At 40.7% G+C, this 242094-nt stretch overlaps 8 protein-coding genes, 3 long non-coding RNA genes and 1 pseudogene across 39 annotated transcripts; 4 read left to right on the top strand and 8 right to left on the bottom strand.

Annotated features, from left to right (window-relative positions):
* Window positions 1–7706: 7706 nt before the first annotated feature.
* On the top strand, window positions 7707–20074 carry AKIP1 (A-kinase interacting protein 1). Of its 4 annotated transcripts, XM_081842310.1 has the most exons (8): window positions 7711–7905; window positions 9709–9860; window positions 12961–13002; window positions 14356–14439; window positions 15910–16023; window positions 16554–16649; window positions 18147–18300; window positions 19939–20074. In XM_081842310.1, exons 2-7 carry the CDS (start codon window positions 9723–9725, stop codon window positions 18273–18275), a joined length of 603 nt encoding a protein of 200 aa, XP_081698436.1. In that variant the 5' UTR covers window positions 7711–7905; window positions 9709–9722; the 3' UTR covers window positions 18276–18300; window positions 19939–20074. The 4 variants fall into 4 exon arrangements, with proteins under 4 accessions (XP_081698437.1, XP_081698436.1, XP_081698434.1 ...); XM_081842308.1 differs by lacking the exon at window positions 19939–20074 and having other exon boundaries at window positions 7712–7905; window positions 18147–18530; XM_081842309.1 differs by lacking the exons at window positions 7711–7905; window positions 19939–20074 and adding an exon at window positions 7950–8347 and having other exon boundaries at window positions 18147–18530.
* On the bottom strand, window positions 18660–28435 carry LOC309330135 (uncharacterized protein C11orf16 homolog). Of its 3 annotated transcripts, none has more exons than XM_081841531.1 (6): window positions 28201–28435; window positions 23691–23875; window positions 23214–23334; window positions 21065–21290; window positions 19866–20531; window positions 18660–19369 (listed from the first exon to the last, which is right to left on the bottom strand). In XM_081841531.1, the coding sequence occupies exons 2-6, from the start codon at window positions 23855–23857 to the stop codon at window positions 19158–19160; spliced, it is 1392 nt and encodes a 463-aa protein (XP_081697657.1). In that variant the 5' UTR covers window positions 23858–23875; window positions 28201–28435; the 3' UTR covers window positions 18660–19157. The 3 variants fall into 3 exon arrangements, with proteins under 3 accessions (XP_081697657.1, XP_081697655.1, XP_081697656.1); XM_081841529.1 differs by having other exon boundaries at window positions 23214–23376; window positions 28201–28434; XM_081841530.1 differs by lacking the exon at window positions 28201–28435 and having other exon boundaries at window positions 23214–23376; window positions 23691–24073.
* Window positions 28436–29953: 1518 nt separating this feature from the next.
* Window positions 29954–31271, bottom strand: ASCL3 (achaete-scute family bHLH transcription factor 3). The gene has a single exon (XM_081842331.1). The coding sequence runs from the start codon at window positions 31126–31128 to the stop codon at window positions 30535–30537; it is 594 nt and encodes a 197-aa protein (XP_081698457.1). The 5' UTR covers window positions 31129–31271; the 3' UTR covers window positions 29954–30534.
* Window positions 31272–37219: 5948 nt separating this feature from the next.
* Window positions 37220–46657, bottom strand: TMEM9B (TMEM9 domain family member B). Its single transcript, XM_081842334.1, has 5 exons — window positions 46517–46657; window positions 43674–43765; window positions 41220–41328; window positions 39734–39868; window positions 37220–38065 (listed from the first exon to the last, which is right to left on the bottom strand). Exons 1-5 carry the CDS (start codon window positions 46598–46600, stop codon window positions 37910–37912), a joined length of 576 nt encoding a protein of 191 aa, XP_081698460.1. The 5' UTR covers window positions 46601–46657; the 3' UTR covers window positions 37220–37909.
* On the top strand, window positions 41336–42483 carry LOC309331015. Its single transcript, XR_014151685.1, has 2 exons — window positions 41336–41798; window positions 41883–42483. It is a non-coding gene; the product is annotated as an uncharacterized lncRNA (long non-coding RNA).
* Window positions 44906–100190, top strand: LOC309330744. 14 transcript variants are annotated; one of them, XR_014151556.1, is made up of 7 exons: window positions 45922–46249; window positions 48179–48259; window positions 50732–50842; window positions 53820–53963; window positions 93052–93179; window positions 94180–94295; window positions 99938–100190. It is a non-coding gene; the product is annotated as an uncharacterized lncRNA (long non-coding RNA). The 14 variants fall into 14 exon arrangements; XR_014151564.1 differs by lacking the exon at window positions 45922–46249 and adding an exon at window positions 46883–47376 and having other exon boundaries at window positions 53862–53963; XR_014151566.1 differs by lacking the exon at window positions 45922–46249 and adding an exon at window positions 46883–47376.
* NRIP3 (nuclear receptor interacting protein 3) lies at window positions 59515–87142 on the bottom strand. Of its 3 annotated transcripts, XM_081841900.1 has the most exons (8): window positions 86924–87142; window positions 72479–72658; window positions 71814–71896; window positions 66728–66867; window positions 64229–64281; window positions 64028–64122; window positions 63119–63202; window positions 59515–62831 (listed from the first exon to the last, which is right to left on the bottom strand). In XM_081841900.1, the coding sequence occupies exons 1-8, from the start codon at window positions 87089–87091 to the stop codon at window positions 62816–62818; spliced, it is 819 nt and encodes a 272-aa protein (XP_081698026.1). In that variant the 5' UTR covers window positions 87092–87142; the 3' UTR covers window positions 59515–62815. The 3 variants fall into 3 exon arrangements, with proteins under 3 accessions (XP_081698026.1, XP_081698027.1, XP_081698025.1); XM_081841901.1 differs by lacking the exon at window positions 63119–63202; XM_081841899.1 differs by lacking the exon at window positions 59515–62831 and having other exon boundaries at window positions 62851–63202.
* LOC309330497 (cilia- and flagella-associated protein 77 pseudogene) lies at window positions 81951–83053 on the bottom strand (annotated as a pseudogene). Its single transcript has one exon. The product of its transcript is annotated as a cilia- and flagella-associated protein 77 pseudogene (transcript).
* Window positions 96918–142879, bottom strand: SCUBE2 (signal peptide, CUB domain and EGF like domain containing 2). Of its 3 annotated transcripts, XM_081840430.1 has the most exons (23): window positions 142637–142805; window positions 136793–136915; window positions 134619–134744; window positions 131735–131869; window positions 126399–126524; window positions 124940–125056; window positions 123672–123761; window positions 122075–122191; window positions 120792–120914; window positions 118570–118686; window positions 117137–117259; window positions 116350–116460; window positions 115903–115989; window positions 114395–114499; window positions 112845–113003; window positions 112286–112489; window positions 109020–109190; window positions 105144–105311; window positions 103692–103853; window positions 102741–102938; window positions 99534–99686; window positions 97754–97833; window positions 96918–97087 (listed from the first exon to the last, which is right to left on the bottom strand). In XM_081840430.1, exons 1-23 carry the CDS (start codon window positions 142764–142766, stop codon window positions 96935–96937), a joined length of 3078 nt encoding a protein of 1025 aa, XP_081696556.1. In that variant the 5' UTR covers window positions 142767–142805; the 3' UTR covers window positions 96918–96934. The 3 variants fall into 3 exon arrangements, with proteins under 3 accessions (XP_081696556.1, XP_081696557.1, XP_081696558.1); XM_081840431.1 differs by lacking the exon at window positions 122075–122191 and having other exon boundaries at window positions 142637–142879; XM_081840432.1 differs by lacking the exons at window positions 112845–113003; window positions 114395–114499; window positions 115903–115989; window positions 116350–116460 and having other exon boundaries at window positions 142637–142879.
* Window positions 142880–149238: 6359 nt separating this feature from the next.
* Window positions 149239–215644, bottom strand: DENND5A (DENN domain containing 5A). 6 transcript variants are annotated; one of them, XM_081840158.1, is made up of 25 exons: window positions 215263–215644; window positions 199162–199233; window positions 198497–198606; window positions 196435–197095; window positions 191788–191975; window positions 189893–190210; window positions 188440–188658; window positions 187323–187557; window positions 186786–186936; window positions 186208–186301; window positions 184694–184798; window positions 184070–184201; window positions 180586–180738; window positions 178748–178852; window positions 173341–173425; window positions 172055–172139; window positions 169640–169768; window positions 168003–168124; window positions 160900–161045; window positions 160305–160423; window positions 157657–157838; window positions 156022–156104; window positions 153974–154097; window positions 153611–153779; window positions 149239–151547 (listed from the first exon to the last, which is right to left on the bottom strand). In XM_081840158.1, the coding sequence occupies exons 1-25, from the start codon at window positions 215390–215392 to the stop codon at window positions 151364–151366; spliced, it is 4101 nt and encodes a 1366-aa protein (XP_081696284.1). In that variant the 5' UTR covers window positions 215393–215644; the 3' UTR covers window positions 149239–151363. The 6 variants fall into 6 exon arrangements, with proteins under 6 accessions (XP_081696284.1, XP_081696285.1, XP_081696287.1 ...); XM_081840159.1 differs by lacking the exon at window positions 199162–199233; XM_081840161.1 differs by lacking the exon at window positions 178748–178852 and having other exon boundaries at window positions 215263–215643.
* Window positions 215645–216604: 960 nt separating this feature from the next.
* Window positions 216605–224256, top strand: LOC309330970. The gene is made up of 3 exons (XR_014151673.1): window positions 216605–217670; window positions 219402–219600; window positions 222815–224256. It is a non-coding gene; the product is annotated as an uncharacterized lncRNA (long non-coding RNA).
* Window positions 224257–224719: 463 nt separating this feature from the next.
* On the bottom strand, window positions 224720–241886 carry TMEM41B (transmembrane protein 41B). The gene is made up of 7 exons (XM_081841630.1): window positions 241412–241886; window positions 235377–235494; window positions 233469–233597; window positions 230759–230852; window positions 228642–228746; window positions 227176–227314; window positions 224720–226050 (listed from the first exon to the last, which is right to left on the bottom strand). The coding sequence occupies exons 1-7, from the start codon at window positions 241869–241871 to the stop codon at window positions 225881–225883; spliced, it is 1215 nt and encodes a 404-aa protein (XP_081697756.1). The 5' UTR covers window positions 241872–241886; the 3' UTR covers window positions 224720–225880.
* Between the last annotated feature and the right edge of the window lie 208 nt (window positions 241887–242094).

The following is a 242094-nucleotide window of genomic DNA, read 5'->3' as shown; positions in this document are numbered from 1 at the left end:
AAGTGTGTCTTTGGCCATTTTCACATGTCCTAGAGAACTGCACAAAGGTACTTCAGGGGCATGTGGGCCAGCAGTCATCCTGCTTATTTTCTACCCTTCTTACTCCAAACTTTCCTCCTCCCCATCTTATGCCAAGTTTGTCCCATTGTACCTACTCACTACAGATACCTTACCAAACACTTTAGACCTGACTTTCACCAAATCAGAACCTAGTGACTTCATAAATCCTACATACCCTCCAACATTTTACAGATGAAAACAGACACACATTTGAGTGCTTACACCACTGTTTTCACACCAAGGACTGCTTGCTTGAGCACATGTATGTGAGCTCACTTACAAACACATCACTAGGTGCCTTCTATACAGCAATCTTCAGAAATCATCTGTCCTGCCCTGTTTTCTGAATCAAGTGTGTGAGTAAACTGATCGTATCCGTTTCCTTTTTTAAAAGGCTGTTTAATAGAATAATTATAATCTCACAATGGACCTGGTTGCACTTCTTATGGAAAACTACAGCATTAAAAAGTTGAACAACATTTACTACTTGGATAAGCAGTTACTGGTGGCTGGAAGATTAAACTACTTCACACGAACGTGCACACTAACAGATTTTTGTTTTAGAAAAAGATCATCATCTCTAACGTTTCCACAGAAGACAAAACAAGGACTACTACAGGCCAGTCACTAGTATAGGCTGGTCTGCCCCTAGGCAGAGTGAGGTGGTCTCCTCAGGTAGGTGATTGTTAAAAGGCAGCAAACTGATAGTTGGTTACACTCTCTCTCTCTCTCTCTCTATATATATATATATATACTGTGAGGAGGAGAGGCACTTGTAGGATTTTATACCTCAGGCACTGTTTTGCCAAAGGCAAAAAGGGCTCTTTATTAAGGATCTCTGAAACAAAGGCAAAACACAAGGAATGAAGAAAGTCTTAAATGTATTGAGTAGCAGGCTTATCATACACAAGAATAATATAGACTAACATACCAGGCAAACAGCAATCCTACTTTTTCTGCTGGGAGTCCCAGGGATGTAGCAGCAGAGTAGACCTCAGGCTGCCAGGCTATACAGCACCAATATCCCATTTAGGCCTGCACCCCACTCTGACTCAAACCCTGTGTTTTTTTAATACCATAGTCTGCCCCAAGTCATGAGGCTTAATTGCTAAGCTACCTTCACAAGGCTTGGGGGGGGGTCGCAGGATATAGGAAAGCAAGTAATTGATGTAACACTCTGTTATCTGTGCACAAGGAGCCCTCCTGTGAGCACTCAAGTCAGCAGGAGTCAGCATTACAATCACTACTGCTGAGCTTAGGAGAGTGGTGAAACCCTGCTTCCATATGGTGATATGAAGGGTTAAGTGTGCAAGGCCACCTCCATCATCTGCATTTCCACTGCATTCAGTGTTATGAACGTACCAGGGAGATATGGGTAAATAGATGCCCTCTAAGCATAAGAGACAAATCAGATCCTAAATGATGTGCAACCAGAATACTGTTCTGGCTGTCTACTTTGTGTCAGATGCCTAGCTTAAGCTGTCATGATGGTTGATATACATACACTTCTTGGTCAGTCCTGTACTCTTGTGTTTCAACTTCTATAGACCAATGAATAGATTGTGGGGTTGGCCTCAACAATTTTGGGAATATTGCTGAGCCTGGAAACAACAGTTTTAAGAACTGAGCCCAGATCCACATGGTCCCAGTCCACTGCACTGCTTGTTCACCAGTATTAAATGTTACCAGCTGTAACAGCACCAATCATCTGTTGCAGTTGATGGAGGAAAGAGGAAGTGTAGAGGTGCTCAGCCCTGACTCCTGTTCCTCCAAACAAATGACTATTGCTGTCAGAGCAGATGATAACCATCTATTAGGGACCATGTACACAAATCTGATGCCAGAAAGGCATCATACAAGAGTCCCAGATAGGAATCCTAGGTATGAGATGCATGATCTAAAGCCTTTGCTGTATATAAGAAACACATCCAACAAGGCAATGTGAACACATGAATCTGTTTCCATGTGCAGATTTTTCTTTTTGCTCAGGGCTTGCACATCTATACCTATTTAATGCTTAAGATGCTTTAAAAGACTTCCTTTCAAACTTCCTTCATTGTAAAGACCTATTCACACTTATTTTGCCATAAGGCCCATTAGAAACAGAGGGACTTACTCAAGTAAACATACTGTACATAAAACTGAATTTTAGTAAAGTCTTTGTTAATACTAATACTTGTACACTAATACTTGTGAGAACACTTGCCAAATGTAGAGAGGTGTCTGAGTTGAACCTGGCAACACACATAAGCACAATCCTATGCATGTTTACTCAGAAATAAGCCCCAGTGTGTTCAAAAGGCTTACTCTGGTAAATTGGAATAGGATTGCAGCCTAATAGGAACTAAGAATTGTCCAAAATCCATTGCCTAAAACTGCTGCCAAAGCCCTTTCAAAACAAAATTCCAGTAGGGTGCCTTCCTTCCCCACGTTTTTGCATTATTACACAAAGCAAACAGAATTAAGATCATGATAAATATTTTAGCAGTCGTCTTGTTGCTTAACATCAGGTTTTCTGTTCTGAATCCTTTTTCAGCAATTACTCAGGCATGGTCTTGTGCTTTGCAGAATTAGGATCTTAGCTGGTCATGTCTCCCCACCCTCAAGCAATACAGGAAATGGTTGTTTATTATAGAATAAATCTCTGGCAAACAGCTGGCTGCTGCTCTAATGAAGCAACTTGGGTATGATGATTATAAAATGTAAACAGAAAGTGGGTCATATTCCCCAGTTGCTGGAAAGATGACAGATGATACTGCCCAAGACCTTCTGGCTGCCAGATTGTCTGTTGTAGCTTCACTTCATTGGGGGGGGGGGAATAATGTATAATGATGGCATTCATTATTATGTTAATAATGAATAGTAACAGTAACAATAATGTTACTGCAAATAATAATGATATTGCTATCATTATTATTTCCCCTATTTTTTCCCCTCAGGAGTAATTTAACATTGCTCCCAAGAGAAGAGAGAAGTTTCTATCTAATTCACCCACAAAGGTTTCATCTTGGCATAGAAAAGGATTAGAGAATAATAATAGAGGAATTGCACATGTGTTAGAGGGTTAAACCTGGCATCTTCAGAGATCAAGCTGGAGGAATAAAAAATCAGAAGATATGGAAACCTCAGAATGTATAGCAGAACTGCGGAGGGAAACCTGAGAAGGGGCAAGCAGGCAGGAGTAAATGCAAGGAATGGGACCCAAATTTGGGGGTTTGTAGTTAATGAAGTTGAATAGGTGCAAAATTGAGTCAGAGGGAATGGGAACATTTGCCTGTAATTTGGGCAATGATCTGACCAGGAGAGAGGTCTTGATTGTGGAGTGACCCATAAAATTTCTCTGGATATTATAGGAACAATTGTTGCTGTGGAGGTTTGTCACTATGCAATTGACATCCAACTATTTTTTTATTTCCATTTAATCCAGGTGATACAGCAGATGCACCAAAGAGGTGCTTACAGTCAAATAATGGGACAGTTGATTTGAGGGCTAGTGAACTGAAGCCGAATTAAAATAAGATGGAGATAATATAGGTAGGTGGAACCAGTGCTTTTCCCCCAAAAAAATGTTTAGGGATACTCTCACTTTGACTCAATAAAATTGGGGAAAATAAATACAGTAAATGGATAAAAGTACAAAGATTCACAAAATATTTAGGGGTATGCGTATCCCCAGAAAAAAGTACTGGGTAGAATGACTGTGGAGGTTCTATTCAGCTTGTTGTGGATGCGGTTCGAACATCCATGGTTTCACTCACAGTCAGGATTGCTCCTCAATTCACCATTGCTGTTGAATGCCCAAGTGGCCCCTTTTCCCAACTTTGGTGTGCTGGCTGCATCCCCTCCCAAAAACTGAATGATGCAGCCACAGTTATCCATGCTCTAGCAGCATCCAAGCTTCATTGCTGTAATGGGTAATTCCATGAAAATGTCAACCTACGGACCCATTTTTTCATTTTCATACACAGTTAGCATGTTCTGTGTTATTTTAACAATAATTTCCCAAAGTTTCTTGATCTGGCTACTGTTTTTCAAAGCGGCATTTTTCACATAAGTAAAAAGTTAAAATTAAAAGCCCCAGAAGCATGGCATGTGAGATGTCTCAGAATTTTTTTATCTTCCCCTCAAACCTTCAGTTAATGACCTCTACAAGGAAATAGGTTAATGACCCTTTAATGTACTAATGGTTCTGCTTTCTCATTTCATAAACTAAGAATAAATTTTATGTTAGGATCAAAATCCGATGAGCTTAGGACAATACGGTACAACTTATATTGGCTTAGTGTGTTATGTAGGTCACAACAACACATACATAGCCTATAGAGATGCAAAAAAATTACCTCAGAAGATGAAGGTCTCTTGCCTTATTGTAACCATCTCCACTCCTTAACAATGGAGAATTAGGTAGCCAGCTCAAAGAGAAGTCAGGGCTCCTGCACCTTTAAAAATGGTATGAAAACTACACTTACTGAAATTTCATCTTTCTTGCAACTATTAAATCCCACCTGTTCAGAATACATACTCTAAGCCGTCAGGGGTTTGAATAGATGAATTCCTTTTCTTACTTAGCCTTCCATTCCCCCTTTTTTCTTTTCTGGTTTTGTGTTCAGCTGAACATGAACATTTTGTATCTTAAAAGTACTCTCAGTCACAGTCTTATTAGCAGACTTGCAGTCTGCCTGGCTTTTCTTTAGGTCCCAACCCCAGGTCAACAGCTATCAACATTCTGTAAACTCAGAAGCTCTTAACAGCCAATTTAGATATATTTAAAGCACATTCTTCCCCAGATAATCCTGAGAACTGTAGCTTGTTAAGCATGTTGGGGACTGTACCTCTGTAACGGGGAACTGCAGTTCCCATAATTATTCAGGGGAAGCCATGTGATTTCAGTGTACATTGAATTAACTTTAAACTACATTATGTTTGGGTGTCCTCATTTCACTGCCAAATTGATTGCCAGTTAACCACCTAAGTTTGCTGTTAGAGGGAGTGATTGCTCTGAATAGTAATACTCTGCTGACAATCCTTCATAATCCAAAAAGCAGCCTTGTATGCAGAAGGTCACAGCCTTCTGTAGCACATAATAAGAGTTCATCTGCTCCTCATAAAAGGCAATTCCAGGCAAAGATGTTCCTCAGTGCATTGCATTACATAGTCAGCAGTTTCCAAATGGCCCAACAACAAAATTGCTGACAGCATGGATAGCTGTGCATGGATGCAAATCCTTGCACAATGGGGCAGAAATGTTCTTAAAAGTCAAAAGAAACTGTTGTCTGGCTGAAGAAAATTGTACTTGGAAGAACAAAGCTTTTTAGCTTAGAACTCTGATGTCATACAAAGATTTTGCAGGTACTGTTCTGGTAAATATAGTCATATTGGAAAACATCTGCAGAACTCCAACACCCAATATATTTGTAAGCTGTACTGAGGGCTCAGTTTAGGTAAACTGGAAATGTAAAAACAAAAATTGAGTATGTATGTATGTATGTATGTATGTATGTATGTATGTATTTGAATTTCTAAACTACCCTTCATCAGGTAGAGATCCCAGGGTGGATTATAAAATGGTGAACCAACAAACAAATAACAGTTAACATTAATAAAACCCCGAACAAGACAACTACAGTGTCTTAAAATTGTTGCAGACAGCAAACACAGTAGCTCCATAAAGACTTTGGACCATTTAATCAGATTCTGCCCAAAGGCCTGCACCCCAATAATGTAATAGTTACCCACGCCTCTCTTAAATTTCTGGCACACAGTTTCACCAGTAAAAGCCACAGCAGAAGCTTTTGCCAATATAAATAAAATTAAAACCAAATATTCCACAAGTGTGGGTGTGCAGAGAGCTGGATTCAACCCTGTCCCTCCAGCCACTCTTTTTTTCTGTGGAGCTAGTTCTGGATTCACACAGCCCACCATGGAGCTTCTTGGTCAGGGGTGGTGCCAATGTTTAGGCTGGCCGGAACCTGAAAGCCCCAGGCAGGCAGCAGAATAACGACCAGCAACTGGAACTAGTCTGCACAAAATACTTTATATACAGACCTTTAGAATATACCAGGAATCCCAGGAAAATGGCTCAGAATTAGGGTTGCCAACTGGCCAGAATAATAAAGTACAGTAAAAAAGATAGTTCTGGCATTCTCCATTCTCCTTAACAGATTTCATAGGTAGCAACTTGAAAAAGTTTTTAAATGGTATAGATCAAAACACTAGGAAAAAGTTAAAGGTAAGGACCCCAGGATGGTTAAGTCCAGTCAAAGACCTCTATGGGGTGCAGCGCTCATCTTGCTTCAGGCAGAGGGAGCCGGCGTTTGTCCACAGACAGCTTTCTGGGTCTTGTGGCCAACATGACTAAACCACTTCTGGAGCAATGGAACACTGTGACAGAAGTCAGAGTGCATGGAAACACTGTTTACCTTCCCATCGCAGCAGTACCTATTTATCTACTTGCACTGGTGTGCTTTTGAACTGCTAGGTTGGCAGAAGCTGGGACAGAATAATGGGAGCTTACAAAAGGTGGCAACCATACTATGTAGTGAGCCTGTTTGAAAGAAGGCTATTCTGTGTTCAGCATTTATCTTGAGGATTTTTAGTGCAGAGATTAACACCCCAATCTTAACCCAGATGTACAGTAAAGGGAAAGGGAAAGGGACCCCTGACCATTAGGTCCATTCGTGACCGACTCTGGGGTTGCGGCGCTCATCTCACTTTATTGGCCGAGGGAGCCGGCGTACAGCTTCCAGGTCATGTGGCCAGCATGACTAAGCCACTTCTGGCGAACCAGAGCAGCGCACGGAAACACCGTTTACCTTCCCGCCGGAGTGGTACCTATTTATCTACTTGCACTTTGACGTGCTTTCGAACTGCTAGGTTGGCAGGATCAGGGACCGAGCAATGGGAGCTCACCCCATCGCAGGAATTCGAACCGCCAACCTTCTGATGGGCAAGTCCTAGGCTCTGTGGTTTAACCCACAGCGCCACCCGCATCCCAGATGTACAGTAGTCAGAAGTAAATTCCACTTGGACACTCCAGAGTAGAATGGCATTGAAACCAGCTCCATTCGACAAGGGTGGAATTTTGGAGTAAACATGCCTAGGATTGTGATGCAAGGTGACACTCACACCCAACACCTAAAGCACATTTATATCCCATAAAAAGTCATGGCTTCTTGCAAATAACACTGGGAACTGTAGACTTGTAACAGAGCTACAAATCCAAGCATCCTACAGTTCTCAAGCTTCCTTGGGGAAAAGCTGTGGTGTGGATGTGACCTAAAGAGAAACCAGCTGCTCTACAGCACACTCAGGGAGCACTGCCACATACAGAATGTAACAAGTGGATCCTTTTTCGGTGCCCATTGGGCTCAAGACTGACATCCGCAAAACAGCAGAGCTCTATGCACGTTTACTCAGAAGCAAGTCCAGTGAAAGCCAACGGGGCTTGCTCCCCGGTACGCGTGCAAAGGCTCTTTTCCAGCCTTTCCGCTGACTCGGGACACGTTTCTGAATGGCGCGTGCACACGATCGCCGCCCCACGCGTGTTTACTCAGAAGCGAGTCCCGCCGAGTTCCACCGAGCCAGCGGCAGCAGAACCGCCGCTTTACGGAGGTCACCCTCCGGGAGGAAGAAGGCGGGTCGTCACGCACGCCCTTTGTGACGCAGCGCCGCCCGCTAAACAGGGACACCCGCTCGCCGCCGTTAGAAGCTCGTAGAAAAGGAGAGCGGCTGCTCGGTGACGTCACCGGCGGCTCCTTCGGCCGCTGACGCTTTAAAAGGGAAACGGGGGCTTCGCGCGGGAGGATCGGCTCAGTTGCTGATTTCCCCCAGGAAGTACGGCTGACGGTGAGTTCCCCCAGCCTGCCGGTAGAGGGAGCATGTGCGCCTTCTCAGCTGAGCGCGCGCGCGGGAGAGGAAGGCTAACCTCGGGAGGGTCTGGTGAACCGCGCCTTCCCCCAACCTGGTGCCCTCCGCGTGTGCTGGACAACCAACTCCCGCCAACCCAGCTGGGGGTGATGAGAGCCGTAGCTGGCGGAGGGTGTTAATCGCTTAAGCCGCTTCGAGGTCTTTTGGGTCACGGAGCGGTCTATAAGTGGAAAGAGCGCACAAGCAAATCAAGTCGCTCCTCTTCCCGCGGCACAAGAGGGAAGCACGAGCATTGCTTTCTTTGTGCTCGCGCTTTGCAGGGTGCGCCACTATATGTAATGTTGCCCGCTTTGGATTATTTATCATGCCTTCGCTTAATAAGCTGAGATAAGAACGAGACTATTCCTTTTTCTTTTGTAGGGTGAGTAATCAAATCCAAAAGCCACACGTGCCCTCTTTTTTTGGTCTAAATAGGGAAACTAGGTGCTTCCAGAGGTGTGCTTTGGGTGGGAGTGGTGCTGTTTGTGCACGGAAGCGCTTTTTTTCTTTTTCTTGCAGCATCCAGGTGGTGATGTCATCAAAAGGCCGGTTTGTATTCTTACCCCTCCCCAATTGAACCTAAATGTACCATTTCTGGTAAAAATCTGATAAGTTTTTCTAAAAAAGAAAAACGAACCTGTTGCCAATATCTCTTTTACAGTATTTAGCCCCCTTCTGGAAGCACCCTGTAAGTCCTAGCGTTGAAACAATCCAGGATATTAAATCAACTTATTTAATGCCCAGGCTTGTTTTGAAATTGAACGGTATAGTTTCCCAGTCTGAATGCTCATCCTATGAAGGGGGCAAGTGCGGGGAGGCAAGAGGTTTACTTATATATTGACTTATTAAGCTGAGATATAGTCACCTCTACTTGCCCTGTATAGCATGATATCATTTGTGTGACGTGTGTTACCTTCTCTTCTCCTCCTTCCCCTCATTGGCTTGCAGGGCCACACATAGTGTGGTGACATAATGCCACTGATTGCATTGCACAAGGCATAACACCATGGCTTAATGTTATGTGAACAAGCCTTGGACGTTAAAGCTCTCCCTGATCTTCCTTGGGCATGGTTGTGAGGGCAAGATCGTAATGTTCTGTCTGAACCCAGACAAGGTGTTGTTTAATTATGTTGGCTTGTGAAGTCTTCTTTTCCTAAAGTATAGTTAAAGCTAGCTACAGTTTAGGCACTGGATGTAACAGTAAACAATGGTGAATTAAAACCAGAAGTCATCCCACAGCTGCACCAGGGGAGGGCAGAGGAAGGGAGACCATGCTTGCCCAAGACTCCTTCATATAATGCTAAACCAGCACTTAGCATTGCATCTGAACCAGGTCATTGCCACTAGCTCCCCTCCTCCTCCTCATCACTGCTGCCTGCTTGCTTAACAGGCAAAGGAGAGGTGAGTGGGAATGGTAAGCAGCATGAGCAGCTGCTTTCAGATGGGTATTTGGTGTGGGAGTGGGGCTCCTCATGCATGGAAGCATTTTGAAGCCTCCAGATGATCTTCTTGGCATTAAAATGCCAGCCTGTATCCCCCCCTCCCAACACAAAAGGGCTGCAGGGTTGTGAGCTTCAGTAAATGGGCAGGGCAGCTTTTGGGTAATGAAAAAAGAACCTGAATCTTTGGGGAGATAGCTAGGACATGTAGTTTTGTTACTGATCTCCTCCCTCTGTCTTTTTGCTTAGCGTGTTTGTTTGTGACTGCCTGAACAAATTCATTGGGCTAAATATTTTTTTTAAGTCAGGACACAAGAAATGGAGTCCCAAGAAATAAGCTTGAACCGCTATCGCATGCAGCGCACAGCAACACTGGCCCAGGAAGTTCTGGAGCGGGCAAGAACACGGAAATTGAACTGGCCATTGCCTGCTACATTTGAAAGGAGGGCTTTCCAGGTAAGTGCTGTAACCAAAGGCAGTTGCTTCCATACCTGAACCTTTTAATGCTACCGAGAAGCTGCTGTTCCATTGTGAGTAAGTTGTAATAATACCTAAACAGAGCTGAATGTCCTCGGCGTACTTGTGGCCCACTATGGTTAAGAGCTTGGTTTCACTCCAGATGCACCAACAATAATAATAATAATAATAATAATAATAATAATAATAATAATAATAATAATTTATTATTTGTACCCCGCCCATCTGGCTGGGTTTCCCCAGCCACTCTGGGCGGCTTCCAACAGAGATAAAAAATACACTAAAATGTCACATATTAAAAACTTCCCTGAACAGGGCTGCCTTCAGATGTCTTCTGAATGTCAGGTAGTTGTCCATCGCCTTGACATCCGATGGGAGGGCATTCCACAGGGCGGGCGCCACCACCGAGAAGGCCCTCTGCCTGGTTCCCTGTAACTTGGCCTCTCGCAGTGAGGGAACCGCCAGAAGGCCCTCGGAGCTGGACCTCAGTGTCCGGGCAGAACGATGGGGGAGGAGACGCTCCTTCAGATATACTGGACCGAGGCCATTTAGGGCTTTAAAGGTCAGCACCAACACTTTGAATTGTGCTCGGAAACGTACTGGGAGCCAATGTAGGTCTTTCAAGACCGGTGTTATGTGGTCTCGGCGGCCGCTCCCAGTCACCAGTCTAGCTGCCGCATTCTGTATTAGTTGTAGTTTCCGGGTCACCTTCAAAGGTAGCCCCACGTAGAGCGCATTGCAGTAGTCCAAGCGGGAGATAACCAGAGCATGTACCACTCTGGCGAGACAGTCCGCAGGCAGATAGGGTCTCAGCCTACGTACCAGATGGAGCTGGTAAACAAAGAGATTAGAGGAAGTTACCCAGGGGTGGTGCATCCAATTTTGCCACCTTGCCACTGACGATGCCATAACTGCTACTGCGCACCCTGTTCCACCTGCTGGCAAAGAAGCGCCACAGCCATTATAGCCCATTTCAGGCAAGATCGTGCTGATTTTGAGTGAGCTTTTGCATGCTCTGCAAGATTTTGGGTGAGGTCTCGCCCACAGTGGATGTGATCTTGCCTGAAATCGGCGCTGATGGGCTTGCTTGGGGGGCTTTGCCACCTGAGGCAGCGACCTCACCCTGCCTAATAGCTGGTCCGACTCTGGTGTCATCTAATGATTCTTTGGGGTTCCCATTGTTCCCATTATTCCCAACCATTGGCCTTGCTGCCTGGGGCTGATGGAGTTGGAGTCCAGCAACAGCTGGCTATTCTGGTTCCAGATGATAAGGCCTTGTCTGCTTCTGTTGTGTATCTTACAAGATTGCTTGTATAACTAACTGAACAGGGGGTGCTACTTGGCTCATTACAAAGATTGCTAAATATAATTGTCACTGTAGATACTGCCTTTTCTCAAAGGTTTGCCCTGCATGTAGGTATGTAAAATATTATTTCATGTGCCATCTGTGTTTTCCTTTACCTGTTACCTTTTTGCCCACATTTTCTTTCTTGAATCATCAAGCAAGTTATTTTTGCCTGCCATTTGTTAAACGTGGGACTCTGAATAAGACAGAAAATGTCAGGTAAAACCAAATGGGAGGCAAACAGTTGTTGTTTCATTTGTTAAAATGACACATACTCAGTCCACAGCAAACTGTACAAGACTGAATTTTTTTCTGAAGCAGCAATAATCCAAAAGAAACCACTCAAATGTTCTCTTTACTTCAGAAACTAAGAGGATTTTTTTCAATACCAGAAATGGAACTGAAATGAAAATCTCTCTGTAAAACTAAAATGTAAAAATGTCATGCTACCCCTTTAGAGGATTTGTAGTGTCTCATCATAACCCTTGATGTGCATGAAGTCAAGGCAGGGTGGGTGAGCAAAAGAACAGAATTCTTCCATAACTCTTAGGGTAAGGGAATAGAATTCTGCCACAACTCTCAATATCCTGTTTCTTTGATTGGATAGCTGCAGAAAGTACTTGATAATAGCTTATAATAATCCTCAGATATTGGATAAAAAGCTGCAAGGAGTAGTTCAGAATCTTTTGCTACTGTCCATGAGCAACTGTGGTTCATCATCTTATCAGAACCCTGGCAACCGGTGGTTAAGCTTAACTGGTTTGTTTGAAACTTCAAACCACGGTTTGTTTTCGTAGAGATATATCCTGCCTCTCTTCAGCCATGGAACCCAAAGCAGTGTTCATGTGTTTTCCAAGTAGTCACCCATCCAGGCACTGAGCAGACACAAGCCTTATGTGGCTTCGGACCCTATGAAGCCGGTTTGTTTCAAGAAAATATACTGTAGTTAAAATAACCACAGTTTAAGGTTTAGCTCAGATCGGCTGAAACTCAGCATATGCCTTGGAACCCTGTGTCTATTTTGGTTTTGCTCTGAGCAATGAGCATGTTGCCATTGCAAAGTAACAGAGACGGAAGCATTGGTTTAAACAGGATATCTTTCTATAGTAGCAGCTGTGCATAGGAAGGAACAGTCATTTTGATGATGACATAGTTGCAAGCCTAACTAGTTTCTTGCTGTATCTAATGTAAGCATATGCTCCTTTTTGGCCCTGAGGGTTCTTCCATCATCTCCCACCAGTAATTGGATTAAGTCTAAATATACATTTCCTGGGAAAGTGCCACTGTCTTCCCTCCATGTGAGTTCTGATTAGCCAGAGACCTCTCATGACCTTCATTTAGGGAAACATATTGATATGTTTAATAGTAATTCTGTTAACTAGTATCTAAGGTTCCTTCCATGGGGTCACGAAGAATCGGACACGACTAAACAACAACAACAAAATGTTCCTTCTGTCCAGAACTGTTATTAAAGCGGTTGCCCATTATGTTAGAGCTAATGCCAGAAAATCTGTTTCCTATAACTGGACATCTTACAGATCCAAAATATGTCCACAAACCCTGTGTTTCATTTACAGATAGGTAGCCGTGTTTCATGCCTGCTGTAATTTGTTTTGCCTGTGTTTCATGCCTGCTGTAATACTTGGATGCCTTCAGGGGCCATAGTTTGACCTTTCCCTTGCCTTTTCTCCCTGTTTACCTGCCTCTCATCTGTGTTTATTTTCTTTGGATTAGTCAGGAGCATCGTGGAAAGCAACAGCCAATGCTACATATCATGTAAGAAATGCCTTTTTCTGTTTTTGAAACATTATTAACTAGAATCTAAGGAAGCTAGGGTTGGAATCAGCACTCCCTAGGAAGGCTTGCCTGCCTTCAGTCACCCCATCACATCCTGAGCCAACAGTGTCCTTTCAGAGGATAGAGGAAAACATGCAAGTTTTCACCTTCTGCTTATAAAGGGCTCACCACCCAAATGAACTGATTACACTACAAAGAACCTTGGGTTCAGTTACAGCCATGCCACCACAAGTCATGGTGAAACTTTAGAAACCACTTCTGTTCACTCTCCCTTCCTCATGAGAAGTGATTATTAGTGTCTTCTCTTTCCAATCCCTAGTTTTCTCATTTCCTTAATCTTGCCGTCTGCTAATACTTGCATTAACCAACACCCAGTCTTTTGCATTTCAGCTTTTCCCTTTGAGGGTTCAGGATTCCACTGCAACTCATCTGGTTTTTTAGTACCTGATCCATGCAAGGCAAATTCTTCTCCTCCCATCTTCACCTAGCTCAGTAATACCAATAAAGTGGTACCTCGGGTTAAGTACTTAATTCGTTCCGGAGCTCCATTCTTAACCTGAAACTGTTTTTAACCTGAAGCACCACTTTAGCTAATGGGGCCTCCTGCTGCCACCGCGCTGCTGGAGCACGATTTCTGTTCTCATCCTGAAGCAAAGTTCTTAACCTGAAGCACTATTTCTGGGTTAGCGGAGTCTGTAACCTGAAGCGTGTGTAACCTGAGGTACCACTGTATAAATTTATAGATCAGGCAGCTTTTGGTAGCCTGTAACTTTTTTTTTAACAACTAGCCATCTTGCTATTCTACATTTCTCTATTGTATTGATACTTCCAAGCTGCAAAATCATTTAACTCACTGCCAACCATTTCGTGAAAAGAAAACACTTCATATTCATTTTGACAATATTTGTTGGTTCTCGATCATTTTTCCAAGTAAGCAAGGCAGTATTTCTAAATTGTCACCATTGTGGTGGGCAATTTTCTCTAGATTAAAGATCTCCAATGCTGTGCCTCTGTGAATATATGTGTAAGATACAGGCTCATGTGTATGTGTGAATAGACTCGCAAGTAGATCCAACAGCATATATAGAACACTAAACTGTAGTTAATGAAAACCAAAGCGAAAGTTTTCCTTCTACAGTGGTGGAGGATAATGGAGGGGGGAACTCAAGCCTGAGGCTTGCTATGACTTGTTCCTATCACAGTAAACTATAATTTATTATGGAGATTTCAGTATAAAAAATGACATGCAAACACAACCACTGTGTTGCCTTTTTGGGCTGTATATTTCCCATTGTTTTCATAGTGACAGGACATTTTATTTCATGGAAACAGGAAGGTGAGGATGAAGATGCATGTTTTGCTGCTGCTTTTGCTTCTGTTGCTGAACACATGGGCCACATCTCAGCAGAATGCGAGGTAAATGGTTCTTGAGATGGAAGCAATGACTGCTGTGCTGGGAGTCAAGTACAGAAGCTTGAGTGACAACTATTAGGGACGTAGGAAGCTGCCTTACATACCATTGGTCGATGTAGCTCAGTACTGTCTTCACCCACTGGCAGTGGCTTTCCAGGGATTTAGGCAGGGGTCTCTCCAGGCCCGGATATTGAATCTGACACCTTGTGCGTGCAAAGCATGAGTTCTACCAGCAAGCCATATTAAGGCTATATTGCAACTGCATTTTAGGAAATACCAGTTTATACTGTGTTGAATTATCAAAACTCAATGGGCTGAAGGAAAACAAAATCGCCATCAAGCAAGTCTGGATTCTGTTCCATGAGTATCTTTGTCAGCTTCCTCAGAGATCCCTTTGGCAGGGTGGAAATGTTCAGGATTTCCCCCCTCCCATAAATCATTTATCATGTCTAACACGAAAGAGGAGGGGTAAGGAGCCATGCTTAGTATTGAACCCTACCTAGCCAGCCCTCCATCTTCCCTGAGACTTCAGAGATTTCACCAGGTGTTGACCACACACTTTCAAGCCAACATTCAGGCATATTATATTTCAGCCTTGTATTTAACAAGGCTCTTGCAGCTAGAAAGTCCATGCAAGATCAGCCTGTTCCTCCTTTGATAGCCTGTATAGCTACTGTGATAGCTGTAGAAAGAGGAAATACACTTTCTCCCTAGTCGGCATGGGACCACAGTAGGCTAGCGGAAGAGGAATGGAGCAATCTGCCCCCACACTGGCCAGCTTGACAGAAGAGGCAAGCTTTTTCTTACTATCCTGCTGAGAGCTGAAGCCTGCATTTCTGGGATTTCCTGCCTCCATGGAGAAACAGGCTGTTAAGTTTCTTTGCAGGCTAGTAACTTTTGTGGGGTTATTGGCAGGGCTTTCATTTTGACATTTCTTGGGGATGCGGGCTTCTTCTGACTTCGCAGTACCAATTTCTACACTGATTTAATTACCCCAACACTTCCAAATGCTTGGTCTGAGGGCAGGGATTAGTGTGGGCCAAATATGAATCCAGAGACATCCCAATTTTCCATTGTCAGGAAAGGGATCCAATCACATGGAGCAGAATGCGGGAGGAGGAGTTGGTCATCTTATTTATAGCAGAGATGGGAACGCTGTGACCCTTTGGATGTTTTTGGACTCCAACTCCCATCAGTCCTGGCCAGCATGGCCAATAGTCAAGGATGGTGGCAGTTGTAGTCCAGCAACATCTGGAAGGCCACAGGTTCCTAACCCCTGATTTACAGTACCAAACACAGGCATTTCTCTCTGACAAAGTCCTTTCACATTTGTCCTTCTGGTGGCAGCAGAGACAAGGGAATTGTTACTCACCTCTTCATGGGGCAGGCCCACATTAAGACATTTCATTATTTTAGCACCACACATACTTCTTGGTTTAGTAATTAATATTTTCTTCTTCAACTCTATTCCAGAACTATTACTGTTGCGTACCACCATTTCAATTCAAAGAGTACGAAGTTGCACATATATTCAGATACCACAGTAGGGAGTCATCTGCAAACTTGCTAAAGGCATTTGAAAATGAGGTGAGTGTACTGAACATAATTCTCCTTTTAAGCTAGGAATGGCTAAACTGCACCCCCAACCCCCAAATTACACCTTGAGGGCCACAGGTTAGCCATCCCTATTTTAAGCAAAGATATGTTGTCCATGGGTCAGCTTACTCAAAGGAGTTTCTTGATACCACTTCAACCAAGCCTCTGCTAAATTTGTAAATTTGTAATTTATTTGGAAGAATTTTCCAATATTGCCTTAAGGGGCATTTTGTTATCAGTATGGACATCTCCTCCTGTGGACATCTTCCTACTGTATTATCCTATCCTTCCAGAATTATCCTTCCCAGGAGAGGCTCGGGCACTCTGCAGGCCCCACAGTAAGTGCCGTCCCCAGTCTGCCCCCCTGCACCCCCAAATATGCCTCTAAAGCTGCTACAGGTGCCTTTTTGATACTTGCTTTGTCCTGATTTGGATTAGGTCTGTTTGCTTGAGGCTGGTGGATAGGCTGAACTTGGTCACATCCAGCTTGAGATTCCATAAACTATATCTGCTCTCTCTAGGAAAGTAAAAATGTCCCAATAGTGGAAGAACCTGGTTGTCCTGATACAGATACAGCTGCTTTAATTCCGGCAGAGAATGCTGAACATAAAATAAAAGCAAGTATAAGTTCACTTAATATTTTAAGGTTTTTGTGGGTTTTGTTTTTATCTGTGCAGGGTGCACAGGCATTCAGTTGCTCGATGAATTAGAATGCATAGTGCTTCTGGAATGAAAGAAATAGTATTGGTTTTTACATGGAGGAACCCACAAACACAATACATGGTGACTTCCCCTCCCAGCTCCATCAGCTCCTGAAAATAATCAGAATTCTTTGTTAGCTACAGTAATTTCATTTTAAAATTTTATTTATTTAAAACTTCTTTATATTGTCTTACATTTAAAAAAAGGTGGTGGTTGTTTAGTCGTTTAGAGCAATAGCCACAAGAGTCTTACGGGACAAACACAGCAATCTGGTATTAATGAGCTGCAAAGGTCTGGGAGAACATATGTATTTTTTGCAGGTTCTGGAAACCCAAGTACAGTAGGGAGGATCCTGTTCCAAAGGGTGGGCACCATAACAGAAAAGGCCCTCCCCCTTTTTGCTGCAGGATGGACCTCAGCAGACTGTGGCACAACCAGGAAGTCTTTATTAGATCATAGTAACCATGCAGGTCTTTATGGGAGAAGGTTTTCTCTCTGGACTCAAATTGTTTAGGGCATGGTAGCCCTACATTTTTCACATCCTGGATTCACCTCTACACACACACACACACACACACACACACACACACACACACACCTGGCTATCTCAAAGGAAGCAATGATAGACAAAGGTCAAGGGGGCACTTGACCAGCTGAACTTTACTTTAGCCCACATTCTCAAGCTCAAGCTGATCCACAAAAGCTGACTAGATGGTGTGTCAGGCACATCGCTCAGACATGTTACTGTGGTGTCCTAGGTCTTGAAGGCAGGCAATTTTGTCCGCAAAGTGCCTTGGAAATTTCCAAACACAACCAATCAATAAGTCACCCTCTGGTTATGCAGTATGTAGAAATATAAATCTCACACCACCAGCAGCACATCTTACAAGAGGAGGATGTCCTTACAGTTATCCAGACGCCAAATACCCCACCCAACCATACAATTCACCTGACTTACGCTTGGGAGCCTCTCCCTCCAACCACCAGTCATGCTCTCACCTGGACAGCTGCTCTCCAGATATCCCTGGCTCTCACCCAGAGGTGTCTTTTCACATTCAGCCTCACCCATAGCTCTCACCTAAAGTGACAACACTTCACCAGTCAGCCAAGGGGATGGCATCCCTTTGTGTTACCACAAGGGCAAGGGTGCCAAATGTTGTCTAAGAAAGCATCTCAGAGCTGCCACTCTCTTCCTCTCTCACCACCAGCATTCTTGGTCTTGTCAGTTGTCTTCTGGGACAAGTTGAGTTTTGCATCTTTGCATTCATATGCTGTGGTTAAGAAATTTGATGAGAATTTTTTTTTTTGTCCAAATAGTTAAAACATTTATTTTAGTAGTTGGAGCTATTTAGCATAAGAACATGAATGGGGTTTTGATTTGAAAAATATTGACATGTATATTTTATATTCAGGATATCTACATTGAAGTTTCTCCTGGCACCTACACAGTCTCTGCCTCTTCGTATGACAACACAGTCAAACAAACACATCTGGTAGACGTTCGGTCAGGAGAAAGCGTAAATTTGACCTTTGATTTATGACTGATAGTCTTTCTGTTTCATCAAGGTAACAAATGAAATAGATTTTGGTGTCTTTCAAGTGTCACTTTTTAAATAAATTTTTCTCAGGCTATTTACCCTATAAAATTAAATATGATCTCAGGTTTTATGCTGTCTGTATATTATAGTGTGAAACTTTGTTCACATTTGCCCTAACTTGAATCATGTGTATTTTCACTTTTATACTATGCAATGCCTTGTAAACAATAAATTAAAAAGTGCAAATGTTTTTGAAAAGACTTTAAATTCTTTGTCATTTGCCTTTCCGAAGGAACTGCTAATGTAATGGCAGAGGCTATTGAAATGAAATCAACAGAATAGAAAGGGGAGTCTTATTTAGTTACGTACGTAGTTCCAGGTAACCGCAGAGTGCACCATTTAGTCAGTCACAGATATTGGTGGTCGAATCCTAGACTAAAATGCTTTGCTGCTAAAAGAGCAGATTTATTCATCTGGAAAACATGAGTTTGACCAAACTGTAGGAGGCAGTGGAAGACAGGAGTGCCTGGTGTGCCCTGGTCCATGGGGTCACAAAGAGTTGGACACGACTAAACAACAACAACAACTTCCCTTTTTGTTAACCTGGCTGGTCCCGAAAGTCCAAAAACAGTTACTTCAAAATATATTTGAATTTTCTGTTGTACTGTGGTTAGATGCACTGATCTCCCCTAGGGCCCATCCAGTGTTGAAACAAGAGAACACTTGTTAATTTGCTGGGGAAATTACCATATATATAATTTATTAGATGCTAATGATCCAACATCATTATCCTAAATATCTTAATATATTCTTGTGGACCCACAAAAAAGTAGAATAAAAAACAAGCATATACTTTCAGTGGAGGGTGGTCTTTTCTTTTCTTTTTTACTGTGTTCCTTGCTCTCCTCCTGAGGATGGTTTGACATCTTTGTGACCCAAGACTTCCTTCACAGTAAGTTGCCTTCGAGGAGACTTTTCAATAGTTTCAAACATGGCACTGTGGTTGATCAGTGCAGTTGGGGACGGATCCATATAAGGAACTGCTTTGGTTTCAGATCTTTCCTTTCTGCAGGTGCTGTCCAAAGTATATTTGGTTCCTATACATGATAGTATAACACTTAATTTGTGAGTAGTTAGACGAAGACAAAATAATCAAACAAGGTATGAAATAGGGAACAGAGTGTTTTGGGGGTTTCCCCCCCTCATGATTTATTATTTCAACATCCCTCTCTTCTGTTAAGGCAATTGGAGACAACTGTGGGGGAGTTTTGGCTCACGATTTGACTCGATATATATTACTACTTGATGCAAATTATTTCATAAAATTTATACGCCACTTGATTGTAAAAATAAAAAAAACCCTCAAGTGCTTGTCATCTCCACACACACACACACACACACACACACACACACACACACAAACACACAGTTAACAAACCAGAAATCCCCAAGTATGTTAGTATCTGTGATACCATTAGCAGAAAAATCAGTCTCAGTATAGCTGTTCACCTCAACCAGTATGAGGATGCCAGGTAGTTTTTGGCACTCTTCTACCTTCCACTTTAAAGCTCATTCAAAGTAAATATTGTGTACCGTGGCTGTTATGACAAGAGTTGGGATGGCTTCTCTTCCAGTATTTCCAACAAGGTGGTCTGATTTCTTGCAGCTTGGGCTTTTCAAAAAGACTAGAATCCGTGTTCACTGCATGATCTACCATTGTGGTCTTGGTCAAACCTGTTTCTGTACCACTTCTGGAACCGGAGGAGCATGAAGAAGAAGAAGAGCTGGACACAACAGTGGCTGCTTCTTCCTTTGGAGGCCCTTCCACTGCCAGTAATGGTTTACTGATGAACTCTTCTTCAACATTTCTCTGGGATGGTTCGGTTAAAGAGGGTGGCCACCAGCAGCCACTGTATTTAGGGCAGCAGCAGGAAGCGTACTGTGGATGTCCAAGGAATGAGCATGTGTGTTGAAAGCACCTGGAGCAAGGGGAGATGAAAGAGCAACATGGCCTCTGGAGCCGGCAGAGGCCACCTACAGCGCATCCATGCATGGAGCCTGTTATAGCCCTACATGAGCCACTGTAGTGACCGGGTCTTTGGAGTTGCCCTTCAGATGCTTTCCTGCTGGTAAGGGGCATCCGGATCATCTCCACAATCCTCTCCCACTGCACTGGGGAAATCCACAGGGCTACACCCAATGGGACTTTGGCTTTCTTGCCATTCCAGAAGCTAACTATAATTTCTTCATCTTCTTTCCCTGTTTTGAAGAGAAAAATATAAACTGGGGAAAGCCATCACTCTCCTCAATTTATTAAATTTCTATCCTAATTTTAAGGAAGGGACTGGGACTGTGGTGTTTTTATTGTATGTTTCTGTATGTGATCTTTTACATGTATATAAATGCTTAATTGTCTAAATAAAATATATTTAAAAAAATCGATTCTGCCCTTCTTCCCAAAGGAGCACAGCTAATGCTAATAATAGTTTGTCAGTTTAAATCAATCTGATTATGTAGCCACAAAAGGGTGGTCTTTATATTCCAGTCTAGAAAGTATGCATAATAATTAAATACCTGTTTTGAGGGTTTTAAAAAAATATTCACCAGAGCTTTGACATAAGCAGTGTTTTTCCACCATATGCATAATTTAATAGTAAATGAAATATGAAGAGTAAATGAAAACCACAGGAGCATACTGCACTTCCTATGTTCAGGGCTATATTATACATATACACACAAAAAGCTAGTTCAGCTACTGGCTCATGTTAAAAAATAAACAAACTGGGTTTTACCTCTCAAGGGATCCCTGGTTTCCATGCCTTGGATGGTAGTGCCAGGGCCATATCTTTTTTGCTGTGGCTCCCAGGGTGCAAGCACTTTATCGCCTGGCAGTATGGAATGCCTCATTCCATTCACACACTCAAACATGTCACTGCTGGCTGTTTCTTGCACGCATGTTGTGTCCTCACTCAGTCCAAATGACTTGGCAAACTTTACAAGAAAGGTTCTTTTCTCACCCTGGTGCCAGGAACAAGATGGGGAATTAAAATGAAAAACTAACAAGCTTTAGTCATGAAATAATCAGCAGTCACATCTATGATAGCTTAAGAAATGAAGGGCGGGAAATGCAGGATGCTGGCCATGTTAGTACCAAGTTTTTGATGTTGGAGGAAAATGTTAAGCTTGTGTCTTTTCATGCATGGTTTTAAAAAAGTTGATTGATCAGGATGGCAAGATAACAAGAAAAACAATTTAACTAAAGCTGTAGAAAATAATACTATACCAAAAAAAAACCCTTTTGCTGTTAACTTGAGGTAGAAAACATGCCGCTGTTCAGCTGGCATGCCTGGAAAAACTGTATTCTCAAAGGGCAAGTTCATAATAAAATGCTAAACAGATGTAGCTCAGTGGAAGAGGATGCACTTTGCAGGCAGAAATCCAGTTTAAAAGAATTACGGTAGCTAATAGATGGTATGGAAGACCTCCGAATGAGACCTTAGGCAGCTACTGCCAGCCAAGAGTAAAGAGCATTGGGCTAAATGAACAATAGTCTAATCTGGTATAAGCTTCCTGTGTTCCAACCATTGGTAACAACTTTAGGAATTGCAAAATGCATGTGGGGTTCACCTGCCTACAATGGCTCCCCTATTAATTTCCAGAGATGGGGGGGGATTGGGAGCACCCCTAGAATAGCATGAGGAGGGAGGAGAGGGGGATTATTCTGTCTGGCAAGCCTGTCCTGATAGTATTATCAGCACAGTACAATGTTGAATTCTTCCCAGTATTTCCTCATCTGCACCTATATGTATGAATAAGCATATGTAATTTTTATTCTAATCACATTTTGTCCTTTCAATAAAAAAATCCTCTTTTTTTTAGCAATGCATAAGTGGCCACCATGTTGTGTAATGAAAGGAATCAAACACTACAAAACAAACATATATTACTGCCAGTCACTCCCACTACATGCTGAATACCAGGCATTTCAATTTTGTCAGTCTTCCAGAAACTTTGATAAACAGCCTTGCCTTTTTCTTACACTTCAAAAACAGCACATTTTTTTTTTAAGTTTCAAGTGCTAACAGCTAATGAATTGAAGGTTGTTTTTCCTGCGTAAAGAGGACAAAAAGTGTCAAGTTTATATATATATTAACACGCTAATACATTTCCAGCAAGTATAATGTCCATCTGTTTACTCATAACAACGGATGGGATATTGTCCCCAAACAGCATAAATCTCCAGATACACTTGGCAGGAAGGTTAAAACACACACACACATAAGAAAACCTGTACCAACAAGTTGGACAGAGACTTGGGTCACAGCCCCACCACACATTTCAAGCACATAGTTTTCCCTAAACTAAGAATTTTGGCACTGGTAGTTTGTTAAGGATGCTGGGAATTGTAGGTCCATGAGGGGTAAACTACATTTCCCAGGATTCTTTGAGGGGAACAGCATGTGCTGTAAACGTATGGTGTAGTTGTGACCTTGGCAGCAGTTCTAATTTCTGAAGGTCTCACGCAAGATGGACCTCAGATAAGTCAAATGAAATCTAGAAATTTCTGAAAATATGGGTAAGTGGTTGTCAAATGGGGCTGAAAGCTTGGTGGTAATGTGACACAATTTTCAAATACAGATTGTAGCAACTCTGTGCAATAAATGGCTAGAGAGTGATCCTCATGATCCATCAGAATTTCCAATTATTCAGCAGGTAAAAGGAGGGAAGGATGCCACTTAATGAGCAGGATGTATAATATTAAAGAGTTTTTTTCTCCATCAAAATGAGGCAGACACCAACTTCCATTGAATGCAGCAGTTGTGATTGACATACACCCCTTGCCCAGAATCTGACGCCTTTAGCAGAATCCATAAAGATTCTGGGGTGAATTATTAATGTCTCATCTACACATGCCAGAAAAAAAAACATATAGCAACTTGCCTCTATAATAGCTTTTATTATTGTGCCAGGATAATAATAACCATCAGTTTCTCTTCTTGCCAAAACGGGAATGCCAACAGTGTCCAAGGATCTCTCCAAGTTTTTTACTGCCTCACATGCTCTAAGAGAAGGAAAATGGAGGCAGCGGCCGAAATGTAAACACCTTCAAATAACAGAGAAAGTGTTAATGTTCGTTTTATCTACACATGACAAGAAAAGCTGCTTCATCTACAACAGCTAGAACCTTGATGCAGATGCAAAAGTTTTACCTCAGGAGTATTATTCTTCTGTACCCCTGTTTTGGCATCAACAATACCCCTCAACCCACTTGAAAAATCCAGAGATGTATCTACAATGCAACATCTATAACTGATCACTGGAATGGAATTTGCATATGAGAGCTGGCATTTCAAAATGCAGCTCTTGTTTGAACTCTTCAGCTTTAGTCTGCCCACCCCCATACACACTTTTTATTACCTTGTTGTGATGAGCGGTCTAACAACACAGGCAGGATGTGCTGAAATGGCACCAGTGCAGGTGGAACTGGGATTAGCTGTGAAGCTGCTATGCACAGGTTTAGCTGGTGCTAGCATTGCACAGCAATGACTGTGGTACGGCAAAGAGAACCAGGTGCAGCCATCCATTCCTTTTGAAGTATTTCCCTACCAAAAAAGAAAAGGAAAAAAAGCAATCACCCCATAAGGCACGTTAAGTATTCTGAAGGAGGAAAACATGTCACCATGACATAACAGTACAGTAATTGCTGCCACTGCTCAAGCTCATAGCTTTGGAGAGCTCTCCTGAATGTCATCTGCAACAGTTATGAATCAGGCCCTAACGTCTGACATTGAATGGGAATAGATTTGGGACTTCCGGGTTGGCGCCATCGCCGAATGGCGGACTCCCTCCGAGCTCCGGAGGGAGCCTGCTCGGTAGGGGCTGGGTCCTGCCGCGCCGGCGACGCGGGGACCCTTAAAAACCATGGGCGCTAAAACCCATGGACATGGTGACTCGGCTGGCACCTTTTGAGCCCCCCCGACCCGCGAAGGAGCCTTTTTAAAGGCTGCGGAACGGGTGACGGGGGGGGTGGTGCTTTGAGTCCTCCGCTTCCCCTGCCGAGCGAAGCCGCATGCCATTCGACGGAGAGCGCTGACTTCTTCCATTGGAAATTTGGACTTAAAAGCATAACCCGTGAGTAATCGGAACTTGGATTAAAAAAGGCGAGAAATTTTTTAAAGAATTCGGAACGAGCGGGGGAGGTATAAAAAGGAAGTCAGCCCCCCCCCCCTGTTGTAGAGGAGCTAAAGTAAAGGACTTAACATCTAAGATTGAGCGCAACCTTATTTTGATAAAGTTATGAAATTTCGCGATGGAAAATTATAAGATTGAGCTGGAGGAGAAAAGTGGAATTTAGTCAAAAAGCAACCCCCCCCCCCCCGGAACCTGGGAGCGTCTTAGTGAGAGTGCCGGGAGAAGACAAGGAGAGGTTTTGACAGCTGTCAAAGAGCTGTCAAAGCAGAAGAACAATAATGAGAACTTTGTTACGAGGACTTTGCTGGTTATATTTGCTACAAATTGGATACAAAATGTTTAAAACAAGGAATAATAAAGTTACTTTGACTGGTGGACGTGATCTGGAAGGGAACTGAGTTATTATAATCCACCTAGAGGAGCCGAGGGATATTACAAGTTGTTGGCATCGAATTTGACAGAACTTTTTATCTCCTGGGAAACTGCAGAAATGGAACATTATTTTGACTACAGAGGTTTACACACTAAAGTAGACAATAGACTTATCTATTGAAAATGGAAGGGACTTGGCATCATGTTTCGTTCCTGAATAACAGAGCCTCTGCAGCGGAATTTAGAAGCTTTTGGAATTAGAACATTTGTGCAGGAAAACAGGAAAAGAAAGAGGAGAGAGACCAACAAGAACAACAAGAATAATAAGAATTGGACAAAGTTGGAAGTGGGAACATTTGGGAAATCCAGTTTTGAAAGGTTTAAGAAATAAAATTGGAGTTTTACTCCCAAGTATATAAAAATCTGGATGGAAAAAATGGGCCTTTTTGAGATAGACTCCTTCCAAGATTGGACATTTAAAATTAAAGAAGACTGGTAAAGGACTATGGCTTAAATAAATGTGGGAACTCCAGGAAGACATCAGATGTTGATCAATACGGGAAACGCAACCAGGAAAAGGGGGAGGGATTTGGAATCCAAAGGCTGTAAAATCAAAATCATATTTTATTTTATTATATTTTAATCTATTATGTATATTAAAGGGGGGAACGCGCGGAAGGGAATAGGTCGATCTTAGGAGATGGGAAAATATTTTTAAATTGGGCTAATGATAATAAGGTTAAAATTTGGGATAATAAATTGCTGAATTTATTTGTAAGAATTGGAATACAAGAGGGGGAGGGGAGGGGAAGTCCTGGAAAGATGTTATGGAAAATAAGATCTTAAATTTGGATGTTTTGTTTTTTTATATTGTTATAATTGGAAATTCTTAATAAATATTATTTTAAAAAAAATGAATGGGAATAGATTTGAAAGTACTAACTACTGGTAAGGAATTAAATTCTTTAACTGGACCAACGTTTTACAAAAGCACAATTGTGAGGAATGGCTGAGTTCTGCTTGGGATTTGAAGGTGGTGAGCAAAACTGACACTGCTATAGAAGTAGCAGCACTGTCCAAAATAACAGCAGCAGCATCAACAACAATAACTTGATAATCCCCATTTGGTGTCTACATTTGTATGGTCTTACATTTTAAAGAGCCCCAGCTCCATTTCCTAGCCACCATCCCACAGAACAATACCACTGTTTGTCAGTTGCAATCCTGTGCTCTTTTTTAAGGTTTTAGGATTCCCCGCTAAATACAGCATTTAAGATTATGTTTGAATGTGCAATTCCTGGAATCGCAAGGGAGAAGAAGGGAAGAAGGTAGATGAAAGTCTACTGGTAGACTTTTTGGTTTTTATTCTGTGAACCGCCCTGAGACCTCTGGGTATAGGGCAGTATATTAATTCAATAATAATAATAAAAAAAATAATTAATAAATCTCTATGTGATTATTAATTCAGTTCAAGTGCAAGAAAATGTGTGGAAAATACCCACTACTTCAGTATAAATAAAGCTGCAATTGTAGACACGCTCACATGGCATTATATCCCAGGGGTGCTTGCTTCTGAATAGACATGCATAGGTTTGTATTGTGAATTTTTTATGAAATACAGCAACTTTTTATGTAATACAGAAAAAACACCAATGTAGCATGGAAGTAGTAAGCAGTAAGTACAGTAAGTAGTAAGTACAGTTGGTCCACACAGTTTGGACCAAACAACAACAACAATGGTTGTGCGTTTTTGCATAGGTCTCTGTTTGTAAATAAATTCTCTGAGCTTGGTGGAGAAGTTTAAATCTTTTTGTCCAGAACAGCACTATGTATCCTTTTTGCTGCTGTTGCCAAAATCAGTGGAGTTGGGCAGAGGGAGGAAGATTTGCTTGGGAGCCAGATCTGGTCTCCAGAATGGGGGTTAGCCACCTAACACAGGGGTTCTACTCAAGATGATCCCCAACCATCTACATTGCTGGTGGGACAACTCGGTTATTGGTGTAGGTAGGATTTTGCAACCTGCATGGTCAGTTTGCCGTTGTCAGTTGCAATGTGCCTGTTTTTCCAGAAACACTTCCCACATCTCTGCATATCACATTAGAGGTTGGTATGGGAATTAGACAAATCAAATCTATTAATAAGGCAATCAAATACAGGTTATAGCCAAGAGAAACATTCGCCCTGCTTCCCTTTGTGCACTCCATAACCTAACCAGAAACATAGGAATAGGTTATATAGGTTGTGCTCCCAAAGTACCTCATGATTCAGAAAGCACCTCAGGGAATGCTTCCATAGTTGAAATAGGTTTAGAAAAAGTCGTTCCATTTAAGTCATGCAAAATTATGGTGGGGAAATATTTTGATCTGCTCTGTGTTCTCTTGTGCTTCATAATCACTGCCTTCTTGCAACAAGGGAATGATCATACAGAGAAATGGCATGTGAAGAGAGAACTTACTCTGCAGCTGTCAAGGTAAGATTTGCAACGTGACAGTAAATGCTAGGCATTTATCAGGCACGCTGGCAAAAATATTTTGTAGCACTTCAGAGATTGATACAATCTGACTTGATTATGGGTGTCAGCATTAAAAAGGAGATGGGTGTTTTTCAGAGTGCTCATCATGTGCTTATTATTTTGTTGGTTAACTGTTTTAGCATTTCCCAGGAGGAAAAACAAAAACAAAAGAGGTTTGAGGGCTGGGAGACAGGGCTCACCTCTAACAGAAGGACTCCCTTGAGAAAATATGTAGCAACTGTGCAATCATTAAGACATCAAATCATCTGGAAACTGTATACTGCTGACATGCTAATTCAAGCATAATCAAGACCTATATTATCTGTGCCTATTTTATTCTAACTAGGCCTGTCAACCAAATAAATAAAATTTACACCTGCTTTCTTGCTATTAATTGATTACAGTATATTACATGTAAATCAATTAGCATATTCCAAAAGGTATAGCATATAATCTTTGTACATACTGAAGGAAGTGTGAGGTAGTTTTTTTCTTATTTCTTTATTACCTGCCATTCATCCTAAGGTCACAAGGTGCAAAGCAGCGGTAAAACACATTAAGAACTATTTAAAACAACTTACAACAATAAACAATTTGTTTATTCAAGTGTAAGGCTGCTATCTTATGCACACATACCTGTTCTATTGAATTCAGTAGAACTTACTAAGTTACCATCCATTGGAAATAAAGATTATTTTTAATGCTTCTCTATTACAGTAAAACAAATAGCACCAAATATATACCCAAATCTACCAAGTAAATTGAAGCCATCTACCAACTAAGCCAGCAAGGGGGAGGCAAACCTAAAACTCTTCAGTCCATTGATTTGCTAAAATAGTAATTAGAACTCACCAGATGCTTGCAGTACTAAATGCTGGGATCTTTCAGTTGGCTTGACTTCAACAATACGGCGCCTCTCTGCTGAGAAGGAGTGTTATTGGTGGCTGTTTTCTGTTTCTAAGCAGGTTGCTATAGAGTCACTGCAAACAGGAACTTGTGTCTGATAGTACAGAATGTGTGAAACACACACACACACATTCATACTGTGTGAATATCAGCTGTGAATGTTTTCTCAGGTACATTTTATTTCTAAACTCAGTAACACTAAATACTGAAGAAAGAAAAATGACACGGGTAAAATGAAGATTGTCCAGAGAATGCTCAAGTCTAATGAAAAGAAATACAGTGGTACCTCGGGTTAAGAACTTAATTTGTTCTGGGGAAAATTGTTGAATATCTGAAAAGAATATGTGATGTGCAAACAACGCTGGCGGGTTTTCAAGAAGCACTGTGAAAGTTGAGATATATTGTTAAAAAGAAACAGGAGTGGGAGGGAAGTTTAATGGTAATATAAACAGAGAAATGCATAACTGAGAGGTAAATATGGATGACTGCCAGAGAAGCTGAAGGAAGTCCAAAAAGAACTAAATTTGTGGAAATTTCGATAAAATTGTATATTTGTGTTGGAAAATTAATAAAAATTATTTATAATAAAAAAAGAACTTAATTCGTTCTGGAGGTCGATTCTTAACCTGAAACTGCTCTTAACCTGAAGCACCACTTTAGCTAGTGGGGCCTCCTGCTGCTGCTGTGCTGCTGCTGCATGATTTCTGTTCCCATCCTGAAGCCAAGTTCTTAACCCGAGGTACTATTTCTGGGTTAGCAGAGTCTGTAGCCTGACGCATATGTAACCTGAAGCATATGTAACCCTAGGTACCACTGTAAAGAAAAAACAAATGCTCAAATTCACAGTGCACTCTGCACTATAGAGCCTTTCCTCAATAAAAATATTTCTTTATTAGTTCACAAGATTTCGATACCATTTGATTGTAATAAAACATAAGAGCGGTTTACATTAAACACACACACACAAATTAAAATATATAATTAAAATAATTATCTATTAAATGTAGCTTATTGATAAAGATAAAAACTATTCAGCTAGCTGCAACCACAGTTCACTTTGAGCAGCATCTCATTTCTACTCTGCAGAAATTTATTTAAATGTGACAAATAAATAACTTTATTAACATGTATTTGGTTGAAAGAACTATTTTAATAGTTGTTTTAACTGTTGTGTTTTAATGGGTTTGTTTTAGTGCACAATTTAATTGTAGCTGTTTGTTTTAATATTTTTGACAGAATTTTTTATTGTACATTTATATTTTTTGTAATTGGTTTTGCACCTATGAATTTGCCACTTTGGCAATTAAGCATGATATATATAAATAAATATTACTACTAGTAAAGCCATGTGGAAAGAGGACTTTATAAGAAGATTCAAGCTTTTTCTATATTATTGGGGGGAGGGGTGTTCCTCCAATTAGCATTTCAAAGACCACTGAAGAAGCATCCTTCTTGGAATGTCTATATCAGTAATATTTATGATGCTCAAATCCTCAAGTAAACAATGGAACAGTACAATAAAATTGGGAGAACCTAAGGTAAGTTTGTTAGTTTCTTTATATTCTTGAAATAGAGGGAGTAACAGGAGGTGTAGACACTCCTTCAGCTTCATTTCTTCCACTCACTATCGATGTTGTGACACTTAATTGTCTTTCTCTCACTGTGTGTCTGTATAATACAACAAACTTCTTCTAAGATATAGTTTGATCATGGAACAAGGATTTATTTAGATTTCAAAAAACAAAATATCCAGATAAAATTAACCCAATATTGGCATTTCCCAAGTTAGTGTGTTTTTACAATACTGTCTTTTTTGTTGTTGCTGTTACAACAGTCAAGTGGTTTCCAGTTTATACATTCTGTGCAAACAGAAACTTTATACATTTTATCAATTTATAGAGAAACTTAAATTATATATATTTTTTAGAAATAAGTGTTAGCAAAGACAGATAGGTTACTGTTCTCAGAAAGGAGCAGAATCTTTTTATTAAAATATAACCTAAAGCATTCAGCTTGAGTTGACACATTGGTGTCCTCCCCCACCCCCTTGTAACCAAAATTAACCATGTATTACTGATCTCTCATCTCAATCTGTTAAAACGATTCCAGCCATTTCAATCATTTGAAACTTCCACACATTTTAGCAAGATTCATGTCATCACAGTCACAAGCCCTGAAATCACCACATTTTGTATAGCAAGTTCAGTCTTACAAGCATCTTTGAACAGGCAGGGTTGTCTCTGGAGCTTCCAGAGAAGACTTTATTTGCTCTCGAGCAGACTATGAAGTCCTTGGAGCATGATCGCTTTGAGAGCTATCTTTGGGTGTGTGGTGAGCTTCCCTGCTATTCTCCTCTGAATCACTGTAAAGCACAGATTGGAGATACCTGATGTATTTAATTGCAGCTCGGAGTGTTTCTACTTTGCTGAGTCGTTTCTCTAGGTATTCGGCAGGTAGGTGATGTCTGAGTTTGGCGTAGCCTTCGTTGACACACTTTACTCTCTGCCTTTCCCTTTCGTTCCTTTTTCTGATGAATGCTGGGCCGCAAGAGTACTCGCATCTGCCAAAATTCCCACAGGGACCTTGAAACGGGAATGCACAAGGATCGCTGTAGAAATTCTCAGCCGTCAGCTGCTCTGGTGTGAAAGGAAGCAGAGGCAAATCTTCAGGGCCAGCGAGTTGGTTTGGGATCTCTGGGTAGAAATGGAGTGCAGCATAAAGGTCCCTGCAGCCAGGTCTAGACATCTGTCCAGCGTGGGAGTCGCTTAAGATTGGCAATCTGTCCATGGCATCCCAAAAGCTTCCCAAGCTGTGGTGTCTCAGGTATAGAGCTAGAAATGGAGAACTGTGTATCAGCTTTAGTGATTCATACATTGCAATAGGCTAGGTGTGATTGTCAGTATTTTTAGTGCACTTCTGATATTATGCAAATATGTGGGAGACGGTGTTGTACTGACCTATTTAAATACAGTGTTCCATATGCAAAGGACATATTTTAAAATCAATATAAGCATAGATACTTGCAACTAGATAAATCTCTTTAGCTTTACAGTTGAGGATGTGAAATCATATGGCAGATTTTCCTAGGCAAAAACACATGCCATTGTCAAAATGACTGGTACATGAACTTCTCCATTATTCTCTGTACCCACTCATTTTCTCTGCAGTGTGTGCCTCGCTATTCCTATCACTTATGCTGATTATTAGCCCAGGGAAAGAGGGGTGTTGTTTGTGGGAAAGCTTGAAATGTGCTTAACTCTCTCACTGAAATTATTGAGGCCTACATGTATTCACCTTGATCAAATTGTGCCCCATATCTTTTAACAGAAACTCTCCTTTTCAGGCTGTGCCTAACATCAGAATTCAAAATTTGCCAACTCCTCCAGCCGAAATAATGTTGTATCTTTTATTCTGTAATATAGCAACTCAACAACTTCATATAGCAAATAATGTGAAAGGTAATGGTAAATTAATGTTTCTCATCCTCCCTTCCAATACATTATTTTTATTATAAGCAATAGTCAATAGTGTAAGAAGTTGTTTTCTTCCATTTATCAGGGATTACTGGATCAGCTTGCTAGCAAATATCAAAGTATTACTCTGACTGCGGGCATGTTATTTAATTGCATATAATCTATGTGGTTAGGATTTAATGGGAAGTTGCTTAGAGAGCAATCAATCTCCCGTAATGATTCAGGACCCACCAACTGACTTTCAGAACATGTAAGGGATGAAATTGGCTCTCCCCGTGCCTCACAATCACACTTGTCAGTTCCCACCAGCCTACTCCAGCATAGAGAATTCCATAACACACACATGTACAGAAGAACGCGCCCCCCACAAACAAATTGGGTCTGCAGCCTGTAATGTAGAGCAAGGAAGATTTAACCGAATTATAGAATCATAGAATTGTAGAGTTGGAGGGTCATCTAGTCCAACTTCCTCCAGTGCAGGAATCTCAACGTGTCTGGTCCCCCATCCAATTTGAAACCATACCAGACACTGCTTAGCTTTGCAAATGTGCTAGGAGTTTTATATTGCTAAACAGCAATCAATGAAACATATTTATTGATCATGCATTATAAAAGCTGAATCAGTAAACTGTCTATAATAAAAATTGCCTATAATAAAAATGTCAATTAATGTTTGCATTTTAACATTTGGAAAGATTACTGAATTCACCAAACCTTTAACTTGAATTAGAAACCTCAGTTAACTGAATTATTTACTATGAAGTAAAGTCTCATTAATTCAAATAATTTCCTTTATTCTTTCTGAAATTTGCCTCAGTGCCTAAGACAAAACACAAGATCATAAAACAAAGCTAAGTTCTTCATTCCTAGACTTGCTTATGGTGAAATGGAAAAGAATCCCCAGAACCACAAGGAAAAATCTAAAATATTAGACAGGGACTGAACTTCAAAATTCCACACTAAAATTATGTATGTTAATAAGCTGATTCTTATAGCACTTTTCTCTATAGATCTATTCTATAAACTAGAGCTCACAAAGTATATATTTATCATATGCATCATTTAAATTTAACAATCTGGATTAATATTAACAAAAACCATGTAACATTTTGCTATTAGCCTCTATCTACCTTACATTCCTTACCTGAGTTCCACAGTTCTTGTGCCTGTTGGACTGAGTCAAAAGACAGATCTAAATTTATAGTCAATTGACAATATGCAAAGTAGCTTACAGTTAGATCTGCTCTTTTCTGGTTTAGCTTCTTCCACCCACACTGCAGCTATAAAGGCAACAAATATTAGAATTATGGGATAGAAAGTGTAACGTATTAGATGGTTTTTATGGTTTCAGACAGAAGCATATTTATACACTGCCAATGCGTAAGTTGTTGTAATAATTTACTAATTTTTATCAAATAAATGTTCATATTTACACTGTAGAAGAATTTGCTAGATCTTGAGTACTTTCCCCACATATTTCTTCAGGTGTGTTAAACACACAAATCAAATCTCAACAAATTTATTTCAGACTATCTTTATAGTTACAATAAATGTCTGTGAGTGTGGATATTTACAAATCAATTTTAGAAGGCCACTGGGAAATCATAAAATGCTGACATTTCTTAGTAAAAGTTAAAGCCAGTTCACTGTCCAATCATCACCAATTTCATAGAATCATGGTTGGAAGGGACCCCAAGGACCCACCAACCCCCTGAAATGCAGGAATCTCAACTAAAGCATCCCTGACAGATGGCCATCCAATCTCTGCTTAAAAACTTCCAGTGTCCATCACCTTCCAAGGGAGTCTGCTGCATTGTCAAACAGCTCTTACTATCAGAAACTTCTTCCCGATGTTTAACTGGAATCTCATTTCTTGTAACTTGAAGCCATTGGTTTGGATCCTACCCTCTGGAGCATGAGAAAACAAGCTTGCTCCATCCTCCTTGTGAAAGCCCTTTAGATATTTGAAGATAGCTATCATATCTCCTCTCGGTCTCCTCTTTTCCAGGCTAAACATACCCAACTCACTCAATCATTCTTCATAAAGCTTGGTTTCCAGACCCTTGCTCATCTTGGTTGCCCTCCTCTGCACATGTTCCAGCTTGTAAACATCCTTCTTAAATTGTGGTGCCCAGAACTGGACACAGTACTCAAGGTGGGGTCTGACCAAGGCAGAATAGAGCAGTACTATTACTTCCCTTGATCAAGACACTGTTGATGCAGCTCAAGATACCATTAGCTTTTTTTGCTGCTGTATCACACTGTGAACTCATGTTAAAGCTTGTGGTCTACTAAAGCCCCTAGAGACTTTTCACATGTACTACTGACAACCCAGGTGTCCCCCATCCTATATTTGTGCATCTGGTTCTTCCTGCCTAAGTGCAGGACCATACATTTGTCCCTATTGAAATTCATTTTGTTAGTTTGGGCCCAGTTCTCCACTCTGTTATGGTCATCTTGAATCCCGACTCCGTCTTCTACAGATTTGGTTATGCCAAGCACTCATTTTAAATGTAATTTGTTTAGCAACTTAACTAAGCAGAAAAGTTTAGTTAGAAATTATAAGAAAAGAGCATGTAGAAATACAAGTTCAAATCAGTATTTAATGGTATAATTATTTAAGGCTGTACATGTACCTAAGATTGTGTATGGATGTAAATTAATAGTAATAATAATAATAAATAAGCAGAAGAGAGCATACTGTGAAATGGTAACCACCCAACTCTGCCCCTTCTCTGCTCTCAAGTTGCCTCTTCCACTGGCAGATGATGACTAGAGCAGTAGCTGGGGAGAATTTATGATAAATCTGACCAAATACAGGTAGAGTTCATATTAAAATCTACACTGTTGGCTTATTTTCCCAACATAATTATATCAGTACCATGTAAATCAATGTTCCACATTATGAGGTTATTTGGTTTTTGTTTACAACTCTTGGTGGTCCATCCTTGTAAGTTTATTCATGCTTTCATCACAGATGAAGCTCCCCATAATTCCACTTTACTTGGAATCCAGGTTAACATACACACAGACACCTGCTTCACATTCTCACCTAGGGGCAAGCCCACCCACAACCAGTCACCACCAATGGGGGAGTGTCCTCACCCTCATCACCCTCTGAAAGGAAGAACCCACCCAAATAAACAACTCACCTTTGGTGTCACCCTAGGTCCAGCCCGCCAGTTTCAGCTCACCACCAATGGCAAGACTCCACATAGGCAGGCTTCCCCTCTGGAAACCAGAGATAGAGAAACCGGCCATAGCTATGTCAAAATTCTTACTCTTCATGAGCAGGGCTGGCTGGCCAAACATTTGGACTCCTCCAAAGGGCTGCTGTTCTGCAGGTACAGCAGAAAGGGGTTGGGGAGGCTAAGATGGGGTCCACCTCCCAGCCAGCAGTAACCCAACAACGGCTATCTGCAGACCACCTGCTCACTTGACCTATATCCATCTTGACTGGCAAGTTTGACCACACGGGTAGAGAAAGTTATGATTCTTTCCTGGGTATGTGATTCCATTTCCTCAGAGAGCGACAGCAAGCTCACAGGGACCTTTTGGAGTGCAACCAACTGCATCCCTGTGGCAACCATAATGGAACTTATGAGCAAGTGGGCAGGCAGTAGTGGTGATAGCAGCCAATACTGCAGTAATAGCTGCAGCAGGCAGACTGGCTACCTATAGTGGTGTAGGTGGCAGCTGCAAGGCCAACTGGCTTGTAAACAGTATGGTGGGTCAACCACCCTTTGTGATCTGCTGTCCAGGCAAGTATCTCACCATGCCTCATTATATGGCTGGCCCTGTATGCCTTGGGCACATCAAGGCTGGACTACGATAACATAATCTGCATACAACTCTGAAAAGGTTTTGGAAACTACAAATGGAGCATGATGCTCCAGCCAGACTTCTTTCACAGGCCTATTACTGTATATGAAGCCTTTTCCTCCCAGTTCTTTTGGAGTTCAAAATACTGGTCCACACCTTTAAATATATTGGGCCTAAACTATATACGGCTTTTAAGACCTGCCATTTCCCATGCAAAGTGTCCACCTATTGTGTTACTGGCACTGTGGCCAGTATTTTATTTAGCTGGGCCTTTGGCACTGAGGAATTCATGTTGCCCTGACTATTTTGTCTTACTGCGGTACTACAGTCACTATTATACTCTGCTGCATTATGTTTTCAGTAATTGTAATGGGGCGATTTATTTTGCTTTCATTGTTGTAAGCTGCTTTAAGGGCTTTCAGGCAGAAAAGCAATCTAAAAATAATGCTGCTTTTTAGGGAGCACCAGAGGCTACAAAATGAATGGAGGTGGTTAAAAGTACCATTGCACAAATGCAAATTTGATCACAGCTTAGGTTTTTAGGAGAAAACTTGTTTTTGCCAAGTATGTTTAGGCCAAAGAGAATTAGGGTTGCAATTCTATGGCCGCTTATCTGAGAGAAGGCCTCATTGAACTCAGCAAGACTTAATTCTGAGCAGACGTCTATAGAATTGCAACTGAATCTAGGTTATATTCCACATAGACTCCTTGAAATCAATTGAATTAAGTCCAATGACATCAATTGGTTTACTTACATTAATGACGAACATTGGCTATCCCCCTTAGTTGGCTATGTACTTAAATTACCACCACCAAGCTAAACCTTCAAGTCCTCACACTGACAAAACAAACCAGGTTTAAACACACTACCTTAGGATGAAGGAATAACAACAGGCTTTGGTCAAATCAAGTCTTAGGTATGCACCCCAAAAGTGTTGTAATTACAGCATGGCTTCAAATGCATTTTAAAAGTATTGCTATCACAAATAAATCTTTCCTTGTCCTCTTCAAATTAATGACCAATCAAGATGAATGCTCATAGCCAAAAAGAAAGAAAGCACAATGGTTTTGAAATGGTTGAGCACAGCTGTACATAGCACTGCAATGGATTCATTTTTGTTCTTGCTGAAGGACAAGATGAGCATTCCCATGTTGCTGTGGGACATTAAAAGGATTTTCAGCATCTAAAGCGAAAATACAGAAACACCCAATAAAGAAATTCAGCAACCTGTGTAAGTTTGGGGCACAGGGGAAGTATATCAGTTATGGAAACTGTGGATATTATTTGCAGAGGTACAAAGCAGCCACAACTGCAATAAGCACACTAGCTTGGTGCAGGGGAGATTGCCTTTTCAAGCATCTATATATTGCTTCTGGAAAACTGAAATATTCTCACAACAGAAATGCTGCTTGGACAGTAATTGTTCCAGAGGGCCCAGATGGCTAACAGCTGTCTGTTTTTTTTTAAAAAAAGTTGCCTGTAAATCCCCCAAAAAACTTAAAACTAGCCAATTCCAGTCTTAAAACTATGAATGCCTTCAAATGCATTGACCTGATGACTGAAATACCCAAATGGATTCCACATGGTATTTCATTTTAAAATGCTTCACTTGACAAATTTTATGGAATCAAAATAATTTTTCCAAGTATAACTAACTCCCAGGACAGGAGAAGATTCTGAATAATTTATTCGCATTCCGTTATCCAGCTAATTTTTAAAGATTCTTATCACCCACCAACTATTAAGATTTAGATGAATAAATTTAGATATCACATTGTAGACACTTAGCAAGCAACCGAGGAGGTCCAACACTTCCTATTCTGTTCTACATTGTTTCATTTACACAGCACTTCAAGTCTCTAGAGTTCCCTGTCTTAAAGTTGCAGAGGTGCAAGCAATAAAATGCATATAACCAGCCAGTTTTAGATGCAACAGCTATACTGAAAGACCCAGGTTTTTGATACACAGCATCAGACAGTTAGAAAAGAACAAATATACATATATAAAAGTTCAAGATGTAAAGTCACTTGTAGCAGAAATGTGGCACACCGTCTCATTTCTTCAAATAGATATTAGGGAAACTTGCATTTAAGAAACATAGTGAATCATCTCTCAATGTCAAAATTAGCACACAAATAATAAGCTTATGCTTTATTAGTAAAAGCAACTTAGTGGTGTACTAAGATTTTGGCTTGTTAAATATTTGAAGATATTCCTTCCCCTCATGTTTGTGCTTCCTTTGCTGCTAACGAGCAAAAATGGTCTTCCGATGAAGTGGAACACCAGGAAAACAATCTGGCACTTTACTTTCGTCCATTAATTTTCCTCCAACACGATTTGGTGATAATTACTCTACTTATTAACTGAGCACAACATGACGGTCAAACACAGATTTGCGCTGTTCTTGGACTTGGCGCTTCCAACGTTGCTGGGCATACTCCACTTTGTTCAGCATGTTGGCTCGGCTTCGGGAACGAGCCAGCACATCGTGAGCATTTGCAAAAGGCTGGTGATCCTGAAATTAAGGGAGATAAGTTCTCATTATTAAATTGTTATCGTTCAGCATGCAGAAGTTGCAGCTGCAGAAGTTGGCAACCCCTTTTCTGCTGTGCATGAGATGAAGTGCATTCACTTTGCAAACACAATTCTCTGGCCCCAAGCAATTAAAAATAGCAAAGTTAGGGCTTGAGAATTTTCACTTACACGATAGAACTTCCTCTATTTCTTCTCTCTCCCCCCCACCCCCATGCCTCTTCTCCTAATCTGCTCTGGAGAGTTGAAGGGAAACTCCAGAAGAGGTTTAAGGTGCACATGGGAAGATGGAAGGAAGGGGAAGCTTTGTTGCACAGCCAAAAGTCCTTGCACTAAGTCAAACAGAACTACTTCATTGGATACTGCCTTGAAAATCAACTAATACTTCCCTGAGACCACTAATAACCAGTAGATTGTATCCATGTTTTACTCACTGAAATTAATGTAATGAAATTAGGTGTATCTAGCCAATGTTAGTACAGCTAATGTTGGTTAAACCCAATATAAATTGTTTTCCAGTGCAAGATTATCAGGAGTAGTAAAAGGATCCTGTGTATTCTTCAGTTTGTAAGATAGCATTGAAATTCAAACTACCAGCACACTTGCGACTCTGTCTAAGCAACTACGCTACTAATCAGCAACACCTATTGTTGTGAAGCTGTTTAGAGTACTCACTCCAAGATGTCAAATAATACTGAACACACCTGTTTATATTCAATATCTTAAAAGAAAAGCAAAAATACAGCTGTTTAGGTGACAAAGTTGAACTACTATATTTATGTTAAGCACTCATGCCATCCTATTACACATACCACTGGATGAATGCCATTCATAAACATCAACATTCAATGCTAAACCTACTGTTTAGATTTTGGGCACTAAGCTGTGTTTTAAAGATTAGCTTTAGAGAAGGGCATGTATGTGATATATACTAAGGATTAAATATCCACAATGTGAACTGTTTACAATGTTAACATGTCAAAACTGACTTTTAGCAGCAATACTTCAAGGCATTTAGGATTTTTTTAAAAACAGCATACACCAAATTGGAAATCAGACATCGGGTTTTAAGTGGAAAAGTTGCACAAGCTGCTTCAAACAACACCTGCACAAGCCCCAGGAATACATTTGAGATGGTTAAAATATCCTATACCTGATGGAGCATGGGAAGAAGTGTTTCAGAATCTTATACATACCCATCACCATGTGCATAACATGTGACATGGTCATATGTACGCCTTACCACGCCTATTCACTATCAGGGAAATAGGATGTAGACAACTGAACAATAATTCCTCTGTGCTATGGAAGATCAGTGAAGAACTGCCACTTAAAGCAGGACTTTTAAGTTTGGGGCCAAGCCTCTGAAACCATCTTCCATCTGGTAATCTTTGTACATCTTTCACTATCAACAAAGATACTCTTGTTTTCCATGGCATTTGCTGTCTGCTGATTAGTACCATTTCCAATGTAAGGGTTGTTGCCTATTTGCTATTTTAGTATTATATTTAAAAATATATATATTTATGTGGTATTTTTACATCAGAATTTTGAACGATCAAAATTCAACCTGAAATTTTGCAACTAGGGCCTTGAACATATGGATTTTGGAACATATGGATTTTGAATATTATTCAGACAAATAACTTACCCCAACGTCGTCATCGCTTTGTATTAGCTGTGAATGTCCAAAGAGCCGTCTCTTCAGAATAGGTTCTATCAAGGTAAGATACACCATATACAGCAGGAGGAGACCCAAGATGGAGAGGTATATGATGATTGTAACCTACATGGCATAAGACAATAGTTCAGTTATGCCATCTGAAAACACACTAATAGGGAGAATGTTGGCTGGCCAAGTGAAACAAACGGTCTATTACAGCATTGTAAACATTTAGGCATTCCATTCTCAGCAATGTATCCAAATGAACTTTTAAACCACTTAAGCATTTAGCATGAGTAAGTGAAACAAAGAGAAAACACACCAAAGCTATCAAAGGGGTTAAAGAGTAGGAAAATCAAAACTCAGTTTCTTCAGATAATATGGGTTCATTTTCTCAGGGAAACTTGTCATGGCTAAAAAGGTGCCCATTCCAACTGTCTTTAAAAAACAGGAAACAGCAGCAAAAATGGGTTGGAACAGAACCTCTGGATGCAGCACAAAGTGAATTTGTGAAAGCAGAGATCAACAAGCGGGTGAGGGGCCTGGACTGCTCCAATTAAAAGCTTGTCACAAACTTACTTTGAATGCCATCCATGAAAGCAGACTGTACATCAATAAACAAGGCCACTGTCAGCACAGCAGAGAAAGGTTAAGCTGGATGCACATATTAAGCAATTCTGATGCTGTTACCACAGCCTTGCAAAAATATTAACAAAATATTAAGCAATTCAAGAACTGGACACAAAAATGAACGGGGTGGGCAGATTTACTGTATGTGAGCATTTAAATATGATTACCTCTTAGCACTGAATGTTATTTCCAATAATAACTTAAATCATTTATGGTACTGACACCAATAGACCAAATGCTATGCCTGTTAAGCATGCCTTGACTGGCAAAACATGTGCTATGGGGAATAGCCATTGTTGCTTGATAGAAAAACATCACAAATTGTTGACCAATAAACGGTCTAGGAAGCATGAGACTGGCTGCATTCACAAGTGATGCTAAACAATAGTTTAGCATTATGAAGACAAGCCGTAACACTCTTTGACCTCACATGCAAGTTTCCGCTTCTATTTTAACTGCAGTTTATTGTGACAACTGAATCTGGACAAACTAGAAAGCCCTTAACTGTGGTTAGTAGAAAGAAACCAAATAGGAGAGTTGGCTTATTTACACTAAGCAAAGTACAGAATTAATATTATATAGGGCAAAAATGTTCTTCAAAATCTAGCTACCAACACTCTATTACTGTAGCTGCTGCATCACACACATAATACTCAAGAGTCATTATTTTATTATATTTTTTCTCTGGATGGATTTTTATGCAATTTATGTAGGTTATGCTATACAAACTTTTATTTTATAGGTTTGTCTAATCTAAAATGTGGGTTTTGGCAAAAGTCTTAACTGAACAAATGAGCTTTAACTGGCTTGAGTTCTTAAAAAAGTTAATCAAGAGGTATTTTACTTTAATAGTTTCAGAGCTTCTTTCCTCATATTTGCATTCACAACGTAAGCAATATGCCTCTACATCTGGTCCCGGAACTGGCATAGGCTCCACAACATGAAGACAATCACTGGGTAGAAAGGAAAAAGTGCTCAGAGTAAGTTTAGGTAAAATTATACATTGCAAAAAACATCTTCTTCAGTGAGAACACATGCTGAATGTACCAAGAACTCACAATCTATTATTCATATTTTTGGAAGTTAGAAATAATTGACATTTAACCCAAATAATGATCTGCTTAAATATTTAATTTGGTGCAACAGAACTTAAGTCACTTAGGAAGAGGAAAACACATTAGAGTGCAAATGTCAGCATGGGAGTATCTAAGAGAAGGCCCTGAATCTCTAAATCTCTGTCCGACTTGCTAGGCTCTACTCCAGGATCTTCATCACCATCATGAGCCCTCAGTGGATATCAGCTGTAGTAACACCAGCTGGAGTGATTGTTAAATGTTCAGAGAAGAGATCCTTGCCCTGGCAACAATCCATCTGGCTCCCAAAATCACACATACTGTATCTCTTTACTCTAGCATACTGAAAGGTATTCTGACGTTCAAAAAGAGCATGAAATTGCCTAGGAAGCAATTTGTAGATCTTAGAAAAAACTTATTTCCTTCTTTTGCAGGCAGAAACAACTGTCAAATTGAAGGCGGTGCAGAAGCGGAGTATTTTCAATAGGCAAGCGGTCACAGAAAGTTAGGCGCGATTGCTACAATTGTCATCTGCTTTCCCTCCTACTTCACATTGTCAAGAGTTCTCCCACCATGTGAAATACCATACACTCTTTTTATGAAACTACCATGCGTTCTTCCTGTACGATCTACTAAAAGCCTAATCCTATACAGACAAGACAGTATTGGTGTGGAAAACTTTCTTCTCTGGTTTCAAGCACAGAATGAGGCTTACACTGTGAGGAACTGCACTGTAGCATCCCTTTATCTTCATTAGAAGAGGGTTTAACTGTATATGCCAGAATGCAGTTACTTTTCTCAGTGAAAGTGAACATGTCCATGAAAAACCAAATTTACAAGTCCTTTGTATATGGCTGCTTTCATATACCTTCTGGGCAACACTTACTTATCACAGCTAATTTATTAATTGTTCCACTCTGTTTGTATTGACTCCTGCATCGTTCAAATGACAAGGGAAATGATCAAGTTCATGATGGCCAACCTAAGGAGATTCAGTACATGGCAAGGGCATTAAATAAGTATGCTACTAGCCTCATAAAACCTTCCAAGCTAATGCCTATGACATCTAATCATTCTGGGTTGAGCCAGAAAGAAGATGAAACCATACTTCCTAAAGTTTGTAAATGAAACCAAACTTCATCCAGTTGGATTACTTTGGTATCATCTAAGGAACATATAATAGCTATTGCCAAAGGGCATGTTATACATTGGTGTAGCTGGTCATGAAGAAAAGCTTCCAGTCACTACACTAATAGACAGGACTGGTGCCAGCAGTAACCAGCCTGACCTGGCCAGGTCACCATTCACTAATCTCCTTGTAGGATGTTTTTCAGCACTATGGAGAAGCCTTGCTTTTGAAAGAGAGCAAAGCTTAGTTCCCATTTGCGGTGGCCGCCCACCATTTTTCAAGTTACCCAAAACGTAATCTCTGGATGTTACAATGAAATGTATTGATTTCATAGATCCACAGTCCAGACTGAATGGGAGCAGAGCTCATCTTCTGTTCAAAAGTGTTCTTGCCTCTCAACCATGCCTGGGACCATGGTGGAAGGCAGTGAGTGGTTTTGGTGTTGTTGCCATCCTCAGAGTGGTAGCAGTGGTTGTTGCTGTGGCCACCACAAGTAAGCCTGCGCCATGATTGGGTGGGGGTTATTCTGGATCTATTGTCTGCTCTATGCTAAGGGCCCCTATGCTGGCTCTGCTAACAGAAAAGCACCACAGTGTAGGTATTAGCATTCAGTGAGAGGAAATACTGTTTTTCCCTCCAAGACTTGCCCTATATATTGAAAGGCACTATGAAAGCCACTGTTTCAAGTTCATATATACAAATTAGGCTAATCCACATGCCTTTGCTTGACTACTTTTGACAGCCAACTCAAGGTATGCCAAAATATTAGAACTGGAGTTTTGTCTGATTGCCTCAAATGCAAGTGCTTAAAAATAAATAATTTTTTGAACTAAAGGCTTTTCTTTCATAAATGCTATTGTATTTCAGTTCCATCATAAAAAAGAAACTATAGTTTATTACTTATGTTTACTAAATAGCCTGAAATTCAACAGCTCCTTATTTTTTGCTTTTACTGCACCTTTAGGCTCAGCATAAGGATTCATTTCCACATTACAAAATTCTGTATCAACAACAGTACCTTTGAAATGGCAATTAAATAAAGGGCAAACATTTTAGTTAAGAGTACAAGAAGAAGACAAAAGTGCCATATACTTACCAGTCTTTCTGTGAAACATTCTTACTGAAAATTTGGCCAGCATGGTCTTTGTAAGGAGGACAGATGCATTTACATCGGACATCTTCAGAATTCTGAAAAATAAACACAAGCTTAGAACTAAGGGATGTGCCATCAAGAACAAAACATAAAAACAATCAACAGGAGAAACATGTTTAAAAAATAATACTTAAGAGTATACCGTATTTTTCGTCCCATAGGACGCTCCGTCCCATAGGACGCACCTAGTTTTTTGGGGGGGAAATAAAGGGAAAAAAATTTCCCTTTATTTCCCCCCCAAAACCAGGTCTGGGAAACCGAACCAGGTCGAGGAACAGCAGGATGGCAGCGCTGCACCTCCCTGCTGTCCCCCGAGCTTGTGGGGCTGGCCGATGTCTGAACGTCGCGCGGGGTGCTCTGCTTCAGCGCGCCCTGCCCACCGGGCGGCAGGCTGCTATCCGCAGTGTGGGGAGTCCTGCGGGGAACTCCTGCAGGGCTCCCCACGCTGCAGATGTTTGCCCGTCGCGAGGGATGCTTTGCTTCAGGGCGCCTGTCGCGCCAGGCGGCAGGCTGCTATCCGCAGTGAGGGGAGCCCTGCAGGAGTTCCCCGCAGGGCTCCCCACGCTTCGTATGTCTGTCCAGCGCGAGGGGCGCTCTGCTTCAGGGCGCCCTTCGTGCCGGGTGGCAGGCTGCTATCCGCAGCGTGGGGAGCCCTGCGGGGAACTCCTGTAGGGCTCCCCACACTGCGGATGTCTGCCCGGCGCGAGGGACGCTCTGCTTCAGGGCGCTTCTCGTGCCGGGCGGCAGGCTGCTATCCGCAGCGTGGGGAGCCCTGCGGGGAACTCCTGCAGGGCTCCACACGCTGCGGATGTCTGCCCGGCGCGAGGGGCTGCCTAGGCTGTGGATACGTTCCCGAAGTGCCGGGCGCTCTGCTTTCAGCGCGCCCGACGCTCCGGGAAGCAGGCTGCTATCAGCAGCCTAGGCTGCGGATGTCTTCCTGGAGCCTGGAGAGCGAGAGGTGTCGGTGCGCACAGACCCCTCTCGCTCTCCAAGCTTCAGCGAAAGCCTGCATTCACCCCATAGGACGCACCCAGATTTCCCCTTCATTTTTGGAGGGGGAAAAGTGCATCCTATAGGGCGAAAAATACGGTAAATGACGTATAATGACAATAGTGCCTCTCTTTTTACAGAGTATTTATGATTTTTACCCTGCTGGAATTTATACATGTCTTCAAAGGCTTCAACCTACCTTCTAAAAAATGAATAACAGAAAGAAAACTTAACAAAAATTACACTTCTGATTATTTGTTTGGCTCTATAAATTGAACCATGCTTGATCAAGTTAATTTGACTAGAACTGTAAAAATGGGAACTAGATAGATTACCTCCTTTGGTAGTGTATTAATGTGAAGTCAACACACCTCAAGCTATGTACCTTGAAGCCTTTCAGCAGCTTTGAGAAACAAGGTAAATCTTGCTACACACTTTTTCCACTTTTAAACTCCAGCAATAAACCCAGGGATTCTGAAATCCCCCACTCCAACACAAAATATCTTCCATTTCCCACTGTTGCCCAAAGCCATGTAAGCAGGCAATCTTTTATACCAGTTTATACACCACAACTCATCATGAAAACCCAAACACAACCAGTTGTGCTTGATCTTTAAAAACAACTCCTACATTGGTCATGTGGTTCAGATGCCTATCATCTTCCAAAGCAACTACTTTATTCCCAACTTAAGAATGGAAAGCAAAATACTGGTTTAAAGACGCTCTTGAGGCAAATCTTTAAAATGCAGTCTGCAAGCGTACAATTGGAGAATAGCCTTTACCAAAGGTGTCATGGACTTTGAACATGAACTCAGGAGGAAAGGGAGAAACGAGCTAAGAGGAAGGCACGTCAAATCCTCACCGTGATCCTCACCCAGAAACCTATGGCCTCCACAGTCACTTACGGACACATTGCTAAGACTGTGTTCATGGAAGACAATTTTACTAGGCTATGAGTGATTGCCAAAGAAGAAGAAGAAAAGAAGACATCTACAGATGTCTAAATACACAAGATGACAACATGAACAAAGGATAGGAATGCAAGACAGCAGTCAGAATTAGAAGCATCATAAAAATCCATAGTAACTGCTGTTGGCCACAAACATGATGCTAAGGCTAAAGGTGGCCACTGAAACTCTCAACAAGCCCAAGTCAACATCAAATACTATTCAGTGAAGTGGAATGTATTTCGAAGTTGAACATGTTTGTAATTATAAGCTTAAGCAAAATGCCTCCCTTTGCTCTTCACGACATCTGAAATGAGAAAACGACAAACATTTCGGCGTGGGGTAAATCGGATAAACACATATGACATAGCAAAAACCTCCCTGTCCGAAAACCGATTCTTTCTGCTGTGCTTTGCAATCCTCCTACCTCGCCCTACCACTTTTTCTTTTCTTTTCTTTCCTTTTTGAAGGAGAGCTCCTATATGCGTTCTGCTTAAGGGATATTTTAAGAGTGCTGCAGAAATATGTATTTTCAGAAATTAAAAGTCGTCGATAACGAGAAAGCAAGCGTCAGCGACGGAGGTGAGATTGACAGCCCCGGCGTTGCGGGCGGTGGTGGTGGGGGGAGCGGGGACGCCTTATTCCCTAAATGTATGGATATGACAAGCCCTGGCCTTTTGAACATTAGCTTTTTTAAAAAAACATAACCCTCCGGAAAGTGGGGCTTCCTCTCCCTCCTAGATGCAGAGATATTCCGGGGACTGGAGAGGAAGCGGGCAGACTCAGTGGAGGGAGGGAGCGCGAGCGCCACGGGAACGGGCGGGGAGGGGTCGCGCGCGCGTCGCATACCTTTTCGCCGGCTACGTGCCCGGCGAGCGCGGCCAGAGCCAGGAGCGCGCACAGCGCCGCCCGCGCTCCTCCCGGGGCCGCCATGCCCGACTCCCGCGCCGAGCCAACCCAGAGACCCTCCCCTTATCGCCGCCGAGGCGGGGCGCGAACTCCCAGCTCCGGAACCATCCCGACTTCCGCCTTCGACAGAGGCTCGGGCCCGTCCGCGCCTCGTCACGTGACGCCGCGGGGCCTTCCTTTTCGGGAAAGGGCCCGCCTCCCACCGCCCACTGCTCGAAGGGCGGTCTCGCGGCCTTACGGCGAAATCCCGCGAGGGGAGAGAACCGGCGGTGTGGCCCTCTTCGTCTCTCGCTCGATCTCCGCCGCCTGTTTTTTGCTAGTAGAAACGGAGGCGGCTCCCCTCAGCCCCCGCGACAAGGCCTCCGTGGGGTTTCCTGAAGGAGCAGCGCTTCTCCTCTAGGAAACTGGACGTTAAAATTGAGACTCCAGTCCTTAAATATGCTTACTTGAAAGTTAGCTCGATCGAAACCAAGAGGATTTGCCTTGGCGGGGGGAAGTGTTTTAAGATGAGAGCGTTCATGTGAAATGCTTTTTATTATTTCTCTTTCCGAAATCTTACTTTTGGGGCGTAGTTTCCTCCCGTCGCGCTCCCCCAAATCCATTTTGCCACTTCTGTACCTCCCTCCATTCATTTTCCTGATGCTGCTGCTGCCACGAGTCAGAATCGAGGCCCCAGAGGTGGAGACCTGAATTAATATTGCTGCATTGTCGTTTTCTGGTCTGGATTTTGTTTCTTCAACAGCTGTTGCTGGGTGCACGTTGGAGAGCTAAAGCGTTTCTAAACATGAAATGCGTTCATGGTAAAAGCTTATACAGAGGCATGTCACATAATACTCCAACGTGATTGTGGCTGCGATTTTGTGAACGCTTACAGTAGGGGACTTTCCAAAGCAGCTCAAGCTATACTAGATTGTTGCAGCCCTTTTTAAGTTACTCATTTTGAGGGAAATCCTCATTGCATATGGCTGAACAACCTTTATTTGGTTGTTCCAATGCTACAAAGTTCCTGCCATTTAGTAGCTCTGTAGAAGAAGGAATTTCAGCAGGTATGCCACATAACAATGTTTCATTTTCTATACAACTATTAAAGGTAGAGTTACAGATAGGTAGCCGTGTTGGTCTGCCATAGTCAAAACAAAACAAATTCCTTCCAGTAGCACCTTAAAAACCAACTAAGTCAGTTCTTGGTATGAGCTTTCGTGTGCATGCACACTTCTTCAGATACTAAAGGTAGAGTTTTCTTCTGCATCTATCTGTCCACCCTAGTACACCCTCAGGGGCAGGCTTTGGTCATTCAAATGGTACCCTGTGTGAGCCCAAAATTTGGCACCCGGACCTCATGCCTTCCTTTCTGCTCAATTCGCTACACCATAGTTGTGATACATTGCCTAGTGCAGAGGAACTGGTTGTGCTGCCTCTGAGACCCTAATGCATAGATATGGCACAAAACCCTGCCCCCACTATCTTACAGTGTGTTCATATTACTGCCTTAAAGTGCAGCAAAGTTAATTTTTTTCTGTGTGTTTTCCCCACCCCAACCAGCTATTCACATCAGCAGAGCTTCATAGTGTCAGATTAATTTCTGTTTGTGTTCTTGCTCAGGGGAGTGTATTTACCTCATGTGTTCTTGATGCATACTTGTAGCATTGGCTTCCAGCACAATCCTAAACATGTCTACTTGGAGTAAGTGTCATTGAGCATAAGGCTGTATACCACAACTTGGTACAGCAACATCTTTATCTCTCTTTGAATTTCTAGCATAATAATGTAATCTGTGTCATTTAATAGCTAGTTTTCAGTACTGGAACAATGAAGATATTTGCCTTGCTTTATCTGGATGTCTCAGACCACTCTTGAGCTTAAAGTGCCTTTAAATCTTTGTGCTTGTCAAATAATCACTAAGCAGTATGTGATAAGTATATTATAGCCTGTAGATTTCTCTGAGTATGATTCATTACCTGCTAATAAATATGTGCCCAGATTAAAGGAGACAGAGGGAAGGTTGCACACCCCCTGATTTTTAATCAGTCTCATTATAGCCATTTCCTGCAACTGCAAATTAGTACTTTGATGCCAGTTTCACCAACCCACTCTCCCGATCTGTTCAACCACCTGCCCGCTTTTGGTCTTTACTGGGAAGAACATTGCCTTTGTCTAAATATTCATGCCAAGGAACTGAAAAAGAACAAGTATTTTTTTTTTTCTTATGTATTTGCCATCTCAAAAGCAAGTGACATCTCTGCAGAAAATATAATTAAAAACAACCCTGCTTTCATGTGGATATTCTTAGTTGTGGTTAAATCCAGTGGAAACAGTGTTTTATTTTAGTAGGGAGGCAAGCTTTATTTATAACTTGTGTGAAAACAAATTAACCACACATGAAAAACTGCTACAGAAAATACATCTTTTTTGCATGTAGTTTCACATCATTTGACTGAATTAATTTGCCGACCCTCAGTTCAGTTAGAGAGCAGCTAGGCAGTTTGCTACAATTCTTGCCACAAACTTTTTACCTCAGAGTCATGAATGGTTGTGATGGTCTGATAATGGCTCACCTCACTGGAGACCATGATTCACCAAGAAGAGTGGGAAACCACAAAGTTTGTGAGGCATTTCCATGCTGATTCCATTTTGGTCAGGTGTTGTGTCCCTCATTGTGATGGGGGATTGTCTTAGTAAGACAGGTGCCAGAACCCACTCCATTTCCACTCCCTTTCCGAACAAATGTATTGCAGCTGTGTTGTCCATATGGATTGCCTGAACAAATGGGACAACTCTTTATATCTTGTAAATATGTATCTTCCTTAAGACCGACCCCCACCCTAGCATAGGGGTCATTATATAGGCTTATACTAGCTCTGTCCAGTATTGTGCAGAGATACCATACATTTTTTAAGTGCTATAACCTATTTTACTTCCACATGTTTGTGAGTGGTTTGGACATTAATTAAACTTGGGAAATTGAGGTCTGTCACCTTTGTAGGGCAGGCTCACTGTATCAAAAGTCTAAGATTCCCATTTAGAATAGTAGTCTCAATCTGAGTATATGAGTTGTATAGAAATTAGTTTACAATAAGGAAAATTTCAGTTGCTGTGTAGCTAATTTCTTGACTTGTTAGTAAGTGAAGGTCTAATTTTTAATGGTGTCCAGAAGTTAGCATTGCAGTGTATAGTTTCAAATTATTTTGTTGCTGTTATCAACTTGTGTACATGATTCATGCACATAGTCTAATATTAGAGTTCCCTTGCCTTTGGCAAAACAAACAAACCATGCTGAATTTCCAAGTGGAAGTGAAGCTATGTTTTCAGCAGACTAGAACAGCAATTTCATTCTTCACTGCACAATATACTGTTTCTATCCACTGCTGCTGGCTGCTTCTTCATAAGTTATGTCACATTGACCCTAAAGGTCGGAAGCCAAAGCTTTTCTCCTTGATATTTTGGAATCCTTTGCAAAAGTGCATTCTTAAGTGATCCAAATGTTAGCTGCCCTTTGAGCACAGAAGCCTCCTGCTCAACCATTTATTCATCAATGTACGACCCTGGTTATAGTTAATCACAGCCTTGGTTTGCTGCCCTTAAATTGGGATATGATAACCTACCTGCCAGTCTGCAGTACTAAACCAATCTGGAAGTGAGTCCAACTGAAGTCAGTGGGACTTACTTCAGAGTTAACATGCTTAGAATTGGGAATGGTTAAGGACGCGGGTGGCGCTGTGGTCTAAACCACAGAGCCTAGGGCTTGCCGATCAGAAGGTCGGCGGTTTGAATCCCCGCAACGGGGTGAGCTCCCATTGCTTGCTCCCTGCTCCTGCCAACCTAGCAGTTTGAAAACACGTCAAAGTGTAAATAGATAAATAGGTACAGCTCCGGCGGGAAGGTAAACAGCATTTCCGTGCACTGCTCTGGTTCGCCAGAAGCGGCTTTGTCATGCTGGCCACATGACGCGGAAGCTGTCTGCGGACAAACACCGGCTCCCTCGGCCAGTAAAGCAAGATGAGCGCCACAACCCTAGAGTCATCCACGACTGGACTTAACGGTCAGGGGTCCCTTTACCTTTTAAGGACAGAAAACAGTTTGCACTCTTGAGCAGCTATAGACATTAATAATGGAATCTTATTTATGCTTCTCTTCTTTTTAACTGCTTTTTCTCAGGCTGAAGAGGAAAATGAGTACCACTTGTCATATTGTCAAATTTGGTTCTGCTATAGTTTGCTTTTGGGAAGTTGACCTGAAGAGGTCGCTAGATATACATCCAAGAAACAGGTAAAGAAACCAAAATCAAAGTATTTTTAGCATGTGTTAATTGTCTTATTAATGCTGGGGTGTTCAAGTAATCAAGAACTGTCTTCAGCATGTAATTATTCCTGACTGTACTTTTCTGCATTTTGTTTTCCTTTGACCTCACATTATACCATTTCTGTCTCCCCCCCAAAAAAACACACACACTCATATGAACATGCAACTAGGATAACAACATCAGTATAACATTTCATGTGTTTGAGTAAATGGGTTTTAGTTTACAACAACTTGAGCCATAATAGACATGTTAGTCTTTAAGGTTGCTATTTTTGCTGGAAAAGGTATTCCTTTGGAAATTGTCAAAGTCAAACTGATTGTACACTTTTGCACCCAGTATTGCATTAGGTCTTCGGGAGATTATTTTTTAAAAAAACAACAACAATGCAACATCAACAACTGTAATAGACTGTAATCAACTGGATGCTTTTTGAAGTATAACCAGCATCAGAGGCATATGAGCACCAAGGCCCTATTTAACCTCCATGTTCCTGATGGAGCACCAAAAACTGACTGTCCCCAAACAGCTTTCACTGTATTGATTTTATGTCATCAGGCTCACAAGGTTTTCCAGAGTATGATGACAGCATAGCAGATGCCCTACTTGCTCTGTGTTTCCATGACAACTGTTAGAAAAACAGCTCCCGTCCCCACTACCAGTGTCTTTATTACATCTCACAGCTGTACTCCGAGTGAGACTTTCATCTCCTGAAGGTGTTTCTTCTTCCAATTAATCACCAATGTTTTGTTGAAATGAAACACAATTGAAATGTCTATGGCTTTAAGTAACACAGTTACAAAAAGCAGCACGGTGTATATATCTAGAAGGCACACAGTATGACTAGGTCAGGACTAGGAGTACAAACACATTTAAGGGGAATGTAGATTGCTTCCTAAATCTGTGTTTTGAATGTTTCATTTATATGACAAAGAGGAGTCTGGAAGCAGATAATAAAGTACTAGCATTACATTGGCATGACCAAACTGAATAGAGGGGAAGCTGCCTGGGAACATCCGGATTCTGATTTTGTACAAGTTGAAGCCACTGCATGGCAGGAGGAGGGGGCAGTGTGTTCGACTATGCTCCCTGGCTCCTCACGATGTTGCACGTGTGACGTCACCCCCCAAAAAATATCATTTTCAGAAGATGGTGCCTCTGTGTCACCCCATTAACTAGTTTGCTGCCCTCAAGTGTACTGGGGAACACTGTCCCATTGCCAGGGTTGAAATAAGATTTAACCGCCAGTTTAGGCAGCTTCTATACATGGAATGTGTATGTTGTGTGTGTGTGTGCTATAATAGTGTCCTTTGCCTCAGGCAAGAAAAAGTCTTAAGCCAACCCTATGAATGACTGCTTAAAAGTTCTTGAATTGGCAGTGGCCAATTCATTAACTACAAATCCTGAAGTTTTGGATCCCCCCAAAACCGGTGCCAAAGTTTTGAAGTAGTTTTGTACACCCCCCCAAACTGAGTAATTGATACATCAGAGTGGGCCAGTTCGTAGTTAACACTCAGAAATCCAACGTTGTCTGATTCACTTCAAACTGATGCCCAAGTTTTGTAGTTGTTTTGTAGGGTTTTGTAATGAGAACTGTGCATTACACCTCCCAAACTGAGTAATTGATAGTCAAACTGTGGCTCATAGGTATCACCCAGAAATCCAACATGGTGGGATGTACAAAACATCCAAAGTTTTGAAGTCCTTTTGTAGGGTTTTGTTAATGAAGCTATAGCCAAACACTGCAGCCTCATCTTTTGTTAGGGAAATTTACAGGCAAATGGCCCAAGATGGTTAGGAAATAGGTAGGTCTTCCTTGAGTGTTTTGAATAGGAAAATCCATTAGAGTTTAGGAGTAGTGGCACATCTCATCCCCCACCTACAGTGGATTATATAAACAAGATCTGGTGAGTTTTAACAGAACAACAGAAAAGGGTTTTGGGATAGTGAGACAGAAATTGCAGCTTGAGAATGAAAGTGAGTTTTGAGCTCTGGAAGTTTAAAAGCATCTCAGAATGCTAGACTGCCTCTGGAGATCTGATGCAGGGCAGTGTAACTGCTGTTTTCAGGAGTTCTATGCTGTGTATCTCATCCAGTGCTCAGCTTGTAAGTAAAATCAAATATTACAAAACACCATAGGTCTCCAGTGGTATTTACTTTCTTTTTCTTTGGTGATCACTCATAGCCAAGTAAGATTGTCTTCCATGAATATGGCCTTAACGGTGTGTCCGTAAGTGATATTTACCTACTTTAAAAGGAGATGAAGCCTGGAATTCTGCCCCTGGAACGTCATACTGCTTAGGGAAACTATTTCATAAGAATTCAGAAATGTGTGAGCAGCACATGCTTATAGCTGGCCTCAATTATTGTTGCCTTGATGACCAAGTCATTCTACTCATTTCCCCCCCTCATTTGTATTATTTATTTATTTTTGCAGTTTTATTTCTTTTCTTTTCTGTTGACACATGGGTCTCTAATTATAGCTGTCAGTTTAGACCTCATCCTTTTTTTCCATGTGGCTCAACAAAACAAGATCCTCTCTCATGGCTGACTTAGATTGTAACCCACTGCACACAGATCTGAGCATATGCACCACTGAGGACAGTGGGCTTGCTTCCAAGTAAAGATACCGTACATAGGATTGTGCTGCGTGAATATTGACCTGTACTGTATCAGCTCATACCATGGGCTGCAAGATCTTCATGAAGCCTCATTTTAAAATGCCACAGGGCTCCTCAAGTTTGTAATTAACTCTAATTGGAACTCACAGAATGGGACAATTGCAAACAACTTATGACCTTATCTTGCAGAGAGAAGCCGGCAGGCTACAACAGTTCCCAAGCTTCCTTTGCAACAGTTCTTTAGCTCAGTGTGCGCAAAACTGCTATGAAAAAATAATGAAGTTGATATTGCAAATGCCAGATTAATTAGCTGATATGTCTATAGGTCATTTTATGTTGAAAAATGGATAATTATCTCTATTCCAAGGAGTAAACTAAAACTTCTGTGAGCAAGAAAGGAGCCCCAGCTGATGAAGCATCTAAGCCCCAGTGACAGAGCATTAAATTAACAAGCAAGTCATTCAAGAAGGTAAGTGTGTTCATTCATTCATTCTATTTATGTATTTATTTATTTCATCTGCTAAAATAGGCTACAGCAGAGGCATTGTGAGCTAGGAACTAAATTCCAGTGCAGGGCAGACTTGAGAGGCTGCAGTAAACAGCAACCAGAAATTTATATAATAATGGGCAAAACATAAGGGTAGGTCTCAATCCAAGTCAGACATTTAAGCATTAATTAAAAATTAGTTCAACTTAATAAACAGCATTCAGTTCACTTTGAAAAACAGTTCAAAACTAGAGTATGAATTACGACTTAAAACTAGAGGGTAAACTTACACTTGCAAAAAACTTCATTTCAAGCTCGTGTAAGCTTTGGTTAAACTTATCAACCAAAGAGTAAGGATAGGTCTCAGCCCAAGTTAAAAACTCTGATTTTGGTTCTGTTTCAAAATCAGTTAAAATCTAGAATATTTTTTAAACTCCCAATTTACATTTCATCTACTCACAGCCTCCCTTTAATCCCTGTTTAATCCAGCCATTGTCCATTCCCCGGACAAACATTCCCATTGCTAGGGAGCTAAACTGACCTACGTTTTCCATTCAGAGTTCTGCTCAGTGGAACTGAGTACAAACTCAGCCCAATAGCTGAGCCACACTTCCTTGTGTTTTTCAAAGGACCACCACCTGATCTAATTGAAGTAGCAGCTGAGGAAAGCTAGACAGGGCTATAAATTAAGGTAACTTACCAAGGGAGTCAAGGGACATGGGTGGCACTGTGGGTTAAACCACTGAGCCTCTTGAGCTTGCTGATCAGAAGGTTGGTGGTTCGAATCCCCACAACAGGGTGAGCTCCCGTTGCTCGCTCCCTGCTTCTGCCAACTTAGCAGTTCGAAAGCACAAAGTGCAAGTAGATAAATAGGTACTGCTCCGGCGAGAAGGTAAATGGCATTTCCGTGCACTGCTCTGGTTCATCAGAAGCAACTTAGTCATGCTGGCCACATGACCTGGAAGCTGTACACCGGCTCCCTCGGCCAGTAAAGCGAGATGAGCGTCGCAACCCCAGAGTTGTCCGTGACAGGACCTAACGTCAGGGGTCCCTTTACCCTTACCAAGGGAGCCTATTGTATAAGTAAAAGGTAAGCCCATACTCACTAGTTCTCAAAGATTGTAGAGCACCACACTGGTGTGACAGGAGAGGATGGCAAGTGTGGCCAGAAGATTCAAGGGCAATCAATATTATAATTTGGGAATGATTAATGTTCTTATCTATCTACATTGTTTTCTAATTTCTGGATGTCTCATGATCATATTATTAAAAAAAAACCAGTGGTGTTAGTTTATTGTATAGGAAAGGATACAGTCTTGTATTGTATGCTAGAGAAAAGATTCGTTCCTTCCCTCATTTATAATAAAAGTTCTTTTGACAAATGTGCTTGTGTAGGCTTCCAAACTTCCTTCCCAGAAAGCAAACTTGGAGCATGACCTTCCAACTGTCACAGAACCAGCTAGAGGGGCAGCAAAGCTGGACTTAATCTTAAGTGATGTCCAGGATTAGGAACAAGATGAATTTATTGTTGAACCAACTGGGGACGGTGACTACATTGCTATTAAATGCAACAGTTCTTGTTGCTGCTCCTTAAAAAGCAGCTGGAAAAGGTTCAGAAAGGGGAAATCCAAATTTTAATGGGGATGCTGGAGTAGATGGGCACTGTGTCTGATCCAGCAGGGCTCTTATGTAACCCTGCCTTCCTTTTGTCCACATAAAAATTGCATTTCTACTGACAATGTTGGTTGGAGTTGAGCAGAGAGGCTTCTGAAGGAGCTATTATCATGTGCTCCTGTAGTGGAGGGACAGGGTCTCTCACAAAGATTTTCTAATAGAGCAGTTATCTGACAGTGTTTCCTGTAATTGGGTTTCTAAATAGAGGCACCACTTTCCCAGCATGCCAGCCTGAAATAACCTGCAAAGCCCTGTGAAAAGAATACTTCCTCTTATGACAAAGAAGCCTGGTTCTTTTTTCAAATGGACACATGGACTTGGTAGAAACATTGGTTGCTAGGTGACACAGACACTGCTCATGGACCCCAGTAATTTTGACATGTTGTGTTAAACCAGAAATCTCGGGGGGGGGGACCCTCTTTCCCCAAAAGATCTCCATTTTGAGTCTTGTTAATAGAGTGGCTTCTGTCTTATCCAGATGATTTATTAGTGTTATGGACTTTCACGCCACCCACAATGAGAGGCAGGAGCATAATCTTAAGTTAAATATAGAAAACTTACCCTTTACTCCAAGTCAAGAACAGTTGCACTGAAGTTAGTGAAAGGTGCTCATTATTCCCAAGGCTGGTCCTGTAAACTCAATAAAGTCACTGCCTGAGGCAGTACCTAGGACTGGAAGCTCTTCAGTAAAGCTGCCTCAAATTGTCAAGCCTTTATGCAGATAAGTAGCCAGGGGTGATATATTGTGAGATCAGGAATTTTGAAACTGTTATCATGATCTGGACGTAAAACCATTTTTGCACAATGTACCAGTACGTCACCCAGGCCTACTGCTGGAGACCTTTGGATGATTCAGAACTCTGATCTTTCAAGGTTCTAAATTGTGCAGGGAACAAGATGGTGATGGGACAGAGCTCTCTACATTTACGTGTTGGCTTTATGAGTAGAATGACTGAAGGGAGCTTTTGCTGATTTTATGGTTGCTGGATCTCATGTTTGGATGGTACTGACAGGGGACTTGTTAGAACATGCACTAAGGTTGGGGGGAGGGCAGAGAAGTATATGTGTGTGAGAGAAATCATGTAAGATTAGACATGACTTGTTTTAGTTTTAACATGTACACAAGCAGCAGTTCTTGCTAATATATCGTGGGTGGAGGACCCAATCTACATACAGTATACTGGGTGTAAAAATCCTGCTGCTCCTTCAGGGTTCAGAGTGAGTCCTATGAATGAGAGCAAGGGCTGCCTTCCCTCCTCTAAAAGTCAATCTAAATGTTTGTATGAATTAATGTACTGTAAGCCCACAACTTAAGCACATTTAACTTGTGCGCATACAACTATATATGCTTGGCAGATTTAAAACAATAATAATTAAGGGCTAGAAAAGGGGTGGGTTTCTGGGGGAAATGACTTTGGCAATCCCACCTGCCATTGAACCCATTGGGTTTTGACTATATGCAGTGTTGGCTTCAGGCGTGATCCCCAGAACATAACCCTTGCATAAGTTGCAGGCTTACTGTATGCAGATTTGTACCCTGTGCCCTGAGTCCTTTAAATGCCTAGCAATAACCTTAGACAGATCTGTATTCCCTCCCCCCCCCCCCCGAGTTAAATAAACTTAAACGTGGTTGGCTAACTTGAGATATAAGAACCAGGTGTATGTGATATGGCTACAGCTGTCTCATTCTTGGAACTTGAGTTGTCAGAATATCTAAAAGGTGGTGTTTGTTGACTGGAAAAGTATTGACCAACTTCTTTCTGAAGTAAATGTCAGACTACTATGGTATCTACTTGGTTGTGAGGCATTGTGCCATGACTTTGTCATATTTAGTATCGACTGGCCTGGAATTAAGCCACTAAAATTCAGTTTTGCTTGAATTGTTCTCTCAGTAAAGCAAGTCCAGCAGAGACTTTCATTTGTAGCAGTTAAGCCTAGATCCTGTAAAGGCACAAATATATCTGACTGTATCATGTGAGAGAATCAATGTGAAAGCATTGTCAATATGCTGAATACCCATTAAAAAAGCCCGACCCTAAATGTAGAATATCTCCTCAGTATGGAAAAAGTGGATTCTGAAATGGCAGTAGACTTTCATGCTGATGAAAGGCCAATGCACCACTCATTACGCTGAAGAAGAAAGACAGAGGAACACAGGCAATGTACATTCTGCTTTCATCATGACGCCTTTTAAAATAAGGCAGCCAATTAGATGTTGACAAAAACATGAAATAAGGTGCCCTTGCTATGTTCAAATATCTGAGATCCATTAGTATACCAATGCCATAAATAAAAGCCAGGACAACATGCTCCCCTGAGAGCGTAATTAGGGAGGAAAGAAGTCTGCAAAAGTTCCCCTCATTTGTCTCCCGGAACTCAGCATCAAAATGTTTCATATAGAAAGATAACTATGTTCTGATATATAATGACCAGGAGATAAATTGCTAGTTATTAACAGCAGCAGCAGCAGCATATGTGGTTGTAGCCTATCATTACTGGGATGAAGTGGCTTTTAAGTATATAAAAGAAATAAATAACATTAGAATACTAACATTCAATACAAATGCCCAGTAATAGCATTTGCTTTCCCCTTGCATCATGCGCCTTGGATAACCTGATTGAGTCTCTGGGTATTTTGCTCTGCTCTATGTTTGTGGTCTGGTTTTCATGTTTGAGAGTTGGTGGTCCCACAGCATGAGGCCAGAAACTTGTTTATAAGAAATATGTATTATTTATTGCCTGCATAGGCCTGATGGAATAGAAAAGTATTCAGTGGCCATTTGAAAGTTGAAATAGAAGTTGCTTTCTGAATCTCGGTGGGAAGAGTATTTCACAATCCTGGACTGATGACCCTAAAAGCTTGGTTCCTTGTTAAATGAGCCTTGCCAACTCAGGAAACGGCCAATAATGCTCCAGCAGATTATTTCAGTGATTGAGCTGGAATATAAGGTTTCAGGCAGCCCTTGCAGTACCCTAGACTGAAGTTTTCTGGACCTTTGAAAATTAATACAAGGACCAGGAACCTGACTTGGTAGTAGATGAGCAGCCAGTTCAAATGCTTTAACAATGGGGTCACATGTTGTCGGCCAGATGTAACCAGAGGGGATCCAAATACCTTTATTAGTGCTGTTGGGGCACTAATAATTTCTGTTACTTGCTTTTTCCCCTCCAGTGACTTTTTGGACCCCCCTCCACATACATACATTTCCCATTCACTTTTATCTACTATACATTCTGCTATACGGGGTGCAATCTCTTCTAGAAGAATGAGAAGCCCCTGCACTTGCACTTGCAGAACTTGATCTCAGTCAAAGCCACCCTTTACACAGCAGCTCCATATTTTAGGGTGGCTTTACCAAAAAGAAAAAAGAGAGAACAAAAGATGATGCAGATTAATATAAATTTTACATATGCTAATTTATTTGTATATATTTAAATTTGAAGATAATTACTAAAATTTAAATAGAAATGCAATACATTTCACCATAGTGGGGAAGATGTGAGCAGGTTAGCTGTTCAGTCTGCTTCCCAGGTGCTAAAAGTTAAAGAGCAACTTAAAGGCTACAGCTTTCCCTTTTTATGGTTCTTTATCTTTTAACTGGGCTCAGACCAGACTGCCATTCAGATATACTATGGTATGAATTTTTGTCTTTTTATATTGTAAACTGCCCTGTGTTTCTTGGATGAAGGATGGTATTGAAATACTACTACTGCTACTAATCTAGGATTGCCCTTAGTAATGTAGGACACAAGGCCTACCATATTTGCACCAGAAAGCACTGAGGGTTCTGGATCAGGGTGTGTATTTGGCAAAACATACCATGAGAGAAGATAAAGCAGAAATTAAAACACCTTAATAGAAGTTTTACATTTTATTTATTTTCATAATGATCACAGTAATAAACACTAAAGTAGCCAAATGCCACATAAGCAGCATAGACAAATATATTTTATTTTTCAACTACATGTTGGCAGGTATACACACAGTGCAGTTCACCTCGCAAACACATAAAAGTTTTGTTTTGTAAATATAGATATATAAATATTGAGGGCAATGATGCACAGAAAGATAAAAATATATCCAAACACTTATACTTCAAATCTGTGAGCAACACCAGCGCTGTACATGGATGTTATCAAACCCATTGCAAAAAGCTAAACCACAAATTATTAAAATATATATACTAGTTTGGGAGTGCTAAAGATGTTGTAGCCATTGCATATTCTTTGTGGTCACTGCCAGAATGACCAAACCAGATCAAATATTGAAAACTAACGCTAGCCTAAAAGCGTTGGTTCTCTACCCCTTTTTATTCAATGCCAGTACTTATTTCCATTGAATTTAATTAGGGTTCTTCAAAATGTAAGTGCATATTCAGTACAAAGTCTACTAGATAAGTTTTAAAAGGGATCTGTTGTGTCTAAAGTGTGTATTGCATCCTGTTGGTTTGACAACACCCACCCACACCCAAGTCTACCAAAGCTTCTTTCCTGCAAAGCATTTAATTAACTGGTGTAATTAGAAGCACATCTGTGATGCTAATCATATAGTCGTATAGCTAACCATACAGCTCCATATATGGGAGCTTGGTATGGTGGCTTGAGGTGTACTATAGACAGAAGCTTAGAGAAAATAGCTTGAACAAGGAGCAAGGGAGAGGGGTGTCTATATACAAAACAGCTCCCCATGTTCTCAGGAAGGAAGAGCGTGCATGTGTGTAAGATCATTTTCCTGTATATATTGCTTGCTATTTTTGTTTATATGGATTGGTGCACAAGTATGACCACCCTAGCCTGTTGTGAATATGGGTTAAGCAGATATATGCAGACTTGAGCACATACTATATAAGTTTTACGATTGCTTGAGCACACTTCAGTTTGTAGCTCAACACATTTGTAACGTAGCTGCTAGTGCAAGTTGAACTGCATGTTGAAACAATCAGACAATTATGTGCTACACATGTTGTTAATCCACACTGCAGCCACAACACACTTATTTTTGAGTAAATTTGCACAACTAAACATATCACCCAGAACCAATTGAAGAATACCTATTGCTGGTAGCAAAAAGCTCAAGACCATTATAGAAAGCAATGCCAAGAAGTTATAGGACAGGAATTGTCTGTGGTATTATCAGCCTAATGGAGGAAACCAGATAGTTTGCTGAAGAGTGTGTCATAGAATACAGCATTATTGACTTATGAGACTCTAAGGCCGAGTAGTCCAACTTTTCATTCCAAGTGGGCTGCAAGAGTGATTCAACATGGAGCCCATGGGCTGCACACTGCCTTGTCACACATGTGCAGGGAGGGGGAGCCTGGCCAAAATCTGAGGCTCCCCCAGCCCTCACACTGCTTTCCCAAAGCTGGCTAAGTGAGGTGGACTTTGGGGAGGCACCATGAGGCTCTGAAAGGTACCTAGAGCCCTCCTAGCTCCTAGGCTTTGGGAAGGAGGCTGGGAGAGTCTTCATGCCTCTCTCCCCAAGCTCAGTGCCTTGCTTCGCCAGCTCTGCAAGGGCAGCGCAAGGGCTGAGGCGGGTCATCAAATATTGCTGAGAGCTGCCAAAAAAGGCTTCAAGGGTCACATACGGCCCCTGGGCCATGTGTTGGACTGCCCTGCTCTAAGGGAATAAAAGAAACAAGGTGCTGTCCCAGGAGCAGGGAGGAAGTGGTTCTGTCTTTCCCTGTGGCTCATCATATGATGTTTAGAACAGTGGAGAGCCTGCTTGAATATATATCATTACTGTAATATTGTCTCTGGTGGTAAGTGTTAAAATTCCCTGTTCGGTGGATAATATTGAGTGATAATTGCTCTTCTTGGGAATCAAGCAATCATGCCATTAGTGAGAATGACCCCAAAGGGAGTATGACAGGACACGGATATTCATTTTTTTTAGAGAAAATGGAAGGGGCTGCCATAGCAACATTGTTTCCCACAGTGTATTTTTATATACAGTACACTCATGCTCTCATTTCTCAATCTGGTTTTATACTATAAAACAATAACCATGCTGAAGAATCAGTCCAGAACTCAATGTTTTTAGATTATTTGGTGAGTTTGCTGCTTACAAGATAAAGGTAAATACACCTGAAATTCTAGTAATATATATATTGTAGAATGCCTTGGAGATACAAAGGCAACAAGTATCTGGGCATTAAGATGATGAATACATATTTAAACCAAGAATGAAATGTTTTTTTCCCCAAAATTATCTCATTACCAGCCTTAAGGAGTGATGAAAATGATTATGCCAAAATGTTGGTAACTATTTAGAGGTCTGTCCATATCTACTGATGAGTTATGGGCTAATAAAAGGCTCACAGATACAATTTAAAACAATCACAACTGAGAAAATTATGCAACAAAATTTGAAGAAAATAAACTAAAATATTAATGCGGAACAAGTAGACATTAAAATTCTTATGTATGCTACACTGTGGTTCTAGATACCGGTAATTTGTTTAAAATCTGGAAATCCAGTTACTTATGCTATTATGAAAAGCTGAGTATTATATAGATTTAAATTGTGCTCCACCTTCTTACTGTTGACATCAATATTTCATAATGAGAAATTAAGAACAACATTTTCTGAGATATTGAAATTTGGAAAATATCTAATAATACAAGCAACAATAGTTCCATCATACCACCTTCAGTACCCTTGAAAAAAATATATTCTCTTCAACTTACGTGAGCATTTGGATGAACTTATTTAATTGTAAATAAGCTCTGGTTTGAACCCAATCTTGTCCAATTATTAATCATTCTCTGTTTAAAAATAATTCTAAAAATCTGATTCTTACAGCCTCTCATTGCAGCTAAATACAATTAGTTCAAAAGTTATAAAAATTGTCTTTTTCAGTCTCACAAGAGGCAATTCATTTCAATAATCCATTCATAACAAAAAAGATGTAAAAGAAACATTTTCATATTTAGATGACCATAAAGAGGACATCATTTTTAAGAGTGGACTCAGATGTACTTTTAGAAGTCCACTGTCCACACTCTTGGCATGGTGAGTGAATGCCTGAAGTTGCCCTAGACTCCTTCCTTCATTTAGCTACAAGCTAGCTACAGTCTAGCAAGGTGGGGTTATCAGTATTGCCGACTCTCCTTTCAACCACAAAGCCTTATTCTCTGAAGCCAGCAGTGCATTCTCTTCAGGCCTCAGAAGTGCTGAAATGAGAAGCATAAACCAGTGTGACAAAAGAGCTGGCTCTGTTTTGGTTTTTTGCCAAGCTCGATCTCATTATAGCAAATACATATGCATATAGCGCTAACTTGGGGGCTGGATGTGCTCATGCAGTCGTTCAGCCCCACACTCCATAAGCACCAGGGGCTGCATGCAACCCATGCTGCTTCCCAGCCTGCCCACTCTGCTGACAGGGATGGCTATAAGACCAGCCTGGGCTGTGCCACCTTTATGGCCAGCACAGGATATCCTGGAGGAAAAAGGTACCTGCCTTTTCCAGGGACACTTCCCAGGCTTCCAGCTGTGTCCTACAGCTCTGAACCAGGAGCGCAGGTGGCTGCCATGAGGATGTGCCCTAGAAAATAACTGTTTAGCAAGCAAGGCACCTCATAACTGTGTGTAAAATATATTTCCTTACCTAAAACCTCTGGTTTCATAGATCCTATATAAATTATTTTTCAAACTCCTAATCAGCACTTAAATTGGGGAAAGGGGACACAAATGTACTTGGGGCAACTGAAAGCCTAATTTATTATATTATTGGTGTAAAAGAGCCTATTTTATCACCTTTGTAATACTATACCTATTTGGAAAAAAATATATCCAGAAATAAACCTCCCATGGTACAGTTAACACACATGCCCAGGAGCAATATGGTCCCCATCAACATTAAAAATGCTGAATGGTATACCATTGTCTCATTTTCTCTTTCTTTCTCCCTTTCTTGGAAACTTCCATGCTATTCCCTGACTAAAATGCAGGAGTGTGTCCTAAGCACTTACTGAAAGCAGGATAATCCCAGTGCAAACCCACCAAATGAAGCAGAAAATATATGCATTGCCTGTATGATAGGCTTTGGTAATCAGAACCAATGTTTTAAACCATATTCAGTCTGATTAGTGTTAAAAAAAAACTTAAAAAATATTCATATCTTCTTCACTCACATCTAGGGGCGAGTTCAATAATGTGGCAGTTTCACCGTTCAGTTCTCTACTTACAGCAGCTTTTTCATGCTGCACTAAACATACTTTGGATAGCACATGGTAAACTATCATGAAACCCTCAAATTAATGCCATCCCTAGTCAGGATCCATTTCTTCCACATATTCACTATGCCACTGATTTGACTGGATATTGTCACTCTAAATATATCTGTGCAGCTTTAGAGTTCAATACTCACTTCTCTTCGTGTGCAGAGGCATTAATGACAAAAGGAATTTCTACCCTGTCTGTCTTCCCCAAGATCAAGTGATACTTTTCAAGGTTTATCACACACTAAAATTAGAGGGAATATAAGAAAACAAATTAGACAACAGGTTAAGATCACCTCAGTAAAAGAAAATAGGGGATACGAAAAGTTGGGAGGGGAACAGAGTTTTACCTTCAAAGATTTCAGTGTCTGTAACCCCAGGGAGAAGTTTTTATCATTATCTTCTGGAAAGGGAGAGAAAAATGTTCAGATAGAGATAAAATGCTATGATGAATCAATCTAACACATACACAAGCTCATATTTCCATGAGATGTGTTAGGTCCCTTAGTGCGGTGAAGGGGTCACGGCCAACTCAATTTGTCTAAAGCAGCTGGAGAAGAACCTGCTCTTCCCTCAACTTTACCCTTCTTAATAGTTCAGTCACTATGTAAATCTAATCCTTTGCTTGGTCTGTGAAACCAAGTATTAATCAATAGTGCTGAAGGATGTATTAATTTCTTTTCTTTTCTGAATTTTCTTTTCATGCAAGTAACCTTTCTTTCTGTGACCAGTTCCTTATATCTAAGTCACTAATTGATTCCTCTGTAGAACAGTGATAAGAAATCATTGCTGATGGGAAAGAATTCTTAGTGGTCTCAGGGTAGTTTCTGTTGAGCCAAATTTAGAATTGTGAAGGCTGTCATTTATACATGAGAGGTGCCAGTACTGCCTGGAAATAGTACTCTATCATTATTAATTATTATTTATTTTAGGGTATAGTATTTCACTATGACAGTTAACAGTTAACAATTTCAATTCATATATACTCATATATACTTATTATCCAAATAAATATATAGATATTTCTAATACAGTTATATAAATTATACTCTGAGTTTGTAACCCTGCCGCTTAATCCCAGAACTTTGTAGTCTGATTGTCTTTACTTGATGGTGCGGGAAAGGGATATTGAGAGGTGCTTAATAACTTTAATACTTTCACTTGTTCTAAGAGAACATGATTCTGCATGCCCAAATTAAGCTAGGAAAAACAATGTACTAACTATAATCCCCTTCTTGGTCAGTCCCCAAAGCATTCCTGTCCAAAGCACAAGCTTAAATTCACATAGAAATGTGTGAAATTGAAATTATAAAGTAGCTGGCTGGAGACAGCTGAAAGATGGTTTTAAAAGGCAATTGGAAAAAGGAATTTCAACTTCTGCTATATGTACTTATCCTACTTTCATCTCTGGTAAATGGGTTTTGCAGGACTTCATATTGTTTCAGAAACCTACAAACTGTTTTTGACCAGAGGCAACACTGAGGCTAAATAGAGTTTTCTGAACTAGAGAAAAGGATCCTTGGATCCTTATAAACTTGAGAAAGTAGGGATTTAAGCTGTGTTCTTGTACATTCCAAGCATGTGTTCCATTACTGAGGATGGGTCCTTCCACTGTGAGTCACTTTAATCCAATAGGGTTGGGCCCAGAGTGAGTTAGTTGCACTTAGAGGATTGGAATTAATGTTAGTTAGTTCTCATTGGGGGGGACGCGGGTGGCGCTGTGGGTAAAACCTCAGCGCCTAGGACTTGCCCTCCAGAGGAAGAGAAAACATGTGGCAGCCCTTTAGATATTTGAAGATGGCTATCCTATCTCCTGTGGGTTAAACCACAGAGCCTAGGGCTTGCCGATCAGAAGGTTGGCGGTTCGAATCCCCGTGGCGGGGTGAGCTCCCGTCTTTCGGTCCCAGCTCCTGCCCACCTAGCAGTTCGAAAGCACCCTTAAGTGCAAGTAGATAAATAAGTACCGCTTTATAGCGGGAAGGTAAATGGTGTTCCGTGTGCTGCTCTGGTGCCAGTTCGCCAGAGCAGCTTCGTCACGCTGGCCACGTGACCCGGAAGTGTCTGCGGACGGCGCTGGCTCCCAGCCTCTAGAGTGAGATGAGCGCACAACCCTAGAGTCTGTCAAGACTGGCCCGTACGGGCAGGGGTACCTTTACCTTTACCTTTTGGTTCTCATTGAAATCAGTGGCAAGTAAGGCTTTTGCGTTTTCCTTTTACAAAGAGTTTATATCCTACCCTTCCTCTGAGGATCTCAGGGCAGCAACATGGTTCTTTATCCCATTTTATCCTCACAAGAACCCTGTTATGTTGCAAGGCAGTGATTGACCCTGGGCCATCCAGTTAACTTCATGGCTGAGTGGGTATTTGAACCTGTCTTCCCAGTCCTAGTCCAACATGCTTAACAGCTCTAATGGGAGTTGTAGTTCAAAACAGCTGGAGGGCACCAGGTTGGCTAAGACTGTTTTAGCCCACCTTCCCTAATCTGATGTCCTCCAGATGGTTCTAGACTGCAGCTTCCATCTGCCCTAACCTGCAAAGCCAGTAGTCATGGTGAAAGATATTCTAAAAGTATTCCACACTAACTCCCCTAAGCTCGATTAATTTAGTCTGGATCCAACCAAATAGATTTTTTTTTAAAAAAGGAAACTGATAGTGAATTGAGAGAGGTTTGGCTTTTCAGGGTACAACCACAACATATTTTTGTAATCTCAATCCAACAGATTTTAGAAACAAGTCAAAAGCCTCCCAAACCTGTTTACCAAATAAACTTAGAAATTGCACCATAATGTACAAAAATAGGTTTGACAAGTACTATACTTGTATGGCATCTAATCTGCCTGAACACTCACCTGCCACAATTGCTGAACAGTCCACGTGAATAGTCCCCATGGTAAGAACCAGGTGTTCTATGTGGCCAATCACTTTCATACTGTGTGGCAATGAAATCTTCTCACCTTCGGGCTTATAGGGTTTCATGTGCTCCTTTAATCTGCACAAGGAAAAGTCACTGGGTTTACGTCAGGAGTTTGTTCATTTTAGGATGCCAGTACTTGTGTTGTGTTGTATCCTGGAACTGAGCATAGTCATTCCTATTCTGTAATTAGTATCTGATACAGATAAATAATTATTTTTATACAGCTTTATATTATTTGCTGTTAACTATACACCTAGATACTTTACCTTTCTTTCAATCTTTAGTCCTGACACATCTTGTAATTTTTGTTCTCATCATTCATATTTTTTACCAAGATTTTAATTTGTCTTTATTAATCTTAAATCCTGCCACATCCCCCCTTTTTTTTAACTCTTGTAAGACTTTCGGGATTGACTCTGTTGGTTCTTCTACAGATATCACTGCATTGTCTGCAAATGCTTTTAATTTATATTGTCTCGGTCCCACTCTTATACTTTTAATTTCTTGGTTACATCTTATTCTTTGTGCCAATATGTCTAAAATTCATATGAACAACAAGGGTGACAATGGGCACTTTTACAGAAAGAAGAAAGCACGGATGTTTTTGCTCAGTGGCAGATTGTGCTAGCCTGACTTGTGGGAAAAAGGAACAAATTAGTAAGACATTAAAACCTGGCAAGCCTTTTGTCTTTCGCTAATACACAATGTTCTACTGCTCTGTCAAGTAACATTTGAGGATTATTTGGATTCTTTTCATTTCTTACATACCACCTCTTTACGCTAAACCAAGTCCACGTTTGGGGAGTGCTCAAGAAGAGTCTAGCGATTTTTCTGATCTACCAGAACTACCATTCAGCTAAAAATGAGAATTCTTCCCTCTGTTTCTTAGACTTGTTTTTTCTTAGGGCATTTTCATCACTGTGCTTATTTCAGCAATTGGAAGAGCTCGGATAGGATATCTAATCCCTGCGGATCAAACCCACTGGGGAGTTTAGTCTGTGCTAATTTCTTGCCCCATTACATAATTGACAAGGTCGGGATGATGCGTTCTGGACACCCACTTTCCTGCAGCATCTCTAGAGGTGTCATTGAATAATAAATCTCTTCCAGGGCTGCATCCCATCTTTCAGGCATGCTCTTACAGCATCCAAACAGGGTTATGGGCAACCACCATCCTAGGATGACCAGAGCAGAGCAGAATTCCTATAGGGAAAAGAAAAGCTGAGCATGATGGAATTAGGCAGGCGATTAGATGAGACAGAGAGAGCTGGGGAAATGTATACATCTCGGGGATCTTTTATAATTAGATGTTACATTTAAAATGTTGGTTATATAAACATTTAGTTATTTATTTTTAAAAGGTTTTTTTTAAAAAATCTTCTGATATCACAACATACTATTGGCTGGGCTCTTACAGAAACCTTCCTTTTCATTTTCTTTCAGTGGGGCCTACACAGGAGACAGTCTCTCAGTGGATTTGTGACATTCCATAGGGTCAAACCAAGTACTTCTGAGGGAACTCACAATTCCACAATGCTTGCTATTCTTTCCTCCTCACCCTTCGCTTTGTCCTAACAGTGTGCCTGTACGGGACTGACGGTTTTTTGTTTTTTTAAAAACAGTCTGTCCAACAGCTATAATTCCTTTCATTTTCCATGAGAACCTACTTTCATTTGTGCCTCCTTTGTGGTATTTTTCTACTGCACTGCTTTGCAATATGAGTCATCAGTGACTGATTTATGACCTATGCAGAGATGAGTCAATGCTAAAGGCACTTTGATACGGTTACTTTGAAGAACCCATTCTCCTATCTATTAAATGAGCTAGATGGATCAGAGCAAAAGACGAGAAAAATGCTCTATCCATTTCCTCAACTTTTTCTTCCTTTGATCTTCCAACAAGTTAAATATAGTACAGTGTATGACCAGTTCCAATAGCTAAGACGCCCAGTCCTTTATATAATTTGCCATCATTAAATATTCTGATTAACATGTTAATAATTTCTATAGCCCTTTTCTGCAAAGTACATTGCAGTTACTTAATGTGTATTTTGTGCTTGATAATTAAATTGTCTCCCACCCTCCATGCAAAGAATTCAGAACAGCAATCCTTTTACTTGGCAGGCAGTCTCTAAGATAACTAGTTTGGGCCCGATCTTCTATACTTCAGATTATTAATATCTGCTTATAGGAGATATGAATGCTTCTATGACATGGGCATTGATCGCAATGCACTCGTGCCTGCCTTTTAGTTAAACAAGTCAGTGTATGAACCCATGTTAATTTTTATTGCCTTGTCAAGGAAGATCTCATTTGGTTAGCTAAAGTTTAAACATTTATCAGTGTGTTGGCATGGAAGCATGCTCTGTGCTGCCCTGGTTGGTAGACAGTACTTCTGGCTGAGATACATGGCCAGAGAACAGATCACCATATGGCGAGTGCTACATTCAATGTTCCCTCTCCTTCCGTCCCTCCTCCCCAAGAAATATAGGCTCCAATTTTCCTGGCACAAGTTAAGATTGCACAGCCTGAGCCCACAAGGTTTTAAGATAATTTCAAAAATTAGAGAACACTGGGGTTCATCTCTCCCCACTGTGTCACAACAACTGAATATAAAAACTCTTCTGACAAAGGCCCACATTTATGTGCTGGGTTGTGGCAAGGCTTACACACTCCTTATATGCTCAGAGGCACTTCTTTCATTTGTATTTCACATGTTTCAAGATAGGACACTGATACTGAAAATGGCTCAGCTTAAGCGCAAGGGTTGAATAGAGGTGCAAATTAAGACTCAGTTAGGAGGAAGAGTGCATGACCTTCCGAGAATTCATCCTGTACCAATAACAAACTAATAATCTGCAGACAGCTCTTTATTTAGCCAAAATAGCACCATCCACACACAAGAGAGGCATCAGCAAGCTTGAAATAACTCCCAACATTTGCAAAAATACAGAAAAAGAAACAAGAGAAAAGCCTAAGGGAGGGCCCAATGCTCAGGGGCCATAGGATGTTGTGTTTGTTTTGATGGGAAGCAGAACAAGGGAGGTGGGGGATAAAATTGAGTATCTTGCCCCAAACCCTGAACAACAGTACTCCACACTGCAACACACTACTTTGCTCAGGTTTTTTTAAGGAAAAAAATCACGAAATGGTATGACATTATTTCAAGAGAGGAGGAGCCTTGGAAGTCTTTCTTAAATGACTAGGGTGGTCCCACCTCTGACTGGTGCACTGGAAGAGGACTTGAATTCGAAGGATGTTAAGATTAACAGTAAAACAGAATAAACCTTTTATCAGTTCAATCAACATCATGCTATGCAGCCAAAGGCTGTAACAATCAGAAAAAATAGACAATATCATATCTAAAAAGGAGGAATACAAGCTCACAGCTATAAATAATTAGCAAAGACATCTATCATCACCTCTGCAATTAGCAACATGGATTTTAGCTGCTGACATACCAAACAATGCATCTGAGTGGATTGCCAGCTGGCCGAGAAAAAGAAATGGGCCTGACCTGCTCTTGTCTCTTTCATAGCATCTTGAAAAGCAGGAATTAGCAAGTTTTTCACAAGATGGAAACACACATCATCATCTACTAATTTGCTGCAGATCAAACAGCTGTTAAGGCACCTTAGCAGGGGCCAGATCAAAAGCAGGCAACTCAGCCTCCTAGCAATTGGTTTTAGAGTGGCCAGGCAGGTGATATAGAGGGCAGATCTCCTGCACTTTTAATAGTTGTATAGAAGAGGGAATTTCTGCAGATACAGTTTATAATCTCATTTGCATCTGACTGCCCCCATTGTTTGATCAGTATTCCTGTAACAAGATGTTTATGAGAAACTTAACATGAGATACACTCCGAAAAGGAATTCCAACTACAAACATCAGACAACATTTCCCCTCTTTTGGACACAGTTGTAGAGAGGGTTCCAAAGCACCATAGCCACAGACAAAAAGTTATTCTCAAAGCAGAAGTGGGCAGAAGGTAGACTTAAGGTCAAAGTATAGTGATGATTTTCCTGGCTTGCTAATATTTTCATATCACTGCTGTTAAAACACAGTTACAGTAACCAGTTTGAAAAGCTGGCAATCCTACTTTCAAGTTGCAACACCCTAGGAAACTGCCTTATACCAAGCCCATCTAGTTCCTTGATCCATCTAGTTCAGTATTGTTACCACCTAGTTCAGAAGTGGGGAACCTGTGCCACCACCACCCCGACATTGTTGGACTGCAATTCCCATCAGCATCTGGGGTGGCACAAGTTCTGCATCCCTGGTCTGCACTAGCCGGAATAGGTGCCCAGAGTGCTATTGCACTTACATCATGTTGGTAAACCTCTCATTGCATAGTTGGTCATTGTGGGAAATGAATCCTGGACTTGATTGCTGGATAAGACCATAGACTGAAGTTTTTCTGATGTTCTTAGGGTTTCAGACAGGAGTCTTTCCTGCTTTCCTAAGACTCAAGGGCTCCTTTGCATGTAAAACATGTCTACCACTAAGCTACAGCCTTTCCCTGTTGAATGAGAACTCACTCTAGAACAAGCATAGGCAAACTCCGGCCCTCCAGAAGTTTGGGACTACAATTCCCATCATCCCTAGCTAACAGGACCAGTGGTCAGGGATGATGGGAGTTGTAGTCCCAAACATCTGGGGGGGGGGGGACAGAGTTTGCCTACGCCTGCTCTAGAACAAAATTGTCAACTTTTTGTCTGGCAGTCCTTTACCTTTAAAAGTTATGCAACAGATAGAAATTCAACAAGTACTCAGTTTCCTGGTGTGGGAAATAGCATCTCCAGTGAAATTTGTGTCTGCCCTCCAGCTCTTAAAGGTAAAGAAGCATGCTCGCCAAGTCAGCACAGTGCAAATGCATTAGTGAAGCAGATCTGGCACTCCCACTGGTGGATTTGCAATTCACTGACCTGCTCCCTTCCCCTGTCCATCTTGGTGTGCAGCAGTGAGGTCAGGTGAACACTGTCACATGCTTTTAACTAACAGTCTAGAAAACAAACTCCTTACCCTAGTCGCTCGAGACATGCAGATGATATGATATTGCTCTGACATCCAGTATCAACCACAACTTCCAGTTCCTTCCCAGCGCACTGTTGGGGCAAAACAGAGTATTTGAAAGAATCAACTGACAGCTTCAATTTTTATTTGTGCTGTAGTGTAGAATTCTGGAAACAAACACCATCCCCCCCCCCCCCATTGTGATCTATCTGTGGAACCCTTTTTTTGTATCACCAGTGGAGGGCTGATTTCTCAGTTACTAATTCTACTCTTGAAGAAATTCTTTCTCCAGCTTTACATGTGAACACTCATTCAAGTTCAGTATTCCATCAGCCAGGATATGCTTTTCATAATCTCATCAATTTTATCTGCCTATCTTACATATGGCTTGGTTCACACTCTGCATTTTTTCCTCCACATGATGGCTCCAGGAATGTATTCATCCAGCAAACATGAAATGTAACCTCACCACACACTGTGGAGACAGATGCAGCTACTAAGAATGATCCCCCATGGTCACAATGGATTCTTAAAAATGCTGCTGTGAGCACAGATATTGCCGCCACATAAAGCTTTGGCTGTCTTTGGGTTCAGCCACATAGGGAATTGGGTGCAGCATTCTCACTGTAGTGGAAGACTGGCTGAAATGTCAAATGTAGGCTCATGAAGCATACCTGGCAACACACCAGGATGAGGTCTTCTTGCTCTGTTTTCTTTGGGACATCCAGTTTCATTTGATTCAGTTTATTTGTCTGGAGTGAGAGTTCGTTCTTCTGAGAGCAGCTGCCCCGGTTGTGGCGCAACCTGGACATGTTTGTCTCCATCAACCGTCTCTGGAGGATGTTGTGTGGTTGCTTAAAAAAAGAAAAAGAAAATTAGGGTAGGGGGAAACATAGGTTGATTGAAACCAAACAGTTGAATAATGCTGTCCTTTAAATACATGCATTATTTATGCAACTCAAGAAAAAAATATTTTGGCAGCATTAAATATGTATGTTTGTATCTAAACACACACATACAGAGTGACAAAGTATGTGGCCCTTTGCTGTTGAAAAGTCAAAGAACAGGACTCAGCCTAAAATCTGTTTGATAACCAGCCTCCTATAACCAACAAGGTTAAGTCTAATTAAAGCATGAAGGGGTTAAGACCATAGTGTTAGCTGTCCTGGCAGGTGTAGCTCAGCTTGGGAGAGAGTAGGTAATCAAGACTTTGTTCTCCTTAGTCTATCTGAGAAGCTCAGCATGTGAAGAGTCTAAACTCATTACTTCAGTTTAGCTGAATGGCTCTTAAAAGCAACTCTTGAGTTCCCCTATCAATAATTTAGGAACTTGCACCACTGTAACTAAGTCAAGTTTCGTTGTCTGTGCAACTTTTTCTGAATGCTATATGGAAAAGCACATGAACCAGACCTTTGAAGAGTTTGTAAGTAACCTAATTTTTAACTTATCAAACATGTGGTATTTTCCTATATTGGAGAAGAGGAGCATTTTGCAACTCACATGAACATATTTTAAAGGTCTAATTGCCTATATTTCCATGCTTTACTTTGCTACATATTTTGTGTTTTTAAAACTCTGCTTGGGTTCTCTCACTGAAGAGTACTTTCCCCAAACCTGAATCTTGCCATCTAGGGAATTCTCCTTTTATACCTATTTTTTTTTCTTGCAGTCAACAAAGTCCTTATCCCAAAGGTTCTGCATGGAGAAAATGGCAGGCTGAAATTTATAAAGGAGTGGATAATTTCTGTTGTCATTCAGTATTTACAAATGGTGGTTCAAAGATATTTCAGGACATTTTGACATATTTAGTTGCTTGGATGAGGAAAACAGTTTCACATACAGGGGACAGGAGTGCAATTTGGAAAAAAGCATTATTCATTTTCTAAATGTGAGAATATTTATCTATAAAGAGCGAAGCAGCATGTAAAATTTAGTAAGTGGCATGTAAAATTTAGTAAATGTTGCTATTATTTTAATGTGTGCACAAACACGGTAGGCTAATGTCAGAGATATTGGGGGAATAATTTTTGAGGATGTGGTTTTGTGATGCCCATTCACTGTTTTCTCTGAATTAGAACAGCTCCAATCACAGGTATATCTGGGATTTTATGTGGAAAATTTAAAAAGTTCAGTTGAGTTCTGTGGACTTCCTGGGCAGATTTTTCATTTTGCCTTTGGCTCTGGGATGCTAAAGATATTTGCTCAGTTCTGAAGGCATGCAGACACTCGCAGCCTGGAAGCTTCTGAGTAAATATGTATTAGGTTGAACTGCATTTATTATTAGGGATGTCACATGCCTTTAACAACTTCATGACATTCAAATTCCAATTGTGTTGCTTTCCAACTGCTGCATTTCCATACCGGAAAAAGCCATAGCCATAGCTTCCCTGAACAAAAGTGAGGCTGCTCTAATTGTAATACTGTATATCCTACATAAGTAGTCTTATAGTACTGGAACAGGGACTATGAGTGCAAAAGCCAGACCAGGATGAAGATATACTATAAAGAATCAGGGGTCTAGTATTTCCATTTTCTGCTTGGTAGTACATGACAAGATGAACATTCTCTCAACCTTGGGACTCCCCATTTCTTGGGACTTGGAATACAATGGTTGCAATAATTCTAAATAAAGACTAAATGCAAAGTTCAGACAATGTTTATTTGATATATTTGAAAGTTCAGACAATGTTTATTTGATTTGGCCAAATAAATTACTGTTGAGTTTTCCCCAATCCCTTCCTTCTTCCTTGGACTCTCTTTTCATCCTCCTCCCTCTCTCCTTCTTTAGGATGAAGTTCCTCATTCTATCCACTTCTACTCTCTCCTTCTTCCATCTTCACTGTTGATTGTGTTATTTTGTCTTAAACTCTTATAGTAAATCAACCCATGTCAATCCAGTGGCTTTTAATGTTTATTTGTTGAGTTTTACTATACAAAACTCTCTAGCATTACAAACTTGATTTATTTTTAATCTCATGCATGACACCATTGTACAGTTTACCATAAATTCTGAGGGATTCTGAAACAGGTTGGCTGTCACAACATTCAGACAGTGTCATCACCATGGAAATAAGAGGAGGTTGGAAATACTGTTGATACTCTTTCCTTCAAAATACTCTGCTATATACCAAGGGTAGGATGATGAATATTATTGGAATAACAAAGCAGCAGCACTCGCAATCATCCAAATAATCTCACATACTTGTGCAGATCAAGTCTAGCCATGTTTACTTGGAAATAAGTTCTGCTTTGTTCAGTGGTGCTTAATCTCTAGTAAGTGCACATAGGATTGCAGCCATAAGCTTATCAGCTGCGAAGTAGTGATTCCAAAGTTGTATTCATTACACTTATATGAAAAACAGAATACTTAATGGGATCCAATTATATGTGCCTGTAGCAATGGGCTGCTGAACATACAGTTCCTGAAACTGCAGCACCACATTGTCTGATATGATGGCAGTGAAGATTTAAAAACCCAACCAACTAACCCCTCACTCCCAGAAGAGCTTTTGGTTTTCATATAACTTTTTTTGTCTTCATAAACCATTTTTTTAATAGTTTGAATTTTGGCGGGGGGGGGGGTGAGAGAAAGAGAGACATGCACCTTTAATAGATGCACAGAAGAGCAAATACAGCTTGTATGGCAGCTTGCACCTGTTGAAATTCAGTCTTCTATGCAACTGTTAAAGGTGCAGGAGCTTCCTTTCCTCTGTTTCACCTGACTGCCCAATCAAGGCACTTTCTTCCTGCCCCCCACCCCCATAGCACAGGAAGGGACTTTTGGGAATACTGTATTGGGCCGCTTCATCATGTGGTAAACACCCTCCATATAAGAACCAATTTTATGCAGTTTTAAGATCAGCCCATTGAACAATTTTCACATCCCTCATGTGGAAGAATGTGTTGTTAAACAGATTTGGGTGGTTTGAACCAGAATCAGCCTCATGAATGTTGCAGTGCATGTTCTAATTGACTGCAACTCACCACCTCCTGAAAGTAGAATCAAGTAAGGGGGTGTTGTGAATTATAAGATGGAACAAGGGAATATTCACCAGGCTGCTTTTGACACTGAAAAACACACATCAATAATCATTGTGAGAATCATAGAGAGTACTCTTTTAAATTCAATGAGCTTTTTTTTAAATTTTCCTCTATCCTGCTTTCTGTCCTTTCTTCACAAAGTAGAAGTGTTTAAATATCATGACGCTGACTTTTTATATATAAAAAACACACATTCCTAATTAATGCCCCTGCCCTTTCTGCATTCTGTGACATAGCACTGTTTTGAAGCCTTTGAATATTAACACCTGGGGTAGGGTTGTGGGTGTGAGCATGCCACGCTTATTACATCACAAGGGAAACAATTGAGAAAGAAATGACACAAGCAATCACATAAAGAACGTTAGCCGCTACATCATAAAGCAGTAAATTATACTTAAAGGGGTAAGCCAACATAACTACAGAGAGTGATAATAAAACAAACTTACTCTCTGAGCACTGTATGGAACACTACTAAAAAGCACACGGGAGTCTCTCTCACATCTCACGTCACTTAAAGATGTTAATAGGAAGGAAAATTGGGAAGTGGAATCAAACATATGCCCCAGAATCAAGGCAGCCTTCGCATTCACATAAAACACCAATTGAAGCCTCAGGTCTGAATACAATACATACTTTCTCCAATTTAAGGAAAACTGTATTTCTGTGAAGTTACTAACCATTTCCATAATGGAACCCTCAGGATCCTTGTCAGATTTGAAGTTCTTTGGAGGAAACCATGACAGTTAAGCTACTATGATAAGTTTACAGTATAGGATGGCTGTGCCTGCTGTGGTTCTCTCTGCTTCTGCTATTCCTAAATTTCCCATGGACCCTCCTGGTTCAAGCTATATTATCTAGCAAGATTCATTTTGTGTCTGCATCTAACATAAATATTCCACAAAGCATTCCCAGCACCAGCTTCTTTTTCTTTGCTATCCACTTCTGTGAGAACCACTGGTATCTTGCAGTTACTCTTGACAGAACTAGACTGCACATGCCTTCAGGCAAGACTGGGGAATTCTTTTGTGTTTCTGCAGGCATCAACAAACTAAGCACTCAGCAAATATACATTAGACGATGAAAGGACAGAGGGCAAAGCTATAAATAATATCATTACTCCCTAGTTGTACAATAGGAACGCACTATATCTATTTCAAACAACCACCTCTGCTGAGCTGGTGAAAGAGACTGGCCCATGCCTTGCTGGCTGGGGGTGATGGGAGTTGGAGTCCAACATTTGGATAGTCACATGTTCCCCATTCCTATTCTCCTTCTCACTGCCCTTTGCAGAGATATCTCAGAAATATTTCCAGTGGCTTTTACAGAGAACCTTTTACACAGCTCTGCTTATAGTTCTTTGGACCTGAAGGGGAATCATAGATACATAAGGTGGTAAAATACACATTTTTGCATATTTTCACTGACGCTTGCATCATTATGCATGACTTCCCCAATACACCTATTTTTGGTGACATATTTTTGAGTGGATAACTACATTGCAGCATTCGGAGAAGAGTGAATTTCAAAGAAAAGCTTTGTCCTAGTTTTGCATATTGTTTTGGGAAGTGTGAATTAGGTAGGTTTGCACTAAAATGTGAAGTAACCCATATTTCTTCCCCATCCTAAGCCCATGCATACACTTTTTTCCACAACAATGGGCATTTTCCTAATTATATAACTTATTCCTGAGTACTTCACTTTAGTGCAGGTTGGTAAGATGCAAAAGAGGACAATGTTCCTGGACCCTTAAAGGTTGTATGAGGACTGAAATTCAGTAGAGTAGCTTGTCATGCAACCATTAACTTTAGCATGACCTAGAAATAGATAGCAGAAGTATATAGGTGGAGAGCTGGAGCCTTTCAAATGAAATAAACTTCAGGGGGGAAATGCTGAAAAAGCCATGGAAGAAAAATGCAAGCAGCCAATATGTACTGTATATATTAGATTATGAGTCATGATAGACAAGTAACATGATATTTTAGTTAACTAGCAATCAGCATAATGAACAGGCAGTAATTGCTAAAAATTAGTATGTGTAATGTAACATTTAAAGCAATATTTCATACTGTCTTGCATATCTGCACTATCTTGTTTGACCTTTTAGTTATTCTAGACATAACCCATCTTTCCAGAAAGTTCTATGCTGCTAACACACACAAATAACTCTCTCTGTAGGAAATACAATTAGAAAATATGAGCAAGATACAAAAAAATTCAAACAAGAAGAAAGTGGGCAGTGAAAACCAGAAAGATATAAGAACAGCAGTAAAAAAAATCATCTAACAGAGGCTTCCTGAAAAGGAAGATTTGCACTTTGGAAAAGCTTAGAACTCCCTTTATCTGAATCTCCAGATTATATATGTATACATATGTTACACATACAACATGTTAATAACAGCAAATCTAAAACAGCAATACCATTTATCAAAATGTGTGATGTTTTAAATAAAAAGGGAATATCATGCATTAGTTTATGCATTCTGAATGTTCTACAGGAACGGACTATAAGAATGGAGAGGGTTGGATAGTAAATGAAGTGGATAAGATAATCTGGCGAGGAAACACAGTCCATCAGCGGGTTGTTTCCAAGGAAGTGATCTTTTTCCCTGGCAAAAACTAAGGGGTGAGACCATCTGTCTTTGCCTCAAATTTTTAGTTAAATTATACTTTGATATTTCTGCTAGCATCCCTTTACCAAACAGCCAGAATTTATAAAACATGGAATTTATATGCAGAAAAGGCCTTCCCAAATGATCTTTACAACCCTGGATTTTATTTTTAGCGCTATGTTAACTAGCTTCAATCCAACACTAGTTGTACATGTTACGATATGGATGCAATGCAGCTGCAAACTGCTAGCTTGAAAACATCACATGATGGAATGTTGGGACTGTTCCATGGGAAACAGAGGGACAGTCAGTTCACAGGGCAATGCACCGGAATGAGCTCAGAGTGTAATATGAGCTTTTCCTCTTGCGTATGTACAGGAAGTACAGGAAGTCTTTGTTACTTGACTGCTGGAGTTTGAAGAGTACAGACATGTTTTCTGTAATACTGCAAAGACAGAAATAAAGGCATGTAAATACATTTCTGCCTATCTCCTTCGCTGCCGGGGGAGCAGGAGGGAGGGGGGGTTTTCTTCCTGCATTTGGGAAGAATCGCCTATCGTGACCTAGCCTGGATCTTGCTGGGGAATGCAGCCAGGGAGGTCAACAGGAGACCAAGCCGGGTGCCTGGGAGAGTTGCCAGTTTCTCCCGATAAAGGCTTGATTTCCGACAGTACAATATCCCCTTTAGGTGTTTTTCATGGACAAAGGCTCTGGATGTAATTTTTCTTTATTTTAGTGAGGGCTTTGATAAAATCCCCCATGATATTCTTGTGCAGAAGCTAGTAAAATGTGGCTACAAGGAGTTACTGTTAGGTGGATTTGTAGCTGGTTGACTGACAAAACACAAGGAATGCTCACCAACAATTTTTGTCAGCCTGGAAAAAAGTGATAAGTGGTGTGCTTCAGGGTTGTGTCCTGGGCTCAGTGTTCATTCAACATCTTTATAAATTACTTGGATGAAATCAAATTTGTAGATGACACTAAACTGGGAGGGGTAGCTAATGTCCAGTTCTGGGTATCACAATTTAAGTATATTGAGAACCTGGAACGTGCGCAAAAGAGGCTAACCAAGATGATAAAGGGTCTGGAAACCAAGCTTTATGAGGATTGATGGAGGGAGCTGGGTTTGTTTAGCCTGAAGACGAAAAGACTGAGAGATGATAGGATAGCCATCTTCAAATATCTGAAGGACTGTCACATGGAAGATGGAGCAAGCTTGTTCTCTGCTTCTCCAGAGGGTGGAACCTGAACCAATGGATTCAAACACAAGAAAGGAGATTCCAATTAAACATTAGGAAGAAATTTGTGGTGTAATAGTAAGAAGGCTGATCGCCGAAGAATTGATGCTTTTGAATTATGGTGCTGGAGGAGACTCTTGAGAGTCCCATGGACTGCAAGAAGATCAAACCTATCCATTCTGAAGGAAATCAGCCCTGAGTGCTCACTGGAAGGACAGATCGTGAAGCTGAGGCTCCAATACTTTGGCCACCTCATGAGAAGAGAAGACTCCCTGGAAAAGACCTTGATGTTGGGAAAGATGGAGGGCACAAGGAGAAGGGGACGACAGAGGACGAGATGGTTGGGCAGTGTTCTCGAAGCTACAAACATGAGTCTGACCAAACTGCGGGAGGCAGTGGAAGACAGGAGTGCCTGGCGTGCTCTGGTCCATGGGGTCACGAAGAGTCGGACACGACTAAACGACTAAACAACAACAACAACAACAAAGTAAGGACTATTCAACACTGGATGGGATTACCTTGGGAGGTGGTGGACTCTCCTTCATTGGAGGATTTTAAGCAGAAGTTGGAGGGCCATCTGTTAGGGATTCTTTTGCTGTGATTCCTGTGTTGCAAGGGATTTGACCAGATTGCCCTTGGGGTCCCTTCCAAGTCTACAACTCTATGATTCTGTGTGTACAAAGTGGGAGGCCACATGCAAGAATTGTTGAATGCATAGACTACAAATTATTGTCTGCAGCTCCTTGCCTTGGGATCAAGCTGAATGATAGATAGGTGTGCTTCATTTTTCTCTTACATGGGGATAAGGGAATAGGTGTCAGGCAATAACTTCTCCCGAGTACCTCCGAGTACTTAGGTCTCTGTGAGAACAGGATGGGCCGTGGTTATTGGTTTAGGTAAAAAATAGGGGGTATGGTTCCCTCACATTTTTCTGGTGCCCCCCCTTCAGATTGCTACCAGTGGCTGCTGGGAATGACAACATAGGGACATGTGAAGTTGCCTTATATTGAGCCAGACGATTGGCTCATCAAGATCAGTATTGTCAACACTGACTGGTGGTGATTCTCCAGGTTTTTTGACAGGAGATGCCAGTTATTGAACCTGGGCAATAACTTTTGCATACAAAGCATGAGCTCTGCTTCAGAATTGTGCTAAGACCCATTTGACCTGAGCATTATAGTGCTCTCCTAGAAAGGCTGCCAATGTTGATAAGAAAGATGGAGAGGTCTGTCTGGTTAGTGATATTGTGGCAGGGAAAGTCAGGTGAGTTTCTGCAATCGACCGGATGTTCCACTAACATGGAATTATTAGTTCAGGGGCCCAAACCTCTTTCTTGCTGGAAATCCCGCCTGCCTGGCTGCCATTGGCCTTTTAAGAGCTCATTCTGGAATGGAAACATGTTTCAGATTGCAGCCCTGTAACTGCCTTTTTCTTTTTAAAAAGTAACAAATGTAAGCATTTTTTTAAAAAGAAATACCGGTAGATTATAATGTCACATGTATTTTAGCCTTAAACATGTTTTCTCTCTTTTGTTTAATGTGCCTATTATTATTTATATGTGGTTTGGAGATGTGTGCAAGTAGGTAGCTCTGGGTGGGAGGAGAGAAAGCAAACACCACAGCTTCATTTATATAAAGGAAATAAACCTTCTGATGCAGTAAATCACAATAAATGCTGTGACAAAACTGGGGGACATAATTTACATCAGGAGGCATAGATATGTGGCAAAAGTATCATTATTTGTGTACCTATAAATTGATTATTATATATTAAGAACCTGTGTTGAAGAATTGCAATATTGGATTTATATCAGTCAGAAACACTAATTCCAAAGATGTGTGCCGTTACAATTCTTTACAGCGGTTTGCTTTGTGCCAGTAGAGCTATATACCTGACTGTGCTGGATGTCGGCTGCAATCATAGAATCATAGAATCATATGCCTGGTTACTCCCATTTATTAAGAATGAAAATAGAGGGTGCTGTGATGTTTAAACAATTTATCCCCAGTCCTGTCTCTGCTCTGCCCCATCTCTGACCTCTTCTGTTTTTAACAGTTTTGCATAACACTGCCACACTTTTATTTACTGAAGCCAACCACTGCTGCTGTAGCAGGTGGGCTATTGCACTGTGTTAAATTGTGGCAGCATGCAGATTCCACAGGTGGTGATGTGGTTCTTTTGTGGCACAGTGGCAGCCATGTATTCCATCTTTCTCACTGGTAGTGAGTATGTTCTGTTACAAGAGAACCAATTGCAACTTCTTGCTGGAAACTTCATTTTAATACTGTGTTGTCAGTAGCAAGAACAAATCACAACCTTTCTTTTTTTAATCATAACATAGCAAGTGTTACTTTTGAGACATACAAAGAGGTTGCATATTGATAAAAGCTGAATCCTACAAATGTGTATAAATGCCCTGAGCTAGCTGGCCATGTCGAACAGGAGCTTCCATTTCCTTGGCTTTGAAAGCCTTCACTCGATCTTCTAGACTTGGAAAGGTGTTAAGATGGGGAGCAATTTTCCGAAATTGTGGCATGATCCACAGAGGATCTTTCTTTACTGGCATTTGATATTTCCTCAGCATGACAGCCCGTGTATCATATATCTTTCCTCGCCTTTTCTTATGCTTGTTTTCTTTAACATATACACAGTTTTTTCGGTTCTCCTCCACCCATTGGTCCCCAAACTTATGTTGAAAGACATCTATGAAGGGGGTAGAAGGCCGATAGGGCCTCCCATAGGTCATGGCATCGGGAAGACGAGGTGGATCCCTTGGGAACCTATCCCCATCAGCTCCTTTGCGGCGCACATCATGGTGTTGGCGATACAGGTAGTGTTCCTTTGCTGTGAAAAGACCAGCTTTTATTCCTCTATAGTTCATGACTATGTAGTCCTTTGGCTTCTCCTTCTTTTTGGTGACAGTGGGTGTCATTACCCGCCAGTTCCCTATTGCTTCAGGCATTCCTCCATCGGTCCCGCGTAGAGTTAATCCATACACAAAATCTGAACCAGGAATCTTTGCACACCTTCTGAGGGTCCTTCCTAGCTCTGGTTTTAGAATGAGGTGGTTCTGAAACATGGTGTCTCTCACCAGTCCAAGCCTGTCATTTTCTGTCCCTGGCTTGATATCATCCCTGGTCAGTGGTAGCAGTGGGGGTGGGCAAATGTCACTAACGCTGGCCCTCCTCTTCTGCTTATCAAGGTACCTTCTTACGAATGATTCCATTGCTGATCAATAAGTAGTAATCAAACACTTCATGCTCGCTCTCTCTCTCTCTCTCTCTCTCTCTCTCTCTCTTTCCAAACAAATATTTGATGCAGGCCTCTGTGGCCACTTGAGTGTAACCTGAAGCCTTGGGGTGACATCACAAACCATGCAAAATTTATTGTTGTGATTCACTGTGTCATCAAACCCTGATCTATTCATTCAGTAGATGTCAGTAAGTCACTCAATATGGTGTGTGTGTGTGTGTGTGTGTGTGTGTGTGTGTGTGGTTGGAGAGGAGGGAGGAGGGCATTTTCAAACGAAATGATGTTCGTTAAACAGGAGGATGGTTCTCTCAGGTGTTTGACTTCCGTTTTTAGGAAAGTTAACACTTAATTTCTAAAGCATAGGTGGCTAACACTTTTCAGGACAAGAACTACATTGACCCATAGCTAAGCTACTGGGTACTTTTTATCAAAGTGGGCAAGTGTAAATGTTAGCATGGACAAAGCAAGTGGCTAAAGTGTAAAAGTGAGCTCTATTAAATATAAAATTATTTAAGCTCATTTATTCTTCCTTATTAAATTCATGGAGCAATAAGCATTGCTCCCCTTTTAAACTGCCACATGCTCTCTAGTTTGTACTCTATCTGTCTGTCTTCTGGCTCTGAACTCTCACAACTACACAGGTGAAGCACTCTGTGCTTTCTATAGTTTCATAACTTCAGCTGCTCTTAAAAATGACGGTGAGAAGCCAGCTCTGTTTGGAAGCCATTAGTGTACAGGAAGTGCTGCTCACAAAGATTGCAAAGTACTGCAGAAGGGCCCTCTATAAAGAAATTTGGGGGCATTTTTGGGTGACCCATGGAGTAAAAACACAATGAACACATTTTTAGGACTTGCACAACACAACCATCAGTTCAAGAAATATTGTATTTCAGGTCAACAGAAGTATAGTGCCCTAATCAAGAGAAGTAAAAGCACTGCTCTATTCTGCCTTGGTCAGACCGCATCTGGCATACTATGTTTATTTCTGGGCAAAACAATTTAAAAAAGATATTGACAAGCTGGAACATGTGCAGAAGATGGCGACAGTTATGAGGAGTGGTTAAGGGAGCTGGGTATACTTAGGCTGGAAAAAAGAGACTAAGAGGAGATAGGATAAAGTAAAGGTAAAGGGACCCCTGACCATTAGGTCCAGTTGTGACCGACTCTGGGGTTGCGGTGCACATCTCGCTTTATTGGCCGAGGGAGCCGGCATACAGCTTCCGGGTCATGTGGCCAGCATGACTAAGCTGCTTCTGGCAAACCAGAGCAGCACACGGAAACGCCGTTTACCTTCCCGCCAGAGCGGTACCTATTTATCTACTTGCACTTTGACGTGCTTTCAAACTGCTAGGTTGGCAGGAGCAGGGACCAAGCAACTGGAGCTCACCCCGTCGTGGGGATTCAAACCGCCGACCTTCTGATCGGCAAGCCCTAGGCTCTGTGGTTTAACCCACAGGAGATAGGATAGCCATCTTCAAATATCTAAAGGGCTGCCACATGTTTTCTCTTGCTCTGGAGGGCAGGACCCGGACCAACAGATTCATGTTACAAGATAGGAGATTCCGACTAAACATCAGGAAGAACTTTCTGACAGTAAGAGCTGTTCAACAGTGGTATGGACTCCCTTGGAAGGTGGTGGGCTCTCCTTCACCGGAGATTTTAAGCAGAGGCTGGATGGCTACCTGTTGGCTGCTTTAGTTGAGATTCCTGCATTTCAGGGGCTGGGACTACATGATCCTTAGGGTCCCTTTCAATTCTATGATTCGGTGATCTGCAACCACCAAAATTTGGGAGGGGATCTCTGGAGGGGGCACAAAAATGTCTTCTGGATGCTGGATACAGCTACAGGCCATTGGTTTACCACCCCTGCTCTAGAAAATGCTAAAGAAGTCTTTACACCACTAAGTTGTAATCTTTGTACAGGGAGTTTTATGCAAAGCCATAGATACGGTATAGTATTAAATGCTCCATCCCTCTTCCTTTACTAGTTACAGTGGTGCCCCGCAAGACGAATGCCTCGCAAGACGAAAAACTCGCTAGACGAAAGAGTTTTCCGTTTTTTGAGGTGCTTCGCAAGATGAATTTCCCTATGGGCTTGCTTCGCAAGACAAAATGTCTTGCGAGTTCTTGCGAGTTTGTTTCCTTTTTCTTAAAGCCGCTAAGCCATTAATAGCCGCTAAGCCGCTAATAGCCGTGCTTCGCAAGACGAAAAAACCGCAAGACGAAGAGACTCGCGGAACAGATTAATTTCGTCTTGCGAGGCACCACTGTATATATTTCAAACACTGTTGTTCACCTCTGAGTATATTGTGATTACTACAGGGTGATTTGATGTGTAGGGCTCTAGCAAGTGCATTGTAAGACTTAACTTCAATGGGGTTGTGTCAAATGGCTACTAGTCCAACTCGGGGGGAATGGCATATCCTTGATGCAGTATTTACCCCAAATGATATGAGGAATGGACTGACAGTATATGGGGTGCAGTTTTCTCCTCTGTGGTGGTCAGACTATACGTTGTGAAGGTTGGACTGCAGTGGGAATTCTGGACTGGAGTTTTAAGTTGGAGCAGAAATCATAGTTTTGGTCAGTACTTGTTCTGAGGCTGAAGACTGGTATGGTTTTTAGAAACGCCTCCTATATATTAAGCAAAACACTGCCACTTTCCATTTTCACTGTTACACATCTGATCCTAAATTCTGGTGACATAAAAACTATACAAGGTTAAAGTTTTTTTGTTTTTTAAAAAGATTCACATTACTCATCTTATCGTCAAATGTTGTGAGTAGACAACATATAGAACTCGGGGTGGGGGGGATAAAAATCAGAATGGACACAACTTCCTGCTCAAATAGATTTTCATCCTGTTTTGTGTCTCTAATGTATGCTTTTATTTTCAAAAGCTAGAAAGCTTTGCAGATGTATGTTGTAGATCTCGAAGGAATGTAGCTTCCCCTTATGTGGGAGACAATAGACTTGACTGAGGGCCAAACAGATGAACATCATCAGGAACGCAGCCACAGTACTCCTCCCCTACCCCCCAAAAAATATTCTATCAAGGTCATGAAGCTAAGGGAATAATTTTAAAAACCCTCTCCCCAACACAGCTTTTACTGCTTAGTACCATTCTGAAACTGCTATCTGCAAAAGACAAGACAGGCAATGCAGCAATAAGGCCCCAAAGCTGCAGTTCTGAACACAGTTCCCTGGAAGGAAGTTTCACTGAAATCAACTGGAACCATGTTGAAGTAGCAGGACTGGAATTTACCTTAATAAAGAGAAGTTAAAGTACAAACTCAGGAAGTCATCACCTGTGTTTGATCTCCAGTTTTCTTATTACAAAACTACGCCTAATCTGATCAACTCACCAACTGACCAATTCACATATCTAACATTTGTACAGAATGCATTGAATTGGCTATATATCAATATGGCTGAATAAGGCCATCTTTTCTTTTCTTTTTAAAATCACAATGTAAAGGATGCTTGATTGCACTTGCAAGCATGGCTATATAAACGTTATGTCAGGGACAGGACTTTGGGATAGAAGTCCAGGGTCCTGCTCAACAGAATGAGCTGGGGTGGCTTATTACCACATTTTGAAGGATGTGTTTTAATTATACATTTCCATCTGAAAAACCAGCCATAAGACCATAAAGTCCAGAGTTCAGAATTACCTAGCTGCACCGCCAAATATAAACTATTTTTGATAACAAAAACAGAAAACATATCTCATGTAAAGCTCTTCCCCCCACCATTTCCTCAGTCTTTATCCTCCCTCTGCATCCCCAACAGCTTAATTAAAATGCTAATTTTCTATGGCTTCCAAAGGCTCATCATTATCTTCAAAACATTTTTAAAACACCACTAGAATCAACAGACCAAAATGTTTTAAATCCATCCTTTTAATCTTATGTTTTCTCGATATAGATTTTTACACACACACACACACACACACGTACACACACAAACAGCGTCTTACGGTGTCTTTCGAAGTCCCCAGCTTTTTCAGCCCATCTAATGGTAGCAGGTCAGCCGAGTCCTTGTGGTTAAACTGCACTGCCTGCTTCATTCTCCTCTGTTGTCGGAGAGATGCAGCTTCCCTCAGGTCCACATCCTTTCTGTCTGTTAGGAGCCCTGAGTAAAACATATTTCCGATCTGTCTCCTCTTGTCTGCCTTTCTTTCTCTCCAAAGCTGCTGCCAAGCGTCTATATGGAAACAAATGCCCCGGCGATCTATTGTGGTGGACTTTATAACAGAATCCGCGTGACGTTTTTGAGAACAGCAGGTATCCCAGCCAGTGCGGCGTAGTAAAGGAGGGGTTATGTACACTGCAATATGTTACACACATCGAATATGGCATGAGTTTGCTCACAATCAGTCTAGGAATTACCAGCTTCCTTTTGAGGGGGTGGAAAGCAATGTTTTGCTGTACTAGGCTGTCTGTCTTGCATCTTTCACTCGCAGCTTGGGCTTTTCAAGGAAAGAACTCTTGATAAAATGAGCTAGCATTTTCTTTCAAAATAAACAGATGTGACCTTCTAATTTTATTTTATTTTTAAAGGCAGTCTGGTATATGTTTAATATGTATATATATTTAAAAGCAGAACCATCTGCTGCAGATGTATAAACCACAGACTAAAGTGTGCTTTCAAAATCAAAAGGCTGTGTGCATATACTGGCTTCCCTGCAAGAATCCTCAGACACAATATAGCTTAGTTAACGCTGCCAATATACAACACACGTGCAAGTCATTTAAGGCAGCTTTGGGTGCATGCTTATCGCACCAAACTCAGTGCTGCTTGGATGTGATACTGGAAATAGGATAAACAAGTGGAACTTATACCAAAGCGTTCAGTACGCCAGCCGATATTCCAGTGTTCCAGCCGGCCGGCCAGCCAGCCTTTTTCACAATATTCCATTCCATTTCACCTCACACTCAGTTTTCCACCGTTTCCAGGTGGAAACAATCCCAGAAGTGCTTGCTTTTAGCACGAAATTTAAAAGCCCCACTTGCAGAGGAAGCACAATCAAAGGCTTCTAATTGTTCCTTATAACCATGGCTTTACCTGCCACACAGGTGGTAGGACACCCCATGTGGGGCAGATGGGTAGGGCTAGTGAAAAACTGGCTTATGGCCCAAATTAGGGCCTCTGAACATTCCCCAGGGAGATTTGCCTGGTGCCTTCATTACATATCTTTAAGTGCCAAGCAAAACCATTCTTCTCCTCTCAGGTCTTTGGCTAATTATACCATCTTTGCCCTTGCAAATTGTGTGTGGCAGTGTGTGTGTGTGTGTGTGTGTGTGTGTGTGTGTGTGAGAGAGAGAGAGAGAGAGAGAGAGAGAGAGAGAGATTGTTTTGTTTGTGTCTATGTATAAGTGTTTTTGTGTTTTTATATTGTAAACTACCCTGTGATCACCAGTAGAAGGGTGATATGTTAATTTAATAATGATGATAATATTAATAATGATAATATTATGAAATTTGGGCTACGGGCCGGAAGTTTCCCATTCCTGACATATGAATGTTAAGAGTAATTTCATGGTTTTGATCCTGTTCCCACCCTTGCCAAGGCAAGGAATTGTTCTCATCCAGTCCAATATCAAGGCCAGACATGGGTCTAGTGCAGCCAGTGCCACACCTGCAGGTGTAAAGGAAGGGTAGAGCAGTGTATCATCAATGTAAAGTGGTACCTCAGGTTAAGAACTTAATTCATTCCGGAGGTCTGTTCTTAACCTGAGGTACCACTTTAGCTAATGGGGTCTCCCGCTGCTGCCGCGCCCCCGGAGCACAATTTATGTTCTCATCCTGAAGCAAAGTTCCTAACCTGAAGTACTATTTCTGGGTTAGCAGAGTCTGTAACCTGAAGCATCTGTAACCTGAAGCGTCTGTAATCCGAGGTACCACTGTACACGTTTTCTTGACAGTGCACTCCAAAATTCCAGATGACTCCTGCCAGCAGTTTCATGTGGTTGTTAAGCAGCATGGGGGATAAAATCCAACCCTGCAGAACCCCACACAGGGCTGAACAAAACTCCCTCTGAAGATGGTCATCCAAGTAGAGTTGGAACTACCGCAAGGCTTGGAATTATACTCTCATTCAGACACCAAAAGGCCAAAATGCAACTGCGGCCTAGCAGTTTAAACACAGGAGAGGTTTGTCCTGTCCCCTTTTCTTTTTAGAATAGCCCATTATGTAATGAATCATTACAAGCATACAGAACTTTGAGGGTAAAAGCAATCTCTTTTTCACCTTTGGAGGCATTTGGCACTTAGGCAGTTGATTAAATAAAGATGCTTTGTTTGTTCGCCTCATCTCTGGGCTAAGGGAGAGAAAACAGAGAGCAAAAACAAACCCCTCCTCCTAAATGGATGCTGTCTCTTTTATGTAATAGAAAGGAAGAGCTATAGGACAGAAGCCTTGCATCTCGTCTCGCATTAGCAAAGGTTCAATAAGCTCTTATTCGCAGCAGGACTAGTGGCTATATCAAAGCTGAGGTAGAGGAGTGCTATGAAAATGCAATCCTTATTTTTGAGTACTGCTCAAGGGTAAATGTGTCATCTATTTCAGCATGCAAATGAAGAAGAATTTGGTGGCCTTGAAGTTTTGCATCATCCATAGAAAAGCTTTTCTAATTGCATTACAGGCCACAGTGGTATTAAAAACAGTCAAATACAATAAATCTTGGTGTAGTAATGGAGCTAGGTAGGTAATCTTACACTTTACGAAAATCATTTTTAAATTTATTTTTAATACATTAAGAAATAGTACAAAATATTGTGCTAAGTGCATAAAATAAACCTCATGCTTTCTCAACAATTACTATATGCATATTTAAAGATGGTGCAATGATTTGCATCATAAATACCTTCTATCTTGTATTGAGAAGAATGTAGATATAAAAATGTAGATGTGTGTGTGTGTCCCCCCCCCCCACTGTTGCACACCACCCCAATCCCCAAACAGTGCGAGATTCCAAGGGTTCCAGGCATTTACCCAGGGTTCAGTTTCCTTGGAATGAGGTACAGCAGAGAGAAGTAGAAAATGGTGTCCCTTAAGGATTGGTATTGGGAGCTGTGTTTTTTAACTTACTTGCAAATAATATTGAGTTAGGAGCAGGCAGTGAGGTGGCCAGGTTTGCAGATGACCTAAATTGTTCAGGATTGTTAAAGTAAAAAAAGATTGCGAAGAGCTCCAAAAGGACCTACCCAAACTGAGTGAATAGGCAATAAAATGCAATTCAGTGTAAACAAGAATAAAGTGAATGCATGTTGCAGCAAAAAGATCTTAATTTTACATACATGCTCATGGGGTCTGAACTGGTGGTGTCGGACCAGGAGTGAGATCTTGGGGTCATAGTATATAGCTCAATGAAGATGTCAACCCAGTGTGTGGTGGTCATGACAAAGCCAAATTCTATTCTTTTTTTTTTAATGATATTTATTAAAGTTTTAAATAACACATATAAACACAACAGACAATAAAAACATAAACAAACAAACAAAACAAATCAAAAACAAGCATAAGTTCAAACCATAATTTCTAATCCTAATTTCACCGACCTCCTCGCACCTCCCCCTTGTGTATTCTAATCTCATTTATCTTATCAGCAAATCCATTCCCACATTTCCCATAGTTTTTATTAATTCTATTTCTTTTTCCTTAAATCAATTCCCCTGCAAACCACTAATTTTTGAACCCATATCATTTTAGCCTTCATTAATTTTGTAATGTTTATTAAGATAGTCTTTAAACTTCTTCCAATCTTCTTCCACTGTCTCTTTGTCCTGATCTCGGATTCTGCCAGTCATCTCTGCCAGTCCCATGTATTCTGTCATCTTCATCTGCCATTCTTCCAGAGTGGGTAGATCTGGTGTCTTCCAATACTTTGCGATGAGAATCCTTGCTGCTGTAGTAGCATACATAAAAAAAGTTCTGTCCTTCTTTAACACCACGTGGCTTACCATACCCAGGAGAAAGGCCTCTGGTTTCTTCAGGAAGGTATATTTAAATACCTTTTTCATTTCATTATATATCATTTCCCAGAAAGCCTTAATCCTTGGGCATGTCCACCAGAGGTGAAAGAATGTACCTTCATTTTCTTTACATTTCCAACATTTGTTATCTGGTAAGTGGTAAATTTTTGCAAGCTTGACTGGGGTCATGTACCACCTATAGATCATTTTCATAATATTCTCTCTCAAGGCATTACATGCCGTGAATTTCATGCCGGTGGTCCACAACCTTTCCCAGTCAGCAAACATAATGTTATGACCAATTTCTTGAGCCCACTTAACCATAGCTGATTTAACTGTTTCATCCTGTGTATTCCATTTCAACAGCAAGTTATACATTTTTGACAAATTCTTAGTATTGGATTCTAGCAACTCTGTTTCCAGTTTTGATTTTTCCACCTGAAAGCCCATTTTCCTATCCAACTTATAGACCTCCAATATTTGATAATAATGAAGCCAGTCTCGCACTTTATCTTTTAGATTCTCAAAACTCTGCAACTTCCACTTATCGCCCTCCTGTTCTAAAATTTCACAATATTTTGGCCATTTGGCTTCCATATTAAGTTTTTTCAATGCTTTTGCCTCCATTGGTGACAGCCACCTTGGAGTTTTGTTCTCCAGCAAATCTTTGTATTTAATCCAGACATTGTATAATGCTTTCCTGACAATATGGTTTTTAAAGCCTTTGTGCACCTTAACCTTGTCATACCACAAATATGCATGCCACCCAAAAAAATTGTTAAATCCTTCCAAGTCCAAAATATCTGTATTCTCGGGAAGCAGCCAGTCCTTTAACCAGCAGAAAGCTGCTGATTCATAATAAAGTTTCAAATCCGGCAGGGCAAATCCCCCTCTTTCCTTTGCGTCAGTTAAAATCTTAAATTTTATCCTGGGTTTTTTGCCCTGCCAGATAAATTTAGAAATGTCTTGCTGCCAACCCTTGAAACAGTCCATCTTGTCCACAATTTGCAAAGTTTGAAACAAAAACAACATTCTAGGCAATACATTCATCTTTATAAGTGCTATTCGACCAGACAAGGAAAGCAAAGCCAAATTCTATTCTAGGCATCATTAGGAAAGGAAAGAAAAATAAAAATGTCAGTATAATAATTGTTGTTGTTGTTGTTGTTGTTGTTTAGTCGTGTCCGACTCTTTGTGACCCCATGGACCAGAGCACACCAGGCACTTCTGTCTTTCACTGCCTCCCACAGTGATCTTCTTGCAGTCCATGGGACTCTCAAGAGTCTCCTCCAGCACCAGAATTCAAAAGCATAAATTCTTCAGTGATCAGCCTTCTTTATGGTCCAGCTCTCACTTCCATATATCACTACTGGGATAATGCTGTTATGCAAATATATGGTGTGACCTTATTGGGGGTACAGTTCTGATCCCCTCATCTCTTAGAGGATATTTTAGAGATGGCAAAGGTTCAGAAAGGGGCAGCTAAACTAATCAAGGGGCTGACTCCTCTGTGAAGAAAGGCTGTACGCTTGAGACTTTTTAGCTTGGAGAAATAGCAAGTAATAGGTGACATGGTAGAAATTTATAAAATTATGCAAGGCATGGAGAAAAACACTAGAGAAAGTTTCTCACCCTCATAACACTAGAACTTGTGGTCATCCAATGAAGCCGAATGTTGGAAAATTTAGGACAGATAATAGAAAGTACGTATAAATGCAGCACATGGTCCAACTATAGAACTCACTCCCCCCAGAGGCACTGATGGCCGCCAAGCAGGATGGCTTTAAAAGAGGGTTGACAAATTCATGGTGGAGGAAGCTGTCAATGGCTGCTAGTCATGATGGCTATGCTCTACCTCCACAGCTGGAAGCAGCCTGGGCTTCTGAATACCAGTTGCTGGAAAGGCTAGAGGGCCCTTTTGATCATGTTCTGCTCCCCGGTTTCCCATAGGAATCTGATTGGCCACTCTGAGAACAGGATGCTGGACTAGATAGGCCATTGGTCTGATCCAGCAGGCTATTCTTATGTCATCTTACGTTATGTTTAACCAGTTATCTTTGGTCCTGAATTTGTAGCTTTTTTTGGACCTAGTATTGAAGAAACCTCAATAGTCTTATTTTCTTTACTTAGGTTCTTAAACTAGAAAGAAAGAGTCCTGCTGGATCAGGCCAAAGGCTCATCCATCCAACAGACAAGTTACCACGGGAACTAAAGAACTCTGGGAAATGAAAACTGTTGTGGGGAAAGATCTTCCTAAGGTGACTTTCACATTAGCCCCTTTACACTAGAATTGCCATCCTTTGTTCTCTCTCTTTTTTATGGGGCATCCAGATAACACCAGTCAGCCCGTGCATTCCAGTATCTTCTGTGTTTTTTTTTACACAGGTTTTTCGTGGTAAAACACGGTTGCAACAGCAGCCAATCTAACATGAACAGGAAAGGACTATGGAGGCTTTTAGGGGTCATACTTTTAAACCTTTCCTAGACCCTTTTATTTCTTCCTGATTAGTGTAACTAGAATTAATTATCCCTTGAACGGCTGCTGTTAATTGTCCCTATGCCAGTTTCTGTTCTTGGGGGGGGGGTGGAGGTTTCAATTATTGGCTTCCTTTCCATTTTATATAGTCAAGTACCGGTAGTTCTGTTTGGCTAAATTACCCACACCACAAGGATAGGACATAACGGACAATTAACAGAGGGACCATTAGTACGCTATTTCCAAATAATCACCCATCTTTGCTCCTCAGAAAGCAATAAAGCTGGATGAACTTTCAAGGAAGAAAGTGGTAGTTAAAATTGCAGAGGCTATTTGATTAAGAGGGAATATATGGGAAGTCAAACCTAGACTAATTGTTTGTTTGGAACCTTTTGTTTTCGTTCCACTTCTTGATAATTGTGGAAAAGCAATGCCTTGGCAGCACCATTGGGCTCTAGTATAGAAGCAACCTAAAACTGGAGGTTGTTACTCCAGATAGCCTTGCCCAGCACAGAATGGTCTAATACAATAAATTACAGCTGCTAGCCCCATGCCGAATCCTCCCAAATTGTCTGTGCTTGTACACAAAGCCTTCCATCAGTATTGGCATAATCAAGTACTGCTGCTGTATTCTATTTATTTCAATGGAGTTTGCCCGGGAGAGCCATATGAGCCTCACTGACATGAAAGGAAGTTGTACACAGCAAGTGTTTGGTGAACTGCACTAGGGGTTGCCGGCTAAACTGGGAAAAATATAGGCTAATGTGTTTCTGTACCTTTAGTTGCAGGTTGATCTGCAGGAATCGGCTGCTGGAGCTTTTCATGATGTGGAGATAAATGCCTTCACCCGATAACACCTGCCGATAAAACCACTGCTAAAGGTTTTACCACCACAGGGGTAAGTTCAAAACCTGGCAGCTCTAATTGCAACCCCTATCAACACATCTAGGACAAGGACAGTGTATTCCTTTGTCTTGGATGAAGCTTAACAGTTACCTTCTCACATCAATGAGATCGTAAGCACGGGCCTGTCTATTATTTATTAGGACCATTAGAAATGCTGGATAATTGATGACCTTCACTTCACTTCAGGAGTCCCCTCCATGCCACTTGAGACTAAATGGTCCCACAAGAACCTGCCCAGGTACTGGAAGTTGGTGAAACTGTTGTTCTGTTGAGGACCTTTTCTAAAAAATGAGAGATGTGGCCTATCCAGTTTTTTAACTCTAAAATTTCAGATGTGAAAATTAACTGGAAAATTAACTGGAAAATTGAGTACGGACAACTCATTCCGCTCCATGAAATGTTCCATGTGGCATTCAAAATTGTGATGATTGCTACAGCAACAGCAGGGAGCCCAGTATCTTATAGAACTAGTTTTCAAGCTGGATACCACTAGCATTTTCCAGACTGTAAACTTAGGCCTACCTGTAAGCAAGTTCCTTTGGAAGTAAATAAATGGATAGACAAGGCTGGATGGGTATCCAGGAAACTTTCTATGGAACAGACTCAGCAGGAGAAAAAGAGAACAAATTTTGTTGCTACTTGGAGCTCAGTTTTGTGGCTGAATTTTTGAAAGACCCTAGAATAATAGAATCATAGAGTTGGAAGAGACCACAAGGGCCATCGAGTCCAACCCCATGCCAAGCAGGAAACACCATCAGAGCACTCCTGACATATGGTTGTCAAGCCTCTGCTTAAAGACCTCCAAAGGAGGAGACTCCACCACACTCCTTGGCAGCAAATTCCACTGTCGAACAGCGAACCTGCTGCCTGGGAAAAGTTATTTTTGAATTATTATGAGCTTGCATTTGCCTGCATTACTTGTTTATTAAATGGTTTGTTTTTGCTTTACTTATATGCTGTTGTACTTTTGGATACAGTTATATTGAGGGAAATGTTGCTTGCTTATTCTTATTATTGTGAGCCGCTTTGAGCTCAAGATCATTGTTTGAATAGCAGCATGCAAATATTAAATCAAAATCAAATCAAAGGTCAACAGTCAGTCCTGGAATATGATCCTTCCTCCTCACTGGTCTTGGGTGGTAGACCTCTCTTTGCTTATAGACACAGCCCATTCTCCTAATATAAAGCTAGGTGTCTTCTACGTTAGCCCTTTCCACTGGAATTGCAGTGTGTATAAACCCTCATTTTTGTCCCTTTCTCCATTTGATTCCAGTACGCATGTTAAAAATGCAGGCTTGTTTGTAGCCAAATTGATAACGCTGAAAGTACAGGTCCTATTCATGTATTTACACACGTGCATTGAAAGAGGGATGAGGCTGCTCTGCTCTTGTGTGCCCAGAGTCCTAGTGAGGATGTCTGAAGAGGAATCCCTACTTGAGAGCAGCTGTAGGATTTCCTCTTTGCGTGTGCACACTTGATGTTCAGAGGTCACGTGTGGGGTGGTGGTGGCTAGGGCCAGCAGCACAGCCCCACTTCTAATTCAGTGCTTCAGTGCCCAACCTGTGTATAACACACTGGGAGGGCAAAAGTAAGGATTTGCAATCCAGGAAGTAGCAGGTTATATTAGAGCTCCCCCCTATAAACTTTCATCACTCTCAGATTCACAAACAACATAAAGCCAGGTAAAAAGAGATTTCAATTAAATTAATGGCTTTTTGTGTTTATATAGCAAATATCTGGTACAATTTTTTTTTAATACACACTTATATTGTCTAGAGGAAAAAGAGCTGAGTATTGTCACAAGAAGAAAGTTCACTGACTCTGCTCCCCTCTCCAATGTTTGAGTGCTATCCTTTTTAAACTGGTCCTGGGAGACATAATAGTAGAAACTGCTTCGCTGTACTTTTAAATTGATGCAACATGGTGCCCTCTTGTGGGAAATTGAGGGAAGATTTCTACAATTCGAGAAAGCTGCTTAAATCATAGGACCAATATTATTATATACAAAAAGGAACAAATCACTTGCAACCTTCATTCATAACTACTAGTATATCAGGGATAGCCAACATGGTGCCCTCCAGATGTTACGAACTTCCATCAGACCCTGCCTACATGGCCAAAGGTTATTTGATGGTAGGAGTTTTACTCCACAACAGCTGGAGGGCACCATGTTGGCTACCCCTGCAGTAGGTAATGTAATGGCAGAAAATAAAACAGATGGCAATGAAATAATTATATTTTTAATAAAAAAAATTTACACACTGTATACAACTGACTGGGCAGCTTCCTGAAAATTTCCCCATCTTAGAGAATACAAAACAAATCTGCTGTACAGTCAGTAACTTTTTAAGTTTTCAAAATATAGTCAAAACAAAATAAAAAAATTCCTTCCAGTAGCACCTTAAAGACCAACTGAGTTAGTTCTAGGTATGAGCTTTCGTGTGCATGCACACTTCTTCAGATACGAAGAATACTTCTTGGTATCTGAAGAAGTGTGCATGCACACGAAAGCTCATACCTAGAACTAACTCAGTTGGTCTTTAAGGTGCTACTGGAAGGAATTTTTTTATTTTGTTTTGACCATGGCAGACCAACACGGCTACCTATCTGTAACTCAAAATATAGTGTTCACTATTTGTAAGGCCTCAAAAATCTGGAGACTTTAGAGCGCAACAATCGAATAAAAGACCTTGGAAACATCTCTCTGGACTCTTGTGCTGTGTACTTGAAGTAGTTCTGTGGGTGTGCCAAGACATCAAACAATGCCTTTATCAGCTTCTTATCCTGAAAGTGTAAGAAAGAACTCAGTTGTCATTTAATATACTGTAGTTTGAGAAAAAATTAGTGCAAGCACAATTCTTGGTCCAGTTTCTATTACATATTAAGGTAAAGGGCCTTCCTATTAGCATTTTCCTGTAATTCAAAGTGCAACCCACCAAAATGCTAAGGCTTAGGCCATGTTACCCACATATCATTGCTATCTTCATTCCTGTGCTTCCAGAAGTTGGAACAGAAGGCATGTATGATTGCTAGGCAATTACTAATGCTCAAGTTCACAAGTTAGAAACATCAGCATTTGCCATCATCAGCACTACTGTTAGGCAGCAGGCTGAGACAGCAGCTTCAGGTAGCCGATTTACGGCAATATTAATAGGTAGCATATTGTCAGTTATTTAACATATAAGCTGCATGTTTACTGCATCAGTTATCAACATATCTTGAGTCAACATTGCCTCCACCACTCCCTTCAGACTAGTTTTGGTTCTTGGGGAACAGAGTGATAGCAGCATGTTGCTTCTTGTTTGGGAGATATGCCTGCTGATCCTCCTCCTGTTTAGCTTCCTCTCTGCCACAGTAGATTGTAAACAAAGCATTAAAGCTTTATTTTCACAAACAGCAGTCACTCATGAATGGATGTTTTCTTTCAGGAGATTAACTGAGCAAGTTTACCTTAAGGATCTCTTGATGATTTTCTGATGCATACAGTCTACCATCTCTGACTATGTCTTCTATTAGCTCCTGATAATCCTCTGTTGGAGACACACACACACGACTTGCAAAATATTCATTTGAGTTACATCAGCAGCACATACATGTATCTCTAGGCTGAACAGGAGGGATACTTACTACTTCTTTTGGCAAGTCACTTTGTTAGCATTTCCCATTCTTTGGCTGAAAATGCTCCCAAACAGAATGTACTCATGCATTTGAATGTACCCATCTATAACCAAGACTACAAATTTTAGATTAGCAGATTTAATACCTATTCTAAACAGTCTTCAAGAAAAACTATACTGTTTAGACAAAGAGACAAAGTGTTCCATACCTGCTTACTATTACTTTATATACTTGAGTATAAGCCGACCCGAATATAAGCCGAGGCACCAAATTTTACCACAAAAAACTGGGAAAACTTATTGACTTGAGTATAAGCCGGTTCACCACAGCACAAACCTTGTGGTGACGGCAGTGGAGGAAGAAGAACAAGCAGCCCGAAAGAGCTGCTTTCGGGCTGCTTGCTCCTCCTTCTCCGCAGACAGCAGCAAGGGGGGAGGAGGAGGAAGGAGCAGCCCAAAAGAGATCCTTGCAAGAGGCCAGCGGCAGTGGAGGGACGAGCGGCGAGAAGGGCTCATCCCTCCACCGCCACCTGCCTCACTCGAGTATAAGCCGAGGGAAGCTTTTTAAGCATTAAAAATATACTGAAAAAGTCGGCTTATATTCGAGTATATACGGTAATTGGTGCATGGCAGAAATCATAAGCAGCCTTGGAGACATATATAAATGCTGGCTATGTGGCAAACTTCAAATACAGCTTTGCTAAATAAATCTACTCTTTATGTTAAAATCTGCCTACAACACTCCTGCTTTTTTCCCTTTCACTTTTTTTGTATAATAAGCAAACAGCATTTACTATTTTGGTATCAAATGTATTAGCCTGTTTCCACTGGTGTGTTTTCAGGATGGAAATCAGGTTTTTAAAATGTGGAACAAATCCTGTTTCCAGCTAAGGAGGGTGGTTAAGTTGCCACTGACTGGCAGCAAAGCCAAAGGATTTAGGCCTTTAAGTGCTGCACTTGCAGGCCTTTGGAATCCATCATGCCATAAGCACATCAGATTGTTACCCCAGGGTAGCTTGGGATAATTGTGTCAAAGAGATCGGACGTACAAGGAAGATGAAACTTCCAATTTTCTCTGCGTCTGCCTGAAACACTGATTAGTCCCAGATTCAACTTCAAAGTAGAAACTGTGAAGCCATTTGTACCATTATGAGAAAAGACACTTCTTGGGATACAGCAATAAACCAGTTACAGCTTTGCTAAATCAAAAAATAAAACCTACATTGCAGCAAAGCAATTTGGAGGTGTTCAGAACCTAACTTGTCTCAAATACACAAATATACAATTTTGTGTAAAAATGTGAACTGGCACATAAAAGACAAAATCTGATACAATTTGAGAGTTATACCCCCAACAGACATCTGTCCCCCACCCCTTACCATCTCCAAAATATTTTCACATTTAATCTCATAAGGGACAGGGATAATACCCATGTTATTTTGTGTGGAAGCCTGTCCTTACCTGACACATAAAAATTCACTTATATAAAATATTCTACCTATATAAAATGTTGATATACCCTACTCCCAGACTTTGAGATGGAAAGTAAAAACACAATTTTACACATTGAAACACCCACACTTTAGTTCCAGCAGTTTTTAAGGTTTCCTTACCATCGTATGTTACATAAGGGACCTGGAATCCTTTGGCACTGTTTCCTTCATTGGACTTGAACTGGACCCAGAGCTTCTTAGACCTGGAAGTGAAAGCTATAGGGCGTTCGTAGGTTTGACAGGTTTCGTATGTGGTCACAGAATTGGAGGAAGCTTCAAAACAAAATGGACAAAAGGAAGGTATCAAGCACCTGTTACCTTAGGATTTTTCTTTTGAACAACAAAATACTTTTCTTTTATTCTCTTGTCACCAACCCACCCAACTATCTACCGTCACCCCAACATTAATTGCCATGAAGTTTTCTTTCTGCTTCTCCATTGCTAGGATCCATCCTAGTAAAGGGCAGATTATTTACTTGATGGCTACATGTCATACCCTAATATGTCCCTCCCATTACTTCCAGATGGTTTAAAAGCATTGTGGGACAATGTTTCCAGGGAACTGCCACCTCCAGCCCAGGAACAACACCCCCACTGCATGCTGCAACAGAAAAAGCTATTGAGTGGGATATCTCAATGAAGAAAGATGGACCACGCCTCAACACTGGAGCACTGAGCAGCTTTCTAATTCTACTGAGGTCCTATCACAAGTCTGTGGTTTTACTGACAATCTGACAATAAATACAAATAAAAAATAAAACGTACATTTCAAACACATTATTTCTCTAAATTTGATGTGATTTTTTTTTAGTATTTTCACTTCTTGTATGTTTTAAAGTACTGTGATTTTTTCTTGATTTTATCGTTTTATGCTTTATTTATCCTACCCCACAACCATAGATCCATAGTTCACAACATAAAAATACAAGATAAAAAACACAAAATACATAATAATAATAATAATAATAATCTGCTTTGAGGGTTTTTTAAAAAAACAAGCGGCATATAATTTTTTTGAAATAATAATAAACTAGCTCATTGCACAAGGAAAAGAGAACACTAAATCCTTTTTTGTTCAGTAGCAAAACCGATCCCAAGCGCATGCTTAATGCCCTGCTTTGTGGGTTGCATAGAAGCTAAGAAACTGAACAAATCTTCTAGATGGAATATTGACTCTGCTTTGAATGTGCTGTGTGGCTTTTCCCAAGCTATTTTCTCTCAACCCAGTTCTCACCCATTCTACAATACAAGAGGAATAATAATAATTTTCAGTATGGAGGAAATAATAAAAATGCAGGGTTTTTGTAAAGATTGCAACTAAATAATGCATGTGAACACCTTGGGCAACTGAAAGCGAAATATAAGTGTTTATTATTAAAGGTAGTATTAGAAGAAACAGTATAGAAAAGGTGGCATAATAGAATTCAGGTTTGCAATCAATATTCCTGTTTCAATGCACCAAAAGAGAACCTTTGGCTCTGTTGAGGTCACTGGCAAAGCACACGTCAAGATTACACTCCAAAGATACAATTTGGCTCCATAAATATGCTATTTTTAGCTTTTAAAGATCTATTGCCTAGGAGCTGTGCCAAGCCATCAGCACAAGAAAATGAAGTGTTGCATCAACAAGAACAGGCCCAGCATGTAGCAAGCCATGACTGAAGCAGTAAAAATATCATATTATTTCCAAACTCACTTAATTCAGCAGGAGTAAAATGTTCTACGCCTCCCTAAATGCTTAGATTACTAGCTGAGTACAGTACATTCAGAAAAGCTGCTCTTGGATGTGTATATGAAACTTAGTTAATGCCAAAAACAATGGCATTGTTTTTAGTAAGTTATACTAAGGCTGTGCATTCCTGTTGCAGTTGTCTGAAGCTGTGCACACATGACATTAGCCACAATCCATCTCTCCTGTAGTTTCTTGAGAAATACTGTTTAATGCATTTCTCCTCAAACCAGCTTCCATTCAGTTTGAAAACAGAAGCTACTTTCACTCTGCAGTTTAGCTGAGGTGTGAAAATTTGAAACAACTGTTGCACAAGCACAGATCACAGCTTCATGAATAGGAGTTGGGGAGTTGCATGCATAAGGAAACCAAACAGGTAATGCCCCCTCTGGTGTGTATAGCAATGTGCAAATGCAGCATGAAATGCTGCTGGGCGGGGGGAGCTAATGTGTACATAGCCAAAGTATCCCCATTGAATGGAAAGGCATGATATCAGTGCTGTAAGGCCACTACATTTCAGGATCTCCTGAGCTCAACAAAACTAGTGGCAGCAAGAAGCTGGTGGACTGAAAGCTGCTACGAGCATGGAGAGCCATTAGATTTGCAAAGGCTGAATAGTGGGAAATTGCTGCCAAACACAAATATGCATGAGTGCTTAAGGGGTTACTACAATAGAGCTGGATTCCTAGACTCAGCTAGGTCATGCCCCTTCTCCAAAGAGGGAGGAAGTGAAGCCTTCTTTTCCTGTTCCCTTTCTTTCCACAGCTTGTAACGGAATGTTTTTATCCAAGAATATTCTGCCTGTGTTCTCCTTGCTGCTGCTTGGATAAATGCATGAATCTGACCTTTCAAATGTTTTGTAAGAAAAGCATTTAAAACTTACTTAACAGTGTATATATAGTCTGTTCAATGCTAAGAGTGGTAGAAAGAGGGAACCACTTCACAAAGCGAACTAAACTGGATTTGCAAAAAGTTTAACAGCCTACATTCCTAACACTTCACTGTGCTGCTTGACTTGGTGAGTTTAAACTCTGCTACTTGGAACTCCTGCTGGAGACTGAATTTAGCCTTGCATTTTGAATTCAGGCGCCCTGATTCTTTCATTATTCACCCCACACATGTAGGTCACAGGGATTCTTATTTCTCTTCCCACATGAACTATTCTACAAAAACAGTCATTTTCAATGGTTGACTCTGCTTGCTGCTGCCAAAAGCCCATTCATCTTAGGACTTAGTGGTCTTGTGACTGCAGCCATCAGCAGATCATTTGCTCTCTGGCTCCACTCAACCAGCTGGCAGATGTATACCCCAGGAAAGGCAAGCATGTTTGTGTAAAAAAGTAAGATGAATTCCCTACCTCCTTCACCCACCACAAATCACTATAGTTCCCCACTAAATCTAAAATATGTCTGATCGTGTGTGTGTGTGTGTGTGTGTGTGTGTGTGTGTGTTTCACCCATGATGGGTGGAATTTATTGTTACGAATGCTGTTAGAGCTAGATTTCCACGGGACTTGCTTTGGCACAGACAAAATGTAGCAAAGATCCATCAGGAGAAATACATTCATATACCTGACACGGAAACCTAGTTTAACTTACAGCTTTTTCTCATCACCAGGTAGTCTCCACATTCATCTTCTATTGGCAAAAATATTTCCGGAACCACAATCAGGATGCGGCGTTTAGGAGGAGGATTTATACTCCAAGTACATTCTGTGTTTGCAGGATAATTTCCAGGATAGTTTGGGGATTCAATGTATCCAGTATACTCTCCAAGCTCACCACCACAGTGCCTGTCTGGAAAAAAGGAAACATGTTACCCATAGTCAGGGAAGAGGGGAAAGCAATATTCACACCTGTGCAATGCCACCAGCAGCAATCACAGCTGATACAATTACTTTGGCTACTATTTAGGAATCATGCATATCTTTTATTCCTTAGACCATTTTTATTGAGTAGCTGCTTCAAGATGACTAAAAACAAAGGAGCAAAATCCATATACAGTACAGCTTTGTCTGTGGAAATAAATGGCAGAAAAAGCAGGAAATTGGTATTATCTGGGAGGCATTTACAGCTGCCTTTTCCAACCTAGTGTCCTTTCAGATTTTTGGACTACAACTCCTATCAGCCCCAGCCAGCATGGCCAATGGTCACGGACAATAGGAGCTGTAGTTCAAAACATCTGGAGGGCATCCGTTTGGGAAAGGCTGGTTTAGTGTTTAGAGAAAGCCTGGCCTGGAAGAATTGCCTTAGGCTTAGGGTCTAGAACTTGGCACAACTGAAGCAGAAGCTGTTGGAGAGGACACCAACAGCTCCTTCGTATGTCCACTGATAAGGGCTACTTGGAGACTGACACCAAAGAAAGCAATGAAGTCAGGTTAGGAAAGCCTACATCCCAAAGCAGGATATGGCTAACAAGGGGTGATTGCTGTTGGGTGGGGGTATGGCTTCTGCTCGCTTAAGGAAAGACCAATAGCATCTATCCCCACTGCAGTTGGTACTAGGTCCTTTCATTTTGGACTGACTACAACATAGATGATCAATATTTACCTTTGCAATGAGTTACATTTGTTGATCCATCATAATCAGTGGTTGTGTTTCCAGGGCATGAAATGCAGTAATTCTGTCCAAACTCAGGCTGGTATGTTCCAACAGAGCAGCGGATACAACGATGTGTTGTAGTGTTGTAGAAATGACCAGGTGAGCACTGCACTGTAGAAGAAGGTGAAAAAGCAACATGCTACAATAATTTTGGTAAGCTGTGACATGATTAACTGCAGCCATTCCACTGAATGACAGTTCATCCAATTTTCTGCACAGAAAAATTGTGTACAACCAACATGCACACTGCCACAGATGAATAATGTATATGTTAATTTCACTTGGGAGTTCACACTGTGGGCATCTATCTGTGGGCATCCATCACTTAGCAGGAAGTTTCAGTGCATGTGGAATCTGGCAAAATAAATATGTATTCACCACACAAGAAGGTATATGCGTGGTGTATGCATGCAATTCCTTTAAGAAAGTTAAGTCCATAGAGGTAGGGCAGGGTTGGAGAACCTATGGCCTTGACTACAACTCCCCAAATTCCTTCCCATTCTTTTTTTTTTTTAAGATAATTTTTATTAATTTTCATAAAACAAAAAACACACAAATAAACAACACATGACTTCCCCATGCCTCCCCTTCACTGCACCCCTGTTTCAGAAGTTTTTAGCAATCCTTCATTCCTTTTCAATATTTAATTTCCCTCAAAATTTTCTTAACTTAAATATTTACAGCTATAGTTCTCTATTTCTTAACCCTTAACATTTTATCAGTCTGAAATTTTGCAACAGTTCTTAAGATATAGTTTAAATTTTTTCCAGTCCTCTTCCACTGTCTCTCTCCTCTGATCACGGATTCTGCCATTCCTTCCCATTCTTCATGCTGGCTAGGAGTGCTGGGAGTTGGAGTCCCAACAACATCTGGACGGCTTCAGGTTTCCCACTTTTGATATAGTAAAAAGACCTGAGGATTAGTCTATCCTGCTTGAATATGTTCTCTGCCCAACAAGCACTTTGGGCCATGTGTATGAATGGAAAAGGGAGGACTTGCCTCCAGCATGATTTGAGTGATTTCCAGCTGCTCAACCCCACTCCCTTGCCTCAGAGCTCATCAGTGGCTCTGCTGCTTATCAAAGTGAGGCCTAAAGGTGATACCAAGGTCTACGGCAGGAAATGTCACCTGCTTTGCACAGTGGCAGCATCGTAGGTTATCTAAGGCACGGCTATTGCCACCATGGCGACACCATGTTGTTCCTGACACTGGATGTGAATGTGAGTTTTATTGTGAGAATGAGCACTTCTTCTGGCTATTAAACAGAATCAGTATTCTAAGTAAATGAATAGACTAGATCTCCAACTTTCATATTTGCAGTTGAAAGGAATGCTTTCACCCTTAAAAGGTAGAAATGAAAAGTGTGGTTGCCTATGTTCCTCGTGTATCCGTGGTTCTTACCTTTAGTCTCACAATTCTGAAACACTGTTGCACCGGTAAGTTTTGTCATCAAACCTCCACCACAGGTAAAACAAGATGTTCGACCTGGCTCAGGCTGATATGTCCCCAAAGGACATGCAAGACAAGGCTTAAATCCATCAACTGAGTATTCACCTGGTGAGCACTGTCCTGTGGGAGAGGGGAGAGAATATACATTACTGTAAGCCAGAGGTTTTCAACCTTTTTGAGTCCACGGCTCCCTTGACCAACTGCATTCTTTCTGTGGTACCCTGTGGGGCTCAGGAGCCCAGTTATGTCACCTCTTGCCTGCAGAGCTGGCAGCCTCTCACCCTCAGCCTCCTCTCCTTGGGAGTCCTCTGGGCAGCTGCACCTGCACCCCCAGTCTCAGAGCTGCCCCCCCAAGAGAGGTGCCTTTTCCTACTGCCCCACAGGGGCCTGGGAAGCACCCCCTGGTCAGCCCCAGAGGCACTATTCACCTAGGGAGCTTGTAGCCAGGGCCACTGCAGCAAACAGCTGTGCAAGCCTTTGGGATGCAGAAATGCAAGAGGGCATCAGAGGAGGCATGGAAGGAAAGAGGGACAGAAGCCAGTGTTAGCCGCAGCACCCCTGACCATTCAAGGCACCCCAGGGTGCCACAGCACATTGGATGAAAACCACTGCTATAAGCCATGGATTTTTTTGGCAAGCCTATAATATACTGGAGCCTCAGTTGGTGGAAAGTCCTATTGCAAGATAGAAAATGATAGTTATTAAAAATCTGAACTAAATGCAGTTCAAAATAAAAATAGGAACTTGCAGCTAAATAGGTGTCATAATCTGGCCACTGACATGCATCCAATTCTCAGAGTTACCTATTCCTGGAACTAGAAATCAGCAGTTGCCATTCTATTACATTGTAGATACATAGCTAATTCTTGTATTTCTTTTTAGAAAGTACTAATAATGTATAATGTATAATGTATTTATGATGTTCCATTAAGGCAAAACCCAAATCCAACCACTTAACTGACTACGTTGTGAATTTATCCTTCCAGAAATGGAAAGTCCAAATGCAAAGAGAAAATGAAGGGTTTTCATGATAGTTGAAAAGCCTCCTTTTAGAGTCTGTAAAGCACACTTCTGAACTACACTGGCATTACTAATCAAAGTATTAGAAATGCATTCACTTTATCATGGGTACAGCACCCACATACAGAGGAATTCTGTCAGGCAAAATGGGGCCCAGTGCCCCCACTCTCCTCCCCACCTGCACCCAGGCACCACAACAGACTACTATGAGGAATAGGACCTCTTCATGTACCTTTCATATCCCCATGCAACATACCTTTCAGACACAGTCATGGAATGCCTAATAAGCCATGTAGAAAAAATTAGGTCCAGGCCCTATCACTGAGCCTTTAGTATTATCTCCTCCATTCCTAAACTGCTTTGGTACCGATATACTATACAGACAGAGCTAACCTACTGGAACTGATTATATACACATATCCATCCTCTGCAGCTTCTTTATGTAAATCTCCAAGCAATATGTCTTCCAAACTTGCAGCAAGCTGATTGCCATGGGCAGGCCAAATGATTAGAACTGTTCTGCAAGACATGGGATTACTGCTGCAGCTGTTTGGCTAAGCTGTGAAGTTCTGTCCTTTTAAAGAGCTGGTAAAACTAAAGCTGTTAGCTTTGGTTTATAGCTCTGATAAATCACTTCAATGAATGGTTGTTTTTGTTGGGGGGGGGGGTTAAATTGGCCCTGGCATCATTTCAAGTTATTTAAGTTTGCAGCAAATAAGGCATTAACTGGTCATGATCAGGGATGAGGAATTTTGTTTACAGCTAATGAACTGAGTTTAATAGGGAGTGCTGCCTTGGCTTCTGAATAAAGAAGAAGCATGGAGCTGTATGTGCTTAATGCACCAAGGAAGAAAGAAAATTGCATGCTTAAATACTGACCCGTAGGTCATGACATCAAAAACCCAATTTTTTTCCTCCAACACTTTTGAGGTTGTAAATATAGCCAATGCATATAACAGAGCTGTTAAAATGTGAACTATCTAATGAATATGGATTTCTTCTTTTGTTCTGTGATGAGAGTTTTAAGACGTGCCACCTCAGCTACCAATATCCATTTGCTCTATCAATAAAGAGGCAAACTATATTATACCAAAACAACATATTGTAGAAAATTTCTGGAGACTACTATACAGTGGTAACTCGGGTTAAGAACTTAATTCGCTCTGGAGGTCTGTTCTTAACTTGAAACTGTTCTTAACCTGAAGCACCACTTTAGCTAATGGGGCCTCCCGCTGCTGCTGCGCCGCCACTGCGCGATTGCTGTTCTCATCCTGAAGCAAAGTTCTTAACCCGAGGTACTATTTCTGGGTTAGCAGAGTCTGTAACCTGAAGCGTATGTAACCTGAAGTGTATGTAACCTGAGGTACCACTGTACTTTAGAGTAGAGAACTTCATGACTGACTGCATCTCCTTGCCATAAGCTCCCAGGATCACAGAAATTTAGAATGCCACAGAGAAACATTTTAAACAAGCCTTCCTTTTTCTTATTAATAATAATTGGTGAATGACCTTTTTATTCATAATATATTAAGCATATATAAGCACAAGAAAAATATATAAATAAAAATTTATCACTACTGTAGCTCTTCAAATATTTATGCTAAACGTTTTTCCCAACAGAAGGAAGTGCCTTCTCAAAACCAAATTCATGTCTGTGATCCTTCTATATAAAAGGATGCAGTTTTATTTATACAAAGGAATTCTGAGCTCCCTTAATATAATAGAGCTTGCTCATTTCCCCGAAGTGCAACATTCCAGATTCTTATTAACCAACTTTTGACATCAGACACAGTTTGATCTTTTCCAGAGTCTGGGCATGCATACATACTGGCAGCCACAATTAAATTCTGAATATATTTTTTCTTCCTGACTGCTCCCTGGATATTTCCTAAAAGCAGAACTTCAGGGGAATTTGGTAATGCAAATCTTGCCATTGTACAAATAATGTAAGAAAATCAGTAATTATCTTAGGAGAGCCGAGAGCTCTTACAGGATCCCCTTTCCTCTATTATATTTTATATTCGTCTACATTTTTTAAAATCAAACTGACTCATATGTGTTAAGGTATGACAAAGAATCATAGATGTGGGAGGAAACCAAAACGTAATCTCTGCCAATGCAGGAAATCTGCTACTATAGCATCCTTGGTTAGCTACACTTTAAAAGAATGTTGACATAAATGTATAAACTGTATAGGAGAATATTTTATCATTGCCCACAGTTCTACATGTCTGGCAAAAAAAGAGAGAAAAAGTGAAAGGTCTTATTCCTCTTAGTAAACTACATTTTCCAGATACAGAATGTTGCACAGATTATAGTGTCTGAAGTATCGTAAAATAGTTGACAAATTTAGATTAATGGAAAATGTGCTATGGCCAGCACGGATCATCTTCCTTCCGCCTAAGACTGTTCCTTGGTTTTCCTTTATTTCCACTTTCCCCCAAACTGGTGCAAGAATCTGATACCGAACTGATCAAAGAAGCACATGGCAAGGATGTACTGGAAGCTGGCAACTTTACCTCTCTTCAGGCTGCATTCTATAGAAATTCCATGTTATCTCCAGATGCATCAGTGCAGACAACACTGGGAAGGTGAGAACAGTAATGAAATGTATCTACACCTCCACACCCATATCCATATTGATCGCTGTCTACTCCAAACCTGCACACACATGCAGTGCAGACACTGTCCAGACCAATGTAAACATGGCATGTGAGAAAAGAAGGCTGAACTAATGGGTGCTTTCAAATCATACCAAGGAGGAAGAAGCAATAGTGTTCATGACTCTGTAAGGTGCAATATCCTCACCTCCACAATCAGATATACTGTGAGCTCCAGCTGTTTTTTGGTTTCCGGGATTCTGTGGGTTTGGGCAAGGTTCACAAGTTATTTGGCCTTCGTTGTCTTGGTAAGTTCCATTCGGACATAGAATGCAGCTTTCTTGCTCCCCATCGTAATATGTTCCAACACTGCAGCTAGCTGAGAAGAGAAGAGAAAACTGTCAGCAACAATGAATCCATGATCACCTTCTATGGGATGGGTGGAAATGGGGATACTAGGAGGCAGAGAATTGAGTCCAATTATTTTTTACTTTGGGATTTTTTTTCATGCTGTGTGTCTCATGGTCATATTTAGGGTCAGGAAGTAAATTTTCTGTCTGGTCACATACAGGGGAAGGCTTCTGCTTTCCCTGTGGATAGAAAAATTGACCCTCAAGTAAAGGTTTGATCATCTGTTCTATTTCAAGAAGACTGCTCTCGGGTTTTTAAAAACCATCTACAGAAACCCAAATGGACTGTCCTACTTTGTGAGGGGTTGGCTTACATGGACTTTAAGTCTTTTTGCTCTCTGATGGTGGCAGAACCATAGGAAAATGTTTCAAGTTAAACAACTGGTAACAGGACTGATTGATAAAGTCCTCTTCTCTGGGATAATTATAGCATAGAATACTTTGCTAACTAGACTACTGAAGTATAAGGCAACTTCCTGTTTAATTTCACTTCAGTGAAAGGAAGTAGAGTGATCCTCTCCCACCAAAATCAGTGGGATTTCAAAGTTCTTTGACTAACTATCCACAGCTACTGTCTGGGCTTTTGCATATTTAATAGTTTGAACAGAAGCAGCAGAAACAATCTTTCATTGGTATGTTTGGGAAAGAGACCTAAAATTGTTTGTTTGTTTATATTATTAGTACCCCGCCCATCTCCTTGTCTCACTCCTCCCCGCCCCTCAAAATAAGGACTATATATTTCTGACCATTCTTTGCAGAGTTATGTATCCTATCAGAGGACTGGTTCCCAGTCAGATAGTCCTTACTACTTCTTTCCATGGCTGTAAAATATAACCCTTTCCATCTCCATCCTATTAAAAGAGACCCTTGTGCAGCATTCATTAGAATGGCCACACTATAAATGAGTTAAGTCTTTTCAGAAATATTTAAGGTCAGTGCTTGCTTGTGAAACGTTACCCTCTATGATGTGTCCAGTTCCCTGAAAATCAAAGGATGGGTGTGTCAGTGTGCACATTTTTAAAGCTACTGAAGCACAACTGATCACTCTGTATGGAGCAAAAACTGAAATAAAAATGTCTCCGCAGCCTTAATTTCTTCTGTACAAATATTAGTTTAAAAATTAAGCTGCAAAGTTTTAGTCCCACAGAATAAAGCACAAGGTGTGCCACACAGTACAAAAAAAGTCTGTTTTCACAACAAAGAGCAACGACTTGGAAATAATGGCACTACATCAAGGATTCAGCAAGCTTTCTTTGCCTGCTTTTTATTTCCCCACAACCTGCTTGTTTTCCTTCAAATGAGCTGAAGAACCATTTGCCTTCAGCAGGATTCATTCCTATAACCACTGTCTTTGTTTGTCTTCAGTGACCATTAAAATCCTATTCTTAATCACTGCAACTCTTTGAAAAAGTGAAAGCTATTCTAATGCAAAAGAAAGAGGGGGAGAAAGGCAACTCCAGGGCGCCAGGAATAGTAGTTATAAGGACATTTAAAGGCTCTTTCACTCTATTCAATACTTTTAGCCTTTAAGATTTTGATGCCATGGACAAACTCTATAGTGTCTCCATGATGGAAAAAGGTGAGCCTCATAAAAGAGGTCGTGATCCACAACTAACTGTTCCCCTAAGAGCCATGCCCTGACTTTATAAGAAAAACACAAAAACCCGATGGAAACTTATTTCTAAGCAGCCCTCTGTATTGTTTTAGGATCTTTTTGTTTTGGTGTTTATTGGTTCACAAGCTGTGGTCATATGGGTAAATTATGCGCATTAGGAGTTAGGTCTTAAGTCTATTATTCCTTAAGCAGCAGGTTGGCAGAATAGCCAGCTATTTATCTCTGGTTTGGAAAATTTATTCCCCTCTCCCCCAGCACCTCTTTCAAGATCTTTTCATTTGAAAGGAAAGAAAGTTGCAAGATGTTGGGAATCAGATACACGAAAAAAACAGCAGGGGGAAAAAATTCTAAACAGAAAGTTCTTTGTGTCACTTTTTCTTCTTTTTAGGAAAAAAAAAAAAACCGAGCCACATTGCAAATTAATGTTCTTTTGGTGAAGTGTCACTTTATATGCTTTACAGTACAACGAAGACTAACTGAAAGACGCATTTGTGCCCCGTAACGCAATTTTTAAAAAATCAGTGCTGATGATGGAAGTTAAAATCAAACAACATTAAAATGCAAACACTGACAACACCATCCTAACAACATCATAATATAGATAATAAAAACTATAATAACAGCATCAGATTTACTAAACATTTAAAGTCTGTGCAAATGCCTAATGTGTGCTTCACATGCCTATACTTGCAACAGTTAACAACTTACTGTGTGAAGGGGAGATTCGTTTATGAATATAGAGAGGGTAAAAACTGGAAAACACTTGCCCTTCTAAATTTATGGAGTTCAGAAGGATACAAATACAACCTATTTACACGGTTTATTAGTCCTCATGCAGCCAGCCCACTGGATGCCACAGCTGAGCATTACAGAAATGAAAAGGAAAGAGTCACCCTGAGTCTTGTGCTCACACACTTCCCCTGCCATCTCCCCTGCAATTGGCCACAATGAGGACCTTAGCAGAACTTATTCTCACTTTCCACTAACCCTCGCTTGTCATGTTGCACTCGTGGTTTGAAGGTGGCTTGCTCTGAAACTGACTAAAATTTGCAGTTTGAAAAGTTTCTGATCCATACATAAGGTCATAGGAGGTTTTATGGAAAGTGAAGTTAAACACTGTTGAAGGTCACCTCTCAGCTGTGCAGGAAGAAGAAAAAAAAAGGAAGGTAGAAATGTGTGAGCCCAAGACTCATGGTGGCATCTTCCTGCTAATGCCCGTAAAGCTAAATCATGGTTTCTTTTTCCTGTCTCCACTCCACTTGGGCTAGCTGTACCCACAGCCAATCAAAGTGAGGTTTCCCGCTCAGCACTTTGCGAGACGCTCCACTCTGGTGGAATTCCACTGCACTGCATCACCAGACTCTGGTCTTTCTTAGCTTTCTGTCACCGTTACATACACGTTAGATCAATGCATCTGATCACATCCAGTTTAACACATTTGTTGCTCACCACATTTGTTGCCCACATGCCTTTGACCCAGGCCACAGACTTCTTGTGTTTCCAGCACCCTGGCAGATTTCCTGGCCACATCATGATTCACACCAGACAGGCGAATATGGAATTGTTCTTTATTTATCACCTTCCGCAACGTTCTAATTGCTTTACGAAGTCTTTTCTCAGTCCTCTTACGTGCGCAGCTCAGATTGCATGTTTCTAGAAAGGTACAGGTGGTCGCGATCAAGAGCAGAAAGCACTAAAGTGCAACAATACTAGATTCAAAAGAGTTGTCAGTGCAATAATGGTAGACTGCATTAACTATGGCAATACATTATTCTGTGTTAAACTTTTCAATATACCCAAAACAGACAGCAATTAAATGGTGAACATCTAGTGATAATAGCTTTCTGACCATAGGGGAAATGAATATTAAAGCTTTAAAACAGGAGATACTTTTTTCTTTTTGCATGAAGGTGAAAGTGAAAGAGAGAGAAATCAAGGAACAAACTGCAACAAAGCTCCCTCAAAACCATAATCTTTCAATTGTATTGTGGGTTCCTTTCCAACCAACCTGTCACCTCCTTTTGGTTTGTTTCAAGCTCAAAGTCTGCAGATATAAACATTTCTCTAGCTGCCTTCAAGCTGCTGAGGTCTCCAAGAGTTCTCTTGCCAGAACTGCACGTCAGATTTACATAGTAGAAGTTCTTCTCCATTACTGAATTATGTTTCTCTGTGTGAAGAAAATTAAAGGAAGCAAGAGCCATCTATGCTGTAGGGCCTTTCTAAGGCTTGATAAATGTTGCCGAGAGAATGGTTATGGGGCTGTATGATTCATTCCAGATGCTAACAAACGACAAGCAACTGCACTTGATGGTGTATGGTACAGTCTGGTATTTGGACACATTTTCTATTTTATTAGTCTAAAACCAGTGCCGAGGTCTTAATGCTGCCCAAATTAGTTTATTGAAAATTAGCTCCATTTTTACACGCTTAAACCAGCTATGACAAAGCTCTACACCATTAAAAGTTCAAAGTTGGACTGCCAGAACCTCAGTCAGTTTGCTACTAGGAAGATTTACATGGCTATAGTTCTAAGCATTTGCTCACATATTGCGTTTGTGTTCAGAATGAAAGGAAACATATCCAGGTAGCCCTAGGCTTGTGATTAGGTACCGTGTCTGGGAGTCCAGACGTTTACTGCGTCACTTGTCAGCAAACTAATCTGAAAAAATTTACAGTGGCACCTCAAACATGGGCTGAGCTGTGTACCCTTGCATCAACAAGAAATCAAGTCAGTCAAGATGTATTCAACACTTTTCCTGCTGGTGCACATACATAATCACTAGCCTTTGGGACAGATCCCATTTAGACTGCCCATATGTCCCCCTTCCCCCTTAATTGCCCTGTAACATAACTTGATAGGTAATTCTCCAACCATGGTTCTTTAAGCTGTAATGCTTTCTAATCTTTAAGGCTTCCCCATTACACACCTGATGTACAAGCACACATTCTGACTGCAAAGGTTCCTGTCTAATTTGCACTCTTGCCACGGCCCCCGTTCTCTTTTGTCTTGGACTCAAAAGTCAATTTCTTCACCTGACCAATATTGGTCAAGGCAGCCTTGCTCCAACCTAGTTACTGACATTAACACTGTACCATCCCTCACGCAGCCTTGCTTATGACTGGCTACAGAAATTATTGTAGACTATCAAACTATAGAAAAATTATCTTAAATGCCTCTCATTGGATTCTTCTGCAGCTATTTTCAAACTCTGATCACCTTAGGCTATATATGCATTCCGTTCCATGATGAGTGTTGGCACCGTATCCCACCTGGCACCTAACAATGGGTTATTAGATGAGGAGGTCTAGAGCACCACACAGCAGAAGTGAAAGGAGGCCTGGACCCGTCCTATGGCCCTACCGTTGGACAGAGCGGTTGCAGGGAAGCAGAATAATATTGTTCTGACTAATCATGTATCTATAGTGCATGACCATGACCAAACGTTACCAAGGTCCTTCAAAAAGTAACTACAACTACACATCACACACCATTGGGGGCCTCTGGCATTTACTGATCTACAAAATTAACCCGCTTTAATCACGCATATTCATCCATACCTGGTATTATATGATGATGGGCATCTTGAAACATCTTACTCTTTCTCAAGTTACATTTTCCTTCATTAAATTTAAAGGTTACACTTGTCCTGATGGTAGAAAGATCTTCAGGAAGAAACATTAAAATTGTTACTTTCCTATGCAAGGACGTAAAACCAAGCAAGTAACTCGGGTGGCTTTAAAACACTGCATCATCAATACTTTGAAAATAAAAAGTGACCACCTGCTTCTCTCTCCAAGAGAAAGAGCTTTCACATAAAGTGAAAGCAAAGCAATAAGCAGTTTGTGGAATGCTCTTCCCAGGGAGACTCGCCAGGTGCCTTCATTATACACTGTTAGGTGCCAGGGGAAAATGTTCCTCTTCAACCAGGCCTTTGGCTGATTAACATTCTATGTCCTTTTAAAAGTGTTTGGGGGGTTTCTTTCTTTTCTCTTTGTTTTTATTATGTATTTTGTGTTTTTATTTTGTATTTTTATGCGGCAAACTGCCCTGAAATCTTCAGATGAAGGATGTTTTAAAACTTAATAAACAAAGACAAAATTTGTAATTCATCTGCTCCACTAATGCCATATGAATACTATTCCTGGCAACTGGTAGACTGTATAGCAGCATCCTTAATGCATTTAAAAGCAGAACCATCCGTTCCACTTCTTATTTTCATGTGTGAATGCTGTTGCTTTTGGATCCAAAGCCTACACAAATGAGGGATGTATCACCAGGCTTGGGGAAAATCCCAAAGTTTGCAGAACTACTAAAAACTTTAGGGGAGAACGATGGCTTATGTTGGGGTGGGGAAACAGCTTAACAAGGACTGAGTGTGCTTAATGGCCATGGGATGCTAAGTGAGCATGGAGAACAGAAAATGGTAGCAATGACAATCCTGTAGGACTGAATAGGAACACGTTTTGTTAAAGGTGCCAGTTGTAAACTCTGCCTTACACTGAGACACACTAATAATCCACCTAGACCAGCATTGTGCATCCTGAGCACAAGTCACTGCCAAAGACTGCTCCATACCCTGCTAACCTGAGATGATTTTACAAGAGATACCTATGAATGAAGCTGAGATCTTCCCCTCTGCCACTGAACTATGCACTGTCTTCAAGAATCTACAAAAGGCTACTCTAGTTTGGTTGCCCTTTTTAACAAAACAGCAGCACAAAACTTGGGTTGCAACCTTAGGATCAGTTTTAAAAAGTGCCCCCAATTAACTGGGAAGCAGATTGGTTTTTTCCAAAAAATTGTCAATAAAAGAACTTGCAGAATCCAAGGTTGGCAGTGCCATCTTAAAAAACACCCCTCTTTTTTTTCCTCACAAGGAAATGCCTCTTCTATGAGGGTACCTGCTACAATAAAGGGAGTGTTTTCTGCATAACTGCTTTATTCAGAGGCAAATTTAGGCAGATTAGTAAATTAATTGACTACAATTTATTTAATTAAGCAGAACCCTTAAAAGATATAAACCAGCCCAAGCCCAACATGGAAAAATATATAGCAGATAATTTACCTAGAGCAGTTGACTCACTGGCATTTTGTTTTTTTTTCTTAAGTGGAGAAGGGCTGCCACATTTTATATTGTAGGAATCTTCAAGGCCTAAGAGACAGATCATAAAGCTATACAATAAAACAGAAACACATACTAGAATACTACTGAAATATATTCCTGGAAGCTCAATCCAGTTTCTGAATAGACTCTCAAGCTTACAGTACTAAGGCACAAGTGACGCATCACTAAATCTAGAACGCATATTTATTTATTTTGAATATTTGGTCTGCCAAGTGATTTTCACAAGGGAAATCTGGTATAAATTCGTGTAGCAGGAGATAGTTACTACAGAATGTGCATATGGATAGTGGCATATGATTTAATGAATATTTCCAGAATTTTTCTAAGTGTTCTATTCTTTTACTTAGAAATAACAACATTATAATCACTGTGTTCGGCATGACTTACCAGAGGTCAGATGAATGTCAGAGGGGCAGATTAAAAAACACCTATTGCTTCCATCAGTCTTAATGCAGTGCAGAGATATTTTGGGTAAACTGACATCAGGCATGGACCTTTCTATAGGGCAAAATACAGATACACACAGGAGAAGAAAACTAATGACAGATATGGTTCTAAAATGCAAATGTGAAGCTATGCATGGCACAAAATCAATATTGCTGAAGGAGGAAGGCACAAACAGTATATATACATTTCCTCTTTTCTATAAAATACTGAAATTGGGTTTTTTTAAATGCAGGCAACCACAAAAGGAAAAAACAGCCCAGATTAAAAGCACAGGAAAGAAAGCATCAAAGACCTGAAAGTATCTCCTGTTTTGTTTTGTTTTTAAGCCAGCTTTGACAGACAGCCATGATGGCCAGTTAGAAACAAAATAGTACTGCAGGCTGAAGACATACAATAGATTTTTCAGAGGACTGCCTGCAATTTGAAAGATGGATCACTGCTCTTAGTATCATACTTTCACCTCATGGTAAGCGGATTCTAAAGATATTTGACTGCTTCAGAAACCTGGTTCACCAGATGCAATGGTGAGATAAAAGAAACATGGATGTATGATAAGAGAAGTGCACTCTCTTTCAGATCACTTCCAGCTCTTAAAAAGTACTGTCTGTCTTCGGCCGTGATAATGCGGATCCACACTGCTGTGCTCAATGGATCATTGCTATCAAAATTGCTTCAAATGCGCAGGAAACCAAAGTTGCAAAAACCATTGGGGGCTCTTGAATCTTACCAACACAGTCCTTTTTGTTCCAGTGTAATTTGTGGCCAGCATCACAGTGGCATTCATAATCCCCCAGTGTGTTTACGCAGGTATGTTGGCAGCCACCATTGTTGATGCTACACTCATTGACATCTATAGCAGAATGGGGTGGAGGGAGAGAGACATTTAACCAAAAAATTAGTGCAGTTCCTACTGTGCTCAGCGTAGAGTAGCACATGCAAAACTACTGCTGGGTACAATAATACATTCACTATGCTAGGGGTAGCCAATGTGGCACCTGCCAGATATTGCTGGATTCCAGCTCCACCCATATCCCTGACCCCTTTGGATATGTTGGCTGGGAGTTGGAGTCCAACAAAATCTGGAGGGCACAAGTTGGCTACTGCTGGACTATGGTATATATTGAAAGTGTGGCAAGATATCTCTCTCTCTCTCTCTCTCTCTCTCTCTCTCTCTCACACACACACACACACAGACACACACACACACACACACACTTAATTGTAAGTTTGTGAAAGTCAATAGAATCTTGGGCCAAATAAGTGAGCTTAGTTCTGAAACCTGGGGAACCTAAATATGCATATATATTATTTTATTAATCACCCTTTCTTCTAAGAGCCCAGGGCATAAGAACCCAGAATGCATAGCACAAGATAAACAACAAAATACATTACTAAATAAAATGCATACAGAACTAAAATATTACAAAATAACAAATGTCAAAACCCAGACTCATGATTTGTCTTGCTCTAGATAAACCACAAGCCGCAACCAATGTTTCTTATTGGTTTAGAGCGGGTGCTTTGTCTGGAGCAAAACAAACCAGAAGTCTAGGTTTGGACAACATGCTAAGCCAAACCATGACTTAACTCACAGCAGAAGAGCCAGAGGTGGAGTAAAGTGTCACGGTTTGGTTTAATGTTATGTCGGAATCAAAATAAAATGACTTGAAGGCACAGGCTTTCCCCACAGGAACATTTTAAAACCATACGAGACTGTAAATGACTTACTTAGCTTGTCAAAGCTATGGCTACGTATTTCAGTTAGAAAAAACTAAATTACAAACATAATCTGTTTTTTGAAACCTTTCTGAATTAGGGCTAGCCTTGGAGGCAGCTACCGTGCATAATACCTGCTGAAACCAATGGGTGTTTTGCAGGCAGCCATTCTGCAAAACCTCTCTCTTAGTACCCAAGTGTGGAATGCAACTGTTTGTTCTAATAGACATAGTTGCCTTCCAGTAAAAGTGAGAAGGAAAAGTTACTTCAGCAAAAGTATGATAAATACACAGTTAGTAGTTTTCTGTTTCAAACTGACCAAAAAGGAGAAAGGCAAACATCTGAAAAATCTGCAGCACTGGGTTTAAAACCCATATTTCCAATTGCTGTTAAAGATAGCACAAGCAATAAGCATGCCAGCAAGAACTTTATATATACACTCACCTCCACAATGTGTGAAGCCATAGAGTGTGTATCCTTTGTTGCAAGTACACTCAAAAGTGCCTGGATGATTGATGCATATATGGTCACATGTTCTTTCAAATGTACATTCATCAATGTCTGCAATTTTTAAAGGGACACTTCATTATTTCACTTTATGATTAGGAGACATTTATATACTAGGAAAGCTGGATGAAAAGAAAAGTACTGATTTTTTTTGAAAAAGTACTGGATTTTAAAACACCATGAGGCAGTTAGTATATCAAATGTGGCAAACCAAAGAGTAGAACTGCTGTTCAAGTGAATTCTTATGCTTTTTTAGACCACTGAAAGCATTTTGTTATAAGGTAGCCGAGACCAGGCAAAGAGGAAGCAATATTTATCAAGCAATACTTAACTTCCTACTTCTTTTTCCTACTGACTTAACAACGGTATAAAACATTGGTCTACTGATTAAAATGCCACTGACTGCAGAATAATAAAGTGGTTCTTTGTATCTCTGGGCAGGCAAAATATAGTAAGTCGATAGCCAGCAGGTATTTTCTAAAAATAGAGGTGTTGGAACTTGAGGTTCTTTAGAAACTTTCCCTAGCCAACCAACCTTCCTAATAATCCAAGCAGGGAGGGGACAGCAAGGAAGGAAGGTGCAGTTGCTCAGAGGAAAATAAAAAAGTAGTATTTTTTGCATTGCAAGGGCCAAACTAAACATTACACACAGATGCATGTAACATCATTCTGATTGTCCTTTAAAAGGTGGGAAAGACAGTTTGGAGGCAGGTGTGGGGAGGTGAGATTGAAAAAGCTGTAAGGGAGTGCCTTTTCTCACCTGCTATTTCCACTCTCCACATTGCCTCTTAAAACAGCTCCTTCCTCCAACACAGATTTTAATAAATATTTTCTTGAACTTAAAAAGGAGGCCACTGCTCTGAAGGAAATTTGGAAAAATCAGCAGGGAAGGGGGTAAGCACCCCCTCCTCTATCAGTTCTCTAATCCCAACCACTCCCTAGAAGTGGCTCTTCCCATTTTAATAGGGCAATCAGCATCCATACATTTTTGTGTGGAATGCCTTGGTTTATCCCGAATACACCATCTTGTTGGTATTTAATACAACTGCTATATGACATTTAATACTGAAATCATTGTTCTAGAAATAACAGAACGTGGGTGGCGTTGTGGTCTAAACCACTGAACCTCTTGGGCTTGCCAAGCGTAAGGTCGGCAGTTCAAATATGTGCAACGGGGTGAGCTCCCGTTGCTCTGTCCCAGCTCCTGACAACCGAGCAGTTCGAAAAAGCATACTAGAGTGAGTAGATAAATAGGTACCGCTGTGGCAGGATGGTAAACGGTGTTTCCATGCGCTCTGGCACTCCTCATGGTGTCCCATTGTGCCAGAAGTGGTTTAGTCATGCTGGCCACTAGACCTAGAAAGCTGTCTGTGGACAAATGCCAGCTCCCTCAGCCTGAAGAGAGATGAGTGCCACACCCCATAGTGCAATTCAACTGGACTTAACCGTCCAGGGACCCTTTACCTTTTTACCTTACCTTTTATATTTTCTAGAAATAACCCAGCCATACATAGGCAAGAAGGTGAACATTGTACATAGACAACACACAGATGGAGGTTGAGATCAGGGATTAAAAGATAAGTAATTGGTAGAAAAATGAATAATAGGTAGGTGCACAAAATACTGTATTCAACTAGCACTTGTATGGGTTTTTAAACTGTTAACATATTATTATTTTTCTTAGAAAAAAATAGCCTACTTCAAACACAAATTTGAATAGTAGCACAATTTTAATTAAATAATGAGCTAACTACTGGTTGGTAAACAGATTAGGTAGAAAGATGAGAGACTTAATACTAAAACAAACTGTATTCAAATGGTACTTTCACTTGCACTCTCATAAATTCTACATTTCCTATTTGTCATGCTACATCCGATCTTAAAAAAAAACACAAAACCAAAAGATAAAGAACAGTGGATTGAGTTTTGGGTTTTTGGTAATCAGTTCTGCTTTGCAGAAGTCATTGTCAATGATGGCTTCATAAATTGTTGTCTAGAAAAATTGATTAATGCACCTACTAAAGCTGACAGAAGCCGAGTCATGAAATAAATTCAACTCCAGAACATTATTTCTGGAATTCATTAGCACCTCATTACTACCTACATGCTCAAACTGTTCCAAACATATTTATATTTTTATTGCTTGCCCCTGCACATACCTTGACAAGACTTTTCATCAGTTAATAATTTATAGCCTTTTTTGCAGCTGCAATCAAAACTACCAATGGTGTTTCTGCAAAAGTGATCACATCCACCGTTACTGGCCTGACATTCATCAATATCTGTAAATAAAGAAACAAAGGATACAAAATTTGATTTCCTTTTCTTGACAGATCCTAAAACAGGTAAATACCATAAATTTCAACCATTTTCTGAGTGCTCCTCCCATCTCCTTATACAGCAACCATTAGATTCTCTATCTTTTCTAAAAAAAAATACCCTGCTAAGCCACGAGGATTCTAGTTTCAAGTAATTATATAACATTTTAACATTTAAATTATATAACATTTAGGAAACATCTGAAGGCAGCCCCGTATAGGGAAGCTTTAATGTTTTATTATGCTTTTATATATGCTGGAAGCTGCCCAGAGTGGCTGGGGCAACCCAGTCAGATGGGCGGGTACAAATAATAAATTGTTGTTGTTTAAAAATAGTTTTAAAAGTACTATCACGCTAGGCTTAAGTCATATTCCCACTGATTAAACCTGTAGTTCATACACTGTGTGCATGAACACAATAAAGTAATAAAATAAATTTATTAAAGGTTCCTATGCGGCCAGAATACACAGCTACAAAGGAGGCTGCCTGTGACAATTCTCAGTGATTCACTGTTCTGGTCTATCAGCCTCTGGCACGGCTGGGCAGCTCTGCTGAATTAGGTATGGCAGGAGCGTTTTTATGACTCCTGGGGCACGGAGGAAGCAGATTAATCTGCCCTCAAGAGGAGGTGCCCACAGAACCAGTGACACATGCAGAAACAAGAGGTTAAGGGGAACTAAAAAAAACCTTGCATGTTGTTTTGTGACATATTGGTTTGCCTTATAAATATAGTGTCGTAAATTAAATGATGGAAGGTGGGTAGTTCATTCTTACACATTCTTCTTGCAACCCATTTTGGTTCTACATGAACAGAAGAAAAGTCAGAAAATGTGATGCACATGCCGAAGATCCCCCAGCCAATTGCCAATCCTGGGTTATGTTTACTATGTATTTTAGACCTGTGTGTCTCCCTGTATGAACACCCTAAACACCCATTTCTAACTTTCTGAAAGTGGAGACTATTTAAAGGACCATATGCAAATTACAGCTGAGCTTCCCATTTCAATTTTTTTGCTTGTTTTCTTAATAATTTACAAATGGCAAGGTTTTCATTGGGATGCTGCAAAAGCAGCAATTTCTATATGAACATTGCAAAAAAAAAAAAAAAAGGTCTAAACTCTACCTTTGCAAGTCTTCCCATCAAACTGAAGGGTAAATCCAAGAGGACAGCTGCAATGAACACCTGTTGAGGTGTCTTTACAAGTGCGATCACAGCCACCATTATTTACTGCACATGTTTCTAAGGAAAGGAAATAAAATCTGGCATTTGCAGAAGGAAAAACTAAAAGAGAATTTAAAAGCAGCATGTGGTATTTGATCTTTTCCAACTGAATTACTTCCATTCTAACTTGCCAATTTTAAATTAAGATATGGACAACTCTGTTACAGAAAACTTAAATTATAGCTTCAAAAATTTTTAACAGAAGATGTGACAACTGTAGCCAAATGTAAAGAAGGGGGAAAGCAAAGCCATGCTCACTGGATCAACTCCATCTGCTGGGTCCCCGTTGCTGGTCCTGCCATCCTCCACATTTTGGAGGGCAAAGGACTGCAGTAGGGAACCTACTATGCTCATGTCAGGAACTTTGTAATTTAGACTCCTGATCGGGCAATGGGAGATATTACAGAGAGGGCAGGGCCAAGGAGCTCATCCTGCTCTTCACTTCACGTGTTGGTAACTACGTGAAGGCATGATGCCTGCATAAGATCCTGTGGGGTGGACAACTGACTACATTCACCCAAAGGATATGGACTCAGGCTTCATGTTTCCATGACAGAAGGTGCACCCTGTTCACTCAAATGTAAAAGAGCACTCTAAGTCAAGTGAAGGTGAATGGATGTATCAAAGAAGAGGGTGTGCTTAACCACATTATCCTCAGCAGGCCACAGGTTTTTTTGGAGCAAATTAAGAGAAAGAACATGCCTTAATTAGGAAAATAACATTTTAAGGTCTTTAAGATAGGGATTCTCATATCCTGCAGTATAGATGAATAGGCTTGAAATTTAAATTAATGTGAATGAACTCAATTCCTGGCCTTTGTGCAGAACTGCAGCTATGGCCCAAAATATGGCTATTCCTCCCCCTGAGGCAGACCAGCAGACCGGAAAGTGGAATGGATTCAAAATCACAGTCTTAGGACTGGATCCTCTGCATCTTTACAAAAGTCTCCTTGTCTGGGACACTAACTGAAGCACAATATTTGAAGGCAAGTCCTATTTTATTTCAAGAGAATTTCATTTTAATCAAGGGTGCTTGATCATTCCCCATTGTACATGATTTCTACATGCTTAACCACATGACACGGCTGGGGGGAAATTCTCTCTTAAGTTGCCAATAACCTCCTTTCATAAAGATAAGATTGAACTCTATATGCTACTACAGATTTCAAACTTAGCGCAAGTAGGAAAGGTATAATCCCCTGTGCAAATGCATAAGTGCATTTGCATGAATCTGTGAGATACTTGACAAAGGGAAAGAACATGATATATGGTTCAATGGAATATTGAACCGTCTTGCCGAGAATTTCCCATGCTAAACTGTACCAGCATGAAAGCAGGCAAAATTCCCATTGACTTTATTCAGTAGGATGGGTAAAAGTGTTTCCTGATGCTGAAAATAATCATATAAGATACAACACTTAAAACTGGGGAAACGGTATTTCACAAAGGAAGGTTTGGTAAGTTATCAGTGTCAACTATCAGACTAGAGCACTTCTTACCCATGAGCAGTCGCCGTTTCACTCGCTTGTCTACATCAGCTCCCGCTGTTGCATTGTTTTCAGAGAGCTCAGTTGTAGCCTCCTCTCTCTCTTTAAAAGCGAAAGAAAAGTAGTATCATAATTGGTCCTACATGCAGTAGGTACTACATTTTGGTTCAGGAAAGAATCTCCACCATTTCCTCCAACTCATGGGTAACTTTGAGCTGTGTTTGCTTGAATCCTATGTCAACATACAGGAGTCCAATTCACAATGGCCGTGTTCAAGTATAAAGCCTGTCATTAACTATTGTTAGGTAAATTCATTTGTGCATGAACTGTGTGCTAGTGCAAACAGCCTCAATACGCTCACTTCACCTGTCCCTTTCTCCCAATGGGAAATGGCATGGCTTAAAAGTGCTCATGGTGTTTTTCTCCCAAACAAACCATTATAGGAAGCCAGGATGAACTTGAAATCCTAATGTAGAAAGACATGTGTGATCTGATAGGTATCATCATCATGACTTGGTGGAATGAGATGCATAACTGGAATATAGCAACTGAAGAGTATACCTTGTTCAAAATGAATAACACTTTTTAAAAGTATCTTTTGAGTCTCTCTCCTTCCATTTGACTCGCATTGAGAACACTGTTAATGCAGAACTGAATGCAGAAGAGCAATGAGATGTACAGACTAGTCAATGCACAATTTACATCTTCGTCACAAAGTGGTTTAGGTACGGTAATTTTCTAAGGAACGGTCTGTAGCTCAAGGATAGAGTGTCTGTTTTGCCCAGAGAAGGTCTCAGGTTCAATCCCAGGCATCGCCAGCAAGGCCTGGGAAGGTCCCCTGCCTGAAACTCTGGAGAGCGGCTGCCAGTCAGTGCAAGCAATACTGAGCAAGTTGGACCAATGATCTGACTTAGTTGAAAGCAGCTTCTTATGTTATGGAAACACCAATGAAAACACCAGTAAAGCCAATGAAAACTCTGCAATTGCTCCTGAGAAATACTTTAAAGGGAAACAAAAGGGACAAAATATAACTCCAGCAAAGTTCTTTTCTCAATTGAAGTCTGGAGGATCAATATATATATATATATTATTATAAGCAGACCTCCTTTCCTTCCAAAACCAACCATTCAAAGTTGCCTAATCAGATGTGGGGCATGATTCTCACTTTGAAAGGTACAGTTTGACCAGCCAGCCATTTTTGAGCAAAATACGCAGAGATGGCTAAAGGCCGATGTCATACATATTTCGTCTAACTGAAAAGAATTCAAGTGCTTACATACCAAGGCAAGTTTTTCCATTGGAATGCAGCATGTATTCTGGATGACATCCACAAACAGGTCCATCATCAGCATCTTCACATGTATGCTGACAACCACCATTCCCATGGTTGCAAGTCACTAAAAAGAAGACATAAAACTGAGCTTCAGAAGCGTTTGCAAAGCCTATGGAAATCTGCAGCTCAGGGAGACTGTATCTTGAATATTATATCTTTGCCCTCCATGCATTTGGCATGCCTGCCTATGAACTATTTTATCAAGATTTTCATCTGTTGTGTATGTACTTTGACACAATTACCAAACCAAAGTTAATTATAACCACGAGCAACAAACAAATTAAACACTCATTGACATGCCTGCTTTTAACTGACTTAACAATTTAAATTAAATTAACAAAATTAAATTAATTACACTTTACTAGTCTTACATTTATATTGTTTTTATATAAATAGTTCATAATTGATGAAGCAATTTAAATCAATTAAATGAAATTAAATTAATTATACTAGTCTTACATTTGAACTGATTTCATTTAAATGGTTCATAATTGATGAACCACTGAAAAACAACTATCACGATAATTCAGTAGGTGATATTTCTAGGAATATTTGATCCAAGAATAGTAGTTTAACACAGCTAAACAGCATGGGCAACTAATTATCTGATCAGGAGTTCACCTTAAAAACAGTGTATCTGAATTCAAAGCTGAACACAGGTAGCTCCTAATTTTATATTTGGCAAAAATCCATTGCCAGAAGGTAGCTCTGATCAAGAGCTAGTCAAAACTCAACACTAACTTTTTGTAAGTTATAAAATATTGCAGTACATTAAAGACTATGAGAATTTTGGTGCCATGGTCTGCTGCAGAAAGAACTTCATTGGATGCACCTTAAATCTGTTCTTCCTTTAAAAGTGCCTCAAGGAGCTCTGCTATTTTTGCAGTAACAGACCATAGAACACTCTGAGAACAGCCCACAGTTTCCCTAGGAGCCAGGAAGTAGGTGGGCTATAAGCTTTATCTGCTTATAGGTTGTTCTTTGGGGTGGGAGAGTTGGCTGGGCTTAAGAATTCCCAACAGGCAGAACTAGGCTGCTGTCTTGTAATAATAATAATAATAATAATAATAATAATAATAATAATAATAATAATAATAATAATATATTTATACCCCACCCATCTGGCTGGGTTTCCCCAGCCACTCTTGGGGTGAGCCTGGCTGTAAAGTAGATACTGTTCTAGGAATTACTATTAATTAAAAGAGCCATTTCATCACAATCTCTGAAATGTTTTTGTACAGTGGCATTTTGAATATCTACCAGTTTAATACCTTATCCCACCAAACTGAATTTTAGATAGCGTCATGCTTGCAAACGAAGCCTCACATTAACTAACAGCTACAGGAATGCCATAATTCTACTTGTTCGCCTTGAGAAACCGTAAGTAAGTGTAGAATGTTGCATACAAATGCAGCCTCTCTGGTTTCTGGCCAGTTCAAATCCAGGTCTGCATTCGCAGGCCACTCCTCCTTTCGGTGCTTCTTTGCAGATATGGGCACAGCCATGATTTTTATTCATACAGCTCATACCTTCTGCAAAAACAACAAGAGGATGCATCAGTGTTCTTTGTGACTTTAAATGCAGATGACACATTCTAGACAAAAACTGTTTAAATAGGTGACACATTCTAGATGTGAACTATTTAAATAAGTACCAGGTGGCCTTGAAACAATCTATCTTATTCAAACAAAGAATTCTGAATATTTGTACAGCAAGAGTACTGTAAAACCTTAATATGCAACACCACCACTTAATATTTTTCTCTGTGCTGTGCTGGATAACACAAGGTAACACTCCCCCTGAAGACACAAGTTTGCAGTTTGGGTGTGCTTCTGCACTCAGCCCTGAGCATGAATGCCTAGCTCTCTGAAGTTAAAGCTAGTGCACCAGTTCATCCCGTCCCTTGAGTTGTCTGACTGGCCTCAGTGACACATGCCTTGATTACATCCCATTTGGATTACTGTAATGGGGCTGCCTTTGAAAAGTGCTCAGGAACTTCAACCGGCTCAAAGAGCGGCAACCAGATTGCTGACCAGGGCAACCATATCCCACCGGGACTCATACCCAGCTATGGTCCTAAGGGAGAGGTTAAATAAATTGTTTTAAAATAGTTAAACCTTTTTGTGATCTAATTTGTTTTACGTGTCTATTAAACATTATTTATTTTAATGGAACCATTACTAAGTATTAAATTTAATTTCCTGTGATTCAGGTATCTATGCTTCACATAGCAGTGGCTGACCAGAATTCAGTACAAACCAACGTGTTCTTGATGACAATGAATAATGTCCCATTAGTTGACTTCTTTGCCCTTTCCGGACACCTCATAAAACCATTTTGTAATTTGTCTCCAACAGTTGCAAGCTGTTCACACTCTTAACACTCAGTTACCTGGAGGCAACAGGGATTGTCTTCCAAAATCATGCTGCCAAAACCTGAAGTCAATTAAACGATGAATAATCATTCCCTGGGTAACAGTTTTAAAGACCCTCTTTCGGCTTGATTCAGTGTGCCACTAATTAGCAGCAATCTATAGCCCTCTTTGGTGTTTTAAATACTGAATCGTACTGTGATTAACCTATGCTTCCATGGGATTAACCTATACTATACTAACATTTTACTAGCTAGTATAAAAATAAATCTAGGTAGCAATAATAGGCCATTACTGGTTTTAAATAAATGCTCGGACAGTTTTACTGGCCAAATCCCTTTTACTGGCCAAATCCCTTCAGGCTGCAGAGCATCCTCAGAACCATCAGAACCTATCCCTTTCTTTTAAAAAAAGGTCCCTGCCAAGAGCCATAAAAAAATTCTTGTTCCATTCAGGTCAACTTTCCCCTTTTTTACACTCGGAAAACCCTTTCCGTATCTATTCACCTGCCAAGGAATACCTGCATGTTCGTCATTCACTGCCTGCACGTTACAAGGGTTTCTGCAGTGTTTTAATATTAATGTTGCATTTTAATTGTTAACTTGTCCTAAGACTTTGGGGTGAAGGTAACAAATTGTAGTAGTAGTAATAGCAGTAGTAGCAGTGATAACAATCATAATAAAAACTACCCATTTAACCTTTCTTTTAGGAGCTTTTGATGTAAAAACGTCCATTCTTGAGATTGGGGGCGGGGCACAGGGAATATTTCCCCTTTTCAGCATTTCTGCTAGATCCTCTATCCCAAAAGGCCACATGTCAGTGACTTGTGCATTAACAACCACACTGCCTCATGGTTGCTGTAGTGGTGTCCAATTTTCTTCCAAAGAGGGCCAGATTTGATGAAGTGAAGGGCCATGGGGGCTGACCAAAGGGCCAACCGAAATTGTAGACCTTTTTTTAGGATTGATGGTGTTGAGCTTTAAGAATTCAAGTTGTTGAGATTTTTTTGGGATTTTACCCCAGGAAATAAACTGCCACAGGGGCCGCATTAAACCAACCAGCAGGCCAGATTAGGCCCCCTGAGGCAGACTTTGGACATGCCTGCTGTAGTCCACACATACCCCTGATGAAACAATTGTCAATCAGGCATGAAAGGCCTTGGCTTGGAGGTAAGCATACAGATTTATTTGCAGAATTGCTCCTCGCAGGATTTCACCCAACTCTGCTCTGCAGCCACGTTATTATTCCAAGAAGACGAATGTGAACTGACAACATGGCCTCTGAAGGCTCTGTAACATTTTAATTAGGCATGCTGTCTTCTTAACACCTCTATTTATGGTACAGATAGACTCCTTCTAAAGCTGCAGCTTTGGACAACAAAGGAGAGTGCCTACAAGGGCTTTGATTATTCTGCTCTGCTGGCTTCTTGATTCCTTTCCCAGAGTGAGAAAACTAACAAGACAATGATGCCTCCAACCCTTCAGAATACACAAAATATCCACATGAAAACTGGCAATCACTATTATGCTGTCAGTCAAACTCTTTGCATCCCAGAAGATCACAAATTAGCCTTATTAAACTCTAGTGTTTTGTGGCATTTGGAAGCTTCAACACGCCATGTGATCTGTCTGTTAGCTAAGAGGTGTTTAAGAAGCATTAAGAGAATTAACAGCTTTAGATTTCTGCTAACAGTGTAACTTCTTTGTGCCATTCAGAAACCAATGGAGACATCATTCAAGCAGGTACTTTGGTAAAGTTCACTGAACTCAAACAAACACTTCAAATGCTGAATAGAGACTTGTTTAGTTTTGCATGGGGAGGGGGGGCATTGTCTTGCACTCTTCTACTGAAAGCTATTGAGTGGGGGGGCAGCACATTCCGAAACACTACAATTAAATAACAACATACTATATACCCTTTGCCTGACTAGTTAAACACACTTTATTTGAAATGTAAAATAAATGTAAAATCTACTAAGTTGCTGAAGTTGAAAGCTTATTTAATCATTGATTAAGTGTTTCTATCTTTATTTATGAACAATTTTAAAAAGAGAAATGAAAGAATGTTTGTTTATTGTATTTCCATCCAGTCCTTCCTCCTAATGGAGTCTAGGGGAGGTAACAAAACTGTTAAAAGCAACATAAAAACCATTAAAACAAGTAAAATTCATCAACAAACCAACCACTGCAATAGAGCACACAGAAAACCCATTTCATATAGCTAACTACCAAAAGCTTGGCAAAATAAATACATATTGATTGACATCTTAGTGCAGGCTTCCTCAATCTTGGCCCTCCAGATGTTTTTGGGACTACAACTCCCATCATCCCTAGCTATCAGGACCAGTGGTCAGGGATGATGGGAGTTGCAGTCCCAAAACATCTGGAGGGCCGAGTTTGCCTATGCCTGTCTTAGTGTCAACAGTGTAGGAGACAACTGAATCTCCATAAGAAGGAAGCTCCAGAAATGGGGGACTGTGCTACTGTTCTGTGGACTTCTCCTGCAGATGCTACAGAATGGATCAAAGAGCACTGGGGAGGCCCTCCTTCACATGCTTGGGTCTGAAGATGTACAGGGCTTTGTACACCAGCATCAATACCTGTAAGTTAAATTTATAGATCTGATATCAACTTGAATGAGATGATGACTGCAGCGTCAGCATTTCAAATGTACAGTATGTATTTGGAAAGTACTATGAGAATCAGATAACTTGTTATGTGATGGATACACAATTTAAAGCAAAATGCTCTGGATTCTAGCACAAACTATGCCAAGATTAGGAAAGGATAAAAGGCATCAAAAATGCCTAATTCAGCACTGTTTGAGTTATTTACATCAAGTAGAAGAACTTGTGTCTCAGTCCATTTCTTCTGGGTATCAGCAACCAGATTCAAGACATTAGGTTAAGGTGGGGCCTTGGTTGCAAATAAAATAATCCATTCACTGACCTGAAAACAGTTTAACTTCTGACAAACTTCGATCAACTCAAAATGTGAATCAATGATTCATGGGGATAGATGTTCATGTGATGTCCACAATTTATCTGAGTTATTTTGCTCTGTCTTCTACTCTCACCAACTTCACATTTACCTATACACAGAATTTTCCTTTGGTCCATGTTTCTGCTTTTCCACAAGCTATGTTATATTTACTGTACTTCCATTGGCCATTTAAATACTTCTAGTTGTATTATCTCAACACACACTTTAGTTGAAGACTGAACACTATAAAGGCTGGCCTCCTAGTTTGTTCTCTTTTTAAAAAAATGTTTTGGTTTATTAAAGAATGGCTTCATTCTATATTTATCTTTGCCAACTTTGCAAACCTATACAAATTTTCACTGTGTTAAACCCAGTTGGGCCCTACTGACTAACCACAGACAGTGGAAACTCCCTGATTTAAAACTACCACTTTCAAGTTATTGCCCCCAGGGTCTCTATTAAACTTTCGTTCACTGCAGCCTCTAATCAGGCATCCAGTTTCATTTCTGTGTGGAGGATTTACTCATGGTCTTAAAACTAGGAGTTTTAAATAACTCTCCTTGCCAAATGCTTAGGTCATGTAGCTTCATGGAAATGGACAATGGCAGTATTCTGTTGCTTCCATTCTTCATTTCAATGGGCATGCTTAAGAGAAAGCAAACCCTCTTCCTCGCCTATCAAGCAGAATCACTTATCTACCACTGGATTGATTCAGCCCTTCTTTACACTAGGATATTTCCCGTATAAAGGAAGACTTCTCACAGTCAGTCCCCCTGTCCCCTCTGGCACTATGCAAAGGCAGTAGGACATAGCCAGTTATGGCTTGTACTTTGTGGGATGAAGGGGTAGAATGTGTATTTTGTCACTGACCTATAGTGGGTATTGCTTGCATTTCAACAACCATGTACGGTAACTGTGCAATGCAGCCTCAGCTGCCCCTGGTGGACAAAGATGTCCACCAGCAAGGATATGAGACCTCTCACTATTTCAGTAGCTGCTCAGGAGTGCCTTTCAGCAGCTTCTATTCCACAATTCAGCAAAAGCAACTTGGTTTAAACATAAACTTGAGTGCAAAAAAACACCAAGCAGGTAAGTCTGGCAGGTTTTGGTGTTTTTTGCTGTCGTTGATGTTTACGTATATTACGTCCCATGTAAACCAGAGATCTTAAAGGCTGGGATTAGCCCTTGAATTTTGAGCATGCCCAATATGACTTGCTGAAAGACTCAGATATAACATACCCAAGTTACCATGTGACTCATGGGAACAACATGCAGAAGCACACTCAAGTAAAGATCATTACTGAGCCAACCACCTAAAGGGCTCAATTCAGGATACTTTGTGAGGGAGGGTGGGTGGGGCACCCTTTCTGTTTGGTGGAAGAGACTTTACCTTCTAAACGGTGAATACAAGTATGCTGGTTATCACTGAGGAAAAATCCATCATTGCAAATACATTCGTAGCTCCCTACTGTATTGACACAAATATGCTGACAGCCTCCATTGTTGAGCAAGCATTCATCCATATCTGAAAAATAAGAGGCAGCAGATTTGTACCAGCTGTTATTGGTCAACACAGCAGCCTGTACTAACCACATAGGAAAGGACAATTAAGCCATGATGATAATAAAACACCCAACAGGTTGGCCAGTTGTCTTTATTCTCCCTTTCTCCTCACTGGTAGGATGGGCACAACAGAATTCAATACTACAGGCCTGATCAATATAATGATGATGGTGGTGATGATAATGATAATGATAATGATAATGATAATGATAATGATGATGATGATGATGATGGTGATGATGATCAAATACTCTTAATGAACATTTCCTAATGTGCCGTTTTTATGTAACTCTTTAAAAAAAATACCATACTTAAATAAAAATATTTGAGCAGCTTTCAGTGTTTTAAACTATTGCTACTTAAGGAAGCAGTCTTAAATTGTAGATTCAGTTCACAGGTCTTCCTTACATTAGGACTCCATTACACTTCATTCCGCTTTTCTTTTTACAATAATGTACTAGCATCTGACCAATGGCAACTTCATAATACCCACTTGAGCAACATTTGACTCCCTATTATCTGATGAACTGATAAATATGGGATTCCGTAAAAAAAAAAAAAAAAAAAAGCAATTTAATGCAGTTTTGTGATACTCAGTCCTGCACAATACAAGTCAATAGTTGGATTGGCTGGGAGGATATTCTGAGGACAGAATGGAGGGTGATGACCTAAATGCCGCTGCCTCTCACCTTCTGAAAGTAAGTCTTCTCTTCTCTCTCTAAGCAGCACTGCCACATCTCTCACTCTCACTTTTAATTCCTCATTCATTGTCTGAAACATCCGTTTCAGGTAAGAGTGGGAAGGAGAAGCAAATCCTTAGATTGGCCCCTGGTAAGTCAGGCAATGCTCCAACTCTTTATGTGTTAGTTCGACATATTATCTAGACCCAAAATATGGAATTATTTCTGACATTTGCATGTAGTCTCATAACATAAAATTCTGATTGAATGTTAAAAATGCACTTGACGTTTGGTAAGCTTTCTGTGAAAAGGAACCATTAGGGTTCAAAAGACTGACTGCATTATGCTGCAACACTAAACCATGCAAAGGCTTATTTTACTTGGATGCTCAATATCTATATAGTTTAGTGTCAACCTAATATCTGTACTTTTTTTGTAGAGCTTGAGAATATGTTAGCAGGGAGGGAGTACGTAAAGAGGAGGAATGGTAACAGGGAAGTGAAGAGTGAAATTGTTGAATAAAGGTCAAAGAATGTAATGGAAACCAAGAGGGAAGAGAGACAAGCAGGCTTTTAAGACCTGTCTGCATGTTTCCAACCATATTCCAAACCAGGAAAAGAATAAACCAAACCACAAACAACGACAAGAATAAAGGCTTGTTTTCCTTTTAAAAATGAAAACCGTGTTTTCCCTGGAATATAAATTACAGGAAAGGAAGCTAAATCTGTGCAAGATTCTATGTAGATAAATGTTCTTTTTCTTTCATTCTGTGTTCCCTTTGGCTTCCCTGATCCCTGAACCTAACCCTCCCCCGCAGCTTTAGGAGAGTCTCATTGCCTTTTGACTCTCTGGCGATCTTCTCTTGAGCTTCCCACACACCTGTCTCCAAGGTAGTTGGCCGCAAACTCTATGGCAAACCTTAGGGTCTGGCACTGAAACAACTTCAAGCAGCGAGTCATTACAAGTAGCAACAATCCTGTAATGCATTCTCCCTCAAAATATCCTTAGGAAGTAAGGAAGAAGACCAGAGAAACTGAATTAATTGAATTAATTGAATCTTAGGGGGAAGGTGGGGAGAGGATAGGAGAGAGAGAAGCTCATAAGATATTCTGGACCTCCCAAGTCTTGAGTGATTATTCAAAACATTAGGCATCCCTCCCTCTCGCACACAAAACACATGTGTGTATATGTGCGTGTTTGTGATATGCTGTGTCTTATACTTGCTAAGAGTATTGCTACCATTTTCTTCTGACAGGTTTCAACAGCTACATCAATTTCAACCAAGGACAGCAGCACTTCTTAAATAGGGCTGTAACAGTGGACAGGAGAAGAATGTGGACAAGTGGACTGGTGGGTCAACAGGGTGGGAGGCACAATGGCTATGACCTTCCAGTGCATTTAAATCTTTCTGCAACCCTTTGCATACAAGAACCCAGGAGCCATACTCTTAAAAGTACAGAATTGTGGGGGAGAGAAAGGAGACCATTATACTTTTCCAGGGCAATATTCAACTAACTTTTGCCACTAGAGCAAGGATTAGCACTAGTGTAAGTGATGTCCGTCTTGCTTAGCACACCCAGTGCTGTCCCCAAAAAGCTCTTCCAGAGGGTTAGAGGAACTACCAGAACAGATTTGTGGGGGAAGAGAGGGGGAGAACATTCTGTGGTGCAAGGAGAAATCTTTGCACTGACAAAACCTTAGCAGCAGTATTACATTGAATACAACCCAAATACTTTCCCCAAGCATTTTGTAATAATGAGTCAACTGTGCATGAAGCATATTGCTTAGGCCTTTGGTTTGGAAACAATGATCTTCTGGTTCCTTTCTGTCATATATTTCTAGATATGCATTCAAACAGTAGCACCTCCATTTCAGAGATGGCAAAATTCCAAATGACCAAACCACCTTTTAGATTTTTCTCAATAAGATAACATTGCTTTTATTCAACCATCTTAAATTTTTTCATGCTCAGAAGAAAATATAGGTGGCATTCGGCACTGAGGCTGGAACTCATTGTAGCACAATCCTTACCAAGACAATTATGGCCATCCTGAGCCAACATGAAGCCATCATAACACATGCAGCGATAATTGCCTGGAATGTTGAAACATTCGTGCACGCAGCCTCCATTGAAGTCATTATCACATTCATCAATGTCTGAGAAATAAAGCAAAAGTCAATATGATGGATGCCTGCTTGTTTGCTGTAGACAGGTCATGACATGACTATATTATATAAATGCTAGCAGTTACTGCTATCTTAGATCATATTTGCCTTTCAAATAAAGCAAGTTCAACAGAGTATTGACAATTTCTCAACAGTAACATAAAGCATTAACCTTTTTATGTGCTGCTCTGATATTATTTTAAGAGTTTTACATATCCACCTGGGAATGTCCTGCACCACACTCCATTATATGGTGCACAGAGGGAGAAAAAATAAGTTACTACAGGCTTCTGCTGTAGCAATCACCTGCCTCCCCTCCCTTTCACCCAAGTAAGATATTGTAGAAATCCCAGGATCAGTCTAAAATCTGGAAACCAAATTCTTCTCAAAGCAAGTTTCCATGCAAAGCATGCACAGGCAAGATAAAAATGAAACCATCAGATTCAAATATTCATGTTTGTATGAACATATGTGTATGTGTGTAATCTTAATACAGTGAATTTCTTATATGGTTAGAAGTGGATTTCTTATATTCATTCATTGAATGAATTCTACAAAATGATCAACTCCTTAAAAACTTTAAACAAAAATATAGAACCACCCTCAGGCGGTTAATGAACCTTTATGAGCTTTTGATTGCCATACACTAATTTTTTTGGCTCATGACCTTTTCTATAAACTAACCCATGTTGGATTTATTCTTTGCTCTTCATTTAATGAATTTCTGAATAAACTAACTAATTAATCCTTATTCACCTCCTTTGTATTTAAGGAACCTGAATGAACTCTTGACTCAATTTACTTATTAAGCATGGACTACCTCTATCTACCTAACCAACCTTATTGGATTATTTTCCTGTCTAATTAAAATCACCATTAATCACTTAGAATTGTAGAGTTGAAAGGAATCTCAAGGGCCATGTAGTCTAACCCTCTGCAACACAGGAAGCTCAACTAAAGCATCCATGACAGATGGATATCCAGCCTCTGTTTAAAAACCTCCAACGAAAGAGTCCTCTATCTCCCAATGAAGTCCATTCCACTGTTGAGCAGCTCTTACTGCCAGAAAGTTCTTCCTAATGTTTAGTCAGAATCTCCTTTTTTTTAACCTAAATCCATTGGTTCGAGTCCTACCCTCTGGAGCAGGAGAAAACAAGCTTGCTCCATCTTCCATGTGACAGCCCAGTTTAGATATTTGAAGATGGCTATCGTATTTTCTCTCAGTCTCCTCTTTTCTAGGCTAAACTTACCCAATTCCCTCAAGGCTTGAACAAGAATATTATCTTTTTAAAGTAACCTGAACAAATCCTTAAGAAAACATCTCTATGTATAAGGCTACTGGGTGGATTTAATGGGAATCTGGGGCAAGTGGCCACAGTGAAGGAGGTGATCAAAGCCACTTTTCACTGAAATAAAAGTAGTTTCATGTGAGGACAGAAGAAGGGGGTATGTTTTCTAAAAACATTATATGATCAAGCTGCTCTGAAATATATGCACTTTAATTTTTAGCCTCTACAAATTATTATACACATTATAGTATGGATTTATTAACTGCAATGCATTTTATACTATATGATCAAGCTGCTAGGAACTGTGAGCATATAATTCAATTTAGTCTCTATGAAAATTTGTTAGTTTTTGTACAATTTGGTATAAAATTACCATGCAATGGCTGCTTGCTATTGTATTAGTATAGTTATTACATCTTATTAATTTGTATATTTTAACAGATTGTTTTATGGTTATTTTAAGTGTTGCATTGTTCATCTAATCCAACTATGCTATTCATTGGATTATGTTTTGAACTGATTTACCTGTCTTTGGTTGTTATTATAATCATGTACCAATTTGCATTACACAGCTGTCTGACTGGTGTTGACAGTGCTTCCTGTACCCATTGTGAAAAAGTTTAAACTGCAGTCAGCAACTTAAAGTACAAACATACATATATTTGCTTCTTCAGCATAGTTTATTCAGCTTTAGCTAGTAAAGAGGGGAACTAAGCATACTTAGTGTAAAACTACAAAGCACATACATACCTTCACACGTCTTTCCTTCTCCACTGTAACCTGGTTTACATGTACACTTGTACAACTTTGGAGTATTCTGACAAATTGCATCTGGGTGGCAGTCATCAATCCCTTGGGTACATTCGTCCACATCTGTGAAAAGAAATGCAACACAGTAAAAATACATGCAGTGATGTGTCCCACTCAGAAGTTCACAGACAAAATGTGACCTTATGATTGTAAGATGGTTCTGCTTATTACAGTAGCATCTTCCTCTCATATAGAACTGCTAAATACAAAGCATAATATACAAATGACTCAGTTACTTTTACAAAACTTTTTATCATACTAGAACAGCTTGAAGGTACTTCTGCACGAATCCTTTCCCGTCTTAATGAGATCAGAGCCAACCACAGCCAGGAATATTTAGCACTAGCAAAGACACCACTCTATGGCGGCATTCACATGTACTGCTAAGCCATGGTTTGTTTAGATAATGTGTGTACCAACCATGAGTAACCATGGTTTACTTTCTAGCAGCAAGTTATGGTTTGTTGGCTGACAAATTGTGGCTTGCTTTAACCATGGGTTGGCATTAGATCAGAACCCAACAGCCTTATTTAACTACCGTTTGTTTGGCTGCCCCACTCGAGATGCTGACTACGCTACAGAGACGTAGGGCAAAAGGAGCTAGGAAATGAAATTGCTCACAAGTCTCTAGCTGGTACTTTTCTAGAAGTCCTCACTTTTAATTGTACCTAGCAAGTGTCCTTTCCCCACTCAACTGTTTCAGAAACATGCCTGTTCTTCGTATGGCACTGGCAGCAGCCCTATCCAAGCCACCCACTTGCGAAGTGCCGACTTGCCTCTACAATTTCAGAAAAAAACAGCACTCATTTGGACCATAGTAAACTCCTTCTACTCCCACTGCAAGGCCCTTTTATGTCTTGGCTGTTCTGTGTCAGAGCAAAGTGAACAGAAGCAGCTTGGATTACTAAACCTCCATCGTGTCCTCCTCAGTTGACTTCTCCCTACCGCCCACCCCAGACAAACAAGCTTCAAATGCTCTTGCCTTTCTTCATAGATAAGCGACTCTATCACATTCCCATTTTGGAAGCTCAGGTCTGCACATTTTCCGGCTATACTATTTCTTGAGAATGGACAGCTAGTCCGTTCTACAGTGTTCCAAATGTGGCACCAACAGATATGTTACAATACCAGCAGTTTTATTTTCTGTCCCTTTCCTAGTAATACCTAGCATGAATTTGCCTTTTCACCACTGCTGCGCACTACTGCAATTTTCATTTAGCTACTCAGCATGACATCAATAACTCTTCACTGTTTAGTCAGACATTTAAAACCCAATCCTTGTCTACATGAGGCTATGATTTGTTGTCCCAGTGTGCATTATCACTTTACACTTACTTATGTTGAACATCATTTAACATTTTGTTGTTCATAAATTTAGCTCGCTGGACTAGGGCCCTGGTTAGCAAAATGGCATCTTTGTGGACCTCACCCAGCTGGAAGAGCTAGGCCAGAAATGAAGTTTCCTGAATGTAACCCAGATGTCAATGTGCATTTACTTACTGATATGCATGAGATTAAAGCAGGTGCATAGAAAAAAACTTCAGCCCCCCACACCTAGCAGTGGTTTCATAGTAGATACATTACCAGCTGGCCATATTCAGGCAGTCAACACATGCAGGGTTTTCAAGCTACCTACCATATTTTCATAGCTTGTGAGCAGTTCCCTACATAGCACAGTTCCCTACAGAGATAGGAGTACTGATTTCCAAGGGGGGGGGGGAGCCCTGAAAAGTAAATACATTTCAACTGCAGTATACTAACCAGTTACTGAAGAAATACGACTTTATTACTGTGACATCACTGTCATAAAATGTGATTGGAAAGAAAAACTAACAAATAGTGTTTTATAGAAATGAACATTTAGGCAAGTCAGGGCCACAGAAACATTAAACTTTTACTTTCCATTAAACAGATGCTTATTCAATGGTGTGTGTTTTTTAAAACTGTTCCAAAATTAGCTTTTTGCACTGAAAACCAGAAGTCTCATCTGGTAAGAAGCATCACTCAAGCACATAGTCAGCAGTCACCTTTCCAAAAACAACAACTCACAAAGGATGTTCACAGCTAAATGATCCAGGCAGGAATTTCAGAGCACAACAGCTAGGAAGATGCACAATTCTCAAAGAAAGGATGGAAATGTGTGTGTGTAGGATGCTGAAAATTTCTGGGATGCATGAAAACTTCAGGAAGGAAAAAAAAGGGTACCAAACAGAAATAACACATACCTAGCAAGGCACCAAACCTTTGCAATATTTGTTTTTTGATCCAAAAAAATTACTTATTAGGAGACATTTATTATTGTGCCACCAGGCCTTCACAACCCTTCAAAGTGGTTGCACATAGAATGGTCTCCCAAGAGAGGGCCGCCTGGCTACTTCTTTGTTTTATTTTTAGTACTAAACAGAGATCTTTTCTCCCACACCTTTCATACTTAATTTTAGCACTACTGATGTTTCTATATTTGCTTTAAAAGTAAAGGGACCCCTGAACATTAGGTCCAGTTGTGGCTGACTTTGGGGTTGCAGTGTTCATCTCGCTTTATTGGCCGAGGGAGCTGGCGTACAGCTTCCAGGTCATGTGGCCAGCATGACTAAGCTGCTTCTGGCGAACCAGAGCAGCGCACAGACACCGTTTACCTTCCCGCTGGAGCGGTACCTACCGTATTTATCTACTTTCACTTTGACGTGCTTTCGAACTGCTAGGTTGGCAGCAGCAGGGACCAAGCAACGGGAGCTCACCCCGTCACGGGGATTCGAACCGCCAACCTCTGATCGGCAAGTCCTAGGCTCTGTGGTTTAACCCAAAGCGCCACCCGCGTCCCTTATATTTGCTTTAGCTGTAGCTTAATATATAGAGCCGGATTCAGCTAATGAGTTTCATTAGCAAAAGTGCGAACAAGGGCTACCATTAGTGATAATGGGCTTCTCCCCTCTTCTCTCCATGTGCCCCACAATTGGCTACGAGGGTTAAGACAACCTCCAGAACAGCATGTGAGGGCACAAGAGGAGGGATCACGCCATCTGGCAAGCTGAAATGCTTACGCTGATGCACATTTGCCAGTGCCATGGGGCTATGTTGAATTCCTCCCACACAATTTTCCTTTAATACATGCTTCCTCAACCTCGGCCCTCCAGATGTTTTGGCCTACAACTCCCATGATCCCTAGCTAACAGGACCTGTGGTTAGGGATGGTGGGAATTGTAGTCTCAAAACATCTAGAGGGCCGAGGTTGAGGAAGCCTGTTTTAATATAGATCACTGGGGGAATTTCTATTGAATGCCTATTTAATAAAATAAATAAGTAAAACAGTTGCTCTTTTTTTAAATAAATGGCACACACTCTTTTTTTGTTTTGTACAGAACAAGTCTGGTAATGCCCTAGGTTCTTCATTAGCATTGTTCTTGCAAGCATGCTGAGAATGCACTATATTTCAAGTTACACTTATTCCTATTTTCATGCCAATAAGTGTGCTGTATGATTGTGCAGTTATAATCTGATGTCACACACACTAAGGAGTCCCTCAAAAGCTAAAATAGATCTAAATTGTCACAAGTGGTGAAAACAGAGAGTAGTTAAGGCCTAGCCAAAGTAGTAACTAGCAGGAAAAAGGAACAATCCAGGGGGCAGATAAATATCACAGAAAAGGGGGTTGGAGAATTAAAATCACTGTGGTAAAAGAGAAGATTTAGAAGGCAATAACACAAAAAGTGTAACCAAATTAACAAATAGAACTATCCTCTTAGATGTAGCTAGAAAACTGCAAGTATTCAGTCACTCAGCCGCTAAAAAAATAAATAATTGATGCTGGTGTCCCAAAGGATGCATTTAGTTGCAAACTGAAAATTAATGATCAGTTCTCGTCACACACTGAATTGAACTCAGTTTGCATCATGACAATTTGATCAGGTGAATTTGCCCTAGAACCATCACTGACAAGAGTCCCAACGTCTTAGCAGCAGGAGCAAAACAGAAAAAAAAGGATCTATATAAAATTGATAGGCAAGAAAACAAAGCAGAAATACTAGCAGGAAACAATATAGTCTACTTATGTAGCATATGCACCAACTGCAAAACAATTTTATATCAAACTGCAAACATTCACATCATAGCTTCCAATGAATGGCATTCCAATTCTCAAAACACTGACTTTAAAGTCACCAGGATTTACTTGAAAGTGTTTTTCCTTTAAATCCACAAATGTGTTTTCAAGTGAATGTGTTCAGGATACTACTCTGCAAATAAAGTACAAAAAAGAACTTGACCAATACCCTAGAATACTTTTTATTTCAACTTCCATCACTAAGTGTATCTATCATGGGCCATGATCACCACAGAAAAAGGTATATTTTTGCAATATGCAAATTTCATTTAAATCTGAAAGATAAGCTATTAAAGTATATTTCCATGTAAGTCTACTTAAAAAGCAACAACTACAAAAAAATGCATGAAATACCTCATAAAAGTGCAGCAAATGTAAATCTAGTTATTCTACCTACTTGGTGATGCTTTTTTCCTATGAAATATGTTTATTCACAGTAATTTTTAAAAAAACTCAATAAAATACAACAGGCTTTATTTAAGTATGGTAGTGGCAACAGTGTAAAAAATAAACTTAATATTTAATCAAATTTTATTATTCTATATCAACATCTTTACATTTTTTCAGTTGTTTGGTATATGTTTTAGCAATACTTACTTTCTAGTAGGGTGAAAACATTAAGACAAACTATTTCTCCCATAAAGCCAAAAATTGTATATCATAGCCCACATTACAAATCAATGAAAGCCAATAATTTTTCCCAGTTAAAAGTTATCACATCTATTTGTACAACACCAAGTGTATTTTATGCATTATTCATTATGCAACACACACTGAGAACTCAATTCTAAAAAGTACCGCAACTGAAAACCTTTGGGTGCACTGTACTATTAACACTACAGTCCGTATATGTGTACTCAAAAGTAAGCCCCCTCCCCGCTGCATTCAATGGGGCTCTTTCAGGTAACCATGTATACTATGGATTGCAGCCTTAGCTTTTCCTACTAATTTTAGTCAATTGCTTTAAAAAAACAAATGGTAGATGGGACGAGCCCTTCTCTACAACTTAAGAAAAGTTACAATATGTGTAAACTTTTATACCCGCATATAAGGAAAAAAACACTATTGTCTTGCTCCCCAAGAGCTTAATTTTCTAGGAAGAACGCAGCCCATTTATCAGAGCTATGAGCCTACTACATACAAAAGCTCATACCACCACCACCACTTCTCCAGCGTGCCAAGGCATTTTGTGGCAGCAGCAGCAAACTGACAGGTCTAATCTCCTGAATTACTGGAAGTTAGAAATCAATGGAATTTGACTGCAACTGACTGTGTACTGTAAACACCAGCACAGGCTCTTGCAGCAGCAGCAGCAGCAGCTGCTGCAGCCAGCGGAACAACTCGTGTTGTTTGTGTGGTGGAGCGCGGCCAACGATAATGCCCATCGTATGCAGAGATGAAGTTAGGCTTTCCCAACTATCCCGCGAAGCCTGTGCGTGCGCGGGTCGACAAAACGAGCTTAAACTTTTTTAAACTCCCGACGGGGCGTCGAATTCGCAGAAGGGGCGCGCGCCCTTGGGAAACATCCCTTCCCCTCAGCTTTGCCCACGGCAGCCAAAAAGCCTTTTGGAACCCTGCCCTACAAACACACACACACACACATCCCAAACCACCCGCGCCAGCCTCGTCGGACGCCTTCAACCAGGGAGGAGAAGGGGGAATGGCACCCTGCTGCGCATACGAACCGGGGAAGAGGAGCCCGGCTGCGCGGACCTGTCCTTGGGGGGGCGCGTCGAACAGCGGCGGCGGCGACAGCAGCAGCAGGAAGAGCAGCAGCGCCTTCGCCACAGAGCAGCAGCAGCGCCCGGACCCCATCGAGCTGCCGGCGCCAGTCGTTGCTGCTGCTGCTGCTGCCGCCGCCGCCGCCGTTGCTCGTGCGGCTGCCGCCCCCTGGGGCCCGGCCCTGCGCGCGTCCACAAGGGGAGGCGTCTGCAGGCGCCTGGCCCGCCCCGAGCGTCGGCCTGCCCTCACGTGCGAAGGAGAGGCAGCGCGCACGCGCCGGGTGTGGGAGCGCCGGCGCCGCTGCCTCTGCTCTTTCCCGCTCTCATACGCGAAAGGGCGTACGGACTGTGGGGAAAAGGTGGCCAGATACTTTATATATTGGTATTGGGGCACCTGAACAAAACGACACCACCCCCCTCCATGTGCATGCCTGGCTCACAATGCAAGCCACTTTGAGCTGGTGGCCGGACTTTAAAATGCGTTTAAAAGGCAGGTGTTGGGTATTATCCTACGACGTGAATGGCATGCAAAAGGCGGGAGGCGGGGAATCACGCCACTGCAGCCGGAGAAAAACAAAATACAGTAGCTGACTTAGGACGCCATAAACGGAAGCTCACCTTGTTTGGCATCTGCTTGGGCAAGAAGCATTACCGCAGCTCTAGGATTTCTCGGTGCCTGTTGTCTGCCATTGATAGTCCTGAGGAACGGGTAGCCAATGTGGTGCTCTCCAGAGGTTTTGGATTCTCCCATCGTGGCCAGTGGTCAGAGATAATGGCGGTTGTAGTCCAGGGAGTTGTCCACAACGTCTGGACGGCCGCGCCTTGGTTCTGTCTGCTCTAAGGCCTGTCCTGTTTCTTCCCCTTTCTTACTCTTTGCACAATACGTTGCTTCTTCCTTTAGACTGGAATCCAAGACAGTCTGCTTTCTGCCCTCTGCATTTTACTGAAATTGCCCTCACAATTCCCCAATGCAAACTCTTAAAATGTTCTCTATCGTCATTTTTCTTACTGTTCCCACTGCCTTCGAGGCAGCTGATCACTTTCTTCTGCTTTACTGCCTTTATGCCCTAAGTGTCTGCATTATGTTCTTTCCTGATTCTTCTCATACCTAATCATTCTCTCAAGTGTTTCCATAGGTAGAAACCCCCTTGCTTTCCCTCTTTCTGTTGGGGGTCCTCAAGGATCTGCTCTTGCCCCTTTGCTCCTTTCCAGTCTACATGCTAAGCTTGGTTGATCTCATCAAATCCCATAGCTTTCAGTACCATCTAGCCACAGATGACACTCCCTTCTCCCCTTCACCAACTTGTTCCCTTCATTTCAATCCCACATCTCCAACTGCCCTCTGATAGCTCTACTTGCATGCACCATCATTTCAAGTTCAGTAGATCCAACATGAACTTCTCTTTCCTCCCCAACCCTCCTCGCCTAGCTTGCTTTCCTTATGCATTGAATTGCTATCCATCCTGTTGAACAGGCACGTAGCCTTAGACTCTTCTCTCTCCTTTGTCCCCCATACTGTACCGAGTAGCCAAGTCATGTACAACATTGGCTTGCCACTGTCCCCTCAGCAAGAACTTTGCTTCATGGCCTGGCCCCCTCTAGGCTTCTGAAATATTCTCTTTGGTCTGCTGCTATCTCAGCTTGGTCCCCTCACATCCATACAACACTCCGTTGCCAAAATAATTAATCTCTCTCACTGCACTAATCTCAGGACACCCTCCTTAAATCCCTTCACTGGCCAGGTACATCCCTGCCTGTGACTTTCACTCCTAAACTGCAATGCCACTCATTCATCTGAAGGTTTCCTGTTTCCTCAAAAGACACCCCCCCCCCCGCTGCCCCTTACGTTTAGAACCTCTTCCTTCCTTCAAAACATCATCAAAGAAACATTTTCTGTGAGAAATATAGTTCCCATTTTATTCTTACAAAGCTACATTTCCCAGAGTTTCCTAGGAAGAGGAATTGATTGTTAAACCACCCAAAGAACTGCAGCTCTATGATGTGAACAGGGTTCTAACAACTCACAGCATACATAATAAACTACAATTCCCTGGATTCTTGAGGGGATGACTATTTAAAATGGTATGATACTGCTTTAAATGTATGGTGCAGATGAGACCTAAACCTGTTGGGTGTTTTGTGAAAGACAACTATAATAATTTCCCTTATGCTTGTGCTTTGTTTCTTCCATGTTTGAAAGCTTTTCTCTGTATGGTATTTTCATGTTTCCATTATATCTTAGGTTCCTAATTCTGTTGTGCTATCTCAGATGTGGAGCAAACCCAGAGGTTTGTACCATTATAGTTAAAGCACCCAATGTTAAAAAACAAAACAGGCTAATCAGTTTTGACTAGCTATTTTAATCCAACTTTTCCCTGAGGCCATAAACTGACAACACAGTACCTTTGTACCAGCATTCTTCCCTTGGATATAATGGCATTAAAAAGTGCAGGGAATCAGCAGCAATGAACTTTATAGTAAATCAGTGTGATGTGCATATATTTTGCTGTATATGATCGGACATGTACTTCCATGAACATAGTAGAGGGCTGACCCCCTTCATGCATAAATCTTAAATGGTCCACATAGATTTCACAGTAGATTTATTCTATTGTGTTGCCTAAAGCACTTAAAAGCATTCCACAACTCTCAAACCTCACAGGGGATGTTTAATCAAATGTGACCAAAACAAAATGGAACACATTCTCTTCTTAGTAATATTTTTCCTCTTCCTTAACTGCAGTTCTAAGAATTCTTCAAGCTCAGATGAGAGAAAGATTCAGAACTACCCAGACTTGTTTACATAATCCAGTGGTTCCAAGGTTGTTTGTATGAGCTTGTTATCTAGAATGTCACCTCTAATTTGTTTACATGGATAGGGTGTCACTGAAAATGGTGCTTGCAGTACACTGCTTTTATTCAGATCACCCCTCCTAAGACACATATTTCCATAATCAAGAACAGCAGCACTATTCACATAGATGGGACGGATTGAGAACTTGATAATGTTGAAAGTAGTGAGCAACAGGCAAAGTATTCTAGTAGGAGAGGTAAAACATAGCAGACCTCAGTAGTTATAGGAAGGCTGGGTAGATAGCTGTTGCTTAGCAAAATGCAGGATACTGATTGCTCTAAGACTGCAACACAACATTCAGCACGCTTCCAGCTATGAAAAGGGTAAATGAGACACCATCTTCTTTTAGACAAGGCAAAGTAGGATCTACGTGAACCAGGATTAAAAAATCATTGCCCGGGTATGGGGAGAGATGTTTTGTTCAAAGTGTGAAGATGCCAGTATACTGGCAAAATAAGCATGGGAGGGGGGGGTGTCACACTGCAAAGTGCTTTACATTCCCAGAATCTATACAAGCACCTGTTCAACAGCGCCATCTAGCTAGAACATTTTCTTTGATAAATACAAGTACAGTATTACTGTATATTGTTATTAAACATTTGCATGTTGAATATGAATTAGTTCCTATTGTAATGCTATTAGAGCAGGGAAAGCAACAATTATGTGAAGTAGCTCTTTGCTTAAGGTAAGAATGTATTAAAACACCAGTTTCCATATGCTGCACACTGATGTCATTTGAAAAACAATGTTTCTAGCAATCCTAACCAGCACAAGGTGAAAATATTAGAGCAGATTGTAAAGCCTAATTAGAATAAACAGCTGCCAAGGATGGCACGGTAGATTAATTCTGTTGGTCCTATCAGAAGAAAGCTTTATTGTAGTACAGCAAAGTAAGCTGCATCTGGACATATGTTTAGATTTACAACCCGAAAAATAGAAAAATTAGAAAAATAATATACTGCATTTTCTTTTCTAGTTCTATAAACTACAATGACTAGTTTTAAAACAGATTATTATTAGCATTATTAAACTTGATTCTGCATTTTGAAGATAAACTACCAATCTCTAGGTATAAAAGAAACTACAAACATGAGAAGTAAATAAACAATTTCCAGCTAATTTGTCAACTCTCCATCTTGAACTATGGCAACAGAAATCTTCCAAAATATATTCATTCTTGCTAAGAACTTAATCGGCAAAAGCAATTATGGTCTGCCTGTTTTGCTCTCTGGCCTGGTTCACACATCACACTAAGCCAAACAATGACCTAGGGTATATGCATGGAGAGGAAATCACTGCCACTTTGCTACTGCTTGGTTGTTTTGCTGCTGCACTGTGCTAAGCTAAGCCATGGCTTGGCTTAGTGTGTCATCTGAACTTGGGCTTGTGATTTAGCTCTTTGACATAAACCATAAGTCAGAAACGAAGAACAAACCTTCATTTCAGCTTGTTTAGTCTCTAGAGAGCTAAACCACAACCCTTGTTCACACAACACACCAGGCCAAGCCATGGCTTAGCTAAGCACAGTGCAGCAGCAAAATGACTGGAGAAAAGCAAAGCAGCCACTTTCCTCCTTAGGAGCCTAAGTGCTCATGAATTTTCACTAAGCTGTGGTTTGGATTAACATGATGTGCGAACCAGGTTGATCCCGCTGTCTGTCTGTCTGTCTGTCTGTCTGTCTCTCTCTCTCTCTCTCTCTCTCTCTCACACACACACACACAAAGCAATAGACTTAGAGTTCATAGTATAGTCTAAAAATGACTTAACAAACAGCCTAAAAATTACTTTGCAATGCAGAAATATAGCTGAGTTCATAAGCATTTTAAATGTTGATATGATTTAAAAGCTTATGAGCTATGAAAGAGAAGCTCTTTAATTAAAGAGAATTGAACATCACTACCTTAAAGTTAAATAAAAATAACCCATTTTAACTATGGGATAAGGCTTGCTAATTAAATACAAAGCAGTTTTTGCATTTTCATATAAATCTATGCAGGTGCTTGGATAAAAACAGAGTTATGAAGAGGAATTTTGTTAGCCTTTATGTTTTGACAGGAATGATTTTGCAGCCTACAGCAACTGCATTGTCAGAATTTGTGAATTGGGAGGGCATTAAAGAGAATAGCTCATCTACTGCATTTACTTCTCTTAGGCATGCTTGCAGTTGTGGGAGGACAACCATGTTTGAGCCAATTCTACATCTGTTACGACTCACATTTAAAAATGCAACTACATACAGTACACCAAATTTGAAACAAATAACTTTCCCACATTCATAATTTTCTGTTTGAGCAGCTGAATGTAATTTTTGAAAAGTTGTATCAGTTTTAAAAGCAGTTTGCTCTGCAGCATGGTGTCAGAAGTGCGTGCAGGAGCCAGGCCCTGTGACCAGTAGGGCTTCGCAGGACTGGGGCCTTCTTAAGTTTGTTCTGGAGAGGCAAGGCACGGCCGCACAGGTGAGGCCGCTTGGTAACTCACTGCACCTGGTGGCAAGAGCCAGGTAGGGATATAAGGTCAGCATTTCCCTTCAGCTCTTGGCCACAGCAACACATTTCCTGCCTTGCTGCATTTGGCTTCGCTTCCTGATCCTCAGACCTCGGCTTTTAGACTCCTTGCTTCTCGACCCTTGGACCCCCGACTTCGTGACTCCTTGCTTCTTGACTTTGTGACTCCTTGCTTCTCGACCCTCGGACCCTTGACTTTGTGACTCCCTGCTTCCTGACCCTCGGACCCCTGGCTTCTGGACTCCTGTTCCTGCTCCCACCCTGCCATCTTGCCCCTGGTCCCAATGTCCTCAGCCGGGACTTCGATCACCCGTAGATGGACAGTGACATATGGGGCTTCATATCTGAAAACTTCAAATTTACAGCTATCTTGAATAAACAGATTTGTTTTGTAGTTGTTTGATATATCTTGCCTGGCAATGATCTATCACAAGAGTCTTGAAGTTCCAGAACTGTGCAGCAAAACCTTTCCCAATGGTCAGCCAGTCTCCCCCTTTATTTCCTGGTGGCATCTGAGAAAGCATTGGTGGTGGAGGTACTGCTTTAAAAAAAATCAGACTGGCTGGGGTGGTACCACCCAGGAGCTCTCAGTGACTTCCACTGCTCTTGGGCATTCCTAGCCATCTTCACTGGAGAACACGGGGGCAGGTTTGAGTGCTTGTGTCCACCTACCTCCTCTGATCTCCAGTTCATGAATATTATCACTGATGGTTAACTGCTCCAGAAGTCCGTATAGCTAACCATGATGTCTATACACATACTTTTGTTATTCAGTTCTGCAGTGAAGTAGTTAACTGTCTCATCTACTATTAGAAGCAAGTCTTATCTTGGGTAGATACCCAATACAAATGATGCTGTTATTCTGTTCAATGCAAATTTTTCATAATACTATTCTGTAAAAGGAAGTCTTCAGAAAAACAACAGGCTTTTTCATTTTTCCAGATTCTTTGTGCAGTTGTGTAATATACTTTCAAGTGAGATAACAGAAAATAACATTCTGTTATTGCAGAACTAATGTCAGTAGAGCCATGCACCTCAAGACCAGCATGAGTATGTTTATCCATCGTGTATGTTGTGATAATGTGGGCTGCATCCTTTTCAGTCTCCAGTATGATTTTCTCAAGTTCAACCAATTCAAATTAGAAACAAAGTACAGAAGCAATAATAGCAACTTTTCAAAGTAATAACGAAATAAAACACAAGAAAAGTAAAAATAGTAAAATTTAATACATGTGCTATATTTTTAAGTTACTGGAATAAAAATGACCACAAGATGTAGGAAATAAAGAATAATGCTACTTGTTGGAGACTGACAGTTGAAAACGTCTTTATCAGAAGTTAAAGAGGCTAACTTCAGACATGTATACAGCAAAGGCCTGTAGAATCTTGAATCTTAATACAGAGACCTAATGCTTGTATAGTATATCTTAGTGTTTCCTTAGCTCATTATGCATCTCCTAGGGATTTTTGCTGAGAATTCTAACAAGAACAGTTGCTTCTAGGCATTCACTAGATTTTTCCAATTGGAATTTTACTATTTAAAAAGTCCACAAATTCTGAACATTATGAGGGTATTCTAATATTTTTACACCGTGTTCACAAGCATCCAAAACCTCCAGCCTTTAACATATACAAAAATTAGCACACGAATGCTCAGCATTTCAAATAAAAATGTTCCATATGTTCTGCCTGTGAACTGGGTTACCAAGGGAAAGATTTGAAACCTTAACATAGCATTATATCGAGTAGCAGCATAAATTGGTCACAGTAATACTGCTCTCACTTACAGCCAACCTGAAGTATTTGCACCAGCACATGTGCTTGTGAAGCTGTTGTAAGGTAGTGCTAGCATTGCAAGATGACAAAGCTGTGAAACAACTGCTGCTGTACCTGATCCTTACACATTTATAGACTGGCCCAGTTTGCACATAACGCCAAGCCAAAACATGGCTTAGTGCAAACAAACAAACATTTGCTTTCTGGAGCATATATATTATGCCACAACACTCCTCAAATCTTGCTGATGCTTAACCTATGCCTTTGACCATGGTTTGACTTAATGTTATGCCTGAACCATAGTTTATCTGCTGCAGACAAACCAAGAGGTAAATCAAGGACAAGACAAACCATGAGTTTGGGTTTGGATGTAACACAAAGCCAATTTATGGCTGAACCCTTTTAGCTGCAAACACTGAGGGAGGATTGCTGCAGCGCAATCTTTACTTCAGGAACCTGAATGTTTGCTCTTTTGCACTAAGTCATGGTTTGGCTTAGTGTTAAATGCAAACCAGGTCAATGTTACATCTAGTATTTGATTAGACTGTTAGCCATTACATAGAGTACACATGGCTTAGGATAATCACTTATGGTGGTATCCAACTATTTCATACTCAGAGCAGACCCACTGAAATCAATGGACTTATTAGTAATGACTAATAAATTGAAAGGCAGGTTCATGCCAAGACATTTTGCTAACAGACACTCTTATTCTGGCCTTGTATTTAGGTGGGCTGTACTCTAATTAGGTTCTAAATTGAAAACACAACAGACATGTAATATAGCCTGTTAAGTACTGTATATAGTATTCTTTTCTTAGACAAAGACATTACAACATGATGAAAAGTTAAATAAATAAATGCCAGTTAAAAACACATTTATAATTTTCTCTGTGCAATTTCGTACCCATATGAAAAATATCACTGATCTCTGCACATCTGCATGAGTCACCCCTCAAAACTCTGCCAAAATAATACTGACAACAAAAATTAAAGAAAAAAAAGGATTTGCTAATGAATTCAGTGCTTCAAGGCTATTAAAAACAATATTTAAACTTTTAGTTTTTCTTGCAGAACAGTGACCCAACACGTAAAAGCCAATGATGAAAATGTTTATAATAAACTATTCGATTTTCAATTGCTGAATGACCCTTAGCAGAAATGGAATGTGTGAACTATACTTTTCAACATACAGTCTGAAGGCAAGTTGAGAGAATGCCAATAGCTTCTCACTGTGCCATTTTCAATGGCAAAGAAATAATACAGCTTTAAAATAAGCTGCACAATACTCATTATCTTAACCCTTTCACATGAAAGTGTGTAAAAGCAAATCAGCAAATAAATTCTAAAAGTGATTTATAGGTTATATTATCCCTATTACACGTTGGGCGTAGAGCTTTCATCCACATTTCCGTTCTCTGTTTTGAACTTCTTTCCAGAAGAGTTGTAGCAAGTGATGTAAATGTTTGGATGCAATGTATTAGCCGATTGAATTTCTGCATACTAATAATGGTTTGTTCCTTGTTGCTTTTTTACAGTGCTTGTAGCAAGAGACGGATCAGATGTCTATTCCTTTAACGAGGGATGCCTCCAATGTGATGTTGAACTCCTGCAAAGTCTGCAACACACGAATCAAGGAATTCACTAGGGTATGATACTTTATGAGCGCTGTATCCTCATACATCTGAGCTGTGATGGGGCAGTCTGCCAGCAAGGCAATCCAATGGTGCAAGAGGTGATCTCTGTAAGGGAATGTTTTGAAATTTCAAACAAGTTATAAAATCTTTTTAATTCTTTAAAAAAGAAACTTATCACATTTCCTGGTATTTTAGTATCACAATTCTTCTTAATACCACTACCAGTTAGTACTGACAATACTAGGTTTAACTGGTGTGAGTTTTTAAAAACTGAACTCTAGGTCAATCTTTTGGCTCAGTATCATTTCTTATTTGCTTCATATCTGAAATAACTTGGAAAAACATGGCCACTCGCTCTATCCAAAATGACTGGCACTTGATGCCAAAGCTATACCTAGCTGTGGTGGTACAGAAGGACTGGCAACTACAGGGGCATCTAATGCAATACAGTTAGGGCAGGCCTATCTTGCTATTCTTATTCAATAGCAATCCCATTATTATAGGTTACTACTAAACGGCCAGTATGCAAATTAGAAGCCTCCATACTGGCTGAATTGTTAGTTGCATAGAACACCAGTCTTACCCTGCCATGTCTCCTTTCTGCTGATTTCTAGGCTCCATAATGACCTTTACAGAAGCCACATCAGGCAACATCAGTTCTGCTGTGTTGCCAGCACAGCAGAACTGGCATACATTTTGTTGCACTGGCATTCTAGATCAGCCTGAGGCCGTGTCCTGGCTATACCTTTACTGCTGCAGGAATCCACAGCAATAGGCTGCCCTACGTCAGTGACAATTAGAGAGCTAGAAAGGATTTTAAAAACAATCCTGTAGCCAAATTCTCCCAAGAAAGCGTCATCTCATTCACCAATCAACTTACACAATTCAGACCACAATGCACCACAGACAGACTCAGGGGAGCTTCGAAAAGGTGTTTACAAGGCAAATTGCTTTAAAACGGCCCAAGCCACATACTGGAAACCATTAGGGGCACTGCTAGTTTGATTGGGAAATGCTCAGTTGTACAAAATTTGCAGCCATGAAGCAATCTTATGGAAAATTTAACTGGGTACATCTCCATGCCTTGATCCTTGTTGTGATGACCCTGATTTTCCCAATGAGGGATGCAGAAATCAAGGCCTATGCATGTGAAAGGCGCTTTCTGATTTCAAAGGGCTATAACTAAGGTATAGAAAATGCCACACCATTCTCCATAAATTTCTTATAACTGTGCCCTGAAACCAAAGAGCTTATTTGCTGCCTCTGTGGTTCCAGGAAAGACTGTTTCACAAAAATTTCTGATTTGTCAATTTTTGTTTTGTAGCTGGTGTTTATTGTAGATCTGAGCCAGTGTGGTATAACAGATAGAGTGTTGGACTATGACCTGGATGACCAGGGTTCAAATTCCTACTCAGTTATTAAGCTCACTGGGTAACCTTGGGACAGTCACTGTGTCTCAGCCTAATCTACCTCACAGGGAAGTAGTGAGGATAAAATGGGGAGTTGGAGAACCATGTGCACCATCTTGAGCTCCTTGGAAGAAACTGTAGTACAGTGGTACCTCAGGTTAAGTACTTAATTTGTTCCGGAGGTCCGTACTTAACCTGAAACTGTTCTTAACCTGAAGCACCACTTTAGCTAATGGGGCCTCCTGCTGCTGCCGCGTCGCCGGAGCATGATTTCTGTTCTGATCCTGAAGCAAAGTTCTTAACTTGAGGTAATATTTTTGGGTTAGTGGAGTCTGTAACCTGAAGCGTATGTAACCCGAGGTACCACTGTATATATACATGTAATAAATAAATAAATCTAGCCTCTAATATAAAATAGTTCATCTCCCTCTTCAGATTAATTCTTCTACTATTTGGAAAAATACTTTCATATCCCCTCTCAGCCTTGGTGTTTTTTTTTTTTTGTTTTGTTTTTTTTTTTGTAAACTAAGTGGATCAAGCACTTTTAATCTCCTGTCAAGATAAATCCCAGTGATCGTGTTCTAATTTCAAATTTCCAAAGTGGCAGAATAAGTGTAAGGATGTGTAATTTGGTCAAAGGACTCAAAATCTGGACATCAAAACAGTAATAAAAGAAAACTGATCAGTGTGAAAGCAACTCTGTCACATTAGACCAGGCAATTATATACAAATGAAAATATGCTTATGGAAATACAATACCTGGCTCCAAGGCACACCAACATCTGAAACTTGCCATCTTTCCCAATGTTTCTAGGAGTGTTGTTGATGGCTGTGACAAAGCGACAAAAACTCCTGGCCCTTTTCTGCCAGTTTTCCTCTGGGACCAATTCATTTTGCTCTAGAGCCTCATAATATCCTTGTGCTTTTTCTGGAGACAGAGTCATATAGCATAATGATCAGATCAGTAGAAAAACTCAAAACCTTCCTCACATATTGGTGGCAGTATAATTATTTATACAATTAATAAAATATTTGAAGATGGCTATAATTTCACTTCTATTTTCCAGTCTAAACATACCCACTCCTTCAACCTTTTCCCATAAGAAGGTTTTCTGTACTTACCTAGAAAGTCCCAAATGAAGACATTTTTGAAGAGCCTGGGGGATTTAAATCCATGCTGAAACACCTGCTCAAGAGCTGAGACAAGCCCACCTTCACCACACAGCAAAAGTGTTAAACTGCCTCTCTGCCAATGGGATATAAAATAAATATTAGTTTTGAGATGTTTACCCATGGTATATTATGAATATATCTGTCAAATTACTGTGGCTTTTAAAAAAGACTACCAATAGTCTGCACTGACTGAGTTTATCAGTTAGTGGCACCCATTAGAAAAACGCTCAATAATAAGATTTCAACGACAATCAGATCTCACAGCAGCTACCATTTACTCACTTTATGAAATTACAAGTCAGCATTATTACTGATGAAATACCTTTCCACCCTGATTATGTTCACACACACACACACACACACACACCCCTTTGTTCACTGCTGTTCAACATGGATAAGAAGCTCTCTCTGTGCAGAGCAACAGAAAACAAAGCACCCATCCTTGGACCTTCACTTCTGTTTGATGAAGAGCTGGAGAAAATGAGGTGCCTTGATCAGGAAAGGACACTGTTATTTATAAAATGAGTACTACAGTATAAGTATAACACAAGACTGTTGTTCCACTTCGTGGCCTTTGGCATGTGAAATCCCAAATTTTGTCCCCTAGTGCTTTTACTTATACATGAAACCACCAGGGAAGGTCATCCAGAGGTTTAGGGTAAGATGCCATCAATTTGCTGATGACATTTCATTTTTTCCATCATTGAAAACCCAGGGAGGCCAAGGAAATAATAAATTAGTGTCTGGCATCGGTTCTGAAGTGAATTGAACCTTAATCCAAACAAGGTAGAGGTACTGTTGTTCAGGAGTTTTGAAGATCTGGAAGAAGATGCCTCAAACATCCTTATTGGAACATGTAATTCTAATGTTGTTTAACTTCACTGGCTACTTATTTGTTTGCTCAGTTTGAAGTACTGGTCTTAGCCTTTAAAACCCCAAATGGACTGGGACCAGATTACTGCAAGGACCATCTGCCTCACAGGCCCTGTTCTCTGCGTCATCAACATCTCAGATGTAAGTAAGCACACGAGACGGGGCCTTCTGGATGGTGGTGTCATGGCTCTGGAATGCCCTCCAGTTGGAGATTCATTAGCCCTCCTTTTTACTGGTCTTTAGTTAGAAACTGGAAATATATTTGACAGCCTTTTAATATGTAATTTCTGTTACTGCTTTTATATGAAACAGTTCTTAATTTGTAATGCTACTGGTTGTGTGTATATATATATATATATATACACACACACACTATATATATATATATATATATATATATATATATATATATATATGCACACACACACACATATATATTGTGTGTGTGTGTGTGTGTGTATATATACACAATATATACAATACATACAATATATATATATTTGTAATCGAGACTAGGAGCATAAATAAATATGAGGTACAAATGTTAAACAAAACCCAATATACTGGATATCACAAGACAGCATATCTAGTACTACAAATCAGAACAAATAGAGAAGGGGTTGTCCAAAAAAGTACCAAATGGGATACTATGATCTTTGTGATCAAGGCACAGCTGACAAATTCAAACAATTGGCATACTTTTTTATCAGACTTAATTCTAAGGCTTGGTTCTGATATAATACTGGATCCAGGGTTAAGCGACTGACTGCAGACTACAGGAGTGCATTCTATTCTCACATGCAAATTTTCCTGCCCCCTTTCACCTGGGTCCAAAGTTATTTATGACCTTTGTTAATCCTGGTTAAGACAAACACAATTTTGGATTACAAATTTACTGAAGAACTCTGATTAAAACTGACATCAAGAAGAAATGTAGCTGCAAGAGTCTGTATTTGGCTATACATAATTCCCTTCAACTCGTCAGCTGCATGTGCACATCTGTGACACACTGTTCTGCTCAATGAAACATTCTTGTCAATTGTAGCTATGGTCTTTCATAAACTAACTAGCAAACACATAAATATAAACAGAGAAATATTATCAAGCTCAATGACAATGCTCACCTCTTTCTCTGGCTTGTGGAAATGTTTGACAATTCCATTTACTGCTTCACCAATAGATTCTTGTATTTGACCTGTGTTTAACTCTGTGCAAGAAGGAAAACATGTATTTGTTTAAGCAATTATTTGTTTTTCACTTGGCCAGGGACTTTAGAAAGGAACTAGATCCAGGCTTCTGCTTTTTACATTCTAAAATAGGACAGATTTATCAACATTTGTGCATTTATCTTTTGTAATATAGGGTTTTAGAAGTAATGAGTAAAACCCACCAAGCTGCCATATAGGGAACAGCTACAGCTACTTTATTGGGTAAATAATGTTTGAAGGTGAAGGGGGAAACATTACACAGAGGTTGAAATCTTGATAAATTAAATGAGAAAGCCTCCAACAGCAAGCACTGGTTACAACAGTAGTTTGTAGATTAAAATCAACTTACCGTATTTTTCGCCCTATAGGACGCACTTTTCCCCTCCAAAAATGAAGGGGGAAAGTGTGTGTGTCCTATGAAGCGAGTGCAGGCTTTCGCTGATGCCTGGAGAGCGAGAGGGGTCATGCGCACTGACCCCTCTCGCGTTCCAGGCTTCAAGGAAGCTATCCGCAAGCCTGCGGAGCCCGGCGGGAACTCCTGCTGGGCTATGCAGGTTTGCAGATAGCTGCCTGCAGTCCGAAGCCCAGGGAGCGCGGCGCTGTGCACCCCAGGCTTCGGGCAGCTCTCTGCAAGCCTGCAGAGTCCAGCGGGAGTTCCCACCAGGCTCTGCAGGGCTTGCGGACAGCTGCCTGCAGCCCGAAGCCCGGGGAGCATGGCGCTGTACACCCCGGGCTTTGGCCAGTGCAGCCCTCTGTCTTGCTGTTCCAGCTTCGGGATGGCTGCACAAAGCCTCCGCAGGGCGGCGGGGTGAAGGCACCCCGCCGCCCTGCAGAGGCTACAAAGGATGTCCCCGAAGCCTCAAGCCTTTGGATTGCAGCTGCGCTCCAAAGGCTTCAGGAAGCAGCGCTTCCCCCCCCCCCAGCCCCACAAGCTCGGGGGCAGCGGCAAGGCCTGCTCTTGAACACACCTTGAACGCACCTTGTTTTTGAGGGGGAGAACAAGAAAAAAATTTTTTTTCCTATTCTTCCCCTCCTATGGTCCGGTGCGTCCAATAGAGGAAAAATACAGTAAGTGTTCTCATCCTTTCCTTTTCCCTTTGCCCCATCACCAGGAATGAGACTGACTGACATATTGTCAAACAAGCTGCAACAAAAGAATATTTAAGTAACCTAATGAAGATTTAAAACCAGAGTACTTCATTGCTTTTGAGATGGTGGAAGCAAGACATGCAACAAAATGTTGCAGAGTGGAGACCTGTTCAAAATTCCAACCTGTCAGCCATTCCCTTTTTTCAGGATAATCATCCCCACCTCGCACAAGTCAGTCAGTCAACATTTCATTCTCACTGAGCTATTTTTGGGTTTGTCCCCCATAGGATTCCCCCCCTATAGACTTTTTGTACTTCCACAAACTGTGGGGCTCCCCCAAGTCTACTAATAAGTGTATGGATGATGTTTTGGCTACATAAATAACTACACTCAGAGAACTGAGTTTGCTATTACTATATGTAAGATTACTAGTAAAATGTTTTTTCAATTTAACCAGCTTACTTGGTTTGTTGTTTGGTGATATTGTAACGAATCTTCTAATCATACTTGGGGACTGCTGCAAAGGCGGAGTTCTGCACTGCCTTTCATCTACCTCAGAATGGGATGTCAGCAATTCTCCAACCAGGATCCTCTCTAAACTGCCATCATCCATCCCTTTTCCAAGCCACCTCCCACATGGAAACCTAAAGACATGAAATAAGAAAAAAGACACATGATGCAGCTCTTAATCCCAGATTTTAGCAAGAGGCTATACATTAAGTGAATCAGTAAAATGGCTTTTATTTCATGCTGGGCATGTTCCATTTACTAAAGTTTCTCATCCCTGCAAGACTGGTGCAGCACAAGAATTGAACAGTATTAATCACAGGAGGAGTTATGTAACTGACTAATCCTCAGGGGCCACATACATGTGCTGTTGGAAACAGAACTCTGAATCTTCTGGACCATAAGCAAACAGATATTTTGGACAGCCAACAGATTGATTGGATTTATTGACCAAATTGGATCTGAACCAAAGGAACACAAACCAATGACTTTCCCACTCCCACGAGGCCCTGGCAGCCTCTTGAAAAACCTATCACAAGAGTCAGAGGACCCTGAAAAATGGGGCAGACTGGGGGGGGGGCTGAGAGGAAAGGAGGGGTTTGTTGGCATTTAGGTGGAGTCATCATTTGTAAGCAGGAACTCCCACTGACAGATGATGCCTCCACCCAATTTTCAGCATTCCCTACCAGCTCCCCTGTGCCACAGCCCATGACTCTCAGAAGAGGTGTTTCAAGGGAACCTGGGGGCTGCTGGGTCTTGGAGAGGTGGGAGAGTCACCTTCCACCAACCCCCTTTGGCTAATATTTCTCTGGATGCAACCAAATGTAATTAATAATGTTCATTAGATATGAAACTTCTTTGAGACAGGGCTTTTTTTCAGAACTCACCAGAACTAAGTTCTGGCAGTTCTCAGGTGGGTGCCAAGGGAGAACAGGGGAGGCATTTATGGTGAGTTCTGGCACCTTTTTCTAGAATAATAATAATAATAATAATAATAATAATAATAATAGTAGTAGTAGTAGTAAATAATACAGTGATACCTCGGGTTAAGAACTTAATTCATTCTGGAGGTCTGTTCTTAACCTGAAACTGTTCTTAACCTGAAGCACCACTTTAGCTAACGGGGCCTCCTGCTGCTGCTGCGCTGCTGCTGAACGATTTCTGTTCTCATCCTGAAGCAAAGTTCTTAACCCGAGGTACAATTTCTGGGTTAGTGGAGTCTGTAACCTGAAGCATCTGTAACCTGAGGTACCACTGTAATTTATTATTTATACCCCGCCCATCTGGCTGAGTTTCCCCAGCCACTCTGGGCGGCTCCCAATTGAGTGTTAAAAACAATACAGCATTAAATATTAAAAACTTCCCTAAACAGGGCTGCCTTCAGATGTCCTTTAAAAATAGGATAGCTGCTTATTTACTTGACATCTGATGGGAGGGTGTTCCACAGTGCGGGCGCCACTACCGAGAAGGCCCTCTGTCTGGTTCCCTGTAACCTCACTTCTCGCAATGAGGGAACCGCCAGAAGGCCCTCGGCACTGGATCTCAGTTTCCAGGCTGAACGATGAGGGTGGAGACGCTCCTTCAGGTATACAGAACTAAGGCCATTTAGGGCTTTAAAGTCAGCACCAACACTTTGAATTGTGCTTGGAAACGTACTGGGAGCCAATGCAGATCTCTCAGGTCCGGTGTTATATGGTCCCGGCGACCACTCCCAGTCACCAGCCTAGCTGCCGCATTCTGGATTAATTACAGTTTCTAGGTCACCATCAAAGGTAGCCCCATGTAGAGCGCATTACAGTAGTCCAAGCGGGAGATAACTAGAACATGCATTACTCTGGCGAGACAGTCCGCGGGCAGATAGGGTCTCAGCCTGCGTACCAGGTGGAGCTGGTATACAGCCGCCCTGGACACAGAATTAACCTGCGTCTCCATGGACAGCTGTGAGTCCAAAATGACTCCCAGGCTGCGCACCTGCTCCTTCAAGGGCACAGTTGCCCCATTCAGGACCAGGGAGTCCCCCACACCCGCCCTCCCCCTGTCCCCCCAAAACAGTACTTCTGTCTTGTCAGGATTCAACCTCAATCTGTTAGCCGCCATCCATCCTCCAACTGCCTCCAGGCACTCACACAGTAGTGTGTGTGTGTGTGTGTGTGTGTGTGTGTGTGTGTGTTCTCATAGCTTTACTAGTGTATACAAATAAATATCTATTGTACATTGACAGTACCGTATATAAATTTGTGTGTTTAAATTTACAAGAAAGCACTCTAAATCATACAAGTCAATAGATAATTCAGCTTAATTCCAATTTCAGCGAACATAAGCTTATAGTGGATATAAACAAGAAGAGGCATCAAATCATACTCTGTAAAACAGTGTATATTTTTATTTACAGATGAGCTTTATGAGAAACAAGTCTTGTGCTACATTAGAATAGGTATCAGTAACTGATTTGGTCCCACAGGGCAAGAAAAGGAATACCTATCAGACTTAAGTATTTTGAGCAGCAACAGGCTGATTTTACAAAGGAAGTTGATGCAGTTATGATACAACATTTTCAATACATCCTTTCAGGCAATCCATAAAAAAGCTGAAATGCTGCTTACTTGTAAGTGTGACCCGTTACTTCATTTCTCACCATGACATATTCCACAAGCCACTTTGCATACAGTCCAGAATTATCATGTCCTATTTGTACTGTGGTAAGCTTTCCCAGGTTCTGACACTGAAAATTAGAAAAGGGGTGGGGGGAAATCTGCTGAATCAAAACAGAAATAAAACATCACAGTGACCACAGTCTAATGAACAGAGCAATAATATCCAAACTTAGCAATGACTAAACACAATGCCACATTTTAGAGAAAAAAGCAAGTTTACAAACCAAACGGTAAGGGAACTTTTAAAATAACACAATGGAAAGTCTGTAGAGATAGTTTTACACGTCCCTCTCCAGCTAACATATTTAAATCATAATTTTCTATAGGTTTGCTGGGCTCTCATGGAAAGATTCCAAAAGGAAGATACATGCAATTTGTATTATACAGGTGCACATATATTTCAGGTTTTGAACTGCCCTGTGATCTTCAGATGAAGGGCGATATGCATATTTAATTAATAATAATAGTAAAATAATAGAAAAAGTCCCCAGCAATCTTCTGATTTTTGACTTCTTTTTAATTTTATCTTTAGGTAAGGCCATACCTCAAATGTCATCTCCAGTGTATTCCTTGGAATGTGTAGGACTCCTGTTTCACCCAGTTCTCCTGAAATGCAGATCCATGGGTTGGCTGTGAACATTGAGCCACCAAGTTTTTTGCTAGGAATGATCAATATATGGTATGGAATCACTGTAAAACAGAACAAAAAAACAATTTGGCTGAAACAAGTTGTCCAAGAACAAATGCAAATACAAATGAAACAGAATAACAAATACCCATTATACTATATTCTTAGGCAGAAATATCACCCGCTAGGCTTGATCTCAGACTCCCAGGGAGTGAAAGAAAAATCACTGAAAGCTTATTTTGGACAGACAGACAGAAGCGTACCAATGGAGTCTAGTGATGTTAAAACAGGTCCAACTATGGAACAGAAAAGCAACAACCCGTGAGTAAGGAGGGACTTTTCACAATTGGAGTCTAAATTAATGGAAATTTGGCTGAAAGCGGAGAGATGTTAAAAGGAAGTCCGTCTTCCGCTGCTATTTAAATTTCAAAGCAAAAAGAGCTGGAGGAGTGGAGCCATTGTAGAGGCTTTTTAAACCATCTGATTTGAGCACCCATTGAAGCTGCTTTTAGACTTAATTTATTTATTGGATTTACCTTCTACTTGGACTGTGTTAATCTTCTTCTTTGGGAACTACAAATTTTGACTGAGAAGCCCAGGTACTTGGGCTGCCTGAACAGCAGAACTGTCAGTTTGCAGATTTGGCTATTGTGTATTTGGACTTGCAACATTCAGAGCATTTTTAGACTTGCTACTTTGAAATACCAGTTGACACTTGTCAGAAACAATGTTATGCTGTTAACACCAACTCTGCTAAAGCTACTGAAGGTCTTTGGACATTAAATTTGACTTTATTGATCTTATTTGATTTGACTTCTTCTCTCAAGACATTCCAAGCTCCCTCTAGAGGATTTTGGACTTACAGCAGTGACACTACTTTACTTTCTCTTTCCTTTCCTCCTATTTGACTGTTTGCTCTTGGGCTGCTGTATTCTCATGGGAGCTACCCAGCTTGACCTTGACTCCTAGATAAAATTGGAATGAGCGGCACAAGAAAAAGGGGAGCAAGAACTAGACAAACAACTTTAACCTCAGCCTTACAGACACGTAGATCATCTGTACCTACCCTGCCGGTAGCAGGGGAGGAAGAAATTGTGTCTACTCTGCCGTTGGCAGGGGAAGAAGAAACTGAGCAGTTACAGTTGGAAGATATGGCCTCAGGAGCAACTGCTTCAATTTTAGAGAAAATCTATGAAAAATTGGAGTCTTTGGATAAAAGAGTAGAATCTTTGGACAAGAAAGCGGATGAACAAACAGCCAAAATTGATCAAAATACAGCTTGTCTAAACAAAATAATGGGACAGGTGACACAGAACGTACAAGCAATTGGGCAGTTAACTGAGGCCACTGAAGAGAATCGTAAATTGGCCGAGGCTACTAGCCAAAAAGTTGAAAATTTAGAACAAGAGGTAAAACCATTTTGTAAACAAGTTGGAGAGCAACAGATGTATTTGTCTATGATAGAACTGCGGAACCGGGAAAACAATTTAAGGTTAAGGTCAATACCAGAAGCTGAAGAAGGAAATTTAGTTGAGTTCCTGACCAAAGAATTTTCCAAGTTCTGGCCTATACAGGAAGAAAAGGACTTTAAAATTGTATCGGCTTTCAGACTTGGAAGATTTGCAAAGAAAGATAAGCCCAGAGACTGTTTGATAACTTTGAGATCGAAGGAGCAAAGGGACAAGATTTTGGGTTTACACTACGGAAAGTCACTGGACATCTTGGACAGAAGAGCTGAAATTTACAAAGATATCCCGAAACAACTGCTGGACCTTAGATCTGCCTATCTTGAATTGGTCAGATTGTTAAGGAGCAACTCAATCATTTTCAGGTGGGAATTTCCTCAGGGATTATCCTTCACCTTCAGAGGGAAGAAAGTCAAGATTAAAACACTTGAAGACAGAGATAAATTTCTGATTGCCTACGGAGAGGACCTTCAGAAAGGAATCGAAACACCTTTGGGGCCTGGAGCATCTGCTGTACCTTCTTCCTTGGAACCTGAAGATCTAGAGAAAAAGATACCACCCCTTGAGAAATAACAGATTTGTTCAGGATGTCTCTGCAACTGCTGAGCTGGAATATTAATGGGTGCAATTCTCCGGAAAAAAGGAGGAAGTTATTTTATATATTGAAAAAAGAACAATTGGACATTATTTGTTTGCAAGAAACACATGTGACTAGGCTCCATAAAAAAGTGCTAATAAATAAAAGATTAGGCCAAGAATTTATTTCTTCGGACCGAGTGAAGAAAAGAGGAGTGGTGATCTATGCAAAGGAGAGCCTATCACCTAAATTTTTATTCAAAGATGAGCAAGGAAGAATTTTGGCAATTGAGATACAATACCAAGGAGAGAAATTTTTGATATTAGGAATCTATGCACCAAATGAAGGGAAATCGGAATTTTATAAGAAGTTGCATGAGAGTGTCCTGGACTATCTGGACTATGACAACATCATTATGATGGGAGATATGAATGGCGTGGTATCCACCAACATGGATAAGTCACAAAATCAAAATCTTACAAAAGATGGCAGACTACCAAAGACTTTTTTTGAACTGACTGACAATATGGACTTGATTGCCATTTGGAGGACAAAGAACCCCTTGGGAAGAGAAGGAACATTCTTTTCTGAAGCCCAACTGACATGGACGAGAATCGACCAAATATGGATATCTAGAGGTCTGGCACCTAAGATCGGAAAGGTGGAAATCTGCCCAAAGACCTGCTCCGACCATAATGCCATAAAGATGAATATGACACTACTACCAACCGGCTCCTTTAGATGGAAGATGAATGACAATTTGTTTAGAGATCAGGAGATTACCAAGAAAGCCCAAAAAGCTCTGAAGGATTATTTTGAGATAAATTTGAATACTACAGTGGAAAAAAGAATAATCTGGGATGCAAGTAAGGCAGTGATGAGGGGGTTCTTGATACAACAGAATGCTGTAAAGAAAAGGACACAAAATGAGAAAAAAGATAAGATTTTGGAGAAAATTAAAGAATTTGAGAAGAAGTTAAGATCTAATCCGAAGTCACAGCCGATTCTGAGAGAAATTAAACTCTATCAAGCACAATATTCTAAATTGATAAACCAGGAAATAGAGTGGAAAGTTAAACTAATGAAACAAAGAACATTTGAATCGGCGAATAAATGTGGGAAACTGCTAGCATGGCAGTTGAAGAAGAGACAAAAACTAAATACAGTTACAAACTTAGAGATTGAAGGAAGAAACATTCAGAACCCTGTGGATATTAGAAAGTGCTTCCAGAGATATTTCAAAAAATTATATACTCAAGGGCCGCAAGATGAGGCTGAGATAAAACAATTTTTGAAAAAGAATGGACTATCAAAATTGTCACAAGAAAATAGAGTAATCCTGAACTCTAAAATAACACGACAAGAGATTGAACAAGCCATTCAGAACATGCAATTGGGCAAATCTCCAGGGCCAGATGGGCTCACCTCCAAGTACTATAAGATATTGAAAGACTATTTGATACAACCATTGTTGGAGGTTAGCAATGAAATTTTGGAGGGGAAGAAGGCGCCGGAATCGTGGAAAGAAGCTTTTATCACATTGATACCAAAATCGGAAACTGAAAAGACTCAACTTAAGAACTACCGCCCCATCTCTCTTCTAAATGTGGATTACAAAATATTCGCAGACATTTTAGCAAGTAGATTTAAAAAAGTTTTGAATCAGGTAATTCATAAAGATCAGGCAGGCTTTCTCCCAGGCAGACATTTGTTTGCTAATACAAGGAACATAATTGATATTTTGGAACTTTTGCAAACAAATATCAATACAAAAGCAGTCTTAATTTTTATAGATGTGGAGAAGGCCTTTGATAATATTTCTTGGAAATTTATGAAGGGAAATTTGGAAGGGATGGGGGTGGGACGGAGTTTTGGGAATGGGATTGATGCAATTTATTCAGAACAAAAGGCTAAACTGATAGTCAACAATGTGATTACAGAAGAGTTCAAAATTGAAAAAGGAACACGACAAGGCTGCCCGATTTCCCCATTGTTATTTATTTCTGTCCTGGAGGTGCTCTTGAACATGATCAGAGGGGACCGGTTGGTGGAAGGTATTCAGGTCGGAGCGAAGCAATATAAACTTAAAGCGTTTGCAGATGACCTAGTTCTGACCCTACAGGAGCCAGAATCTAGTACGGAAAAAGTATTACAACTGATTCAAGAGTTTGGTCGGGTAGCGGGATTTAAGTTAAACAAGCAGAAAACCAAGGTATTGGGGGGAAATTTGACAGTTACAGAGTCAGAACAGTTTCAGAAAGAGACAGAGTTGAATGTGGTTAAAAAAGTAAAATACCTAGGGGTAAACATAACAGCAAAAAATCTGAGTCTATTCAAAGATAATTATGAGAAATGCTGGGCAGAAATTAAGAAAGACTTAGAAAGTTGGACAAGATTGAAACTTTCCTTGTTAGGCCGAATCGCTGCTGTAAAGATGAATGTATTGCCGAAAATGCTTTTTTTATTTCAAACATTACAGATTGTGGACAAAACAGAGTGTTTCCGAAAGTGGCAGAGAGATATTTCCAAATTTGTCTGGCAGGGCAAAAAGCCCAGAATTAAGTTTAAGATATTAACTGACGCGAAAGAAAGAGGGGGCTTTGCCCTGCCAGACTTAAGGCTGTATTATGAATCAGCAGCTTTTTGCTGGTTGAAAGATTGGCTGCTTCTCGAGGACACTGATGTTTTAGATTTGGAAGGTTTTGACAATGCGTTTGGCTGGCATGCATATTTATGGTATGACAAGGTTAAGATTAATAAGAATTTCAAGAACCATATTGTCAGAAAAGCAGTGTTTAATGTCTGGACAAAATACAAAGACTTATTGGAAAATAAAACTCCAAGGTGGCTTTCACCACTGGAAGCTAAGGCCCGGAAAAGACCCAATATGGAGGCCAAATGGCCGAAGTATTGGGAAATCTTAGAAAAAGATGGAGATAACTGGAAATTGCAGAGTCAGGAGAAAATGAAAGACAAAGTGCGGGATTGGTTACACTATGCTCAGATTAAAGAAGTTTTTAAACTTGATAGAAAGTTAGGATTCCAGGTGGAAAAATCGAAGCTAGAAACTGAACTGTTAGAGCCTAAGACTAAGGTACTTTCAAGAATGTATAACTTGCTGTTAAAATGGAACACACAAGATGAAATGGTTAAATCGGCTATGATAAAGTGGGCACAGGACATTGGGTATAATATCATGTTTGAGGACTGGGAAAAGTTGTGGACTACTGGGCTGAATTTCACTGCATGCAATGCTCTGAAAGAAAATGTAATGAAAATGATATATAGATGGTACATGACCCCAGTCAAACTTGCAAAAATATACCACTTGTCTGATAATAAGTGTTGGAAGTGTAAGGAAAATGAAGGAACGTTCTTTCACCTTTGGTGGACTTGCCCCAAGGTGAAGGCTTTCTGGGAAATGATATATAATGAACTGAAAAAGGTATTTAAGTATACCTTCCTTAAGAAACCAGAGGCCTTCCTTTTGGGTATTGTTGGCCAAGGGGTGTTAAAGAAGGATCGAACATTTTTTATGTATGCAACAACAGCAGCAAGGATACTCGTTGCCAAGCACTGGAAAACACAAGATTTACCCACACTGGAAGAATGGCAGATGCAACTGATAGACTATATGGAACTGGCCGAGATGACTGGCAGAATCCGAGACCTGGGAGAGGAGACGGTGGAAGAAGACTGGAAGAAATTTAAGGATTATTTGCAAAAATATTGTAAACTGCATGAATGTTAAGGAGGATGCTTGATCATAAACAATTTGGCACAATCGAATTAGATGAAGTGAATTATGAAGATAAGTTAAATTCATGGAAAAATCAATTTTTTAGACAATGATTAGGCTAAACTAAATGTTTTAAAGAGTGAAATGAACATATCTAAAATTTAAGATATAACATTGGAAAACTAGATTCTAAGGTGGGGACAAGGTGATAAATTGCTGGACTAATGTTTTTTATAATTTTGGAACGTAGGAGCGGGAGATGTGAGGAAGTCCAAAGAGGATAAGAAAATATGTTATAAAATGTGATATTTTTGTATGCTTTGTTTTTTGTGTTGTAATTAAAAAACCCTTAATAAATATTATAAAATAAAATAAAATAAAACAGGTCCAACTATGGCTCCCAAAGCAGCATGTCTTTCAAAAGAGAACTGAGAACTAATGACGGATCTCTCACAAGGGGAGCTCAGAAGAGAGCATAGGAAACTTATCATACTCATGCTGAGTATGAAGATGAACATAAAAAGGCAGGTAGGAGAAGGATAATGCAGAGAACTTATAAGGAAGCATACAAAATTGGCAGTGTTGGAGGTAGGGAAGATTTCAAATGCATTGCAATATGCTAATCAAAAATACTAGAATGTATCGATGAGGTCTCACTGCTAATTTACCATACAGAATTATTATAAAACAGAAATTTGTTTGAAATATATTTCCTGCAGACAAAATTATAGTAAGTTCACACACTAAAAAAACAAACAACCATGGATTTTACACTTTGCAGAGTTACAAATTATATCATCTCATGAAAGGGGTATTGGTAGACTCCCAGCATGAGATATCTGTATGCTGTTATAAAATAAATGAGGCTATACGCATGTGTCAAACATGCTTTAAACCCTTTGAAAAGTACAGTGGTGCCCCGCAAGATGAATGCCTCGCAAGACGAAAAACCCACTAGACGAAAGGGTTTTCCGTTTTTGAGGCGCTTCGCAAGACGAATTTCCCTATGGGCTTGCTTCGCAAGACGAAAACGTCTTGCAAGTCTTGCAATTTTTTCGCTCCCCCCCTTTTTCTAAGCCGCTTAGCCGCTAAGCCGCTAATAGCCGCTAATAGTGCTAATCCGCTAATAGGGTTACTTCGCAAGACGAAAAAACCGCTAGACGAAGAGACTCGCGGAACGGATTATTTTCGTCTTGCGAGGCACCACTGTAACACAACAATTAAAAGCTATACTTACAGATAGTTGTAAAAACATTGGTAAAACAAAAGTAATCAACAGCATTGAATGACAGGAGGTGATACAGAAATTGCTCTTTTTCATCATCACAGCGGAGGAATGCATAGCGCTTGTAGAGTTTTCTGACAAAGAAAACAAAATTATATATTACTATAATAAGACTTCCCAAACAGAGGGTTGCTGGCATTTACAATGAACCAATCAATATGTGTATCATGTAACCACTAAAGTTTTGACTTCTAACTACCTTACTCCACAGATGTTTCATGTAGGCTTGCACCCACCTTACAGACAACGTTTCAATTAGGAATACAGTGGTATCTCGGTTTACGAACTTAGGTCCGTTCTTAGACCGAAGCGTTCTTAAACCAAAGTGTGTGCTTTCCCTAATGAAGCCTCCCACTGCCGGTGTTCAGCTTCCATTTGTCTTCCAGGGCAAAGTTCACTAACTGGAACACCTACTTCTGGTTTTGCGGAGTTCATTGTCTGAAGTGTTCGTTAACAGGGCTGTTCATAGACCAAGGTACCACTGTACTATTCCCCACACCTTTGCTGTACAAAAAAATAATTTAAATTTTCTTTTTAAAATTATCATGATTTTAGCCCCCTGTGGTTTGAATAGTTTGGAAGCAAAGCTGATGGAGGCTCAAAAACCAGGGGAAGCAGAAGGAAAGGCCACAGGAAATATAGTGCCTTATTACAGATGAGTATTCTCCCCTTCGGCTACACCTTCTTCCATCCTTTCCCCATTTGCTCACCTATTCTTATTCACAATTTCCTGCTCTTTCCATTCCCTTTCCCTACTTTCCTTCACCACAGTCCTCATCAAAAGATTTAATGTTATTGGAAAAGTTGAGTTTAGGAAGAAAATCAGAGTATCCAAATATATAAAATAATTGTACACAATTTACAGCACAATCCTTTGTGTGTACTCAGGAATAAGCCCTATTAAGTTCAGTGGAAATTATTCCCAGGTAAGTGAATATAGGAATGCAATCTTACTCGGTCATGAGAGTTTTTATGGAATGCAAACTACCATGCACAAGCATTGTTTGTTACCTTAATTTTCTAGTTATATTTACCCCCATTCATTGCCTTGATCAATGTGCTGATGTAATTAAAAAGTGAGAAAAATGTAAAGAACAGAAAATTCATTCCTATAGTACCAGAACATATGCTAAGGGAATTCCTCTGCTATAATGTGTTTAGAACCTACCCTGCCTCTAAGGTGCTCACAATAGCTCACATCAGGATTATCCCATTATAGTAATTTTTCATAAGAGTTATATTTTTCAAAGTTGAAACCAACAGTCTTCCAGTTTAAGATAGCTGAAAGAAATACTGTTTTGGAGATGTCTTCATCTAGTTTATTTTGGACTTTCTGACCATCACTATACAAAATATATAGCAAAGGGAATGAACCCAAATTTTCTGAATGCAAACTTATGTATGCCCTCTTTGTTCCAAGCCTATCCTTTTTCAAGATTATTCTGTTTCTCAAGCAGCTTTATCAGTACCTGATAAAATCATATACTGTGTTATCTATTTTCTTTCCTAAAGGCTATGGCAAGTCTATTTAAAAAACAACTACCACAAACCAACAGATCTCCGCTAACCTCAAGCTGGACTCAACTTACTTTGTGAGTTCATGATCAGAAAGAAGGTGTTTCAGGTGGCGGGAAAGTAATTTCTTTTCCATAGAGAGCCGAACCCAAGCTCGAGCCTTACCAACATCAGTTTTGATCTCACTTATATTCTGGATATGCCTGAGAAGGAAAAGCAGGTTATTGTGCTGTCCTACTTTTTACTGAGTTAGAAAAGAAGCTGACAGGAATGCATTGCACAGTACCCCAGGCGACCCAACAGAAAGCCTTCCAGATATTGCTGAACTACAACTCCCATTATCCTTGATTATTAGCTATGCCGGCCAGGATTGATAGGAATTATAGTCCAACCATATCTAGCAGGCATACACTGGCTACCACTGTAATAGACATTACAGTCTAGTATTTTATTTACAAGTCTGCCCCATTCACCTATAAAGTCAGAGTGTTTAGATTTTATTCAAATTAAGCTAGTGGGTAAAGAGAACTTGGCACTGCCCCTGCCTATCTCTTACATCATTGCATTCCATTGCTTCAAACAATCTTCTCATGAGCCTAGGTAGCAGAACTGAGCTGCAAGAAAAATTGAATGAAGCAATGAAACTCAGTGAGGAAAAGTGGGAGAGAGGGCAGGGTTTAGTTCCCCACACCCATGTGCTCCACTGCATGTCGAAGAAAAAGAAAGACTGATTGCTCCACACACTCCTTTATGGAGCAAACCATGAATAAATACTGCTGCCCTCTTTAGTCTGGGCCTAAGATGACATCAACAAGCAACTAAAGTAGCAGAAATAACCGTAAGCGCAAGTAAATATTGAAGTAGGATTTAAAGAGGTTTTACTAACCAGTGAAAGGAATATAAAATTGTGCAGGATGAACATCCCTCTCCCTCAAAAAACACAAGATATACCTAAGTGATCTTACTATCTATCTTTAGCACAGTTGATATCGAGGATAATAATTAAAAATAATGAGAATTTGCTTTGTTTTCATTAATGGCTAGGAACTCTCTTTATGCGAGAATGTTATATTCAGAAAGGCTGAGTGACTTGTTAGATATACACACAGCAAATTGGTAATCATATTCATGAAATGTTTGACTTCTAGGCCTCAGCATTAATCATTGTTTCCAGAAGAGAGAATGTTATTAGAAAGCTGCTAGCTTTGTAAATTCCTCCCAGACAAGGAAGGTATGAAGCAAAGTCAGTGGGGGGGGGGGTGGACTGGAGAGACAGGGATGGCCAGACAGAAACCTGGGGGCTGGATAGAGAGCCTTCTGGTAGCCCCCATGTCTTAGTTTTCCCTCCCTGTAATAAAATATTTATCAGCAATGACTACAACAGCAATGTCATATGACATAAAAAGTGTACCTGTCTATATTTCTCTATCATACAACAAATGCTCAATAGATTATTAGTTTGTTCTGAAACCATTTACTTCTTCCTGCTCAGCATATATACCTACTGAATCTAACTGCTACAAAAGATAAAGCACTCTTGTTTTTTTTGCATTCTGTGCTTATTCATATATTTAAGCTATTTTATACACTGCTTAATTACTAAAGGTAAAATAAGACAATCTTAATACTTGCCACTTGAGAGTAGTTGCCATATTAATGTACTACATATGCTAAAGTCTACTTAAAATGCATGAAATGGACAGGCACTCAACTAACTCATTCCATCAGTGGAAGGATTTCTGCTTGCTCAGCAGAACTTTCCCCCTCCTGCGCCCCCTAAATCTGGTCTGGGTATTCTCCAAAGTCTGTGGAGCAGCTTTCGGGTGTGCACACAGAGATGGGGAGGAAGTTCTACTGTGCAAGTGGAAATCTCTGTGTTGATGGAACAAGTTAGTTAGTTAGTTGGTTGGATGCCACTTTTTAACTTTCAAGCTCAACTTGTTAACTGGGTTTTTCTTCCACAGTACACACATACATGCAGACACACCAGCCCTGGCTCCTTTGGGACAGAGGACGGGGCAGAAATTTAACAAATATAATAATAAACTACCCTTTTAAGTTCATTCCATGCATCCAATGGAATAGACTTGCCTATAAATGCTTATGATAAAATAGACTTAACCTAACCAATTCCTACAGCTTCACACAATTTTGAATTAGGCCTTTTCTCCACAGAGTGAGTTTAATTTACAAGAAGTCATTTCACTGTAAAAAGAAAAACAGACACTGACTTTTAATCACTTAAGGAGAACTTTGGAAGAGAAGAACTAGAATTGCAATCCTCAACTTGCTTACTAGGAAGTAAAACCCACTGAACACAATGGACCTGCTTCTCAGTAACCATTCTTAGGATTGCACCGTCCATCTCAAATCAGGAAAAAGAGGCTAACTAAAAAAGCTAACAGGAGCTATTTTAAAGTCAGCTGTACTTAAAATATTGATAAACCTTTCATGAAAGTTTTGTGTTTTTGTTGTTTTTTAAAACCAACCTCATGTCTTGGATGAGAGATACTCTTAAGGGAGACATTGCTGGGCTGGCATCCGACTTCCTTCTTTCTGAATCAAGTAGTATTCCTAAATTAAATATAACCTTTTGTATTAGTACAAATATTGATTTGTATTTACATTGGTAAATGCTTTCCATTTTAGCAATGCACTTAGTCAGCAAATGAATATTTGGGCTTACTGCAAACATTCACAAGAATCTAGCAGCCAGCCCACAGGGCTCTTTTGGATAGTCTGGAGGTTGCTGACTCCCACTGTGGAGGAAGAATCCCTGGAGCTCTAGATGATATGCTTCTAGATATGACCCCTGCCCATCTTGGATCCAGATGATAGTTAATGTGTAATTGCATGAGGGAGTGATCACTGCCACCTATGGCCACTCTTAAAAAATATAGCCCTGGACCCATTGGTTTGGACTACCAACCAGTTCCAAATATTCTCACTATAGGGAAGGTCGTGGCAGGTTTTGAGACTGAATCACACTTAGTCACCCTGATGGAAGAAATGTATTGTGATCAGGTGACTTGGCTTCAGCTTGTGTACTCCTTCAGAAAGAGCATGTTCATAGTTGGGGGTGCTCCTGGATACATATTTTTTTGCTGTAAGCTCAGGCAGTCTCAGTGGCTAGGAATGCCTTTTACCAGCTAAAGCTATGGACATTCTTGGACAGGGACAGCCTGGACACAGTTATGCATGCACTGCTAATCTCAAGACTCAGTTATTGCAGTGTATGTGTGGTTACCCAGGAGCCAGGTCCAGAAGCTCACCTGGAGCAAAATGCTGCAGCTAGACTGTTCCTGGGGACAGACTTCCACCAGCACATAGTTTGCACTGACTGTTCATATGCCCACCTTAAAGACCACCTGATTCCTTGTTCTTCTGCCCAATCAAGGACGTCCTCAGAGGAGTCACTATTAGTTATCCCCATGAGTCAGACATACAGCTTGTGTGCTGTGGACCTAACTCCCAGTCACGATCGAACAAACCTGTTCTCTGTTAACTTCTGGCACTTAGTGAATACCTTTTTATTTCAGCAGGCATTTTTCTGATTTTATGGTTAAGTTTAACTGATTTTATCTCATTTGTATCTTTTTTGTATTCTTATTGTGCAACACTTAAAAGACTTGGTGTGAAATAATAATATACATTGTTGAAGTTAATAAAGAAATATAACTTAATAAATCTGTGTTTGGTGCAATCACTCTTTTGTGACTTTTTCTTTCTCAAAATGGAGAACACTGTTCATAACCTTCATACAAACTAACAATACCTGAGGTACTGAAGCTTCCGGATGTAGGTTTTCGCTGTCTATTTTCTTGGTAATGTAACAAATGTGACCACAAAGCAGACTTCCCCTAAGATTTAAAAGAAAGATTATCAAATGCAGCATAAATTACTAATTTTGAGCATTATTCATATCTTTAGTTTTATTTCAAAAATGTTCCATATTAAATCATCAGATACTACTGTACCGAGACAAAATCTCTAAAACAAATCTACACACCAACCTTTTCCTATATTCACTAAATGATTCCATTAAACTGCCAATCAGCCTAAAGCAAGCTATACACATCAACTACTTCCACTCCGACCACATATTCTCTATTGTGTACTCCACTACCCAGTCATTTCATATCACAATAAGTCTGAGAAAGCAATATAAATATAAAATGCAGTACAGTATTCAAAGGCATGCAAAACTGGTATGTTATCCAGATTAACCTAGCCTTTGTTGAAAAGGTTCTCAACTTTACTGTAACCTACCTTTGATAAAGAGAAATTTAATAAGCTATCACCAACGTGTGTGGCAATACTAGTGTTGTGTTCTTATGACACTCAGGTGGGTGTCCTCCACTTGTCCTATCAGCCCCGGCCAGAATGGCCTATCGTCAGAGATTTATGCAATTTGTAGTCCAGCAACAGCTGCAGAGCTATAGGTTCCCCATTCCCATCAGATCATAATCAAAAGGAAACCCATCCCTCAATAAGGGACATGGTAATGTTGACAGACCAACTTAAATTCTACTGCCAGTCTCTGCCGAGCTGGGCAGATTTTACTATGCTGTTTTTGACAGACTTAATTTACTCTGGATATTTGGGTTATTCTTTATAAATCCAAGGCTACAACCCTATGTCTACTCAAACTTGGGAATAAGGCCCACTGGATTTAATGGGACTTATTCCCAATATACGTTCACAGGTACCTGCATGCAATCCTACCGAATGCCACTACATTTATTCTAGGACAGACTTCTAATTAAAGTGCCATTTTATGTTTATTTTCTATATTCCTGAATTTATCTTCTGTTTTCCTGTTTTGTTTTAACAGAATTTGTTTGCTCCTGGTTTGTCCAAAGCTCTGGTCAAATCTCAAAGTCTTGCCAAGACACTTGAATTTGGATATAATAAAATACTGTACAGTACAATACAGAGGTAACGCATGTGCATGATCTTACTACAGCTAAGCTTCTCATTCTTTATGAAACCCTGATAAAACTGGGGCACCATTTCCTAGCTGCAGATTCAATGGATCCCCACTGGCCTCAGATATAGAAAGGAAAGTCTGCACTTCATCTACGTTGTCGCCAGCTTCCAAAATTTGATTCTTGACCTTGAACCAAATCATGGAACTGTTCCTCATCAGCCAGCTACTTTCCCTTGTAAACAATGCACGGCAACCCATGCATGCTCCCCAAACCCTTCTGCCTGCTTTAAAGCATCCACGTCTTTCTTGTAGAGAAGTTGTCTTCCAGATCGTGGCTTGGGCTGCCAGATGCTGAGTCCAATCTTAACACATTAGGTACCAGTGTCCTGGCTCTTTCTATCGCCCAGAACAACAGAATTCTAGACAACCTTTCAGAAATCCTTGCATAACTGGATGTAAAAAAAGTGGTAGCACTCCTAAGCAAGAACTGGATGGCCTAGTCTCTCATGATTGTTACAAATTTAATTCCTGAGTGGCACAAAGACCAACCAGCACGTGGGTTTGTCCAGAGCAATCTACAGATCATCAAAAATACTATCTGAAAGCTGATATCTACCTAGCATAATAGGACATAATGAAACCCATTCACTCATTTGTTGTAATAGGACCCAATTTGGCTCCTGTCACCCTTCCCCAGCATTCCAGACTAAGTGTTCAGGTTAATAGCAGCAGGGTGATTATATCTGTAAGAGAGAACTCATTATTTCAAAGAGAAACATGCTATAACCTATTATGACTGCAACATAGTTTGCAAGGCATGTGGAAGAGAATACCCTAAAGGACTAGTTCACATAGGGCTAATAACCACCAAATATAAAACGTGGGTAAGCTATAGATAAATGAAAAGAAGCATAAGTGCAACTCCACACATAAGTTATTTCTTCCATGGAGATCACCACCATGTTTACCTTAAAAAATCAGTTTACCTTAGAAGGAATTCAGCCCTAAGGAGATCACTTTGTCAGTTTCTGCTTGCCTGATGGAACAATCTCCCTTCGCCCCGCCCCCCCGCCCCCCGTGCACTGTTATGGGGGTTCTCCTGACCCCTTCAAGCCAATATAGGAGTGGGAGACACAGGGGGAGGAGAGGGTGGGAAATCCTGTTGTGCTAGTTGAACTCACACGAGTTTCCACCAGTGGGATCCATTAATTAAATCTGACACTGTCATAAATGTCAAAATTAACATGTTCTATCATACACACACAAGGATCTGCCAGAAAGCCAGTACTTCTCACCAGATGTGAGTGGTAACAAAGCATTCATAAAATATGATGCAAATGAATTAAACAACTTATTGTACAGAAATAAAACCTGTGTAGGCTGTATCTTTGAAGCATTAAAGGTGAAGGAGGGAATCAGGTAAAGACAAAAACCAGGTTTGCCTTCTGCTCCAACTGAGCTCTCCCTTCCTACTCCAAGACCTTTTATCATTAACATGGGATGGGAAGAACAAAGGGAAAGATGGAGACAGGTAAAGTCAGTATCAGAGGACTCTCTGTTAGGCTTGTATGGTTTTTAATATCTCAATGTATTTAATAAATTTTAAGAGTTATTTTGAGAATGCTGGTCAAAAAGCAAAACATAAAACAAATACTACTATACATTAGCTAAATAAATTTAGGATATAGCATTATTCTAGAGTATAAAAAATGTGAGACACTAACGAGCATCTATAAAAAAATGTGAGACACTAAAGAGCATCTATAAATTGACTGATGAATGCTAAAGATTGTTATAGCAGATAATAATGAGAAAATTAATGAATAGTGGTTGATACATATGACCTCAAATATTCAGATAGGATCCTTCAGATGTTAAACTTCTGACTTGGTATTCCAGTAAAATTATATACTTGTACAAATTAGATAAAAGGTAGACTGTACAAAAACTAAACTAATTCAAGTTTATAGCTGCTTATAACCATACTGGATGAGTGCAGATCATGAATGTTATACAACTGCAGCCTAGTCTTCAGCATGTTTATTCATCGTTAACCGCCAGTGTTTCCAGTACGGCTTACTCCCAGATAAGTGTGCATGTGTGGATTAAAGTCTTGAAGAGTGGATTAAAGTATTTGCATATTCCATTTTATAACTAACACCAAAAATGTATTTAACATGCAAAAAGATTTGCATTGATATTTAGACACAGAAAAAAGTTACATGAAATATATAATTATTAAAATTCATTATCTCCCATAACAAACATTGCTATATTTCAAGCAAACATGGGAATTAATATCATATTACTGATTACTGTACATATAGCAGGAGAATTAAAAAATGCCTTTCTCAATCTAAGTAATTCTCACCCAGCTGCCATTGAACTTCATTTCTAGTGTTGGATAGAGTTGCTGTTATTTAAGGTTACCAAGACCAAAACAGAGAGTTGAGGAAGCAGCAACCAGAGAAGGTGGAGAGCTGCTGGGAGGGAAGGAATCAGTGCTCATTAACCTTTCCCTTCTTTATTTTGTTTAGGTGAGATATACCATGAGCCAAGGAAGATCTGGGTAACACTGATGATATCAGAATTAAAAAAGATGGTGACAGAAAATTTTTTTGGGTCATATCCCAGACTCGCTATAAAGAATTTGCTGAGAAGTTAAAGAAAGGCTAACATGGAAACCATCACATCTTATAAATACACCTGATTTAATAACAACACAGCAGAAATGGCCACAGATTTATAACAAAAGTTATTATAATTACTGTTGTTGACTTCAAGCTTTTTAGTCCAAGGATTTCTTGAGTGTTTGCAAAATGTGAAGTGCCTTTTACAACTGATCATTTATCAGGGAGGGTAACATATTACTAAGAAAAGTTACTTAGGGCAAGAAGTGTATGAGTATAAATACTGACAGCTAAAAATTCACTAATGTATGGTTAGGAATCAGAATGTAGTTTTTAATTGTTATAGGTGAACATTATTGGAGACAGACAGAAAAATGCATAGGCTACTAAGGAATGTTGAAGTAAATAATTATTCAAGTTCATTATTTCTAACAAACATCATTTGATTTATAGTAAATATTGAAATTATTCTCACATTAATAATTAAAACAATGTTCATTTAACTGGTATATTCTAAAATAGGAATAAAGAAACTGAATAGGCTCAATCAGATTAATGTAAACTGTATTGGCATTTCTGCTCTGGTGGCTCACTCATACTGGTATCAGGACAAGAATATGCAATGAATAGATTTTTATCATTCTTATCCATCAAACTGGAGCCAAGAAAGATTTTTCCCTCTCAAGATGTTTGGATTTTTGACCACTTATTTTTCTTTACCCCTGGCTTAACTTCATATGACTCAAGAAAATCAGCATGCACTTTCTGCAATACACCTACCCCCTGCCTGTGGCCCATTGTGGCCTGGATTTCACTGCCTGATTTGTGAAAAGCTAGAGAGTAAATGATCCTGCCTTGCAGTAGGAGACTGGATTAGAAGACCCTTTTAAATTCTGGTTTAGGACTTATGGTACTGATGGCCCTGTAAACAATAAGGCAGGCAGACAATACAAAAGAGACATCATTGTAAACATCTCTCTCAATATTACACTTACATGATGAACAACATATATGCTGGCTCCAGTGCTGGAACAGATCACATAAAGAGCACAAAAGCCCAAGTGAGCTCATAGTAAATGAAAATCACATTGTGTGGAATTATGAATGAAAAGCTCACATGAAAGGTAACAATTCATTTCCTTGAACTACATGCTGAGATATGGACAAAGTCAAGGGAGAAGAATGGCATGCGTACAAGAGATGACAACAAAGAAGGAAAAATAGTCTCAAAGCTGACAGGTAAGCAGTATCATACATCTTGCAACATTAACTGGGTTGATAAATATGAGGCCGCAATCACAAATGGAAGAGCAAGTTGGTAGCTAGGCAGGGCTAAGACGATCCAGCGGGGGGGGGGGGGGGAAAGCTGGGTGTAGTATGGAGGGAGCTGGGGGTATAATCTTCTACTGATGATTTCTCAAACAACAAATTTACAGAAACAGGCTTCTGTGGTTGAAAACCAAAACTGGTTTTACAAGGAGGAATTGTGATTCTTTTTTTACACTTTTATTTCAGAAGTGCTTGGATATACTGCACTTCTTCCATCAGATTCCTAAATACTCTACCACAACAGACCGTTCAGCACTGTTTGCCAACATCTTCAATCAATTCAAAGAATTAACCTTATGTAGGGTTGGCCGCTTGCTGGTCTGAAAGGCCCAAATCTGAGTTGTAGCAGAGTATACTGATGCTCTATCTTCTAGGATGAAAGTAGTACAGCTTCTATCCTATGTAGTATATAAGAGGGAAGGTAAGAGTCAGACAGCATATACCTGCACACACAGAAACTGTTACAGTCTAGAAGTGGATTTGGGCAAAGGTAGCTCTACCTAAGTGATCAACAAAAAAACCAGGAAGTTCTAATCTACAAAACAAGATATAAAGGCCACCAAAGCTCCTTAGATAACCAAAATTCAACTTTTTTGTTCTCCTTTGAACTTTGTACCGTATTTTTCGCCCTATAGGACGCACTTTTTCCCCTCCAAAAATAAAGGGGAAATCTGGGTGTGTCCTATGGGGCAAATGCAGGCTTTCGCTGAAGCTTGGAGAGCGAGAGGGGTCGGTGTGCACCAACCCCTCTCGCTCTCCAGGCTTCAGGAAGACATCCGCAGCCTAGGCAGGGCTAGCAGCTGTCTAGCTTCCCTGCTGAGCAGATTCACAGCAAACGCTATGTCTGGTCTGCTCCACTGAGGGAGATACAACAGACTCCCTAACGCTGACTGAAACACCTCAGGGTTGCTATCCAGAGCCTAGACAGCCCTGCTGCTTCCCGGAGCGTCGGGCGCCCTGAAAGCAGAGCGCCTGGCGCTTCGGGAACACATCCGCAGCCTAGGCAGCCCTGCGGGAGGTCCCCACAGGGCTCCCCACGCTGCGGATAGCAGCCTGCCACCCGGCGCGCGGGGCACCCTGAAGCAGAGCGCCCCGCACGCCGGACAGACATCTGCAGCGTGGGGAGCCCTGCAGGAGTTCCCCGCAGGGCTCCCCACGCTGTGGATAGCAGTCTGCCGCCCGGCGCGCAGGGCACCCTGAAGCAGAGCGCCCCGCGCGCCGGACAAACATCTGCAGCGTGGGGAGCCCTGCAGGAGTTCCCCGCAGGGCTCCCCACGCTGCGGATAGCAGCCTGCCGCCCGGCGGGCAGGGCACCCTGAAGCAGAGTGCCCCTCGCGCCGGGCAGACATCGGCCAGCCCCACCAGCTCGGGGGACAGCAGGGAGGCACAGCGCCGCCATCCCGCTGTTCCTCGACCTGGTTCGGTTTCCCTGTCCTGCTTTTGGGGGGGAAATAAAGGGAAATTTTTTTTCCTTTATTTCCCTCCCCCAAAAAATAGGTGCGTCCTATGGGACGGAGCGTCCTATGGGACGAAAAATACGATATGTAACGGCAATTTCATACAGGAAATCCATCAGTGCAGTTTCTCTTTAAAGGAATGAGACTTTGTGCCTTACTTCATCATTTTCTAGTTAAAAGCTCAAAGTAAAGGTTAAAAAAAACAAGGAAAAATAAGAGTCAGGACTTCTTGCACTGGATCCAGAAATCCCGTGAGCATAGCTTTGCTCACAGAAAATGTGTTCTCTGTCCTGTGGATGGATTGGGGAAGAGGTAAATTTTTGAGTTTCTCTTTTCCCCAGCAACCCCCAAAAAACTTTCCTTGGGGTATTGGGGAAGCATTCAGAAGTGTAGGAGGCAGCTATGACCACTGAAAGAGGAATCTGTCAAAATTATCTCTACCTCTTCCATTCAGAAGATCCTCCGCTGGATCCAACCCTTAGTATTAAATTAAGCAGCTCTACCTAAAATGCAAATTCTAATTTACATAAAAGATTTCAATCTCATTCAAAAAAATTCGAGCATGTATCAGCACAACTCATTCTTAATATCTGAAAACAATACAAAAAGATGGCACATTTTTAAAAGGTAAGTAAATATTTGAAAAATTGTAGAGTGGTAATTTCAATTCTTACCTGCTTCACCTGCAGACCATGGCTCCATATCCTTTCCAAGAGATCACAGAGACTAGCTATTAATGTATTCTCTTCTACACCTGTAATGTTCACCTCACCATGACCAAGTTCGACTGCTTCACGACCCATTTTTTCCACTAGCATTCTCTTTGTCTTTTGAGACAGAAAGAGAAATGGACAGTTACTATTTGTCAGATGAAACCACCAGAATATTAGATAGCCTGCACATCATGTGAGCAACGTGTTAGCTGAGTAAAATACAGCGATTTTAATTATAAAATGTGTTGCTTTAACTGGCAGTGATTATCTGTTGTGACATACTGCCAGCATTGTTCACTTTTCTGCCTTGTTTTTCTATAGAAATCAGACATGGCAAACTTGTTCAGCACAATGGAAAAGTTGCTGACAGCAAGTGAATGTAAGTCTATGGTTTGCATGTGTGTGCAAATCCACAACACTTGTTCTGCATTATTATTTATGTCAAAATCAGATAATAAGAAAACCGGGAGATTCAAAACACAATGGTCTAGAAGATCAAAAAGAAATGTGAACAGAGAATTATACTTGCTGAACAGGGCTTTTGCGCCCACCCCCTTCCTGCTGAAGCCCTTGTTCCCCCTGAACCCATACATGTGCACCATGGGCCCCACTGGCATGTCATGGGGTGTAGCACAGGTGGTTACAGCCAGAAAAGGCATTGGGAAACATCCTTGTTTGGAAAACAAAAGTGTGTTCTGCGCATACTATAGGCACTCTGTATCCTCCTCTGAGTTCAAGCATTATATGACTTATTTCTAATCTGTAGAACATATGTTGCCATATCCAGCAAAAACTACTCTGCAACTATACTTGTCAGAAATAGTTTTTCCCCTAATGGAAAGTTGATAATCCTAAACACATTATCTTTGTGGACGAAAATTACTGCAAGTGCCCCATATTTCTCATCTTTGAATTAGGAGAATACAATCCCAGGATTGTAAAGATCCCAGGATTCCTGCACCCCACCTAACCCTTGGGTGGAAAATCATAGATTAAACTGGAAAAATTCCAGGAGGACATGTCTACTTACAATCTAGAAATTCTAATTAATAACTGTTATACTTTGCACATTTGTGCGTATCTGCTTATGTAAAGTAACTTCAGGTTCGAAGAGGAAAAAAGTTGTGGTATGTTTATGACTTATTAGGAAAACTGCACTCATGATGATGCTGTTTGGGGATTCTCCACTCTGTTCACGAAAAATTGTTCACCTGCCTCCAACCAAAAATAACTGCCCTTTTCCGAGCATGCATTGTTATGTGATACTAGGGAGCTCACAACATGCACGTGCTAGAACAGAACTGTGATACAGATATGTGATACAGAGCCAGTGTGGTGTAGTGGTTAAGAGCGGTAGTCTCGTAATCTGGGGAACCGGGTTCGCGTCTCCGCTCCTCCACATGCAGCTGCTGGGTGACCTTGGGCCAGTCACACTTCTTTGAAGTCTCTCAGCCCCACTCACCTCACAGAGTGTTTGTTGTGGGGGAGGAAGGGAAAGGAGATTGTTAGCCGCTTTGAGACTCCTTAAAGGGAGTGAAAGGCGGGATATCAAATCCAAACTCTTCTTCTTCTTCTTCTTAATATGGGAGAAACTGTCAGTCCAATGCTTCCCTGCTCTGTAGTTTAAGATGTTTTCTTTGCTCTCTTTTCTTCAGAGGGATATCTGTTGTCAGACAGCTTGACAAGAAGCAACCACTGGAAATCTCCTGTCTCATTGGGCTGGATGACTACTGGCTGCTTGTTCAAATTGTCTCCATGGATGAAATTTATACATGAATCCATCATAGGAAACCAACAGGGTGAGTTCAAAGGAAAAATCAAAGGTATCCTCTGTCCTGTTCCTCTCCCTATATAGCATTCCATAATTTCTATAGGGGTGGAGCAAATAAGCTCCCCTCCCCACTTTGTGGAGGAGAGGAAGGGCTTTACAGTGGTCACTGTAGTAGGGATAGTTCTGCCTCTGCTACCAAAGTTGCCAGCACAACCAACAGCTTCTAAAATTAATACCATGTCACCATTTTAAGCCCCTTTCCATCTCCCCAAAACAGCAAACATCACTGTGTCACCCTCTACCTCTCTGTTTCAGGATTCACCTGAAATGGTGCCCTCAGAAAACAGGGAAACAGGGAGAAAAGGGACCACTTTAAGGTTCATCACCTATTAAGATTATGTTTTAGAAATATTCAATAGTTATCAACAATCTCATGATTACAGCAGCAAATCTCTTTATCTATAAATTATTACAGAAGCAGTTTTTCTTCTAGGCTTAAGGAATTGCCTTTCCATTTCAGTAAATTAATTTACATTGTGTGCTACAGCAGACAACTTTAACAATAGGACCTTGGTTGATAATCTGACACAGCAACACATTTTCCTCCAAATGCCCCAGGAAAAATTAAACAATTGATAAACTTTGCAGCTGTTCTTGTAAGATGGTATAAAATGCTAGAGCTATAGAGCAATTGTGACAGGAACAGAAGATGATACAGTTTCAGCTCATTTTTTACACAGGTCTTTGCCACTATCAATAAAAGCACCTCATCTTTCTCAGGTAACAACTTTAAAGCAGAGACAGTCCTGTGTCTCTGTCTTTTCTTACAGATATATTATTTGCCTCTAAGGTTTATCTTTAATCATCTCACACTGCAGACTTTACTTCTTATACCCACTGTTGCTATCATTTGACAATTCCAATTTATCAGTCTTGAAAGATGGGCTTAGCTAATAGATGGGCTCAGCTGAAATACAAGCATGATTTCACACACACTGTTCAATCCATCTTCCTCTAGCTGGCTAATAGCAGATTACTTAAGGCTAACCCTTGGCACTGTTAAATCAACAGAATTCTTTAAGGTAAGATCTGCTTCAAAACTTCACATAGTTATGGATACAAGCAAAATATTTAATACTGATATGTGGATACAGCAGAAACCTACATCAGGCAGATACAAGTACCAGAAAATCAAGGTTAGATGCTCCTCCCTGTTCCTACATAGAACTGTAGAATTGGAAGGAACCCCAAGGGTCATCTAGTCCAACTCCCTGCATGTACAATCATGTACAAAAAATTGCAACATTTATGGGCACCATAAAACAGCCTTAAGAAGAATTGCATCAGTTGTGGCTCTGAGACCAAAAAAAGAAGAAACCATGACCACAATATGGAGGAAAGAGTACATTATCTGAACTGTACTCTTTTTTTATGATTAAACTTACGTTTAAACTTGACTATCCACAAAATTCCTGTACAAGGAGACTTCCCCATACTTTACACATGAGGGAGCAATTTTGAGGGACATCCCTTTCTATGCATGAAATTCCTCCCTCCATGGAGCCTTCCATCTCAATATAAAATATCATCAAGGCACCATAAGATTAGGACATAGTCTACTACCTAGCTCCATAGTACTAGCAAAGGCTGCCTCAATAAAGACCAGCACAATACCTTATTTCGACATTCCTTCAGCAAACCTTCAACAAATTTCCAGTTGGTCTGGGCAATTACTGATGGCGAAAGGTTAGACAATTTGGGCTGCCGAATAGTACTGCCAAGATTCCGAGCTTCTTGGATATACTTCTATAAACAAAGAGGAACATACATATATAGAAATGCACAACTTTTAAAACGCTTAAAGCACTTATATGTGGAAGTATATGTTTTGCTCTTTTGTCAAAGAAATAGCTAAAAAAATAATGGCATATTGAGTTCTCAAAGGATTAATGCTTTTTATTTTATTGTACTGGAGGTCAATAACTGGCTATTGTTATTGTTCAGGAAAAAAACCTGAAGCATTTTATTGCATGAATAGAGAACCATTGCACTGATTACACTATCCAATATATTTGTAATAGCATAATAATATGATGATCCCAGGTATATATCAAATAAAATGCATTTGGACTGAACTTTTCAGCCACTGTAAGAGAAATTCTCTTTGGACTCTGAAATACATACTTAACTATGTATTTTTGTCCAGTACCATAACCGAACACCATGTTTTCATATTATATAGAACAAGACACACACATGCACACACACACACAATGTACCTACATAAACACAACATACCAGGTATAGTTCTGAAACAGATTTAAAAGAGTGCCTGAAAGGCCAATCATGCTGGTCCAAGTCTAAACAAAATTGCAACTGAAGGTCTGGCAAAGGAAAATCCAGCTGCTGGCAAAACAGGAAAGACAGCAAAACAAAAAACAAAAAACAAACCAAAAATCATATAGCTCATGTTAGATGAAAGCATGGTAAGCAGACATGAAATAATGAGAGCACACATGCAAAAACAGGACAGAGGCTGCTTAAGACAATTTATGTCTTTCCAAAGTGAGAAAGAATAATGATGTAATGCAATTTATAAATAACAGATCTCAACAGAGAAAAGAATAAAATGCATGCATCAACACATAAGACAATATTTTTTTTAAAAAAGAAAATGACAGAAGAACTCAGTTTTTACATATTTGAGGTAGCAGAAGACTGTTCTTCAGTGATTATATAACTGCCCCCCCCCATTGACATCAATGGCATATTGATACTTTTGGCTCTATACAAAAAGTTTACAGGATTCCTCTGCATCCTTGGTGTAATACAAATCAAGCAATTAGGCAAAGTGGGAGATTACTCTTTGGGTATTGGAAGATGACAACCAAACCTCAGAAAGTCTAGTGGAGAAGTCATTATCAAGGCTAGAGGGAAGGCATGAGAGAGAAAGCAAACAGGGTACAAACCACAACAAAAAACGAACAATATAACCACAATGCATAACCACACTGTAAGGCTGTTTCCCCAAAACATACATGCAAACAACATGGGTCCTCATAGATGTCCAGAAGATGTCCAGCCCACCTTTACTCTGTGTCATGGGTGTGAATTGGTAGTTCAGCGGAACGTCACTAATCAGGAAGGGGTAAGGAGTGTGCAATCCAACCCTCACATAAGGCAGGTGATGGTGTAAATTGATGTGACAGTGTAAATTTACACTTGCCAATACAGAAATGTGGGAAGGAAAGAGGTAAATTTGTGAGACACTTCTTCTTCCAGACAGATTTTGCAAGATAAAGACCCATCCTATGGACTGAGATGAGAAAGCTGGAGTTATGCAACCATCACCAGATGGTCCTGCAGAAATGGAGTTGGCAGTTCATGGAAGGTTTAGGGAACCTTAAAGGGTATAAGTCCATGATGTCTTAGGCTGCTGTGCACAATTGCATTTGGCACAAAACATGGCTTGCCAATGTAATGCCCATGGGTGCACATGGACCAGAGACGCCTTCTTGGCACCCACAAGATCCCATTGCTCTACCCCTTCTCTGATGAAATTATGCTTGCAAGAAGCCTATTGCAACCAATATGAGGCTGTGTTCCAAGGTCAACTATGTCAGGAGGGCAATTTTGGGGAATTAGAGCTCTTTATTTTTAGAAGAAGTTACCATTTATATCAGATGAAGAACTGGGCTATGCTTTTTCATGGGGTTGGGAAAAGCATCTTATACATACAGTCTGATAACCTATGTTATTATTCAGTACAAAATAAAGACATTAGATTGGAAATTGTGCTCAACAGTTTTCACCTCTCTCTGATCATTGTCAAGACGAAGGTGCTCTGTGTGCTGCTTCTGCCTGTCTTTCCGCCTCCACTGTGCAGGTGCATTTCGTTTGGTCCATCTAAAAAATTATAATTGACATTTTTTAAATGTATTCTAGCTCACAAACTGAAATAGGGAATATATATGTCCGTTCTGGACTGCAGTCAATAGGGAGATAGGGTCAAAAGTAGTGCAACATACAGTTTAACCAGAAACCTATACTAAGTCGAACCCCACTCAACATATTTTTGTTATTAATGTTTGAAAACTATGATAGTCAAAGTTTATTTGTGGAAGTGGAAATTACAAGAAAAACTTGATGCTTAATTTCTCACTTCTCACTTCTGTCCCCTGATCTAGTACGTAGCTTCAAAACTTAACTCTAGAATGGTTAGCATATCATCTGTAAGTTCATATGTTCATGACTGTCACCATTACATCCAAGTTTCAACTGTCACCAGCAGACTACATCTTATAGTTATCACAACCAATGCCAAATTCAAAAGCTGAATGGCCCCCAAATTGTGCAATTTGTTAAGCAGAAGATCTTCTAGCTTACTCACTTATTGCTTGCTGGCCCCGTAGAAAGAACATCAGACTGAAGTTTGGGGAAGAATCCAGGTTCATATTTTCCTTGTCCAATCTTCATATCTAGCAAGTGGGGATGGACTGCAGTGTGATCTATTTTTGCAAGCCTTAATTCAATAGCTTTCTCTGAAGAAAAACAAAACCATTACATATACAGCTTAAACCGTATCATTCTGACAAGAGGTCGTCATGCGTGATTAAAAAGGAGAATAAAAGAGGCAAGTGGGAAGACAGGAACCCCAGGTCTATGAAACACAAGTTAGAAAGCTACTGTCAGAAATATGTATCCTGTTCAGAGTGCTAAAGGAGTATAAAGAACCCCCTTGAGAGCAAAACATTCATATTTCCATTTGAACCCATCTCTTAAATAGTGTCATTTATTAATAGTACTGTATTTTAAAACTACTGCATTTCTGAAGATCTTCATTCTATCTGCTCCTAGCTGAGCATTAACTTGGTTTTACCAGTAGACATAACTATAGTGCCTTTAAAGATAATATTTCAGTGCTTACCAGCCTCATCAATGGTAGTACACTTTTGATACATGGAAGTGCGCAAAGTTGGTGTTCGAACATTTAACAGTCTAATTTTATCCACTCTAGAATCAAACACTCTCAAAATAGGGTCTTTATCATCATCATCATGGCACATAATCTTGTTGTCGATAAAGGAAGCAAACATCTGTGTCTCCAAAAATCTTGAGAGGAAAGGCAAATAAGGTTCTGGCTGGTCAGACAAGAATGATGCCTAGTAAATTGAAAGAAAATGTGTTTGTCTCCCCACGTTAAATGATTTCTAAAGGATATGAAGAATACTTTCGATTATCAACACAATCAAATTATTTTCTATTTTACTATATTTTAAATGTATTGTTTTATTATATATTTTACTATACACTCTGTTTTGAAACAGATATACAGGTAAAAAGGTAAAGGACCCCTGGACAGTTAAGTCCAGTCAAAGGCAACTATAGGGTTGCGGCGCTCATGTGACCAGCATGACTAAACCGATTCTGGTGCAACAGAACACCGTGATGGAAACCAGAGCGCATTTAAATGCCGTTTGCCATCCCGCCGCAGCGGTACCTATTTATCTACTTGCACTGGCGTGCTTTTGAACTGCTAGGTTGGCAGGAGCTGGGACAGAGCCATGGGAGCTCACCCCATCACTCAATGGTTGTCTAATTTGGCCCTTACCAGCTAGAATCATCATAGGCAGACAGCTATGCACAAAGGAAATGTAGTGGGGGAGAGGACTATCAGTTTATAGCAAAGCGAATAACCTGTGACTAATAAGTCAGTTTACAAAAGTAGTATTTTGTTTCTGATCTATCTTTTTAACAAGATCTGATTCACACCACCCATTAAACATTCCAAGGAATTAAGTCATCATACAGTATCCTTCTCACAATTTACCACATTGATCTTAACAAAATTAGAGCTAATTCTGGCTGATATAAAGGGCTACTTTACAAATGAACACTCTTTTGGTGCCTCAGTTCCCAGTCCTCCAAACCATAGTTTGTATGATTGGGACGGCGCCATGATGCTTCATGTGCCCTACTCTCCTTCCCATTATGAATATGGATCCCCTGTCCTCTGTTTTCATGGTGTTCATCTTTATACTCACTTTATCAAAGTTCTGCATCTGCTCTCTATTGGTGAACCATGACTCTTTGTCTTGACTGGGCTGAATAACAAATACTTCATAATCTGCAAACATCTGAGTGAAACGATTAGCAAAAACTTCCCGCACTTGAATATTCAGCTGGTAAATTCTGAACTCTTCTTCATCACATTGCACTTTGAGATCCTTCTTGCTGCTACCAGTCTCTTCTCGAACTTCAAGCTATAAGGAAAAAGAACTTGAAGCTATAATTATTCACATAGAAATTCTGCATTTGACTTATGTGAGGTCAAGCCTGTCAGAGACTAGGGTTATGTCCATGATGAATATTTTTTGGAATTACAGGAGCTGATACAGGATGGTGCTGTGTTTATATTCATGGCAAGAGCGGAACAACAACAGTGCCTTTTTCCTAATGCATTTTGAGTACGGTAAATTGTTTTCTAAGTGAAATTGTTTTTACAAACAAGTAAACCAGTTGAATCTGATAAAAAATTATTTCAGGTTTAGGGGAAAAGAACAGACCTGTTCACAGTCATTTTTTAAAAATATTGACTAATATCATCTGCCAGTAAAATCACAAAATACTTATTATTTGGGGGAATATATATCCATATCCTGTTACTAAGTGATTTCACAGGATATGGAGCAACCCAGTAAGTTCTAAACTCATTTATAATAGTCCAACTTGGTAAATTGTTTTATACAAACATTCTTTTTGTTCACCAAGGTTTAGAATAATAGATTTGATGATGCTGTATGTATGTTCTGTTTTTACTAATATGACTTTATTTTTGTAACTCCAAAAGGAAAAAAAGAAATAATTGGTTTGTTGGCATAACTAACACCCAGTTTCCAAATACTATTCCATATCAAGCTTCAAGTATATCTTCACCCCCCCAAAAAAGGAAAATCAAGGTGAGGAACATTTATAGCATAGGCATTTCAAAATCAAAAGCTTGCCAACATCAAAAGTTTACCATCATGCCTGCTGTCATGACTACTAAAAAAATGCAAAAAAAATATTCTCACCACACAAACAGAAATCAACCTTAAAGGAGAAGAGTTATGGGATACAATTCAAATACTGTACTGCAATAAGGTAATGAAAATGACAAATTAATAAATCAATGGCACAATTTAAGCAATACTCATTAAAGACCTGGTATTAGATCAGTGGTACTAGAGCACCACAAATTAAAACAAAAACTCATAGGCAGCCAAGCTGCACTACAACTGTGAATGTTGGCAAACATATTTGCTCCATACGTAAAATAAACTCCATACATCTCTGTAGCAGACAAGTCTCTCTCAAAATTACCCAGGCATAGTGGCATGCAACAAAACTGGGATTAGAACCAAGTAGTAACGCAGATTCACAGTAAAGTTCCTTAGCAATCCAGTATCAGCTGCACAATGTTCTAGTGTGAAGCTTCCATAAGTATTATGAAATTACCTTTTCTAGGCTCACACCTGTTCTTTTAACAAGTGCTTGAAGTCTTGCTATGGTCTCATTTTCTTTCAGCAGTTCATATGAATTTAAAGTTGTTCCTCCTAGGTTACCATTTCTCTTATCAGAGACTATGTCACATGTTCTGAGGCTCTTCATCTTGGAGGCACTTTCACTACAGTGCAAGTTTCCCTCGGGTGAAATCCCAAAAGCCATAAGGATCTCAGAGACTTCCTGAATGAATTCAAGTTTATTTGGAAATTGAGGCAAGTCTTCTGGCAATTCAACATAGTGGTTGTCTATGTCCACAAAGCACAAATTTGCCTGAGAATTAAGTCAGGAGAGATATAAGAGAAATCATGAGCAGATATAAAACGTTGACACATATTGCACATGTAAAATGCCTGTGTTGTCATTTTGCAATGTGCAAAGAAATCCTAGGCATCGTAATGTGTAAACAAACACTCATTAAAAACTGGAAATGTATATAACAACTTGAGAGAGAATAATTTGAATTGGAAAGTAGGATAACTGCCCAACTGGAAAGGATTAAGGCTGAATTCCTAGGCACACTTTGGAGTAAGTCTTACCAAAATTAGAAGGCCTTATTTCTGATATATTTTCTTGATACAGTGTCAGATTATTTACAATGCTTGGTCACAGTGGATTAAGAGGAAACACACATATCCTGTTCTTTTCAGCTGTGCTTGAAATGCAGGAAGGAAAGTAATCTGCATTTCCGTAAAGGAAACTTGTAAGACACGTAATAATTGTTTATGCCCTCAACAACAATTCCTTACTGTAGCAAACAATTCAGAGAATTGCAGAGGGCAAACATCTTTGCATTAGACTTAAATATAGTGTCAACATTCCAGTTCCAAAGCCACAACTGATGCTGGACAGCAATACCAGCATCCAGCGCTTTAGAAGAGAACTGAAGGGCATCTAAGCTTGCATACACTATGAAGGCAACAGCCTTGGCCAATTTATTAAGGTCCTTCCTAAGCCTTTTTCTTAAGTAAGATCCAGGCCCATAACATGGGCACATGTCCTATGAAGGTGGCAGCTGCTGTTGCTCTAATAGTTGGGTGATAAGGTTTCATAACACGACCTAAGAATTTGCTCCCTTTTTATTGTCTGGATTTCTTAAAAACTCATCCTCATCCACAGGAGCCAGAATCATAGAGGCCAACTCCAACACTGAAGCATCTACAAGAGTCACTTTCATCTTATTCATGAACTGCTGTGGCAATATATAGTGGGTTGAATTCAAAGTAGTGCTAAGGCGATTACAGGAGAATGTGCATACTGGCCAGAGAATGTACAAAATGGAGTCTATATATACACACATACCTAAGTCCTTTTGTAGAGAAGGTCTATTAACTGGGCAATATGTATAATTCTTTATGCATAAATTATGTGCACAGTGGTTGGTTGTACTGCACATTAACCACTCAACTCACATTACCTGTTATACCGATAATTCCCTGGATGAGTTCTGTTCCATTTTTGTTAACATACTTTAAAATTACCATTGAGAAACTATTCCTAGAAAAAGGAATACAGCTAAGGGATGCTGCTAACAAAAATACGTAGCCAAAAGCATACCTTCATCTTACAATCTCAAGTGTAGGTCATATTAGGAAAAGATTCAATATCCTGAGAATCACATTTAATTTTTAAAGCAATTTCTAAATTTTAAAATTACAACAATCAATTTGAAAGAATGTCAGCTTTTTTTTCTTCTTAACTAGTCCTTTCCCAATCTACCCCAAACCAAATCACACATTGTTCTAGAGAGACTTTTATAGTGGAAGAGCAGGAATAACACTAATTCAAAATTCTCTCCTTTGGAAACAGTTTAGCAAGCAGTGAAGCCTGACTCGAGTAAAATTTCTCACCTCTTGAGGGAGCTCCAGCTTAGACCGGTCATCTAGTCCATTGGAGTGCAAGCCCATCAAATATGGGACAGGAGCATCTAAAAAATGCAGGAGAGAGGCTGGAAGGATGGGAACATAGACATGCTGCCATTGGAATGGAAACATCAGTGCTGTGATTGTCTCTGCCACAGTCATCAGTCTCTGGTAATCTAAAAACAGGAAGTAGTGAAGAAGAGAACACACTTAGAGAGCCACCATGAAAATGCAACCATCAGCACAAACCTAGAGGCTTCATATAAGGAGCACTAAGAAACAAACACAAGGCATTGCACAATAAATATTCTAAAAATATCAGTTGCTTAGTCTCTGTGGAAATGAAAGATAAAGTAAAACATAGCTTTCTACCAGGTATCATGCAGAGAAGTTTTTATTATTATTTTAAAAATAACTTGCACCCGGTAGAAAGGAAAAGGATATATGAGCCACAGACCAACCTCCCATTCTCCCCAATACATGGGATTGAGGAGAGGGGAAATAGTGCTATATTGAGCCTGCTAAAATCCGACACATATGGCCATTGCATCTTCAGCAAACTCTGTTGCAGCTTGAACTTTTATAATGAACTTTTTCTTCAATATGATATTAAACCGTTGATACTCATAGGCAATTTGTTTCCACAGAAAGGTTTTATCACTTCAGGTTAACCAGGTGTAGTATTTACAAAGTCTACATAAATTATCACAGTAAAAAAAATAATTCAAGAACAGTCGTTGATTCAGTTCAGATAATCACCAATTGTTAATGTGGCTTAGCTGAGCCAGAAAGGCTATATTTAATTTTCAAGCCTTAAGATATTTTGGGTACTTAACAGCAGAAGGAATCTGAACAAGAGCAGACCTTATTTAAACTTTATTTTGAATAGGAACTTTATAACAACGTGAAGAAAGACCATGAGGGATGGATAGAAGAGGAACTATTGAACCTGCAAAAAACAACTTCCAGCTTTTTTATCCAAACTAGGTTGACTTACTATGATTTGATAGCTTACTATATTGAGTGATAGTTGAATAAGTCATACTCAGAGTAGACTCATTAGGCCAATGGAGTCATTTATTTCACTCAAAGTATCACTTATGTTGTCTATCAACCATTATTATGATCAGCATGTTTATTAAAAAGGCTGTTTATAAACTTAGTTTGAATGTTTCAGGGAGAAAGAAAAAACAGTCATTTTCTTACCACAAATTTTTGTTCTCAGTCCTCATATTCCTAATCCTCAGGATGGTGCCTCCCTCTGGAGCACTTAGGCCGGGGCATTCTAAATTGCTTCTCCAGGTGAAAGGACCACCCAACTCCCAGACTAGATTGGAAGAGCAAGCAATACAGGAGGAACAAGCAATTCAGGAGATGATGTGGATGGAACACCCTCCAGAGGATTCTGATCAGAAATTCTCAGTAAAAATATATAAATATTTTCCCCCAGAGCCTCCAAAAGAGCATTACTAATTCTTGTGACATACCTGAACAGGGGTGCAGGGAAAACGGCTGAGGACCAAATGCTACTATTTCAGCACCTTGTGCAGAATCTTATCGAAGCTCTGAGAAGGAACTCAGCCTGACTAAATGCTTTGTTACACAGACTATGGGTGGAATTCAGTGTCCCACTATTGCCAGTTGGCATGATCCTCCCTCTCCTTCCCCCATGCACTGTTCTGGGGGGTTTCCAAATTTTGGGGGGTAGCAAGGGAGTGGGAAAGCCTCATTGCACGTGGAAAAGTCCTTGTGCAGAACTTCCGCGGAGTTGCCAACGGCGCTGGTTAGGTGACTCCTGTCCTTAGTCTGAAAGCTGGGTGGCCCCTCCCCTCTGGGGAAGCAATTTTCAAAATTAATAATAATAATAATTTTATTATTTATATGCCACCCATCTGACTGGGTTGCCCCAGCAACTCCGGGTGCCTCCCAGCAAAAGATTAAAAACACTAAAACATCAATCATTGAAAACTTCCCTGAACAGGGCTGCCTCCAAATGTCTTCTAAAAGTCAAACAGTTGTTTATCTCCTTGACATTTGATAGGAGGGTGCCACTACCGAGAAGATTCTCTGCCTGTAGCTTCATGGCTCGCAGTGAGAGAACCACCAGAAGGCTCTCGGTGTTGGACCTCAGTGTCTGGACTGGATGATGGGTGTGGAGAAACCTTTTCAGGTATATAGGGCCAAGGCCATTTAGGGCTTTAAAGGTCAACACCAGAACGGTCCTGCTTAAGTGATCTAGAGAGAAGCGCCATCCCAAAGATTACAAATGGTCCCTCAGGGGTCTCTAGGGCATTTATATCCTTTGGAAATGTTTACAGGCATACCCAGAGCAGGTGTTCCATAAACAAAAGGCTGGCAACTGGACTGAGGGTCTTCCTACTCACACATGTTGGAGGTGATTTTCACCAGTTCCCCCATCCCCCTGCTAAGTACCATGTTATCTCCCACACTATGCTAAAGGATTATCCAACATACCTGAACAATTTTTTATTGTAGATATTTATATACCAGAATTTTTAGAAAATGCAAGGGGAAATGAGTTAAAATAACCGTATTATTCTGTGAGCAGGAGGCTGCATGGAGCAGAATATCTGCTCACCTGGGACTCCAGGTGGACGGCCATTGCCGCACAGCGTGGCCATGGTGGGTTCAGGGAAGCTGCCATCTTCCAGTGCGGCCGGGGAAGGGGATTGCTGGCACTGCCCACCTCTGGCCATGTCAGGATCCCAGGTAAGGACAGGCAGTGTCCACTCAGCCAATCAGAGGCTGGGGCTTGTGGGCTGCGAGCAGCCCACTCCTAGCCTATTTAAGGGAGTGGCCAGGTGTTGGCCGCCCTTTTGGGGGATTGTTGTGGGATTTTTTCACCCACCCACCCAGTCTTAAAGGGCCCGCCCAGCGGGGGGCGGGACGGGGCATGGACAGACACATTGCCTTGCTATGAACCTTGCTATGGTTTATTCAGTCACCATATTTGGGGTCAGGGAGAAATTTTCTCCTGCAAGCAAATTGGCAGGCTTGTAGGTTTTCACTTACCTCATAGCAACCGTCACAACTTTGGCAGATAAGGCATTGGGCTGCATCCTTAGTCTCAGAGGTACCCCGTTAGAGGGGTCCAGGAGGGGTGATTCTGTCCATGAGTCCATTGTGGGGCCAAGGGGTCAATAAAACTCTCCCAGTGGTGGCCTGTGCAGGATTGTGGCATCTAATCAATGTTGGGGGTGACTCCCCAGCACAGGTTTGATCCCACCAGGTTCCTATCAGGTAGCAGGCAAGCTGCCTGATGCAGAATACATACCCAATGCCTCAGCCAAATCTACTATTTCCTGTTATCAATAAAGTTGTGGCATAATTCAATCCAATACCAGTTTCCTGTGTCATTTTTGTTGCCTTACCTTCACCTGCCATGGCCATTATGCGCCTGTGGTGGCAACTTTATTCATGGGGTCTCTGGAACCAGCCCAATGACACTTTATTATTTTATAATAAAGCTGCGATCTTATACCCACATACCTGGCAGCAAGTTTCACTGAATTCAGTGGAACTTGCTTCAGTTAAACAGCCACAGGATTGCACAGTAAGCATTTAATTAATTACTTTTTCAGTTACCTGGTACTGATGCAGAAAATTGTTTTATCTAGCTGGAAAATATCTGCAAGCACAGTATAACTTTCAATAGTATAAAGGTTTTTACAGGTCTGAAGAGAGACAATAGCATTTTAAGCTTTAGGGTAGCTTTTATCACCAATTATACAGGGATAGTCAAGCACACATATCACCAATTATACAGATAAGGGTTTTATTTATTTATTTAAGACAGCCAAAATTTAGAACAAAGCATTCTGCTAGAAATTAATGGCTTTTATATAAATGTGAATTCAGTATGAGCCTTATGCTGAGATATCATTAGCATCCTCACTTATCTCATTAGCAGCCTCACCAATGACATCCAACTTTATTCCTGACTATGCTTTATCTAACCAACCTCACCTCCTTAAACTCATTTGCACTACCTACTGCTGTCTTAAAGGAAAGAATTAAAAGAAATCAAGAAAGATCACACTCAAGGTATTTGTTTCATTGAGGAGACTTGTGAAAATTTTACTGTGTTTGATGTTTTTATTTGTTGGAAGCAGCCCAGAGTGGCTGGGGCAACCCAGTCAGATGGATGACCTATAAATCATCATCATCATCATCAATGAAATGAAGACCCATTTTACAAGATCTCCAGATTTTTTTATTTCATAATTTTAATGATCACCAAGGTATACTCAGACTACATCACTAAGCCAGGAGCAGAGAATTGGATTCAGTTGGCAAGCCCAATCCTTACTGAATCCTTATTGAAAAACTGGACAGAGACCACATCCATGTGGAGCTCCACTCATGGAAGATACCTCCCCTTGATTTTTAGGGATACCCCATATTGTCTAAGCTCCTATGCTATAGCCTGCTCCCATTCATTAGTGCTTTCCAACGCTCAGTGAAGCATTTTGAAGGCCTGCCCTGGGGAGCAGGAGTAGGAAAGTCAGCTTCTGCCAGCCCTGCTATGCGTACTTTAGTGTGGATCCAATGCATCAAGAACAGGTTATCTTTACCACATTGACCATCATTTATAATATAAAAGGCTATACTCACGCTGTGAATAGAGCAATATCTGAAATTCCAAAAGAGCACAGGTGAAGAGCTGAACCATATTCTCTACTCCAAGTAACTCAAAAACTTCTTTAACTGGAAAGTCAAATAATGGCAATTCACTGGTGCTTGGCCTCTGGCAGATAATTGGTCCATAAACTCCTGAAAATTTTAGTGATCTCCCTGCAGGTGGTAGGGGAACTTCATAGAGTATATTGTAGATAAAGCTTTCCAAAGGTAATGGTGGTGGTTGAGGTGAAGTTACAGCTTGGTGAAGTTGCTCAAGCACTCTCCTACACGCCTTCATGAAAGACATTGGGGTTATCAGACAAATGCACTTAGAGACATAAAGAGTGTCTCTGCTAATATCATAGGAGTTAAATCGTTGTAGCTTTGTTACAGAGGTGCCATTACAGTCTTCTATGGTGCTACAGATATCTTTGTCATTGGTAGGTGGAGTATGAAGAATATCATATTCCGCATTGTGCATGTGATATAATGTCTGCATTGCGCTACAGATTTGTTTGCTGGTAACTTCCTCATAAAATGTGAGAGAAAACCCAAATGTCCGAGAGCCATCTTCACGGGTAATGATAAAAGAATGGAACTGAGGTTCTCTGGCATCAGCTTGTGTCTTGAAAGACAGACCCTTAGGCATACATAGCTGTGGGAGAAATGAAGAAATAGAAATGTTTATTTTTATTCAGCCAGGTATTTTATTAGATGAAAACACACAATAAAAAACTTGTGTTTTTATGCTGCTTTTATTTTGTACTGCATTTTAGTTTTTTGTGAGCTGCTCAGAGGCCAGCCACTATTGGGTTTCTATACTGACAGTGGTGCTTATGACACTGGTAGCTAAGCTATCTCCCCTGCAGCTGTCTTATTGAAAATATATTTACTTGGGTAGGTGTCATGAGTTACTCAGTGCCTTCAGGCACAAACCTGGGAGAGCAGACTCTAGAGGAAGATGAAGAAGCAGATGAGGAGGACCAGGGAGGGGAAGCTGGAGTAGGAGTCCCAGCTGCTGCTTCCCTCCCTGTGAGGGCACACTGTTGGAGGCTGGGAAAACCTCAGAGCTGCAGCCTGGGGTGGATGAACAGAATTCCAAGAAAGAGGGTTTAGTATTGTCTTTCAAGGCCAAATAAAGGATCCACCAATGGGAACAGACACTCCCACCCCAACAGTGTATGCGCCTGCAGTCTAGACATTCTCAAAAGACTAATTTTCACAAGTAATGCATGTGCTCTCTTTTGGCTATAAAGCTTGGGTTGGGGGCACTTGGGTTGGGACAACTTTGCTGCTCTTGTATGGTTTTGAACACCGTGCCCTGAATCTTGGACTTTGGAATTATGGCTTTACTTCTAGTTCAGTTAACTCCTCCACCCTGTTTGTAGAAGCTCTGTTTGAGTTAGCTTTTATCTGTTGCTGTGCCTATATTGTACTCTGCTTTAATTAACATTCTTTTTTCACTCTCAGATTGCCTCTGTTATCATGCCTGGAGCGGGAGCTAGGACAGTAGGAGAGAGGGCCAAAAGAACATATAGAAGTAGACATCATGGGTAAGAGGACAGGAAACAATATGCCTTCATGATATAGGCTTAGGAAACAATATGCCTATGTGATATATGTTTATAAGTAACTTTAAGTAGTCCATTTCCTGTCCCTTCTTAATTTCTCTGTGAATTCATGTGCATGTGTAAGTGTGTCTCCCAATCAGCCACGTTGTAGGTCAGTCTTCCCAAGCCTAGTGTTATCCAGATGTTGCTGGACTGCAACTCCCATCATCCCTATTCATTGGCCATGCTAGCTGGAGCTCATGGGAGCTGGAACTGAATAACACCTGATAGGCTCCGTCCTGAGAATGGCTATTCTAGGCTATGCTGAAGTTGGAATAAAAGTTGCTCTTAGTTAAGTCTTCATACTTTGGCCTGATTTCTGAATGAGAACAAACTTTCTAGAAGCTAATCTACATAAATGTATGCATCCTGGTCCAACATACAAATATGAATATTATAGCACCAGACCATTAGTGCAAGTGCAACAAAGAAAATTAAGAACCAACCATTCCCACTGCATCCTGATCAAAAGGATTCCATTCAACATTTTCTGGATAACGAGCAAGAACTTTGGACTTGAATGTGCGTCTTAATGGAGTTTGTTCAAAGTTTTCACCTGAAAAATGAATACAAGAATCAAAATAGTTTCACTTCAAGGTTTTTTTTGTGTGTGTAGATGCCAGAAAGCACACTGAGTAGTAAAAGGAACAGGTTCAAATAGTTCCTTAAAGAGAAACAGGAAATGGAAAGTAGTGGTTAGAAAGAAAGTAAGCAAAATGAGGTTATAATATTGGTTGTATCTTACATACAATTAACTATGTGTGCCTTTTCTTAAATAGGTTCAGCCCAAATTATTTTATTTGCTTCATTTATTTCAAAAGTTAATCATGAGCATGTTTATTTGTTCACCAAAACCAAACCCCATTTTAAAAGTAATCCAGGAAATGCACACATAGGTAACAGATGCTAAAGTTAAGCAAAATTTAGTGTATAGAAGATCAATGTTAATAGCTTTGTTAAGTATTTATACCTAGAATCCATCATCTGTTAGAGAAATCAGCTGAGAAGGGAGAGCTAGAAGGCACAAAATGGTCAAGGGACAGAAATACTAGAAGAGAAATATTCATATGAATTAAAGTTTTGATCAGTTGTCCCTGTGTTTTTGTTTTACCTTCTGCTGAACTTGAAATGAAACGGCTACCACCATCTTGGGCTTTAGAGGCCTGTATATACTGGCATAATGCTATATAACAAATAAAAAGAACACTGTATTATGATTAAGTAAGTGTTAACTCTTATTATAACTTTAAATCTCCTTCAAAAATAATTTCACTCAACAGGTCTATCTCCATATTTTTCAAATGCATTCAGGATATCAAACAAGGGTTACATTAAAAATCTCTTTTCAAACTGGATAGCAACAGACCTCTAAGCAGCAAATGAGAAACATCAAGGTCAGTCACCTAAATAAACATTCATATTTAGTAAAAGGATCAGGTTTGAATAGTTCCTTTAAGAGAAACAGGAATTGGAATTGGTTAGTTGATATGGATATACTGTTTTTGGAGGAACTGTGATGGTTTTGTGCTCAAAGTATAATTTCAAACAAGAAAAGACAAGTGCCAGCTTCTTGTGGGATCATCTTCTTGGTAGAGCTTTCCCCATTCTACAGATAAGGCACTCTTCTCAAAACAGGATGCTGGCTAATTCACATGGATGTGCACTCAATCAGATCAATTTTAGCATTAGAAATTGCAGTGGAGCTATTATCATGGCTGCCCTGGCATAGCTAGGCTAGGCTCAAAGTGGCCATAAGAATGTAAAGTATAATGAACAGTAGAAGTAAGAGAGGCAGGGTCAAGAGTGCTTAACCATTAAGTTCTCACCATGGTGACTAGCCATGACTGGGGCTACCTAGACCTAGGAAGCTTATGTAGAGCTTCCAAGCAATAAGGCAACACTAACAACAACAAAAGATATTTAAAGCAACAGGAATGTTGATAAGGTTTATTCCTAGGCCAAATGGCTAAAGTGTCTGCCCACAAACTTGAAGGACTGAGAGACTACCAGTGATTTCACAACACAGTCCTACGCATTGGTACTCAGAAAAAGCACCATTGAGTTCAATGGGACTTCCAACCCTACCCCCGCATGAGAATGTATACGATTACTGCCTTAGGCAAATGTAGTTTAATATTGAGTAAACCATGCTTCTTTCTACTGGAGACATATGAATACCCTGCCAAAAAAAGAACCTCAAAGAACATATTGCTGTTAATTATTCTGGTATAACTATACTTTGTACTCAGGTGACAAATAAACAACTCTCATTAAATTCATTAAATAATTCTAGAATTCAAGATGAGGCTCCTTTTAAAAGTTGCCATTCCATGCAAAAATAATGTAAGTCAAAAGATGAATAACTTGCAAGTATACTATTAATGCTCCGAACACCAAGAATTTTACTGTGCTAAAGGTCAAACAAAATGGTCAAAATTGCTATGCTACATCATACCACAAGCCTATTAAAGCTACATTCTCTACTTCCAGGCCCCTCCGGCCTCTGAACTCTACCAAGGTGACATCGTCTCTCGTCAATGCAATCCCCCCCCCCATTGGCTCTACTTTACACTCCAAGTACTTTTACCTGGTTAGAATGCTTCCTTGAACTGAAAGCCTCTTGCTTCCTTGGATGAAAGACAGAGAGTGGTCAGAGCGTGGTCAGAGAGTGTAGAAACTAGCCTACTGTATAAAGGTACAATTTACATTTGTTGCCTCATCCACATTTGCATCTGACCGTGCCTAGCACTGGCATGGCCCTCAAGACATTGTCCAGAAGAGAACACAGCCCTTGGTCTGGAAAGGATTCCTCACCCATGCTCAAAACTTCTATATTGTTTTGAGCAATCCTTGGTTGCTTCCAGCATCTGATAATCAGAAAGGTATACTGCTGTGCAATGAAGATTTCAAATTCAAAACTAATAGCAGCCTCAAATGCCATTTGAGAATCTTAATCAAGTAGTTTACTACAGAGTATTTAATAAACCTAAGGACTATGAGCAATGGCCGAATAGATTTTAATGGCAGTACTTCTCTCACTACACTTCATGCAGATATAAATGCTTTCTAAATAAAGAAGGGGGGGATTTTTACTCCAAAAATAAACCTTCATCAAATGTATAGGAAAATGAGCATGTAGAGGGTGACAGCTGCTATAACAATAAACCAAAATTACATGAATTAACATGATTCAAATAAAAGCAAAGCTTTCATCACCACCTGCAAAATGAGATGGGGGAAGCCATTTCAATACTTCATTTATTCTCAAATACACAGTAATTAAATGGCAAAAGAAGCTGATTTCACTGTCTTCTACTCATCAATGGAAAATGATTCCAGATTATACTTTAGTGTTTACTCTTTAGGGCACACTCATTCTACAAAAAATGTTGTCAACATTGGACTTGAGATTCATGACAATACAGAACACGCACAGTGAGGTCTATTTTATAAAATGTTTGGAAAAGTAAAAGGTTTAGAGATGAAATGTGTGACCCCCTATACACCACAAAGATTCCTGAAAGAAGGATGAAATACAAATGTGTTACATTCCATCTTGCAGCCTCAACTAGGCACACCAGGTAGCTCACATATAGGAATAATGCTGGGCTTACCTGTTGGATATTATCTCTGTGTGAGAGAGAATAATTTGTTCCAGAAACAAAGAAGAACAGAGAAAAAGTTTCAAGAAACAGCAGAAGGCTGAGACTGTTTTGTCTATGCAAGGATGTTTTCTGTGGGAACTGTTCTTTAGCCATGCACAGTGTTACAAGAAGTACTGACAACAATAGTTCTGTGTATCTTGTTGTGAGTCTCTTGCTTGCGTGTTGCGATGAAAGTAGCAGAGAAAGAGTCTTGGACTCTTGTTGGACTCTAAGCATGCCTTGACCATGGCAGTGGTGAATGTCTTTATGTATCATTATGGTTTTATGCCTATCAAGTCAACTTCTATACTTCACTGAATCTTTATGAGTGTTTATTGCCTGCTGTACCTTCATCCCCAAAGACACTTCCAAGGAAGGAGCTGCGTTGAGATGTAACGCTGCTGAGTAAGGATACTGGCACACACACGCAGCAAAAGTGTTGCCGCACCCAATCCTTCTAAATGATCCATCAGAAGTTGATGGATTGATCCAACGTTACCAATCCAATGCCAACTATTGGGGGTGAGAGGAATAACAGAATAACACAGAGCAGTTCCTAGAAGAGCCTACCCTATTGCTCTGAGCTAACTTAGTTTTGAATGATTCTTTTTTAAGGAGGGGAGAAGTGACAGGAATCTTGTTTGCTTGTTTGTTGCCTGCCAGCCATGAGTGCTAGTAGTGGGCACTTGCTTCACCCAATAAAGGGGCTCTACAGGTTGCATCCAGCACTGCAAGCTCTACTGTCGCAATGGACTTCCATGTGTGAAATGGAACTTCATCTCAAATCTCCTTCAGCCCCCTTTGCAGCCTCAAAATTATCTCCAGAGCACTGTAAGATGCTGTGAGAAAGAGGTGTATGTGTGGCTATGTATATGTGAAATGCCAGAGAAAGAACTTGTGTGTGTGTGTGTGTGTGTGTGTGTGTGTGTGTGTGTGTGGTGGCAACTTTGCATATTTTTCCTGGTAACCCTGTTTTTACTAGACAACAAGAAGAAGAGAAGAAGAAGAGTTTGGATTTGATATCCCGCCTTTCACTCCCTTTAAGGAGTCTCAAAGCGGCTAACATTCTCCTTTCCCTTCCTCCCCCACAACAAACACTCTGTGAGGCGAGTGGGGCTGAGAGACTTCAAAGAAGTGTGACTGGCCCAAGGTCACCCAGCAGCTGCATGTGGAGGAGCGGAGACGCAAACCCAGTTCCCCAGATTACGAGACTACCGCTCTTAACCACTACACCACACTGGCTCTCAGTATCATTGTGTAGCGGGGAATCAATATTGTGTGATATCCACAATCAAGAACAGCAGCACGTAGCTGACATCCCATGGTAAGCATCTGGTGGCAGCAGGTGCTGCGAGGACAATTAAGGGAAGTTTGGACTCAGCAGACCAGCCAAATTATTACAGTGGTACTTCGGGTTACATACGCTTCAGGTTACAGACTCCGCTAACCCAGAAATATTACCTCGGGTTAAGAACTTTGCTTCAGGATGAGAACAGAAATCGTGTTCCGGCGGCGCAGCAGCAGCGAGAGGCCCCAATAGCTAAAGTGGTGCTTCAGGTTAAGAACAGTTTCAGGTTAAGAACGGACCTCCGGAACAAATTAATTTCTTAACCCGAGGTACCACTGTACTTTGTAAGGAACCCATAGAAATCACACTCACCTATCTTTTTGTAGGTCTGCAAACCTTAGGGCTCCCCTAAGCCTGTCAATACCTCCCTCTTACATATAGATACTGCTGTCTTAACTACATTTAGACATACACCCAGAGAATTGAGTTTTATTTGTACATTGTTTAATATCCACTGTTAAACTTACACCATAATGGCAATCTACTTCAAATAAATAAAATAAAAAAGGCAGATAATAAAGGCGACAGAAGCGTTCAGAGAACCAAAACATCTGTTTGGCCATGGTAAACTTACTCTTCCACCTAACTTGTGTAAGATTTGGGTTTGCATAAAAAGGCTCAAGCCCAGCTAGTTAGAACAATGCCTGAAGGACGATTTGAGAGGAAATGTATCAGTTGTTCCCCTTTTGCTCACGAATGCACTAACAGCACATTTTTAGGAAAATGCAGTTATAAACACATGAAGATGCAAAAAAAGTTGCTAGCTCACACAACAATGACCTCAAATAAGCATGATCTTTATCTATCCACTGACTCCCAATAAATTCAATCTACGTAAAATAGCAATAAAAAGAAATATATCATCCAACCTTCTGTCATCTAATTGTTTCTGTATTAAGCTATCCGTAAAGCAGACAACTATTGATCCAAGTTAGTCTTTCAGTATACAGCTGATTAATTCTTGTTTTCAAAATCAAACTGGTAGCAACATTGAACTAAAAAGCCAAGCTTGGGTTTCCCAAGACACACTATAAATACTAGCAACATGATCAGCAATATTTATGCAATTTCTGCCTATTAAAAACATTCTTCTCTCCCACACACAAAAAGTTTCAAGAGTGACCAATTACTTCTTAACCCCATTACTGAATGAGATGATACCAATTAACAAGACACGCTAATTTGTTAGTGACCTTGTCATTAGCAGCAAGTTTTAGGCAGGCAGCCAAGAGAGAAATAACAGAAGGCCTGTTCTACTTCTTTATGCTTGCACCTTGCTCTGCTACTAATGATAGCTTCTTTGGTTCCTGTAGAATGTGGTTATCCTGAACAAGGTATCAAACTAGATGTTCTGGACATCCGATACCATCTTGAGGACTCTTCACTGCTGGGCAGAGAGGAGGGTAACTGCATACATAAGACAAGAGTGTAGGGTGGGAAGGTGGAGCAAACTGGGAGGTTGTCTGACGCTAGAGGGGAGGGTGAAGTACACCTAAAAATAACTTACTACTGCCACCCATCTATGATGACATTCATGAGTCTTACAAGTTGGATGAAAACACCCAAGAGAGTTTTTCAAAATTTAACACAGCATTAGTATGCGTTTAACTTTATTAGCCTCAAATAACCCTAGTCAGATATTCAGTCAAATGCATGAGAGCCCCAGCTCCTAAAGGGTGTGTGGACCATGCTGCTCCTAATGTCCCTATGTATGCCTTGACTGCCTCTACACCCAGCCTTCATTCATTTGCTAAAAGTCAGTAGGGGGATTCTAAGTGCTCAATCACATGCAGAATCCAGTAGTGAATGGAGTGGCACCACAGGTAGGGGTACATTGCTGACCTGGTTTCCCAATGCTGCACATTTCTGTTGGTTACAGGGAAGGGGAGGGATAAGGCAGCAGGGAGCTTGGTACAGGCACAGGTGCAGTGGCAGTTTCCCTCTTGGTAACTGGCAGCAATGTGCAGTGTTGGGAAGCTAGGTCAGCAGTGCAGCCCTACTTATGCCACCAGTCCTGCACACTAAATGTGCAAAGGTTCAGAACGAAATGAGCGGGGACAGCAACCCACACTCCCTACATAGTATGTGCCCTCAAACATTCAACTGAATATCTGGATAAGACTATTCATGGCAATTGGCCAAGGACTAACCTAACTCACAATGTTGTTATATGGATAAAATAGAGAAAGGGAGAACCATGTATGCCACACTGAGTTCCTTGGAGGAAAGGTGGGGTATAAGTATTACAACAACAACAAGAATAAGAGCTGGAGTCTGGAGGGCCACAGGTTCCACATACCTATCATACCTGTGCATCAAATTGTGACTAATTTATTCCACGGGTTTGACTTATCTACTTTTCACTAACTGCAATCAAGCGTCTACCCACTTCTGAATGTGTAAAACCCCCACCAAACTCCTATATCTTCCATTGTGGGGTTTTGTTTGTCTTGACCACCATAGCCTCATCATCTTTTCTGCATTTCCCTCCTGTAACTTTTTCTATTGCATCCTCAGTATTCTCAGTCCTTCCCCTTCTCATAACTTGTGCATGTAGTCCAGAGGGTTTGTATACTGTTAAAATGTTTAGTAGTGGCCGTACCCCATTTTAGCTTTCATCTCTTATTAAGTGGTAAGATGCTGAATTCTAGCAACATTCAATTTCCTAAGGCAGCACAGGGCAGTTAAATATACACCATAATCTGGACTCTATTGGGCAGTTTCTCCCATTTTATGATTTATGCCTGAGGATAAAGCAATAACCTTTGGCAATTTGATTAAGTTTGTGAATAATAATAATAAAAAAGAACTAAATTACTTCAAGGATCAGCAAATGTAGGGAGACTAATACAATTTATGTTTTTAGGCCAATATCCTATCTAACTTATTTAAAATATTTCAATTTATAATATGTAAAGCCCAAAATAATGCAAGGTATTACCAAGTAGCCATATATCTTGGAAAGGAAGCAACTGACCCTAAATGACAACTTTGCAAATAACTTTGCAAATAACTGTGGTCTATTTGTGGAACATGGGACATGGGTGGCACTGTGGTCTAAACCACAGAGCCTAGGGCTTGCCAATCAGAAGGTCGGCAATTCGAATTCCCGTAACGGGGTGAGCTCCCATTGTTCAGTCCCTGCTCCTGCTAACCTAAAAAGAAGAGGAAATAACACTATCTACCTACAGTTTTAAAAAGAAGAGGAAATAACACTATCTACCTACAGTAGTGGCCCGTGGGGGAAAACAGGGTTGCTGACCTGGCTTTCCTGTGTCATGTGTCACTGACAGTTACCAAGAAGGGGAGGCACAAGGCAGTGAGGAATGCAGCATGGGCGCAGTGGTAGAACAATCTGATGATGCTGCCATTGCACCCACATCAAGTTCCCCACTTCCTTGTCTCTCCCTCTCTTGGTAACTGACATCAACATATGGCATTGAGAAGATAGGACAGCAACATGACCCCACCCACACTGCCCTGCCAGTCGCTACTGTCTGTCTGACAACCTCAAATCTGAGCAGAATAATCAATTTGCCATGTACAGTTAAATTAATATTCCTGACAATGTTGCATTATATCAATTTTTTTTCCATACAAACTCTTGCAGGCAAGATTGAGTATCCTAAAGTACTAACATAAAAAACAACAACATTTTCATAGACTTTCAAATCTGATGAGTGGTCAGGGGAAACAGTTGTTTGTTTGTTTGTTTGTTATTAAATTTGTATACCACCCTTGAGCTGAAGATCACAGGGGGGTTCACAATATTTAAATACAAAATGAGTTACTATTTAGCTAGTAACACAAGATGTAACCAGGTAAAGTTTAATATTATGCATACAGCTGAAGTTTTAAAAGTTAATTGTTCATTTGTGGAATTAGCTAACATAATATTTAAACACCTTGAGACATTTCTGAAGTTAACTATGATCTAAATATTTGCCTCAAAATTGAGCGGAGTCAATTATTGCTGTCAATTTTGAGTTTTGCAGACACACATTGTAAAGCTAACAGACAGACTTTTAAAGGCTGCTTAGAGAAACAAAGGAGTGACTTGTTTACTCAGGTTTTATAAATTATGCTCTCCTACTCAGGGTTGTAAATATACAGCCAAATACAAAAACATGGTATCACAACATCAGCCATAAAGCAGCCTATCATATCAGCCTGCTGACTCCAAAGAAGCTTCACAGCTGCTCTTACTTACATCAGCTACTCCATTCTTCACTGCAATATCAGCTACCACAGCATGTCTGCTCAGCTCCCAAAGAAACAAAAGAGCTCTTTGGTATTCTGTAACATGGCAAGCAGCATAAGCTTCTTCAGGGGGAGAAAGAAAACTGGGTGATATAGGGCAGCAACATGTACAGAGGATTTCACAAGTGCCATTGCAAACCTCAACCTCAAATTCTTGCCCTATCGCTGCAGAATTTATGAAATAAAAGCCATTTCACATAACATAATGGCTTCTCCATCAATTTTGATACCAGTCAATGAATAAGTTTAGTCACTAAGAACTCTATTTGCACTTTACATAATTTGGGAAAGAACTAGGACCCATTTAATTTAGTACAGATGTACTGCAGCTAACTGGCCTTTGGAAATAACTGCTCCCATTAGTGGTCTACTCACATACACCACATAAAACAGGATTTACGGTAGCTCGCTGAAGTCTGCAGCTATGCTTCTCCCACCCCAAAATTCACACTGGCAATCCTGGAAGGTTTTGTGTGGAGAAGTTGGTGAGGTGTGGCCACACAGTCAAGCTTGGATATAGATATAGAACATTCATGTTTAAGCATTTTTGTTCATCATTACATGCAAGTATCTACTGAAAACCCAACAGATGCTCTTGAAAACAAGTAGTCATTCTAGAGGCCAGCAGGGGTAGGGAAAAAGAACGGAGCTCAGACCTTTCTCTACCCAACATTCTAACTTTTTAATGTTTTTAATGTTTAATGTTTTTAATGTTTTACTGTGCTTAAAGTTTTTAATTTGTTGGAAGCCTCCCAGAGTAGCTGGGGCAACCCAGTCAGATGAGCGGTGTATAATTTTTATTTATTTATTTATTTATTATTATTATTATTATTATTATTCTCACAATCCAATTTTATTTTATTATTTCTAGCTTGCCTTGCCAAAAAATGTTCAGGCTTATAGAACAAGAAAACTTTAAAACATAATATAAATAATAACAAATAAAAGTAGGTAGGGGGAAAACCAGTTCAATAAAAATACTAAAATGCCATGGAAATCAACAGTACAATGCTATACACGTTTGCTTAGAAGTAAATCATACGGAGTCCATTAAGACTATATCCAAAATAAGTGTATATAAGAAGCTGACATACTATTGTTGATAAAGAAGTTGGGAATGGGAAGCCACTGGAGTAGAAGACATCAAGCTGTGTCAGAGGCAATAAGCCTCCAAATATCAGTTGCTCAGATTGACAAGTGATAGAATGTTGCTGCACTGAGGTCCTGTTATGGTTTCTCATGAGTACTTGGCTGACCATGGTGAGAACTGGATGCTAGAATGGAACATTGCCATGATCCAGCAGGCTGTTCTTAAGTTTATATGAAACTGAAGGTGTTGAGAGAGGGAGTTACCCGAGCAGGAGACTGGAGTTTTAATTGCTGACACAGCTCAAGCACAGAACAAGAAAAATAACAAAAAGGACTTGCTTAATGAGTAGAGTCCATTCCCAGACATGGAGTAAAGGCCCAATAGGACACCATATCATTGGCAAGCGGAGGTGGGGAAAGGCACACATAGTTTTTGTGGCTGTGTCATTTCACTCAGGAAGAGTGGAGAGAAAACAAATGATCCACCCAGCAAAGGCATCTATGGTGCCTGTGACGTGCTGGTTCACTCGGTGGGCAGCATAGGGAGGAAAGAGGCCACCTGATAACTTTTCACTTGGAAAAGATATCCATGGTGTCTCTGCTTCACTCTGGGTCAGTGTTAGAAACTGAGATATGAAAGCTAGGAGCTAAATGGCACCTTAAACCTAGGTTATGGGCGCAACAATGAAATGTCTAGGCATAATTTTTTAATAACAAGAATACAAAGCTGAAAATGAATGAACTGCAGCTAAAATATTAAGTTCATTTTTCACATGGTCTAGTCCTTCCCCTGCCCACCCCACTAATATTCTTAAGAGGGTCTCTTCTCCAGTCTTCAGAGAGTAGCTGTAAGTAGGGAGGCAGAAAAAGGTCCTCCTTTCCTTCCACTCTGCAGTTTTGATCTGAAATCTTAGGCACAGTACTGCACCCAGAGCTCAAAAACTGTGTGCGCTAATGAAATTCCCTGTTGCAAAATGCGCCTAGAACAATGGGAGTTTCGAACACTACTCAGGATGGAGTGACAAGAATCCAATCTGTGCCAACAGGAGCAGGTGACTGAGCAGTGACTCCACCCTTCTTTCTGCCTCACACCCACTGGTATTGACCCACTCTGCCGGCCTTTGTCCATACCTAAACCTGACTTCTCTTCCCCTGCAGCCCAAGACAGCAAGAAAGAGGCCACCAAACAGCTGCAAGTGAGTTAGCACAGTGGGAGGCAGGACACAAGCCCCTTCTCTCCCATCACCACCCATTTAGCTCCTTATAAGTGGGTATATGCGGGACGCGGGTGGCACTGTGGGTTAAAGCCTCAGCGCCTAGGACTTGCCTGATCGGTCAGCGGTTCGAATCCCCGCGGCGGGGTGCACTCCCGTCGCTCGGTCCCAGCGCCTGCCAACCTAGCAGTTCGAAAGCACCCTCGGGTGCAAGTAGATAAATAGGGACCGCTTACTAGCGAGAAGGTAAACGGTGTTCCATGTGCTGCGCTGGCTCACCAGATGCAGCTTGTCACACTGGCCACGTGACCTGGAAGTGTCTGCGGACAGCGCTGGCTCCCGGCCTTTAGAGTGAGATGAGCGCACAACCCTAGAGTCTGTCAAGACTGGCCTGTACGGGCAGGGGTACCTTTACCTTTAAGTGGGCATAGGGAGGGGAATATTTTGGCTTTGGATGCTCTCTCCCATTAAAGTTCTCTGTGTTCTGCCTTATTACAAATTCTCCTCCCATGAATGACAGTTCACTCTTGCAGAAGGTCTCAGCTGATCACTTACAGAGGTTGTCTGAAATTGGGCCAAAGCTCACAAGTTACCATTGCTTTACTGTAAATGATATCACTTTAAAGTTTATACAGTGGTGCCCCGCAAGACGGGAAAACCCACTAGACGAAAGGGTTTTCCGTTTTGGAGGCGCTTCGCAAAACGAATTTCCCTATGGGCTTGCTTCGCAAGACGAAATGTCTTGTGAGTTCCTGCGGGTTTTTTCCCCTTCCCCCCCTTTTCCTAAGCCACTAAACCGCTTATCAGCTGATCCGCTGATAAGCCGCTTATCAGCTGATCCGCTAAAAGCCGCTAAACCGCTAATAGCGCTAATCCGCTAAACTGTCAATGGGCTTGCTTCGCAAGATGAAAAAACCGCTATACGAAGAGCCTCACGGAACGGATTAATTTCGTCTTGCGAGGCACCACTGTACTAATAAAATTACATATATGAAAACTATTATATACAACTACCATTTGTAAGTTATATTCTTGAATAAACCCTAGAAGGCAACACAACATTTATTTCCTAGAATAAATTTGTCTATAGTCTTGCTAAGTGTTCCAGCAACAACTGTCAGTTTCCCAGTGAACTATGGGTAGTGTTTAAAAAAGTTTTACTCAGAGACGATCCATTAAAATTAATGGACTTAACTTAGTCATATTCACTAAATTAATGGATCTACTCTGAGTAAAAGTAGTTGAATACCATCCAGAGAGATTGTGCTCAAGGCAATCTTAACTCTGAGGAAAACTGCAGTGTGCAGGAAATTACTGTTAGTGTTTTTAAGAATAGCTTTTATTTAGGAATCCTATTTTCCTTCCCTCCGCCTCTCTACACTGTAATACCAGTGGTTTATTTGAACAATTGCCACTTATTAGACAAACTGTTTCAGCAGAACAAAGATGCCTTTATAGCTAAAAATGCATTCAGCAGAGGAAAGTCTACACAATATCCCTTTTTACTCCAGTAAATATATCTTTCAGGAAACACCAAAATTTTAAAAGTCTGCTAAATTCAAATTGTAGATCTCAGAGGAATTGCAGTAGGAACTGTGTCAATTTTAAATCTAAGGACCAAGGTATGAAAACTGTTGAAACTGCTTTAATACACAACACACATCACAATTATAGTTTGCAAAAAGCATAAAGCAAGATGGAAATAACCTCACCTAATTTATTTGGACTTGAAGTTCATCCTAAACTTACTCTTAGAAATTTTTCCTTTAAAATATAGTGGCTTCACCATACTACATCACTTTTGTCATCTGGCTTAATTCTTTGTCATCTAAAAAATAACAGTGCTTTATTCCACCCTGACTTGTTTTACACAGCAGGGGTCTCTATTCATTCCTTTCCTCCAAGAGGCTTCCATTCCCCTTGCATGCATCTAAAGGCAGAAATTATCCCTGACTTTGTACTTTTCATTTTGTCTTTTGGGTCTTAACTTTGTAATGTACCGTATTTTTCGCCCCATAGGACGCACCGGACCATAGGACGCACCAAGTTTTTTTGGGGGGAAATAAAGAAAAAAAAATTATTTCCCCCCCAGGCGCTTGTGGGGCCGGCAGCGGGGAGAAGCGCTCTTCTCCCTGCCACCCGCCTGCAGATCAGGTCCGGGGACAGCGGGAGGACGCGCTGAGCCTCCCAGCTGTCCCCGGAGCTTGCGGGGCAGGCAGCGGGGAGAAGCGCTCTTCTCCCCAACCGCCCGCCTCCAAACCACATCGGGAGACTGCAGATCAGGTCCGGGGACAGCGGGAGGACGCGCTGCGCCTCCCAGCTGTCCCCGGAGCTTGCGGGGCTGGCGGCGGGGAGAAGAGCTCTTCTCCCCGCCGCCTGCCTGCAGACCAGGTCCGGGGACAGAGGGAAGACGCGCTGCGCCTCCCCGCTGTCCCCGGAGCTTGCGGGGCTGGCGGCCGGGAGAAGCACGCGTCTCCCCGCCGTCAGCCTCCAAACCACATCGGGAGACAGCGGGATGGCGGCGTTCCGCCTCCCCGCTGTCCCCCGACCTTGTGGGACTGGCGCTGCGGCTCTCCTGAAGCCTGGAGAGCGAGAGGGGTTGGTGCGCACCGACCCCTCTCGCTCTCCAGGCTTCAGCGAAAGCCTGCATTCGCCCCATAGGACGCACACGCATTTCCCCTTCATTTTTGGAGGGGAAAAAGTGCGTCCTATAGGACGAAAAATACGGTAAATATAATAATTTTTTCACTTGTCAACTATTAATGTCATTTTGCCTTACAAATGTGTCTCAAAGTCAATGCCCAGCTGTACATGCCACAGGAACAAGCAGAAAGTCTGCTTGTTCCCAAGGTAAGGAGCAGCTGATGTGCTCCAGCCAATGTTGTACACAGGTTCATAAGCCATTTTAAAGGGTAGCAGCAGGGCCCCAAGCATCACGCCTGCTTCAGGTTCCATAACCCTCTGGGTAGACCTGTTTCTAAAGCAATTGCATGGGGGACACCTCATATGTGAACTGACTCATGGTTTGGTGAGTGATGACCTGAGTTCATTCAAATCCAAGCTCAGTCATGGGCTTCCTGGATAGTTTGGGTAAGTCACTATTTCTCAATCTGTTCCAAAGTAAATAATAATAGAATTAATAAGTAGCAGGGTAAAAATAATATGAGCTCCCACTCAGAGTTGTTAAGCTGTTAAATGAGAAATTGTGAAACTTCTAGCATCTTACATGTATCATTTAGATAAATAAAGAAGAGGTACATAATATAATATAACTTTCTACTTCGGGATCCCTAACAAAATAACATGGGCAAAGCAATCTAACCTGTGAGGAACTCTGTGGTGGAGTCACCAACTTCTTCAGAGCCCTACTGTTTTATAGTGCATAAGACAACTAGTTTATCATTTTGCAAGCCACACCTGCCCATTAAAGCCTATGGAAGGAAAAAAACTATGCAAGTTCCATGGCTAGCATAATTTTAGGAGTTTTGGGGAAACAGATCAGGATAACAAGGAAAAATTGGATATGGGGATACACGGACTCTCCTGACATATAAGTCTGCATACTAGACTGGAATGTTATATATCACTTAACACAAGATCACACCAGATTTTATTCCAGATAATCCAGAGATTAGTATTTCCATAGCTTTGTTCACACGAAGTAGCACACTATATGGAAAGCTTAGTACAAAATACTTCACCATTTTATATGAAATCTATGCCTCAAAGTCTATGAGGCAATATGGAAAAACAACAAGGAAGTAAACATAAACTTCCAGTCATGCAAATATTCTTCATTTTCAACCATTTATTTTACAGACGAAATTATGCAGTTAGTTTAATCCTCCAAGGAATTACACATACCTTATTAAAGTAGATGCTAAGATCTGTACAGCAGTTTATATGTACCAATCTACTACCAGTGCCAAAACAGAAAAAGTTAACACTGATCTGGTAAAATATATTAAAAAAAATTAAAAATTGTCTAGTAGCACCTTAAAGACCAACTAAGTTTGTTCTTGGTATGAGCTTTCATGTACATGCACACTTCTTCAGATACACTGAAACTGAAGTCTGGCGCAACAAGACACCATAATGGAAGCCAAAGCACACTTAAATGCTGTTTACCATCCCGCCGCAACGGTACCTATTTATCTACTTGCACTGGCATGCTTTCGAACTGCTATGTTGGCAAAAGCTGGAACAGAGCAACAGGAGCTCACCCCGTCACACGGTTTCGAACTGCCAACCTTCTGATCAGCAAACCCAAGAAGCTCAGTGATTTAGACCACAGAGGCACCCGCGTCCCTTATATGCATGAAGTATTAGCAGTTATGGGACTCTCAAGAGTCTCATGGACTGCAAGAAGATCAAACCTATCCATTCTTAAGGAAATCAGTCCTGAGGGCTCACTGGAAGGACAGATCCTGAAGCTGAGGCTCCAATACTTTGGCCACCTCATGAGAAGAGATGTCTCCCTGGAAAAGACCCTGATGTTGGGAAAGATTGAGGGCACAAGGAGTAGGGGACGACAGAGGACAAGATGGTTGGACAGTGTTCTCAAAGTTACCAACATGAGTTTGACCAAACTGCTGGAGGCAGTGGAAGACAGGAGTGCCTGGCGTGCTCTGGTCCATGGGGTCACAAAGAGTCGGACACGACTAAACGACTAAACAACAATTACCAGTTATATAGGTTTTGAATGGGGAAATTATTAAGTTGTGCCAAAAGACTATGAAAGGCAAGAGTTCTAGACCTGCAACCATTCCTTATACTTCTGCAAATATGGTTCCTAAATTGTTGCTACCAATGGTGTCATCTTGTGGCCGAGTGTCTTCTTTTTCCTCCTCTTCCATCTCCGTGAGCAGCCCTTTGCCTCCTACCACATCTTTTAAATGATTATTTATTTTGCAGGATTACAAAAATAAATACCGTACCAGTTTCCACTGTCAGGAATAAGTGGGCAGAAGGATGTTAATCTGAAGTCAGGGCAGCATTTCAGGAAGAGGTTAAAGGAACAACAGTGTAAACACACACAAAAATAAATTGCACTAGATTTCACCTCCCCGCAGTGAAATTAATGCCACTGCTGTGGCAACCGCTGCCACATGACCCTTAAAACTGCTTTTGCATCCCACAGCGACAGCAAGATGCAACATCTCCTTATTATGAAGGCCAAGTGCTCTGGGAGCAGAGAGAAGAGGAGGGAGGGAGGAGGAGGAGAGAGAATGGGGGTCCTGTTGCTGCCAAAACAAAGCAGTGGCTGCTTCCACCCGCCGCCAAGTAGCCCAGGCACAGCAGCTCCTCCTGAGCTGGCAAGGAGGGGAGACGACATCCATGAAGCCCCTCTCGCCTCAGCAGACGCGAAAGAAGCCGCTTCTCCAAGGGGACCGACGGCAACCCCTCAGCCCCGAACTGGGTCGCCCCTCACCCGCGCCAGGCAGGGGCTGAAGTGAAGCCGCTGTAAAAGCGCCCCCCCTCCCGGCCTAAATAAAATGATAATGATGATGATGATGATGATGATGATGCCCCGGCTGGGCTGATTTACTCTCCCCTCCGCCGCCTCCCTCCCTTGAGGGCAGAGCACGTCGACGCCGGGCGCCAGAGCAGCCCTCGGTCTCTCGGAGGGAGGCTGGCGGGGCTGCCGTCTGACTCACCCGAGAGCTCGTCCGGCTCCAGACCAGTCTCGGTGTCCAGCCCGCAGATCACGAAGTAGTCGGCGAAGCGGCCAGGAGCGGACGAAGAGGAGCCGCTGCCGCTGCCGCTGCCGCCGCCGTCGCCGCTCATGCTGGACGGGGCCCCCCAGCGAGGCGGGACGGCTCAAGCCGCCCAGCAGCAGCGAGAGGGAGCGTTTCGGGGCGCTACCGCCGAGGCTCCTGGCCGCCCAGCTGCGGCGGACGCGGCTGCTTCAGGGGCCCCCGCTGTTGCCTCCATGACGGAGCGGCCAGGGCCGCATGGCATTGTGGGTAGCAAGGCCTGACACTCGGGCGAGGGAACACACATAACAGGGCGCTCTCCCCCCTCAGCTCCTCTCTTCCCAGATGTTTCCAAGGGGGGGCGGAGGCGGGAGAGAAGGAGGAATAGAAGCGAGGACCGCAATGCTGCGCAGGCGCAGTGAGCAGAAAGGATGACGTGATGCTCCTTGCAGTGTGGTTTCTTGAGAAGACTCTGGGAGGAGCGGAGCGAGGGGATAAAGCCCATTTCCTCGCCCGCTGTTGGTTCTTTCCTCAGCACCGGATAGAGTTAGAGCCCAGTCTTTTCTCTCAACGGACATTTCCGCCTCTCTGCTTCTCCCTTCCCTTTTGAGTTGTTGCCCTCGTCGCCCCTTCTTCACTTTTAAACCCTGCTTCCTTTGTACCATATATCTGGAGGGAGAGGGAGCATCATCATTATTAACACCTCCTGGATTTGTGCTCATGTTGTTTGGCCGCATGGCAGAAATGGAGGTTATAGTTATTATCACATTTTTCTTGATTGTTCCAAAGGTTTTGCTTTCTTATTATTACTGTCCTCCTCCTCCTCCTTCTTGGCCCACAGCAGGGATTGTTCCCAAATTGTTTTTTCGTGGAGAGAGCACAGTGCGAAGACAGAAACATGATTGTTATCTAATTTGAAACATGATTCTTACCTTAATTTTAACATAGCTACCTTTAGGTAGTGTTAGGAAACTGGCCCCAAAGGAGTTGTACACAGGGCCTCGGCAGACCATCAATCTGCCAATAGTAATAGGAGGAAAAGCAGGTCCAGGGGGCAGCTGTGGGCAGTAGATCAGCTAGGCTTGTTGCTTGGGGCCAAAGCATGCAGGTAGAGGGCAATACCACCTAGTGTGGCAGATAATGTGGACAACAACATTTCCCCCTCCCTGCCTCCAAAAAGCAGCAGTTTTCTGCAAAGAATTAAACAGAAGCATAAGAAGCTGTTTACCATTAACTGATTGAAAATTAATTTTGCTTTCCAAACAGACCCTTCAAAAGCCGTTAAAATGTAGAAATCATTTGGAACTAATCAGGGTTGTGAGAATGGCAGGCACAAAGTTCTATGCACAGCCCTATGCTGAAGTCTGCATTCACATGAGCACTAGGCTTCCAGCTTACTCCACTCTAAAGTGCCCCTGCTGCTATATACTTCACGCTTTTTTCAACAGTAGCTGTGTGTTAAAACTGGCTGAATTGCTGCAGGAACATTCTGCACTTGTTCCAAGTATCCCATAGGGCCAGTATTAAAGAGATGGTACATGAGGCTCCTGGCAGCAGTCAACTGAAACAGATGCAAAGAGTTACCATGGTAATTACCAGAGGAGTAGAATCAAATGCAGCAAACAAGAAAAGGGGACAAGGGCTAATGTTGCTGGATGCTAACGCAGAGATTCAGACTTCTGCTCTGCAATTGAAACAGGCCTTTTTGTGAGCCCAAGGGATAGAGTTTTTCTTGCTCTAGCGGACAGGAGAGATGAGTAAATTAAGGGACTGGTAGGAGTGAGGCAGAAGCCTTTATTGCTGCAAATCCTCTCAACAACTCACCCCAGCTCTTAAACTGAAAGTTTCAGAATTTTAAATTTGGCTACCTTAACTATTAAAGTGTTTCACATGTAACTTTCTTCAAAATGCTGTAAATACCAAGGGCTAAGTAGAAGCCTCAGTAGCTGGATATCATCCAACTCCCAACAAGTAGAAAATCAGAACTTTATTAGTACAACACAATTAGCTACACTTTGGGATATTCATCCTGTGTTGTATGTGTATGTCAAAAATCTATTGTAGCAAATGCTCACAGTACTCCAATATAATAACACTGGCAGATTGTTTCAAGCCTTTGCTCTACATGACAATTGTTATTTAGGTTTTTCTCTATCGTTCTAATGTTTCTTATTTCAAATAGGAACAGATGCCATTTTACACCTAAATGCTACACACAAGAACAAGAAAATTCTCCTGGGTCATTCCTTTCCCAGCCAATTCTATTGCTTCATACTCTCTGCAGTCACTGCATTGATTTGCATTCTGAAGGTTACCTGAGACTTCTCACACATAAAAAAAGTACAAAATGTATTTGACTCAACATGCAGGTACACATGCAATAGTGTTACGAAAAGTTTTGTAATATTTGTATTGTGGAGAAAACAGTGAAGAGGGGTGAGTTTTCAATCACCCTTCTGTTTAATACAGATTGAGATATTCCATACAAAAGCTCACATGCAATAAAACAAAACAAAACAAAACGTGGAATTAGGAGGATACTCTTAGTTCCATTTATTTAGCCTGGATCCAAAGAACCACACATCTAACTCCATACAGGCAGGGGAACTTTGAACATGGATTTATTTAACAGTAGCCCCTGAAGCTGACAGAAGTTTCAAAAATATTCTGAGATATAACATGGGGGTCTGCTTTTCAAAGGGGTATAAAAGTAATATTTCAGTCTCAGTGCCCAACAGGGGTGTACCTAGGAGTGGCCTAAACTGAAGCGCAGGCCCAGGAGGGAGTGAAAAATTGCAAAGAAAGGTGGAAAAAATGGGGATTGCCAAGGGTGCAAGGATGGGGCTGGGGTTGTCAATACAGCCCTTTACTAAGGCGCAAGGAAAAGGGTGGGCACCAGTACAGCTCCTTGCCAAGAGCATAAGGGAGTCTAGGTATGCCTCTGGTGCCCAAGCACCTTTTGTACAGTTAAAGCAGTTGTCCCCCCCCCCCGCCAGCTAGTATACTAATCCGTTAGGTAAGTCCATTGTTGTGTTGATAGTTTTATTAATAATGGGGAGGGGGCAAGAAAATGACCCCCCCCAAAATTTAAAAACCAGATACCCACAAAAAGTATCTCAGCACTTAGTGGCCTTGCCTAATTTAACATACACACACGTGTGTGTGTGTGTGTGTGTGTATTCTCAATCGCAGACCACTATTAAGGGTTAAATATGAATATTGTTCTACAACGTGGTGTTCTAGGCAGCTCTTATTTGATTGAATAGCACAGCATTTCCCATAAACATAGCAACTCCCTCCATCTCCATTTTTTATAGTTCCTTCAAGCTTTCGCCTTCTCCCGTTTCTACCCCTCCATTCTTTCATAGAATCGTGGAATCATAGAATTGGTAGAGTTGGAAAGGACCCTATTGATTATTGTCTTGATTCCCACCCTCCTGGCTCATATATATTTAAATCATTTGATTAGATCAATTGCCTCTATACTTTATCTATATCATGCGTTGTTATTTACACCCATTTTTTCCTCTTTTTCTTCTTCCCTTTTTTTTTGTTCTATAATATGTTGCTTGTCAATTATTTATTGCATTCCCTCACTGCTGCCCTTTCAAAACAGCTAATATTTAAGCAATTTCAAAGTGAACCCAAATATTAATAGGTGGCAAAGGAGGAGAATTTAAGTTATTTTTGTATTAAAATTTTTACACCCCCCCCCCCAAAAAAATCTTAGTACTATTGTTGAAATTGTTATTCATGATGCTATCATTGTTACACTCTTCTGCATCAAGTTCCTTAGGCATGTTTAGTGAAGCTTCACTGGTTCCTCCTCACCATAAGAGGCATGAAGGTATCCATTATACCAGCAGAAAGTTCGGATCATGCAAGGTGCTCAGTGGTCCAGTTTATGTTTATCTCTATTCTTTTTGTTATTTTTAAAATTTCTCACTACTAAAATTTTTCTCCCCCCCCCCTTTCCTCTTAGTTTTGTCTAGTCCTTCTTATGTTTTCTCTTCATCTTTTAAATTAGTTTTGTTAACAGTATGAAAATGCACATTAAGACTGAGGCAGTAAAACTAAGAATTGTACATTTGGCTGAACAGGATGAATGTCTTCAAGTTTCCTATATATGAAGAGATGGCTGATTTAAAGCCTATTACGTTGAATGTGAGGTGACTAGGAAACCCAATAAAAAAGAAACACATTATCACATATATACAGCCGATGAGACTGCACATTGTTTTCATTGTTTTCATTTCAAGAAAAGATTGCTTTATCTGTTCCAAGTAGAAACATATAAAGGCAAGTACAGTTTTCTTACCCTACTCACAGTAAGCAGTTTAAATGAAGTTTTTTCTTTCTTTTTTTTTTAAATAATATTTATTAAGAGTTTCCAATTATAACAATATATAAAAAAAAAACACATCCAAATTTAAGATCTTATTTTCCGTAACATCTTTCCAGGACTTCCCCTCCCCTCCCCCTCTTATATTCCAATTCTTACAAATAAATTCAGCAATTTATTATCCCAAATTTTAACCTTATTATCATTAACCCAATTTAAAAATATTTTCCCATCTCCTAAGATCGACCTATTCCCTTCCGCGCGTTCCCCCCTTTAATATACATAATAGATTAAAATATAATAAAATAAAATATGATTTTACAGCCTTTGGATTCCAAATCTCCCTCCCCCTTTTCCTGGTTGCGTTCCCCATATTGATCAACATCTGATGTCTTCCTGGAGCTCCCACATTTATTTAAACCATAGTCCTTTACCAGTCTTCTTTAATTTTAAATGTCCAATCTTGGAAGGAGTCTATCTCAAAAAGGCCCATTTTTTCCATCCAGATTTTTATATACTTGGGAGTAAAACTCCAATTTTATTTCTTAAACCTTTCAAATCTGGATGTCCCAAATGTTCCCACTTCCAACTTTGTCCAATTCTTATTATTCTTGTTGTTCTTGTTAGTCTCTCTCCTCTTTCTTTTCCTGTTTTCCTGCACAAATGTTCTAATTCCAAAAGCTTCTAAATTCCACTGCAGAGGCTCTGTTATTCAGGAACGATACATGATGCCAAGTCCCTTCCATTTTTCAATAGATAAGTCTATTGTCTACTTTAGTGTGTAAACCTCTGTAGCCAAAATAATGTTCCATTTCTGCAGTTTCCCAGGAGATAAAAAGTTCTGTCAAATTCGATGCCAACAACTTGTAATATCCCTTGGCTCCTCTACGTGGATTGTAGTAACTCAGTTCCCTTCCAGATCATGTCCACCAGTCAAAGTAACTTATTATTCCTTGTTTTAAACATTTTGTATCCAATTTGTAACAAATATAACCGGCAAAGTCCTCGTAACAAAGTTCTCATTTTTGTTCTTCTGCTTTGACAGCTCTTTGACAGTTGTCAAAACCTCTCCTTGTCTTCTCCCGGCGCTCTAACTAAAACGCTCCCAGGTTCCGGGGGGGGGGGGTTGCTTTTTGAATAAATTCCACTTTTCTCCTCCAGCTCAATCTTATAATTTTCCATCGCGAAATTTCATAACTTTATCAAAATAAGGTTGCGCTCAATCTTAGATGTTAAGTCCTTTACTTTAGCTCCTCTACAACGGGGGGGGGGGGCTGACTTCCTTTTTATGCCTCCCCCGCTCGTTCCGAATTCTTTAAAAATTTCTCGCCTTTTTTAATCCAAGTTCCGATTACTCACGGGTTATGCTTTTAAGTCCAAATTTCCAATGGAAGAAGTCAGCGCTCTCCGTCGAATGGCATGCGGCTTCGCTCGGCAGGGGAAGCGGAGGACTCAAAGCACCACCACCCCCGTCACCCGTTCCGTAGCCTTTAAAAAGGCTCCTTCGCGGGTCGGGGGGGGGGGGGCTCAAAAGGTGCCAGCCGAGTCACCATGTCCATGGGTTTTAGCGCCCATGGTTTTTAAGGGTCCCCGCGTCGCCGGCGCGGCAGGACCCAGCCCCTGTCGAGCAGGCTCCCTCCGGAGCTCGGAGGGAGTCCGCCATTCGGCGATGGCGCCAACCCGGAAGTCCTAAATGAAGTTTTTTCATGTCTAGTCTGTAGTCAGATTATATCTGTAGTGTTTTTAACTATTGATTTTCAGACCCAACAGAATATGTTGATTCTTACTCAGATTGCATGCTGTTTAAGGCTTTAAATGTATTTTAAGCCTGCTCTCCCCCGCCCCATGATTCTCCCTTAGCACTTTAATAAACATCTGACACTCTGCATGCCTGTTGCCTGAAGTACAATTAGCATTTACAGTGTATTACATTAATTCTACAATTCTACAAGACAAATTCTGCCAGGAACAGGAAGGTGTTGACTTTATGGAATGCCCTCCCTTAGGAAGCCTGCCTAGGCTCAACACAATGTGCCATTTAGGTGCCAAGTAGACCTGGGTGTTTAGAGACACCTTTGATGGGGGCCGAGGGATACTATTTGAGTTACACTTAAGCCCATACAAACCAGTTGTTGGAAACCGCAGAAGGGGAGTTGTGCTCAGCTCCTGCTTGTGTGCTTCCCACAGGCACCTGGCTGGCCACTGTGACAACAGGATTCAGGAATAGATGTCCCACTGGCCTGATTCATCAGGCTCTTCTTATGTATGTTTGGCTGTTTTATGGTGCTGTCACCATCTTGATTTGTTATACTTTGTTGAAAAACAACGCTGATTTTTTAAAAAGCATTTTCACAAGACTTCCAGTGAGCGTAGTACTCTGCATTTGAAGAATTAGGTCACATACATTTAACTAAGCAGATGGAACTTCATCTTTGGGAAAGCTGCTTTCTGCATGGATATAAATCTCTCAACCATACTCAACATATAATTTTCTGAATCAGAATTTAATCAGTTTGAAAGAAGGGCATGATGTATACCACGTGCTACTACTGTTCATCCTGTTCTCTTGAGACAAATGGGAATAAAATTAAAGAAATAAAACAAATATTTGGGCAATTGTGAATGTTGCTCTGCACAGAAAACTGAACCCACATGTGGGAAGAATTGAGATCACAGAGGACTGTCTCCATTTGTTAGGTTTCTATGAGGCAAGTTATGTTCCCTAGTAAATACAAATAATGAAACAAAATCTTACCGAAGTAATAAGTAATTTGGATGATAAGACAAGATATACGAATGTTGCTTTTCCTCTTGCACCAAGCAGTGACAGAAGCCAGGAAGTCATAGTTAAACCATAGCTTTTTGTTATGTGCAAATCAAGTGCTACAGGTAATAATGTCCAAATAAGCCAGGATATAGAAGCCAGCTTTAAAACATGGCTTCATATTCTGCCATGGCTGGAAGCCATAAACTAGTTCCAGGTTGGACATAACAGCAATAGTTAACTGTGGTTTGCTGGCTTGTTTGCAGCTGCATTCAGATTCCTGAAGCATGCGTGTATCTTAGCTTATTACCTGAGATTTTATTCTCCAAACACAGCCAATGTGTCTTATTAAATTCATCCCTTGTAACCCTTGCATCTCCCCTTCCTGCTTTTCTCTTCCCAAGTAGCAAATAAAAAACAATAACAAGGGAGCCAATCATAATGAAACAATGATCAGATAAAGCCTTACCAGAAGAAAGTGTCCGGGTGGCAGCAGAATACCATTAGGGAGAAGGTCAAACAGGTATTTCAGGATTCCAAAGGCAAGATGATGCAACCAAGATCTTCCGTTCTATTACCAACCATACCACAGAAGAGCTTCTTCAGAGGACCTCAGTGGACAAATATTGTATGGAATTTTTTGTTTATGTTCCACTGTGAAGAGCCATGTATATTGACAATACAGCAATTATAAATGTGCAAAATAAAAAGTTACTGTGTTTATGGAGCAAATTTCATAACCAAAACTGTTCTATTTTCAGTTTATTACATAGAATTAAAACCTTACAGCTCTGTAAAACCTAGGCTGTTACGTAGTGCAAAACGATGTCTGAAAACTTAATTCAACCAGTTCATTGTACTGTATCTTGAACAGCAAAGGCAGAATGAAGATTACCTCTTATGTTGTCTCAAATCAACAAGAACACTACACAGTTTGGACCCGGCAGAGCAGGAGTATCAACTACACAAATCACCTGCCACAGTTTTACTAAGGTCAAAATGGTTCAGCATTATAATGTGGCATTTGTTGTGACAGGTGTACTTTTAGACATTTCTGAACCAACCTCTGAAAAAATCTAACCAGTAATAACAATATACCTAGTAAGATAGCATTTGGTTATGCCACTATACCATTTATTATGAGGTCAGGTCAACACTTTTTTAAAAATAGGCAAAAAGCAACAAAAACTGCATATGCAGAACACAAATGACGAAGTATATTAATGTATCTTCTGTGTTGTTGCATTTACACATAATACTGTAATAAAATGATTCAATCCATATTATATTACAAAAGAACAAGGCTGCAGTAGGTATTGGTACCTGCCAATATTCACATATACTCTTACATTTCAAAAGCTCCTCTGAAAAGTGGCGCTTTTCGGGATGAGAGGAAAGCTATTTTACAAGATTGCAGAAAAATATTAGAATGTTTTTCTTCCTAATAACCCAATGCACTTGAGCACTAAGCACCATGCAACTTCAAAAACAGACTTATGGGCAATTTCAACCATGTAAAGTAATCTCCACTTTTACCAGCTGAGTTTTAGGGTGTGCCCTTGTCTTGCTGTAAACTCAAAAAGGGCACATTACAGCAAAGGTTACCCATTCCATTGCTTTCAGTGGCGCTTGCAACTAGCATTTAATGGATTGTACCGTTTTAGCGAATAACTATTTCTGCATTTCAAACAGCATAATTTTGCCTCTTGTACATCAGATTGCTTGCCAAACATCTATGGACCTCAGAGTCTTTCACTACTGGAGCCATCATCCACCCACACCGCCAATGTCTACCTGTTCACTGCTTTTGAGCAATCACAGAAGAGACCTGTAACATTCTTCAGTCACAGCTCAAGGGAACTGCAAAGGGCCTTTGATTACAGACTGAAGAACACTGTGTACCTTAGATGAGTTGTGAACCAGGTAGGAGAATGTCATTTTGAGAGGGAAGGAGTGCCAACATATGGGAATGGAACAGGTACTATACGGTAGTTCTTCAGATTAGCGGGCATGTAGTACTTAACTGTCTACAGACTAAATTTGGCATACTAGCCTTGATTCAAAGGAGGACAGCAGAAGCTGGCAAGCACTGTAGTCTGCTTTGTTTGTAAGAACTGTAAAATGGCTAAAATTGTTTCGTAACAAAAATAACCGCACAGAGTAATCAGGCCTAGAGATGGACACACTTGAGTGGCATTCTGAACTAGAACAATATAATGAAGCCCAGAAACAGAAACAAAATACCCCTAGCAACAATAATTATTCAAGGAAAGGTATCATTACCTTGGGGAGTAAAAACCATAACAGAGCTCTTAAAATTTCAAAAATAAATTTAATCATCAGTTAGCCTTCCATCAAAACAGGGACACATCTTCCTAGCACGTCTATTTACAAGATGTACAATTTGTACATGATAACCTTAACCCAACGAAAGTATGCATGTAGGCATGGAGCTTCCTCATAGTGAGGCACTTACAAAATGTTTCAGCTGCAGGGGCATGAAAACCAATGAGGGATTCCGTGCCTGAAGGACCACTGTTTGGGCACTTGGAGCACCAATGGATCTTTACACCAGAGGTTATGCTATATGGCCATGCTGCATAAATAAAAACCTAGCAAACATTATATACTTAATTAACTATAATGACAGATTGTTTCTGCTTACTAACTGAAATTGATAATTCCTCAAAGTGTTTCCCACATTTTTGCATGCACTTATAAATGCATGCAAATAATTATTTTTGACAGCTGATTAATTAGTTTAATAAAATATTAGCAATTTTGGAAACAGCTGCCATCCATATGAAATACTGGCAAAATATATATATAAAAGTTAGCATTTTTCATGTGCCATGATAGATAAAAGTCTGATCAATCCCAACCCCAGCAAAAACATTCATATGACAGGAAAGTCACTCAATGTTTTTCAGTGTCTCTACAGTTGGCATGAAGCAAAATGAAACCCAGGAATTTCTGAAACACTGGTCAAAATATCTCTTCCTGCTCTCCCACAAGGAGCTCGTTAATAAAGATTCCATACAATCCATTACCCACTGGGCTGTAGAAACAACTGTGCAGTCTATTACTTTTTCAGAATTATGAATGATGGTGCAAAGATGAGGGGGAAACAGGAATGAATTTATCACGTTAAGCCTACACAAACAAAATCAGATAAGGCATACATACACATATACATATACATATGTATACATATGTATATGTATATTACATATATTACTGATTAGTTAGAATGAACAATGCTTTAAAAAAAGTATATGGTTCATCTTAATTTCTTCTGACAGCAGTTATTTTGTCTTTGTGCCCCATAAATAAAACTCAGCAAGAAGTCCAGAAACATTTTTATCTCTTATAATTCTCTCCTTTCAAATTGTGAAAGATGCGATAGAAAAGTGACCATAGAAATAGTGCTGATCCTGAGATGAAATATGGGACATGAAGATCCAGGCTAATTCTCATTCAAACTTTTGTTTAAGTTTCTTCTGAAAAATAGCTGGCAGAATAGAGAGAATAGCTAGAATCATGAGAATGAAAACAGAGTTCCAGGAGACTGCTTCACCTGCTGTTGTAAGCTGGTAGAGCGTTGTTCCAGCTTTAATTGCTACAAAAGATGGTGGCGCAACACCTGGAAATAAAAGACAAAAAAATGGATCAGGGGGAAAAAATTAAACACAAAACAGTTGTGTGTGTTTTTAATGTCACCAAATCATATAGATGATTCAGAAGTCATGAAGGAAGAACCTGTTCTCCCCCAATTTTGCAATTCTATGATTCTATTTTTAAAACATTTTTATTTAGGTTACCACACTAAAGTATTATCTATATTCCAGCTTGTAACTAACATCTACAAGATGGTTTATACAATAAAATATCGCTTATAAACCCCCCAATAACTAAAGCAATCAAGAATGAAAAACGGAGATTCCAAAACAACCAGCCTAAATAAAAATGTATTTGCTGCCTGCTTAAAAGCAGGCATTAATAAGCATGGGGTCAAGACAGAACCTTGTGGCATCCTGCAGGCCAAAAGCTACAGGCCAAATCAGTAGTCACCAAGGTCCACCTTCTGAAAGCTACAACCCAGGATTTCACTTCTGTCTACTTCTGTGTCATTGGCACTTTGCCTTCTGTGACTCAGCTGACTAGCCCAACCAAGCCTTGCAGATTTAATAAGCCAGAGAAGCCAAGGATCCAAAGCGCCTATCATGGGTCTTGGTTCTCCAGATAACTTTTTCACAACTTCAGGTTGCACAAGTTGAAAGGTATTCAATACAAAATGAACAGTCAGGAGCCCTGTGTGATCACTGGCACTGATTCAGAAATAACCATAGCATCCACACTGTAGTGGATGCTAGCAACTTTATCTGAAAAGCTTCTTGCAAAGCAGTCACCATCCCCCTGCTGGCCAGAGTGCAACAGGCCTTTTTACTGTTCTGAACAGATCAAATGAGCAGACAAAACAATGGTGGTGATGTAGGATTTCTTCACCACAATCATGCCACAGAGTAGGCTCTAAAATGGAATGTATCCTATGATAGATATGTAGAATTTCAGCTCATTTTTATTTAGCTGTGAAATTTACAGCCTGCATTCCATAACAACTAAAAATAAATAAAGCACTAAAATAAGAATATGCAAAAACAGTTATTCAAACTTTATACAACTGCCCAAGAGATGGGGCTGTGTACTAGTGAAGCATGCAGGATGAAGTCACATTTAGCAAAACTTTAATATTAATCTGAATTCTTACCTAGAAAAGTACCAATAAAAAATACTTTCAATGGTACATTTATTACAGGAGATGTTATATTGATAAACCAATTAGGAAGGAAAGGAGTTATTCTCAAAAATATTATGTAGTTAATGAGGTGTTCTCTGTGTCGTTCAACCTGTTGGGATATAAAAATTCCGAATTAAAAGAATCCTATTTTAGAAATATAGCAGCAATCTTAATTGCATAATCATTCCCTCTATTTCCAAAGTTTACTTGCGAGTGCTGGTCTTCACATAGCTAAAATGGAGCCATTCACACACAGGAGGGAGAAAGCAGCAAGTTTGGTTGAACCCCCAAGGTTCACAGAATTACAACAACAAAACCTTTGGGGAGGAACTAAGGATGTTGGCAAACCCCCCAAAAAGCCAAACGAGGATGGAGTGGCCAAGGAATGCTGACTATTGGATGAAAAACCCCTCCCCAAACTGGGTAAGAGAGAGAACAAAATAGAGCATCATGGAGGACCATGGCTGACTGACTGGAACAGGGAACAGGAATACCCTATACTGCAATGCTTTGTTGTAGGTCCAACTTTACCCCTCTAATAGTGAACTCAGGTGGCTGAGGGTTAAACTGGGCTATCCCAAAATAAGGAAGCAATTTCTACATAGGGGATTCTCTAGGTAGGGGTGTGAAAGTATGTACAGAAAAATAAAACAATAAAATTTATTATTATTACTACTATCACTGCTGTTACTTCTATGAAGAAGAAGAAGAAGAAGAAGAAGAAGAAGAAGAAGAAGAAGAAGAAGAAGAAGTAAACAGCCCAGAAAGCACCTGAGAGTTTCCAGGCTTCTTGAGGGCACAGACATAACAGCCCACTAGCAACTCATTTCATTGTCAACAAAGAGAACCTGTGGTTGACATATTGCCAAATTCCCATATTTGCTGTTACTTTGGGGAAAGTAGGGGTGGAAAGAGATATGCTACAACTGGTTTCAAGTTGGCTTGCTTGAAATTAACATTAACCAGTGTTTGTCAAATCAGACGACACAAGCTATGGTTTAGCACGAACGGCATGCAAGCCCAAAATTTACTTCTAGACTCACTCCTGTCACACTGAACTATGGTTTAGCATGAAATCCAGGTTGTGACCAGGTGTGGGGGGAAATGGATACAGTGGTACCTTGATTCTTGAACTTGATCCGTTCCAGGAGTCCGTTCGACTCCCAAAACCATTTGAAAACCAAGGCGCAGCTTTTAATTGGCTGCAGCAGCTGCAGGAACTTCTTACACTCAAGCAGAAGCCACGTCGGAAGTTCAGCTTCCGAAAAATGTTCACAACCCAGAACACTTACTTCTGGGCTTGCGGTGTTTGGGAGCCAATTTGTTCAGGAGCCAAGCGGTTCAAGTACCAAGGTACCACTGTATTTGTGTAATTCCTATCCTCTTATACTTAAATGTAAGCATTTAGGATAGATGTTCCACCAGAGTGACTTTACCTGCTGTGACCATTTCACGGCTTTCTCTGTTAAATATCTATAAACAACAGGTCTTCCAACTAAATAGGACAGCATATAACAGAAAGAGGCCCCAAGTCCAGAGCACTGCAAATGAATGGAAAATGAGACTCTCATATATTCATCCTTCACATGATTAACATGCAATGGGGTTTCAAATAATCAATGTAGTTAAGCATTTATCTATACATTCAATATTACTCTCTCTTAGTTAGAACTGTATCACCTCAGACCACCTATAGGGGACTGCTTTGTTAGTACTCCCCTTTATGTTAAAAAGAAAATCTTTCATGCAGAAAACTAGCGCATCTGGGAGAAAACTAGTCTAGAACCTCTCTTACCATGTATGAGTTGTCTGTATGATTCTGCTGAACACACACTTCAACTCTAGTACAAGCAGCTTCAAAATAGTAGTAACTACAGAAAATTCTTTTAAAACTGATTTGAATTGGACTTTTATTATACAAGGGTGTTCGTGTGTCTGCATCTGGGGCCATCTGTTGTTACAAGTGACTAGCTGTCCACAACATGGTACACTGAGGCCACCATTTCCAAATTACCTTCACATAGCGTTTTGCAAATGACCCTAACCATAACGCCCTTCCTTTTTCCGAAGAAGTTGTTTCAAGTCTTGGAAAGGGATGTACATCACACCCTAATTAATGCATTTAAATTGGTTTCCAGTTGCTCACTTTTATAGCCACCAGAGAAAAAGTGGGCGGAATTGAACATTGCACTATTACAAACATTCTGTCTGCACAAGCATATTAGCTTGCCAGACTGAACAATCCTCCTCCCGCCCACTGTTCTGGGGTCTATACTGACCCCCCCTATCCAATTTCAGGGAATTTGGGAGAACAGGGGAATTAAGGGGTAAGCCCTGTTGCAGAAGCAGGTTGTGTTATGTGAATCCCACCCAATGTTTCTGTTTTACTCAGAGTAAACCCATTGAAATTAATGGACCTAATTTAGTCACTTTCAGTAATTTCATCAGGTCTACTCCAGGCTAAACTTAGTTGAACACTATCTAGTAAAATTATTATTTTGCTATCACTTATTCAACTTTGTCCATTAGAAAGTACTCCTTTCTGAGAGCTGATTCATCACTACCACCCCTTATGTCAAAAGCAAATTTCACCTGCCCCAGGAGGGCAAGATTTAGTATACTGTCCTCACTAGTAAATGCTACATTTCTATTAACTATTCTATTTCTTTGTTAGCGTTAAAATTCAGTGGAGGAAAAGCCAGTCCTACTTTACATAAAACAATTATTGCTATTGGGCACTGATTTAACAGAGCCAGCTGAATATATTTAAAATATTCTTATCCTATCTTCTAATCAGTGCACCCAACTGCTCAGAGCAGACACAATGAAATTAATGTACGTGTTTAAGTTGGGTCCATTCATTTCAGTGGGTCTCCTCTGAATATGACTAACACTGGATACAACCTGAGGACACCTTTTCAAATCCAATAAAAAAGATAAATACACAAGTGATAGTGTACAGAAGCAGAACAATTCTTCTCTCCTTAGAGATGTGGCCTTCACTGGGGAGGGAAGTTTGGGTCTTCTCTCCCTACCAATGACCCCAATCAAGATGCCCCCTGCACCTCAATTAGGCTTAAGGGTAAAGTTCCCGTTGGCACCCACTGCAGCATAACGGAAAGGTTAAATTAAACTTCTCCTTATGCTGCAGTCTCACAGCACACCAGGGAAGAGACACTTGCAATTAAATGGGGAAAATCTATTTAGAGTAAGTAATGTGTATTTTGGCCCTGAGGCAAACCTCTGCCAGCAGGTTTTTAGGTTGCTTTCAACATTCTTTCTGTGTCTGTTTCTATGTTGTTTTTCAGTTATACTACTATTTTGTTTGTTACTGTCTTATTGTAAACAGCTTTGAACCTCCTAAGAAAGTAACAGGTAAACATTTAATAGCTAAACATTTAATTAATAAGAACTCCCCTGTTCATTACTTCAATTGTTACATATTAAAAGGTTATGCCTGTACTATTCACATCATCTGCTGCTGCACTAAATAGCAAGTACCTTAAACAAATATTTTGAAGAAAAGCATTCTGTATTTGTAATTAATACTTACCAAACAAACAAGAAATAGAGCTAGGGGGAAAGGGTAGAGAAATCCTGAAAGTATACTCAGAAATATTGATCCAGGAATAGCAAAGGTTTGCAAACTGAATGGTAGGTTTAGTTAAGGACAACATTACTTCACTGTTTTGAACATGCAGAGTATACTAATGCATGTTTACTCAGAAGTTAGGTCTGACTGTTTTTAATAAAACTTTCTCCAAGGTACATAGGATTACAACCTTAGAAATTTAAAACCAATACAATTTTAAATAATTTATATATCAAAAGTATTGCCAATGAAAAGAATTTAAAAGATGGTTTAATATTTGAAATATGCATATACAGGTGAAACTCAAAAAATTAGAATATTGTGGAAAAGTTCATTTATTTCAGTAATTCAACTTAAAAGGTGAAACTAATATATGAGATAGACTCATGACATGCAAAGCGAGATATGTAAAGCCTTTATTTGTTATAATTGTGATGATTATGGTGTACAGCTGATGAAAACCCCAAATTAACAATCTCAGAAAATTAGAATATTGTGAAAAGGTGCAGTAGCTATTCAATACATAACACCTGCAATGGGTTCCTGAGCCTTTAAATGGTCTCTCAGTCTGGTTTAGTAGGAAGCACAATCATGGGGAAGGCTGTTGACCTGTTATGCAGAAAGCCATCATTGAGACCCTCCATAAGGATGGAAAGCCTCAAAAGCCAATTGCAGAAGAAGTTGGATGTTCCCAAAGTGCTGTATCGAAGCACATTAATGGAAAGGAAGGGGAAAGTGTGGAAGAAATAGGTGCACAAGCATCAAGGATGACTGCAGCCTGGAGAGGATTGTCAAGAAAAGAGCATTCAAACGTGTTGGGGACTTTCACAATCGTTGTTTTGTCAACACAAGCATTTCAGCTTGCCAGATGGAAAAATCTCCCCTCTCCCCTGTGTGTGTTTCTGCAGGATCCTCTGACATGCTCTCCCTTCCCCACAGTCAATTGGGGGGGGGGGGTCCACAGGGGGAAGAGAGGGGAAAGCCCCAATGTATTAGCAGGACTTGTGCTGGTACCTGGCTCTCAGTCATAAATCTGAAACATTCATTCTGCAATGTATAGAACAGACTATTATTATTATTATTTACTGAATTTATATACTGCCTTATACCTGGAGGTGTCACGGTGGTTCACAGACTATGCTGTTCTACTAATTTAGATACCAATAAAGGTTCACATTGGGTGTCTTTTTAAAAAAAATATCTGTGGTATTTCTAACCTTTATTGGGTCCCAGGGCAGGAATATAATAAATGAATCTCAGCTTTACCTCTGTATAGGCTACTTACCGTAAGTTCTGTGAACCAAACTCTTACAAAACATAATTTTGTACTATGAAGTGCTATTCAATGGTACCATTAAATAGCCTTGTTTACAGCTGCCAAAAGTTGTTCACATAGCACTAATGGAGCATGCCTCAAACAACTTTTAAATAGCTAAGTGAATCAAAGACTCATTTCTATCCAAGTGTTGTTAACAACCTAGCAATAGCAAATTAGCATATTCTATCCCCACAGGGTGAATAACCACCAATAAAAATAAAGCTGCTTGTTTTAACAGGTTGGCTATGTGTTAAGAATTTTTTTTAACAACTTCACAGCACAAAAATATTCCTTTATGCAAATAAGTCAAGTCTTCCTAAATGCTCTTAACCCCTTTGACTTCTTATGCAGTTTTCACATCTTAAAAATATAGGATTAAACCAAGTTAGGTTGCTTCTTAAAATCAGTTTCAGAAGTTCCTTCAATTACTGATTACTACACTTAATGTTCTGTTAAAATTGATAAATCTCTCCCACTTGAAATGAAAAAAAGCAGGCTTAGAGAATCTGTGGCCTTCGGGAAGTTGCTGGACTCACTTGTCCAGCAAGCATGGCTAATGGTTAGGAACATCACAAGCTGTGGTCTAACATCTGGAAGACCACAGGTTCCCCTTTCATGGAATAAATCAAGCCAGGGTAATGCAAGATAATCCTTGCTCAGATTCCAAAGGCAGTGGCATTCCCTCTGCTTTCATTATCCTCTAGGATTAAATGATTTAACTCACAGGAGTGTTATTAAGGATGAAATCAACTTATTTCATAAATCATTTTATAGTTTCAAAACAAAGTCATTTGCAAAGGAAACCTACGTTCACTTAGATGTAGCTTCCATTGCCTACAATGAAGCATATTCTTTCGTAAGTACTGTATATTTAGGAATGGAGCCTTGGCTTCTTGAATTTAATCCCCCAACAATACAACGTACTCCGTTTTTCTGTTTTTCTACCTTTCTGGTCCAATCTTACATGTGAAAATTCTGAAATAAACATGTTCAATGCTGAAGTGGGAAAAGGGCCTTCTTATACAAACCAATGAAAACCACACACTGTTAACTACCAGTAGTTCCATTTTGAAAGATGCCAAGTACGGTCACACAAATTCTTAATGGCTCTTAAAGTTGTTCCCCACATTCCATTCCACATTGTTCAAAAGCCTCCCCCCCTCCCGATCCTTTCAGGAGGTACAGGGGATGGGTACCTTTTCTTCTATGAACTTCCATCTATTCACTTATCTTCGGACCCAAACCATGTAATCAAGAGTGTCCATCACCACCACACAGAAAAAAGAGCCTGGAAACTACTTCATGTCATATTCCAGAAAGCCACAGCTATGCGTATTTTTCAAATAAGGATACAAAACGTAAGTAGCAAAATAGGCCACTAGGACTTGTACATAGAAGTTGTCCTTGTATTTAGAGAGAACTTTTCCTAAGGCTTTGGCATCATCCATGTCTCTGGGAACCTTTATACATTCTCTCTCCTCTCTGTAGGGGAAAAAGAAATCAGATGAAGTTACCAGCTTAAACAGCAGATGCTTGCCCCAAACAGCAGGGATACTAATGGCACTGTGACATATGTATCATGCACTCTTTTAAGATTTCATGTAAAATACTAATTACACTGTTTGACTTATTGGATTTTGTAATACATACAGCCAGCTTTAACTACTACTTGATGTTATTCTGTAAGCTGTTGAGGTATCAAAGGTACTACATCAAAACATCAGTTGTTCAGAAATTACTAGACAGTTTGATATTATCAAAACCTTTGCCTCCACTCCAGCAATTATTAATCAAAGTCAATGTTCAAAGCAAGGCCACACATCGTATTCAACATAATATCCAGGCACAACTTAATAACTTTTAATACAAGCAGATGGAACACATGTTCATTGCTTTAGGAGAGAAGAGTAATTGTTTGTGGTGTTTATTCAGAGATAGAGAAGGGCTTCAATACATAACACATATACAGAGAATACCCCAAATCTCTGCATCTTTGGAAGCAAGTAATTCCTTTCAAATACCTGTAGATATTATTTTTTGGAAAACGCTTGGGTGATTCTTAGCAGAACATACAAAGAAGCTCTATGGCCACATCTACACTACAAATGTAAGCCACTTCCACACAGTGTTTGGAATTCCCCAAGTGCCAGGTGTGTTTTGCTACTGGAACTGGTGCAGCTGTGACTAAGTGGAGATTTCTGGGTGACAGGTTGGTGATTGCTATCTGCACTGAGTCTGCTGACTTGTGCACAGCAAAAGACATGCATCTTGTGCTTCTGTATTGCCCTGTGAATCATGGAGCCATTGCTGGTCATCTTAGTCCTCCATCATCACAAACCACAATTTAAAAACCTCTGGCTTAGTCCATAGTTAATACCATTTTCATTTCCACTGTATGTGTTTCTCCTTCTTGCATACTGGGACAAGTGAATTGTTGTAAGAGCAAGCTACAGTCAATCAATGTAGTTGATATCATAGAATCATAGGATTATAGCATTGAAAGAGACCCCAAAGACAATCTGGCAAACCCCTAGCAAACAGATATTCCATTGCGGCAACCATAACCTAAGTTTAAGGTGCCATTTGGCACTTAGCTTATATATCTGAGTTTTTAACACTGCTTCCACGTCAATTAAACAGTAACAGCTATCACAAATCCTTGAAACAGCAGTGCTCAGCACAATCAGAAATCTACAATTCCAGAGTTTGTTTGGTTTTTTGGAGAGGGGAGCTCCAATAGTTAAAAACTACTTTGAACCCAGTATCGTAACAGCTTTTCGTAGTGTGAATGTGTAGTGAAATGAGCATTTGTCCAAGTTTTGTCTGACGACATAATTTTGAATTGGACAGCTCAGCTCTGCCAGACATTAACAGGTGGTTAGTTTAACCTCTAATCCCAGGATATACAACTATCCACCTGAGAAATTTGCATACTGTGACATATTAAAACTAAGATTGGGGTTAACCAGCAATATGAAGTGTTTTGATATAGTAGTACAACAAGCTTCCATAATGTATTGTCTGAACAAAAAATATTTGTCAGTAATCTTTAAATGGTTATGTCAAATTTCTAACAGGAATGAGCCAGGTAGCATACCTTGCAGCTTACTGGTAAATTCTGATATCAAAACTAGACATTTATACACATGGTTCCTTTCTGAAAACTTAATGAACTGTGTCCTTCACTTCTGAGTTCTATAGGTTTGTAAGGTTCTTTAGGTACATTTGCTGGAAACAAAGCAAATTCTCGGTCATACTTACTCACTCAGCTGTGGAAAGTTTTTATATACCAGAAACATAACAGATGCAGCTATTAAGAAGATGGACAATAATATGAGAAGGGACATTCGTGCAGATCCACCTTCTTTATGGGCCTTTCCTGAAATGGAACAAAAATATAATTAATTCATGAGTTCTTACAAATCATATTTGAGGGGTAGAATTGAGGAAGGGCACTTAGACTTCACCCCTTCATGGATCACTGCCTTGCCGTGGCGAAGGGGCTTGAATAATTCAGAGAAGCTATGAGCTATGCCATGCAGGGCCACCCAAGATGAACAGGTCATGGTGGAGAGTTTTGACCAAACGTGATCCACCTGGAGCAGGAACCAGCAAGCCACTCCAGTATCCCAGCCAAGAAAACTCCATGGACAAAGACAACAGGCATATAAAAGTTATGACGCTGAAAGATGAGCCCCTCAGGTCGGAAGGCGTCCAACATGCTACTGAGGAAGAGCAGAGGACAAGTACAAGTAGATTCAGAGTGGATGAAGCGGCTGAGCCAAAGCCGAAAGGTCGCTCAATTGCGGATATGCCTGGAAGCGAAAGGAAAGTCCAATGCTGTAAAGAAAAATATCGCATAGGAACCTGGAATGTAAGAACCATGAACCTTGGTGAGTTGGATGTAGTCAAAAATGAGATGGCAAGAATAAATATTGACATCCTGGGCATCAGTGAACTAAAATGGACGGAAATGGGCAAATTCAGTTCAGATGACCATCATATCTACTACTGTGGGCAAGAAACCTGTAAAAGAAATGGAGTTTGACAAGGTAACTAGAGCTCACTCAAGTCTACTTCCCTAGCTTACTTTAGTGATGATAATCAAGCAATAAGTCCATCTCTTCTTAAATTTGCTTCTATTGATGGATAAAGGAAACATGCCCATGACCAACTTGCCTGAAACTACTATTTCACTCAGGCAGGCAACTGTGTGAGACTGCTACTACATAGTAAACTGGCTAGATCATCCACCCTGCTTATCTGTCAAGAATAATAATAATCCCAGAGTGTTTATTACAATTGGTGGTGCCATGATTATGCAATGTGTACTGAATATTCCCTCTTGTGATGTTACATAATTATGAGCTGGCAGGAGGAGTACAGAGATGATGAAACTGCCACATAAGTATGAAAATCATATGACGTGGCATAACAAGTGTTCTGAATTTAGCAATTTGCCTTGAAGTTACTATACTTGTGTAGCATGCTTTCGTAAAGCCTCATATGTCTAACAGAAGGTAAACCATCTGCACAGCTACACCTGAAGTTTCATTACTCCTCTTAAAATCAGTGCCTCCCAGGAAGAATCTGTATAAAATCATTACTGTCAGCAGAAAGAAAGATAATTGTTTAGTAGCAGTTGAACTTCATATTTCTTACAGCAGCAAATGTACACTCTGGGTGTCACACTGCTATTCCAGCAAGCCAACATCACAAATCATGGCATTGTATCTGTGCTGTAGGCAGCTATGCCTACAGTTAATTGTATGAATGTGCATTCATGTTAAGTCTGAAATAAGCACACAACCCACAAAGACATATGAAATTTTAAAATGCCAAACTCAACAAGGGTTTTGAGAAGATAAGTTGATAACCATTTTTACCCGATTTTTTTTCTGCCATTACATTTTTTTTAAACTCTTGAAATTATGCTCATTTTAAAAGTTCAATTTCCACATTACATGCCAATTTTTAACAACTGCTATTGCACTGGAGGCTAAACAAAGCTTACAAGTTTCCAATGCATTACACTTTTAATTTTTACTTTGATTAGAGTGCTTTTTGCACAGGGAGTATATCATGATTCAATCTGGAACAAATTCTATTGCAAATAAATTCAAAAAAATCATTAGGACCACTCAAGTGACATTATATGCGCAGAACTGAGAGTTAACATTTAACTGCACTCAATCATCTCAAGTACAGTAGATATCTGTAATTACAACTTCAATTTGGCAAAGGCACTTCAATTACTATTCCAACATAAAAAACGGTTCAATATAAAAGTGATACTGAACATTATTTTGATGCACTGTTGTGATAAGCCCAGTGAACCAAAAGAATTATGTTAAAACTAGAACGTACTGTATACCTTAATTTTAAAGTCCTTGTGACAAAGCCAACTTTTTAAATGTCTTTGACACAAGTCATTTCACTTACAGGAGTTTGCCACAGCCAGTTAAGAGTCAGAGTAAGAACACGTAATCATAAAGTAGCATTTACTGTACTTCCTCTATTCCTTACCCACTTATATCTAAAGCGGATAACATAGCAAATTTATAGAATAGGCTTTAAAATTCGAAGTGCAGCAACTCTGAATAACTATGTCAAGTTCTGAAATAACAATGATTTCCAAAGCATCTAATTAATGTGGCTACAACAATGTTGCCATGCCAGCTTAGACCAATTACATGTTTAAAGACTCTGCTCTTTCAGGCTGTAAATGTCAAAATGTCCTTACTTGTACCAAGCTACTAGGGTTCCCAATTTTAAAAGGCAAAAGACAGGACTGGTTACCCAGGGTAAAATTTGAAGTGCTACAAGACCATCATCTTAGGGGTCTGGTCAGTGTGTGGATGGTAATCCTCTCAAAACCACACATGTGCTGCCTTGGGTTCCAAGACACAAGAAAGGCAGGCTATACAGTACATGCAAAAAAGTACTAAAATGGTCTGTATCCAACCTATGAATTTAATGTATCATTTCTGCTTTCCCAAGAGAATGATATCCCATGTGCTGTTCTGGGGGATCCTTCAACCCTCTGGAACCGTCTGGGGAGGGTGCAGACGGAGGAGATGGGATAAGCCCTGTTGCACTAGTGGGAATAGTTGCACTGGCTTCCACTAGCAAACCAAGTTAGTTGAATACAGCCGTATAGTTTCCTTCACCCCCTCAAATAAACGTAGTTACCCCAGTTTTGTATTTAACCACTCACCTGGTTTCCACTGCCAACTAGGAACTCAACACAGAGGGGTGAGTGGACTAGCAAAGAGAACCAGAGTACTTGTTTCTCTTTTGCCAGCCTGTATAGCACCCATTCTGGCTAAAAGAAAGGGGCTTCACTTCCTCTGCAGCCACCACAGAAATACAGTGGACTGGTGAAGAAGAAACAGACGACTCAAGTTTTTCCACTGTCAGGTTGTTGTGTTTCTAGCGCAGTGTTTCCCAACCGGTGTTCCGCGGCACACTAGTGTGCCGCGAGACGTTGCCTGGTGTGCCGCAGGAAAAATTAAAAAATTCGAAAGATATCCGGAGAGGCGGCCTTCGGGCGAGTTTTAATTTTAATTTTCCTTCTCCCACTTAATGCCCCACGCTCGCCCGAGCAGCTTGCAGTCCTCGGTAACCACGGCGACCCGAGGGAGGGGAGGGAACAGGGAAGTCGAGGGCGGCGGCGAGCCGCGATGACGTCAGTGGGCCGCGCCACCTCGCCCTGGCACGGTGTGAGAGCCCCGGCTAGTGGCGAGAGCTTCGGAATAAGTGGGATCCGCGTGCGCGAGACCAAGATCGCAGGTAAGGAGCTCAGCCCTGGGCAGGAGGAAGCGGGGCCGCGCGTGCGGGCCACATCCCCACAGAGAGCGAGCCTCCCCCGGCCCACCACTCCGGGCAGGTCCACTCGCATGAGGGGGCGGCGATGGCGACGGCCGGCAGCTTGCCTGCAATGCCATCCCTCGAGCAGGCGAGGAGCCCGGAGGCTACCAGATGCGAGTCCTCTTTCCCACCCTGCTCGGGAGTCCAAAGCACTTGGTCGCATTCAGGATCTAGAGTGGGGAAGCGGGGCTTGTGTCTGGGCTGGACACATTGGGCTGCCTGTGCCGCTCGACCTGCGGGGAGAAATCAGGGTGGGAGTCACGACCGTGAGGCAGGGCTGCCAAGTGTGGCAGAAGAGGACACGGCCGTCGCACCTGTCCTTAGGTAGGAGCTTCTTCCGTGTCGACCTGCTGCCCTAAAGTCTTGGCTTTTTTCTTGGCTTTTTGGCGGTTGGCACAGAAGGAAGGCAAGGGGGAGGGGAAAAAATTGAAACTTACACTTTCGTGCGTCCCTCCCGGCGTGACGCTGCGCGCTGACGTCACGGGGCTGTAATGGTGGTGTGCCTCAAGATTTTTTTCATGAAACAAGTGTGCCTTTGCCCAAAAAAGGTTGGGAAACACTGTTCTAGCGTACAAGAAGTAGGGCCTCTCTTAATAAAAAAAGCAGGCAAGTAAGAAACTTGGGAGGCTAGGAATAGGCTCAGTCCTTTCTGAGCAGCCCTGCATGAACAGTATCTTATGTCTTAAAACTAATGCCATCATTAGCAGTGTTCCCATCTAAAATGTAACCTGACAGAAAAGCATGAGAAAGATGTTAGGAGACCTGTCTATCTGAAGACATGAAAGTTATGGCAAATAGAACATTTCACACACAAAAACATGCTTCACTAATACGCTGGGAGAAAAATGTTTTTGGAGAGAAGCATTTTCTCACTTGTGAGCAGTTTGCTCTGCCTTCCCGCAGTTCAACTTTACCCTGTATCAGTAAAATGAATTTTCACTCAGAACCAGACACACTAGGTCATCACAAGGTTATTCTAATAAAACAACTTCTCTTTCCAAGCCCACTCCCACAAAACACAACACATAATCCTACTTCATTTTCAACTATCAGCTATCTATTCCAGGTGGGAAATGTGGAAGGTGGCAAATCTCCCAGAAGACAGTCTTTCATACAGCCTAGAGGAAGCAACTTAATCCCACCAAGAACAATTGGACATCCTTCCAAATAAGTCTACAGAGATTGCAAGTGTATAGTGAAAGACACCTCAGATTTGGGATACGCATTCAACATATGTTCCCAATGAATCTTTGCTGAAGAGGCTAGACATACCCCATCACTGATAACTGTCTGGCAGGCATCACATATGACATTGCAGACATCCCTTTCTAATTCAATCACAACTACTGTGCCAATTTTATTCACCTGAAGGTTTGGAAAGACTTGCAAGAAGTTATTCACTATTGTCTCTAAGACCTTAAGAATCAATGGGACCTGCCATAACCTCACAGCTGGAACTATACACAGAAGTCCCACTGTGAATATTACACTTTGAATACAACAGCTGAAAGTTAATGCATTTTTGTACTTGAACTCCTGAACTACATTCCTTACTCCACACCACTTTCCTAGGCCCCTAACAACTGGTTTCCTTCATGCATAATGCTCATCACGTATTTATCATATTAAAAGCACTTCTTGTTATAGGAAATCTGTTCTCAGAAGAACAATGGCTATGATTCAAACTCTGAAGCCACCACAATGCATGAAGCTAAACTGGTCTTGATCTGGTCAGTGTCCAGAGGGACCTTGGGTTCCACGGTGAAATAAACGTAAATACATACATAAAGCAGGCTAACAGCAACTTGTCCAATAGGAATGAACACAACTTTACTGCTGAATGCCACAGGCCACCCACAATATCCCAATTGCCCAACATCACGTTCAGAGATTTATGACTAATGAGTCTTGAACCTGAATTATCTGCTTTGAGATCCAACGTGGAAGAACTGCCCCACATCACGCCATATGGGCCTCCACACCCATGAGAGCACAGCAAACTTCCCAAGTAGGGCTCCTGACAGGCCTCGGGCCCCCCAGAACTTGTTTTCAAAAGGTCTCGACTTAAAAGGCTTAATAAGTGCGTCCCTTTGAGCATCTGCAGAGTGCCCAAGAAAACCGAGAACCGGCCAGCCACGGATTATGTGGGAAGATTGTTCAGTTCGGGATCTAGGCGAATTTGAACCCCGGCACTTCTTGTTTTGTGGCATTAAACGCTGCTTCGGAGCATGTGCATTTCCCCTCTGAGTCACCCTCCTCCTTCCTCTTCCTCCTCCTCTCCCTTCCCGCGTCTCCTATCCTTCATTCTCCAGTGACCCCGGAACACCTCCAGGCACACCGCCGGCTTGGTTCCAGCGCCCCCCCCAATCCATCCATCCATCCATGAATCTCTCACGCGTTCGCCTCCTGCCGCTTCTGCTTCCCACCTGCAAGCAGCTCCTGATGCCTTTCCAAGGCAGCCTCCGCCTCCTTCGCCGCCGCCGCCGCCGCCGCCGCCTCTTCCTTCTCCGACGTCCTCCCGGACCCTCGCTGGCTCGTGCCCGGCTGCGCCATGGTAGCCCCTTCGGCGACGCCACCAGCCCCTTCGCCGGCCGGCAACACACAGGCCCGGCTCAGCCTCCGCCGGCGCCAAGAACCGCGAGAGGAGGCGGGATCGGCCGCAGCCCTCCCCTCAGCGCCGACGCCGCCCGCTGGCCGGCTCCGTAGGCCGCAGGCGCGGACTCTGTGATTCCGCCCCGCCCGCAGAGGCTCTCCCGCCGCCCTTCTGCCAACACCTTTGCTCTTGGGTTCCTGGAAGGGCTGCCCACGTTTTCTAGTAAATACCGTGGAAGTCGGTTTCTTTCTCCAAAAGACGCCGATTCGGAAGGAACGCAGTGGTTCCACCATAGGCGTAGGCAGGATTTTTGTTGGGGGGGGGGCAGAACCTCAGTTTGCTATGGATTTTTATGGATTTGGGGGCGGTGAGCGGGGAGAAGGGCAGCTGCGCCCATGGGTTCCACCCAGGACTAGATTTAGGTTTGATGAGGCCCTAAGCTACTGAAGGTAATGGGGCCCTTTATATGTCCAGCTCTCCTTTGTCAGCAACAAATGGTTGCTGTTTTTGTGTTGA

This window comes from Podarcis erhardii (assembly GCF_964252035.2).
Source record: "Podarcis erhardii genome assembly, chromosome: 1".
NCBI lineage: Eukaryota > Metazoa > Chordata > Lepidosauria > Squamata > Lacertidae > Podarcis > Podarcis erhardii.
This window is presented reverse-complemented; position numbering and strand designations above follow the sequence as displayed.

Coding starts and splice junctions, on each gene's coding strand:
- DENND5A (XM_081840158.1), bottom strand. CDS start 215,392: ATGAGCGGCGACGGCGGCGGCAGCGGCAGCGGCAGCGGCTCCTCTTCG. Junction 186,302..186,785: donor ACGGGGCCAGCAAGCAATAA/GTGAGTAAGCTA, acceptor ATAATTTTTTAG/ATGGACCAAACGAAATGCAC. Junction 153,780..153,973: donor CTTCATTTGGGACTTTCTAG/GTAAGTACAGAA, acceptor CTCTGTCTCCAG/AAAAAGCACAAGGATATTAT.
- LOC309330135 (XM_081841529.1), bottom strand. CDS start 23,857: ATGGATGGCTGCACCTGGTTCTCTTTGCCGTACCACAGTCATTGCTGT. Junction 23,377..23,690: donor AGACCGCTCATCACAACAAG/GTAATAAAAAGT, acceptor TGTTATTTGAAG/GTGTTTACATTTCGGCCGCT. Junction 20,532..21,064: donor AACCAGGGATCCCTTGAGAG/GTAAAACCCAGT, acceptor TCTTCAAAACAG/GGAAAGAAGATGAAGAAATT.
- TMEM9B (XM_081842334.1), bottom strand. CDS start 46,600: ATGGCGGCCCCGGGAGGAGCGCGGGCGGCGCTGTGCGCGCTCCTGGCT. Junction 41,329..43,673: donor AATGTTTCACAGAAAGACTG/GTAAGTATATGG, acceptor CTTTCTACCCAG/TGATTGTCTTCATGTTGTGG. Junction 38,066..39,733: donor AAAGCGATGACGACGTTGGG/GTAAGTTATTTG, acceptor CCTTAATTTCAG/GATCACCAGCCTTTTGCAAA.
- NRIP3 (XM_081841899.1), bottom strand. CDS start 87,091: ATGTTTTACTCAGGGCTCCTAACAGACAGAAAGGATGTGGACCTGAGG. Junction 64,282..66,727: donor CTGTTCAGCAATTGTGGCAG/GTGAGTGTTCAG, acceptor CTCCCTTTCCAG/AAGATAATGATAAAAACTTC. Junction 63,203..64,027: donor GCCTCTGCACACGAAGAGAA/GTGAGTATTGAA, acceptor GTTATTTTCTAG/GGCACATCCTCATGGCAGCC.
- ASCL3 (XM_081842331.1), bottom strand. CDS start 31,128: ATGTATGAATCACTAAAGCTGATACACAGTTCTCCATTTCTAGCTCTA.
- SCUBE2 (XM_081840430.1), bottom strand. CDS start 142,766: ATGGGGTCCGGGCGCTGCTGCTGCTCTGTGGCGAAGGCGCTGCTGCTC. Junction 115,990..116,349: donor TGACATTCATCTGACCTCTG/GTAAGTCATGCC, acceptor TCTGTCTCTTAG/GCCTTGAAGATTCCTACAAT. Junction 97,834..99,533: donor CCCTTATGTAACATACGATG/GTAAGGAAACCT, acceptor TGTCTCCAACAG/AGGATTATCAGGAGCTAATA.
- TMEM41B (XM_081841630.1), bottom strand. CDS start 241,871: ATGGTGGAACCACTGCGTTCCTTCCGAATCGGCGTCTTTTGGAGAAAG. Junction 235,495..241,411: donor GCATCAGGAGCTGCTTGCAG/GTGGGAAGCAGA, acceptor GTTCCATTTCAG/GAAAGGCCCATAAAGAAGGT. Junction 233,598..235,376: donor AACTTTCCACAGCTGAGTGA/GTAAGTATGACC, acceptor TTTCCCCTACAG/AGAGGAGAGAGAATGTATAA.
- AKIP1 (XM_081842310.1), top strand. CDS start 9,723: ATGGAGTCCCAAGAAATAAGCTTGAACCGCTATCGCATGCAGCGCACA. Junction 13,003..14,355: donor CAGCCAATGCTACATATCAT/GTAAGAAATGCC, acceptor TCATGGAAACAG/GAAGGTGAGGATGAAGATGC. Junction 16,650..18,146: donor ATGCTGAACATAAAATAAAA/GCAAGTATAAGT, acceptor TTTTATATTCAG/GATATCTACATTGAAGTTTC.